A 255,489-nucleotide genomic window follows, 5' to 3' on the forward strand; every position below is an offset into this window, starting at 1 on the left:
CACGAAAGTACCTGCATCCGGAAAGGTCAAATGGCCTTGCTGATCTCGTGGATTATTTTTTTCTCTTGAGAAACATATCCATTCAGCAAAGCATAAATTAAGATCTATTGTTGCTAAGTCGGCTAGATTCGTGACCACGGGGAGCTATTAAATTCGTCTTTGTCTTTGATATCGAATTGGTATTTCTTATTGGTGTAACTAAACACAATATTGTTAAATAAGTAGTACATGTAGTTCGAGATAATGTTTTCAATACTTGTACATACACTATGTATGTTACGGCTGAAGCTATAGCCTACTGTAAGGAAAATGCTATAACACTGTGTTTTAATGTGCTTGGTAGCGTAGACCTTAGTTTCGTGCTGCGTAACCGGTGCTAATGTATGTTGGGCTGACCCCTCCTCTAGGTAGCTTCCATAATTATTTGAAGCTTTTATGACAGGACCGCATCTCAAGCGTCTGTTAGACTTTATGTAATTATGCATTTGTATATATATTTTATTCATAGCGCTTACTACAATGTAAACGGGGATAAGCAATGTGCTGTGTAAGATTAGACTTGTTTGACAGCCGGAGAAAAAAGGATTATTTGAAACTAAACAGGCAGAATACGAAATACCGCACACATAGCTACCTAGATATTCTTAGCAGCTTAATTATGGAGGTGTTAGGAATTGTCAGGGGGTAAACCCTACCCGCCAGGTGACGCGCCTACGATCGTAGTGTTGATCCGCGCAGTCCGGGGTTGAAGTCTAGTGTATGTATCGTCCTTGGTCAATTTATAGACTCGGACCGGTCACAAGGAGTCCAGGGTTGTTATCAACCACAGGGAGTACTTTATATACTTAGCTTTATCGAAGGAGATATCCTTTGCTAACACCTTTCCAAAATATCAAATTTTATTCCAACATAGCTCAAGAAGTATAAGTATATTAACTGCCTATTCGAATGGTTGATTCGGCGTGCAGGAATTCGGAGCGTCTGTACGCTAGCTGCTCCAGTTTAGATAGGTACATGTATGTACCTACGGATTATATAATATAAAAATACCTCCTAGGGGGGTGTGTTTATGGGTAATCTACCTAGGGACCTAGGTATGTACATAAGAGCTCCTCCTCCTTTTCATTGCGCGTACCCCCTCGTTGGACTAAACCTCTTGTAGGGTGTTACTCCAACAATATTATTATCTAATATCTAATTCCGACGAACGAATGATAAATAATCAGGTCGGCATTGCTATGTACACATATGTAGATGTTCTGTTTCTTCGTAGAGTTGTTGTTCGCGAATAACAAGTATGATATATGCCACGTTATACTGCCACTTGTTAATAAAGATGTGCACGACGGATTGTTGCTGTCGCCTTATGATAGGCAAATTCCGCATACGCAGTGTAGTACGCATCTGTGTATTGCTTGTAATCGCAAGATAACTTGTCTCTCTTGAAGACTCCGATGGGAGTTGGAAAGCCGCGTGTTATGTATTTGTCCGGCTCCGCTATCTTTTACCAGACATAGACACAGGAATAGGAATATGCAGGGCACCAGGGCACCAGGGCCAGGGAGCAACACCAGCTGCCATTCGAGCATTGGAAGATATCCACGTGCGAATAGGAATGTACAGAGTAGGCCGTTGAATTCCTGCTTGTGTCCTATTTCAGACATCTATGGCTACCTTTCGAAATCGGCCATTTCCATCTCTGAATAGGTAATAGGTATGTGAAATAGTCACTAATTCAAAAGGGGGCTTCCTCAATTGGACTACATAGTATGTTGAGCAGCATCTGCGTCCCCCATGTCCGTCCGCTTAGCTGGCAGATACAAACTTGATCGCAACGATTTGGTCGTTTCCCACCTGTCGTTACAGCTTAGATGCATTCAGATGGAATTGCTCATCTTCTCGTGTCCAATCCAATGGTCTCTACTATGCCGCCTTGACTAACAATTCGTCAAGCAGGTTTGTGATCTGTACCCTTTTTTATGCCGCTCCGACTTGTATCCAAGTTTGAAGTTGTGCCTGACAGAACCCTGACCTGGATTGAAGCTTGTCCAATTAGTACCTAGTACAGGGGGACGCGCTAACTGCATGTACGTACTTATATGTACCTAACTTATCGTGCAGCGCGTGCGTAATGTTGTATGGATACCTCATACATACTAGGCAAGTACTATGTAGGTACATAGTATCTTTCCAAACTTCCAATATGCTCTGGTGGATTCCACTTGGAAAGATAGGACGGGGAAAGAGATGGGGGGGGCCGAATAATGAATGGGGGAGGGGAATTGAACAGCTTGGAGCCCAGTTGAGCCCACCATAATCACTAGTGTAGGTACTGGAATACCTACCACACCATTCAACATACCACATGGCACACGCCCAACTTTTAATACATAATACACTTTCTCTAACCCACCTAGCATGATTAGTAGCTTTGGTCTACCTAGCGTGCCTACAATAATACTATAATAATAATATTACATATAATACTTCGAAGGAGCATAGTCTATTAGGCCAGAGAAGGTAATAAGCAGCTAAACGAAGACGCAGTTCTAAGCCCATTTCCTAATACGTACATGTATTATTTAACTCGGTTTGACCACCTGACGAACTACCCGATGTATCTTAGTATCCTGGTATCTCTGTAGGTATCTGTGTACTGTACTGTCTTGTCCGTACCTGCCTAAACGTTCCTACATTATTATCTATACTGGATATCCATAAAAATTTATTTTTTGTGCAATGGACTGATCTTTGTTCCTTCTTCAATTCCCAAGGGGTTAAAGAAAAAAAAAATATTATTACAGATCATCAGACGGCTTTTTCTTTTCCCAGTGTCCGCCCTCCACCCATCAGGTCCTAATCCAGCCAATACCTCTCCTAATCCACCCACCATTGCCGACGAACACCTCTTGCTTTGCTTTTTGCTCCCTCTTTCTTGTCCATCTTGTATCATTCTTTACCCGGTAAGACACGAGCTGTACCAAGGGGAAAAAAAAGATAAATAAATCCTCGAGACGATTATTTTGTTGTTCTACTCTCTACGTGGTCGGCAATGGCCTCTTCCAAGGTAACCAACAAGTTGCACTAACCTACCTCACCTTGCCTTTTTACCTACCTTGCCCGCTTAGCCCGTCCCCGACACTGGGATAGTCATGCTGATCACTTGTGTCTATCACTCTAGGAAATGCAAACACCAACGAGGCCATTGAACCAGCACCGTCAATCAATCTCTTCTACCTCGGCGTCTTCCTTAGGCCCTTCGAGACCATTGTCCCATTCACGCAACAACTCCCACACATACTCCGCTTTGTCCGGCGCCCTCAATGCCACCCACCGCGTAACACGTCGGAAGAGTATGACTGGCACCGCTGCCAACGTCGCGGCTGTCGCGGCCGCTCTCGAAGAAGCAGGGGATAAGGTTGGACCACTACCTATTGCTGTCAATTCCCGCCGCGGTACCATGTCCAAGCCTGCCACCGCCCGACCTACCATCGTGGGTAGCTTACCTTCTCCGCCTGCTAGCTTGCCAACCCATAGATTCTCGATGAATATGAAATCCGAGGGCCCAGAAAACGCTATCGACGACTCCTCGAACGACATGTCCGCCGATGAGGGAGAAGAGGGTCCCCAGAAAGCTCGCATGCGACGGGCGAGCGATGGTCAGCCGCTAACAAAGGAGGGTAGGAAGAGCAACCGAATTGAACTCCGCTGCGACAAGTGCGGGAAAGGATACAAGCATAGCAGCTGCTTGACTAAGCATTTGTTGGTGCCCTTTTTCTTGCCCACTGCCTCCCTTATGCATTCACTTGCCCAGGCCTGTGGATAGAGTATCTCCCTGCCCCCGGGGCAAGCATGGACTGGCCGAGACCCTTAAGCCCTGAGTAAATGAACATGGACTTTTGTTGACGAATTGCTTGCCAGGTGGGAACATACTCCCGAGTGGTCTCTCACGTCCAAGCTGCTTATATCCAAGCACCAACAAGTTCAACTGCTCGAGGCGGCCTCAGTTCTTGTCGCCATGAACACCGAGGCAACCACTCCTCCCGACTCTACCAAAGACTTTGCCAGCGACCCCGAATCCGCTTCTCCCACCGCCTCTGGGTACTCAGACCTCCACGATGGTCGTAGTTCAGCCGATACCACCCCACCTCCGCATTTGGACGCTTTTAGTGCCATGAATTCTTTTGCTTATCATACGGCTTCCGAGAGGGACAGCAATGGGAATGGCTTTGCGCGATCGTACCAGTCAGCCGTTTCGGGCTCGTTCTTCTCAGGTAGCGTACCAAACGGGAATGGATTCGGTCACGCTCGTCATGCTAGTTCGGACCGGCGCCCCCCTTCTTCAGGAATGAACAGCACTGGCCAAGATGATCGCGACCTTGCAACGGCCATTGAGTTGCTCAGCTGCAGCTTTGGTAGTAACGGAGGGGCCCGAGATTCTAGGCTCCCTGACGATGCTCCCCCCGTACCACCGCTACCTGCCCAGTATCTCGATCACGCGGCTTTTACCAGTACGAGTTTTATCAACAGCTTTCCATCAGGTCAGATGCCGGAAAGTTTTACTCGGGGTGAGCTTCGGCATACCGAGGACGTGAAGATGGAAGATAGTGAAAGTAGCATAATGGATGAAGACGAAGGTGAAGGACGGTTTAGGGCGCGCAGCAGCGAGGAAGACGATGATATGATGTTTGGCCGTATGGAGGATTAAACTTGAGATCGCTCGCCCGCTCGCTCATCAGAGACGGCACGAAACGATAAATGGCTCTAGTTGTTTCCTTTGTGTCACATATCAACTTCTGGAAACGAGGTGGTTCCGCTCCGCTACCGAAATCTCAGCACCGAAGAATGGGGGGCTCTAGGTACGAATACTCTAAGGCATGCTCCAAGAGGTTAAAGTGAGGATCGGAGAAAAGCGTCGAGCGAACACCCAACCTGTCGAAACTGTAGGGAAAGTGTGAATTTCATTAGGCAAAGCGTGTGATATCTATTAACAGGGCCGATGACACCCATCTATTTACCATGAATGAATACCAACTCAAACGCAACTTTTGACTTACTAGAATATACTTGACCAAAAATATAGTTGGAGGTTTTTAATTGATAAATAGGATCCCAAGATTTACTATTGCTGGACCTGGCTATCCTTCAGGTAGCGGGGCTGCGGAGTCATGATGCTGGTGATTTTGATCTATGTGTGAATGCAGGTTGGTATAGGAGGTTGTAAACAGAACCAGCCGGGCAACGGAAAACATCAGAAGTTTAGCGATGGTTGCCTGACGACTCTCACGGAATAAGTACAAAAAGAGGAGAGCCGGAGAATAAGAGAAGAAAATCTCAAAGATGGAAGATCGAGGACCTAGGTCCCTTTTGAGAAGCGAGGTTTGTTGTCGATCAGGCCGGTTGTGGGGTTATTAGTAGGTTAGGTACTTAACGTAGGCTGAGTACGAAGTAGTAGGAATAGGTATGGAATTTAGCAGGGAAACTTGATGAAGAGTAGGTCGTTCGGAGACGTCACCGGTGCTAGGTTAGGTACATACATGAAGTAGTTACCGCTTTCCCCAATGTTCGCGCATCGGGCCACCCCCCACCATTTATAGTACCTACCTAGGTAGCCATTATGGAGGTAGCCATTTCAGCCTACTACCTCAAATCAGGTACATAACCTACACTCATAAATAATCGCGACAATTTCTGGTCAGCTTCGATTGTTATACCTAGCACGTGAGCGCATCAAGCTTGGATCTCTGCAAGGCGCATACTTTTTTTTTTTTCTTTCCGGGGAATTTTCTTAATCTTTTTTTCCTTCTGATAGTAGATACATAGTTGCAAAATCTTTACGGTGCAAGCAGACGAACGAGGCAAAATGAGGACTAGGAAACAGACTCGTGAGGAAGAAAATGCGGCTGAGGCAAGGCCAACGGTAGTGTCTATCACCAAAATCGAGACTCCGACAATCTCGCCTTCGAAGCGCGAAATTACTCGTCCCAATAACACACCGTCCAAGCTGCCTAAGCTGATTCAGTTCCCGCTGGTCACTATTCTGAGCCTATCGCTCGCAGCGGTGGGCTACTCGTTAACGTGGCGATACACCAAGGGTCCGATAGCGCCGCACGCGAGGCTACTGACTACTTGGGATGATGTCGGAATTGTTACGGGATGGCGAGTGTGAGTAGCATTTTACCAGTATCCCAACATACGACGGCGCGTATTTGGCTTTAAATTGTGTTCATGACGTAATTCCAACAACACTTTACTCACCGTGTTTTCTCATAGGTTTGAACTCGCGCTGAGTTGGTTCGGTAACTACGACGGCTACGATATTACAGCGTTGAACCTCCTGTCCCACGGTCCTCTCGTAAGTAGATCGAATCACCAACACGACAAAACATATACATAAGCCTAACGGTGACAACAGCTCTACCTCCTAAATACCTTCTATGAGGTGCCTACCAGCGCCCTTCTCCTCACACTCGCCATCGAGACCCTCGCGACATACATCCCCTTCCGCCTTCTACGTCCGCTTTCCAGGGTCCACGCCGACCCTAGCCATGCGCCCAACGCAGACATCGTCACGGACCGGCCCATCGTGCTGCTCACCACACTCCTCGCAGGCGCTATATATAGCGTGACGCTGTTCTTCGCATACGCTATGTACCTACCATCATACCTAGTCGTGTACTTCACCAATCTGCCGTCCATCGCGCCCGCACACGAAACCACCTACGTCGGCCTGCTCCCCGTAACGCTCGTTCTGGGATTCGCAGCGCGCGCCTTCATATTCACGCCCGCCGAAGCGACGGCCTCAGCTAAGGACAAGCCGTTCGATCCAGTTAACGCGAGTCTTCGCGAGACGGTGTGGTGGAATTTCTGGGGCTGGAGCGCGCAGACCAAGGTCCTGATCCAGCGCACGGCGCTGCTGATGCTGATTACGGGTGCGGATACCTTCGTCCAGACGCGCTTCACGATTAAAGGCGTTGAGACGCCTGGTGCGGCGGCTTGGAGCAGCGTGTGGGTGGCTGCAGCAGCGATTACCGGGCTTGCGCTTGGTGCCGTTGCCGGTGTTTAGGTCCAGGTAGCTGGTTGAGGAGGAAAGGGAAAGCAGTGTAGGATAAAAACAGATAGTCACGGTAGTGGCAGTAACAAGTTAAATCATCTTGAGGTGTTGGACGGAAGGCGATAAGCACAATTGATTATAAAATGGACAAAGGAATGTAATAGGGCGTACCGTGTCGGCAGAATCAAATGTCATTAAGAGTTTCTGCTTTGTTAATGTTTATCTTATATTTTTCAAACGTACATACCTAAGCTACCTTTTACAACTAGGCTAACCTATATTATATGTATATCAGACTTTATGCTTGTCTAAGATTCCAAGTCCTACTCACAGGTCAGCCTGAAAACTTAGGTAAGCTTGAAGAGAACCCATCTCTTGTTGATACCTATATGTAGAATGTATTGCATTTGTTATCCAAGCCAGTATGGTATAGTTCAAAAAAAATCAGGCAACTTCCGGTTATATCCCTATTGGTTACGGGATAATATAACCAACTAGAAAAGTAGGTAATCTTCTCTTATAACATCTACTATTGCAATTGGTAATTTGTTTATATCATGATTGGCTCGTCTTTCTACGCTTGCTTTATAAAGGGATAGGCATTTAAGACAGGACCCACTAACAAGATGGTCTCCAAGCTTATACTCAAGCTTTAAGTTCTCTAGGTTACATAAAAGGTATTTTATCAAGTACAAACAGGCTGGTTAGTATTAATAGGAAGTTGCCTCTCGCGTGCATTATTATTGTCAGGTTACATCCATGTATTCAGAGGCTTCTACGTGTAAGTGCTACTACCGCGGTTTCCCTATTTAAAATAGTTTCCTAGACACCTAAGGCACCTTCCTAAGGTATGGCTATGTTTTGTGTAGATATCTAGGCGCCTGCCTATCTACCCTACGCACTTATCTTATTTTCAAAGTTAAAACCTGAGGTTAAGTTGGATTTGATTATTATGTTTTGTTATGCCGCTTAGGTAAAAAGGCAGCTACAAATATTTGGGCATTCTCAGTCAAATCTCAATTTTCTCATCCAACACAACTACACCCACACTACTACACCCACACGCCTCTTTCGGACTCAACAACGCCGAAATAGTCGGCAAGACAAATACCCCAACAGATTATTGGACGAACATACTGCTAGAACATAAACCCAGAACCCATTACGATCTGAAGAAGGTCATCCAGTACCTAACCGAGATCAAGCCGGACCAACAACCTTCTGAGACAAAGCTCTACTGCAGTGTCCGAAACGTTGTCCAAGCAATTAAAATATACTGGGAAGAAAACGACTATAGCTTCCTCTAAACCAACCCAGCAAATTTTTTAATTACTAAATTAACCAAACAAGGGCATGGTTGTCCAGTAGCCATGGCATTTACAGTTATCAGGTACGTCCTTGCTTTTTTCCCTTCTATTACACGAGTTCATTGTGGTGATAACGTCTAGTATCGGACCGTGTCTCTTAACCTCCCATGGACTTCGCTCACATTAGCCCAGAACAAAAATATCGCATAAACATCCCATTTCTAGTGGCGGCACAGATCACAATACAAACACCGTGCCCGGTTGAAAGCCAAACTATTGCCAGAGAGCGGAGCATAAGGGTAGAACATGGTGGTTTCTCTTTGCCTACGATCTTGAGGTGGAAGTAGGGGAGTGTTAATTTCCCTCAGCGTTATTGTTGAGTCACGAAGACATTGGAAGGACCTCTTTGTTCAGCAACACAGCAACTCAGACGCGTCTTCAACATCGTCAATGCCTAATTTCATAAGCTACAGTATGGTTGTTGGAACTGAGCAATACGAATAACCTGACTCCGCTTGAAACATCACCATACAAAAAATATCGGGTATGCAACATCCTACAAGCACAACAGAGACCGCAACTACGACATTGAAAGATTGATGGATCCATCACTGGTGACGGTACGCCCTTTAACAAAAAGCCATTACGTCTCCCGATGCCAGAACAAATACCCTGCAGTTGTTTAACGACGCATCGAGTGACTATTGGCGCGGGGGGACCAGCGGGTGGATAGTTCTTATGTCTCTCTAAACGCTAACTATTTAATCATCACGAACAAATACACATGTATTCTTAAAATAAATTCCTCTATCTTGTCGTAGTGTACCGGTGCTCTATTTCAGCAAGACAGGATCTCGTTACTGGATGGGTTAAAGCATCGGGTCATATACTCGCTGGCTCTTAATAGCTATGTCACGGAGCTAGCCTTATGTACTTAACTCACCGTATTACACAACCGGCTGGGCTACTATATAGAGAGATTTATTGATTTTACGTAGTAGAACTCGAGCCTGAAACTAGAATCAATACCGTTATATACTTAGATCTCTGGCACCTTATATGACTGATCGTACTTCTATGTGAGTAGTTGGATGAGAGATGTCTCCTACATGAAGCTTGTTCCTTTCTTTCACTAAGAATAAACAATAATAGTAAGATGATATTGCCGCTTTGACTTGCTAATAGCGCTAAGACTGCCTTTGATGAATAGTTCAATAGAATTTGCCATGCTTCTATACTTGAACTCATGCCAAACCAGAAAGATCTTAGGATTGATAGCACATCTATAGCAAAAACTTCACCGCGAAAGAGGGACATTTTCTATTTATTTGGCGAAATTTGCTTGTTAAGGAGAATTTGCTACTAGGACTATACGGCTCTGGCTAGCACTATCTGACTACCGTTACCCCTGATGTCTGTCGAGTTGCTTTTGGCGACCGTCACTTGAGCACGTAGACCAGTTGCTGAATTGGTAACGTACACGATGTTTTCGCTGACTTTGTCTGAGTTTGCAGCGATGGCGGCGGCTTGGGACTGTAGATGTATATTTGTGTTCGGATCGAACTCGAGGTAGCGAGAGCTTGATGCCACACCTCTTCGTCTTCAGCTGGAAACTAAATGCCCGGCCAAAAGTTAGGGTACGAGGGCGCGAAGTTTCAAGCTATGAAATTGCCTTTGTCTTGATCCAACGGCATATAGCGGTACGGTTCGCAAGCCCAGTTAGCCCGAGCAGGGTGAAAGCAACTGACGTTTTAGGAGGTTGCCCAATGCCTATAAACTATGGCACGTACGTGTATAAGCTGCGAATACGACATGTCGCTAGCCAGTATAAGACATTCTCAAGCCTTGTTATTTCAACATTTCGTAGGGCTCGTATTCACACCACCTTCAGAATTGCTAGCGCTTCAAAATACATTTTAGCTATTCCGAGGTAGTTTACATCTTTAATGGCTGATAGGGCGAGTCGTATAAGTGGTTTTAGGCGCATGCGAATCCATTCAGCCGCGATTTGCAATCCGGGTTTCTTAGGATTTTAGAATTCGGGGAATCAAACCCTTATACATATATATATTATGCGGGCATAAATTGATTCTTTCATATATTACGATATTTGAGGGTTTAAAAGATAGGTAATTTTTGATACCAGGAAAAGGGTGATATTCCAAGGGGTAAATGTTTATATGGCATATTTAATATAATGGTATTATGTTTTAACTCGGGTCGATACGTAAACGCATGACTACTTGACCCAACCTAGGTAGCCTTTATGGAAGCAGTATGCTTTAACACATGATGATATTTCGTGTATACGCAACCTGGGTTAGCTTTCACCTAATGTATGTGTGAGGATCTGTTGTGATATTTCAATGCCTTTTTGTTTGTAACTAATGTATAGATTATTTTTACATAAATTTATGAACATCTGGGGTATACACACATGCATTTAATGAGGTAGTTATCAAAATGCAAGAAGTACTAAAGCACCTATATTATCTACATATATGTATACTATGTAACTACCTAAGGTACCTAAGGTAGTTTGTCGCGCTTTCTACCGCAGTTTGATGCTCCCAGCGCTGTCCTTACCTCATGTAGGTAATCACTCAGTAGGTACATACATAGCGGAGACCCCTGCGGGGCAAGATAGGTACCTAAGTACTTTTTATACAAATAAGGAAAGTGTACAGTTTTTCACTATTATTAATACTGTGTAGCGGTAATGCCGCCAGGCAAGAACTTAACCTAGGAGCTCAGACCCAAACCTTGACGCGACAACCTCTCATCTCTTACAACTCTCTCACCTCAATCGCACCTAATTCTCTCTTGCGCCCTCTTTTAATTTTGTCGCACTAGGTTTGCCGACTACTTATTGTTTGCACCTCGTTATACTTCGCTAACTACTATACCCTGCATTCATCAAAATTCCGACCTTTGTCTATACCGTTCTCTGCGGTCTGCACCATAATCATGGCGACCGCAATAGAAGCAAACAACGATAGAGGTGTGGAGCTCGATGGCAATATTTCACTAGGCAACGAGGACTCCAGCTCTTTGATGCAGGTTATCCCACCGTTAGATACTTCAAATAATGGCCTCGAGTCGCTCAACATGCGCGCCGACCCAGATGCCCAAGCCACCGTAACCGATTTCCTCGATTTTACGGAATATCTGCCATCCGACATGATGCGATCTCTTACCCTGATTGGAAAGCTTGACCAAGCCTACATTGATGCATCAGCTACTGTGAACGACCTCACTACCGCATGGGCAAAACTACCGACACTCGCAGCCGACCAACGTCCTGCACCGGTTCAGCTGCGCAAAGATATATCCGAGAATCTGAACCGCGCTGTTAGCTCGCGCGTCTTCTCCCACGCCGAGGCCGTCCGTATTCACGAGAACGTGGTTAGACACTATAACCGAGCTAAGACTATACATGCAAAGTTGCTGGCAATGCGCGACAACTATCCTACTGCCGAGGAACAAAAGAGTCCCTCCCAGGTCAAGTCCCCACAAACAGTTCGCACCCCTAAGATCACACTTCGGCGTGACAGCAATGGGCAAAAGATCCAAAGGCCACCTCGAATTACTGTTCCAGGAGAGGTGCTTGCGCCTTACGAAATAGATTTCAATGCTTACAGCTCCTTGAGCGACGAGAGCTCTGAAGAAGAGGAGGAGGATATACCCATGTCACCTCCTAGGCGAATCGCAACTCCGTCGACACGTATCAAGGTGGTCAAGCTCCCAAAGTCTCCTAAGCCCCCCAAGCAGAAGCTTCCGAAGCCACCGCGACCACCTCGAACTCCGGCTAATCGGTCTGATAATGCGGTTCCCATGATGTCTACGAGCACTGCCTTAGCGCAACTTCAGCCGCCTCCTGAGAACGCTGTTCCCGGCAGCGCCGACGCCCCATGGCTCCAACTGACTCCTTATGAACTTGCTAAGTTACGTAAGAGGATGAAGAAAAATGCTGTATGGAATCCTAGCGATACCATGATAGCTCGAGAGCTCAAAAACTTGGGCCGTGGCGTCGAAGCATATAGGGCTGCCCAAAAACAAGCCGAGGAGGAGGGAAAGCCGTTCGAAGCTACCCTTCCTACTCCGGTGGTTGACGCCGAGTCCGGGGCAAAGCACCCCCCCGAAGGTGCTATTAGTGCCGAGGCTTTGACAGCAGACGAGGTACAGTTAAGCAACCGCGGTATGAAATTAAACGAGGCCAAGAAGCTGAAACGTGAATCGATGGCAAGGATCGCTGCCGAGGAAGCAGAAGAATCAGCTAGGAAAATGGTAGAAGCTGCTCGCATGTTCCTTAGCCACGAAGATTCCCCGCCTGTAAACGGAAGTGCGCAGGACAAAGTCCCTGAGACGAGTCAGAATCAAGGCAAGGCCAATAAGTCCAAGACCAGGAAGCGAAAGCGGAACTCGATGTCGGAAACTCCCGTTGCAGAGAAACCCGAGGGAGTTCAGAGCTTACCGGCGAATCAACCGCCCAGCCAGACGCCCAGCCAGCCCGAGAGACCCCCGCTAAAACGGACCAAAACTGAGACGCCTGTTCCGTTGCCCCAGTTAACTCCTCGGCCGCCATCTGTGCCACCTCCGCCGCCTGCGCCTACTGTATCTACCGCGCCAACAGAGACTCCGGTCCCGGTTCCTGTCCCGCAGCTCGGCAAGATCCCTCAGGTGGCTGCTACGTCAAAGACGCCGGTACCGGTACCCGTTCCAGTTTCTTCTGATACATCTATGATGACTACTCGGTCTGCGGCTTCCTCGGCGGCGACGAGTCCAGCTCCGCCATCTAATATTGCGGCGACGATGCCCGTTAAGCCATCGGCGGAGACTCCTATTCCGCCTCCTATTAAGACCTCGACCACGCCTATTCCCCCCCCGATTCGGGAAATGCCCAAACGAGAAACTAGACAGAGTATTCAACCAGCTCCGGCTCCGGTTTCAGCTAACCATAGGCAGTCGAGTTCTCAAAACAATACGCCTGCAACCACGCCTGCTCCCGAATCCCAGCCTATCCCCGTACGTCGGCCTACTTCACGCGGGAAAGCTGCGAGCCAAGAGCCCCCTCCAACCTTTGCAGCCGAACGGCCTCGTCGTGCGAGCACCGCTAGAAACACCCCTGCTCCAGAATTGCGTCAGCCTAGCAAACGTACTAAGCGACCTGCTCCAGGCGTCGTGACTACGAATTCGGGCGGCACTAGCGCTATAGGAAAGCGCAAGGCAGCACCACGGAAGAAGGCTCGCGGCAGCAACCCCAAGAAAGAGAGGGGTGCAAGCCAGCAGGCCGAGCAGGAAGTAGAGGTAGAGGTGGACGACGATGGCAATGTCATCGACCCCGACGAACCCAGATACTGCCTCTGCAACAGAGTCAGCTTCGGCACTATGATACAGTGCGATAACGTAGATGTGAGCGCAACAAAGACTACTGCAACCCCAGCACGTGGTGACGAGAAAGCACGCAAAAAGAAACTAACCAACCCCCACCTACAGAATTGCAAGCAAGAATGGTTCCACCTTGAGTGCGTGGGATTGTCTGAGATACCAGCACGCACGACGAAGTGGTACTGCCCTGAGTGTCGTAAACTGCTAAATATCGGAGGAAGGGGAGAAGTGACTTCGCGAGGCGTCAAGATGTAATGCTTGATCCTCACCGCTAATCTACTTCTAATAACTCGAGCATGGTTCATGCCCCCTACAATCCTTGCCATCTTTGTTTTCAGTCGGCATGCGTTCCTCTTTACTGATACCCGATGTCGTTTATCTGACTTTTAACTCAGTCCTTGACCCCTACTCGGCAGACTATCGAATGCCCAGCCTCGATTGGTCTTAGCATGTGCTAATCTAGCGACCCGCGGATCTGGGATAGCGTTCTAACATACCATTCAAGAGGGCTAGACTATTTTGTACGAATCGAAAGCTTCGAGGTTCTTACATACGTTATAGCATCACCTTCGTGGTTTACTCATACCGCCGCCAACATGGAATATCCAATTTCAATTTGTGTCTACTATTACCACATGTTTCTTCGGCCTATCCACCTAAGAGCATAATATTCTCGAGACTACCTGAACTTAGAAGTTCCAAAATACCCTAAGAAATGGCAATGCCTTGTGTTGTAAAGGCCGGGGGATGGTACCGGTCGAATTGTTCAGTTGTAGCCGGCTTGCAGATATCCAGGGCTATGATGTTGGCTTGTAACTCCACACGCTAGATATTTGCAGAAATTTCTGTTAGAGAACTGATTGCTTTAACCTTGCATGGCTATGCGGAGAAATATTTCTCGTTTACGATTATAAATAGATAGTCGTGTCGAGGCTAAGGTGGGTTGGTCGATGCTTCGAGGATAGTTCGAGGATAGTAATCGAAATCCATAATACTTGATTGACTGTTATACGTCGAGAATACGAGCCCCAACGATGAGGTGCTTAGTAAATACCAAATACCCCTCATTCAAGATAAAAGCTAGGTTTGAGTATCACTGGTAGCTGCCTACTTGGTCCTCACTGTCAAAACAAACGTCTTAAAATTATCTCCATCTATCATCCTAAACACTTACGCTCACCTCTCGAGGCCTATCTTCGTAATGGCGGCTTCTGATGACTATACGCCTTTATTCCCAATCGATCATCCGGTTGATGGAAAAGTCAAGAACTTCATATCGCAGTTCTACGCCATATCTGACGACAGGTCAAGGAATGAGGATTGGGTGAAGTCCTTCCTCCCCGATGCCACCATTATCATAGGGGATAAGATGGCGGTAGGAACTGAGAGTAGGCGAGATCTAGTGAAAACATGATAAACCGCATCTAGAAGCTAACACAGAGGCTGCTGGCATAGATATTCGTCATTTGCGCAAGGGAATGTGGGAAGGAGTGCAGGCGCGAAAGCATAGACCTTTGGCGGTGTATCCAGCCGTCTTCTATCCAGAGACGGCTTACGACGAAGGCGAAAAACCGGCCATTCAGTATATGATCGAAGGAACGTTGATTTCGACCGGGGAGAAGCTCGAGACCCGGGAGATAACGTGGGCGGCGCGCGCGATCCTAAAAGAGGAACAGGGAGAGCTGAAGTATAAGCTCTATCAAGTCTATCTGCATAAGAAACCCAGTACCCACGACGGATAGCTCGGTGATTTCTCTCGTTTGCGCACACTCGTTTGCAACTTGGCTTGGGCCATTTCTTCTGATTGCTGCTCTTAAGATCCTGTATTATAATAAATCATATTCATTGGCCTCTAGGTACGTGGGTACTTGGACGGTAGAATTGCGCGTGCAGGAAATCCCGCCCGACCCGTCTACCGTCTACCGCCAGGCGTCGGGGTCGGGATCGGGATGATGCAACGATATGAGTTTTGTCATGCTGGATGATGGACGCCTTGAGTTTGCTGAGATTGTAAAACTTGCAACCTGCTGCGCCCTGGGTACCTGACTTAAAGTCTTACTGTGTAATATGTATGTGTTATATATGTACTTGACCCAGGCGGATGTCCAGCACACCAGACTTGTTAACAAGAAACTAGTGTAGGTAGGTAGCTGTTCTAGAAATACATAGCAAAATAGTGTAATTTTGCTCTCGTGCCTAGCGCGCATATGGTTCTTCAGCTGGGCGTCAGCTGATCTTGTACATACATCCCACGGCGGGACGCCCTTGATCACGATGGCGGGTTGGGATGGGAGCGGTGGGAGAAGCTGTAGTGACCTAGTCTACCTCACTACATAGTATACATAATAGTATGTATGTAGATAGGTGGCTGGCAGGGGCGTGACTTGGCTTAGTATATTATTGATGATGGATGACGACGAAGTCCCGTGATGAAATCATTTGGAGCAAATAGTGTATCATCATTATTTAAATTGTTGGTCCGTGACCTTGAATGTGCCCCTTTTTACGAGTTGTCTTCTTTGATTCTTGAACCTAGGTAACCTAGTGATGTATAATACATGACTTGGGTAGGTATTTTCAGCGTCTCCCCCCCCCTTTTTTTTTTTATATCAAAGGAAGTCCTTTTTCGGAGTCCACGTTGTAAAGAGCCGATGACGTAGTATTGGAGCTGCTGATAAGGGAAATTCACATGAATGCATCGAGGCATCATTCATTGCTAAATATATTATTGTTCATATGTAAGACAAGGATAAGCTCTGTCAGTTGAAGGTTCCCAGCTGTATATTGTCTTACTCTGATCCATAGTGAGGGGCTCCCGCGGCTGGGTTGTGCTTGTGCATGTGCATCTTTTGGACAATGGGGAAATGGAAGAGCTGGATCTTCTTTATCTACCATGTACCTTGTAACTTGTTAACATCCTACCTAGGTAACCGGACTGGAATTATGCGCCGTATTGTGCTGCATTGTTAGCTTGTACAATAGACACCTAAGGTACAATGTAACATAAAGGGTACCTAACGCATACAGGGTACATACATATGTCTAACAATATACATAATGTACACATTCATCCTTGTTCCTTGCTTCCAACAACCCCAAACCCCCAGCATTAGTCCCCTCCACATGGTGCCTATCGCGCCTATTTACAGGCTAGAATCTGTTGGTTACATGTATTAGTATCACCTAATTCCCCTCTTCAGGCATCTTGATTGTACATGTCTAGGTACCTAGGTACCTATGTACTCAGATACCGTTTACATAATGCCCCTCCTTTCCGTTGCCGCTTGTGTTATCAGTCACATGCCTTGACTCACTTAATTATGAATACTATAGTACACTAATAATGCGTGAGAACGGATTACAAGAAAACGGTCTAGATCGGTAAGCTAACGGTTGGGAGATTGTTTGTCTGTTTGTTGAGTCAATATTAGTTAGCAGGCTAGCTACTATGAGAATGGCAACCCCACGATGATGCGAGGTAGCTTCGAATGAATATAGAACAACATTAGCCCTAGAAATATTCTATACATACCCAAGGCAAGATGTCCGAGCGGTCTATGGAGCTTCGCTCAAGTTTACCCAACTTAACCTTGTGAAAAGGGGATCGAAGTGTTGCAAAACGCGTGGGTTCGAATCCCACTCTTGTCATAACTCCTGATATCCTTAATTGGATATATCTTTTTGCTGCTTGGTAAGCTTCTACCTTTAAGATGGATTCCAACGCCAATGGTACATAGATAAAGACTATCGTCGATTTTTATGACTTGTAACGTAAAAAACATTATAGGTATTACCGGAACATGCAAATCTCTGTTTCCGAGCTGCAGTTTGCCGAAACGAGTTGCACGTTGGTCTTTCGGCAGACCTGAGTCACTTGCCGAGCTTGTAGAGCATCTCGTTAATTCTTCGAGCCCGTCGGAATGTCTGGCTCTGATGACATGGCTCTGGTGACGTCGATTGAGTATGCAGAGTATGCAGAGTATGCAACGCAAGATGAAGTAGCCTCATACCTAGGTACATAGCAACATCGGTAGGTGATTGATCAGCTATTTATGAAGGACCTAACCTAGGTTAATAAGATATGATAATTATACGAAAAACGGAGATAACATATTTCACGTCAGAGCCAAAACGGAAAGTGGCGGTACAATTTTATGCAAACCACTTATGCAATGTACTTTCTGTTAGGGTGGCACTGATTCGGTACTTACATAACGTATACACACGTATCAATTAATCAAGTGCTTTTATCATGTACATGCGTACACGTCTACATTCTCGTTCCTGAGGACGTACCTTATGTACATTGTATCTTACAAGGTTCCTGACCTCAATTCTACCCCCCTCCCCTCGGTTCTCCCTCTACTACATAGTATGTATACTTACATACCTTACCTACTTCGTACATACTCAGAAACTCAGCAACTCAGCAACTCAGCAACTAATGATACCCTTCCCTCTAACAACTACATAACATACTTGGACAAAAACTCTCATAGATTCGATACCCTTCTTTCTAAATACGTACATACTACTATTATACAGCAGTGCTGACAATAATCTCTTGATAACCTCGTCTATGAAAGATCTTACAAAATAGTAATAATTCCCTGCCGTTTTGTTCGGCTGCCTGCGTCTTCTTCTCCTTTGTGCTTCCCCTCCTAAACCTAGCCTCGGTGTCGATCGCGTACAACGCGCTTGTGTGTCTTTGTCCCTCCGACGAGTCGTCGAATCAACATTGAACTCTTCGACGTAATAACCTAAACCGACGCTCAACTTATTTGCGATACTGTCCTGACTCTTCTTTTCCCCCTTTTGACGTACTCCGTTCGCCATATTCGTTGCGACCCCTGCATTCCGAGTTGAGCTCCTTATCGAGCTCCTCCGCTGGCGAGCAGGAAACTGCCCCGGCCGTCCTGCTAGCACCGCCCTATGCCCGGTTCGTCTACCCGCGATACCTCTCCGACCTCGTCCTCCTCCGTGGGGAAAAAGAGTCGTAATAAACGAACCCAAAAACTTACCGCAAGTGATATCTCAGGTTCAAAGAAGAAGGACAATAATGTTAAAGAAAGCGGCGGGGTTGTCGCAGCGGTGACGAGACATGGGGCTAAGTTCTCGTACGTACCCCGTACCTCCTATCCAGTCGTTATCGAGCAAGTTGTCGATTCGCTGGTCGCTTGGGATTTAATCCGGCTGTAAATGGAACTTGGTGTGTTAACTGTAACTTAGTAGCAGCAATAATGCCAGCGATGCATCTCCGCCCTTTGACTCCCCTCTGGCGTCTCCGGAGCTGAAACCTACAGTTCCCGCATCCATACCCACGAACGGCAATGCAGCGTTCTCCCCGACGTTAGATGCGGCATCGACGACCTCTGTATCTGCTAGCACGGCCCCGAGTGCTAATGACTGGGCGCGAGCGATGGGGCCCTTGGCTGGCTCGCCGTCAAACTTGATAAGTATCATGGGCGACTCTCCACCAACTCAACCTTCTTCGTACGAGGATCAGCGGTCCTTACCATATGCTTGGAGTGCGCAGCAACAACGACAACACTTTGCAAACGGTCATGCTTATTCTGCTTCCCCCCCTACTGGTATTAGGCGACCTTTGAGCTTCCAGCTAGATGCACATTATCCCACGAATGACATCCGGTCTCAGGCGTCATCGCCCCCTGGAGTGCGAAGAAGTTCGATGCATTCGCCATATCTGCCGCCTCGAATTGGGTCTCATCCGCCGTTACCTCACCAGCCTCAGGCTCACTTCTACGGTGCTCCTGATATCGACTTCGATCTGAACGGCATAGCTGGCTTGAAACCGGGTGAGAGGGGCTTTTATTTCGGATTTGACACTCTTCCGAACCCAAGCGGGGCTCAGACGTCGGGCAGCGATAATGTTGTTCTCGCGGGCTACGAAGGTGGCATCGATATTTACAGTGCTACAAAGCATGCCGTAGAACCGCTTGCTAGTTTGAAAGGACTGCGGGGTGGTGTTTATAATGCAAAGATCTTACCCTGGAATGGAATGTCGGATCCGTACGGCATCTTTCCTTTAATTGCCCTTGTCATTCATGGACCGGTGGTACCACTGACGATCCCCGAGATAGCCGTTGACCACCACTCTGATGAGTCGTCCAGTCCTCGGCTGGACGGTATTCATACACCCCAGTCAGATAGCAACCAGCGACAAATCAGCATTGGAAAGACGATACCAATAATAGATGCCTATCAGACCACTGTCGAGGTATATTCTCTAACAACCAACAGGCTTGTTGATGTACTTCTGCAGGCACCGAAGACCCCTATCAAGACTTTAGTGACAAACCCAGTCTTTAGAAGTCCGCCACCAGCTGGTGCTTTTCAGCTTCGTGCCGATGCTGGGAGCGTTCTGATTTCTTCAGGGGTCACGGGTGAGTGCTGGATATACCGGCAGACGAAATGCGAGCAAGACCCTGGGTGTCAGTTTTGCTGTGTGGGTAAGGTATGGACTAGTTTGAGCGGAGGTTCAATCCCTGAGAAGGATGGTAGTCAAAGCCCGCTTCCTGTTGGAAAACGTCCGCAGATGCCTATCGTCGCAATCAACGGCAGGTGGCTGGCATATTGTCCACCAGCGCCTTCACCTCAGAAATCACTCAACCCGTACATTCCGGTACCGCTGGAAGGCAAAGCGCCTGGCTTAGCGACCCTTGCTCCTCCCATCTTGCCAAATGAGAGTTCGGATGTCGACCAGCCCGTTCCTGACGGCGTTATGAACCGTATAATGAGAGAAACTACACAGGATTTCATCCAAGGAGCTCGGTGGGTTACGAAGCAGTCGGCTCAGCTATGGAAAAACTACTGGTCTAAGCCTGGCCAGCAAGCACAATCTCGTCAGCCTCAAATGGGCTCACCGCCCTGGAATGGGGGGTACTCAGGGAGACCGGATGCATCACAATTTCCTCCGACTTACGGTATTCCTGGTCAGGCGGTATCTAAGGAACCGGGTCTAGTATCGATCTTAGACCTACAGGGCTTGTCAAATTCAGCAGCAGTTCACCACGTTACTACGTTCAAAGCACCACTTGGTTGTAGCTTTTTGTCGTTCTCTCCGACTGGTTTATCCATATTCACTGCGAGCAGCAAAGGAGATGTGCAGACAGTGTGGGATCTGATGCGTATTCAGTACACGAAATCCTCGGCCTTGCAAAATTCGCAATTAGCTAACGGCCACACGACACGAGTAAGGCAGGTCGCACAGTTTTCACGGATGACTGTCGCTCGTATCGTTGATGTAGCATGGGCGAGACCAAACGGAGAGCGAGCCGCGATGGTGACCGAGAGAGGCACAGTACACTTGCTCGATATGCCTCCGAGTGCGTTCACCTGGCCCCCTCCTCGTCGTCGGATTAGAGTTGAGGACGGATTGCCCGCGGGTCCTGAAAATGCACCCTCGGCGGTTTCGCTGGCATCGAATGCACTTAGTTCTGCTTATGGTGCCACTCGAACTCTTACTTCCCGCCATCGGCGTACGAGCTCAAACTCGCAAACGCCGCCTACCATCATGGACCGCGCTGGATATGGGGGCAAGGTACTTGCTGCAGGAATTAGTCATTCATTGGGAAACGCAGGCACCGCCATCAGCCAGCTACGCCACACAGGCGAAAACCGTGTCAGCCTACCACCCGGTAGCATGTTGCCTGGCCCGTTCTGCGCGACGTGGATTACTGGTAAGAAGTATCACAACCTGTTCGTATTAGGGGATGGTTTAGTTAGGACTTTTCCAGGAAAAAGCAGAAGGCCAATGATCGGAAAGGATAAATCTCGTTTCCAGCGCGGCAATCAGTACAGGGACTTCAAGTTGAACCATTTGCCCGATGATTTGATTGCGCCGTCTATCAAGCAGATTATCGACCCTATCGAGGATCTTGACCCCATTAACCAAGAACATGATGGTGGTAACACGTTGGTTTTCAACCCTCGACCACAACTTACCGATGCCGAATATAGTCCTGAGACTTTTATCCCACAAGCTGAGATAGAGTCTAGTGCACCCTATCAGCCGTTCCACACCGATAGGCGGGTGGGACTGTATTTATATGATGACGGGTCTGCAACTTCTGTATCTGAACTTCTCCAGGCTACGACCCTAGAGGATACGCCGAGGGGCGGCAAAACTCGACGGTCCTGGACGCCTCCGAAACAGCCATGGGCTTTCGGAGAAGTCTTAAACGTGGATAGGGTGAACGTGGGAATAGTACACTTCGTTGAAGAGGATATCAGTACCAGCGTCGATGACCATCGTGCCCTACCCGCCTCGGCCATGGAGCGGGTCCTGCAGGTTGGCGAGAACGATGAGCAAATCGTAGTCACAACCCGACGGCGTAGAGGCGGTAATAGATCTACGGACGCGGACGAGGATGGATTCTTTGAAGATGATTGCGAAGTACTTGATTTTGCGGACCAGAGAGTTTGAGGTAGATGCCGAATTTGGAGGAATTGACCTTGTTACTTGTATAGGCGTCTCGGTTCAACACGGGAGTTTGATTCTCAGACTGCCCAAGCATGTGCGAGAGGCAATAGACGAAGCTATCTCTGCGAACATATCCTGTTAGACCCTCGCTTATCTGGTTTGGATTCTGAAGTCACGGAACGGTGGGATTGGCGTCTATTGCATAAGTCATATTGCATTGCAGACACGAAATATATAGTCCTATCAATACGGGGTTGAGAACACAACTCAATTAGATACCGTCAAATCACCTCTGGTATTCATCTTCCAGGACGTGAACTGTATTGATTATTGTTCATTTTTTACCATTAGGGGTTTATTATTATGTAGATTTAGCAACATAGATCAGCCAGCTGGCTCAGGGGCAACGCTTGCAATGTCATAACTAGAGTCCAACTAAGTCCAACTAAGCCCAACTTTGCCTAATTTCTCCATGTATGTCGAGTACGTGTTTCCCAATTTTCGAAGCCAAATACCATCTACGCCTTCTTCTTAGATGCTGCGGCCTTGGCCTTAGCAGCCTTCTTCCTGTTGCTACGGATCATGACGACGCTCAGGAACGAGCCGACAACGGCGCATCCGAGTAGGATAAGGATAACAGGTAAACGAATAGCCCAGACCCGCGGCGGGAAGAAGTTGTGGAGAGGGTGGTCTGAATCGACGAAGGGCTATGCGTAGATATGTTAGACTGCGGTTTGAGATGGAAAAGGGGGGGGAATAATGTCGCCGTACCATAGCCAACGTCCAGATCGAATAGTAGAGAAAGACGACGGAGGCGGCCACCAGCATGGCTAAACCAACGAGAGTGCCGAGCTGCAAAGTGATTAAAGGTTAGTAAGGAGCTATACTACTATGGTATGATGCATACAGCGCACAGCGCACAGCGCAGGGCGCAAGAAGTCAAAGATGAAAGAGGGGATATCAGACGTACCATTGTCGATTATAAGATGGTAAACGAATAAATTTTAGGTTCAGGTAAGGAACGTGGTGAATTGGCAAGTAGATAGTTGGTATTGGCTTCGTCTAGATGATGACCTGGCTAGAAATCGAAATGTCCCATCGAACGAAACGAGACGCGACACGAATAGTGAATTGGAATAGTGGATCAATTAGGACTTTGGTCTAAGACTTGGGGCACTTGGGGCACTTGGGGGCTTGATTATGTGGCTTGTACAATACAATAATACCGCTAAGCTACCTACCTAATGCAGGTGTGTTACCAGTGGTCCCACTTTCCCGAGAGCTATCCAGCCTCATCCAAACTTTCGTCACGTTAACATTTGCCCTTGCCTGCTTCAACTTTTTCCATCGCCAACTTCATCTTTTTCAACGACAACTTTCCCGACGGCGGGGATAACTAACTAGTTGGTTGTAGCCTCGAACCTCGGGTCGTTAGTTCGCTACTCTAGCCTATATAATTTATTCTACTAGGGTAGTAAGAGACGATGGCCGAAGTCGAGACGCGCCACCTAGGCGAACGATCGCCGACCGAAGTTCCCGTTCCTCGCTCTCCCCGTCGCGATCCTGATCGTGGTCAACGTCGCGATGGCGGTGATACGTACAGACCTGCGCGCGACCGCGGCCGTCGCTCACCCCCCCGGCAACGTTCGCCACCTCGTCAGCGCACGCCGCCCAAAATGCCTACCGAGGAGGAGAAGCAGGCGGCAGCAAAGGCCGAATACCAGAAGCTTTTAAATATGCGATCGGGAGGAACGTATATCCCTCCTGCACGTCTGCGAGCGCTGCAGGCCCAGATCACGGACAAGACAAGCAAGGAATATCAGCGGATGGCTTGGGAGGCGTTAAAGAAGAGTATTAACGGCCTTATCAATAAGGTTAACGTCTCCAACATCAAACATATCGTCCCGGAATTGTTCCAGGAGAATTTGGTCAGGGGACGGGGACTCTTTTGCAGAAGCATCATGAAAGCGCAAGCGGCAAGTTTGCCATTTACCCCGGTTCTAGCAGCCATGGCGGCTATCGTCAACACGAAGTTACCGCAGGTTGGTGAGCTGCTTGTTAAGAGACTGGTCGTACAATTCAGGAAAGCGTTCAAGCGGAATGATAAGGCGGTGTGTTTATCATCGACTACGTTCATTGCGCATCTGGTCAACCAACAGGTAGTTCACGAGATGCTGGCTGCTCAGATGCTGATCTTGCTATTACAAAAACCGACGGATGACAGCGTAGAAATTGCGGTTGGTCTGACGAAGGAAGTGGGACAGCATTTGGAAGACATGAACCCGGCCATTGCAGGTATCGTCTTCGACCAATTCAGAAACATCCTTCACGAGGCGGATATCGACAAGCGGGTGCAATTTATGATTGAGGTTTTATTCCAAGTACGGAAGGATAAATTCAAGGATAACCCTGCGATCAAGGAGGAGCTAGATTTAATCGAGGAGGAAGACCAGATTACACATAAGATTGACCTAGGCGCGGACCTGGACGTCCAGGATGGCCTGAACATCTTCAAATTTGATCCGGAATGGGAGGAAAATGAAGCAGCTTATAAGAGGCTACGAGCTGAGATTCTTGGGGAGGGAAGTGACGATGAAGAAGATGAGGACGATGAGGACGAGAGCTCCGAGGAGGAAGACGAGGAGCAAAAAGCCATGGAGATCAAGGATCAGTCTAACACCGACCTTGTCAATCTCCGTAAAACCATCTACCTCACCATTATGAGCAGCATGGACCCCGAAGAATGTGTCCATAAGCTCATGAAGATCAACCTGCCAACTGGCCAGGAACCTGAGCTACCTTCTATGGTTGTAGAATGCTGTAGTCAGGAAAAAACGTATTCAAAGTTTTTCGGCTTGATTGGGGAGAGATTTGCTAAGATCAATCGTCTATGGTGCGACCTTTTTACTCAGAGCTTTGAAAAGTATTATGAAACGATTCACCGGTACGAGACAAATCGACTACGAAACATTGCGAGATTCTTTGGCCACATGTTTGGTTCGGACGCTATCGGATGGCATGCTATGTCTGTCATACATCTGAACGAAGAGGAGACGACCTCTGCTAGCAGAATTTTCATCAAGATCCTATTCCAAGAAATCTCAGAAGAGCTCGGTATGACAAAGTTACAGGCACGAATGCGGGAGGATATGCTACAAGAAAGCTTTACGGGTCTGTTCCCACGCAACAATCCTCGTAACGTACGATTCTCGATCAATTACTTTACCAGTATTGGAATGGGTGCCCTAACAGAGGAGATGAGAGAGTACCTGGCCAATATGCCGAAGCCAACTCTTCCCGCACCTCCTGCTGTCGACAATTCCGACTCGGATTCTGTGTCTAGCTATTCATCATATACTGGTTCTTCCTATTCGTCTAGGTCTAGATCTCGTACACCGCCACGGAGGGCTCTTGATAGAGGCCGATCAGTATCTCGAACACCGCCGAGACGAGCTAGATCGGCATCATATAGCAGGAGTAGAAGTCCATCCCGCTCCCGATCGTATTCGTACAGTTCGTCTCGGAGCCCGTCTCCGCGGCGGACTAACAAGAAATATTCTGGCTCCCCTAGTCCGCCTCGTGGTCGTCGCGACTCCAATTATTCGCGGTACAGATCGGTAACCCCAGTGCCGGCACGGGGAGCTGGTAGGCCTCGTTCGTATAGCCGTAACCGCGACTCCACACGATCTCGTTCATACACACCTTCACGGAGCCGCAGCCCGGCTCCTCGCAAAGCAGCAGCAAGACCGCCGTCATTGAGTCGGAGTCCGCCACCGCGTAGGGCACCAACGAGACGAGATTCATACTCGGCCAGTCCCCTTCCTCGTCGAGCACGCCGTAGCTCGAGCCACTCCCGATCTCGATCCCCTCCTCCGCAGCGGGGCCGTTCCTCTAGGTCACCATCATCACCCCCGAGGCGACGTAGAAATACTAGCTCTATCAGCAGCGCTCCCAAGAAGAGGCCGCGATACGATAGCCGGTCACCTACCTCAGTCGACAAAAAGAGAAGACGGTACAGTTACAGCCCTAGCAGATCTCGGACAGGTTCGCCGCCGCCGCCCCGCGCTAAGCAGGATGGTAGGGTTAGAGGATAGGTACTGCATATGTTGAAGCGGAGAGTATTTACCCCGCAAGGGAGCGTTTCTATCAAGATGGGGGTTGTAGTTTAGGGTGGGTGTAAAGTAATGAAGAAAGGATTACGGAATCCCTAGCTGTGTTTTGGCGTTGCCCTTTTTGAACTTGCTCTTGCACTTACGCCGGCTGAGTTCACCTCGATGTAAAATATATCACAGACTGGAGTTACTGCAGCAGTAGGTTAGATATCAAAGCATTGGCCGTAATTTTACAAGAATGTGTTACCAGTTAATGATAATTGCTCTTATAACAACTGACTGATGTCTTCGTGCTACATGTGAATGCCTAAGGTTTATCTTGGGATATTATGTTACATGTAAGTAAAGATTTCTTATTTACATAAGACATGCCTTGCTATTTTATGCGAATTTTTCCTGTCTTATAAGAAGCAGTAAAGATGAAAGAAATAAAAGACGACAGAACTAGAATCCTAGTAGGGTATAAATGACTTGGTAGTGGATTCAGGGGTAGGTCTATTAGGATTAGCCATATAAAAACGCACAACGCCCTCGTAAGGTAGAAGGAAAGCGTTAATAGTTCAATATAATTTTTCTAACATTTATTCTACATACATGTAGTTATAGCATTTGTTAAAGGCACAATACCTATTAAATATAATGCGGTATATACCTGCCTTAGGCTTTTGTGCTGTTAGCCGACAATGAGACCTCCAGCCTAATCAAAGTGCGTCAGTCTTGATACCTGACGTTGGTAGCCGTCTTGCCTACACTATTGGCCTCGTGGCGCCCTATGGCGTCCACGTTCGGACCCGAACGACCAAGAATTATCAATCCCCTTGCTTACCAGGACACCGATAATTATATTAACTGCTAAGAGGCTTGCTTATAAGTCGAATCCTTTCAACCCATCTCAATGGCATATATTAGCTACCCCCTCACCATACACCTGAAGAGTAGTGCGAAGTTCTATTGTAATATCTCTACAACCATATACAAGATCAATGGATTCTATGACACAAAATAATAAGCTGCCCGCTTCAACTAAGGATCCTGAACGTGTGGCCAAGCATCATCTTACTCATATGTCACCACCTACTGAAGAATCGAGTGGCGCCGACGTGCGCCCTCTAAGCTGGCTGTTTGGTCTTCACAAAGTCCCACAGCAGTCAGGCTCTTCCATATTCCAGGAGGCCGGTCCAGCATCTCAACCGTTGCCTCCTAGTAAAGATCCGTGGTACAAGGCACCGGCCGGGTTTGAAACCAAAGAGCCCGGTACTATTCTCAGGATACGTCCTGCACCAGGTATTCTTGCCTTCGTTGGTAACAGCTCGGCTTCGTATAATATACTCTACCGCACCACCGATTCACGCTATCGGCCTTCTTGGGCCGTTACCACGTTACTTATTCCTAAATCCTTCTATGTCTCCCCCTCGGGAAAGACGGCCATGCTGTCTTACCAATTCGCATACAACACGGTCAACCTTGACTCCAGCCCCTCGTACACCTTGAACCAGGAGCAATTGCAGTCCAATGTCGACCTCGGCATTCAGTCGAATACCTCGCTGCTTACCGAATTGCTTGGACAAGGCTGGATCATCAACACTCCCGATTTCGAAGGCCCTAGCGCGGCCTTCGGTGCCAGTGTGCTGGCTGGACACGCCACGCTTGACTCAATCCGTGCGGTTCTCAACTTGGCGCGCTTGACTGGCGATGCCAACATCACGACCGCCATGTGGGGCTACAGCGGCGGCAGTATCGCCACCGAGGCCGCCGCCGAACTGCAGGTTCAATACGCCCCCGAGCTCGACATCTCCGGGGTCGTGGTGGGAGGCCTAGCAGACCACGTCTCCGATAACATGGACATGCTCAACAAGAGCCCCATCGCCGTTTCCCTAGTAGCCGCCCTCCTGGGGACGACGTCGCAGTATCCCGAAGCCGCGGCGTACGTCCGCAGGCGGCTCCGGCCCGAGACGGCCGACCAGTTCCTGAGCGCGAGGGACATGGATTTCGGCGCCTCGCTGCGGGCCTTCGCGATGAAGGACATCTATGGGTATTTCGTAGGCGGGGCGGCGGATCTGAAAGAGCCGGTGCTGCGCAGGGTGTTCGACGTGGAGGGGAGGCGCGGGTTCCACGGCGTGCCTGCTATGCCCATGTTCATGTACAAGGCTATCGGGGACGAGTTCTGCCCGATAGATATGACGGACCGGCTGGTAGAGAGGTTCTGCGGTAGAGAGGTTCTGCGGTAGGGGGGCGGACGTCACGTATGAGAGGAACAGCGTGGGCGGACATGTGTCTGAGATTGCGAACGGGAAGGGCAGGGCGGTTAGGTGGCTTTGGAGTGTTTTTGACGAATCTTACGTCCCGGCTGCGGAGGGGGGTGCAATCCGAGATGTTGCAGTAAACATGTCTTCTTTAGATACGTAGGAATCTGTTTGCATTTGTTTTGTTAACGCTTGTTTCTTTTTTGTCTAGAGAGCCTGTCGTTGACAAGCAATGGGGGGTTAGCTTGGTAGCTAGAGTATCATATAGCTCAGTTTTTACCACTTGATATTGTTCGTTTTCGTATGGAGTGGTTTGTAATAATTACAGCACGGTCAGGCAGGCAGTTAAATATCTACCGCTATACTTTAAGGTATATGGCGATCACCGTAAGCATGCTATTGCACCGTTTAGGTACGGATAAAACCTCAAACTACCGTAGATACATGATATTATATGTTTACGTGGTTAACCTACCTACCTGAGGCATTCAGCCTGGCGCCCTAGAGAAATTTGCTACATAGAGAGCAATTGGTACTTGCTTCCATGTCAAGCTGGTCGATTATTTGCCATCCGTGGATATCATCATAGACACTTATAAACGCAAACGTAGTGCTTTGCCTTTTGAATGCACTATATATAGTCGTATAGAGCTGTACTTTCGGGAGAATACATTTTGGTTAACTATATTTCTATTCACAGTCTATTACCCTCGTCTCTCGGAAACTTACTACTTACTATAAGTAATACAACCATGCCCAAGATTGCCAAATACACCTATTATTGACACAACTTGAAAGAATATTATTACTGAACATGCTTGAATGTCCTAGCTGAAGCAATTTAGCGTAATATAGTCCAGATAATGACACGCCGTCGATATATTAGTTACTGTTATCGTTTAGTTAAGTCTCGAGGCCCAAGTACCTATCTAATAATATCCACTTCAACAGCTTTGAGGAGTTGGTATACGTTTAGAGAGATTATAACTTTTCATTACTATATTTAATTCCGGCAATTGTACGTATCGACGCTCTTGGGAGATAAGCAGAATTTGTTTACTTCATATACGATATAATATATTTCAATATGCCCTCAGGAGGACGTACCTTATGCTTATGTATCACATATAGACACCGAGCAGGTAAATCCAATACGTACGTACCTAGGTACGTACGTGATTTAATGAGGTACCAAGGTACGTCTCGTCTAGTTAAGAGGTACCTACCTATCTTGTTAAGCATGTTTACACCTAGGTAAGTATGTGGTAGGTGGGTATGTTAGCAGTTGCATGACTCACGATATTTCTTAGGAGAGCACGGATAATAGCAACACAGTATCTCGTACCTTGGGTACAATCCAAGTTGTTACTCGGTACATGTACCAACCTCGGTGGGCAAGTTGACATACACGTATGGAGTTTTCTCTTAGACATTGTCTGGTGTGAAGGTGCGTATGAAGGTACGTATCATGATACTAACCACCCTTCATAGTTCAAAGTATGCTTGCTACTGCCACTTACCTCGACAACGGGCCTAAACGTTAGTGATTGTTCCCCGGTTGCCAGTGTCAAAGTGGAGCGACTCGGCTCCGGATTGACTCAACACTCACTCCGTCCGGTTACGTTACGTGGTAGCTCTCGACACGGGTCTATTTTGTACCAAACTCCAGCTTAATTCGTTACAGTCACTGTTTTTACTAGTGACATATCTTCAGCTGTAAGGTGGTCTATGCCTCAGATCTGGAAAGTATATAAACATGGCCTCCATCCCACATTTCCAAGCTCCCTCTCTTTCCTTCTTCTCCTACTCATAGATGCTCAATTGTCAAAGTCTTTCCTATATCAGACAATAACCTAACATCTTCAAAACCATTCATTACAACCATCCATCATAAACATTATCAAACTATTCATCATCCAGCACTTGTCTCACGCTTTCCACCACCATGTTTGAACTCGTATTCTCCATGCTCAACATGGGGCTGGCACCAGCACCGGCACCGGCACCGGCTTCGGACAGGGTCTTCGCCGTGCCCGAACTCCTCGAAAACATCCTTTCGCGGGTCAACAAGACTGATCTTCTTGTTAACATGCAACGGGTATCGAAACACTGGAAAGCCGTCATCGAGGCATCGCCTGAATTCCAGAAGGCCTTGTTCTTTCGCGCAAGCTCTAGATCCATGGACCCATACAAGAGATACCTCAAGAATCTCAAGTTGGCGTCCGTCGCCAAACCGTTCTTCAGCGTGGCGCTTTGGCAACGTAACGAATCTGAGGACAAACCGTTCAGTCATGTCTGGATGAGGGACATCGTCTGGTGGTTCGACTCTGATATCCGACAAAAATGGCTGTTTGAAAACGCTTCTTGGCGTAGAATGTATGTGTCTCAGCCACCGATCAAGAGACTTCATTGGCAGATCGAAAGAGATGACCAGGAGAATCACGGACTCTCCTTGCCTGGAACCATAGCAGAGTTTGAATTCCCAGGAGGATTGCGGATGGGTGACTACTATGACCTCGTCCTTGGCACTAGAGGCACCCACGAAGTCGTATGGCCGGGCTCGTCTGGGCCGGCCCACCGCGATACCGAGTCGGATGCTGAGGTTCGGTGGATAGACCAAGAGCACCGGAGAGCGCGCGAGCAACATGCGATCATGGTCAAACAGCATATATCTCCAGACGAGGAACACCCGAAACCCAGCCGGGATGACTATTGGAATCCCAAAGACCTTCAGAGATACCAACAAAATGTTCGTCTGGTAAAGGGGCTGGATGTCAAGGTGACGGATGGGACTGTGGCTTGGAGCTATACATGGCTGGGAAACGACAGCGCCTCAGGTATGAGGATGTTCCTTCGTGCGGCGCAAGAATGGATCCCCGAAGCCGACGACTACTATTATTAGAGACGCTATACCGCCATACAGTATGTCTTAATCGCCTTAGTCTTCGTTGGAAAGTGCTAACTGATTAACAGCGTCAGGCGATTAGCTCCGGGAGACTTTACTATAATTCTCCTCGGTGAACCCAGCTTCCTCGGTCTACTAGGATAGGAAAGGGGTGATGGTTTTCGCACAGGCGTGGTTTGGTGTGGGCGAGTTCATTATGCAAAGAGTACTTCGTCTAGCTACTGCCTAGAGAAATAAGGATGGTTCTGGTTTGGTTTCGGGGGATAAGGTTCGTTTATTCTTGAGAGGATAACGGAATTTGGGAGGGACGGGAATTAGTTGTCAGATGGACAACGTACCAACTTACCTACCTAAAATATTGGTAGAGAATCAAGCCCTTTATTACTCACACGATGTCGTATCTTCAAAACTTCCGGTTACCTTGCGTAGCAACTCTCGACACAGACCTATTTAATACCAATCTTTAGCTCAAATCGTCACAGTTATTATTTGTACCGGCAATAGACCTTTAGCTCTGAGGTGGCTTATGCATCAGATTTGAAAAAAATATATAAACCTGGCCTCCCTCCCACTTTTTCGAACTTTCTTCTTCCCATTCCTCACAGCATGGATATACTTCCCAATGCGTAGCGAGTGTCCAAGCACTGGCGGGCGACTATCGTGGGATCTCCCAAGATGCAGACAACTCTATTCTTCCACAGCAGCCTTAAGCCATTAAACTAGGAAAGATATACCAAAAACTATTCACGGAGCTCGCTCTCAGCACAGCGTTTGACACCACGGGTGGTGTAACTCTACGAGGGGTGCATCGGAGTCCTCCTCCTCCTCCTGATGAGCCGACATGTCAGCTACTTGATTCACGGCATCGTCGGGAGCCACGAGGGGGCTCGGGGAAGAAGGTCCCGGTTCGGGGCGAAGAGCCGCAAGACGTACGCGACGAGCATTGGCAGCGTTGGATAGCCGATACTGTTGCGCCTTGCTTCGACGAGGCATTGTGAATAAGTCGTTAAAGTAATCGCGCATACTTTTGGCTAAAGCTTTTCAATGTAAAGCTTTTCCATTATAGATCATATCCCAGCCGCACCAAATACGGCTTCCTATCGCTGGAGGAGATCCACCAGTGTCTTGGTTACGATATCCGAGAAGCATGGCTGGCTGATAATGCTTCTTGGCGAAACATGCTTGTGTCACAGCCGCCGATTACAAAGATTCATTGGCAAGTGTGGAGAGAAGATGAAGATAGTGAGTTGCCCGGAACAATGGCTGAGTTCAGATTTCCGGATGGGCTACGCATGGGGGATTTGTACGACTTAATCCTCGGTACTAGATGCGACCACGAGATCACATGGCCGACCTTGGAGGTTGGATATGGACATGGTAGACGTGATCTTGGAGAATGGGAACAAGACCAGGCTTTGAAGGCCTATGGACAGCGCGCAATCCTGATCAAGCAAGTCGTCTACGAGGAACATTTGAAAGCCCTCTCCAAGCGAGAGTCGTACTGGCACCCAACATGTCTTCACAAGTACTATCGAAACACCACTGCACTCAAGACACGAGAGATAGTGAACGGAAGTGTGACTTCGGGCTATAAGACGCGCGGGACCGATCAATCCTCTGCCATGGAGATATTCCTCCACTACGCCCGAGACCCTATTCCTCCCATGGCCTACTAGTTCTGACAAGATGGGACTGACGCTCCAGTATATGGTATTTCTAATTGCTCTGGTCTCTACTGAAAGTTGCTAACACAATAACAGGTTGAGCAATCACTCTTAAGGACTTTGGTAGCTTCTTCATGAATGCTATTCAATCAGTCTGATTCAGGTTGTCTCCATAAGATGTGTGCGGGGGGATAGGGGGATGGTTTACGGTTTCGTGGAGGGATAGTCTGGCGGATAGTCTGGTATGGGGGAAGGATGATGGGAAGTGGGATATGGCTGCTACTAGGAGGAGGATTCTCACTTGGCTTCAGACAGATTGTACCCCGATTGTTCCAATAACTGAAGCCTTATCATACAACTAATACGTATTATTTAAGCTTGAATATAAGTGTCACAAAATTGATACGTGTTATTTAAGCATTGATATAAGGCAATATTAATGAAATTCTTAATAATTTAATTAGTTGTTACAAGATTGTAAAAACGCGTGTTTTACCGTTATTTATATGAACTTAAAGATTTTAAATCACTTAACAAGGCTGACTAATCTAATAAGCCTTATGATACTGTGCTGACTTAAAGCCGAAAATCAACCTCTTCATTCACACAATAGGTGCTTATGGTATTTCTTAAACTGAAATGACGCTATATGGACTTTATTAGGTTACTAATTAATATTTCTTACGCACAACCTGTTTCTAGCCACTGTATATTATGCCTAACTTACATAAGCTTCTATCAAGCATATAGTTGCAGTCGTAGGCTAGTTACCACCTCTAAAACAAGTGAACTTCTACATCAAGATGTAGTAAAAACAAATGTGTATCAAAATTCCAAAACCTGCCTCCCCTTTATAAACATGTATGATGCCTAAGTGATAAAACATGTATTTACACATATGAGAACCAGGAGTCAAAGCAAAATTAATATATCATAATTGGTGTGCAATATTCCTACCGCTGCTACATTGAGGCGGCAGGATCGAACAGCGGGAAGTTGGGCTCGCACACGGTTCTAGGAGCAGGTAGTTTACCCTCAAGGAAGTAGTTCTGAATGATGGAATTCGTGCAGTTTGATGGCTGCGTGAGAGACAAGTGCTGCATGAAATGGTTAGCTCCTAGCCTGTAGGGTATTATACGATAGGGGCTGGGGAGAAAGAAAAGAAAAGATTACTCACGCCATGGCCGTTATGCGTAAGAAGAACGCTTCCCTCGAAGCCAAAGCTCATGTTCTTAGCCGAGACCAGAGGAGTGACGGGGTCGAAGCTGTTGCCGACGAACAACACGGGGTTCTTAGTCTTGACTTGGAAGTCACCCTCGTACCGCTCCTTGGCCTCAAACCCCCATTGCGCACAGGGCGTTACGTAGTATCCCCAGGCCCAATCCCAGAACCACTTGCTGGTCTTGTGATACTGCTCAAAGACCGGTTCGAGATCGGACAACTTATTCGTCCGTAGTTTCTTATCGCCGCAGCGGATTCCTAGGATTGCCTGGTCTTGAGACGGGATCGATAATGCCAAGACCCGGTTCACAAACGTCTCCAGGTTACCCTCTAGCACGTCCTCGAGCGCCTGGGCTAGGCTGGGCCAGTTCGCTGGTGAATATAGAGTGTTGAAGATGTGAGCCTTGAATATGTCGTAAGCGAACACAATTGTACCGTTGAATACGGGCGGGTTGTTCCGGACGGTGTCGAAGAGCTCGGCCATGGCTGCTTCTAACTCATCGTAGGTCCTGTTTTTTGCTAGGGAGCAGTTGTCGGGCATTGCGATACACCCGCGCATGAATTCCTCCCAAGTGGCGTCTGTTGATGCGACCATCTCAGGTTCGCCGCTAGGTTTCCACCCGTTAGCTGGATTTTCTTTTTCTTATGAGAGGTTATACTGAGAAAAGGGGGCACATACAAAGAGTTATAGTATTCATGCGCATTCATCACACCATCGAGAACGACCCTCTCTACCCTGTCGGGGAACATCGCGACAACGGTAGCTCCCAGCGTAGTACCGCCCGAAATTCCTAAGAAGGATCAGTTAGCTTATTAGTGCGTTAACCTTTAGTTTACGACCGAGATCACACTCACCCCAGTATCGAAGCATGCCACCTTCGTTCAGAGCGTCGACGATTGACATCATATCTCTTGCGACGAATGCCATGCCGACATATTGACCGGTCTCTTTCTGCTGGTTGTGGCACTGGGTCGCAATGATGTTACCTTCGGCCCAGAGTTTACCCACTGTCGAGTCTGCACCACCAGCCAGGCTATTTCCCATAGCGGCGTAATAACCCGTGGTATCGTCGGGCCAGCATGAGAACCGGAGAGTTTTACCCGTTCCTCTATACAGTATTGTTAGTCTATACGATGATATGGGGGTTATAGTGAGGGGAAGGACTTACCTTGGGTCCCAACTTATGAGATCGTGGTAACCTCCAGTAGTCCTATTGCGATATGTGTGTTAGTCAATCCTTCTTTAGGTTAAACCGAACTGAGGAGCTCGACGATATTAAACTAGTATGACACATACGGGCCCATCAACTCTGCATAAGCAAGCATGCTTTCTAGACCGTCTTGGCCCGGACCGCCGAAGTTGAGGAGAATGCTACCGCGCTTCGGCTGCTTCTGGGCCGGGTACTTGATTAGATCGAGATTGAGAGTGTCGGTACAATTCTTGTTGGTATAGTCGAGCGGGACGGGCAGTTGGGCGCACTGCACCGGGAGTGTGGTGTTTAGTTTGCATGGTCCCCATTTGATCTCCGTATTATTACTGCGGCGGACGGTTGCCGCTTTGCTGGCATGGGACGCGAGCGAAATGAGTAGCGGAAGGAGAGTCTTCGAAGACACCATCTTGAATTTAATTACTTACGAAGCTGAGATGTCGTGTAAAATTCGATTGCCCTAGTCGAGGCATTTCGAATCATCTTATATATTTACCAAAGTACCTAGCTTCGTGACAAGTTGCAAATTAACATTGCCATCCTCCTATGTCACGATTCGGTATCACAGCCCCCGTTTACAGCCGCAAGTGCCATCGACGTAAATCTGGAGAAGCTGATTCCCATACGGCGAATTAATAATTCAATCCTCCCTTTGATTCTGAATACGCTGGCCAATCAGAGTCTCCGTTCTGTAAGATTCATACGGCTCTTGGCAGATCGAGAATACGCCGTATCTGTACCCGGGACCTATGCGTTGCAAATCTTTCCTATTGCGGCTTCTCTCAGCCCTATGCCTTAGTCCGCTGGATCTTGGCGTCAGAGCTGAGCGTTGCTCACGATTCCGTTTTTTATACAGCCAAGACTTGGCAAAGGGATGGTTTTTAGATTCCATGTACCTAGAGAACCTATGGTCATTGGGCCCTATACGTCATCTATTAGGTGTGTATACGGCGTAAAACTCTCTAGGTTAAAATATTACGTAAAAAAAGAGACTCAAGAATTCTAGCTTAGCTTAGTTTGTTTCTCTATCATCTTAATTCTCTATTTTATCTTTTCGAGTTTTAACTTAACTAGTTAAACTAAATGCTTTGGATTGATTAAATTTTGCTCAAGATGTGAACCCTCCTGAGGATAGAATGCATCTCGCTCTTCATCTGATATTCTCCTGTCTCGATCTTCATAGGAAATCCTAGTCTATAGATGCTGATAACTCATAGCTTCGGTTTTCATTAGTAAAACGGGCGCATTTATGCTAAGCCGGATACGGTTTTACTTACGATGAGTACTTGGTCCAAGTCATATCTGCCGCCGCAGCTGAGTTGCGGGACCTGAGAGTAGTTCCTCGCCAGTTCCTCTCTGGTATTCTGGAGGACCTAAAGAATCTTATTGTTAACAATTGATCAACTACCCTGAATTTACTACCAAGACGCACGTTTATGTATGACTGCTCGGGGGTTTCTCTTAGAGTCCTAAGAAGTGCCCAAGACATAGCGCCAGTAGGTGCTCCGGCAATGGATGTATCCGCAGAGGTCTGATCGTCGGCGCATCCAGAGAACATCCAGACATCTTTGCCCTCTGTCTCCCAATGTTCCTCGAAACTCTCAACGGCGAGTCCATCCTCGTCGACATCCTCATTCCGACGATGATGCAGTCCATTGAAGAAGTCAGTCGCACCGCCGAGTAGCATCTTAGCGTCCTCTACTTTAGACATGGAAAAGCCGCTTTCGAAAAGCCCCTCGGCTGCGCGAATCAACCCGATTCCTTTCTTGATCGTGTCAACCATATTGACATTGCCATCTTCGTCGGGTCGATAGACGTAAGGCAATTCGCAGGCTGAGCCGGAATGACAGCAATCAAAGAGTATGGTAAGACGGCATTCGGGGTTCATCGGAGAGACGATCGATCGATGCAACTAGGCAAGGCATTGTATTAGTGTTGAGGTTCGGAAATGTGATGTTAAAGGTGCCGAAGCCTTCTAAGAACTCACTATTTCGCTTGAAATCTGCCCGTTTTCTGCAAAGTCGACAGGACATATTGTATCATCGAAGCTAGTTCATATCAGGGGTTAAAATTCCTAGACCGTTTACTTACCCTCACAAACTTACCCTGAAGGTCGATCCCTAGCATGGCTTCTAACTTGGGCTATACGTAGGTAAGTACATATTAGCCCTCGCTACACATATATACTTGTGATCAAATAGCTAACCTCCATGGCCAGAGTAGCTCAGCCAGAGTATATCACCAGGCCGATTTTTGGTAACCAGCCAATTAATTGCTGCCAGAATGTTGGCGCCTGTTGGAAAAAAAGGAGTACCATCATTTTCAGGGATATCCGACAACATGACCATGTCGTGAGTGCTGGGCGAGAAACCTCTCTCCTCTACCAGGAAGTTCCTGATGTTTTCCGCGTCATTAATGCAGCCATTTAATTCATGCTCAGATCCAAAGTAGTTGATGCCAATAAGAAGAGCTTTCTTGCGGGCCATGATGCAACTTAATTAAGTAGGTACCTAAGGTAAAATCGGTGAAATATGGAGGTTAAGAATGCGCATTTAAAAAGACGACTATGCATCTAATCTAAACATGCCGTATTTCCGAGCTCGATATCAGTGAAACGGCGGCCTCAATGATTTACCATGTTAGGTACCTTATAAGGTAACACTACTTTGTGCATATAGGTACATACCCGTACAGACGTGAGCGTTGGTGGGGGCATGGATATGGGCATGATACGTGGATGCTTCACGCTTGATTATTTTAGGGGACTTTGTTGGAATTTGTTACACGTGGTGTCCTAAGTTGTCGGGGAGGGGAAAGCTATACCCGCATGTCGCCGAGATAGGAACTGTGTAAGGATAAGTCGCGTCCTTCTAAGCTTGTTCGTCGTAGGGCTGAATCCATAAACTGTTAAGGGGTTATTTATAAACTTACCTATGTACATATTGTACATGGGAGGTACCTTACTTAGGTACCTTAGTAAGCATAGACCTAAACGGGCAGTACCAAAAATTGGGGTTGTACTGTTATGTACATCTCCCACCATATAGATTTACTAGTATACACTTGTACCTTTATGGGATTCTTCTACCATCTAATATGTGTATTGAGTAAGTGGCTACATAGCCAACTAATCTAGGTAGCCGTGTTGTACGAGGCTATTATATGTATTTGAAAAGATTGGGAAGGGTTTAGCAAACTTGGCGTACTTATGTAATACTAAAAGCGCCTGAATAGCAAATAGCAACAACGAGTTTAAAAATACCCTCACTTACTAAAATATACATAAGCATCTAAAGGAGGTAGTTACCTAAACATGAAACCATAACCTAACTATCTAACTAGTTACCTTAGGTACATATGTATAATTAAATAACTTATCAACTTGAAGTTAGTCTTGATTGGTTTAAAATATAGTGGAGATTTCTTTCACAAGCGAATTTATATTTCTGTCACGGGCTGTATAAGCAAAGCATACCTAGCTCAAGTTTATAAATACAAGTTTACAAATACAAATAACCCCTAAGATTAAAGATTACGGATTCGTACCGGGAATAAATAATACAAGGATCGTCCCCTTAACCGAATGCGAACTCAACATTCCCAATCCACGAATTACACTCCTGCATTGTAAATCCTCCTAGCTCGTTCCTCTAGGTTAAGCCTTCAGCTGAATGTCTTTGTTTCTACGGATGCGAATCCGATTGCATAGCCATGCGGCACAGCGGAAGAGAACTATCCATCATCGCTATATCTACTAAATATAAAGTGCTAAGATTTCCGACTCCTGTGGAAGGCTACACTTTCAATGCGCTCAACCAAGATAAATCTATTTAATCTCATAATGTACTTTAGAGGCAATCCTTTAGGCAGCCTGACCTTTTTTGCCTTGTCTGGGTTTAAGAGTGTGAAGACAAGCAGCGGGATAGTCCATGGCGGTCAGTGCAGCACAACCGACGTAAACTACTTCTACTCGATTCCGTACGCGAAACCGCCTCTAGGCGAACTACGCTTTGCACCTCCAGAGCCCTACAATAATTCTCGCGGCGTGATCAACGCCACGATACCGGCACCAGCTTGCATTCAGTTCTCGGGATTATTCGATGAGAAGACTGCAACGAGCGAAGACTGGTGGGTAGCTCTGCGCGGTTGTCTAACTTGAGTGGCTCCTCACTAACTCGCGTAAAATATACGTAGTCTTTTCCTGGATGTTTGGGCCCCGGTCTCTGCTACTCCTGAGTCAAAACTTCCCGTGAAGGTATGGCTATACGGAGGAAGCAATGAAGGCGGTGGGATTTCAAATCCGACATATAATGGCTGTTTCTCTGCTGCAGACTCCATTGTCGTCTCTATCAACTACCGCCTCGGTCCTTTGGGATTCTTGGCCCTGTCGGATCTTGGCCTCACCGGAAACTATGGCATCATGGATCAACTTCTTGGCCTACGCTGGGTGCAGGAGAACATCGTAGGGTTCGGCGGTGATCCGGTAGGTCTATACCCTCATCACGTTGAAGAATAGGTACCTAGGTACCTATACATCACAGAGTAATCAAGGTTAATAACGATTCTGCTTTAGAATAAAGTACTACTCTTTGGACAATCCGCCGGCGCTATTGACTCTTTCGTTCTTGCTACGTTACCGGAAGCACCAGGATTAATGCGAGCTGCTGCTTTAGAATCTGGAGCTGGGAGAGATATAGCGACAGTGGCCGACGCGGGAATATGGTATTCAGAGTTCCTTTACGCGATGAACTGCACAAATCATGACGTATGTGTCAGGCTCCAACCTCTATTAATTTATCCAGAATACTTACCAGTACTTAGTTGTCATGTCTTCGAAGCGCCCATGTCGATAGACTCCAAGCCGCAGTGGCTGCGATGCCAAGCACTAGCATAATGACCGTTAATACGGCCCTCGTCAATAATGGCACAAGGTCATCTTGGACCCCCGTGATCGATGGAAAGGTAATCAAAGAGCAACCATCAACTATCGGAGTTAGGGTCCCTTCAATAGTAGGAGCCACTACTAGGGAGGGCTCTATATTCGTCTTAGCTTCCTACGTCACAACCTGGAAGGGAAAAGCTCCTAGTCTATCAGACTATGATGATTTCCTAACCCTAAACTTTGGACCACTAGCGACACGAGTAAATGAGACGTTTCCATTAGCCTCTACCTTTAACGGTTCAACACTTACCGCTATGGAGGCTATTCTCACCCAGGTATCATACCAGTGTCCATCATACCGGGCTCTACAACTGGCAGAGAAGAAAGGGATTCCTGTATGGAGCTACCGATTCGCTCACGAGCCTAGTTGCGCCTGGTTTGCCACGATAGAGGCGGATTGGATACCTCGCCTAGGGGCAACGCACACGAGCGAGGTCCCATTCGTGTTTAACTTTACCAGTGCGATGCCACCCCCTAGCGGGAATTGCACCTTCTCCAAAGCAGAGCAAGCAATGGCCCATGAGATGAGTCGCGCGTGGACAAACATGGCACAGATGGGGATGCCGGGTGACAAGAGTATTTGGCCTGCCTGGACTTCGCACGAAAGCAAAGGCGTAGTACTCGATGATGCAATGGATGTTGGTGTGGTTGATTATGCTACTTGTGATTTCTGGGGGGAAATTAATGAGGATCTTAATAAGTACTGGAGGTCGCAATCAAGTCATGCATGATGCTATCTCTATAAAATATGGTTAGGCTAATTTTCGGTTCTTACCCCTCGACATCATTGAGGATTAGGGGCTCAGCAGCGTCGAACACTTGTCTAAGATAATGTATTTTGTCCATAGAATCAACCGCCGTGCCTTAATTTATTCCGCCACCTAGCTTAATATAATAATCTGGTATCAGTATAAAATACTATTCATTGCGGATAGAATAGTGACGGCGATGAACAAAACAATCAACATAGCCCGGTATTCGCTTTTCGAGGGTCTATGTCATCGGCACGCTGTGCATGTCGTTAGCTGCAGAATATGAATGAATATCACCTGTCAACACAAGGAACGACGATCCCACCCATGCCTGCGCTACTTTCCTGGATTCCCTAAGAGTTAACGTTAAGGGTTTACAGAGAAAGATGAATTGTTCCTGCAGATGAGTTTCAACGTACCAGCGCAGTGGTACCGACTGCAGGCAAACCCTTAGGATGGTTAGAAAAGTGCGGATAAGAGTATAAGTAACTCTGAAAGACACCGTATGATAAACCGACCGTATATGGGGATCTTACGCGCTGTCGTTAGAACTAACTTAGGCCGTGATCGGAAAAGCTTTCTCAGAGAGGACGTAAAGAGGTGGGATATCGCATGTGTATTCTGTAATAAGCTGTCTTTGTTATATTCAATATTATCATTCTCGTTCCAGTTTGAGATAAAAGATTTCGGTGAGTTTCTTTAGTAAAATGTCAAATATTTTCGAAGTTTAGAAGTAAATGATAAGTGCAAGGCGCTAGGTAATGAGAGTTCAATTTTCCAATTATATTATTCAAATGCGAGAAGTCTGGTTCCGAGGTCTCATGCTGTTCTAAGGGACTCTTTTAGAATGCCACGTTCTCTGTGTTATCGTGGTTTACCAAGCTTTTCGCTTTCCCTCATAAGTCCACAACTTACCACCTGATTCTCTTGTAGCCTCACTAATCACCTCGAAGGTACCGTCACAGGAGTCCTTTACGGTGACAAGAGCTTCGTCCAGATCAACTGATCTCGCTGCTGTGTTTCCCATATCGGTTTGGGTCCATCTATAAGGAGAAATCAGCAAAGTTTATCCCAGAGAGAATAGTACTTTATTTCTCACCCTGGGTCTATCACAAATGCGATGATGTGGTCCTCTTCCTCGTTAATGCTCTTTGTGATTCAATGAACAGCGGCCTTTGAAGGGCCGTAAACAGCGTTGGGATATGAATACATCTCCTGAATAATAGGTACATTAGCATATCTAGCCGTGGTCGGAGTATGTGAATCTTCCTACCTCTATAGACCCAGCACTGGATCCAATAGTCACAAATTTCGGAGTAGCAGCCGCGCGAAGTAGCGGTAGGGTAGCCTGAAATAGTCGTAGCACGTCAAAGACATTGACATCCATAGTCCGATACATGTACTCAACCTTTGCATCGACAACTTTGGTAAAACCGAGCGATATAGCGGCGTTAGCAATTACTATATCTAAATGATCGATTCCCTGTTTCTGGAGTTCCTTTACAGCATCCACGGCGCCTGTGTTGCTCGTAGCCCCGACCTTCACGATAATGAGGCTGCTTCCGGGGGCTTTAGGCACCTAGGTTGGCAAGCTCCTTAGACGTGGGATGTTCCGGGTTGCGGTTAGCAGCAATGACTTTATGATTAGGTAGGGCGAGGTAGCGCTCAGCAAGGCCCTTACCAATACCTCGATTGGCACCGGTGATTAGAACAATAGTAAAAAGCCATGGATCCTGCGGTGAGGTATGAAGTATTTAATAAAAGTGTGCCCAAGAATTCATTCTAAGCATACCTCTACTAGATTATTCCTGTCATATATGGAAAGACTACCTTAGGTACTCCAATATCGAGGAAATCTTAGGTTACACTCGTGCAAAAGTGAGATTTGGCGGTATACGCGTTAATTGTCATCACGGAAAGTCAGCAAGCCAAAATTAGGATGCAACATAGTAACATTATAAATTAACGGATGAAATAAGTAGGTAAGATGGGGTAATATCACCAAAATAAAGCCAGTATAAAAGTGCTCGTTTAAATATTGGGCCGAGATCACGTAGGTGCCGGAAGAGCTTCCACGGAAAGCCACCCTTATGTAATAAGTAATACATCCACTTGGTTAAAAGTTAAAAAGCAGGTAAACTACGTTGTAAGATTAAATCTGCAAAGAGATTTATAATTTATCCTCGGAAGAATTAATATTTCTTAAAGATCGAGATAGAAAAGACTTACTTTTTAATGTTTTAAACGGTGGTTTTTACTTGTTTCTTACTTTGTAATATTAAAATACTCGAACATTATTAATAAAAACTTTAATTATAAGTATTATTCTTAAATAATCATTAAGTACTACCCGGGACTTATATAATCATTTCGGATGTAAACTAAAAGGCAATTAATAAGAATAAATCAATAGTTAATTGAAATTCGGAGTTCAATGTCTATTTTAACATCCACATCGCATAACCATGGGGATTTGCCAAACAGCCCGGATCTCCATTGACACAAATGGCAGCCTCATTTATTACCGAATAATGGTCATTTGAGAAGAATCGGCAATGAAATTCTCTACACCTAAATTAATTAGCGCATTGCCCGTGGCGCAGTCTATCATCTCGAGATGACGCCCAATAATTTCATAGCATACCACTAGAGGCGTCAAAATAACCGTCGCACCGACAATTATGATGATAAGATGCGCCCCCTTTTTTGACGTCCTTGTACCCCCTTCAGGTCGAGCTACGCTTACCGCGAACAGCCTAGTCATCATGAATCATAATGAATCAGTCTGACGCGATTCCACGTGATGATACAGACTCGAAAGTTGCTATAGTCATATAAGCTGGCAAAATAACGTCAAAAAAGGGGTAAATTCGTCAGTATAGTTGTTAAGAGAGTGCACCAAGTATTTTGAGGTTATCCTGATTATTATTCTGATTGGCTACGAGCTACGGAGCTTGTTCCCCCTTTATCCTCATCCGCCATGACTACATCTCTCAAGCCCTCCAAAACCATGGACTTCTACGACATTGCTATGAGCCCACCAGCGTCAGTGAACCCCTGGAAGGCTCGATTAGCGCTGAACTTCAAAAACATTGCGCACAAGACTATATGGGTTCCCCTTCCCGATATTGGGAAAGTTCGTCAGGGTCTTGGCGTGCCAGCTTGTCGCAAACTTGCCGATGGCAATGACTTCTTTACACTTCCTATCTTGGTTGATCCTAATACCAACTCGAAAATTGGCGACTCGTTCGATATTGCCGTCTATCTGCAAAAGACTTACCCGGACTCAGGTGCCGGTGATCTGTTCCCCCCTCAGGAGATCGACTATACCTTCGATCAAGACCTTCCCCCTTGGGCGCCACCACTATCTGCACGGAAAGAGGGTGAGCATGACGAGTACTCCAAGTTTAATATGCATATCGACAGAGCATTCAGTGCCTATGTTGGCCTCATGGGGTTCTTCCTCCCCTTCGACTCACAAGCGAGCAAGGATGAACTCGTTCGTCGCGCTGGTGTAAAATCTTGGGACGATTTCGAGATAAAAGGCGAAGCGCGGGAGAAAATGAAAGAGTATTTCCGCGTTATGCTTGGGGACCTTGCGGAGCTATTTTCAAGGAACGCCACGGGGCCTTTCATTCTAGGTAAACAGGCCAACTATGCCGACCTAATCATCGGCGGATGGTTATACATGATGCATGGCACTCTCCCAGACAATGAATGGCAGGAGGTCAGGAGTTGTCACGGAGGGACCTTCGGACATTTGTATGATGAGTTACAAAGGTATGCAGAAGTGAAGTAGATTTTACTATCATGCGACAGAACCCAACACTGCTACGTATTACTAGTAGGATATGCCATACTCTGCAGGAGATACCAACTCCTTTTCAGTACCGGACACGCTTTGAAATATTACAAATCTACCTGAATTGCCTTTATAAAGTATATAGTGAAGTAGAAGTACGATCAGTCATATGAGATACCAGAGATCTAAGTATATACACAGTGAGCTAAGTTGTCTGGTGTAGCAAGGGCTAGATGGGCTTGGAATATAATTCAAATATACTAATAAACTTCAAAGGTCTCAAGACCTATTTGTAGACAGTCTTGGATACGTATCTTGTAGAATGATCCTGATACTATGATACATGTTGGTTGTCTTGCATTCTACCTACATATCCTCGTGATGCTTCTCTCTCATCCAATGATTCAAGTAATAGTTATCCTAACCGCCTGGTTGGCGCTTGGCCATATGTATTGCGATCAACACCCTCTTGGCGGTGTTGTCCGTGTGACATCTGGGCTAGTTTCCGTGCCATATATTCTATAGTGAACTTATGGCGGCGCGGGAACATGAAACCTTCCTTGCAATCCCAAAGCAGTCCTGGGAAGACCTCAAAGACCTCCCTGTCGTCCATCGTGCCGTCAGCATTAAAATACAGCGTAGGCGGATTATACCTTCGCTGTGGCCCATAAGGATATGCGTACGCCGGGATCATACCCTTCTGGTCCCCATGATCAAAATTCCAATCATTTACCATGTCCTCGAACTTCCTATAATCATATACGGCAAGAGCGAATGCAAAGCGCTCCATATCGGATATCATATCAGGGGTGAGGTGCGGGTTCAGCTCCGGATTTGTTAGAAAATGAGGCGTAGTAATTGCAATACTAAAGTCGCACAAATTTCCATCGATAATCTAGGCTACATGAACGTCGACGGCAAAGATACCAAGCGTTTGTAGCTTAATAACGTCTTGAAATATTTTCTGTACCAGATCCACGCTCAAGTCTTCCTCGTCTGGCCGACCGAAACGTTTGACGATTCCCCGGAGAGGCGGGGCCCTACCATCCTTTCCTAGAAAGCGCGTGCGCAACTCTGTCTCTTCGCCGTAATCCAAGTCCCCGGTAAAGAAAACATCAGGGTTGCCGAATTTAGTCACCATGGCGTGCTCGTTTGCCTCACTTAATAGAATATAGCCGAAACACTCGATGGCTAGTTCCTCATTGCCAGTTTCTTGGAGTCTACCATAGGCACGACACTCACAACTGAACGGCTCTGAATAGTTGTAAAAGGCGTTCAATGACTCATGATTGGGTTCGGGACCATCGCACAAATGACCCGGACCCATCCAATGAGCGTCATAGGTGAACGTAAATTATAGACACTCAAGTCAATTCGAAGCTCTCTCCTCAAAGATGTTCATATATAGGGAACCTCCACCTACCAGTTTTAGTGCGTAAATCTGCCCCAGGATTTTGACCTTGAAGACGTGTGAATATAGACCTGATCCGAGGTGTTCGAGGAATTCGATTTCTTGAGGACCCTGGAAGTTTGAACGGTTTCAGCTTAGGACCATCGCATTGTGGTAGTGGCACTAGATCGGCATCAGATTCGGGCCAGTCGGGATACATGGCCATGCGGCTGGGTTTTGGGCTACAAGCCATATCAGGGTTAGACATGGTTCACAATTGCTCTGGGGATAGAGATGAAGAAGAAATGAAATAAAATAAAATAAAAAATGGATGAGAGGGGAAGAATACAGCGAGGTAGAAGCGCCGACGAGATTGAGGATTTAATATAGATCGTAAAAGGTATAAAGGTGCTCTTTGTACGGAGGTATGCCATTTCTTTTGTACGGGTGAGAGCAGAAGTCTAGACTTGAAAAAGGATGCCACTTAATAACTTTTGTAAGAATAAAAATAATAGAATTTAGGATTGGAAATGGGTAAGTTAGTGAACATATAGATTGGAATATAGATTGGCATGTAAATTGGCATGTAGAATTACATGTAGAATTACATGTAAACGCCGTTCAGCCTCTCACCCTTGACAAAATTCAACTAACTAGATCATCATACCATCCACTACGTTAAACCAACCTTGATTTGACCTTTTTGTTCGTAACAGCTACTTATTTGGTTTCATACTAGATATGTTCTGCGCGCTTCACCTATTCTTACCCATGCTAGTGATGAGTTAGCTTCTCGGACAATGCCTCTTGTTACAATCATAATCGGATGAAAGGTCGGTAGAAATGGGGAAGAAAGAAATAGATGCGTATAAAGAGAAGGATACTAGGCCATGATATGAATTCTTATTGTCCTTGTTCGCAAATAATAGCTACTTACCTGTTATATAGAACCGCAAACATAGAAAGGCTTTCCCTCTCGGATCATGTGGTCATATCACCAGACCAAGGCGCTTTGGACTCGTTAGTGAAGCTATCCACACGCTTCAAACGGTAAAATCTAGAAGGGGGTAACTATTTAAAAGAGCTTGATGAGTTTAATCTGGTGATATTTACCTCAAAGAGATGAGATTATACCTCTGGGTAGTGCGGTTTATTAGGATTACCAGAACTGATAGCCACGCCATGATGTGTTGGCATTAACAGCTATACGATCTACGAAGCTGCAGTGATGACTCGATATAATTGACTGCCTGGGTAAGGCTAAATAAGCCAATTGTGGCATGCTTCCAAAAGGTGAGGCAGTGTAGAGATCTTAAAGTAGGCTTGTAGAAATTATGAATCCATTGAAGGGGATAATAGAGCTGCAATAAGGTTAATAGCTTGCCCTCAAAGAAAAATAAAGTAATAGTGAATTAATGAGTAAAATCAAATCAATTCGTACGGCCTGGAGCACTTCCAGCCTAATGCAAACGTGTCCCTGCCGATTAACCGACCGTGATGCCAAATTATGATACAAGGTGAGGTTCGTGAGTTCTTCACGAACCGTATCGTTAGAGCCAAGTTTTCTTCCCTTCATAAAAACCCTGTGCGCACACGCGAACAATATACGATATGAAAGCTAGTAGCTAAACCTGCATCACCTAACTCCTAAATAGAGCAAGAATAAAGACGGATTTTTCAACAAGTATGCCTAGGGTGGACGTTGGACAAGGCCGAGTCTTGGATATAGACAGCAATGGACCACTGGCGCAGTGCATACTGAATATAGCATGCTGCACATGAGTAACTGCGACGTTGGTATGCTTTACAGGGAGGGCTTTGTCTCTCGGTCGATCGCAGCGCCAACTTGCTGGGCTGTCGAAGAGCTGGGGCCATTGGCGCCACCGGCAGTTAGAATCTATTGCATCTGTTAGATATCATGTATTCAACAAGTCAAGGAGGTAATATTAGCATAAGAACCTTACCTCTCCACCCATTTCGCGCATCTTCATTTCTTTTTCCATTTCCATTACTTGTTGCTCTTCAGCCCACGCGAGAGCCCACGGGACGCCTAGAATCAGCGCAGAGGTGCTTATCACCCAGAGAGTTTTGCCGCCGAAGGAGAAGAAGCTTGAGACTGCGCTAGTCGTTGCGTTGACCTTGTTGGCTATCGAGGTTCGGGTCTGAGGTGGAATGATGTCGCGAAGCGCATACAGGCGCTCGGTAAGAGTTTCGCTAGAAGGGTCATAATCCGACTCGGTTGAGATTTCAGACTCTATATAAATTCACGGTTAGGTAGCTGTAAATGTAGGATACACTACGAAGGCGCGTAGCGACTATATATTCAATATAAAATCTAGATCACTACAAGCTAGTGACGTACCGGTATCAGTGAAATCATCATCCTCGGGACCAACCTGGTCCTCTTGGAAGTGCTCGTCGACAACCTCTGTAAGCTGGACCATTGCGACTCTGGGTTGGTTTCCGTTGGGGGTAAATAAGAATCGAAGGTCGAGTTGTGGAATCGGGGTTTGAGCTGGAATAATGGGAGAATTGGGGGGAGCAAGAGGAAAATCTTCAGAATCTGATAAAGAATCCATCGCTATCGGCTAGCAGGGGTGTCTTTAAAGCTTTGATTTTATTGGAGCATTGTGACTCAGGTTGGCGTTATTTCGACAGTCACCAGGACAAGTTTTTTTACCGTGTAGTGGGAAATGCAATAAAGCAAAGGGAAAGTTTGTGTTTCAGGCATCAGAAGCCTGGTTTAATATGCGTTATATAGATATAAATGCATATATCCGACTCACTACCATAGAGCCCCTCTGAGCCCTTGTGAATGACTGTCTTAATACGCTAACTACCTGCAACCCCTCAGCTACATCTCTTCACTTAGACACTTTCCAGTGACGTCATTGGCTAAGAAACCGACTTGGCTTCTGTACATAAGCCTGCCTTGTACAACTCAGTTACCTGATACGATTCAGTGGGTTTATGTAAATTTCTAGAAAAACCTCTGTAGCTGTTAACACCTACTATCCTACAGTACGTTAAAATCACATAAGTAAATAAAAATATGTCGGCTTGCCTAGGTACTAAATAATTAACTTGAACCGTGCAAGACGTTCATTAGAAGCTTGTCAATAAATACTAATATCATTATAACTGCCCTATGTACCTCATTATATATAGTACATGGCAAATAAAGATTGTTACTTTGATCTCAATATAGAATGCACAGGGTTAGGTTACTTAGTAACTTATAGCTAGCCAATTCCTAGAAAACAATTCCTAGAAAACATTGGTTATCGAACGCCAAAATACCATGAATATATCGACACTAATGTATTAAGACGTCCTACTTTAGATAGAAAAATATTTACTCTTATCTCATAAAAGCTATAGTGCTTACTTTTCGCTATACCAATTCAGCATACCGTCATGACCTAAAACAAAACCAAATAATATCTCATGAAGCGTGTGCCTCAACCCTTGTTAGGCGGGGAGTCTGCGAATCTTATCCCTCGTCTCGTGGGGGGTACTCTAGGGGTATCATCGTCTTCACTGTCGCTGTCTTCAGCCCCACCGCTGTCTACACCTAATGCAGCCTCCCTTCTCCTCTTCTCTGCAGGAGTCTCCCCCAGATCATTATCTTCGCGGACGCTAGCAAAGGCTGCCAATCGTCGCCTTCTCTCAACGGCTGTTTCCGGTGTGTTTGATGTTGGAGGCTGCTCCGAGTCTGTCGTTGGGCTACGTCCACGAGGAGGCTCTGAGCGAGAAGGAGACTTGCTCGCATCCCGAGTGCTATCACTTGCTTGAGTCACACTGATCTGAGGGTGGACTAGGGCCTGAGCTTGGGGTTGAACTGTGCTTGCTCCCGGTGCTTCCCTTGCCATCGATTTCACTGCTGGATCTGCATTCGATTGGTCTACCACCTCGCGGCGGGTTTTAGCATCCAACTTTCGTACTTCTCTAAGGAAATCATCCTTAGTCATGCGTTGTCCAACGCCGCCGATCGTGAATCGGATACCTCGATCATCTTCTACGCTCCTTTCAGCAGGGGCAGTAGCATCCTTCCTCCTCTGTTCAGCAGCACCTCCACGACTAAAGCCTGGCCACCCTCCGGTTTTCGTCTTGGCCCCGGGTTTGGTACTGCTAGTCTGGGTAGGCTCTTGTTCGGACGACGCTTCAACCTTGGGTGCTGTTTTATCAGTTGGCTTAACGAGACCACCCATTCCCATATATTTCAAACTTGTAGCTACATAGTCTCTGCTGTCGTTTCGCTCGGTAGGCAGATCATATTTCCTCACGACTTCTCCGTCCTCGTCTTCCACAATAATCTGCAAAAGGATTAGCTGAATTCCCCACTACGAATGAGGGATTGCACTTACTGTGTTACCAAACTGGTATGCTCTGGCCGGCTCATGCTTTCGTTCAATCTTTGCCTTGTCGTTACGTTTCTGGGACTCCTCATCACGCCATTTCCCAATGCTTTTCTTGAGTGACTCGTAAGTCCATCCTGGCTTTTGAGTCTCAGCTTTGGCTTTCTCCTTAACTTCATGCAGATCTTGAACTGGTTGATACCCTGTTTCTTCAACCGCAAGAACTTGGCCATCATGGTCTTCAATTATAATATGGTCGCCCTCATCAAACACTTCTAGTTCGCCGTGTTGTTCGCCTCTAGATAGTTGCTCACGCCCCCTCTCACGTTCCGATCCGCGTTCCTTCGTCACATGCACTGTTTTCTCGACATCCTTTTCATTATCTTTCTCGAGTAGATCCTCCGATGGCGAGCTGGGGCTTTCTTGCCTTGGTGAGACAGGCTGTACAGAATCAGATGGTGACATAGGCTCTGCTATTTCACTTGCACTCCTTTTCTGGGGGAAGATAGCCGACTGGCTTACGGGCCCACCAGGCCCAATACCATCATCCCACCTTTTCCTACTGCGGCGCCGAGAAGAAGCGCGGCTTCCAGCTCTACTAGGGTTCTCCTCCTCGCGCTGTCGGCGTAAGAACTGTCCAGGCATTCCAGTTGGTGGCAACGTACCAGGTGGAAATTCAGGTAGTTTTATCTCCTCATAGTCGGTATCTGACATCGTCCGAGCTTGTGATCGCGACTGAGATGTGATCCGTGGCAAGCGGCTCATCCAAGCAGGACCTTCTTCTGTAGCAGTGGTAAATGACATGGTGAGTGATAAAGTATTGATATGCTTTCCTAAGGTGAACACGGCCACTGAAGAGCCATGGACGATAATCGAGGAAATAACCATGAATGTAACAATAGGCCACACGAGGAGAATGACATTGTAGAACTCGGTACCCTTCTCCGGCAGTTCTGGTTCGGGAATTGTATGCTCACTCTCCAGCTCAGCACGAGCAAGCAGCGCAACAAAAATAGCACCTACTCCAATTGGACCAAAATGCCCGGCAAACAGAGCTTCTCGCCACGTTTTAACATCGGGAATGAGCGGTTTGAGAAGCATCATAACCGGAATCCGGCGAAAAAGGATCACAAAGATGGCCATGACTACTAGTCTCCAGGCGGAAAGGCCAATATCCACGTTGTTGTACTGCTCCCAGGGAATAATGGTACCGAGATAGACAAAGTAAGCCAGATTGATTAGTAAATCGATAACGTTTGACACATGCGATTCTTCTGTTTTCTCGCTGAACCAACCATCGTTTGAGAAGCCAACGCCAGCAGCGAACCCGACAAGTAAGTCGTCTGTGCCTAGAATACTGCCCGACCCAGCGCAGAATAGAGCCAGGGTAAAGTAGAAGACAAGAAAGCTTTCACGATCGATCAAGTCGTGCCTTTCAGCGTATTTGATGCCATGTCGTGCAATATACCCGACCAGAAACCCGTACACAGCGCCGAAAATACACTCGTAAAGGACGGTATATACAAGCCAATGATACGTCGTCTGTTTGGCGTCCAAGTGCTCCTGCAGCAGGTACAGGGAAAGGTAGATGAAAGGGAAGGCCATGCCATCGTTGCAGCCGGACTCGGCAGAGAGTAGATCTCTCAAGTGTTTCGGCACTCGTTTCGCAAACTTGCCCTTACCAACAACTGACGAAGCAAGAACAGGATCCGTAGCGGTGACGCAAGCTGCAACAACTAAGCTCTCGAGCCAAGATAGTATCGGGAACATCCACCAGATGATCAAACTTGTAATCAACCATCCAAAGGTCATGACGGGAAGGAGCAAGAATACCACGGATTTCCAATGCCTCTCCATGTAGTATTTGGGCAATTCTACTCCGACGGCAAAACATTGAACGACCAAGACAATTCGGGAAAATTCAAGAGTAATCTCGTCGACATTTCCCCACGATACGGGGTCAATCAGATTCGCGGCGTGAGGACCGAAGATAACACCGCAGAGAGTAGCGACAGTTGCTTCGCCGATATACATACGCTCCTTAATAACGGAAGAACAGAGCATAAAAAGCGAAGTAAACCCTCCTAAGATGATATACACCAAATGGGGTTTGGTAATCGAGAGGTGATCCCACGCCATTGTTTATAGCAGCGTCGCCTGGACGACTCGTACGGGGCGGGGCGTCCGCAAGGCAAGAAAGGAGTAGAGAAGACTGCAGCTTACGGATCGAGGTTCAGGGAGGACGTTGGTCGGACGAGGGCGCGTATGTTGGTTTCTTTGCGGATAGCGAAAAGACTCCAGGAGGCGAGGCAGGACTTGCGACTCCCCAACTTATGAATACGGTTCTGGGGAATTTCCGATCTAGATGCATTCAGGACGATGGTTTGCATGCCAAGTAACTGGCAGACTAGCTATACGATGGACCAAGACGTGATTGTAAGTAAAATCAAACCCGAGATAGCCGCTAACAGCGATATTCTGAAGATCGCTAGTTCATTTGATATTTTTTTTGTTTACGCGTAGGGTATCCGCTCATGAGAGGGGGGGATGCGCCGCGGCAGGACGAGCATTAAGCAAATAGAAGATGCAGGGGCAAGATCAGGTTATTGTCTCTTGATGCCCAGCTAAGGAAATGAGACAATAAAATGAAAAATAAAAATAATAAAAAGACCCGGTGAAGGGGGTTGTTGTAGTACAAGAAGCAACGACACGAAGTGACAGAAAGGACTGGCAACTTCGAAGTTTTTGTACTTTCTGAAAAATAAAAAATAAAAATATACAATCCTGAGCAGTACATAGCTCCTGTCGGCCTTTCGTAATGATGAATTTGGGGGTTTAATGGACCCGACTCAATGATCCTAGCCATTTACTAGTTACTACCCTAGTAAGTTTAGTGGGGGCATTGGGCAAAACGTGCATGGGTCTCATGCGTGCCGGCTGGGTACTTACGGGATTCTGATAGGTCTTATGGCGGTGAGTACCTGTCATGTCTTTTACAAGTATCTAAATCCTTGCTGCTTTTACGTACTTCAATATTCTTAGTATACACAAGCCCTCGACACGGATGACCCGAGTATGGTCCGGCTTACCACTAAAGTAGCTCTGCAGAAGAGTAACTAACCAATAACTTGATACAATTGAGGCTCAACTATATGAAGGGGGAAAAAAAAGTGATCGTGAGCGGGGGATTGGAATTCTAGATAGAAAATGCGGAGTGCCGAAGATTGCGGGGGTACACTAAACTAAGACATCGGCGAAGCTCGCCTTTGTTTGCATGCGTATAAAATCTATAATCCATAATTCATAATCCATATATATCCAAGCCGACGCCCGACACGCAACCTCGAAATGAACCGGCGGAATGTTGTCGACGGCTGATGTCTCCGATGCCGTGGAACTCATCCTGTCATTCCACACAGCCCATGCCGTCGAACTTCCACCTGCTTGATAGGTTAGGTAGCTATTTCAGGCAGTTCAAGAATGCCTTTGGAGATGCCTCGTTTGTGCCGAGATGCCGTGTACTCCCGGATGATATTTTCAAGAATCAAGGCTCTGTAGGGGATGATGCCATTACAGATCGACGTGCATTTTATATAGGTAGGCATGTGATTGTTAAGCCAGAGATAAGTAAAAGATAGACAAAAGATAACTAAACGAATTGCAATAGATGACCCTCGTAGATCCTACCTGCTATTATTAATTTGCTGCATTCTAACATACGATGATTAGATCTTCTGAGTGACGACTTGGTCAAGATAAGTAAAAGATAGGCTGTGCTAAAGCTACTAGAGTCGCTAAAGTTGTAAAAAGTTGTTGAAAAGATAAAGCAGCATGGCGCTAAGCTCAAGCCGGAAAACCGACTTCCCACAAGTGTACAAGACCAGTACTTGGATGTTTCAACTTCCACGAGGAATATCACGGTCTAAGACTTTTTGTCTCCAATTCAATTGTTTCTTCAATATGTATTCGACGTTTTCATCACCTTATTCCGAAACTTTCTCTCGATTGATATTAAAGTGATTGGTCACATTTACAGGAACAAGCTTCATTCGCCTATCATTGCATTGTATTACTTAGATCTTACTTCGAGACCAATCTTTTAATCTATGCCCTCCTGCTTCTAACTTACTCAAGGTATTACTTCGCAACAGTGGCGCAACTAAAGTGTGCAGACGGGCAGATAAGAAAAAAAGAAGAAGGTCGTGGCGTACCATGCCCATGTCCAACGTGACATTAAACCCTCTTGGCGGCTCTTAGGAGACTCCAATCGTCCCCATCACATGACGTCGTTTTACTCGCTTACATGCCTCCGCCGCTCCGTATCAGCCAACCTGAGCACCGGCTTAGCAGTGCCCAAGGCCTGCTTGCGGACTCGGCGTTCTGGGCATCCGAGACCCAAGACATTGGCAAACAAAATCTGTTCTTCGTAATCAGTTTGCCTGTTTTTTGAGAGGGCGAAAGACGTCGTAGCAAGCTTTTCTCAGAATATGCCGAGGTTTTTACCCTTATGACAAGCGATGAGATCCAGATGCCAATACGTAAGAGAAAATGTAACACTGCCGAGCTCGTCCCAGTCCACCATTTCCCCCGACGTGCTCTCCCGGCCATGCCGGTATCCGGATGTCTCACCGGCCGCACGTGGGGGTGCTGTCGAGGTTATGTTTCACCACACAGGCTGATGCTTTTGGGCTGCGCAAGCACAGCAGGAGATCGGGTCACGAGACTATTTGAACGTCCGTCTGCGGCGCGAAAGATCCAGACGCAACCCATACCCATATGTATGTGGTTATTATCACCACACGGCTTGCTGCAGCTTTAGGCTCGCATGCGGTTCCCAAGTTCCGGGATTACGGTCCCCCTAATTCAACGACTCAACATTAAATGTTAATTCGTTGAGAATCTCGACGACGGTGAGCCTCACTCAACCTTTCGGCTTCATGGCAACCATTTCTATGAATTGTGATCCACATAGTTTCAATCCTACAATTAATATGCCCAAATATTATTTCGAGGAAATTTTCCACTTTAAATTTGCGTTCGCGAGAAACGTACGTGTCTCCTTTGTGTCCTATCTCACCGTTACGCGCAGGGTCCACTGATGACGCGATACAGTATTTTCACCTATCTTTTCCGAAGCCTTTCGGCCTTAGTTTCGTATCTTTCTTGACCAAGATTCAGCTTCTTAGCAGCTGGTCCGGTAGTCCCGCTACTGTTACTAAATCTGTAGTTCAATGGATCTTTGTATGACAATACGAAAACATACGAACTATGTATGTATGGCTCATAATCTTTGGTAAGAGTTCATCTAGAACCTTCCGTAATCATTGCCAATACCTGCAAGTAACCAACCCCCGAGTAAGCCAAGAAATTGGAACGTAGACATCGTTAAAGCCCATCTTAGCATCTTGAAATAGGAATACGGAATAGATAACTAACGTAACAAAGCTACTTTTACGTGCAGATATATACACTTGAAAATGTAGCATTTTATAGGCACATTAGTATCGCGAACGCATCAATTGCGCCGGGTCACATGAAATGCTGATAGGTATGCAGGTTGACCGTACTGAGTTCAGCCTTGATGTAGATGAGATCTAGAAGTCTAAATTTTCCCCAGTTTCTCACTCGGTTGAATTAGAATTGAGCGAAGTTTAAGAATTGCGATTAGTTTCGATCACCTCTATCTTCCCATACCTTGTTTTTCTTATAAAAGTGAAATCTCGAGGGAAAAAGAAACCTTCCTAGCTGTTAAAACAGGATAAACCCTTGGATATGGTACTCATCTTCCTTCATATAGATTGAGTTACATTAAGAGGTCGTTGCAGTATGTACTAAATAGATCATTGGGTGGTTAGACAATAGACTCGAATAACTCATGAATACCAGTGCTACTGAATCCGTCTTGTTCCAATTATCTGCCATGCATATGCCAACCATCCAGCACACGCCCAACATTCGTATAATAGGAGAGAAACATTCTCAAACACCATCCGGGCCAGTAGTAACCGAGAACATCCCGCTTAAGTACCTCCAAATAACCCTTATACACTAGCCGCAAGGCCCTCCAACTTAGCCGGGATACCCTCTACCTTCGCAGCAATCTCATCTCCAAACTCCTCACGGCCATCAGCAAACACCTTCTCAAAGTCGTACTCACTCCAGCGGATGTCGGGATTGAGACCAGCAAACTTCCAGACACCGTCAACCTTGCGGTACCAATGAACGTTGGTAGAATGAGCATGACCCTTGACAGCGACCTGGCTGCGCGTCGGGTCCGTGTACCGCTGGTGCGGCACGCGCAGCTGATGTGTGCCTATAACCTCTGTGTCCGATACCTTCTCCCACTTGGAGCCACCAATGAAGTGTTGTGTTTTGAGCAGCGGGTCCCCTAGTACCGCCGGGGACGAAATCATAGCCACGAATTCCTCGGCCGGCATCGCCTCCCAGAGCTTGTCTAGGAACGAGCGGTAGTCGATCTATCAAAGGTTAGAACACAACGGAAACCCCTCATTTGAAGATGGGTATAGTTAACGCACGCGCAGAGTAGGCGCTATACATTCTCGTAGTCTATTCCAGTCCTTGGTGTCGTAGCTGTCCGCCCACTCAACCAAACAGGCCTGTAGACCGAGGTAGTCTAGTCATCATCAGCATGCACAATCCAGTGTTTGATGGGACCTATGCTGAGCTCCAGCAAGGATGTATTTGCCATACCCTCGAAACTAATATTTCCGGTGGTCATCTTGTGGATCCTTTGAGAGCCGCGATTGTAGATTGTGGGGTATTTAGCTTGAATTGTATGCAGCGAGAGTGCTCCCATACATCTATTTCGGCTTTAAAGATAATTCGCATATGGCCTCTCCTTAACTTATATTTGTAAACGGATCCCCCACACGTCCGATGTATGGTTAGGGATGTCCGCCCCAGCTGCCTGGAATTTTGCGTAACCCAGCTGTGTGGTAAAGCTTGGGAATGCAGTCCGCGCCGGAGTTCCCCACCTACTAGTTATTATATTCTAAATCAGGGGTTCGGGATTCAGCTGTAACAGCTCAGACGACATTATAAAATGTTCTTTTCCCGTGCGCCGTGGCTAATATTCGCTGTGAGACTTAATAGGATGTGTTTGCGACAGCTGAGTCGTTGGAATGTTGTGGTGTAGTGCTGGTTCATATGTAGGGCGATCGGTATCGAGATCGGAGTCTACATTTAGGTACCTTATGTACTTAGATACTTACCTAGGTACTTACATGTATGTAGGTAGGTAGATACCCGCCGGAGCCGGCAGTTACCATCATTTGCATTAGTCCCCGCACGGCTCGCAGCATTAGGGTGATACAGCAGAACAAGTTGCCCGAATTGAAGCTATCATATCATCATGTGTACATGTAGCTAATCGCGTAGCTGGTATAATTCAAGGGTTACTAAATTCAAGGGTTACTAATGCGACATAACTCAAAAGCGGTGAACATAACAAATAACAGCCATTGTGTTAGATCGTTCCATAGCAGACGAGATTATCATGGAAAAGCTATCAAATTAAGTACCTTAGGTAGGTAAGGACCCAATATCCTAGGTATCATAAACATTATATATTCATTAATCTCACTAAATAATGGATAATGCAGTAAAAATACAAGCAAGTTAGCCTAAAGAATACCTAAACGATCAATGTCTACATATCTTTACTTTGCTGCATATTCTTTTATAGGGATACCAATAATCCGTATGGATGGTAAAATTCGAGGCATTTGTAGCATTCCATATCTGCATACACTCGTTTAAATGCAACATCTTGATGTTTGGATAGGTATTTAATGAAAGAACTCCACATTATCAGATTGGGGATATAGGTGTTTTCGAACGTACCTAATTTTGTACACCTAACCACCTTCAGACTCAAACTATGCAAATGATAACTTTCAACTTTGGATATACGCTGACATATAAGCTACGCATACTGCATACTGCAAGAGCAATTCATGTGTTTAAATTACCTGTTATTTTTAAGAAACTAATGTGACAAAAAATCTCGACTGCCTCGTATCATTGAAGTATCTCTCAGAATCTATCTCATAGAATTGTCAAACTGTCATATATCTAGCATCGAGCCTGACTACACTGAGAAAGACATCCAGGACTTGTCTGGTAAGGTATGTATAGTCACTGGCGCGAATACTGGACTCGACAAAGAGATTATTTGGATCCTCTTTTATAAGAACGCGATTGTCTAGATAGCGGTGCACAACAAACAGGAAGGCCGTCGTGCGATCAGGTCTGTCCGCGAAGCATTTCCTTCTACGAGGGAACTGGAGCTTCTACACCTGGACCTTAGTGATTTGATCACCATCAAGAAGTCGGCTAAGACATCCCTTTCTAAGAAACGGCGCTTGGACGTCTTGTTTAACAATACTGGTGCCATGATGCCTCCTCGCGGGAGTAAGTCGGCGCAAAGGGTACGAGCTACAGACGGACCAACAACCTAAAGCCGTTTCTTTTGACACAGTTTCTCACAGCGAAATTACCCGGAGAGCAGCGTCCGCGTCATCCGAGTATCTCCCCCATCAGCCGAGCGCATGATCTCCGTAAGGGCGGCGCCGACATGGATAACCTAGATTACAAGAAGGACATTTTCTGTGTTTATAAGCACGGCGTTAGCAAGACAGGTAATTGCTATCATGCAACTGAGTACCTAACGCGCGATGGCATTCTTAGTGCCGTATGTTTTCCCCAGATATTAGACCCTATCGTGCATCGGCCAATTTGTGGCCTTAGTGGTCTTGGGGCTAGAACGCTCTGACATAATTGCAGGAATTAGATCCAGGTGCTCTTAAAACACACCTCGATTGACCGTTCAACGCGTTCGAGATGCTCTACAGGACGACTATCGTAAAAACTGTGGTTCTTGGAGCGTATACGGAATTGTTCGCTGGCCTCTCAGATAAAGCAATACTCGGACGGTTGGGCGATTGTCATAGGTTTCTTTTCCTCTACTTCTCCTATTTTCGTTGATTGTTCCCCCCTTTTCCCCCGTGGGTATATACGGAATACAAGGTGCTAACATGATCTATCTTCAGTCGTTCTATAGGGTCGGGTTGACGAGATTTAAAAGGACATGATATTTTCCATAGCTCAGGGCCCTAGTCGGATCGGGACGGGACGGAGCAGTAGGTAAAATCCTACGTGTGATTTCGATCTGAATATCCTTCGATTATTTGACGAGAGCGATGGACCAGAGATATTACATGCATTTATATGCCTGGAAAAAAAATCTGGTTAAACGCGAATCCTACCGAAGGATTTCGACGGTAGGCTAGCCAATTCACCTCAGGGGTCCAAAATCTTTTTGATGTATTACTAGAGACAGTTATCATGTCATACTCCGGATGATCAACCCCTGCTTTCCCGCCTTTGTTCTCACAAATCATAACAGGGCCCTATCAATTCCAACAGGAAGGATCTTTCAAATTTCTTAATTACCCCAAGTCTTGCAGCTAGCCAAGTTAGGCTAAGTATCACACAGGGACACATAGGGAGAGTGTTACTAGCCTAGACCCGGGACACTTGCATAGGCACCTACCTCTCCTTTCTATTATAGTAACACAAGCCTTGCTTATAAGTGGTAGGTAAGCCATGAAACATTTCACTCCCTAACCTAGATACCTATGTTATTGATGTCATTGCAAGTGCCGTGAGCCAGTATCTCCAAGTTCAGGTCTCTAGCGCCTGCTTTTAGAGGACCACGCCGATGGAGGTTATGCAGAGATCATTTCTATAAGAGTTTAGCCGGTGCTAGATGTTACATACCTACCCGACTACCTCTTTTGACATCTCGAAAGGGCGCATTGCGCTTACCCTGCACTTTTGGTATCCAATTAGTAAGATCTATAGAAACGAGCACCTTCCGTTTGTCGGCAAACCCCTATCTAAATAAACTCAGATAAATCTAGACAAAAGGAACTTGGATAAATCGACTATACCTTACATACAATTAAGGTACCGGCGCAACCGGTGCATCTTAACTAGAACCACGCACTCCTTCAAGTTTTCTTCGACCGTTAAATTGCCTTTCTCGCAATCCCAACATATAAATTAGTCAATACGTTGAGCGAGGCAATGAATTCGGATAAGGAGTGCTCCGTAGCTATTACAGCCTCACCACCGAGTGAGAATGAGACGACTCCGGTCGTAGGTCCCATCGCTGTCGCACCGCCACCCGATGGTGGTGCGGGATGGATTCAAGTCTTTGTTGGACAGTAAGAATTTATTTTGCCTTTTCCGTTATTATGGCGATAATGTTTCTAACGAATTTGCTTAAGTCTTGCCCTATTCAACACATTTGGGTGGTTCAATAGCTATGGCATCTTTCAGGACTACTACACGGAAGAGTTAAACCTGCCGCTATCAGCTGTTTCTTGGACGGGCAGCGTGCAGGTCTTCCTGTTAGCTTGCATAGGCATGTTCTCAGGTCGACTCTTTGACGCAGGTTACTTCCGCTCGTTGATCATGATCGGTTCTATTCTACAGATTCTCGCTGTATTCATGGCATCTATTGCTACCGAGTATTGGCAACTCTTCTTAGCTCAAGGCGTCTGTGGTGGGCTCGGTGCCGGCATCCTGTACTGCCCTATCATCGCATGCGTGTCTACTTATTTTGCTCGAAAGCGCGCACTTGCGATTGCCCTCGTCACAAGTGGTGGCGCTACAGGCGGACTGGTATTTCCTATCATTGCGCAGCAACTTCCAGGAGAGATAGGTTTTCCTTGGACTATGCGGATCATGGGATTTGTAGTCATGTTCAACGCATCTGTAATGTTAGCCTTTGCCCGCACGCGACTGCCACCGCGACCAAGGGGGCCAGTTGTCGAATGGGCTGCATTCAAGGAGTTGCCCTATTCACTCTATACAGCCGGCGCTTTCTGTGTCTTGTGGAGCGTGTATCTAATATATAATTACGTAAGTATCATTCTAATTTTCACATTTTTGTAGCGCTCTCAGTTATTTTTATCATAAACACAAGCTGACAAATTTGCTAGATAAATCACTACGGAAGGACAATCTTACATATGAAGTCTACAACTTCGCTTAATACGCTCTTCATCGCCAACGCAGTTGGTGTGCCAGGGCGAATAATACCAGCGCTCATCTCTGATGCGTACCTTGGCCCGTTTCGGACACTGGTGCCTCTTGCTATCAGTGCGAGCGTGCTCTATTTCGGCTGGATTGGCGTGCGGGATCCGAGCGCTCTCTATGTCTTCGCCGTTCTATCTGGTATTATTAACGGCGGTGTCCAGACTATCGCCATGGCCGGCCTACCGTCGCTCACAAAAGATCTAAGTAAAGTAGGTACCCGGTCGGGCATGATCATGACCGTTGGTTCCTTCGCTTGCCTAACAGGACCACCAATTGCCGGTGCGCTGATTGACGTTGCAGATGGGCGATACTTGTATATGCTGATATGGGCTGGTTGTATTATGCTGCTAAGTGCTTTCTTTGTTGCGGCCTCGTGGTATGCACGTTCAAAGCAGGGTTCATAGCAGCCTGTTAGGGAACACCAGCTGCATAGTTAGGACTTTTACCTTGTAGAATGTAATAAATATATCTATGCAAGTTTGCTGGCTTTGCAGGCACTCTTTAGTCTCTTATAGACCATATGTGTGCGTGCGTTACTGTTTTATAAGATAATGTATTTATCTACAAGGTTCTAGAAGTAATCAAGTATGAAGGTTAGGCACTCAAATAATGAGGAAAAGAAAAGTGCACAATATTCTCCTTAAGATATAAATATACTGCAGTTTTCCCTCCTAAGGGTAGCCTTTTAATTACCTTAGGTACTTAAGGTAGACTATAACTCTGTATTTAGTGCCAATTAAGTCAGATGGTATCCAAATAAAAGCCAGCATCGAGGTTCCCATAGGCGGTGTTTGAAGAAGATAGGAATTAGAAGGTTAAGTAGCTGGAAAAGCCCCACAAGGAAGGCCAACACCTGTCCGACATCGAATATATCATCTACACCACTGAGATTATTCGCTCTGATTACGTACTCAGTCGAGATGATAGATAATACGACCATGGCCAACGAGAGAAGCATGAGTGTAATCTCGGTTTGAGGTCGACGGGAACGATATCGTGACTTTTCCCCACCTCCTTTTTTAATGTAAGTAGTGGCAGCCCACGCAAGCAATCCGATTATAATAACAAGGCTAATGATCGAGGTTACTTTTCCGAACGTTTTAAACCAGCCATCTAGTGTGGATTTGCCGAAGAATACGATCTGCATACATGGAGTCCCTTGCATGGTGTCCTGGCCGACGAAGAAGAACCAGCAGCCGTACGTCGACAGCGCGGCGTAAAATAGGAGCCGGCAAGTTCCTGAGAAGGAGTTGATATCGGTTATGCCGCTTCCAGTCAAGCTAGATAGTGCACCTGCAAGTATCCAGAAGACGATAATGACTTCGAAGGCGTGAATAGTACCTGCGTGTGTAGAGAGAAGCGTGCCGGCGAATATGGCTAGTTGCAGGAGCAAATTGATGGTTCTGTTCACAGCTTCTTCTTCCTGTGCAAATAGTGTCACAAGTAGCGTCGTTAACGATTGGGCATAGAGACCGAGTCTGATTCCAATCCCATAGAAGTCAGTATCACCATCCATTTCGCAATTTCCGGAAGGTTCCATCATTAGGGGTAGCTTAGTGCTCTCAGATAATCTTTACTCGACTATTACCTGAATTGAAATTTTGATTTAATTTTAATGATAACCTAAGGTGTTGCAGTTTACTGCTTTTAGAGAGATGGTGTATTCTCGTAACGTAGGGAAGCAACATCACGAGGTGTGTTAGCGAACCATATCGCCTGGCAACGGGGAGAAAGGGGGGGTAAGGGGGGGTAAGAAACTCTATCAACAACCAAATATAGTTACAGCCTTAGAACTTTTAGAACGTTGCTATAAAATCACTGAGGAAGTTCTAGACTATTCTGTCTAACACCGTAACCGTTGCCTTAGCTGCACGCGAGAACATTATAATGTGGTTGGGAACCCCAAGTGATAGGTGCACAACTTAAAAAGGGGGTTGTGAAAGGCCAATTATTTGCTCCCCGAAAACAATCACCGGCATAGCTTTTGTTATATGCTATAATCATGGCGGATAATAATACAGGTTGTCCAATCCAAGGTAAACCAGACCTGTATGGGTTAGTTCAGTGCCTGTTTCTACATTATTCTTGACATATACTGAACCTATTACTTAGGCTAGGTGTACGCCTTGGTCTTTACTTACAATTCATCGCTATCGTGCTCGCGAGACCGTCAGTAAAACCGGCTTTCAAAGCTATCACTAGCTCAACTATCGCTTTCGTCCTTGCTAATTTAATCGTCCTTGCCAAGGAGAGTGCGTCGAGGACTCTATTTGCTCCGGAGGCATACCTCCTTTTCTTCCTTCTTGTTCCGCAACTCACGGTGAACATTATAAACATCGACACATCGAAGAACCACATAAGCCCCCGTGGTACCATCGCCCTCCTCTTATGGGGATCATTTTGCTTCTATTTCAGTTGGTTTTGGTGGGTGGGACTGGACGTCTTACCGATGTCCGGCTGTGAAGATGAATTTGGGTTCTTCTTCGCCAAGGTCAGCCTCCGGGGTTGGTTCAGAACCTTTAACAAGGTCCTTTGGACAATATCAGATATTGCGTTTGTCATAATCATTTCATCAACTGCAGTTCAGTTCCTGATAGCATATTTGTGTAAGTTGCACATAAGCTAGTTACAATTAAAGATATACTTCAAGATATCAATCCAGTATCCTAATGCTTTCGCGAAATAGCCCGAGAAGAAGGAGATGGTAAATGATAAACCCCCTCCTTTGATTTCCGTCACTGATAACCTTTCAGTAGACCTAAAACTCGCAAGGGCTACTAGCGAAAAGATCACCGCTCACAACATACTTCAACATATTTTCCTGCAGGGATGGAGCTTTTTCCCGTTTGCTATCTTCGTCTCTGGTGCCGAAATAACACTTCGGTACAATGATATCCGGGGTGTTAACACCGTAAACTCGGCCAGTCAGCTCGTACCCCTAGTCCTTGCTCTTGGCTTGTTGGTGCACGTCATTGGAAATACGTTAATGAGACTAGCCCATGGGTTCCAACATGCTTTCGACGAGGATGTAGCAGGTTCGTGAACCGTCGAACCCCGCTGCTACTTTGTATATAGCTCTAACATTTAAAACTAGACGGACTGGATAATGACAACCATGATAATCATAGTTCAACACGAAGCGACCTCAGACGCGAGCTGCGGGAAGAGCGGGGGTGGCTGGGCGTTACTGGTCGCTTTCTTTTCCGACTCTATTGTGCATTTGTTGCAGGATACAATCAGGAAGAAGTGAAGCCGAGGCATCCAAGTAAGCTAAATTCCCATTCAAGTACAATCCAGCGACTTACCTATGCTCAGATTCCGCTACGAGTTGCCCAAAGAGAAGTCATGGTGCAGAAGTAGACATCGAGTTAGAAGGTGGTCCGCGACCTTAAATCGGACCGCGATTATTGGCCCCCCAATATCTGAGATGAATACGATCGAGTGGAGCGAAGGAGTAGGTATGTATTATGAACACTAACTACATCGGATCAGACGCAAGGGTATGATAGATCACCTTAACAAAACAAGATATAGATACGGACGCCAGAGCATTGTTATCCACTGTGTAATTTAAAATAATGCCGTCAAGTGGAAGATAAATACGACTGTATCACACAAGTAGGCCCAGCTGCTGTCAACCTGCTACGTAGCATACCTATAGACGGTTCATTTCAAGCTACACATATTAATACACCATATAGAAACGCCATTAATAATAAAAGCCTGCTTCAAAAGAGTCTGCTGATCAAGTTGCCTATGAATTTGTAGGATTGTCGTTGCAGTGAGGCGACTGCTATTGCATGAGCATAGGGCCAATAAGCATAGCCCATGTGGTCGCGCTACATGATTACACGCATCAGGCGAAATGCGGATTTCTTGATTACGGGACGGTAGCCTATCGAGCCTGAGGCTCTTGTGTCTGAAGGTTACACCACCTACAACCCTATAGTAGATACGAATGGCACAAAACTAAGCTCTGATGGCGAGGGCTTTGCTCCGCGAATTCTTCTCTTTTTAGTATTCCAAGGTTTATATACAAGTAGGGGACTAAACTCAATGGCTGAATATGACATAGAAAGCGGTGTTGAGGATGTAAGCTCTATGTTTGGGATTTCGTTAAATCGTAAGCTAATTCATTCCTAGTCTCCGGGACAGCAGCTTCACAACATGTTGGAAACAAGTATCGCGGACTGGTCGGAGCTTGGCTCAGACACCTCTGCCACTGAAGACGATATGATAAGTAGTGACGGTCCTGGGCAGCTCTGTAATATCAAAACGCTATACGAGGGCGAATCCAAATGTGCTTGTTGTATGAATTGGGTAGAGGAGCTGCCAAAAGACATAGGTCCGTCGGCAGAAGAAGAGAATGAAAGTAGGCGCCACGCACTTCTAATCCGCATGCAAAGGAACCATAGCGATGGAAAACCAATGGTTCTCCATTCTATCGTTATCCAGAGTTCTTACCTGAAGTCGATGCTGGGTGAATTATTCGAGGAATACTCGGGAATAACTACGACACTCAAGAAGTTGGTGTTTAGAGCACCGTTTCACTGCTTCTTTTACGAATGGAACCGTCTGGAGAAGATCGTCCGTGAGATAGAAGACCCCGTCAGAAAGAGCCATGCGCGCCTGCTGCGGAAGGTTCTTAGGTCGGAATTACGAGAGACTATTTCGCAAAGTAACGATTTGAATCAGAACGGAGTCATCACTTTCGACTATCTGTGGACGATTTTCAAACCGGGTATCGATGTTTACGCCTTTGAAGATGGACATGATCGCATTTACAAGCTTCAGCGAGCTCAATACATCACAGGTTCCGGTGGCCAATTCTTCCAGGTGATAGTCAATGAGATTGATTATGACGGAGATACTTCTGGCTATCTGTCGAAGGTCCTCCCCATTTTCAACTTTCCAGGCACGATGAAAGTCAGCGATCTTGATGTTTTCCCTGCTTCTTACCATCCGAGATTGAGTGAGGTCAAGGAAGCTCTAAGAAAGCGAGGGGAGAAGTTTAGGGATATCCACCTGAAGCCGTATTACTACGGCGCCTACAAAGGTATAGTTGTAGACGGAAAACAAAAGCGCAACGTAAGTGTTTATAAAAGGGTGTCCTAAAAGAGGAAGTTTAATAAATATATACAGGTTGACGGAAGAATTGTGGTCGATCCCTCCTCGTATGCAACTTTTACCGACGGCTGTATCGATTTGATACCGTTGGACTCGAGTCTCTTGAAACCAGGAATGATGGTATCCGACCAAGCACACAAGCCTGCCCCTCCTTATCCCGGCCCTCCCGGGAGGCCAAATGTAAGTGCCATAGTGGAATCTATATTATGCAATAACTAAGGGAGGTTTGAAGCTGATCATAAATACCCAGGGACCAACAATTCCTCCTCCACAACCTCCACCGCCTCCTCCTATAATTCATAGGGCTGGACCGAGACGGGTCATTAAGCATTGTAAGCGACAGTGTAAGTAAGCCCAGACTGGGAGGGTGACTAAACTAGAATATCGCAGCACGAACGCAAGAACTAACCGACGACCTGCTTCATTTATGCACCGGTTATGTACGAGGATACTGCTTTAAGATCAAGAAGTGGGGTGAGTATTTCCAACGAAAGACTTGATCATGGCGGCCTCCGTTACTTACTGCATCTTATAGTCATATTCCATATCGACAATATTCAAGATATCCAATGGCGCGATGACGCGTTTGATAGTCTCGTGCTGGCTGGTGGGTACAAGAGCCTGATCATGACATTTGTTGAGAGTCATGTCGAGAATAAGGATAGATTCGATGATGTGATCGAAGGGAAAGGTATTGCAGCCCTCAATATTAACTCATTCATGGAACTGAAGCTGATATATAAACGACGTGTAGGGCAGGGCATCAGTATGCTTCTTGAAGGACCTCCGGGTGTTGGCAAAACTCTTACGGCAGAAGCTGGTAAGTACCTACCTTGAAGAGTTACCCCGAGTTTATAGTTTTTAACATGCTATCTTAACAACTATGTAGTATCGGAAAAGCTAAGACGTCCCCTCTACCAAATGGGCGCTGGGGAGCTCGGAGCCGAACCTGATACGGTAGAGGAAAACCTCAAGATGATTCTTGAAACAGCTGCCAAGTGGGATGCGGTTCTACTCCTCGACGAGTGCGACGTTATCCTTGCCGAGCGCAGTAACGATAGTCTTGGTCGAAATAGCATTGTTGCTATATTCTTGCGTTTGCTTGAGTATTATCGTGGCATGCTATTCATGACTACCAACAGAGTCGAAGCCATGGACCCGGCATTCCAGAGCAGAATCCATCTGACTATCCACTACCCCGTTCTGGATGTACCGGCGCGCCGACAGATTTGGGAACGGTTTATCCAGAATTCTCATCAGAAGTCGACGTTACTTCCACATAACTTCCTCGAGTTGCAGTCTATCCCCATCAACGGGCGTGAGATTAAGAATGTTATCAAGACTGCCCAACTACTAGCAAGCCATGAAAGGGGTCCTTTAACTATCGAGCACATTCGTATAGCGTTGGGTGTGTCGCGGGTTGGCTACAAGCCTAGAGCCGAGACAATTCATTGCGTATGAATGAATCTGTTCTATTATGCGATGGTAGTTGAAGGTAGGGTGTTGGTCTATGTGCTTATCGGTCGTTTTATAAGGACTTGGAACACTGGGGCAGATGTCATTTATCCTGATTCTGAATGTTACAGCCTCATACGAGGGCCCGAGGCGGGGTTTTCTCTTTATCTTAGTTATTAGGCGGCTACATCGTATAAGACTGAGCTATCTTTCTATGATCTGATTCTGCGTCCGAAATTGTAGATGAGATGATCTCGGTGACCGTAGGTCTTATGCTGCTGCTATTCAGCTACGTAAAGATTATTTAGTGATTGTATTTCTTCGCTAGTAGGCGTCCCGGGGCGTGCATGTTCGTTCTCATTACCCCTGTCAAATCGATCTCAAACGTTGCTGTAGCTAGCCTTGTGGATAACTGCGGGGAAGATGGTCCAGGATGAAGGATACCCATCACTAATTCAATGTATCATGTAGTCTTAGAAGCGATCGTGTGGGATAACTTCAATGTTCATTACCTCCACCTTCGAATTACCCATCCGAGGAAGCTGACGCCTGTGATCCAATGGCCCATGGCCTTAAATTTCAGCTTCTCACCCCCATTTAGCCAGACGACCAACCCATCCCCAAATCTGACCAGAGATAGAACGGCTGCGAACGTAGTGACGGCGGCTGCATTTCCCTGCCACTCCAAAGCTACCAAGGTCAGGCCATAGCTGATCTCACGAATACCCTTAAAATACATGAGCGGCGACGTGAAGCTAATACCAGAAACATCGTACTGGTCCGTCGGGGAAGGACCCTCATCCTGAATGTCAAATGGCAGGCCGATGTTATTGTACTCCTTCTCTGGCGAGAATATAGTCATAAGACCACGGGCGAAGCAGGCCGTGCCAAGGATGTACGAAGAGAAGGGCGAAAACGCAGCCATTTCGAGGGAGACTTCAACGCCGGTGAATTCGTTGTGTTGGGTGTGAGTACCTCCTAATGTCACTATTATAAGTATAGACTAGAGTAAGGAGTAATGCGGGACTGGATTCATAATGTAAATATTAAAAATAGGTAGTTTATTTTTATTTTTTACATTCAGACATTGATGCAGCTCTCGTATGTATAGGGCTAGCTGGATCTATGTTAGATCGGAGCGAGACAAGCGAGAGCGGGTCAACTTTTCTATTCCCCGTCTCTTACATCCTGCTTACATAAACTGTAACACGTGCTTTCAGTCCACTGGACCCATAATAAAGTTAGCAAGGAATATCCTGGCCTAGTGTATGTATGGTCGAGCATAAAACCTTTTATTTGTGCACCTTATCCTAATTCTATTAGCCGCTGTATCCACTTTCTCAGTACCATTTCAGCCTCCCTTACTTCCTACTCCATACCTTATACTTATCTGTACATTTCTCTTAACACCTCCTTTATCCATCTTCCCCCATTAGCAACATTCTAGAAAAGAAGTAGGCCAGCAAGTGGCTTCTCTGTTTAAGGTGCCCACGCACTTTAAACGAAGAAGGGAGTTGAACCCAGACGCACCTGCTATATTTTTAGCAGATCACCAGTCGCAGCAGTCTAAAAGGGTCTTGCTATCCGAGCATCCATAGGATCGAATCAAACGTAACAAACTATAGTTAACTTAGGTAATGAATAATCCTGGCCTATGGTCTATTTGATTTTCTTTCAAATGCAAACTTTGGGTGTTTAATATCACAATAAAGCGCTTGGTTTCAATACAGCTTCCTTTTCGGCAGCTTATGTGCAATGGCAACATTATTGATGATTACACGCCCGATGCGAGTAAACCCGTCCCGGAGAGTCTATCTGCTAATTTAATACACACTAATGCCACTCATGACCGGTTTTTTCTAAGTGTTGGTCGCTGGATGAAAATAGTAAATGTGATGGATGGGTTGCAGAGATAACGTCTATGAACATCAATCTCAATATTCTTGGCCGCATGAGTTCTCACAATTCCATGACCAACACAATATGTCGGCAACTGTCATCAACCAACAATTAATATAGCTTGAGCTTTGACGTGGCTATTGATACAATAACATTCCGTCCCTTTTCTACATTTCACCTTGCCGATTACTTGCAGTATTATTTCCAGTTCATCTTCCTCACGGGAAGATTAAGTCTCTTTTACTCCGGCTTCTATTAACCAGCGGTTGATCGTCTGAGATGGGAGTCGCATCAGAGTGATGTAAGGAATGCCATCGGGTACATGATCCTTCTTATACATGCATATATATATACTCTTTGGGGGTTTCATCCCAGCTGTGATGCAGTCTGGACAGTTATGTTGCCAACAGCCAAGCGATTCAACTCCTTCGGTGCGCCAACTAGATACTAATAAAATAACATGCTCAATACGGGAACTAACTGCCTAAGCATCTTACTACTTTGTAGCTAGGTAGCCCCTGGGTCAGAACGACAGTAGTTAACCTCACTCTTGATATACATTGTACACCAATGGGAGTCAACAAAGTCCGAAAAGGTGGCAGAGAAATAGATGAAACTTATTTATATCAACGTGGAATTCACACTCTACATTTTTAGGTACCCATGAGGCTCTCTATTGTATTAAATAAGATGACGACCCGATAAACTTGTAGGCTAATTTCAGAGCGCTTAATACATGCATATCGATCCACCTTCAAGATGAATCTCTACTGCCTCCTTCAGTCATCGTCCTCTTCATCGGTCGTCTCCTCTTCTTCATCGTCATCATCATCGTCGTCGTCGTCGTGCCGTGCCTCGATATCATATTCTCTCTTCGCTTCGTTTAGTGTACAGTTCACAAATAACACCCCCGCAAGCAACAGATACGCATCTTCAAATCTGAAGAAAAACTTATCCAACTTTCCCCCCTTTCCTTTTTTGCCATCCATCACGTAGACCCATAGTAATCCGCCGTCTTTCTTCCAGTCTTTCTTTGTCACTACAACAAAGGCCGTAGGATAGACAGATATATTTCCCATTGACTCGCGATGTCTCCTTTTTGAACCGCGACTTTTCACTTTATCGAGTTTGATTCCCTTATCCGCGGCGACATGAGCAGCGACCACATCGCTGAGCGTCTTACCCGCGAAATCAGCCTCGGGTCGTGCGATTTTGATTATGGGTGTTACGTTCTCTTCCTTGTACCACACTTCTTGCAGGCCGGCGGCGACCTCAGCTAAGTTGACACCGGGAACGAGGTTATAAAGGTAGAAAAAAGCGTCGCCCCAGCTGTATTTTCCGTATGTAGTGAGTCCGGGTGCGGCTTCTGGAAGAGTCAAGTCTAGGGATGTGGACGCCATGTTAAGATGGTGAGTGTAATTGGTTTTGTAATGGAGAATTGAATGTCTTGATTTTAGGTGGTTTGCATTGGGACCCCGCGTAGGAATTGCGATTTATGAAGAGAAGAAGGGAAGCTTTTATGGCTGGTTTACTTTAGGTTAGGTACCTAGGTACCTACCTACCTACATGTAGGTAAGCATGGGAACGAGTTAGGAGGTACCTAAAATTTGTTACTTATAGGGGGGTTACATCGACCACTTCATGTGCTACCAACAGCTTTTATTTACGGTGTAAGACGAAGGATTGTCATCGCCTTGATTTCACCTGCAAGACATAGCAGGAGCGGGATTCATTTAGTTTATGTAATCACAGCCTCATTAATTAATGAAACTCTGCCCAATCGCGTTATATGAAAAGTGACGTGAACCAGTTGTCATTTTATTTTTTCCCCTTATATGCCAGCTGAGGAGTTGACTAGCCGACTACCCGTAAGGCTTGTAGGGCTAACTAACCTTCTAGTTTAAGTTATGATATAGCTATATATAGCAGCCGTTAGTTAGTTAGTTGGTTGGTCGGTTGGCTGGTTAATATATTTAATGCCGGGGCAAAGGGGAAAGACCAGCCCTCGAAGACAACAACAAACCACGATAGCCTCATTTCAGTATTCAGTGTTTCCTTTTTTATTTCCTATCTTATTCCTTATTGATGTACACCATAATAATACCGATACCTGGTCCCCCGACACCTAGAGATATATAGCGTACAAAGCTATTTAAAACCTAATATACAAAACATCTATTTATACCTATATATAATATTAATTCTTAGTATCCTGCAAATCCAACCTTAAGAAGTACACATAATAATGTTCCAGCCGCCCCCGTTAGCTCTTCCGGGTAAGCTTGTGTTCGGTGTAATATTGGTGTTCAGAGGTTGTCTAATAGGGCGCTGTTGGTTTGTTTTCAAGCTATTTTATCTTACGCCTTCTCGGGTATAAGGCCTATTCTAGCTGCAAACACTGTTCCATTGCAGTTCGGCTGTTGGGCATGGTCCCCAAGGCACTTTTCCGCGCAGTACGTATATATAGCAATGCGTAGCCCTGTAAACTGCATTCCCCTAAACGTGTTGGCGATGGATGCTACCCTCCATTGTAGAATACGCGCACCAAGCGATACTAATCGAAAAGGGGCCAAAAGGGGCCAAAAGGTACCTAATTTCGTCTTAGTGAAAGAGCCTTGGGCTAATACGAATTACTCCGAGCCAATCTGGCTTTAAAATATGTTGAATCTTAAAGCACCTTGGCAGGATCCATGCCATCTAAGATCCAAGCCTCTGTCGACAACTAAAGTACCAATCTTTAATCATCGGTTGGTAAGATCAATGAAACGGCCAAGTTGCTAGACGTCAGACAGCTCTGTGAACTACCAGACATGGTAAAGCCTTCCCTATGCTGATGTATCTGTAACGTTTATTTAAAAAGTCTTGCCGCTTAATGGGGTGTTTTGTGTCACGCAAGTAGGCCAATCCACCAACATAAGATACAATATAAAATAGCCTGATGGATGTTCTTACTACCGAGAGCTAAATACATTAGAAAAGCACACGATGGACTTAGCTACGCCTTCCTTTCTGAAACGAATTATCCTAATGGATGTCAGCCCTACGCCGCCATCCAAAGAGATTGGAAGGTATACTGGTATCTTATTATGAGTCCAACACTGAAAGGGTCGAGGTCTTGAGCATATAAAGCGTCGTGTATTCCCAATGCAGTCGTGAAGTATAGCTAGATAGAATCAAACAAATTCGATTCATCCATTTAGTCAATATTTCTATTCTGTTTCATTTCCTTCTTCTCACTTGTTCTATCTTGTAAATATACCATTATGAAGGCATCTTGGATCCTCGCACTGGTTGCGGCAAGTCCCATGGTTCTCGCCCTAGGCCAAGAGCCTTCTACTGGCACAAAGCTGGTTGACCGGGCAGTTAAGAAGGTTTTAACATTCGACTGTGACAAGATGCCGGAGGTCTGTCACAACATGTGCTATGGTATGACTCAACTATACGACATCTATCTCTTACTCTTCCACCCTGGGCGTACAAATCCTAATTGTTTTATGTAAATAGCCACAAATTGCAAGCACAAGCCTAAGCAACTCACCTGGGACGACCCTATATCAAGTATCGAACGTAAACGCAGGCAAACAGCAGGTTGCGGTGGCATTAACCGCTGCAGTCAAAAGAAACTTAAGAAGTCAGGGTTCAACTGCGACGAATACCCCTTCGCCTCAACCAGAAATGCAGATAGGGGTGGTCAGATCAACCGCTGCGTTCCAAGCACAGAAAATCACCGTAAGATGAACTTTAGATACCTAGCCACTTAACAAATTCAACAGACTGATTAATTCTTATTTTCTTCAGGCCAAGGCTCAGCTCTTGGGCAGTTCTACCACTCCAAAGGCAAATTCAGGTCCACTGGATGCAAAGGCAAGACGAACTGCAGTTTCACTGTTGCCTTCAGGGGCGCCAAGGCCAAGACCATTGGTCCCTGCAAGAAGAAGCCCGACTGCAAGAACGACGGTAACCAGTGGACCAAGACTGGTCCTATCAAGCGCGAGGAGCCCCGGGAGCCCGAAAGTGTAGCAGAGTACAAGCTCCGCCGCAGCGGTGACACTGTTTTGTCGTCTGAAAACCTGCAGCCTGGTGATCTCGTATACCACATCGTGGAGCGTAATGTTACGCTAGCCGAGGAGCACCACATGGGCCACGTTTTCAACGAGTTCGCCGGGGTTGAGCAGTATGACTACATGTCGGACAACATGGACATGGAAGAGGATGAGATTCTTGCCAGAATCTAATGCGAGAAGATTTCATATATAGGGGTTAGGCCCACATAAAGTCTGGATTTGGAAAAGGTTTGGACATTTCTTGTATATCTTGCATTTACTTACTCACTGGATCGGGGGCGTATATCTTGCATATTTTCTGTATATAAATTAGATGATGTATATTATTATATTGGGACAATTTTGAAAACTTTTAGACTACCTAGACATTCTGCTAAACATTCTGGTTGGCCGGGCTCCTGGGGGCAATGAGATCCATATTTAAGACAATTATTGAGTTTGGAACTTCTGATTCACTCTATCAGTTATATGTTTAAACTAGGTACCTAATAGTTCCCCCTATTTAGTGTAATAGCGATTCTTAATATACTAGTTTGCAATGCTTGATAGGAAGGAGCACCTGCAGGACCATAGCGACCTAGGATAGGAGAAAACAACTACCTAGAGCCAAGCAGTCAAAGAACATTTCTGTCTGCAGTATTTCCAACACGTCTTGGTATTCGCCATCTTGCTTAACCCAAGCAATCCGCGAGAAGGTTGATGTTAACTGATATTTCGAGTTTGCGGTAGTCTGAATGGTGGTTGATATCGTGTAAGGAAATGCTTGTTCTTAGGTGGCAGGAGACGTGGTAAATTGACAGATTGCACGGGCAGAAATACGAAGCTTTCAACGATGAGGTATATGAGCCGTAATTGTACGTATATTAACTTGTTGCACCATATCTAGGAGTGAAGGTGAGGTCTTGCTTATATATTATGACAAGGATGTTGTGGATTATACCTCTAAAGATTCCGTAACTATACATTTTAACCGAGTCAAAAACTTAAGTATATTTAAAGTCAAGCGGGCTATGTGCGAGGAAATAATGCCATACAATGTGAGCTAGGGTTGTTTTCTCGCGAGCGGATATATTAAAAACATGCTAGTTGCGACGCTTTATTATTACCATATTGGCAGATGCCTTTAAGTCGGAATTCCTCCGTATAGAATGTCTTTACAACAATTTAATCTGCGTGATTAAAACCCAATTACTTGAATTGTCCAGTGTGCCGAATTGTGTTCTTTAGGGTCTAAAATAAGTGGTTTTATTTGGTTTCAAGCGGGCACATGAATACAGGTATATAACGTCCTAGCATCAAGTGAAGAAAAAAACCTTCTCAGCTGCCAGACTTTAGATATACTTCTAAAATAGCCCTAAACCCCAGAAAAGGAGTGTTCTTTGAGAACCTCGTTCCACAATCTTGCAATGGTTAGCTATTGAATCTAAACGACGGATAGAAAGATCGCGATAAGTTTATATGGCGCCAATTTGTTAATTACCTAAGTAGGTAGGTATATTATAATCATACTTAATTTAGGGTTTAAACGTTAGTAAATATTGATATAGGTGTACCCAGATTGTTAGCTCCGAAGTAAAAGAGGCCATAGATTAACGATGTTATTGAGATATGGTGTGACAACTAGATTAGGTACCTTACCGGAGGACTGGTGTAAGTTATTCCGCGTGCCTAACATGGTAACTAATGTAAAATATATTTATTCTACTCTGGTCCGATTATATTTATATAGTCTTCATTCGTCTGCTTAGAGAGTTCATAAGTTGAAGGAAAAAGCAGGCCATGATGAACGCTGAGGGATTGTGGGGCACAGCCACAACCACGATGCGCGAGGATTCAGGAGTAAATAAGTGCGCTATTCTGTGATGTGATAACGACGGCTGAGCATAAACGAGAAATGCAAAGCAATCTATTAGATTTTGGGAAGGCATTTTCTGATAGGTAGTAATGGACATGGATGAAAGACGGAGAGAATAAAAATTTTGAGAGTGAATGCAATGAATTTGAGTAAATGCAGTTTGACTAGAAGTTTATTGCGAATTGGTTACACCATATTATCCCTTACCTTATCAACCGACACGATTAATTATTATATCCTTTTATTAATAATAATTAATAGTTGAATCAGAAATTTAATACCGAGTTTTTATTATATTTTCTTATCACATTTTATTGTAATTAATATTTATTTATAATGGCATAGTTAATATTCCCGTTTATTATATTCATTAAAAGGTAAAACCAACTCACCTAAGATCAAGCAAGTTACTCAGAAGGTAAACTAGGTCAGCACTGATCTGTTATACGAAAACTATTATCAACTTATTTGATATTAGCTATCCGGTGGGTGACGTAACATGTTAACTTTAATTCAACGTCTTTACTTCATTTTCAACGCGCTTTGTTTCTTCACGATATCAAGAAGTCATACCCTGAGAATCTAAGGTAAATAGTATATGTGAATTGCTTAAAATTGCTAAATCATTCATATATCCGTTTAAATTAGTTGAGTAAAAATAAAGTAAAGGTTAGCATTAAAATATTACTATTAAGTCCTTGCATTCGATTTTGACCAACATCTTTGCGATCGAATACGTACCAAATTATGAAAACTTATTGGTACCTAGCGATTTTTATCCAGCTTATTAGGAAATAACACCGATCTCATGAGTATTTGACGAATTCAACTATTGCACAGCTTATAATATGCCAAGGTGCCATAAATTATCACAGCATTACCAAAGTAGCATCACTTTATAACCAAGAAAAGAAATATATCAAAATAAGGTCCAAGTAGTGGTTTTTAATAATATATATCTTGAATTATTTCTCCAGAGTTCAGTTTTCCGACCCGCGTGGATATCTTATCATGTTTTGAAACTATTGCAACACCAATTCTAAACCGAAAAAGCCTTATACATAAACGTCAAACAACCGTAATTAGTCGAGATGTCCTAAAATTCATGATACAGTCTTGGGAGTGATATGCCGTCCACGTGTTAAGAAAAGCGAACAAATTGTGTAAAGAGCGCCAGCCGCGATAATCATTGCCCATACATCACCGATGACGGACACAATGACATCGATACATTGAGCCCGGATTTCAGGAGGAGCATTTGCCAAAATTTCGCTCTTGGCTCCAGCAATAGCAGCTTGGATCTCGCTCTTCGTGTAGCCCGGTCCCAGCACCTGTTGGATCCCATCAAATGCTTTAGTCTGGAATATCGCACTGGCTATCGCTAATCCAATAAGACCACTGGCGCCTTGGGAAATATTGAGGAACTGAATGACGTCAGATGCCCTGCTTGGTTCCACTAGAACATTGCCTACGGCATAGACAGCTTGACTTGTCGTCATACCCAAGCCGACTAGAACCGTATAACCGGCGATGTTCGCGTTTGATGTGTCGACTGTTACTGTAAACATTGTTGCTCCGCCAGCAGTCATAAGGAGACCGCTGACAGTAAACCAGACCATATGATAGCCAACCTTCCTCATGGCTGCACCGCAGAGGAGGATTGAAAACACATAGCAGCAAACGTACGGGAGCAGTCTCACAGCAGCCCCAGTACCGGTAAGCCCATAGACAAACAAGTAGTACAGCGGAATGTAGTAAACGGCAACAAATACGGCAGCTCCACCACAAGCCATGATGATGAAGAGAAGTACCAGCTGAGGATTTCGTAAGAAATCACAGGGGAATAGTCGGTCAACCTTGTTCGTGAAGATGGCACGGGCTTGAGATACGCCGAAAGCAATACCGCAGACACCAAAAACAACGAACAGGGCGATAATCCGACCATCACTCCACTCCCATATAGCACCACCGAAGGTAAAGGCAACAGTGAAGCAGCAATACATGCCAGCATTGAGGATGATTCCCAACCAATCCAAAGTCTTCAATTTGTCCGACAGAGCCGTCTCTGGCTTGCGTGGGATGGATGGCAGCAGGAAGAGGTAGATGGGAGCCATGACGGCGAAGATGCATAGATTAAGATAGAATGCCTGGAGATTCATTAGCAACATAGAAATAATCAATACTTATCATGGGAACTATGCTTCTTACCCATCGCCAAGTGGCAGGGCTATCAGCTAGAAGACCGCCAACAATAGGCCCAAGGATACACCCAACACCGTAGACGAAGCCAATGAGCCCTACATAGAAACCATGTTCCTTTGGTGAGCTCAAGGCGGTACAGATATTCAATGTTCTATACCATCATTAGTAAATTAACTTGTTTCAACTTGATGGGTATATCCCTACCCGAGATACATGCCGGCTCCGCCAGCGCCAGCCCAAACACGGCCCACGATCATGGCATTCATGTTCGGCGCACCTCCGCAGAGGGCACTAGCCGCAGCAAAGTTGGTTAGGCAGCCGATGAAAATCCACTTGTTGTCGAAAAGGCCGTAGGCCTTTCCGAGCGGCAAGATCATAACGGCTGATCCCAGCGTAAACCCGACACCGAGCCATCCCAGCTGTGCAACATTGCTGTAGGTTTCCGAGACCGCACCCTGAATATCGGCGACAATGGTGGAGTCAAGACCGTAGAGGATGTTTGCCGAGAAGATGGCGATGCAAATGAGAAGCCATCGGATACCTCGAATAGTACGTTCCTGTACCTCCCCACTGCCCTCGCCGTCACTCGAGTTGGACGATAGCTGTTCCTTAGTGCGGATCTCGGCACTGCTGCGCTTCTCGATGTCTTGGCTGTAGTCTGCCATTGGTGCAATAGTATGGCACCGAAGGTGGCTGAGTATAAGGCTTGCCGGATGGAACTAGTGTTGGACACGGTGATGGAACGAGAGGAAATACAATTGAGGGCCCGGTGCTAAAAGGTCTTTTATTCTCAACACAGAATATTTTTGATATCATGATTGCCACCCTGAACTTGATCCGTCTATTTCGGGCTTAAGGAGTTAATTCAAAGTCCTTCTATTATTGTGCTGCAATTCAGATTTCGTGATGTATAACCGTCAGTTATTGCATTGGCGCGTCGTTGAACCGTTCGTATTGCGCCTCTGAATGGACTGTGCCTAAGGCTGTCATGCCTGCTTATGCCATAGATCCCTTACCAAAAGGAGACAGAGAAGGATTTTGATTGGTTCGATAAAAGAGGAGCGGCCGGAGTCCTCCTCTCGGATGCTGACTCAAGTAACTTGAAGCGGCAAATATACCATATCTCCTTTTGGAAAGGCATCACATCTATGCCCAAATTTTCTCTGCTCTGACTCCTTGAATAAAAATGACAGATATTTTCGAGAAGCTCCAGATCCTTCCTATGATATCACAAACAACCCCATAGGTATTTCGGCGTTAAGCCTATAGCCTTGCATCAATAACGTACTGATTATACCCTTGACGTTACTTTGACCTCACTTGTCAGCTCGCATAGCTGCAGATCGCTCGCTTCTATGAGATATTCTCCTGCTGCTCGTGCATATGTTCGGAGTATTTCAGCTCCGCCAACTCATTTCGTTTGTTTTTTTCAAAATATCACCTGCTTATTTTCTCTTTGTAGACATAGATAAAAACATCCGCCAACCTCCTCGACTCTTTAAATTTAAACTACACATACACATGCTATCTCGCGACATGTACCTAGTGTATATGTCCCAGGTCCTAGAATCCTAAATTAGGGATCCGGAGTGACTCCACTAAGCCAAGCCCGGCTACCCGCTGCTATGTACTAGGTCTTTAGATCTGATTCTGTAAGTAGCTTATCTTCCACGGCTGATCCTAAATTGATAGAATTTTAATGGAGAAGCGCCTAAACGTTTTCTTCTGATATGCTAGCTATCCGTATGGGGCCGCGTAAGCGCTAAAACGCGATCCTAGTTTAAATCTTTCGAGATAACTATGGCTATATCTCTCCCGGAATCCTTCAACTACATAGGCGGTCCTAAAGGCGCAGGGAAGCCCCTCCCCCCCTGACCATCGAGCAGGCCTATGCGACAGGGGAAACCGTTCCTGGATCAGCTTATATGGCTAAGGGTCGAGCGTAGGCGTTAAACTAAGTCACGCGATAAAAATGGTGGAAAATCGTCATCGTGGCTACCATGTCTATCGGGACTAACATAGTCGCCGATTTTTTCACGGAGAATAACTCTCTCGCTGACGGCGACGACGAAGATGAGGGGTGATCCCCCGCCCATAACATTGTATGTGCGCTTTATTACGCAAATCCAGCTCCTGCCATAGCGTCCCCTCACCTCCAGAAGCCAAGTACGAAATACATCATCACATCATCCTACGAGACATCCGGCGCTGCGGGACGAAGCGGCGGCCCGCGTACCCGTGAGCGTGGACGTGGCTCAGTACGCTCCCGATCACGTATACGCGCATGAGAATGTCGATATTCAACTTGATGCGAAATGCGGAGGGGAGACGATGGCGGTGTATGGCCTTGGCAGCATTGATCGTCTGGGACTCCATCCGGATGCCGGACGAAAAGTCGTTTCAACTCAATGCCGATGGAGACAGAACTTCGGTATCCACAAGAATAAAGAATACCGACTTGACAGCTTGGCTAAGGCTACCGACACATGCGAGCTGCGGCAGAATATGGGGGCCGCTAAACTAGCTGCGGCTACGGGCGGTCTAAGACAAGGATCCCCCGGACAGTTCCTCTTGCGGCGCATAATTATGTACGTTAACACTGTAATTGCGGTTTTCTTCGGATTCTGTTTCATTGTCACCAGATATCGCTAATAGAGGATCTCTTCTAACCTAGGTTAGCACGTTGAATAAGTTTTCAATCATGAAGAAATACCTGAACTTCTAATGGTGCGAAATTAATCATTGAGATTGGCGCTTTTATTGCCCAGTCTCGAAATATATCAAACGAGAGCTTTGTCGAGCACTCATTTAATTGCGCGTATCTATCGTAACCGCAAATCTAGGTACCGATGAAAATGTGATGCGAGAAGATAGAAAAACCAAGTTGACCCGAAAATGTTCCAAAGGGCGAGTATTTCGTGAGTTTTGTGTTTCTCATGACATGTATAATTTATTATTATGAACTTATATACTCCAAGCATGATTCTCATATTCTAATGCGTAGGTAGGCACACACGTATATCAAAATGAAATACCGAGTCCAAAAAACATCTGTATATGACATTCTCTTCATCTCCCTTGAAGGGCTCAACCGGCCCCGAAATTGTAACCCCACTCATCCGGCACATTGCCCATGGCAGACCAGAACATCTCCAAGCCGATGGAGGAATCCACGGAGAATGCCGTGTCCATTGCCATTACATTCTGCATCTCCACGTGGTCTTCGTTTGTATGCATCATGGGACCGCTACCCTCTATGAGCCCTGCTCCCATCATGTGGTCTGGTACCTGCATCTGGCCGTCAGCCGTCCTGGAGGCGAGGAAATCAGCCTTCGTTGTGAGATCCCGCATCACAGCCGCTGCACTGTTAGCAGCCGCAAAACTGCGCCCGAATATTTCAAATACAGCCACGGCACGCTCCACAGCCTGGCGCACAGTACCTGCGATGTTAGAATTTGGATGCGCGAGGAGGTATCCAGCCATCGTGACGGCGGCGTTCCATTGCCATTGGAAAGCTTCGAGCCAGCCACACAGGATATCAGTCTCGGACAGTATCTGGTGCATGATATGCGTTATTGCCATACCGTGGTTGACGGCCGAGTTAGCATGTGATTGGGTTACCGGTGTTGGGGGCGGTGGTGAAGAGCATGTAGTTAGTGACGTGGACGGGAATACTATGAAGGGCCGATAGAGGTTCATAGACAGGTGATGATATAACAACTCCAGAAGTAGGCGCTGTCGCTGTAACCAGAGAGGAGCGAACCGTTCAACAATTAAAGGGGAATGATCTGTCGACAAGGAAACGCCAGCCCCGACACGTTTCGTCTTAAGCGCATCGGGAACAGCAACGGCCCAGGTATCCAAGGTTTTCATTATTGTAGCGAGATAATCGGCATATCGTTCCAGAGCTTCGAGGTCATCATAGATGATAGTACCTTTCTCACCAGTATAGATATCCGAATACTTATCGTACAGTGCTGTATGGACCGCGCGTGCGGCCAGGATCAACTTCGTGTTGTATAGGTTGTAACTGAGCCACGTGACGTTCTCTCCAAGCGGTGCAAAGTCGGATCCCGCTAGCATTGCAACATTGTGATCATCGCTAGGCAGGCTGCACAGGGTCGTAGATAGACTTAGCGAGAAAGGGCGGCCTAGTTTCATGCCAGTCTTACTCTCAGCCATGTAAAGCGACCAATAGAGACGCTTGCGCATTTCTCGTTCAGCAAGTGGCAGGGTCTCAGGCGGCTCAAAATGCAGTCCAAGCATCTGCGCAGTACGAACAGCGAGAGCAAGGGTACTGTGCGCCATGTTCTGAAACGAGGCACAGCATAGATAAACGACAGAGAGGAGCTGACATTGTAATGTGCTTATCGTCGGACTTTCCAACTCGCTAGTCAAAAGGCTCTGACATCTCCGATAATACCAACGTCCGGCGATGGTCGGGTCATCAGCGTCCACGTCAGATGAGACCTTTGTACCGCGTGGTATCCCCGCCACTACGAAGTTATATGGTAAGCAGCTATTGCTATATCTAGTACATATGGGTAACAGGATGATGGGCTAGGCGATAAGATTCTTGGGTAGGATTCATATCTACGCGCAATACGACAAGGGGGTGTGATTAAGGACTGATGAAAACCACTTACTACCATATTGCATACACAATGCGATGACAATATCCACTAGGGCTGAAGGTTTCCGGGGTTTACCGGGGGTCACCCATAATGACTTGTAGTGTTTTTTGAAATCGAGCTCGTTGAGGACGAGCAGGGAGCTGTGAAAAGATTGCCAAAATAGGTCCAGAAAATACTCCTCTTGGGTTGGCGTAAGAAATTCGCCAGAAGATGTTCCCTTGTTAGGCTCCTGAGATGACAGCTCATGGTCGTCGGATGGATTGCTACAATTAGGAGTCGGAAATGATTTGGCGACCGAATTGAGTTGGATCTGTTCGTCCAGATGTAGCTGCTGAAATACCGCTGTAAGGTAGCTGTTCATGCGGCTAATAAAGTAGAAGAGCGACGACGGCCCGTACCACGTTTTCTGACGCGAGTGGGCTGTGCTAGTCTCGATGCCATCCCAAGACTTCTTCGTGCTTGTGGATTCCCACATATAGTTAAGATCCACAGGCGACGATGCTTTTGCTGAGGATGAGCGACTAGCATTATTGGCGGAATTATTTTCCTCCTTGAGCTGTTCTTCTAACTCGGTGACTTGTTGCTTCAGTCGGTCAATCTCACTATCAAATCTCAGAATGTAAGCACTCTTGAGCTTCACATAAGTGGCACAGCCAGGCAGACTTACCGGTAAGCATGTGCTAAGGTGCGGGCCTCGTTTGAGGCTTTGTTGCTACATTGCCATCCTCTGCTTCGGCAATTCTTGCATGGGAGGTTGTTGTCGCACTTGACTCGGTGTACTCGACACCTGTTCGATGTCCATTAGGAGATGTTGAACTTGGATAAGGTAGATACCTTAGGTATTTAGGTATATTGGTGATATAGATGCGGCTTCAGTGAAACACGGGAAAATAAAATTAAATAAATATAAAAGGATTAGGTACTTACCAGTCGCAAGCCCGAGCAACTTGTAGCCGCTTTGGCCTGGGTGGAGCACGAACCGAGGTTTCGGCCGGTTCGGACGAGGGTGACACTAAGGTTCCTCCCGTATGTCCACTCTTGTTACTCCCAGTTAGTGACTGAGGCGTTCCCACGAATGTGGTAAACATTAAGCGTTGACTCTCTGTTGTTGGTTTTTTGAGATCCTATGTTAACAATCCAATCGGGGGTTTTTTTTTTACCCTGGATCAACTCAGGTACCAGTATTCAATCAGCTGACGGAGATTTCCGGTATAGGCTACACTTTGATTAAAGGCACTATGTAAAGAATTGTAGAGGGAATCAACTGCTATGGGAAAATAGACAAGTGGGGACTCCAAATTGGACTCCGAAGGTTCAAAGTGAGGTTTGGTGGAAGAACATGTCATGTACCCAAATGAGGAGCGACTCACGGTATTTGCAAAAACTGTGAACCGGACCCTGTGACGACCAGTTACCACGGTATTCGGTTTACTAAGTTAGTATATGTAAGATAAAAGAAATCCTTTCCGTGCTTATTCATGCAGGTAGGAGGCGTTTAAAAAATAGAAAAGAGGAAACTAATACCGCCTCGTTATTGTTAAGTTTCGGTTTAAGTAACTAATAGTTATTATCAAGTTTATTTTTTTAACTACCTCTTTTAATTGCAATAACTAACATAAAATCTAGCCTAAGACTTAAAGAAATAATTCTTACAATCATTTAGTTAACGACTAAAAGATTTAAGTGAGCCACATTGTCAATTAAATATATATAAAAGTAGCTACCTAACCTAGGTATTTATAAAGATACAGTATAAGATATAATATCATGCATAAAACCTCATCGTCAGCTCCTCACTGCAGATATGCCTTACCGGTAGGTAAGACCCAGGCTGTTGGTTACACGGCATTTTCAGCTTGCTTATAATTCTTTATCACTTTTATCGCATACCACACCCACACACACACACACATACCCCACGCACGTAAGATCCTGTGCAGGGCCTCTGCAGGGCCTGACGTCGTTCCTAGATAGCTCGGAGATATAAGCTGTACCTCTATCGATCATCTATAATTACCCACGGAACGGATCTGCCATAATCCTTGAATAACACAGTAAGTATTAGAGCCAACTAGCTGACATCAGTTACGATGGTAAGCGAGATAACTTTCCAAGAAGACGCCGCTTCGGAACCTCCTTTTGGACCTTATTCGACATCAACGCTTGAAATCAAACGAATATAGCCATGATCGTGTTGACTAGAGCTCACCAAAGTTGAATCCTTCCGAGTGAAGGATCTAGGAGAAGTTATGACTTCTAGGTAATCTCGATTACGGTTGCGCGAGCGAGTACGTGCGCCTGTCCATAGCCTACCATATGGAGTATCGAGAATGGCTATGAAATTATTAGCTCTAGCCTGGGCACCTAAGGCTGTCAAAACATATAAAACAAGTCGATGATGTCGATCTCATCGCAAGAATTTTAGAAACCAGTCTCGCCAGCAAGCTCTTCGCCGATCCTCGATTCCCCCAGCTTCGACTGCTTGTCTTGTCTACTTAGTCATCTGTTAATCTTATATACCAACCCGCGATGGCTTGGGCGGCGAAGACGGCATATGCCGTCGTGGCTTTGGCTGCTATTGCGCAGACCACACCTCTAGATAATCACATCCAAGCTCGCCGTCTACTAGGCTCTTCTTTCGGCATGCCAGGTGACGATGCCACCTATGACTATGTTGTTGTTGGAGGTGGAAACGCAGGTTTAGCCCTTGCCACGCGCCTGGTCGAACAGAAGGCCGGTACGGTTGCAGTTATCGAAGCTGGGTCATTTTTTGAGATCGATAACAGCAATCTCAGTCAAATACCAGCTCAAGCTGGTGCTTTTGCTGGGAAGGGTGATTATGACTGGCAGCCTTTGATCGACTGGGGCTATATGACAGCTCCTCAAGCCGTAAGTTCCGGCGCTGCCTCTTCGATATTTCCTCAAGCTAACGAGTTATAGGGTGCAAATAATGCTTCGATTCATTATGCTCGTGGTAAAGGACTTGGTGGTTGCTCATCTAGGAACTATAGTACGCACTCCAATAAATGTCCAATGGATAGTCACTAACTAAGTCTTAAACAGTGGTGTACCAGAGAGGAACCAAGTCATCCTATAGCATGTGGGCCGATAAAGTGGGAGATGATAGTTATCAGTGGGACAATTTCTTGCCGTACTTCCAGAAGAGCGTTAACTTCACTGCCCCGAACATGGAACTAAGGTCTTCCAACTCAACACCCGAGTATGATATAAATGCATTTAGCATTAGTGACGGACCGCTTTCTGTGACCTTCGCCAACTATGCGCAAGCCTTTGGAACGTGGGCGCAGAAGGGTCTCGAACAGATTGGTATCTCTGTGATCCCCGGTTTCCAAAGCGGTTCTCTTCTCGGCCAATCATACAGCATGTTTACTATCAACCCACAAACAGGAGTGAGAGACTCGTCCGAGACATCTTTCCTTCGGAAGGCACTTGATTACCCCGAATACATAGTATATCAGTCAGCTATGGCGAAGAAGATTGTTTTCGACGGTACTAAGGCGACAGGTGTACTCGTCGACACACAAGGCTTCGAATATACCATATCCGCCAGGAAAGAAGTCATCCTTTCGGCCGGTGTATTCGGTTCGCCCCAACTACTACAAGCTTCTGGAGTTGGTCCCGAAGACCTCCTTAAAGAGCTCGGCATTCCGGTTGTAGCTAACCGACCAGGTGTTGGCGAGAACATGCAGGACCACCTCTACTTTGGTCTTACTCACGCAGTTAATGCTCCCACGATTTCCAGTCTCTCCAACCCGGCTTTCGCTGCTGCCGCCGCCGCCGAGTTCAACGAGCGCGGAGGCGGTATGTACTCCAACCCCACAACCGACACTTTCGGATGGGAAAAGGTCCCTGAGCCTCTCCGCTCCGAAATTTCCAACGGCACCCTAGGCATCTTGAATAGCTACCCTGAAGACTGGCCTGAACTCGAATATGTTTCCCTCGGTGCCTATATCGGTGACCAAGAAGACTCGCGGCACGGTTCTCCTAACGATGGCCGCAACTATGGTTCAATGGTCGTCGTACTCATCACACCGCAGTCTCGAGGTACCGTTAAGATCACTTCGCCCGATACCAGCATTCAGCCGGAAATCAACCCGAACTTCCTTGTTAACCGCGCAGATCAGGAGGTGGTAATCGCAGGATTTAAGCGCGCCCGCGAATTCTGGAACACAGACGCCATGTCCAACTTTTCTATCGCGGATGAGACATACCCCGGTCTCGACGTTAAGACGGACAGCCAGATCCTAGAAGCTATTAAGAAGAGTTATAATACCATCTATCACGGCTCATGTACTTGCGCCATGGGTCCCAAGGACAACGAGATGTCGGTAGTAGATAATACGGCAAAGGTTATTGGTGTTCAAAACTTGCGAGTTGTTGATGCATCAGCTTTCCCTCTTCTGCCTCCCGGTCACCCTATGGCAACAGTCTGTAAGTTGCAACCATTTTCAAGCAACGTTGTGAAATTGAATTAGTGCTAACAGTTCACCAGATGCCCTCGCTGAAAAGATCGCTTGTGACATATCAGGCAACTGCTGATAGCAACAACATTACAACCTAATACTTAGGACAACTGTATTACAACGTCATTTTTACTCAAACTTACTTCGCTGTATATTTAGATAGATACTTGTTAGATATTTAGATTTGAAATGTTCACACGCTGAAAAAAAGAAATCCCAGGAAAGCTATAAGAATAGGAAATCTTTTCACCGTAATGCGCCCGTAACCGTTATTAATTTATGTATATAGTAATTAAATTTCTAGTACTAGAGTGTTCTTGAGCAATTCAAAGATACCCAGATCGCGTTGTGTTATTATAGTTGCTTCCTTAAGGGGATACATGTATGTACCTAGGTATTGATCTGATATTTGGCACTAGTAGTATCTACTACCGTTGATCGTATTTCAAACAACTATTAAAGTAACCTTAGACTTATAGCCACCAGAGTTTTATTAATTGCCCATCATTTTTGGATTTGAATGTTTTTTAATGGCTTCTACCTAGTCATAATCATTACGATATTAACTCTAATCGTGGCTCACGTGTAATTCCTGCAAGGGACATGCCGTATGACTGCATTTACTTACCACGTGCTATTTAAGTATCGGTAGCAGTCATACTTCTTACATGGTACATGAGCATATGCAGTCAGACCACGATACTATTTTGATGTGGGATGAGATAAGATCCTGCTTAACCACCGTATATCTACCTATCTTACCAAACACGGCCATGAAAAGCAGTTGTCGCGCCTTTCGGGCGCTACGCTTCAATTAACGAATCGGCTAATAATCAAGGATTGATCTGAAATACTTCTGAAATGTTATATCTCTCACTTATTTCCGAGTATTTTCAAACACCGCTAAATCATCGCCTTTTCTAGTAATATTTAAGCCTCGTAACGTCTTTTCATTGGCTCGGACCAATCCTTAGCGCCCGGAAAGCGCGACAACTCGATAAACAACGCCAAAATATTCAGGTCTTACTAACCCCTTAAAAGAAAAGTTTATTAATATGCAATAAGTGTAATCGGTAGGGGGGTAAGTTAAATACAAAGTAGTATTATTTACAAAAAATCGTCACGCCCTTTCCTTCGGCCATTTTGGGTAATCCGTGAGTGGGTTTAGTGGGTTTAGTGGGGGTTAGTGCCTCTTATTAGCCATATATATGAATTTTCTAGGATTCCGTCTGTGACTACATTCAAGTTAAGACATGATTACTCAAAATACAAGTGTGGCCAAAGGTCGCCAAGGTGACTTTAGATTTCTACTCTACATCGTTTTCTGCCTACCCTGACAAAGACTAACTGCCTAGAGGAGAAAATCAACATCATGTGTGGGGAGCCGACTGATAAGGCCGAGAGCGGCGAGGAGAGCCGTTGCGACTCTCGCTGTTTCCCTCTAAAAAATGAACCCCAGATCTAGAATGGCGTCAGACTCATCACACCGCCTATGCTGTTCGGGTCGATACTCACATCTACAAGCTGTCACGAGGATTGGCACACAGCACTATGTACGGATCTCTTACGGACTGCCAAGAGCGCATCGACTTTCTCAAACGACATGGCATTGTTCAGCGCCGCTGAGATGCTTGGGAGATAATTCGAATATCATAACTCCTGTAATTTCGTGTATGTATCTGTAATAGGACGGCTATACGAAGCAAACATGTTTAGTAACTCCCGAGGTGCGAACTGGCTACGGAGGAACCCCCGCTCATTCGGAAGCCGGTCAAGGATCCGGAGATACTCTTCAAGGAAGGCTGGTCGTGTCAGCCAATTAGGTTTTATATATACTCGAGGGGTTTACTCTGTAGTTAGTTCAATTCGGCGGAGTTAACCGGCTTTACCAGTATCGCGACCTATAGGTCTATATATCGGGGACACGGGTAAGTAACGTGAGCAGAAAGAAAGGCAGCGGTGTTATAAAATTCTCATTAAATATATATATCAACTCAGGTGTAACTATTTCAAGGATATAATATTCCTTGTGGCTATGAGGGTATATGGGATAATAGTCTTGATTCGATAACCTAAAGGTTTATACATAATAGTCCGTTCTAGCCGAATAGACGTTAAATATTCACTATAAGAGAGTATTGTGCGACTTTAAACAGCAGGGGGCTTATAAATATCCACAGTAACATCACGAATCTCGACTCCTTGGTTTGTACTGTTATGCGAGCCGCTGAACGCACCATTCAACCACTCCAATGCTCTGTCTTGACCATTTACGATCTCAGAAATATGACCACCGGCCGTGTTGCGCTCATATAGAATAGAGACGTTATACCGCTTGTAGTGGGCGATGTGATCGTCCGTGTCAGAAATAGGTGTAAACTCATCGTCGATTGCCTTATAAACGAAGAGCGGGATCTCCGGGGCACCGTGGAAACCAAGGGTCCACTCAACCTTTTTGATCCTGCGCAAGGCTTCTGATTCCTCAAAGTCGGCTTGACCACCAATAAAAAAGCCCCAGATATCCTGGCCGGCATATGCTTGGAAAGCCTGCATTGAATCCATCTCGCGGCCCTTAAGAAAGGCAGCGGCATTTTGCGGACCATCAGTCTTAAGGCGGCTACGGAGATATGTATCAACTTCGGGATATTCGTTCATAATACCCAGTAAAATCAAGACCAGATTTCCCATGAAGGGCATTTTGTTAGTGAAGCTGAACTCAGATCCTACATCGCTCACTAAACCACCCAACGCGGCACCGACGAAGCCGATTGATAGCTCAGGGGCATATTGGACTTGTAGCTCAGCGGCCTTCTCGGAAGCGAGCGAGCCGCCACTGTATCCCCACATCGCATACTTGAACCTGTCTGCGCTAGTAGGTAAGAGCAAAAATTCGGAATTACCACACAGAGAAAGCACAGCACGAATTCCATCGAGCGTAGCATGGCCTGCTTGAACTGTCGCGCCGAAGGCAGCACGGGGTCCTTCGAAGTCGGGAATGGTAACAAACCAACCACGGCCTAGCATTGTATCAACATTTTCGTGATTGGTGGGGATGCCGAACGCATTTGCAGGCGGCGGCTGGAAGATACGGTATGACGGCCCGAAATCGATACTCGGCGAGTTATACGCAAGCTGATGAGAAAGCAGGGCATTGAACCCGGATGGCGAGACAAAGGGCTTCTTGGGGATAATCAGAGATCTAGTCAATGATTAGGTGGTTAGATACTTACCTAAGGTACTATACTGAACAAGAGACTTGGGTTACTTACGTCACTGCCCAGGTTGGCTGGTATCGCGAGCCAGTAGTACGGTATAGAATATAAAAGGCTGCAGAGGCATTGCTGAAGACAGTCGGCCCACCCGGGACAGCTCGAACCCGGAGCACAGTTCCAGGGGTAGAGGCTTCAAAGTCGGGCGGGGCCGTATACCACGGATCCTGACTCGGAAGAAGCAACCCGTCCGGGCCGCCGCCAGGGATGGCTGTTGATAATACCATACTGTAATCGTGCTGCAATAAACAAACCAGCCGTGCTAATCTGAGTTACCTAACAATATTTAGAAAGAACGTTACGTTTATAAATGATTGAGAATATCTTGTTGGTGGGGTACATATATGTAGGGGGTCCGGAGTTTATGGGATTCTCCGGACTTAACAGTATCTAAAAAGGAGTCCGGTGCGCCATCACGATGAGGCACAGTCATGGCGGTTTTCTGTTACTACCCACTTTCTACCTACGTATGTGATAAGGTTCCCTTGCACTTAAGGTATCTAACCCTACAGTATGCCATAGCTTCATAAGCCAAGCCATGCTCTTACATATAATTACTAAGTCTCCTTCACTAACAATGATCGTTACAATGGCGCTGGCGGGGCCTTCCTCCCTCCTATTATCGCTTCTACCCCGTAAGCCAATTCGAGCAGGGTTTGCTCCTGATATTCCAAACCAATTAACTCCATACCAACCGGAAGTCCCTCTTCTGTAAACCCAGCTGGCACTGAGATGGCCGGATGGCGTGTTACGCTGGCGAGATATGTATTGGTTGGGAAGTCTTCCTCTCCATTCTTCATAAATCTGCCGTTTACAGCATCTTCAAATCGCGGAGGGGGAACTCGAACATCCGGCAAAGTAAGCGCATCAAGACCTAGTGATGCAATGAGGCAGTCCACTTTGCGCTTGAATTCATCCCGTATCAGAATTCGATCAAGGTAAGTCGGATCACTCTTGGGGTCCTCTGGGCCATGCGCTACGGCGCATAGCGTACTCATATAGGGGGTATCCGATTTTTCTGGAATAATATCCGCAATGTCTTGTGGAAGATGTGGCTTCGTTGCCAAGAAGCTATTGATATCGCTACGTGACCTTTGGAGATATGTCAGCGGGTAAATCATGTAATGGTCCAGGTTCTCGATATATACGTCGACAAAGGTTGTGCCGCTGCTCCGAAGTTTATCAATTGCTGCCAGGACCACTCTGTTCACTGCTTTGCAATATGGATCAGAATCTGGGCCAAACTTTTGTCTGACAACCCCTATCTTCGCCTTCTTAATTTTCCCTACTCCGTCTCCAAGGAAAGCTGCGTAGCTACCGCCCTTTGGTAGGCCTAGGGCGGCCGCAGTAGCTGCAAACCCCGTGAAATCATCTCTGGGGTCAAATCCCACCATGCAGTCTAACATAAGCGCACAATCGGCAACTGTTCGTGCCATCGGCCCTGGTGTATCTTGCACTTTTATCAGGGGACAGAAGCCTGTTCGCGAGATAAGGCCAGGGGTTGGACGAAGACCAACGATATTGCAGAAGGACGACGGGACCCTAATAGAGCCACCTGTGTCTTCTCCCACAGCTAAAACAGTGAAGTTTGCAGCCACAGCGGCACCAGAGCCTCCGGATGATGCTCCAACATCGTAGCCAAGGTTATAAGGGTTCTTAGTGAACTCGTAATCTGTCGCGCCGTTCGCACTAAACCAAACTGTAGCCCATTCTGCGAGTGTAGTCTTGCCCAGAATCACTGCGCCAGCTTCCTTTAACTTAGTGACCACAAACGCGTCCTCGTCGGGGACATTATGTTTCGCAACAGCTGAACCATATGTGGTGACCATTCCTTTCGTGTCCGCCTAGAGGAAACATTCTAATTAGCTCAATATCTCTTAGCCTCTCAAGGATATCCGTACTTGGTCTTTCACCAATATAGGAATTCCGTGAAGTCTTCCCATTAGCTTTCCATGTTCCTTGAAATAATGATCGAGAGCTTTCGCCTCTTCCAGTGCCGTAGCAGACATAGCCATCGTCGAATTAATCCGAGGACCGGCCTTATCCCACTTTGCGATACGTTCAAGAAATGCGCTGGTGAGCTCCTTGGCGGTAAACTTACCACTCTTAAACCCATCATGTGCTATTTGTATTGTGATCTCGCGAACCTCGAGCATATCCACAGTTTTGGTATGAATTTTGAGTGACAATAAATTCTCTTGTTCTAGTTGTAATATTGTATATGTTGAGACGTCTTATGAGCAAGTCTTCGCGTCGCTTTTGGGGATATATCCGCCGTTCAAATATAGATAAGCAGCACTACATACAGGTACGAACAAGGTAAGCTTGGAAAAGAATCACTTGGTCAAAATCAAAGGTATATTCAAGCAAAGCTACCTAGGTAGTATTTGGGCGTCCATCAGCAAGGTAGTAATCAAGGCTTTCAACATGATTATTCTAGATTTCAGAAACGATTATTAGACTATAACTTTGTGGTTATTACATATCTTTCTATTTCGCCCAGTACAGGTGAGTCGTTGATAAGAGTAGGATTAATAAAGGTGGGAAGGGGGTGGGAAGGGGGTAGTAAAAAGTATTCCACGGACACATTGTAATTGTATATACGTGGATATTGTACTTCTCCAGACATCTTCTCCGCTTCCGATTGCTACCTACCTACATAGCATACCTCTTATTAAACCAGTAAGCACAGAATGCTTACAGTGAGATGTTGAGTATTATCGTAACTCTTGCAAAGCGCTAGATGCGGATTCAGGGGCTAGATGGATCGTCGATCCTCAACTTTGAACAGTCCACTAGGTTACGTATGTCTATTCGATGCCATGTGAAGACTAATCTATAGGCCGGTTTATCTCCAGGGAAATTAATTTAACGCTTGCAAATTGGAACACCTAGAACACTTAGTGGCAAGATATGCAGTAGAAGTCTGCAGCGTCCAGGCTAATGGTGTTACCTTCGGAGTAACCCACAATATGCCATGCAGCCTTTGCCGCGGCCATCCGACGTGATAGAATGCATACGATCCATTGATTCCGTCCAAAGTTACATTGCATTCGTTCATTAGTATTCCAATCACATGTGGAGCACCAGCAAACATTCGGAAATGCAATATTTCCAACCACCTGATGTATGATCTGGCACAGCAGGCCATATTCACACTCGATATTAAAGAACCGACACATCGTGTAACACAGCATACATACAAGTTCTGAAGTGTGGGTTTGCTAAGAATATTATGGACTTGTCGTTTTTTGTCCATATGAGCTCAATGGGTTTTCTGTGGGATGCCAAGAGGCGGATATGATGGATTGTTTACATAGGTACCTACCTAAGGTATTTCATTAAAAGTGATAACGAGTTCTCGATGTCATAATTAAGACAGCGTATTCAATGCCATTGAGTAGTTAAGCACCTAGGTATATATGACGATGATATATATTACTTATAGCAACACATATTTAGATGAACATGTATCGTCATTATTAGGTGAGAATTCAATTACATAGAATTAGATAGGGAGGTTATAGGTCCTACTACGTAAATCTTTTAACAACTATGTGATAAGACAGAGATGCCAAGCTCTTATTCATCAATCTGGTTGGTCACCATTTAGGGGATCACTGGAAATCGCCTCCCGCTAGACGAGTCCAGACAATTGCCTCAGAGAATCCAGGATTCCCCAGATGATTAGTGGCCCGGTTAAATTATGTAATTGACGTTGCGCGGCTTGTTTGCGAATTCGTCGTCCTTCCACAGGCGACCGGGTTGTCCCGATCGTACGATCGTCAACTCATTGGCTCAAAAAACACACCATTCGCACCCACTTTCAATTATTATGCACTTCGGAGAGCATTCGAATGCATCACAAAATGACTTTGAAACCCTCTGTAGTTTTCTTATGAGACGAGAATGGCTCGGTGTCTATAGTTTTATCGATAAACTCTCTCAGACCACCTGTCGGTATGAACTGGGGATCTTGATCACTCGATCTAGATAGATCAGGTATATAATCAGATCAATCTAATCATGGATAGACCTTTCTTCTTCTATCCAGCACATCTACCAACAAGCCAATACCTTCAATATATACCTTCAATAGTTATACATATCAACAACAAGCACTACTATATACACAAAGCCAATCCCTAGAGATGGAGCAAAAGACCAACTACACCACACAGACCAAGCCCATCACCATTCCAGCGCCAAGCAAAAAGAACACGGCATCACAAGACATTCAAACATTCTCATTTGAGGTCGGAAGCCCAGCCCTCAGCGATTGCGAATCAGCCCTAGACGAAGATGAGGACGCCTACGACATGTACCACATTCCCTCTCACCACCGGAGGAATGCGCTGAGCTTCGAAGACGGCTTCGAGTTTCCCGTATTTCTCCACAGACGGATGTCGGCATAACTCTGGAGTGATAGAACTCGGCGTTCCAGTTGTATCCGGAACGCAGCAGAAAAGAACGTATACACGCTCCTCGGCACTTATGCCGCCACAAGTGTTGTCAAACAGACATTCGTGAAAACATCGCGCCCGAATGGGCCCAACAGGTTGAAGCAGGAGGGTATCAACACGATGCCGTCGCAACACTGCGTCTCGGTCGTTGATAAGTAGGTCCCGGCTTCGGGGATATAAAGAAACTACGGACGGGGCGAGGTATATCGCCGATTGAGACAGGAAAATGGGTTGCTTAGATTTCGGCGTTTTGAAAGGGGGAAATTCGGGAAGCCTATCTGATTTGGGTACCTAGGAATGCGTGGATACCCTTGGCGTTATCCTTGGACAATAGCTTCACTTTTGCTTTGAGGATGTATCTATTTAGTTTTGCTTGCCCATCTGGGGCAGCTTGTGTATGAGTATGTGGATATGTAGGTACCTACCTATATACTACCTCCGAGCGCAATAGCGAATGGAAAAATCATCGATCTAGACAATGACTTCATATATACCTTATATTTACGGGCCGTGATAGTTCACAACAGACTTCAAAGATCATTCCATTATAAAAGACGACAAATATTGGAATATTATCTCCTAAGGTCTCCGATTCTTATCTCCATTTTACGCAGCAAGAGTAATATGCAACTATTTCGGGGTTATCTAATAGTATGCCCACTAATTCCGAATCCACCATCGAATACATATAAGCCAAGACTAAGTTACAAGACTCTCGGAGATATGAATCGTTAGTAGAATACAAGCCCAAGATTTCTTCTTTCGCAAGACATGTCTATTTTAACAGCCTATATCCCTGGTTATTATTGCTTAGGCGTTAGCTATAAACTCCGTTAAGACCATTGCGAATGGGGGCCGTGGGCAAGCATACTGGATTTTCTCAACTTCTCCAGGGATGCGCGTATTAGGCAAAGAAAACATAAAGTCGAGAATATAAATAAGAAGCAAATTCGAGACAAGAGGCTACTAGTAGCAATTCTAAATACCCACCGCGAATTGAGATCATATCAACTTTTAAAGACTGACTTACTTAAATCAACGTGATAGACAAATCCAACGCCAAGATGACTGCTACAACCCATCCTGAGTTCAATGATCATACAGAGGCATTGGATGTTGCCAAGGCCTTTGCTGGGGAGATTCATGGTAAAACGGTACTTGTGACGGGTGTGAATGTTGCCGGTATTGGATTTACAACTGTACAAGCTTTTGTAGGTATCCTTCTCGCTTGTCCCTCAATACTCTAACGCATTGCATAGGCCTCTCAATATCCAGCTCACATAATCCTCGCCAGCCGTACTCCATCCAAGATTCAAGAGTGCATCGACAAGCTCAAGGCTGAATTTCCCAATGTAGACTACCGCTCTCTTATTCTCGATCTTTCCACACAGAGAACTGTTAGGGCCGCTGCTGGCGAACTTCTATCATGGTCCGATATACCTACTATCGATATCATCGTCAATAGTGCCGCCATCGGTAATACCCCCGAACGCACGATCAACGAAGATGGAATTGAGATACAGTTTGCCACTAATCACGTCGGACACTTTCTGTTCACTTGCTTGATCATGCCGAAACTTCTCAAGGCGGCAGAGCGCAACCCGAAAGGGGCAACCCGGATCATCAACGTTTCTTCGCTTTCTCCAGTATCTGCTCGTATGCGATGGAGTGATCTCAACTTCGAAAAGAAGAGCAAAGAACTCCCTGAAGACGAACAGCCCCCTTACGAGATGCATAGACGGTGGGGAGGGGTGGATATTGAAGAAAAAGCGTACCTGCCGCTTGAAGGTTACAATCAGGGCAAGGTTGCGAATGTATTGTTTAGTATAGCATTAAACAAGAGGCTGTATGAGAAGTACGGAATCTTGAGTATATCCCTGCACCCCGGGGTAATAAGTACAGAACTGGCCAGAGAAGTTACACAAAGCACGAGAGATCTAATCGACAGTTGGAAGAAAGAGGGACATCTTTACTTTAAAACACTAGGAGCAGGATCAGCAACAAGCCTTGTTGCTGCATTGGATCCGAAACTGAGCCTTCCTGAGACCAAGGGCGATAAAGAAAACCACGGGGTTTACCTTATAGACTGCCAGATTTCTGATCGGGCGAATTCCTATTCAACCTCAAGCGAGGGGGCTGAGAGGCTATGGAATCTATCCGAAGATTTGGTCAAAGAAAAGTTCACTTGGTGAGGCAGTAAAAAGGGGTTCGTGATGTTGGATCTGCTGGTGAAGGTATTGGCACCTCCTTCTGTTGGAATTGGGGATGCTAGGCGTAAAATACACTCTCTTTAATGAATGACACGGTGATTACTCTCATTTCCTAGAGAATACACACCCTTCAAGACATAAACATGGTTATAAATTGTGAATGAGTTTGTGTGAACGAGCCTGATCGATACAGCACCCGAATCGAAAAAAGTCAGTAGTTGCAAAGCTGAAAGTACCCAAACCATCGTGAATGTAATATCGTAGCGGCTAGACCTATTTTTAACGCTGAATGAGTTGTCATTTTCTAGGTAGTGTATATAGGAGCTTCATATATAAATCTTATATGTCAAAATGCATATAATATACTAATACCACCACTAAGACGGGGTCGTCTCGTAGCTTCACTCAGCTCCAACCTTCTGTACTTGACCAGAACTATCATATTATAGTTCTATTAATTATTCAATTGTAACCATAATGGTAAGGCGCCAGATTCCGGTTCCATCAATGGTCTCCCACTCCTTGGAGATTGCAAGCTCGATTCCTGCTGAGCTCGTTACCAATCTTTTTTTTAATTCTTTTTGCGACCGTTTACCTAGTCCAACTCGGGGGGTTTACTCCAGAATTATCAGACGCTAATGATCATCCGCACAGCGCGATACTCTGGTGGATTTTCTGACAAAATTTACCAACCAGCTAGCGCCAACTCGTTGATGTAATGAATCTTAGGGCCAGACACGATGGGTTTCCTCTGTCAAGAACTATTTCTAGTTTGACTGTCAACTTAACATATAACGAACGATGTTTTAAGAGGCCAGGACAACGCGGTATCTTCCCATAACGCAGTAGTTAAGCGGCAGTAGTACAGCTAGCTTGGCCATAGCTAAGTCAGAAACCACCGGGTATACTACTTCGGAGAGGCTTTTAATCAGGTGCTTATGTGAATCAGTATTATGTACCTGCCTACCTAGGTAAGTAGGGTAAGGTCTTCAATACTAAAATTATAGAACTAAGAAGATATTAGAGATAAGATGTAGTTTTATAGGGGTATATACGTTTCTCAATAGTAGATGATTTCATGTCGTGATTGTTTAGGGTGTATCATGAGCTATGATGAAATACGTTTAGTTAGGAGATGCCTAAACTATGTACGTCCGTATACATAGCTCTCTGGTATAGAGTAGACGTTCAATGAAGAATAAAAAGTAACAAATTGACAGCCCGGGCCTCAACTTTCTGCCTGAGACAGTCCCAATTCTTTTAAGCCAATGCGACTTCACGAACTCCAGAAACGTCGTAAAAGTTACACGGACCTATGTGTAGCACATTATGTTCGGGCACTTCTCCATTTACAAATGCACTGGCATCTTTATCATCGGGGAGCGTGATGTATGCCAATCCAGTAGCGAAATAAACCCACCTAGCCAAGCAACTTGCATTAGTACCAGATACCTAAACTGCCTATGTAACGCAGCTTTTAGAGCAGGAAATGCTTTACTGTACATATGGCGCATTGTGTAAGCCGCAATAGTACTGGAGTGGGAGGATATAGTAGGACACATTTGAGACATTGCCTAGAGTTGTCATAAGGCCCCCAACTGTTCCGGGTTTAGAGGATATTTTGAACGATACGTTCATTTGCCAACATTCAGGTGTCGAGGAGCTGTTCCTTGCTCAGATTGCTGTTACATTAAAGTACAAAGATACGGAATCTCGCAACAATACCGCAACCACTAAAAGAGAAATCAGATATCTCATTTCAGGCACAGTACTCTTAGAGTCGGTGTTGAAGAGTTGGTGTTAACGGTTATGTCTATTTCTAAAGAGTGTCAGAGATACCCCTGATGGATGTCACACGTAAAGTGAATTTGAGAAGCAGCAGCGAAGGTGCTGTATGTAGTAGCCGTGTTGTAGTATGAATATATCAACGCTTGACCTTCTATACTCTTACGAGGCCCCTTATATATCTATCCTACATATATTTATACCTAACTCATACTAGCTTCACTTGTCCCCTGAGACAGATACCCTCATCCTTTTGTAGAAAGAGTCGAACACGAAAAGGTATCCAAGATGCATTTTTTAGAGATGAGCAAGATTGATACCGTGATAGGTAGAATTGGGGGGAGGGTGAAGGGCTATTTCTTCCTGCTATACCAATTCGATGATTCGGTAGAGGGACGACCTAAGTGTCTCAGCCAAAGCCGAAGCCCCTATCAAGTTTGTTAGGATAATAGGCGCTATAGCTCTCATATTAGTATTCTGTACAACCTTCACTTTGGCGAGAATGCGCATTAGGTCAGGTTCGTACTTCATAAACTAACATCCGGAATAGAGTCTGATTAACGTAAAAGGGGCAATATTTCCTGGTTGGTTGGGCACCATTTGATTTTTCGTATTATGGTTTTTGATAGCAGAACATGGAGGTGGCGTTAGTATATAGGATGTCCGAGTAATTACATTAAGTTGCCGTCTTCTCTGCCCGATTATCTATCACTTTGCTCTTATATCCGAACATCTTTCCTAATAGGAGTTCCGAGACCGACGTTCCGGTAGACCGTACAGGCCACCATTTCCACATGGGAAGACGGGTGCCGAGGTTTTATATGCCGAACCTACAACGAGATATAGTGATGGGGAATAACAGCGTACCCTAGGAGATGATGCCCAGAACAACTTTTAACGTCAAAGGAGTGACATCCTAAGGAAGTTCAGCGCTAGCTGGGGTTTAGAGTATTGGAATAGGAAGCCACTCGAAATCTATAAATTCCAAGATACAACATTATATTACATCTCTTCCGTGCACTCAAGACCCATACCTAGGTATAGAGAAAGATATATGCTGTTATCATAAAGGGTATCTGCTAACTTGGAATAATAGTGGAGGAATCTATAAAACTGATCGAGTGTATAAAGGTCACATAGCCACACCATACCTCCCTAGGTATTGAGCTTCAAGAGCATCGGGTTGCTCTGCACGCTGGCCATGTGTCCCAGATGAATCGGATCGATTTACTCTTGACGATGGCGGCCCACCAGCTGACACAACCACCGACACGCCCGAGTTGTTATATGCGCCAGTACTGTTCCCTTTCGGTATATCTAGAGGTCCAGCATGGAATTGTGAGAAATCATTGGATCCTCTTCCAAAGGACCCATTAGCACCTGTGATCCCGCCGTTGGCGAGATGCTTGAATTCGTTTAAAACGACAAATTCTATCTGTAGTTTAAAAGCGTAGATAAACGAGTGTATGACGGCCTTAAGCGTGAAGTAGTTACAGTAGTCGAGCACGATGACGGGTATGTCGGCCAGAACCACAGCTACCTGGACGATAATAAGAAATGCTAATGTGTTCTTAGCCTTAGCGTTGAGTGACAACTTGAACATCTGCACCGTTCCCCAGATATAGATGGAGGAGATGATAGTCTCCTGCACCGAGAATGCCAAGACCTGGACACGCTCCATCACATTCATGTAGGGAAGATATTTCGCATGCGTCGCTGCGTTGGATATAAAGTACTGAAATATAACGGTTGGCACGTGAAATAAGAACCCATCGACTATGATCATGGCGAGCACGATACGCAGGATCGGCGTGCCTGGCGAAATCACGAGGTGTAGCCGGGACCACAGGACGATGCTAAAACCAGTCACCATCATGACCCAACCAACCTCGGATAGCACATATGTCAATATCCAGTTCGCCTGCGGCACGCAGAACTTGAGGAGGAAACCGATGGCGCGGATCGTCAAGCCCCACGTCGTAGCGAGAACGGACCAGAAATAAATCCCGCTCCATCGCTCGAAAGCATAGAGGACCCAGGCGGTCAGCTCGACGGTCATCCAGATTGGGAGGGACGTGAAGACGGCGAGAAGACACCTATCGTATGATCCGTTAGCCCCTATCAAACAGCCATGCGGGGACATATCGTGGGTTTTGGGTCTGACATATTACATACCAGACCGTCAGGTTCCAGGGCAGCGGGCCGGTGCGCGCGAACGACCAATCGAACTCGTCTAACGGTACCCATGGAACCGTAATATTGCGAACGCCAGACATGGCTATGATCCGAGGATGTGGATGGGAGGAAACTCTCGAGATTTGCTGGCACTACTTGCACATATATATGTTGATGCCAGAATAATTATTGTCACATTTCTTGTCTCGACTCGGCTCTGATATAATATGACAGCAACTCTACGACTAGGATCTGCTTGTTATATAAGTTGAGCCACGGCGCAGAATTCTTATGGATTCTCCTTACGGTCTAGCTTGCACACCCAGTATTCGGTCAGACTACCTATACCTGTAGATTACACGTGTACGTGATGAGGGTTCTGTCTCGCCTGTCAGTTTTCATATTCTCCTATCATCCTAGCGGCTTTTTCTTCGGCATTTATAGTTATATTTAGATACCAAGGTATGTCAAAGTTCGGGGCAACCGACTAGGCACTGTATTGGTGTACATAGGGGGGGTATATGTATGCATTATTACCGACCCATCGGTTGTAGATGAGGGATAGGGGATAACAACCTGGTTAAGCCTCAAGGTGACATGCGCGGAAAAGCGGACATACATAGAGTTGAGATACGAATACCTACTGATAGAATACTTGGTAAGACTTCATCCTAGCAGTCCAATATTTCCATCTATTCTCAGATGATGCCTTTTTTAGTTACCCTGTTACCGAATCCAGCCGAAGCTCGCGTGTTTAAGACGCATTTAAAGCTGTAGTCGTATCACGTAAGAACTTTGCGCGAATGAGACAAACAGAAACTCGACTCCACGTAATCTGAGGCGCTGTGAAAAGCACGCTTCATGGGTCGTACGCTTACGTAGTGCCACAATCGTGTCTCTCTCGCTTTATACCTTGGGTACCATATCCGTTAGACTGATATTCCAAGATGCGCCCAATCTTCCCCGTTTAGACATAGACATTTTCATTCCTCACAACATCGCACAGCATATAAACCACTTTCACGAAGTGATAATCAAGAATCTTTCAGATCTCTTATGAACGGAAGCTAGAAATTAATACTATACAATAATTTTTATCCATGGTACCTGCCACCTAGGCTAATACCATGAAATATATACTGACTACCAGGTACCTAGGTATACAATGCAATGTAAGTCCCTACTTCATCCGTCTAATCTAGCACCTCATTGGTGTCCATGTCCGCCACCATTTCCATGACCTCGCCTAAACCATCTTCGTATCGCAGCCGGCGTGCTCATCGGGTAAGCGTTCATGGTCGTTCCACCTGTGCCGAGAGGAGCAGTACTCATAGGATAAGTGCTGGCGATAAACGGTTCGGCTGTGCTCGTTACAGTGACTCGTGCAACTGTTTGGGTAACAGTCACAGTCGAGGGTTCACACGCGCACGTGCCCGACTGCTCGGGATATCGTGTCTCGAACACGGTACGAGTATCCGTGGTGGGGGAGGTTACCGTTGTTAGATCATTACCGATATACGAGGACTCGCCAGGTGCATTCTCAGGGACGGTCTGCGACGATGCTACGGGGTAGCTAATAGGAACTACCATCAGTTTACAAGCCCTCTGAAGGTTTGAATGAAAATTGCGCAGACAACCAAGAAAAAGCAAGACAGAGAAACTGACCTTGAGGCCGAGCTAACAGCAACCGGGACCGAGGTGGCGGCTGTTCCCACAGTGCTGGAGGCTTCACTGATCTGATAGCTCGAAACGCCGGCAGATGCTTGGGATGCTGTGTAGTAGCTAGTAGGAGTAGCCCCAGACAATACAGAGGCAGGGGCCTCAGGAGTGATCGTGTCATACTCGATTACAGTGGTGAAGTAGTTACCGAGAGTCACAGTTGTGCCTGGTTTGGTTATATTTGGATACGCGCCAGGCGAACTCGACGCGATAGCATCGGTCCCTGCAGTGTTGGACGTGCCAATCGCTTGAGTTGGGTAATACGAAGTTGGTGCAGGTGTGTCGATAAAGCTGATAGTCGTTGTTACTACAATAACCGAACCGCTCACGGTATCACTGAACGTGATAGCAGTGGTTGTATATTGGGATTCCACGGCAGAGACGGTAGTTCCCGGGGTATCTTCTGAACTATCCGCCACGGGGCAAACCGTAGTAGATACAGCAACAACTTCTGTTGTCACTGCGCCCTTGGTGGGACAGTTAGTCACGCCCGGAGCGCAAGACGTGACAGTGTAAATATTCGTCGAGTATATGGTCGACGTTGTGTATGATGTAGGTTCTGTCTCAGATTGCGCAGATGTTGCATAGGATGACGCAGCTTGACTGATACTGGACTCAACTGGAAGCCCAGACTCAGTAGACATCGAATAAGACGGTACTTCTTGAGTAACACTTGACTGGACTGGGGCAGACACACTTGGGCTAGGAATAGCCCCAGCTAACGTGGAGTTTCTCATTGTAGCGTACGAGGAAATTGTCTGACCCGGCGTAGAAGTCTGTGTAGCAACCGGGAGTGCCGAAGAACTTCCGTCGATCGTGGTTTGCGACTCGGTAACAGGACATACAGTCGTATACAGCGAGATAAGATCTGTCGTGACCTGCCCTAGCTTAGCAGGACAGTCCGCAACGCCAGGCGCACAGGAAGTTATAGTATAGATATTAGTTGAATAAACTGTCGAGGTAGTCATACTAGTTTCAGTGCTCAAAACCGGAATGGGCGAAGCTGGATAGGTTTGAGATGGTGCTTCAGAGATACTCTCAGGGGTCGATATCGTGGAGTTTTGGAAGATAATACTCGAACTAATTATCGAAGAACTAAATCCGACAGAGATTCCCGAACTAGCTGTAGGATAAATATTACTAGAGCCGAGCACTGGAGAACTTATTGTTGCTGAACTTATCACGCTGATTGTGGGATAGAGGCTACTAGAGCCGGATAACGATACCGATTCAACTGGCTTTGAGCTTGAGGAACTCATTGGATAAGCGGGTGATGATGGCGGCGGCAAAGCGGTGGCCTCTGTCCCTTCTGCTACGCCATAAGTTATGCCATCAAGGATAGTTTGCGTGACTGGACAAATGGTAGTATACGCGGAGATCGTCTCGGTGGTGACTTGGCCTACCGGACAGTTCATTACTGAGGCAGCACATGAGGTGATAGTAACAACATTCGTTGAGTAGACCGTTGATAATATCGACGTAGTAATTTCACTGCTAACGCTGTATGTGCTTGGTAATGTCTGCGAAAATAACGGGCCTCCAGAAGTTGGATAAGTAAAGTATGAAATGCCTGATTCAGTCGTAGGTAATACTGCCGACCCGCTTGAGATCGTTGCATATGAGCTGGCTACGGAGGAGACAGCTGCGGATGAAATGGTCGCTGATGATACAGTCGCAGATGAGCTGGGCTGCGTCTCAACACTAGTATTGCTAAGAGTGCTAGACGTAATTAGTTGAGACCCTTCTGACTGGCTGACAGGGTATATCGCTGTCGATACCGAGATCGACTCTGTAGTAACCTTACCTACAGGGCAATTAGTTACTGTCGGTGCGCAGGACGTGACAGTGTAAACGGTCGACGAATATATTGTAGAAATTGTGTTGCTACTTCCGCCTATTTCGCTCGAGGAGCTACTTCCAACCGATTCAGAATAAGAGACAATGGAGCCGCTAGCTACGCTCGAAGTGCCAGGTTGTGTTACTGAAGAGAATGAAACCGAAGCGGACGAGGCTGAAGGGGATGAAGCTAGGTAGCTAGAGCCAGGTGCCTGCGAGCTTAAAGAAGCACTAGAGCTAGCTGCGTCAACACTTGAGCTAACAACCAGAGCAGAACTCGATTCAGTCAATTCAGTAGTAGGACTAGACTCTGTAACTACACTGGAGTCGGCCTGAGTCGACGCGCTGCTACTAGTAGTAGTTCCCAAGAATAGTGAGCTTAGACTACTTAGAATTCCACTATTAGTAGTCGGTGAGCTCACTGGATACCCTCCGGGGGCCGTTGTAGCCGATGTCTGTGCCGACACAGTCCCAGATTCAGTTAGCGGTTGAGTAGGATATACATCAGCCGTCGATGAGGACGGTACCCCAACAGATGAAAGACTCAAGCTGCTAGCCGATGATACGCTTGCGGACGGTGGGCTTATGGCGGGATACGTCTCGAAAGTCTCGGCGAGTGAGGAAGCAGACGACGAGACTGCAATAGACGACGACCCAACCAAGGACGTAGGGTAGTCAGATTCAACAGAAGTCAATGATTGGAAGCTAGAGGTCCCTATCTCACTTGTAGGATATCCTGCCGATGAGGAAATTGATTGATCACTAGTTGAAGGTAAGCCAGCCGAGTACGTGGGATATTCGACAGTAGAAGAGATAGGCAAGTCATCACTACTAGACAACAAACTAGTCGGATACGTATCGAGGGATTGGGAAGAAGAAGTAGGTAACTGGCTAATAGAAGGCGAGCTGGCATCATACGTAGGGTAATTAGCAGGAGTAGATGACTCTACTTCGCTAACCACCAACTCTGGCGAACTGACAGGATAGTCATTCGCAGCAGGGTCCTTCTTGACCATTCTCACAAGTTCAGGGTTACAGCCGTTTTCTATCTTCTCGATGGAAGCTTGCTTCCCACTCTGTAAGTTGTTAGTAAGACTGCCGTAACCTATGAGTGATTAACATACCTTATCCTTATATCTGTACTGGCAAGCAGGGTATTTGTTTGTAATATTTACACTCTTCACATACATAGTATAAGGAGCGCGTTTCATGTCGACCTCACCCCCGGCCCATTGAATAGTCCAGTGATTGTTGCTAGGGTCTCCGCCTCCCCATACACCAAGTTGGAGCTTCATCGGAGACTGGGGAAAGGCGAAGCCCTTAGGAGTATCCTTGGCTAGAACACTCCGGACGACCTTATCATCCACATACCAGTTCATGTGGTCCTCATCCCACTCCACCGAATACTTATGGAACTGCTCTGCTGGCTTATATGAATCTTTCTGGTAAGTAGCTGCGCCGTCCCACATCTTTCCTTGCGTGAAAACGTTGGTTTCAAAAGCCCACATCCCATCCCGAGGCGGGAAAGGCGTCTGACCAAATTGATTACCCGAAAATTCAAAATCGATTTCATCCTGGGTGTCTGACCATAAAGATGCACTACTAATCACTCCCTGACCCGGAGCAATCTTCATCTCGACATCATATCGGCCGCCAAGCATGTAGAAATCGGTCCACATATTCGGTGCATCCCCCTTTTTTGCATATGACAACTCAGCTCCGTTGGAAGTGAAGTCGACGACCTCGGAGTTCGCAACGGTCCAGTCCGGAGGAGGACCCTTTTGTTTGGTGAAATCAATATAGTAATTCTCCTGCGGCCAAGCCTTCTTTGATGGGCAATCCGCGTGGAGCGGATTGCAGTCGGGCTGGAGCTGGCCATTGGTAAATTGAGCTGTGAAGCCCAATGCTGTAAGGAAGCCAATAATTCCTCGCTTTGACATTATGATGACCTTAAAAATGGTCTATAGTAGATAAATAGTTAGTAGGGAAAAAATATATCTCCACAAGCGTTAACCACGGGGATTCCGCGCTGTCCATATTAGTACTCGGAGAATAAAGCATCATTGTTGTTTACTCATTGCTATCCGAGCAACAATGCCAAAGCAGTGGTTAAAAGCGACCTGGACCGGCTTCCTATTCCGGGAGACAATCCCCCTTATTCCGTGGTTAACGGATAATCCGCTCGTTATCAACTCGGAACGCTCCCTTTCGCCATACCTTGAAGGAAGTTCAGTCGTGGCTACAACCGCAGCAACAATGAAACTTAATCTTGTAAGCCGTATGAATATACCAGCCCTTTGAAGGCTACGGAGCCTTTCATACGCAACAAAAAGTTGAAACTACCTAACAACCTCGCTCCGTTAAAGTCATTGTTTGATGGTTATTGATAGCGACAAGAGCTCGTTGCCCTTGCTTCATAATATTCTCGAATATCCCCGCGGGCTAGATTCATACTAATACTGATACTGTCACGAATCAGAGTATTCTGCTCTGTCGTTTGTAAGATGTATAAGGGGCATTAAAAGCAAGGATGACATATAGACTTAAAGGTCTTGATATGTATTTTCCTACCCCGAAATGCAGAAAAGATAGCGTCCAATCCATTTTCGCGGTATAGGTAGGTACCTTATAATTAGCCAAAGGGAGAGAAGCTATTTACCTGAATAAGAGATATACCTAACCTAAGCCGAACGATAAATAGGTATGTATTTAATAGGTTTCTTCAAGTGAGGCACGTGCCTAGTAGTGATTGGTAACTGTTAAAGCACAGTAACAGGCAGGTACCTACGTAATGAGGTTAGGTAGGCGGGGACAATGTCTTACCAATACCGTATGTAAATTGTCCGATGCAAGGCAACCAGGTCGCCAAGCTTTTGGGTGGACCACCCTGAACATAGGCCGTCATAGGTAGTTCCCGCTCAGCCCGCTTCAGCACAGAACCTTCTTAATTCTTACGTCAAAAGTTGAGGTTATCGATAAAAGTGGGCCCAGGACCTAAACAGTTGGAACCCCCGATTCCGCCTCATACCTAATTTGTACTTGCACCTGCAACCTGCAACCTGCACCTGCACCTGCACCTGTCATTCTAGGACTTTGGGGGGCTCACCTACCTCATGAATAATCAATCAATCAGACCATCTTTTTTCTTCTGCTTGTCCTCGTTGCCTAGGTATCTGTTACACCCTCTTTTCCGCCTTCTTTGGACTTGATTGCGTATGCCCACATTCATTTGTGCATTGCGTTTAGTTCTCATGGCCTAGTCACTCACTCGCATTCGCATTTTATAAGGTACATACATATATGTGAAGACGCCTAGATTCAGTATCCTCAGTATCCTCAGATCATTATTCTTCGACTAGTATTCCTTTGTATTATCCCCGCTCATAGCAACGCCCTCGCCTGCGCCACCGTTTAGAAGCTATGGGCATCTTCAATCAGAAATCCCGGTTGAAGGCCGCACCTCAGGAAATCCGCGTAGAAAAAGTCGTCGTTCCCACCAAGCCGCGGCCCAGCTTAACCGTGAATCCTCCCCGCGTGTCTTCAAGCCATTACTCCGCGTCTCCCCGCCTCTCGCCAAATCCGCGCCTCTCACGACCTAAAAGCGCGTCGCCATATCCTTCCTCTTCTGACGAGAAGCGCGCTATTGTAAGAAAGCGCAAAGCTATAGCCAGTACCCCACGAGACTCCCCCGCCTTCGGGAACGATTCGGAATCGGAGGATGACGATAGCGATCCTTTCCGAAAGCGACTGCGACGTAGCGAATCAAGGTCAGTGGATCTAAATCGCAAGCTGCGCCATAAGAAGGCATTTGGCGATGAGATCAGAGACCCACGCATCATCCACGCGGCGGATATCGCCTCGGTCGCCACAAAGTGTCCGCCAATTCAAGGCGCGAAACCGGAAGAAGTTGCGATAGAGCTGCAATATCCGTCTCGGTGTAAGCGTGAGAGGTAAGGGTATCAAACTCCAAAGGCATCACAGGACGCACTAACATAAGACAAGATACGAGCTAGTATGGCAGAAAGATAAGATCGACGCTGTTAAAGACATTCTTTTAGTCGTGGAGCACGTGGCCGAGACATATCTCACCGATGACGAAGCGAAACCTTTCATCGACCACAACGCAAGCTTCAGAAGACAGATGGAACGCGCAATAAGCGAGAAATATAGAGATGTGCCGGTATTCAGGGCAGCACTTAAAAACTACAATGACAAACTATTAGAATTGGTGGAGAATGGTACGATAGCGAAGAACCTAGAGCAACAGCACCATCTTCCGCCCAGTCTGGTGTCGTTCATCCTCACACAAGTATACGATCGCACGGTTGCGCCGAAGGTAGAGATGCTCACGAAATACGAGATGGGAAGCGACAACGTCTACGGAGAGCTGCTGCACCCTTTCATCACGAAGCTGCTCGTCGAGCAGACGAAAATGACTTCCGACCAGGTTTTCATAGACCTTGGTTCTGGGGTAGGTAACGTCGTACTTCAAGCGGCCCTTGAGATCGGCTGTCGGAGTTACGGTTGCGAGATGATGGAGAATGCCTGCAATCTCGCCGAAGCTCAGGAGAAGGAATTCAGATCCAGATGTCACCTTTGGGGCGTCGCGCATGGGCGGGTTCATCTTGAGAGGGGCGACTTTCGCACCAACGCCAAGATCTTGGAGAAGTTGAAGGAGGCGGACGTAATACTCGTCAATAACAAAGCCTTCACTTCCACTCTTAACGATGCCCTTATTAACATGTTTTTGGATTTGAAAAGGGGCTGCAAGATCATATCGCTAAAGTCCTTCGTCCACGAAAATAAAACCGCTATTAACGATGTCGCAAACAGTATCCTTGACGTCCAGCATTACCGCTACCACGAGAACTGGGTCAGTTGGGCCGCTGCGGAAGGCGACTACTATATCTCCATCAGGAAATAATAACGCCGACCAGTCTATAGGGGGAGAGAAGTCAGCAATGTTTCCATGTATAGAATTCAGAGGACGGGTAGGTGAGAGCGCGCGTTAGGATACCACATTCGCATAGATAAGCATGATTCGAAGGATACCAAGGGATGCGATCAAATGGTAAGGACTTACAATACCGGTATTAGGTTATATAAATAGAACACATCAATACAATAAAGCTCAACGGTATCCGTGAGCAGTATGCTAGTTTTTCACCTCACCTCCGATTCTTACTGCTTGGCGATTCGTTTTCCAGGTTCATAGCGTCTGCCTCGTGCTTCATCCGATCCATCCACCTCTTAATTAGATCCTTATTGTCGGCTGCGATCTTGGCTGCTTTCTGTTCGGTGACGTCAAGTTGTATGTTTAAAGTCAGGTTCTCATCCTGAATATCCTGTCGCTACGCATTAGTCCCAACCCAATATACCCACATGCCCCCCATATATTATCTTTTATCCATACCTTAAGCATCTTGTTCTTGCCGGCTAGCTCTTCATTGCGGTCCTTAAGTTTCGCCGTGAGCGCGTTACGCTCGGCGGTCAGATCGTTAATACGCTTAGTATCGACTTTCGCCTTGGACCGCAGCTTCTGGAGTTCGTCTTCGGCGGCCTTTAGTCTGCCCTGCAGCTGGCCCTTGGACCGGAGCGCTTCTGCTAGGTCTAACCGAAGTTGGGCGACGCTCTGATCCGCACCACTATCCGTCGCACCAGTTGTCGCAACGCCTTTTCCCGACGAGGTCTCCGGCGATGTTAGGGGGTTCGTCGAGGTTTGCCAGACTACCTTCTCGGCCTCGAGGGCGGCTATACGATCGGCGAGTTGGGAGCCTAGAAATGAGATTTATTAGGAATAGTCGGCAGGTAAGCGGAACACAAGAGTGTGGAACAAAAGCTACTTACAAGCCTCGACGAGGTCCTTGTTCACGGGATTGTTCCGCTCTGCTTCTTGCAGGGAAGTAAGATATTCAGATCGCCAGTCAGTCATGGTGGTCGAGTTCTACATAATAGTATCATCTGAGATATTGAAAAATGGGTCTAGGTAGTTATAGAAGCCAGTTCTATTTTATTTCTAGGTATGTACAAGGTGAAGTTGCTCAGGTTAGGTATTCTGCTCAGTGCTCAATGATAGGCTTTAAAGCAATTAAGGGCAGGAGGGGTACCTCTACATAAGCTTCGTAGGGTCCATAAATACCCGCCAACTAGTGCCAATAAATTCATGCCGATTACATACCGGGCTATTATTCATATTCACTCCATTGGTTCAACTATTTTCATACTTGCGTACGGGAGAACTCAAATAGGTTATATACATATTCAGGATTATGAGTATTAAAGAATTGATATATATCCAATTTTTATTAGAGTATCACTAACACTCACTCTCCCGTTTCTCCTCATAGCTATTAATAATTATAATGACTTCAAAGATGAAACCCCCTATACTTCTCGAGAATCTAACCTATAAGTACCTAACCTAGGTAGATAACTCAGTCACTCATCCCATATAACATGCGATATGCCCTGGCCGTCAGGCAACGTATCATCCGTAGTCCAAGTCACCAGCGGCCACTGATCATCTATAACACCCGTCTCGGGATCCCTCGCAAACACAACTAGCCGCCCCGGAACGCTATGTTGATTCGCAGCCGCAAACAGCGTCCCGTCCTTGCTGATAGCAAATGACCGCGGCCACAGACCTCCCGACGCCGTAAGCCCCACGAGCGCAAGATCGCCCGTGTCAAAATCAACGCTATACGATGCGATCGTATCACTACGCTCGCCGCGGTACATGCTCCGGCCTTCATCGCGCGTAGAAAGCACGATATGTCTACCGTCTTCCGCCGCCGCGATCTCCGCCGGTATCGCGACCGCGGCGACATCGCCAAACCCAGTCTGGTATGCGCTGTCCTTGTAGAACTGCTCGAACCCCAGGGTCCCGTCTTTTCCGTACACCGCCTCGAACCCGTGCAGCGAATTGGTCAGCTCGCCGAGCACGTAGAAGAACGTCTTGCTGCTACCTTTAACAAAGACGCCGTGGCGCGGTCCGTTCCCGCGCTCGATGTAGTGCGCGCCTAGTTCAACTAGCCGAGCATCCCATCCCACCGCGTATGTCCGCAGGGCATCTGCGCCGCGGTCGAGCACCACTAGGAATCTCCCGGTAGGGTCGACGACGATGCCGTGGGGATACGGCTTATCTTGCAGTGTCGAGTTGGGGCCAGGTTTATCCATGAAGTAGTGGAAGCTCTGAATCTCGGCCAAGTTACTCGGATCCGAGGTATCAACCTAACGTATGAGAACATTTCATGTCAGCTTTGCAATACTACAATTCCATAATCTGTACCTTTTTTTTTCGATTAGATCAAAATGTCAGAGTCATCACACTTACTACTAAGTGTTAGCCACTGTATACTTTACAAAGGCGGTTTCGGGACTATTCTAGAAAGGCGGCTTCAAAAAGGTAACAACGTGGGATGTTTTGATACATACCGACGGATACCGCACCTCCTGAGTAATGAGCCAACCCTAAGCGATTAGGAGCATAAAATGTCGATTGTGCCGGACCATAATCGGTAGTGATATTGCCCAGTATTGAAAAAGACTCTTTAGAGAATGACGCCACCGAGCCAGCGTTGGTGATCGTATAAGCTTCATTTGCACAGAATAGCGTGCCTGTTACTGGATCAAGTTCCAACCATCCCGGATTGCGACCACATTCCAACGTCGAGCCGACCTCCCGTAACGAATGGCTCCCGTCGACGTTGCTGGTGAAGGCTAGACGGTATACGAGCCCGGCGTAGCTAGCTACATATATATCCCTCGCAGTGGCGATGCTGACACCAGCGGATACCGCTGCGGGGAGAAGATTGTACTTCATGGTCGTTTTGTAATACTCGAGGCGAGGTAAGTAAATAATAGATATTAATAGATATAATAATACGAGTAAGTCGCTTGTCTTTGTAAATAACAATAACCCTCATATATCAATACTAAGTTAGGTTAGGTTTTGAAAGTGCCCGAGACCATAAGAACATGATTTTCCGTGATGATTATCACACCGCTTTTCACTTGGCATCTTACGTAGATATTGTAGCGGGAATGTAGAAGGCAACTATAACTGTTCAAGTTCCATAGGGATAATCATGTTAACGCACAGCCATTTATTAGTACCTGAGCGTTATCCAGCCTATTCCTATAGGAAAGAGATATCTAACCCAGAGAGGAATATACCACAACGATCCTCTAATATATCATCCTTCCACACAAAGACATAGCATTGTATTTTCTGACTTCGTTGACCTCTGCTTGCTAGTCACCCTCAACGTATTACTCCACATGTAATTTGTCTTAACGGGTTCTCTTGGGCATATTCTTTCTTCCTGACTTAGGTGACCGGTATAATCGTTTCCTCCCACAGGTCATACATATACCAAGCCCTTGACAAAGGAGATCCTCCATTGGTACAAGATTGCCAATTTGAAATTGAAACGCGCTCTTAGCGCAACCTTCGATTTTTCTCATCCATTTCTTTGGATAGTTCCTGATTATAGCCCGTCATTTCTAGGCATATAAAAGCTCCAATCCCTCCTATTTCCTCTTCGACGTACTTTCCTCGGCCGTGACAGAGTGCAACATGAGCTTCGTCTCGATCTCCTGGCTATTCGCGGCACACCCCTTACTCCAATCATACCCGAGCGCGTACGAGAAGAAGCTGCCGTTGTAATTGAACGCTGTCGTTGTAATGGGACTGCCGGCTGATGGGTAATTCTGTAGCTGAGAGTGCGCGATGCGGTTCCAGAAGCTAAACACGCCATCGGAGCCAGCCGTGACGAGGACCGTGTGCCGGACTGGATGGAATCGCACGTCATTGACGGACCATACCTTGATAATTTTCGTCTTGGGGTCACAAGGCCCGCGGTGGCAGCGAAACGTATAGTCCTTATCACTGTATTGATTCAACGTTAGCAAATGTTCATTTGCGATAATTTCGGTGCTCGATGGTCAGATAAGAAAAGGGTGGTAATACCTATCTTCTTCCACAAAGTTTAAACTACATTCTCCCCCAATGCTTGCTGTAGCCCAGCCCTTGCCATCTGGGAACACGTCGACGACCTTGGTCTGATGCTCGAGCGGCGATTCCAGAGTTCGAGAAATGACAGTCGGGTTTCGGAGGTCGATGAGATGGATATGGCGTTCTGCGGTAGCGACCACAAAAAGAAGAGACTTAGAATCCATCGAGTAGACACGGTCCTCGCACATGATGGTAGCTACCGGGCTCTGTTGACGAAGATCCCATAATTTGACTGTCTTGTCCCAGGACCCGGACGCCACAATGTGAGCATTCGATTCCGGGATTTCGACGAAACGCACGCTGCGAATGGGATTGTCGTGCGAGCTGAGAGTAGCCTGCTGGCCTGTCGGTAGATGTAGAATATGAAGCGACTTATCAGCTCCTCCAGCAGCGATTATCGTCCCGTCCTGGTTTCCCATATTAATACCCACCCCCATCCACTCCGGCCTATATCGCATCATTCTCACTTACCTATTTGGATTCCCATATTGGTTTTACTTTTCTTTTTTTTCATGCTGTATGGTTAGGAAGAAATTCAAAAACTCACCTTGGCCCAGTCGCAGCCGAGGACAGGGCCGACCGCGTTGAACACAGCTGTTCCTTTTGCGGTTCTGTTGTTGGCGTTGACGTCGTAGACACGTATTTTACCATCCCATGATGCTGCTGCCAAGTAGTTGGCAACCGGCGACCATGAGACAGACGAGATGGTGTCTTGGGCATCATCTGGTAGTCTGGCATCGTTGGATAGAGAACCCAAAATAGAAGTAGAAAGAGTGGTATGAGTTTTCTTAGCGAAAGACATCTCGAAGAATAATGTTGACGACACGACAAATTTAAATTATATAGGTACCTAGGTATGTATGAAAGAACCTACCTAAGGTATAGATAAAATAGAAAGGGCAGGGTGAAGTGCTTATGACTGGTATTTATAAGCATGAGCCTTGTTTACAAGTACATGCCTACCTAATGTAAGTCATATATCATATAACTACCTACCTACCTACATGTATGCAGAAATCCTTGTCACTTTTAGCCAGGTACTTGTGCTGTCTACGCAAACTCGACTAGGGTGCGTCCAGCTTGCGTAGGCAGCACAAGTATTCGGTATACCGTGCTCAATGGAAGGAACGAGGCAGCTAGGTACACCTTAGAAATAAAATTAAGCTCTCAAGTAATTGCATGCAGGTGTGACTCACGCATGTGGATATGAATACATATGTACATACCTAAAGTAATAAACTTGAAGACTACAACTTGAAGACTACAACTTGACACTCTTGACCAAGCCCGGCTTGATACCGGTAAGCTCGCCTCCGTATCCACCACGGCCTTCGCCGCCCCCGTATACCGGTTTCATGCTCTTCAACTTCTTTTGTTTCTCTGCATATGCCTTTCGCTTCTTTACTCTCGGGTTCCTCACGTCCTTCTTACGTCTCGGCGCAAGTCCCTTGTTCTTTTGTATCTGATAAGTAATCTTACGCTTTCCATCTTCGCCGATCTCCTCCGTTTCCACGACGCGATCATTCTTGCTGGCCGCTGCAAGAGCTGCTGTTCGGGCCGCTTTATCGCCTTTCTTCTTGCTTGTTGCTGCAGCAATCATATCGTAGTATTCGTCCTCGTCGTCTCTAACTGCAGTAGCAACTCGCTCATCCTCTTCATCGCTAGCATCTCCAAGATCAGCACCCATCTTTGAGCTCTTCTGGCCGCGTTTCTCTGCTTCCGCGTTGAGGCGTGCCTGTCTATCCTTCAGGCGTTCTCTGTAAGGAATATCCATATCGCCACCTGCGTCCCTGCCTCCGGCTGCTCGGCGGTTGGCTTTCTGTACGATCTGAGAGGTATAGAACCTAAGACTCTTCTTCCGAGCTGCCTTTTCAGCAGCCGATTTGGCATCAAGAGCCTCCTCTTCACCGAAATCCGAGTCATTGTCTCTTGTCGCAACATCAACGGTTGACTTCTTCGGTTTCTTCTTAATATCAACGAGCGCGTTGAGATCAGCAAGTGACTCTTCAATGGCCTTCGCTTTCTTCTTCTCCGCCTTAGCCTTGACCTTGGCGTCTTTGCTTAATTTCTTCGAGGATTTCGTTTCCACTTGTATTTTCTCCTCAGTGACTAATAGCTCCTCTTCCGGTGGTGATGGTATGCTGTCAGTTACGTGTGTATGATCCGATATCTTCAAGTGTTCTACTTGCTTCCATGCATCTCGGCACTCTAGCAGAGTTCCCATCACTTCGTGATCACGTAGTTCTGCGGGATCCAGCGCTTTTGCAGCTCCGTTGGCGGCATCTCTAGCCGGCGATGCTAAGGTAGCGAAGTACATAGCAAGCGTGGCAACGTAGCAGCCTAGGATTCGGTATTTGACTACCGGCAATGACTTGGGCAGCTGCCCTTCTGCCTGTTTTTGTATAGTCACAAGTAAAGGTTGAAGTTGCTGGAGCTCATCTGCTAAGTAATCGAACTCGGGGTATCTTGTCCGTAGAATTCGGTATCTTTCATCGCTGCTCATATCAGAGGGAATCTCGACATCCTTCAAGACTTCAGTAACAACGTCATTTTGATCCGCGTCCTCGCCCTCGGGAGCGAGCCACTCGGTTTCGTCGAAAATGAAATCGCTCTCGGACATCTTTGCTAGTTTTTTCTTCTGTAGTCGCCGGGCCTCCTGCTCCTCTTCCAAAGCGTCGGCCTCCGTCTCGGGATTGTCGGCGTTGTAATATTCTTTCCTCGACGAACCCCACCAGCCGGAGTCGCCTTCCTCTTGTCCAGATTCAGATCCATTGTCAGCCTTTCCCTTGGCGGATTTCGTACGTTTACGAGCGTATCCGTCTTGGTCGTCGCCGTCCTCCTCCTCCTCCTCCTCCTCATCATCATCATCGGAATCCTCGTCATCGTAAGCAAGAGCCTCTTCGTCGGAATTCTCCAAAAATTCTTCTTCCTCTTCCTGTCGCTTTTGCTTCTTGGACTTTCGGTCGTCCTCAAAAAGAATTTGGTCCTTGTTTATGAAGTGTTCCTCTTCTGAGTCGGCTATATCTTCAAATGTATTGATAGGACCCAATCTCGCATCAGCAGGGTCATATTCGCGAGGACCCTTTGGTTCCGAAGGGCCACCAGATGCCTTTCTCTTCTTTCCCATTTTGGTAATGTTTTTTATAATGCGAAAAATATTTAAGTACAAGCTGGCGTGAGTGGTCGCAAGCTTGGCTATGAACTTTTTGGTGTTGTCCGTTAGAACTTTTTTTTTCTTTTCCCCACGCAAAATACTAAGCTCGATCTCTTATCGTTATCAATGGCTGCTCCACAAGGAAGCACCGCAAGTGGGGCATCAAAGTTAATAAATTCCACTTATTATGCACAATAGCGGAGTGCATAACCAGTCCCCTGGTTCTCTCTTGAAGTTATCCTCAAAAACGAAAAAAGGGCCGTGATAGCTTCAGCTAATCCTACGCTACTCTTCCCCATTTCACACTTCACATGTTAGGTACACAATGCTGTAATTACAGCGCACAAACCCTTTAATTATATGTACACTTCCAAGGTCCCAATTGTCGCATAGAATTTACTATCTCTTCAATAGACTTGATCTTCGGTTGTTTATAAATTCCCAGTACAATACAATCGTCCTTCTATAATCGTAAGACTCTTTACTTCCGCAATGGGGATCTCTTGGAGTAACCAAATGCCCGTGGAGGGCAAGGTATGTCAAGCCAACAGAATCACACGAATTGCCTCTTTTTGGGCATATCTAACAAGTGTTTTCGCCCTGTTTATAGACCGTCTTAATCACGGGGGCCTCAGAAGGGATGGGCAAGAGTGCAGCTCGACAATTGGCTGAGAAGGGCGCAAACGTCATCCTCGTCTCACGGAGCGCCAGCAAGCTCGAGGCTGCCATGGCCGAGGTTAAGGCCGCCGCCCGCGACCCCGAAACTCAAAGGTTCCACTTCATCTCAGCCGACGTTGCGAAACCCGACTACGCCCCTCCCTTGCTCGCCGAAGCCATAGCCTGGAACAACAATCAACCCATTGATATCGTGTGGTGTATAGCAGGCATGTCTGCCCCGGATTTCTGGCTCGAGGTGCCCCTATCTCAGACGCGAAGCCAGATGGATATTAACTTCTGGGGAGCGGCCGAGATGGCCCACGCTATACTGAGGCTATGGTGTGCGCCCGACGGCCCGGTCGTGCCGGAACCGAAGCACTTAATATTCACGTCTTCTGTGCTAGCCTTTTTCCCGGTAGTTGGGTACGGGCCGTACACACCTGCGAAGAGCGCGCTACGTGGATTGGCCGACACCCTAGTACAGGAGGTAGAGGCGTATCCGCAGAACGTGAAAATCCACGTCGTGTACCCGGCCTCGATTGGTAGCCCCGGATACGAGCGCGAGAACAAGACGAAACCGGGCATCACAAAGATGCTCGAGGAGGGAGACCCGGTACAAAGTCCTGATGCTGTAGCTTCAGGCGCGATCCGAGGGCTCGAAAAGGGACAGTACTTCATAGCAACGGCCTTGTACGGATATATTTTCAAATGGAGTACATTAGGAGGCTCCCCGAGGAATAATTGGTTTATAGATACAATCATGTGCTGTCTCATGCCATTGGTATGGATATTTGTGCTGCCGGATATATTTTCTAAGATCAGGAAGTACCGTAAGACGCATGGCCACCCTGCAACTCATCGAGCCAAAGCCATAGAAGACCACCAGAGCTCTTAGTTTACCTAGTAAATAATTATGCCCGTGTCCTAGACACAAAAGAATATACACTAATTGTTTCTATCCTGCCAGTCCTTAGGTGATTGCAAGATTGTTTAATCCTAACATTAAGACGATGTAAATCACGATTTCTAGATCCAAGAGTTTTCAAGAGTTTTTTTCTTCCTCCTTTGTTTTTCTCAAAACAAACCAAACCAGAACAGAATAGAAAGGAAAGGAAAGGAAAAGACAGCAGCCTAAAATGTAATTCATCAAGTTTGCCTGTCTAACAAAGCGACAACAGAGGCTAGATATAAATGCTTTGAAGTACCTCTTGAAAAGCCAAAACTAAAGGTAGAATAAGTCTAATTAATTGTCATATCATTACTATACATACTTCAACGCGCCGTTTACATTCTATTCTAGTGTTCTTACGGGTCCCGGGATATACCGGAAAGTAAATGAAGATAAAAATACGGATTAGTTGAGACTATTATTTCTTCAACCAATATAATATACCACCCGGTGAGTTAGGTACCTATTTATAAGTGACGCATATCATCACTATAATCACTATCACTAATGTCACAGTCAAATGGAGCAGATGTTAAGACAATTCAGTCATCGTAAGTGAGTTTATTGATCATGAGAACTTCATAGACCCTCCGCGATCATGCTAGACTACGGCGAGATAGAGACAACCTCCTTTTCCGGATATTTACGCAAACAAGAAAAAACACCCTCAACCTAAACTCCGTGCGTTTCCATATAGCACGCATCGACTCATTTATAACTAGAACCAACCGGCATGGCAAAAAGAGAATGTTCCAAATTCCCCTTATAAACATCTTAGAGTTTGACCAAGAAATTTTGACTTAGGAGGCCACTCCTCCACTTAGAGATTGCCTTGGATATTTTCCTCAATGATGTGAGGATCCAATGACACCGAATCCTGCCAGCAGGTCAAATTGAGGAGCACCATCCCCTCGATGCCGATCCGGCTGCTAACCGCTTTGCTGGGCTTGTCTCGCGTCGTTGATGGGGTGGCCATTCTAAGGTGCATCTTGCTCATTCACGACGGATTGGGGGGCTCCGTGAGGGCCGGTTTGAGGACCAGATTGACCAGCCTGGCCAGCTTGGTTTTGCTGCTCACGAACAGCCTCCTCGTACAAGCAAATCTGGTAAGCCAGCTGCTTAGTAGTCGCATCGATCATGATCATAAGCCTGTTTGCACGATCTGCCCCGCGGACCTGAGCTAATGCTTGCTCTATCGTATAGCGCACAACAGGATCGGTAGAAGCGGGAATCGAAGCAAAGTTGAACGGAGTCATGTTTGCGGGTGGCGGTGGAGCGGCTATGGGATAGGCGAAGTTATCGCCACCAATCTGACTTCCGTGGGCCTGGGGGTTGCGAGTCTCTATGTATATGATCAGCCTATCAATCCTTGTTTATACGTGTATTTTGAAAGGATTAAGGTGAATGGCATACCGTGAAAGGAGCATCGAGCACCGGAAGCGTTGAACCAGCAATTGGCACAACTGCCACACATCTGACCGTCGATAACAACACAGCTAGTCCAGGGGCCATGGCCTTTGTGGCAGTTCTTGCATGGCTGGGGTGCTTCCTCACCAGCGATATGTGCGAAGAGAGCCTCGACGTTGCTACGTCGGACTAAGTTCAGTTTCTGACCGGTACGTCGCTGCTGGGCAAGACGCATGCCAGGATCGCGGGCCAGCCTCTTAGCCAAAGCGCTTTCAATGTTGATGTTGAGATATCCAGACTGGTGAGCAAGCTCTTCCGTAGTATGAACTCCAGCATCGTCACCTCCCATAAGATGACCGCTAAGGTCGGGATGCTGATCATTGGGATTCTGAACGCTGTTGGCTAGGATGCTAGCTGCGGTGAGTTCTACCTGCTGGTGATGGTGATGTTGCTGAGCAGCGGCGGCGGCAGCGGCAGCAGCCGCCTCAGGATCGAAAGTGGTATTGTGATCATTGTCGAAATCGTCATCAGTAGTGACATCCTGTTGTTCAAGGTCGGGGTCCTGATTTGGAAGTCCGTCAGCCGCGCCGATTCGACGGTTGACTCTTGCGCGCGGAGCACCGACCGGCTTGGTGACCTTGCTTGGTCGGCCACCTCGGGATGAATGCATAACGCCTTTCATGGTGGGCCAGGTGATCAAGAAAATGCCGCCTGCTGGCTGACAGTTGGTAATCAGATTGATGATGTCTTATGGAAGAATGATCATTTTTCAGCTGTCGGCAGCTGTGTGAAATGATGTAGGATGAAATAATCTTTCGGAAAAGGCCGTAACTAAGAAGCTTAGCTCGAACCGTAATTTCGCCGGGCGGTGTGCAAGGTCTGCACCTACCTAGATTCTATTGAAGGTACGTATTATGCAGGTACGTATCTAAGTACATGTGTGTCAGGAGATCCCCCGCGTACCTATACATGTAGGTATCCACGTAGGTACCCGATGGTAATAGGTACTACATGTAGGTAATACCAGTACAATACCACGATTTAGATAGACAACCTATTCCATTGCAACTGCTCAAGTATTCATGTAACTAGGTGATTCGCAAACATATTAGAAATCATACTAGAAATACATACCCAAGTACGTGACTAAGTACGTGCCCTAAAATACATACCTAAAAGTCGGGTATAGAAGTGGGCAAATTCACCAAGTGCAACACCCGGGATTTTCAAACTTATATCAAAGGACATCACTTTTAACATCATCTCAAAGTCTTATACTGTACAATTAAATGCCACCTAGTTAACGCGACACGGTCTATGGCCACTCAAATCATCGAACGCCAACTGCAAAATAACAGCTCTCAGAGGGTATACAGATTAGAATAATGGGACGGGCTTTTATTGATCTTTTTACAGATCCAACCAATTGTTCAGGATCTGCCTTTCCACGCTTTCCCCCCCTTATTGGTATAGCTTCATCAGTCATCCTCTCCCTACTGTGGAAAGAGGCAACTGCCTACGATCCACCTCCCGGCCGGATTTCAGCCATCCACTAAGGCAATCATTATGCCTTAGATTAAAAAAATATGAAAAGCAAAGAAAATGGAAAGGAACCGGCGTAACCGCGAATTCGTTATTAAACAAGGTATGTAATCCGCCGTGACTTTAGATGCAAACGTCCTCCTTCCTGTCACTACTTCCGGATCGTGCGATCAACGGTGTCCTGAATCTTCGCGCAAGGCCGGTAGGGGCCGTACCAAAGAGTATAAAAGGAGTATGTGAGACGAAAACGGGCGCAAAACAAACACACGGAAGGAGATCGTTGGCCAGTTCATGTTGAGGGCGCAGGTCAAGTCGTTAGCCAGATTTATAACATTACTGGCAGCCGTCGAGTATGCGGTACCGAGGGGGTATTGGGTGAGCTGGTGCTCTATAATAGGATTTTGTGCTTGTGACACTCTTATTCTCAATCAGATAAGGCCGCATAGACGCAGGTTCTCTTGGATGATTATGTCTTAAAATGGGGTTAGCTCGAACATAGACAATTAGCAGGGCAGATTATATTACATACCATTAACTGCAGCCATAACGAAGCGAATTTGTGTCGTATCTGTTGCACATGTAAAATGCGTGTAGATCTGCTTTGTTTCGTGCTGGTTCAAACTGACGAATCGGTTAAGGATGTAATCACAAGCGGCCGCGTAGTCATCGCCACCTTCGTAGTCGGGGAAGTAGTTCTTCATTGGGCTGACGGGAAGCTTCTCCTTGAATCGATCAATCTTGTTCAGGAAGAGGATAATAGAGGTCTTAATAAACCATCGGGAGTTGCAGATCGAGTCGAATAGGGTTAAAGCTTCCTGCATACGGTTTACCGTCTCGTCTTCGAAGAGCAACTGATCGTACTCAGAGATAGCGACTAAGAACAGAATGGTGGTGACGTTCTCGAAGCAGTGAATCCACTTCTTACGTTCTGATCGCTGGCCACCAACGTCGAACATTCGGTAAGTTAGATCACCAATGATGAAGGTTGTCTCAGTGATACCGGTTGTCTTGACACGAGATCGAAGGACATCCTGATCATTAGGCATGTAGTCAGGGGCAGCAATTCGGGCAATGTTGTCGAAGTAACTGCGATGGTTAGATGGGCCAGGTTCAGGAGATTAAACAGTGATGCACGTACTATCTTGCAGAATCGTTCAATTGATACTCACGCGACCGCTTGAAACAGTCTTGGACACCACGGTCTTTCCACAGAGTCTCGATTGCGTTACCAACCTCAGGAGGTAACACGTCACCTTCGATCTGAGCAGGTTGCATGAAGATCGTCTGAACGTGATACTCCATTCGCTGATCTTCTAATGGAAGTTCTAAGGATTCCATAGCTTCGAGAATGACGCGCATGGACTGAACAGTGTTGCTGAAGATAATTTCCTTGAATGACTCTCGCTCGTCGCGCGAGTAACCGCCCTCGTTGATGATCTTCATCTGCTTCAAGATGGTCGACTTTCCAGATTCACCAGCACCTTCGGCTATTAGATCGATTGCCGTGGTTAGGGGGAAAGGTCCTTAGTACTCACCCAGAAGAAGCATCTTGATTTCGTTGCGCTGCATCATCTTATCACGCTTAAGCTGGTTCTCAATCTCCTCGTTGCGAGCCTTGCCCTCCTTCTCCTCCGTACTCATTCCGCAACCCATCTTGGCTAATTAAAGGAGTCTGGGACTAAATGTTATAACGAATGTAAACTCGGCGTCTGTCGCGAAAATAATCTACGTCGAGCGATGACTATTAAAATAATGGTGTCAGTAGGCAATAGTACGAGAAATAATAGACGATAAAAGCCCAAGTGATGGGATGCTCTCTTCATCTACGGGCGCAGATAACAAGACCAGCCAGCCGCTTGCGCCAGCTTAGACGCAGTTGTAGACCGTCGCTCCGCGTAGATGCTTTCGATAGACACCACTAAATAGACAAGACGACAACATACCGGGAAATGTCAATTGAACTGATGAAGAGACACACGATAGATAAGAAATGGGGATAAATTCGCCGAAGGAAAGAAACGGCGAATGTGATGAGAAAAGCTGACAGTGGAAAGGAAGAGTGTAAAAAAAAGGGTGGTCGCGAGAGATTGTGACGGGGCGAGATGGATGACCAAGTGGAGCACCTTTGCCTTTGAAAGTGCAGCTTTGGTTTGTTGCCGGACGCCCCCCTGTCCTAAGGAATTTGTTTGAGAAGGGGAAAAAAACGAAAGGGTGAGAGAATCAATTCGGAAATGGGGTGGTAAAAGTCGTGCCGGGGCTGGCAGTAACTGAGGGGACTATGACCGAATATAGTTAGGTCAATCACAGATTATGCGAGGAACAAAGCCAACGCTAAGCCTAATAGTCTCTAGTTAATGGAAAGCCTGTGGGTACCTCCTATTGCCCAGCATCGTAGATGGATTAGGTACATCGATGCTCAGCATTTAATATTGAAAATTTTAACTGTACAAAGAACTTTGGAAATATTGTCTTATTTATATCTAGCCGCTTACTTTTCCGCATATTAAGCACTTTCCCGACTGAAAAGAATAATATCCTTTTTTAGCAATGATTTAAAGTTATAAACCAAAATCCGTAACCAGTAAATTTAAGCCTTGGGTAAAGTTAATACCGCATGAAATATCGATTCTCGAATATATTTCATAGTTACGTACTTTTGAAACGTTTGCTTACCTAAGGTAAGGTTCTGATGCAATTTGTCCACGCCGCCGTAATACATTATGTAGGTATGTACCTGGTAGTGGATCTAGAATATATTATGTACATGTACGTACATATGCATACATCATCTACAAGGCCGTCAGTGCTATGTATGAGTGAAAAGAAGCACCAAGTACAACAAGTATCGAAGTCACGTCAGCATCAAGTACCTAACACTACTAAGGTTGCATACATTGATACCTACCTACCTACATACATGATAATGGTGATGATGTATTGATAATTCTAAATGCAGCAACAAAATTACCACAAAAAAAATACTAGCTGGTCAGATTAGAAAAGTCTTACCCATGGGAGCGGATGCATTTTTATCGGCGCTGGAGATGACCGAAGAATTAGCGACCATACAAACCATAAAAAAACACGGGGGAGGGCCACTACTTCGCATACAGTAGCTGATTTACTGTATGGATGTATGGATGTATGGGAATATCGCAGATCGGGGAAAAGTAGTATCGAGCCTTGCCAGATGCCCGGACTTACCGCAGAACATATTTGAACATTACACCCAATCATATAATTTCATCGAGTATGACCAGAAACATAGTTTCTTCTTCCGTACGTGTTGTTTTCCTGTCTAGCGACAAACGAACAGACCAGAGCGGCATATATACTATCAACTAGCAACTATTACTGAATTACTGAATGGACAGATTGATTACAATGGCACACCAGGATGCTCTGGATGCTCCGGACCCCTGTTCAAACCTGACTGCAGGTCCATCCACCGCCACCCATTATCTGCAGGTCTGCCTAGGTCTGCCAGGCTTCGGAGCGAATAGATTGCCTCCATCTCGAATTACACATGCATCGACACATCCGTAGGACAATGTATTGTATGCAGCAACAATTCGCCTTACGTGAGCACTGGAACAAATGCATAACTGAGACAAGTTTTCGGCCTTTCTAATCGGCCTTGATATAAACTGACAAACTGCTAGGAGCTGCATTAGGTAGGTGTAGGCAATGCTTCTAGAAGTATACGAGATAGACGTCGAGCCGCTTCCCCAGGATCCTCATAAGCAAGCGGGTTGACTCCACCAGATCGTCGGTTTCGCGCAAAGAAAAAGATGTAAATAGCAACGTGCATATATGATCTGACATGTTATGTAGGACAAGCCCTGTCATCTTGACGGGTGATTCACCGGCTGAAACGTGATCAAGTATACGTAAGAGCTAACTAACTCGGAATAAATAGTTGCGTCTTTAGCATCTTTTACATGCAGTCAGTACTGTTTTATATTACCTAGGTATATTTCTTGATTTAAGTAACTTAACCTAGTAACTTGCCCTTTAAAGATCAGCTATGCAATGTACCTAATGTATGGAACCAACATGTTTAATCTGAACTAATCGAATCCAATGCTTGACCATCGCTTTATGTAATATTAATATTTTAAAAGACCCGCCTTAAACCATGCACAGAAGTGGCTACCTTAAGTACCTAATTAATAATTGACGAAAAACAATAACATTTAACATCAACTTTAACAACATCAATATTAATAGCTTTAAAACTAGAACAAGAATAAAATAACGCTTGAATAGACAGTCTCAGTAAGTAGGTATAGGTAAACATAGGTAGATAATAAGTAATATGAGCGTTATAATCTTATTAAAAACAACTTAAGATCACCTCCTCCACGATACTACATATAAAAGGGGCATTATTACGCTTAGGCCCCCTCTGAACAGTAGGGTCATTTTAAGTTTCAAAACGCATCACATCTTCTATTCAACCCTCTGAAACTTCTCAAACAACAATGATATATATTCAGTACTAATATATCTCGACCTGGTGATATGAACCATGCCGACCACGCGAGAAGTCGATCCATCTGATCAGATAGATAGGTAATAAGCCCCCTGACACCAGTCCACCTTCGTCCATGGTCCGTCCATGTTAGAAACTTTCCCAAGTTCGCATCAATGAGCTGAGTTATCACTTCTGTGCTAAGATGTACATGGATGATGTATCGGAATAATAGACAGTAACATTCGCACCATGGGAAGATTCACCCATCCACAACATATTTCCCCCCAAAAGAGGCTCGGTGTACCATGTAAGATGGTAGGCTAACAAGGTGTAATACCTACCTCTGATTTGTACATATATTGCACGAATGTCGTCCCAGCTTGTTCGGAACAATTTCCCCTATTCTTAAATAATCTTGGGTGAAGCCCGGACCAGCCATACCAACCCAGACCTACTCCATTGCCACGAGGTCGCCAGGTTACAATTTGCGCCATTAGGGCTAGATGACGCTATTCCGGCTCAGCGATTTTCTTCCTATTCAATTGGAATCTAGGCCAAGACGGAGATTTTGGCTTCATTTTCTTGTACAAGTTTATCCTTGCCAGAGAAGCACACAGCTTTGTTCTAGGTCAAGTTCAGCTCAGCTACTTAATATAAACAAAAACTCGCTCTGGTCCCAGGTGACTAGGTTAACGATATGAGACTTGAGCGAAATTCTACTATACGGATGGACATGAGCCATCTACATAGATCCACTCGGTATATTACCAGAATTTGCCTCAGCTGAACTTTACCTATGCGCAGCGCATGTGGAAGCATACTCCCGGTTTCAATACATCGTACAAGGCTGTTCTAATCCCCGAGGTTTGAGGAGGATCATGCCTGAATGCATGAACAAAGAAGCCTTCTGGAAGCCAACAGCATCGAAGCATCCGTCCTGCTTTAACCTTAAGGTTGTATTTCCCTATAAGCTGAGCCACCCCATACTGTCAGGGGCATGCAATCTGTGCCGGATTGATACATTACTATGTAGATACTTAACCTAGTACCGAAGCCTACAATCCTACAGCCATCCTGCAGGATGTTTAAACAGTATATTAAAGAAACGCCTCGTTGATTCAGCGACTTAACTCGGTGATAGCCCGTCTTATGCATGTAGTCCCCCCGAGTAAAGGAAGACTATAGGCCAACTCTCAAATACCAAGAGTTACCAAGCCATATACCTATTACATATGTAGTTTTATATAGGAGAGGCATGTACCTATGTAATTAGAAGCTGTTTCTTCTATGGCATCCATTTTTCCGAGATGCGCGAATCAGGTTTTAGGTAAATTTTTAGATGCGCGGCCACGTAAAACAAAAAGAAGTCAGCCTTTTCCCAGCCACCAACGGTAACGTAGCCGGCTTGGGAGCGGATGAGCTGCAGATCGCGTACGCCCTACTTTGCATTGCTAGCTCAATCAAGTTTTTGTTCGCAAAAAGTAAAATTACCTAGGTATTAATTATTATCCCTTTTTTCGACTTGAGGCTCAAGCGTTCGCTGTCGCCGATACGTGCAAGTGCCCAAGCTTAGACCGCCTATACACACTGAGCTTCTAATTGCACCCGTTCTCCCTCCCTCACCGCGATATACAATTAGCATAATGGCCATTCCCCTAACGCGATTAGGAGGCGGAGGTATGTATACATACATTGCATAGCTACTACCTAGTTACCTGAATATGTATACCACCATACTAGCAATTATATCCCCTCCCCTGTCTACCGTCCCAAGTGACGCAACACCCACGCCAGGTTTCTGTTTATCAATTCATAAGCTTACATACCATTGGCATTGCCGCTGCAGCCTTCAACCACAGTCCGAGCAATGATGCCGAAGCCGAATATGACCGGCTCCGAGACTTGGCGCGGGCGGAAGCCGCGAAACGGAACAGCTGTTTCGACCGGGTATGTACCTACATACGTTTTATATACATTCCTATATACATCCCTATATACATCCCTATATACAATCTTCATTCCTTACTTCTATACAATGTTCTTTCTTACCCACCCACACGCACGTCCACCCCCTCCTCCCTACCGTAGGTAGATATACATATAAGCATCCTACCTTCACCGAGATGACACCGAAGGATCCTACGTGCACCACGCTAACCGCCTACCACCCCAAATGCACAGGCGCACCAGGCATACGAGCGCGGCGACGGCGCCGAGGCCAAGGAGTTGAGTAACGAGGGCAAGCGGCACGCCGCCAAGATGGACGAGTATAACCGCCAGGCCAGCGAGTACATCTTCCGGGAGAACAACGCGACGGGCCGCGTCACCGACGACACCATCGACCTGCACGGCCAGTTCGTCGAGGAGGCCGAGGATATCCTCGAGCGCCGCATCCGCCATGCTCAGCAGCAGGGGCAGACGCATCTCCACGTGTACGTGTCGCCTTGTCTTTCCGCAAGCCCCCACTACCCCCTCTCCCTTCTCTCTTGGGGGAGAAAGGGGGAAAGGAGGCAGTACAAATATGTAGATGCCCCCTAGAACCCCAAGCTAAGAACCAGCACAGCATCGTGGGCAAGGGGAACCACAGCACCGACCACGTGCAGAAGCTCAAGCCCCGCGTGGAGCAGGTGTGCCGCGAGCTAGGGCTGCAGTACGCGACGGAGGACAACGCGGGCCGCATCTACGGTACGTAGCGCCCCGGTCTCCAATCCACGGTGCCGATATATGTACCTAGGGAGGTATGTAGGTACCTACTGACACCAAAACAGTCAACCTTCAAGGCGGCGAGGCCGTAATCCCACCGCTCCCCCAACAGCCGCCGGCCCAGCACGGCGAGCACGGCGGACGGCCGCAGCATCACCCCCAGCAGCAGGAGCAGGAGCAGGAGCAGCCCGACGCGCTAGAGCAGCTGCTGTCGAAGTTTGTGCGCAAGCTGGGCGACTGTTGTGTTGTCATGTGATGGGGCTTAGCAAGGCAAGCCAAGTTTTGCCTTGCGTTAAGAGCCCAGGATCAGGAATGAATGGCGCTGCGGGTGTTATGTCCCAGGCAGGTGATTCAGACACGGCTTGCCTTGACGTGAGAAGAGGGAGGAGGAGGATGCGGGTTTTGTGGATGGGTGGTGTTTTAAGGGTATCGATGCGCTTTATGAGGGTTCTTGAGGGCTGGTTTATGATTCTATGGAATACTCAAGTTGCTACCTGGTTATATTAACTAATAGATTCTTGAGATATTATGGATAAGATTCGGATGATGATTTTATTCGGCATTTCTCGAGTGCTCGTCGTATATATGGACATGAGATGCTGTTTATTAATCAATTTATGACAAGATCCTCCTTGTTTAATCAAAATAATCAAACCTGAGTACTATTAAGGTATCGTCTTTTTCTCCTTGAAAAGCCTTGTGGACGTTGTTAAAAGGGTTGGCTACCTATTCTTATGTTCTCCCATTAACTATACGTTTTGTATCGGATATTTTTGACAATTCTATGTCTTAGTACACCCCGAAAATATATTCTCACTTAATTTTAGCCTCACATTAATGATTCACATATTTAACACGTTTATTTAAGTTGTCGTTTATCAATTTTGATTTCCTACCTGGTCTTAAGTTCAAAGAGGCTGTAACGATGATTCAATATAAGAAAAGCGAGCTCTATGTTGTAGGTATCATCTCCCCATAGTCACTACTTCATACTAGCTAATCCTTGAAAATAAAAGATATCCAGTAGTAAGTGTTATTGAAAGCATATCACCAGAGACATCTCAACTATACAAGAGCACTCATACAAGATTTGTTATTATTACACTAGGCAACCTAACTTTTATCGTTCGTCTCCCAATTCGCTATATTCTCCCTGTACTCTGTCATCTCTCTCCACTTTCGCGCGAAATCCCGCATGCCGCCCTCTCCGGCCAAGCTCGCGTCTACGACATCCTTCGGCAGTTTGTGTGCCGAGTACTGCGGCGAGCTGAAATTGAATGCGGCGGGGTCCTCCTTCTCGATAAGTCGTAGCTCTGGTACGAAGTCGTCTTCGTTGTCATCCTCTGACGTCTCGTCCGTATCTTCCGCCTCTACCTCTTCTTCGGCCCCCCCGACTACTCCAAGCATTGGGCTAGGCACCTCCATATCTAATAACTCCTTCCAATCGAAGAGTAGGCTGTCTGTGTGTGGAGCCCAGGCGTTAATATCGATTAGTCGCGCCCTACTTAGTGGCTCATCCTCGCCTTCTGGGATGTACACATCAAACGTGAAGTTGCCGTCCGGAAACGTGTACCGTAGTTTGTGGTTGAACAACTGGCTGATCCGCCCAACGATGTCGGGTCGTAGCGACTTCAGGAACTCATAGAAGTGTAAGTCGCGCTGTGAGATGGCTATCAGGTTCCTATGCTTCACAAAACAGCGGAATTCCATGGCTGTGTGAGGATTGAAGTATGAACGTAGCACGAGCACTGGCTTGAAAGTTGGTGCATTGCCTGTAGAAGTATTGCCTGTGGATGTGCAGTCGTCAAAAGCGTGCTCCAAGTCGTAAGTGATAAAATTCGAACTCTTCAACAGTAAATATATGTCGTTAGGACTTGTACACTTGATAGTATTCTGGTGGGGTGATATCCAAGCCGCATCTTTGGGTGCGGTCCAGTTCAATTTCGGTGCTACCGCGCCGCCCAGTTCTGCGATCTTGTCTTTGATCACTTGATGCAACTCAGGAAACCTCTGATTCGGCGGCAATCTGGGTTCCTCGTCTTCATCCTCATCGCTGTCAGAGTCGGAGTCAACCTCCTCGACGGGTGGCCGGAAGCTCGAGGGTGCCGATTCCCATTCGTCGTCCTCTGGCTCAGCCCCATCATCGTCGGCGAGGATAATACCGTCCTCGCGGATATACTCTATAAATTCGGATGAGAGGGGTATGATACGCGATTTGATGCATGACATGCGATATCTACTGATTTGTAAGTTATGTATTCATCAACTAAGCTATAATTCAGTAATACCGTCTACTCACTTGGGAAACCAAGAATCATATGAACAGTTGATTATATGATCTCTTGTAATGGGTGGGAACTGCAACGTCGAGCCTGTAGTCCCCGAGGAAGAGTGTGCGGTAGTAGGTGCAGGCATAGTTTATGTTTTTGAAATAAAGTCCTTGATGGACAGAATTTTAGCAGGACAGTGATGTCAATTATAAATGAATAATTACCGACCTACCTAATGTACCTGAGTATTTATACCATGGATATCTTTAAGCTCATGGTTGGTTGGCAGTTGCTTTGCGACGACTCATAGAGGTACCTACATGTAGGTACTATGCATGTTAGACTCATACTTATGGCGGGGCACTCTATTGATGATTGTATACAGCGGGGCAAAATTGCGACCCTCAGGGTACATACATGTACATATTAGCTCTTACCTACCTACCTACCTACCTAACTTAGATCATAAATGAACCCCACCATTCTGTTTTCGCCACTCTTTACCGCCTTCCTTGCTTTAGTTCATTAAGCTACTTACGTAGGTACCTATGTACTCACCTTCAATTAACTACATCATCTCCATTTGTATCCATACTACGTTTTAACACGCCAGCGCAATCATGTCTGACAATGTTGGACTCTCGACGCCCCGAGGAAGCGGGACATCTGGATATGTCCAACGCAACCTAGCACACCTCAGGCCGCGCGATCGAGCAGCCCCGTACAACGCCAAAGACCTCGATAGCTTCAAGCATCGGCAACGTCAACCGGACAAGGAGATCCTAGAGCACGATCGTAAGCGCGAAGTCGAAGTGAAGGTCTTCGAATTGCGCGACCAGCTAGAAGACGAAGGGTATGTTTGATCAATTTCGCGTCCGGCTTGCCTTTAAGCTGTTTCCCGACTAATGCGGTATACGCAGAGTTGACGAGGATGAGATTGATAAACGCTGCGACGCCTTACGAAAAGAACTACAAGCAAAGATGAGCAAGGGTGATAGGGGCGCCGCGCCGAGGAAACCACTCAAGGCGCATCAAGTTCACGAACTGGCCGACGCGAAGATCAAGGAGAGCGAGCGGCTACGAAATGCGTTGAAGATAAGCAAGGACTACGAAGAGGGGAGCCACTGGAGGCGGCAAGAGGAAAGGCTAAGGAAAGCCGCGGAAAGGGACTCCTCTACCCAGAACAACAGAGATTAGAATATTTGGGCCTGGACAATTAGTGTTGCTCTACACTCCATTGGATTATGCAAAGGCGTTTGGGGCGGCCGAGCTTTATTAATAGGCCATTAATAGGCCTCGGGAGTTTATGATTTACAACCCTATGATTTCACGCTGGTTAAGGAATCGCTGTGCATATAATTCGTGAAAACAGGTCGAGAGAAGGTCATGTTTATTTTGTCATCGCTGTCTATTCTATTCCCACGGGTATCAAGGTTTAATTTGCCGCCAGAATTTCCGCCGCGTCGAAAGGAGGGGCGTGATCTTCCCTGCCTAGACTATTCCTTTGCCTTTCAGTACGCCGAGCCTTCTCCTCTGCTTCCATCCGCCTCTCATACTTGACGTATGTTGCGTATCGCAGGGTCCCTAGAGTTAACACCGCCATGAAAATTATACCCAAGACGGATCGACGAATCAGCACCCAGCGTAGCCCCTCAATGTCCGATCTGGAGTCGCTGTTGAGAGTCACGCTAATTTTCAGGTTGAGCTGCTGGATCTTTAGAAGGCGATGATTAGCAGGTGTACCAGTGAGTTCTAGATAGCGGAAGACATACCACGCTCTCCATCGTCCTCTGCTCTTCTCTCACATTCATCCGGCGGTCGTTGAACATGCCCTTAACATCATCCTTTAGTGTCATGAGATCCTGAGTCATCCGCTGGCTCAGGATATCAACTTCGTGTTGTAACTGGGTTCGCTGCTGACGTGTTGTTTCGTCGGCAGCCCTCTTGTTGTTATTTACCTCAGCACTGAGTTCCGAACATGCAGCGCGAAACAAATACGTCTCCTATACACATCTATTAGCAGCCAATGCGAGATCGAGTTAGAAACTTGCCCGTACATTGTCCACGTCGCTTTTGCTCACTAATCCAGCCTGAGCGACGTCTAGATTCTGAGCTAGTAGTCCTCTGATAGCCTTCATGACTGTAGTAGCTTGCGCCGTGCTATACCCACCTCCCTCCAACTGCTTCACAAGGGTGTAGGTGTCAAAATGGTGAACATAAGGAGAGGCTGATAGGTGGGGATGTTGATATGCTTCGGGCGGTGGCATATGTAATACTGCTTCCATCGGACCGCTTTCTTGCATCTTAGCCTCTGTTGCAGCTTGCTGAGGACTCGAAGACGAGGAGGCGGGGGCTGCAGACGCCTTTGGTGGAGGAGCCTCGGCATTGTCGGATTCTTTTGCTACTTTCTCCTCTGAAGTTTGAGGTTCTTGCGCTGCTTCCTTCCCCTTATTTGCATCATCTTTGCCAGACGGCTCCGCATTCGGGAAGCTCGATAGTTTTGCGGGATCTGCACCTGGCACCGGGAGGTTTACAACGTCGGGCGTAATAGGCAACGGCTCGATGGCTTTACCATGCCTCTCGAAGATAGCCTGTCTTGACGGAGTGGAAGATGAGAATGCTACCATGCGCGGGTTATTATTCGAAGACTTGCGACATCGGATCTTCGTTCCGTGAGCTGAAGACTCGCCGAAGCGGGCTGCCCGAAATAAATGCGGGTATAGGAACGGTAACCGAACGGTCGACATGGTTCCAGGCTATGGGTATATAGTTGAGAGGTAATTGTGCAAAAGAAACATATTGTCGGCGGGCTAAAGGAGGTTGAGGAGAACAACTGCAAGTGTCACAAATTAAGCTTGAATAAGAAAGGTCGGTTCCACGTGGAACCCGTTAAGCTGGTGATCTGGATTGGATCTCTTCGGGTACCTGATAATTCTCTAGTTGGGCCGAGCTGTGCGGGCAGGCGAGCTGGTATAGTGGGTCTACATAGGTAGGTAGGTACGGAATATATAACTGTGAAACGGTAAATTTCGAGCCCGTTGTTCCGTAGTGTACCTATGACGGCTAGTTGATCTATACGGGTAACCTACATGTATACAAAGTACACATGTGGTACCTACATACATGTAACTTGGTTACATGCCGTTACCAGATTCAATGACAGAGTGGAGACGAAGTTGGGATTGGGAAGGCAAGGAAGACAGGGGTTTCGCTCGTCACCCCGCAACCCGACGGTGAAAACAACGCAGGGCCAGCTGAAGGCCGGGAGCTTTCCCCAATTCCCTGCCAGCAAATAATTTACATAATTTACATAGTTATCTGCAGTGCCATGTCACTAAAGCCATCCAACCTCTCAAGATGTCTCTCGTGATTAGATAGTTTCCCTTCACAGAGAGCAACTTTTTTCCATTCTTTTTAAACCCAAATTTTCTTTTTGACTTGAAGTGCTTTTTCGGCCTGCGAGACAACGTATGAGAAGGATAAGACTAATTTAAGCTATTCATATACCGCTATAACTCACCGCTTTATACCCAAGTTCGAACATATCTGTCCCGACATTCTGGGTAGCTTTAACCATACATTCCGAAGTCGTTAAGAACTTGGCATTCCGCATTCCGCATTCCGCATTCCTACCGATTTTCCCTCGTGGTGTCTCTAGGTTCATTAACCGAACTGCTCGTCGACGAGCATTTCCGCGGCCATGGCGTCGGCCGATGCGCTATCGGCGCCCGGGTCGGCGACCTATGCGTCGGACACGATGGTGGTAGGAGATGGGACTTGGGACTTCACTAAGAATACCTTTCTGCTGCCGAACCTGGCCGGGCTAAACTTCGAAACTATGCGATTCAATGGTAAGCCGATACTCCTCACTATCGTAATATCTATCAAAATCTGAACTTCTACCAGGCATGGGCAATCGCTTTGCAACAGTAGAGCAATACCATCAATTGGTAACAGGCCACGGTATCCTCGCCGTTATAACGTTCCTCTTCGTCGTACCGGCTGCGGTTATGTACGCGCGATTTAGGCCATATGGCTCTCTCATTCGGCTACACGCATATTTAAATATTCTTGCTGTCGGTCTCAGTACGGTCGTATTCGTGCTCGGGTGGTTTGCCGTGGGCCCAAGTCGAAGCTTAACGAACCCCCATCATGGAATTGGACTTGCCATATATGTCATGATTCTAGTTCAAATCATCGGGGGCCGCATAGTGAAGAATATTCGAAGAAAGTCGTTTAGACTCATGCTTCATCGCTGGCTAGGTCGAGCGATTGCAATTTTGGGAATCGTTCAAGTTCCCCTTGGACTTACGCTTTATGGGTCTCCCTTGTTTACCTTCGTTTTATATGCCGTGTGGATGGCATTCCTGTTCTTGACATACTTCATCCTTAGTTGGCGGCACGAAAGCAACCGCGATCGGGATGACCTAATGATTCACGGTGGGCGTTCTGAAGGTGGGTTTACGGAATCGGAACGCAAGTCTGGACGAGGAGTGGGATTGTTGGGTCCACTAGCAGCAGGAGCTGGCCTTTGGGCACTTTTGCGAGGGAGAAAGAATCGCGAAATAGATGAAGAACGAAGTACCAGCATATCGCAGCCACGAAGTCGCCAACCTGAGGTGATCCCATCTCAGAGAGGCTCTGCGAGCTACTTCGAGGATGAAAAGGTATCTAATAGGTCCGATCGCCGTGAAGGAGGTATATCGAATTGGTTGATTGGCTTAGCTGGGCTTCTTGGGGCCGGCGCGCTAGTTAAAGGTTCCCGAGACAAAAGAGAAAAGCGAAGATACGGCGACGAAGAATACTCCGCGGTCGCGACCGACACGCCCAGTCGATTTAGCCGTCCAAGCCGGGTCCGGAAGAGTGCTACTGACGGGTATACCGAGAGTGAATTTAGCGAGGATCGGACAGAGCTTCACGTCCGCCCAAGACCGCACACGCCACTACTCCCGGGCCCTGGCCATCCTGCTGCTACTACGGTTCTAAGTGGTGGTACCGAGCCTATGACACCACGCGCATCCCATCCTCGACCACCGATTACAGAGAGCAGTTACATTTCAGACTATTCGTCATACGTTAGTCCGTCAAGGCGAGCTATCGATGACGAGGAGAGTAAAGCAGGGAAAGGCATTCTTGCTGCCATCGGATTAGGTTGGTTGGCCAAGAAGATGAGAGGAGATGGTCAAACGGATGAGGAACGACGCAAAATGGAGGACGAGAGACGGGACGGGCATCGCGGGTCAAAATACACAGGCGATGGATACAGTACGCCAACAAAATCAACACGACGCCGGGTACCACCTACAGCTCCAACCGCCACAACCTTGACATACGATACAGAATCGTCAATGCTTGAAGATCGTCCTCCGGGAACGAGTGTTAGCGGTCCACCAATGCCACCCTTCGGTGCGCGAGGTGGTCCACCTCCAGTACCAGTACCAGTGCCAATGCCAATGCCAATGCCAGTTTCTGTTCCCGGCTCCCATTCGAATTCACACTCGCACTCGCACTCGCACTCACATTCACACTCCCGGTCAAGATCGAGATCTAAGAGTGTTATTACCGATCCGATTTCGATGCCGTCAATGCCACCAGACCCTCACGGAGTTCTTCACCCTCTACATCCAGGATCAGGCACTGATTCCTACTCATCTGCCGGAAATGGGACACATATACGAGATGAATCCCGTCGTCGTAGAGACGCCGAAGAAGCTGCTATGGCGGCTGCTGCTAGCGCTGCGGGTCTCGCCGCAGAGGAAGAAGATCGTCATCGAAGGGATCGTAGCCAAGTTTCCAGTCAACCAGTTAGCGTGAAGGTGAAATATCACGATGATAGGGATAGGAACATCACATTACGACGCATTACACAAGAAGAAGCGGCGGCGCAAAACCGACGCAGCCATAGGGGCAGATCAGATTCCATTAGTACTTTCTCAGAGAGCGAAGCACCTCCCAGCCGTCAACGATACCGACGCGATTCTAGCTCGCACAGGACTGCAGAAGAAGTTGCAGCGGAGGGATTGGTTTCCGAATCAATGTCGCCACCAACGCCTGTTTTTGCTGGAGGAAGACGAGCAGGAAAAGATTCAGCCTATTACTCTGGCCAGCCAGGTCCTTCTGGTGGACCGCCCCCAACTGCACCGACCGTTTCCAGTTTAGAGACTCCGGCGGCAAGTCGTGCGACATGGAGTGCGATAACCCCTTCTCCAGCAGGCCCATCAGGCTCAATAGCTCCATCAGCTGCCGATCGAAGGCGAAGAAGACGCCAAGAGCGAAGAGACCAAAGACCTACGGATACTGTCGAATTTGACTAGCATCCTGACGATTCTTTATTATCTCTTACACTCATTGTTCGGAGTTTCGGCGTCTACTTTGATGATTCAACTGGTCCATGAAGATGCATGTATTTCAAGGGGCAGAATATAATGGCAGGTTTCTGCCCTCGAAAGATAATGACGTTTAGAGAGAATTAGGGCTCATGATAGTGTGGGTAATGTTTTGCATGATATCCCACGATATCCGATCCATTGTTTTCATTTTATATGTTAGTGTACTGTACTGTAGTGGATGAACCTTACAGAATGGCAATATGGATGACCCCGAATAGAATGAAATGGACTTTTATCATTTGTAATTTTTTAACGTGCAAATTTGGGATTAAATTTAGAGGTAAAGGTTGACGATGCTGCTGCTGTGAGCAATTCATAAGAATCCAAATGTAAAACGTACCTAGGTACCTAACTAACCTAGTCCGATACACGATACACGTGCGGTCGCGACGTATCGATAAGCTACCGCAACCCAAAATCGCGGTTCACAGATGGAATAGCGCGTATCTAATCAGTACTATCAAACTAATCATCATCATATTTAATTATTTTCATGTGATCCAATCCCCATCCTCTATACCTTATTAGGTACATAAGGACTAAGTCCTATACCATTGCACGCCAACGTATCATTCTATAGGGCAACTAGTAGACAAATTGTCTTTCCAACTCTGACTGAGCTACAACCACCGTAATGGCAACAGTAGCAAGCGGACAAGAAACTGCAGCAGCTGCAGCAGCTGCAGCTTCTTCTCAGCAAGCGCCGGCATCCCCCCCGCTACCGGCGAGACACACGGCGCTGACACCGGGGCCGCGGGCGTCGCGGTTCCAACAGGTGCTGGACTCCAGCTTGTCGCACACGCTGTCCAAGATCAGCTGGGACAACTTTGCAGCCTGCTACCCGACCATCGCCGCGCAGGCGCCCGCCGTGCTGCGCGCCGTCCAGAAGCAGATGGTGGATCGCCTGGGTGCGCTGTGTAAGGTGAGTTCGCAGCGACTTGTTTGCCAACGCCGTAGCATTAGGGAGGGGGGAGGGGGGAGGGGGGAGGGGGGAGGGGTTGTATATTTATTGATTTATTTATTTATTTTAAATGCTGACCCCATCTGCGAACAGAAAGAATTCGATTCTGTGCTGCAGGCCCGCAACGTGGTGGCCAAGCTTAACGAGCTCGAGAGCCTGGTCAGCGAGGCCGAGCGCAGGAGGGATGACGCCGGCGTGGTTGGGTCGGAGGTGCCTGTTCCGTAAGTGGATATTCTACCCTTTTTTTTTTCCTTTGTTGCGTATATAAGTCGTAATTACATGTTGTTCTTTCACGTACGACCATAGGATCTGGAAAACTCGGGATCCCGTCCGCTCTCCCATCGATAAACCGGATACCGCCAGATTAGTAGTTGGGTCGGTGACGACCAGCGAATCCCTGGTGTTGTACGTTTTTTCTTTTTTGAACTTTTCCTTTTCGAACTTTTCCTTTTCGTCTTTCCACCAATTGTTATTATTCTTATTTTACTCTTTTATTCTTATTTTTATTACTTCTAATTGGTAAAGTATTAGCTAACTCGTAAAGACCGCATATGCTACCTCCGGACCAGATTCTGGCAGCACATCTAGCGCCGCATCTGGCGCAGCAACAATCGCAACTTAACGCAAAATTACAAACAGTACAAGCGCATAACGCAAAACTGTTCAGCGATATCCAAAAGCAGCGCGCCGAGATGCAGTCTCTCATAGCGCTCTTACAGAAGGTCTTCGAGGACATCGACGGTGCTAACAGCCAGATGGATGATGTTGTGGATGACCTTGCTAAGGAGACGAGGACGGTGGAAGCCGAGATGGCCGAGCCTTGAAAAGCGTTATTGTTCACCCGTAAATATTTTATTAATACTAGTTCGAGTCTACGAGATGCATAGGTATGGTGTTCAGGCGTATGAGGCAACTGGTTTATGCCAGGTCGAATTAACTACAATCTTGGGTCATTATACATAACCGCTATGCTTTATGTACGTACACAAGATATCATTTTGCAATCAGTAGCTATAAATTTAGCACATTTCTCATATTTACGGACTATTTAGTGGACCTGATATTACGATCTTGTTTTTCTTCATTGCATTTCTATCTTCCAATATGACGAAATGGATGCGGTTAGACGCGTATACGCGCTCGAGGGACAAAGCAGGGCAACTGACGGCGGGAAAAGAGAGTGGGCATGGGTGTCGAAGCTACACGTATCTATCTAGCTGATCTAGATCTTACAATCCAACAGCCTCCTTCGAGATTATCCGCCTATCACGGCTCAGGAGGCTACCCGTTGGTTTGGCCATCGTGGAACAGCGTTTCAAATTGAACAGATCTATACGAATATTGAGATCACATAGCTCTTTATTGACAGCTATTTATCTTCTCAAAACTATAATAACGTAACTTGTCTTAGCAGAAACTTCTTAGCTTATAGATACATATTTGGCACCGACATACACCGACATATAACAGGTATGAAGGCCGCAAGATCAAGACCGCCATTGACACCAGTCGTCCAGTCATAGCATTACACTAGGTAGTACACAATATTTTCAAGAAGAAAAAAGGTCTTTTCACTTTACCCCTATTGTACAACTGCACAAATATGGCCCCTTGAATTTCCCAATATCACCCATTCACTCCTCCCATGCAGATGAATGCCAACTTTTCCAGCCTTCCATCAATGTACAAACCCCCTCTCCAAGCAGAAGAGGGGAGAAATAGCTAAAAGGGATGATGGTGCAATGATATATGCGTGCTCAAATTAAAACCAACTCGAATACGCCTCCGAGAGACGCCCGTGTAGGCTCGAGTCCAAGTCATAACCCACCCCACCTCTAAACTCCAAAATCCTGCGTCTAACGCTTTTCCAAGGCATGGCAGCGGCAACATCCGGTTCCTTAGGAGTTCCGAGTCCCCATACACACCTTGCCTACTTAAAGTTCGTAAGACCTCGCACCGTAATACTAGGACGCTCATGCATTCGTAGCTTGAGAGGCACCTCGGCCTCTAGGCGCACCGCCGCCACCTCTACCACGGCCCTGTCCTCCAAAGTTACCTCGTCCACCCTGACTGCTAGACCGCCCTTCGAATCCTCCGCGTCCTCCCGGGCGATTCTGTAAATTTCCCCGCCCCGAATTGTAGTTGCTGCCACCATAAGCGCTTGCTTTGGGGCGGCGGGGCTCCACAACGATGCTCTCTCCATCAATCACATGAGGGTTCGCAGCTACAGCAGCTTGGTACCCTGCGTGTGTGGCGAATTCGACAAAGGCACAGTTCTGCAAGATGTTAGACTATATACCACAGTTTAACATGCTATGGTGGCTTACCTTCTGGCGATTGATGTCAAAGTAGACCAATTCGCCATGCTGTGCTAACGATGCCCTTAATTCGTCCTTGTTTACCTTCTCCGTGACATACTTGACATATCCCATGGTGCCATCCTTGTCGGTCTGGGGTCCGGAAACCGACTGGGGTCTGTTCTGTCGCTTTGAGTCGCCGCCAGCCGTCTGCCACTCTGTAGACGTCTCTTTGGCAGGCGTAGCGGGGGTTGCGGTCTCGGAGCTTTGGGACGGAGCGGGTGCTTGGGCTGTTGCTGACTGGGTGGGTGCGGCCGGGCGCGATTGCGGCGCTGCTGCAGGGGCTGTAGGGGCTGCAGGGGCTGCAGGAGTTGCCGGCTTCGTCGGAAGAGGCACTACAGGTCGGGGACCCGCACCGGCAGCTACCCGGCTGGCCCAAGTCATGGGCTTGGGTGGTTGAGCCGGAACAGGAGCTGCAGGCACTGCTGTAGTGTTTGCGGGGGGTTGGCGTGCTTGAGTAGGGGTCGGGCTTGGGTCGGCTGGCTTTTCTGGCTCCTTAATGTCTTCTTCCACGATCTCTTGGGTCGTCTCTTCGGGATCAGGTGCAACCTTAGCTTCCGGCTCCTTGGCGGGTTCTGGGGCCGCTGGCGGTTCACTGGCGGCCGTCTCGGCTGCTACGTCACCATTGGTCGGAGTGCTGTCTTCGGGAGTCGCGCTCACATCCTCTAATTTCTTGTCGACAACGCCCGCATCGAATGACGCAGGCTCCTCGGTAGGGGCTGCGGGCTGTGCTTCTGGCTCCTCCTTGGTTGCCGGGGCAGCCTGGGTCTCAGGTTCTACTTGCTCCTCCTGAGTGGTTTCAGCCGGCTCCTCGTCACCTTCCTCGTTTATGTATCGAAGAATATCGTTCAGAACAAAATACCCTGACGGCTGCTGGGCAAGGACGAAAGTCTGAACGAACTTCTTGGGGTCGCCGGCTTTGTTGGAAGTCTCACCAATTACCTGAATGACGATATTGTCGTACGAGGTCTGGGAGTCGACGTTGGAGACACGGACCTTGCAGTCTTGGAAGTCTAGCTGCTTGATGCGCTCCTGGATGTTCTATGAAAGTGCGTTAGTACAGAATAAAATTAGCAGGCATGGCGTAGCTATTGGGGAAACATACCGGTCTACCGACAGACACGTTGGCAATCTCAGCCTCTAGACCGTAGACGAACTGAGAGCGCTTTGAATAGAATAGCTAGGTAGATAATTAGCAAACCTCGTTCTATTAAATGTAGCATGCGTTAAGAACTTACGTGAAGCTTCTCCGGATTTTTGCTGAGGGTGGTGTAGTACTGCTCGACGAAAAACCAGGCGACTTCGTCCTTTCCAAGATTATTGTTGGAGCTGGTGGTACTTGTTTGGTCGGCAGAAGGAACAACGCCTCCGGAAGCTGTGGCAGTAGGACCTCCCGAGAATTGGTCGGTATGGGTGACGTTGCCGTTTGTCGCCATGGTTGCGCTAGGTTGTGAAGAAATTTGCGCGCCTGGTTGGGTAAAGCGATCTTATCGACAAGGTCAAGAAGAGGGGTGCTCAATAATGAAAGAGCTGCCTCCTATTAGAGATGCTGCTAATTCTACGAGCGACTTATACGGTTAAGCGGAACCTGAAGACTTTGTACCTGCTTCGGTGGCGCGATAGAAAATCTCGGGACGAAACGTTGTGTCTCGCAAGGGGCAAAGCAGGAAACAGTCCGGATTAAGTGGGAGGAGGAATCGAACTAAATCGATAGTGTCAGGCGAAGGTAGAGGGGAGATGTAGTTTTTTTAGTTTTGGTTTTTTTGGGGTTTGAATGTGAATGGCGGGGAAGGAAAGGTGTTCGTCAGTCCCTAGGGAGAGATTTGTAAAAGTGTATGTAGAAGTGGGTGATGGATAAAATGTAAAACGGAGGAAGGTTTATTAGAGTTGTGGTGGAGAAATGTTTGTTGGATGCGATTGTGATTTGGAGATTTGTTTAGACGGGTTCGGAGAAGGTAGGTACGAAGTGGGTAGGTAGACAGTGGGCAGGCAGCACCTGCAATGCTGCAATAATAATTATTATTACTGTTATTGCCTTCTATACCTCTGTAGGACACAGCGGCGCGCTAACGTAATCGGGTATCGAGACGGACTAAGACGGGCGGGGAGAAAAATCTAGGTCCGCACGGGAAAGGGCGAGGGATGATGACGAATATGACGAGATATGAACAGTGTTGAGAAGTTTTGTAAAGTGGAAGAAAGCTTGGGTGGCGACGGAATAATTTCTGTTAGGTACCTAGACTTTAGAAATAGTAAGGTATAGAGTCTAGGAGTTTAGGTCGAACTGTTGCCCGGGCTAGACTAGACCGGACGGACTGGCAAACTGGTGAGATTGGGGACGACGGACTGGAATGCCAAAATTTCTTTTTTATTTTTTCTTTTTTTGCCGTGTGCTCCATCTAATTGGAAAATTGCCAAACAATTGGAGGCTGCAACACCGTGTCGGATATTTATCGGTCTTTCCTTTTTTTCCTTCTTTTTCCCCTCCCTTAAGAGGTACCTAGGTAGTACATATCCCCATTAGGTTAGATTCCGAACTTAAACCCCACAGGGCTCCAAGTTTTCCATCTGAGATCCAAGCTTAGGCCATATAAAAGTCTATGCATACTGGGTAGGTACCTACGTACTATAAACCTTTTCTTCAACGAAGGTAGTTAGTCATCATTACACTACACATCTTTCAACTCCAAACTTCTTCTATCGATAAAGAAATATGTAGGTATGAAATACTTCATTGGATAACATCCAAGGTTGCTTTACCATTTCTAAGGTATGGTTATATAACTACGTGTATCGGTAGCAGTTGCTTTAAATCTACTTCCTATATTATTCGTTGCCCTAATATTTTATTACTGATAAAATGGCAGGCATAAGAAGGCGCCTAACATAGGTAAGAACCCAAGTACCTAGATAGGTCAAGGAATTAACCAAACAACACAGTTCAAGCATGCAAAGTACTACCGAGAACCCTGTTGGCCAAAGTAATGTGACTCGTGCAAAACTGGGCAATTATGGTCCATGCTTTGCAAGTTTGCTAGCTTCAGGGGCTGTTGCTGAAGGTAGTATCTGGTAGTCCATCATCAATTTTGCTGTCTGTAATCAGAGGTACTCTGAAAACAAACTTGCGCACCGACAAAGACTTAATTAAGCCAGCACTGCCATCTCATGTATTACACCCCCAATACGTAGCCCTTCGCCTGGTTGGCAGCCTGTCTAATTTACAGGCTTCCTAAATTTTCCCTTTCCTCAAACATCACATTCTTTACGCCATTTTCTGCTTTCCATGCTTAAAAACATCCCAGATAGAAGAAACATACAAGACACCATGGACAACGAGAAGACCTATTACAGTCCCTGCGACCCGCCTGCTCCGCCAGACTTCTACTGTACTATAGATACTAGTTGTATCGTCCTTGCGGCCAATACGACAGTTCTATGCTGCCCAAAGGAAGGCGGTGGGGATTGTCAAGAAATCAATGTCATCGCTTGCAACTTGGATCAACAGGGCGCCTTTTCGAGTGTCCAGACCACAGTCAAAGAGGGAAAGCTACCGACGTGTGGCATAGGCTGCTGTCCTTGGGGTTATCACTGCGGACCCGATGACCTTTGTTACATGGACGATGATCAGAGCAAGCCACCACCAATATTGCAAAGCACGACCAACTTGATAATCGATCATCCATCTACTGGCACTTCATCCTCATTGCAGTCCATTCCGACGACTTTCGACACGTCAGTCATTTCACAGAACCCTTCGTCACCTTCATCGTATGCCCCTCTAGTGACATTCGCGTCTTCTTCCGGAGACCCAAGTATCACCGTGAATGCCGATTCAGCTGGTTCATCAGGCTCAACTCTGGGCACAGGCGAGATAGTAGGGATAAGCCTGGGGGGTTTCTTCAGTATCGCACTGGTAGCTCTAGTCGTATGCTTCATGCGTCGTGCGCGAAAATCTAAGGAGCATTCAGGTGAAGATGAGCAAAGCCAAGATACAGTGACGCTAGATAGCAAGGATGTGGCAAAGTTACATGATCCCTACCGAGAGCTTCACGGTACTCCAGTCTTCGAGCTATCTAGTTAGGTAAGGCACGGGCGATGATAATGCTGATGATACAACCAAATGAATTTCCTACCTGGATAACATAGACCTCTGATATTCAAGTAAGTGCTTAATATTCTACTGTGATTTCTTTTATTATCAAAGCGTAACTGCAGGTCCTAATAGAATATAGGCACACAACCTAGGTACTTTTTCATATGCTAGGCGAAACTGGTTGGCACTTATGATCGGCTTGATATTCACACCAGCCCTTGAAATATTCGCAGTGCAGGTCTCGTGAGAAAGGAGCTCTGATGCCGTCTGCTAATATACCAACCAGGACATACGGCAAGGGCAAATAGAATAAACCCCTGAAGCACTATCAATTAAATACCTATGGTAACCAGCATAGCAACCACGTTGATTCTAAAGCTGTAGGATATCTAATTTCGAACCCCAAAATACCTACTCAAGCTGTAGCATTATAGAACGTTTATATGATATCTACATAATGTAGAAAACAGTTCGCGACAATTGTCTGATATTCTATTGTATTGGGCTAATAGCTTAGATACTCAATCAAATCCGATGAAGTGGCTGACAACCTCCACTCTAGTGTTCCATTATCCGTCCGGTCTCTCAGTAAACTTAGTCCAATCGTATACTTTGGCTATTTACCTCCGCTACGACTCGAATAACTCATACATTACGTAAACCGACTCTAATGGGAGCCCTTGATTGACCCCTATTGTGAAGTCCATGGTAACCCTTCTACAGAGATGCTTATATTAGAAACCTATAGCACAGATTCATGAATAAAATGATGTATCTGAGTGTACGGCGGGATGTTCGTGTGGGCGTAGTGACATTAATACAGCAAGATATAGTAATTATAGCCTAGTAATAAGCGAATGTTAGTCTTGAGTAGATATTTATATAACTAGGATGTGAAGAGGTATTGAGCAATAAACGGGACTGGAGGTCCCAAGCATGTGACGATAATGCAAGTGCAACTAGCAATAATAGATCGTAGTTTTAGAGATAGACTGTGAAGAAAAGTATGAGAAACGAGTTTCTACCTCCTAGGGCCTTTTTATAATCTCACATTAAGAGCCAGCATTGCCTAACCTAATTTCCTAAGAATGCAAGGTTAGCTTGGCTTAATGTTTAGTACCATTTCTCTAGAAAGTCGATAAACCCCTGAGTTCCTCAGATACCGAGGCTCTGAACCAATCAGAGTTCTTTCTCGGGTTCCTCGTGGCATCATGCGAGGTACCCGAGAATCCTTGCAGCTGTACAGCCTCAGAAACCCACAATGCCGGCCCTATCGAAGTTAAGTATGGTTCTCAAATCGGTACTCAATATGTGCGATATACCATGCTGGAAGCTCTGAAAAGACCTCGGATGGTACTTTGCAAGGGCCCTTACTTATGCCTTGAACCCGAGAACTCATCAGGTTTCGTCATATTAAAGCGAGACCGAGTGGGTATGCCGTTAGATTATGTATACCAGATCTTTCTAGATCCTACGATCTATAAAACCTACGAGCCTCCTGCGAAATATTTGCTTTTAACCTATCTCTTCTCGGTGTACGGAAATCATGGCTTCCTACGTCTTGTTGTTGTTGTTGTTGTCACTTCTTCACGTCGCTACCGCTTTCGACAAGGCTTACCGCCTATATGCGCAGCAGTGGAATGGAAGCGTATCTTCAGAACTACGATCGGTTCAAGGCGGACTGGGAGCGTTCGACCATCAAAAGATTCTACCTTATCCGAATAGTAAAAGTTTTGACTGGTAAGGATACTAAACGACAAAGCCTGCTGCAACATGTTACTTATTCAATTTAGGTGGTACTTTGATGCGGTATCGACTTCCTCGGACAACGAGTCTGTTGTTATTAATTTCCTGGAGGCTGGGGACTATGCCGTGACACCGCAAATAAGTGGTAGTCTGATCATCTCGATCGTAGGAACATTCAAGAATGGGACAAGCTACTCGTCTGGTGGACTCGCATCATATGGGGCGAACATCACTACGAATGATAAGAGTATTGCAAGCCAATGGAAGGGACCCGGCATGAATATGGCTTTTGAGGGCTATCTAGACCCAAAGGATAATAAAGTGTCTTATAACGTGACGCTCGATTACTCTGCTGCAGGAATTTCCGGTTCGTTGCTGTTACGTGCCGTAAGCTCACTCCTCATCATTGCTGACCCCTGAATATCTCTCTGACCATATATCTTCTCAACAGAGAGCGCCCCCGCGATATCCTTGCGATCCTAACGTCCTCGGTGTGACGGAAGAAGTTTCCCCTGGCTTGGGCTGGGCCAATGCGATTCCTGATGCCGATGCCACACTAGACCTGACTATAGGGGGAGAGCACGTGAAGTTTACTGGAAATGGATACCATGACAAGAACTGGGCTGATCGCCCGTTTACGGAACTACTGGACTTCTGGTACTGGGGACGCGCTCGCGTTGGTCCGTATTCTCTAGTTTGGTTTGATCTGAAAGTACCAGATGGGGGACATCACCGGTCGGGATATATCTCGAAGGACGGTGAAGATATTTCTATCAGCTGCACAGATACTTCAGCAACAGTCATACCGTGGGGCACTAACAGCGAATACACCCCGAAGCCAACTACCGGTCCGCCAGAAGGTATCACCGTCTCATTCGATATCGGCGAGAAGGGTACTTTCGTTGCCAACATCACCACTCAGCTACTATTGGCAGACTTCCACAGCTACCAAAGATATATAGGTCCGGCAACTGGTGGCTTTGAGAACGGAGAGATCTTTACCGGAAAAGCTCTATATGAAGTAATGCATCTGGCCTCATCAGACGTTGGGTTGAGTTCGAACTATTCGTATTAGTCTGGTACCGCCCCAAGTTTGGTATGACTGTATACAGCCTCAAAGCCATTCCAGGGCTGCGCTTCTTAAGATTCTTAGAAACAATTATTAATTGATGGTGTTATCTTAATTTTCAAAACTAATTGGGAATTAATGAGTTATATCAAATGAGTTTACCCGTTATTTATCATCTGTATCTAAACTTCTGCGTCTTTGCTTCACTCCGGCAAATTCCTCAGCTAAAAGTTTTATTCCATCTTCTTTTGGTTCCTGTCCCCGAAGAAGAACACCAATCTCGCTAGGGTGGTACCAATTCATCCAGAGCATTGCTGTTAGAATCAAAACGGCATCGAAGACATATAAATATACCTCTATAATACGGTTAACGGGTTATTTTTATTAAAAGATTGCGATGAACGTCTCATACCAGATGACTGGAAGAATAATCATATAACGTCCCCGCCGACGAAAATCTTGGTAAGCCACCGGCGTCGAATGGGGATATATGGCTCTCTATCTGTCAACTCGACGATACGGCAAGAATCATATAGATCGATGCAGCCATGAGTGTCGGTGCAATAAGGACGAGGCAGCTTTGTATGATATAAGGACCGAGACTCCAGCATCCGGGATCCTGCTGGCCGCTTATTGCTAACTATATAGAATATACACATTTGCAAGAGTTTGTTTATATATTCCTTTCGTTGCACTATTCATATTGTTTTCGTATCATCTCGGAAGTCTTTCGTAGAAGCATCGGTTAACTCAGCTCATTTAGAAGTGAAGATTGTACAGGCTTCAAGTTTTTAAAGAACAAATTTAGTTAGATATCTGTCTACTTATTATACTAGACTTCTAGACATATCTGTTTTAGATCTTAAATATACACTTGCGAATCAGTTAAAGAGATTAGGAGTCAGATCCGAATAGGGGATCTGCCTAGTTGCAAGATAAAGTGGGACACAACTCGGACTCCTCGTATGCTATAAATATCTTATCCAATAAGAAGTGTTTTTCCAAGTCGCATTCGGCATAATTCGTATAATTCGTATATTGATTAAAACGTACGACGAGTTACATTTTCTTACCATCTATTTTTCATTATCCTCGCTCGCGTACCTGCACTAATCATCGTACTCGGTATCCTAATATGGCTACAAGACGAAGCCATCCGAAGTCTCGGAACGGTTGTATCATCTGTAAACAGAGGAAAATCAAGGTACATCCATCCATTGACTTATACCTAGCCACTTACACATAGTCCCCGCTCATATTAATATTCTACCCAGTGCGACGAGTCGCGTCCAACCTGTGCTAACTGTCTACGATACGGCGCCAGCTGCAGCTTTACGCCTCCCAAAGCTGTTCCTCTTCCTGTGCTAGCTCCTGCTCGCCTGCCCATTGGAGCCCTATCCTCATCCTCTCAATCACCAGATGATACAAACTCTCTGGGCACGGACTTGCAAACAACTTTTACTAATCTTGGCATCTTAGCCAACCCCAGCTCCACAATATCATCAACCCCGTCGGGACTCGACGAATGTCGAGAATTTGAACTATTGCACCACTATTGTACCTTTACAGCCGATTCATTATCTCAACGTCTAGATAGACGTCACATCTGGAGAGTCGTCCTGCCACAAGTTGGTTACCACCATGACTTTGTTAGACATGGCGTCCTCGCCCTCTCAGCCATACATAAAGCGTATTTGAACCCGAGCCAACGGCAGGTCTATTTAGTTCTTGCAGCCCATTATCAATCCCAAGGCTTAAGTGGATTCAGAGCCATATTGCCCCGCATTACATACAACAATTGGAGAGCTATATTCTGCTTTGCTACTATCGTGATAGTTTATGTTTACTCATTACCATTAAGGGCAGATGATCTGAGGCTTGAGAAGCCTGTCCATAACTTATTGGAGCTGTTTACGGTTGTTCGGGGTCTGCGCGTTACTCTCGAACCGTTCACTCATCTGATAGCAAAAACTGAATTTGCACCCGTAGTTCATGGCATATGGATTCCTGAAGCAGAAGAAAAAAGGTATCTACATATTCGTTTCTCGGACATTACAACATTAGTTAATCTTGCAATAGCGTCCCCTCTCTTGAGCATACCTTGCTTCCTCCAGATACGTTTCCTGTCCTATCTTCTCTGCGATCACTGCTTCAGGGAGAATTGCCTCTATCTAAAACACAACACTATGACCGTGCTGTCGATGGGCTGGAAACATGTACTAAACTCGTGGCATATGCTGGCTCATATATCGAGCCTGGCATGGTAATATGGTGGTCATGCATACTCGACGAAACAATTATCAAAGACGTGGAATCATCTGACCCGCACGCTTTAGTCCTCTTAGCACATTTCCTGGTGTTGATGAACGTCACAGAGCGGGTTAATTGGTCCGTGAAAGGATGGGCGAAACCGGTACTTGAAGATATTGAAAGATGTTTACATGACCGGCCCGGATTTATAGCTCATCTTCACTGGCCAAAGGCTCATATAAATGTATAGCCCTTTGGAAGAGAGACTCGACAATATCTTTAGGTTGTATGGGCTAGGCAGAAATCTATTTGCTTAGTCGCACACGTCCAAACCGAGGATTGCAATCAATACGTAAAGGTTTATTCTACAAGCCTCCATTGACGTTTCTAGGCTCATGACTCGGATGCCTCGAGCTTACTTTCTAGAGCGTCTTGTTCGGCTTTAAACTTTCGCTCGATCTTGCGAAGTATTTTAGCAGGGTTCCCGGCCACGCAGTGATATGCGGGAACGTCCTATATGCAGATAATTATTCACGATTAGACCAGCTATAAGCTATTGGTAGTGGCAAGCTTAGGCTTTGCTTACCTTGGTCACAACACTCCCCGCACCAACTGTACACCCATCGCCAACCGTCACGCCGGGCAGTATTATCACATTTCCGGCTATCCAGCAATCGTTACCGATAGTAATCGGCTTGCCGAGTTCTGGCCCATTGGTGCCGTTGCGTAGGTCCGGATCCAGGGGGTGCGTCCCGCTAAAAAAGGATACATTCGGACCAACGAGAGTTCGTGACCCAATCGACACCATGCAGGTATCAATTATAGTACAGCTGAAATTTATGAATACATTGCTTCCGACTTTAACGTTGGTCCCATAATCCATTCTGATCGGTCGTTCGATCCAGGGATATTCGTGAAGGATCGTATCCTCTTCTTCATCTGTTGCTGCGGGAGGAGGAAGAGGGCGGTCATCCCCAGTTATTCTGCCCGAAAGGTCAGCGTGTTACTCTAGCAGTCTAACTATATTAAAATGAAAACTTCGAAACCCGCTCACTCTTTCCAGTATTCGGCGATCTCGCGGCGGCTTAACTCTCCAGCGCTGTTGAGTCGGCCAAGGATACGTGCGCATCGTTGTCGCCCGGCTATCAGTTGCGGAGTGAAGGCAAAGTAAAGCTCCCCGCGTTCCATGCGAGCGAGGTTCTCGCCTTCGTCGACCTTTGGCACCATGGTAGAGAAAATCTAGAAGTTTCTGGGCGAAAGAATAGGAGGAAGTAGAAAATGAAGGATGATGTCAAGTTGAAAATGTCTACGTGTATAAAAACAGGTTGTGAAATGTAACAAACCTCTCTTGTGTATTGGTTTTGGGTTTGAATCCGGGCCGCTATATGAGTGGTTACATTCTCTATGTGGTATATATGGATAAATACCTACTTAACTTACCTAAGGCACCTAATGAATATTTACATAATGTACTAGGTTAGGACTATTGGTAATACGGCTAGTCCGAGACTATTTAATAGTAAGAATTCGAATTATCATTTTGATCTAGTTATTGTTTGGATTTGAACGTTGCGAAATTCACTTATTTTAAGTTTAGCCTGATAAGCTTTTTTTATGTTCAGGCGTAGGAATATAGTAACTGCTAAGAGCTTAGTGAAAGAATAACAAAAGCAATATTGGTGTTGCTGGTGATTATATACTATCTAGGTGTAAAATATTTTATCAACTCATTGACTTGAAGTTGGGATTAGTATAACTTAGAATAGAAGGTAAATGGAGTAGGACTTTATCAACGCATGTACACGATGCCCGTAGTTCAAATACATTGAATATATTTGTGTAACATAATTGTATTCATATTCCTGGGTCTCCCACCTCCAAGAGGCAGACGTTAAGAAACTCAAAGCATCAGCTCAGAGTATAGCACCAAAGTTCTGTCAAAGGTGGATAGTTGACGTTCTCAAGGACCTTGAAAGAAAGCCTCTTGTGTTGAGTGGCACGAGTGAATGGTAATCGTACATAGAAGTTGACCCCCGTTCATATGATGGTGCTTCTTGAGTTACCTCTGGAATCCCATCCCAAATAAATTCCTAATACTCTGGCCATCCCATATGAGAATTTCGTAGACTTGGTCTAGCCTGCCACCATGTATGCATTCTATTACGATTCGGGCGCGGTCTAATTATTCATCTTGATAGTTAGGTATACATTATATATTCCAGGAACGGGGATGTCAGTATGTACCGTTGCTTAACACCATCAGGCTTAATGGCGGCTGAGACTAGCTATTATTACCTAAGAGGTACTTGAAGTAGCCAATTTAAGTACGTCATATAATACTATTCTAAGTACGATCAGTCAATTGCAGGTGCCAAAGATCTAAGTATATTGATCAAGGTGGTAAATTTGCGTATATACTGGAGATTACCATATGTACTGAATCTATGACAAGGTGATTATTACTAATAGATGATGAAATCAGAGTTTGGCTGTTAAAAAAAGGAAAATTAACAAAACTAAGACAAAAGTAGCAACACACCCTGCCATCTCTCAGCTACCTCATTACAACTCTATTACGAACAAACTAACTTAGGTAGCCTACTTTGTGATAATCAAATGAGGTAGATTCAATATATTGGAAACACAAACACTTCTTTTCACACGTGGAAACTCTTTGTAGCCGTGTCTCACAATCAGTCGATCTTTAGAAATCCCAACGTAAAACGATATATCAAGATTCAGCTTTACTATCAGTTTATTATAAATACAAAGGCTAAAACCACAAGGCCCACGCTTCGGCATACACCAATTGCCATACACTACCCTAACATTTATAAGGAAATAAACACATGCCGACCCGAGAGTCGAGAGACCATGAGTTCAGAAATCACACCTGGCACTGACCGTTCAGCAATTTTTATTGTAGAGCCGACGTCAAATCATACCCATAGCTTCATCCTTCTCCATGGACTTGGTTCAAATGGACGTAAATTTGGGGAAGAACTTCTTGAGACTGGCGCCACCCCTGGTGGCAAAAAGCTGACAGAAGTATTCCCTGGTGCACGGTTTATATTTCCTACAGCTAGGCGCCGTAGATCGAGCATGATAAGGCATGCAAAGTTGACGCAATGGTTCGACATCGCCTCTCTAGATGACCTCTTCTTCAGGCCGAATACCCAAACCAAGGGGCTTGTGGAGTCCCATGGTGAAATATCCCATCTGGTCAAAGACGAATGCCAAAAGGTTCCCCACCAAAACGTCATCTTGGGTGGTCTTAGTCATGGCTGTGCAATGGCACTATTCTGCCTTTTTACATCTTGGTTTCCTCTCGGGGGGTTCGTGGGGATGAGCGGATGGTTGCCATTTCAGCCCGATATTGATGGCCTCATAGGAAGCGAAGCCGGCACATCTGTGTTTGACAACGACGCTGAACCTATCGACGAAGATCCATTTTCCTCGGCTGAGGTGGATACCCAAGCAGAAGAGAATCCAATTCTCCCAGTGATCGAGTTTTACGATGATTTACTGGATTCCAATGGCATTCCTGATATTAACAGCAGAGGGACGTCGCTTTCTACGCCGGTATTTCTCGGGCATGGTGCGGAAGATGAAAAGATCAAGTTGTCTAATGGGGAGGCGGCCCAAAGAATCCTCAAATCGGTAGGCTTTGACGTTTCATGGAAAGTCTATCAGGGGCAAGGGCATTGGTATAAGATTCCAGATGAGATAGATGACATAGTCAATTTTCTCCAAGAAAAGTGCAGTATGTAACTCCGCTCTATTCGATGCAAAATTACACAGGCAATCAGGTAATTCTATCTAACACAATCATAAGACCCTGCGTTTGCTGACATACAACCCATTACGGGACTCTGTGTCTGACGGGAGACCTGAAGTGAGTGTTAAAAGCCGAGCCAGAATGATAATATTATAAGATAGCGAATATACAACTATGGAAGGGTCGCTATCCATGCCAAAGTAAAGAGAATCGTGGCAAAGATCTAGAATTAAAAGCAGAAAAGTGTGCCATTGGCGTAGAAGGTAATAGGTCAGGAGTACGAGGAAATCAGGATTAAAAAGGCAAAATGTCTTAAATTAAGAATATAATAACTAACTCTTATGTAACAAGGATAAGATCATTTCCTAATATTTATCTGAGTGACATATTCGTTTTTTAGGCTAGGATAAAGTACTCTTTGTAGGACATAAGACAAATAACAAGTAACTAAGGGATACGTATATCCCACAAACGCTTGCTCTCTACCCGCCCCTGATTTGTTAATGTGTCTTTCAGACCAACTTAGCTGTTTAAAAGGACTCTACTTGCTTGTTGTAAGACACGCCTAGATTTTGCTTTATTACCATACTGTGGAAAACTTGATGGCTATATCCTCAGATTCAGAGCCCGTATATAGGCGAAGGCTAATGCGGATACAAATTTCGGTTCTCCCTAAAGACTGAGCGTACCTACGCTAATATATTTCACATATTCTACTTCTCTCATCTCGTAAACCCGGTCGGTAGAATGGCTACGACTACCGCGGCACCTGAAACTCCTATTTCAGATCCCTTGGCTTCCTTGGACATAGGCTGTAGACAACCCAAACATGCAGCTGGGTGCATACTTACTACTGCAAATGAGGTATCCAGCATTCCGGTATCCATTATACGGGTCTGCCAACTTGGTGGACCTTCTCCTGGGAAGCCTGGTAAGTGGGCTAACCAGGGTTGGCTCTCTGCTCTGATACGCACGGCGAGGACTATTAAATGCATTCCCAAACATGTCACAGCAGTCAACTGGGTTCCTGTCGATATCGCTGCTGATATGATACGAGACCTCATGACCCACACAGTTCAACAGGAGGCGCAGTTTTACCATATGTCATCCTAGACCATAACGGCTGAAAGCTACTTGTCGACATCCTGCGTAAGCTTCTCGGTGTCGCGGATACAGTGCCCCTAAATAAACGGACTAAGAAGCTTGGGGACATTGGGGACCCAAGCGCTGAAGATATTGTTGAAATGCCTGCGCTGACTTTCTCAAGGAACTGGGTGATGGGACGGAATCTGCAACATATGCAACAGACTGGGCTATAAGGCATTCGCAAACCAGCATACCCACCCTGGACAGAGAAATGCTACGAAACTGGGTCAGTAGTTGGAACCTATGAGACGTTTCCGTTGCGTAGCTAGGCGCAATAGCTGAAAGGTCTTTAAGGGGAAGTTATAATTAACTATTAATATCGAAAAAATCCAAGAGTTGAATGAGCAGCTCAACGCGTCTTCTTTTTAACTGGATATTTAATAATATTGTTAAGAAGGGATAGCTTAATGAGCAACTACTCGCTACTTGCATCCTACAAAGCTGCATTAACAATCACCCCTTTGGCGAATCTCTTCCATCATATCTATTTCAAGCATAGGAATAAGACCGGCAAAAAAGTACTAGTAATAAACATTCTTCTACGAGAAGCTCGGCGGGCATCAAAGTCTTATAAATCTTAAACATTTTAGTTTTTAATTACTAAGAGGCCCGTAAGGTCCTTAAGAATAAGTAGGTATTCCTATTGCTTTCGTCCAACAACAAGAGTGGCGGTGCAAAAGGGAATTATAACCGTCTTGGGAAGGTTATCAGCGTGAGTGAATCCGTAGAGCATCAGCTCGCAGCCCAGCCCCAATGAGCCAAAATGCCCAACGTCACTGCACGTAAGCAAGAAACTAGTAAAATCAAAGCCAGGACGGGGTAAATTTGCTGACGGCATATAGTACTATGGGATCTGCAACCGGGCCTCTTCCGAAAGCGAGCCGGTGGGTGATCTCAAGTCGTTATGTTGAAGCCTGGTAGGATTCGTGATCTTCCGCATCTTGTGGCGTCACACATCGTATCCAATGACTTCGATATAGCAGTGGCACATGGCGGTGGCAGAGCCCTTCCTAATGGTATCAGTCCTACTGAGTATTATAAAGAAAAGGGGGCATCTTCCCAAAATTTGATTATGCTGGAAATTGAATGTTCGTTTTTTTTTCTGCCTCTGTACATGCCTGAAAGTTATTAAACCCCGATTACTTTAATTATATATCTCTTATTTAAATCCAAATTGTCCTGGGTTGAGGGCGCTAATATGTCATCCGGTGTATCATTAGATGACATTTCCTTTTATCCCTATGACCCATCGGAGGCCGTAGCTGGAGTATGACTCGCCTTATTCGGGATAGCTCTTGTTTGGTCTTCTGTTTTGACTATTCGAAAAAGAGCTTGGGTGTGGACAGTACAGCTTCTAGCGATACTCAGTAAGCTCCTTGGTGGAATTTAATATAATAGCGTCGTAAACATCCTAATGCGTCAACAATAGTGGAAGTAGTTGGATATGCGGTTCGAATTGCATCTGCTGGCAATCCTACTGACCTGAACTTATACGCGATACAATTTTGCGTAATAATTCTCGCCCCTGTTCTCATGGCTGGTGTCATATATGTTGTCTTTGGTCGTATCGTTTTTCATGTTGTCCCCACCCAAGAAAGGACGACGAGACTCCTCTGGATTCCGAGTATGTACTTATTTAAACTCTCCTGTAACCTTCCCTACTAAATGTTGTAGCTCGGTGGATCACGCCTATTTTCGTCACCTTCGACGTGATCTCTCTCCTTGTTCAGCTTGTTGGCGCCGTTTCCGTCTCGAGTACTGAGCTAACAGACGAGGACGCCGAGGACAAAATAAATACAGGAAAGAATATCGCACTCGTGGGCCTCGCCATCCAAATCGCAGCGTTTGGACTTTTCACGGTAATTGCTGCTCGCTTTCATTTTACTTCGCAACGATTCGAGGCGAATCTTTTGTCGAGGCTTGAGGCAACTGACGGGGGAAAGTCGGTCTTGATCAAAGGGTTGTCACGAAAGATAAACCGAAACTGGAGATACCTCCTATATGCAGTCAACGTATCTTGCATTTTGATTCTAGTAAGAACCTAAGAAATACTTGTTAACGTAAGCCTTCTGACATTGCTTCCCAGATCCGGTCTTTATTCCGCGTAGTCGAATTTGCCGAAGGCTCAAACAGCTCCATATCCCAGCATGAATATTTGTGAGTGACCGAAGCCTACCTAGGGACATATAGTATCTCACTGTAGGCTAACACCGTGCAGCATGTACATCTTGGACACATTGCCCGTGTTCTTAGTCGTATGTAGCTTCTGCTTCATCTTCCCTGGATCGTATCTTCCGTTCATGGGATTTAGAATCCCTAAACCACCAGTCGACATTGGGGAAGCGTCGAGCTATGAGGGCTCGGCTATCGAGTTACGAGGAATATAGACATAACAGACGGGTCACAGTGGCCTGTTTTTTCAATTAACTGCTCTTTTCTTCTGTTTTTTTTTCTATATCCAACCCTGCTAGGGCTAAGCCATGCAATATTGCCAAGGCATATGATTGCAATTCAATACAAAACCTAGTAGTTGATTAAATAAAAGGGTTACTGTTCAGGCGTTCATCATGGAAAGGAGGCGAACAAATTCACCAAACTAGCTGAATATGTGGATATTTCTGATACGGGTTTGATGACAGCCAGCCATCAAACTGTCGTCATCAACACGAACACTTGGAATACAAGAAACAAGAAACAAGGGCAGTCTCATGCCTGTCATATTTGCCGAACCAACACATACTTGTAGTCTGAGGCGAAGTCAGCCAATGATCAATTGAAGGTTTAGGTGGGCATATTGTTCGTTACGTGTGTGACGAAGATACAATGTGCCTTTGTTTGAAACTAGACGAGACGCTGTCACCCACGTTTATTTTCCGAGGCACGACATGTACGACATAGACGAGCAAGGAGAAATTGCCATCATAGACTACTCCATCTCTCGAAACTAACTTGTTCGCCTTGTCTTGACACCGGACGATTGGATGATATTCATCAAACTGGGCCTAATGGTAATGTGATTGATTAGTGAATGGCTTGTCGACAATCACGATCGTTGCCTACTGGCTGTGAGAATTTAACAGGTACATAGAAAAGTTGTTACCTGCATTGTAACGGAAAAGCGATACATGCATGTATATAAGTCAGGCAGCTATTACTATAGTAAGAAATGTGATAGCAATACCATCTCTTGTCAGGGGTGAGCTGTCAATAGGAAGATCCCGGGTTCGGAGCTTTTGGTTTGAAAAAATCCCCTTCCTACCCTGGGCTGGACCTAGGGTGTCACAAATTCGAGTCTTCGAGACCCCTCTCGGCGCCGTGCTAACATCCTAGACGATACGGGGGCCAATTAAAAGGTCGGATACCTTTGCCCTTCGCACTTAAGGATTGAACTTAAGGATTAGACTTAAGGATAAGTAAGTATTTATTTTTCTTTGCCGATCTAGAAGCGGTGAATTCTAGAGCTTTGGGAGGAAGCTTTATGAGAAAGCTAACCTACCAGCCTACCTAAGCATTTGGGTGTTTCTGTGGGACGATGAATTGGCAGCAATGCGAGAAAAGCCCGAAGAGACCCAACAACCTAGCTAACCTAGGTGTTTGTTTGACTCGCTCAACTTCGTTTAAATACCTTACCTTACAATGAAGCCCCTCGACCCCTCGACCCCTCGGGGTTACGTCACGTCGGGAAATAGCACCCGGATTCTCACAACGTAGTACCCGGTTACAAGCCCTGGATGATGCCTTCAGCCCTGGGCGAAAGTGCGCTGCGCTCTGAGTAACAGTATTACAGTGTTGATATGTAAGAGAAAGGACGTTGAGAGAATAGCCTTAATGAAAGTCCAGTTAGGGTAATTTATATAACGAGGGGAAAAAAAAGGGTTTAATACTCGAAGCTGCACAAGTGACTTAGTTATATGACTTAATTAGGTAATCAAAAGTACCTAATGCACGTAGCATGTACCCAAGTACCTAGATGCTGCTATCTAATACATACCTAGGTAGGTACCTAGGTACCTATGTAATATTTCCTATATCAATAAGGTTTAAGGTTTATGAATTAGTTCGGGTAAACATTTGATACATCTCCATGTATTCCATGTATGGATGTACCTACCTGTTTAAGCTGATTGTCCGTTGCAACTTCGACCGCGGATCCCGCCTGCCAAATGTATGCATAGTGTGAAATATAGAACGCAAGAAGCTTTAACCCTGGCCAAAGCCTACCAAGCTGCTAGGTTAGGTACCTAGGTAGTCTTTAGTCTTGTTTGTTCTTGCCTGGTAATTCCGTTCAGGGCTGTCTGACTTGCTAGGATGTTTAACCTCTGATCCACAGCCGATCCAAAACAGTATCGCTAAACTACATGCATGTTAACCCATGTTAAACCCCATGTCAATCTACGTACCTTTCATACCCTTCACCCCCACACCAAACTGGAGATTGGGTCTAAAGGAAAGCGGGGAAGTTCCTATTCGGTAGCATCATTATCTTTTTCACGTCTCTTTCGACATTGGACGAGTTTCAAACAACCCCCAAGTCTCCGTAGGTGAAATACCTACGTACCCGTACCTAACATACCTACCTACCTACATAGGTCTAGGTATGTATTCTATTAATAAGAAAGCAGAAGCGTGAAGAGGGAAGGGAGAAATAAAAAAAGGGAAAGCCCACCCATGCAGACATATATTACTAATAGATACATGGCATCTTCGGTATTAGACGTGCTGGCAGACTGGTCACTTACTGGTCACTTTGAAGGATTGTGATTGACCAACACTTCTCACATCTCAGCTTCTCTCGAATAAGACAAGGTCGGATATACCATATAACTATTGCCGAATACCGTGAGCCCCCATCACGGCCACCCAGCTTTTGGTTCCCCCTTCTAAGCTTCTGAGCTTCTGAGCTTCGGCGCTCTCAACTTCTTATTGAGTATTATTCTCTTTGCATGGTGCCGAGTAACTTAACTTATATAAAATAAAATCGCGACTCAGCTGGACTATATTATCCATATCTTATTGGTGGTTGGTTTCCAAGTTATATTAAACGTTGTTGCAAAAACGCCGTGCGCTCGCCGCCGATTTTCGATTTTCGATTTTCGATTTCGAAGGCACGTGAAGCATCTCCGTCCGGACTCGGTAAAAATCCGCCTCGGAGACTTTGAGAACAAAATCAACAAGATCCGGAGTGGCATCGAGCGATCCTTTTATACAAGTGGCAGACGGGATAGAAGGAAGAAGAAAAAAGGAAAAACTAATGCCACTAGTCCTCGAATAATCATGATCCTTCTTGTTCCCCACGACTTTGACGAACTGCTTTCCCTTTTCGATACCTGCCAGCCGCAATATTGACCAACGGCGGCTGCCAACTTACAGAGGCAAACGACTTGACACGCGCAACTAAGACAATACACCACTCTGATTTGCTCGTTCAGCTTGCCTATCCTGGAGTTTTCGCACAATGGTTTATTGTGGAAAGGCTTCTCAGGGGTGCCAAAACTGTCGAACCCGACGTATAAAGGTGCGTATGGGCTCACAACCTCACCAAATACATTAAACACATGCATCCACCTTCCCTGTCCTGTCATTCCTTGCCCTGCAGCTGAGGCAAGATGTACTAGGAGGCATCGTATGCGAGATGCCGCAAGGTTCACCTGTGTCGTCTGGACGCTGCATCCACCTCAATCGATCCAATCAGTCAATCAGTCAGGACCGTAATAGACGAACTGGCCCATAATTAACCAAGAGATTATAGTGCGATAAGAAACGGCCAGAATGCACACAATGCATTCGCGTGGGCAAGAAATGCCCAGGTTATCGAGACCAGTTATCTCTTATGTTCCGAGACGAGAGTAGCAAGGTTATACAAAAAGCACATGCACAATGGGGCTCTTCGGGGTCTCCTGCTGAGCAAAGCGGAAGTTTCGTTTCGACTTCGGCCTCGGCCTCGGCATGGACGGACGAGTCGTCGAGCAGTGCTTCAGATAGTCCGCCGGAAAGTGGTTCATTACCGCCACCCAAGCTTGTTCCCGCAAAGATACCTAAGAAGGTAGATTTAAACATGGAGCAGCAGGGCCTGCAGTTTTACATCAATCGCTATCTTATGCACCATCCCGACTCCCCAAGAACAAGCGAGCAGGTAGCGGCGTATTTTTCGAAGGCAGATGCCGCCCAGAACGTCATGATAGCCGTAGGTCTCGCAGGACTGTCTAACTTGCTAGGGAATAAGAACATGAACCTAATTGCGCGTTCTAAATACGTCTCATCTCTGAAGCAAACCGGACAGCTAATTGCTAGTAATGATCCCGCAGGCCTTGTAGCTCGCCTTCGAAGCGTGGTGACGCTCGCTTTATTTGAGGTAAATTGATACCTAGAAGTAATTCTATTCAAGTACGCAACACTTACTATATATAGGTCGTCCAAGGTAAAGGATCTAGAGTGGCAGTGGGTTTAGCTAGCACACACGTTAATGGGGCAATGGCTGTATTGCGATCTGTACTGCCTCTTCCGCAAGCCCCTAGTGGAGGTGTACATGGTATACTGCAATTATTATTTTCAATGGTATTGTATTCACCACATATTATTTGATCTAACTACTGACCGTCCTAGTTCATTCCATACCAAGCGACAGACACGCCTCTTCCACCTGGTTTCTTCGAGACGCTAAAATTCTGTAAGCAGTTGATGCAAGGAGTTCCGGAAAGTTGTTCAGTCGATTTGGCTCTTGCTATGGTTCGACTTCTCCAACTGTCGGCGACGTTCGAGCACACGGTATACGCCGACGGGCGTTCGGCCGTGGATGATATCATACAACAATTTATTCAATTGGATAATACGTTTGATGGCTTAGAGAGGCGGCTACTAGAAGTTTTTCCCTTTACCGAAAATAGGGGAGAGTATCCGCCAGAAGCGGTCTTTCGCGGAAAGTGGCACAAGTATAATGTGATATGGGCTGCCAGGCTATGGAATCATTACCGTTGGGCTCATATTCTCACTAACCAAAGGCTGGTCAAGTTTATAAGCACCTATCCTATTTCGAGCAGTCGAACCCTACCGGTTCCTCGAAGAATAAAATCTTACGCCACTATCGAACGACTGGCCGAGGATATCCTTATAAGTGTACCTTCACATTGGCACCATCCAACGCTTGATCCCGAAGTGACTCGAGTGTTTGAGGCGGATGGATATGGCAATTCCGGAGCGGTAGGAGTACCCAGCCTTCTCTGGCATTTAAAAGTCGCTGGTTGCGCTCCGAACGTGCCGCCGGAGTTTTGGGACTGGGCTCATAACGTGTTGCAAGTGGTTTGGAGGCAGATGGGAATGCTGCACGCAAAGGCCCTGTCAGAAATCATGGAACAGCATCGGTCTAAATTAGATAGAGAGGCGGTCGGGTATAAAGTAAAGCTCGAAGAGGAGGACGGCCAAAAGCGGATATATTGAATGACTTAGATGCTGATTGTAAGCGGTATAAGCGGTATATCTGGAAAGGCGAGGCGTTCATGGGCGTGGCTAAGCTATGGGAAGTATTTTGAGTTGATGATCTACTGGGCATATTTAGGAAGAGCATATAGGCGAATGGCATTATACAGGTCGGTAAGACTGGGTTTTCAAAAATACCCCCAAAGCTACCTATGTATATTCGTCTGCGAATAATGGTCCACTTGAATTATTTTCAGCCTTTTGATGTCTAAAACTTACCTAAGCAGCGAAGATTGTACCTAGGTACCTATGTATTAATGTCTGAACTTGGGTACTTGGTAGGGTAGGTAAGTAGGTAGGTTAGGTACTTGGTAAGGTACAAGTCAGCAAGTCTAAGTTATGTAACTTATGGGTCCGTGCACAAGAGACAACTCTGCGGTAATTCTACGGGTAAGCTAACGAAGCGATAAGATCTTATCGGAGCGTCTTCAAGTGGTCCGCGAGCCTTAGCTTAAACGCCTCTTCAATCATACAACAACTGCTACCTATCTTCAACCTATCCATAAGTCGCTGCCTACGACGTTTCCATCACCTCTTATTTAATGCGTGCTAATAGCACCATCATATAACACATAAACAAATAAATGTAACGGACAAAATTTCAAATACCTATCAAAATGGTGAGCGGCGGAGAGGGGCGCAAAGGTATGTAGTAATTCGCAGACTTGACTGCGCAGCGCGCCGTGTTGACACGAATGCTCGCCCCACGTTCTAGGTCCCGATGACGAAGGTACAATTAACGTCGCCTCGAAGAAAGTCATACGAGATAGGCCAAACGGTATAATCAAACTAAAGAAGCCTGTACCGAAGCAAGTAAAACCCGGTAATTGGAGAGATGGTAGCGTTGCCGATGGTACGTTGCGCCGGAACCCTATACTCTCTTTGTAGCACCAACAGCTTCTAAGTATTCTTCTATTATGTAGATGATAAGAAATCTAAATCCTCCGAGAACCCTTCCGTCATCGTTGGCGTCCCGTCTCCCGGACCCGTGGTCAACCAGTTAGACGAAAACTCGCGCGAGACCTTTGCGACCGGACGGCCTCTCGAAGATAGTCTTAATCTCCAACAATGTAAACACTGCAAAAAGGGCATTATCAAAACCGCAGCGAAGGAACATATTGCGCAATGCCTGCGAATCAAAAAAGAGAAAGCCCAGCGCAAAAAAGAGGCTAGGGAAGCGAGGGAACGAGCAAAGGAACAAGCGCGGGAAGAGGAAGCTCGCAAAGCCGACGAGGATGGAGATGCTAAGATGAATGATGACAGCGATGATGACGACGACGGTTCGCCCGAGAAAAAAGGGACTAGTGGGAAAGCAACTAAGAAGGTAGGTGGTAAGAAGCCGGACGGTGAGCCGAAGGGCAAGAAACGAAAGGCCGACGGTGATGCCGACAAGGGACCAAAGAATAAGAAAAAGAAAGAGGAGCCGAAGCCAAAAGTTCCCAAGCCTAAAGGTATCTAGCCACTACGCATCCTTACCGTTGAACCGTATTGGTCGTGTCTAACTGATCTAGGCCCCGTTGATGTTGAGAAGCAATGTGGTGTTATATTGCCCAACGGGCAACCATGTGCGCGGTCTTTAACATGCAAAAGCCATAGCATGGGAGCCAAACGTGCCGTCGCCGGTCGATCACTTCCTTACGATATGCTGCTTGCTGCGTATCAAAAGAAGAACCAGGCGAAACAACAAAGTAAGACACAGAACACTGGTTAGGCATTTGACCATAACGACTAATAGGGCAACAGAGGCCGCATTGGATGCAAACGCTCCGCTAGAGGACGACGATGACGCTAATGCCGGACCAGTCGACTCTGATGAGGAGACTGCTGCTGTCATGAGCGCACTAGCACGATGGAATCCACAGCCCGTCTTGCCGCCGCCCGTCTTTGAGCCTATCAGGAGGACTTACCAACTAGCGCGTCTCCGCGAACAGCTCCACACGGCGACCAATGGCGGGCGTACCAACATTTTTAAGGTGGTTGGATTTGGTGCTCAGAAGCTCCCCGAAAACCATATTGATACGAATATGGACCTAGACGACGCGCCAGGGGAGCCAGACCTAGGAATGATGGGCGCGGTGGGCGTTCGACGGTCCTCGAGTTTTGGCATGCAAGCCAATTCACGACGACCGTCCGTAGCAAGCCGAGCTTAGGACGGGCTGCTCTCATGCGGCATATCGTATGAGGAGGATATCAAACAAGGATATCAAGCGAGCGTCTAAACAAGGGTTCAGCTAAGTCGTTTGAGCTTGCATTCCCTTTTTCTGGAAATAATATCTTGGTTGGAATCAGCCGGCATCATCCCCATTACAACTGCATGTACCTCCTATAGGCTTGTGCCTCCCAATAACGGCATGTAAACGAGGTTGGGTAAGTACCTACCTAGGCAGTTAGGTAAATGCATTTGGGTAGGCCGGTCATTATCATCATGGTCATCATTACGATTAGGCGTTTATCGGGGGATACCAGAGCAAAGCAGGTGGCTTTAGGGCTTGAGTTCGTTCAGCAGGAAATCGACTCGGGGGCGTTAGGTAAAGGTGGCAAGGTCAGCAGGTATACCATGATTTGCCGCCTCCTTGGTCCGGCGTTGAATTGTTTTTGGTGCCATAGGCCGTATTTAGAATTCATATGATACCACTCAGCAAATTCCAATAAAGAGCATAACTGGGAATAGAAGCTGTTTAGGTTGAGAGTTGTGACGGCACACGTGTCGGTGCCCGAAGTGGCGATAGGCCTAACCTTAAGGGCTGCACAGCGGGATGGAGCATGAGGACCCCGTACACGTGTAAGCTCGCCAATCTCTCGGGTGCCTTTTCCTGGCATCCTATAGGACATTGTGGACTCAGGGAAGCCCCTCGTGCAAAATGCGTACGGTAAACATCCACAAGCGAAAGGATTGGAGACAGGTCGTCTATGGATAGCTAGGTAGCCTCGAAATTTGGATATACAATTGGGAAGAAATGGTAAGGATGGTAAGGATGCAGGGCAGGGAATGTCCATGTATGTAAGCATAAAGGGGGTTGGAGTTGGAGAACTATACCATTCACTTGTTATCTTTTACGTACTATGCGGAACACACCATATATTAAATGTCTTACATAAGGTATAACTAGTATAGATATAAACGATATAAACTGGCTATGAACAGGCCATGACGTTGTCGTTCAGGTTGCCCCCTCATCGCTCGAGCCAGCCCGCGGCTCGGTCACATCGTGAAGTTCTCCTCACTCATACGCATCCCATACCCACGTCTAACACATACCGACATATACTAACACACAAACAATATGCCGTCGGCCTTGTGCGACATCGTCGATCCAATGGCGAATAAACAGATAATTGCACGGTAGACAACATGGTAGGCAACACGGTAGACTACATAGTCTGTATCCAACCTAGTGGGTTTTTGTCTCCTCCTAGACAAGACACGATCAGCTATCGACCAAACTTCTTAGCGCCATAGACATCGTAGGGCTACAAGGCAAGCGTACATACACGACCACAAGGTCCCGTCCGAGATTCGGTTGGTGTGGAAGCTGCTGACGATATTCTTTTGCGTCCCGTTCGTCCTCGTACTGTATTCTAGATCTTCCCGGAACCCAGATCGGAACGCTCGTTCTTCGATATAAACCATACGGGCTCCTTTTTACCTGTCCCCCTCTGCCACTTACAGCGCTGGGAAGGAAACTAGCCAACCATGCCATCGTCAGGCTTCGCCAATTACACAGACACGCCAGCAGCAGTAACAGCAGCAGACAAGTTCCTCCCGGCCCTACACCACGCCGTCTCGGGCTCCGCCGGCACGCTCATCTCGACATGCACTCTCTACCCTCTCTCTCTAGTGATTTCCCGCCTCCAAGCTCAACGACAATTTCGTCGGGAGGAGAGATTCAACAGCAGCAGCAGCGCCGGCGACACCACTCCCACAGGTCCGACCGGTCCCGGGGTAGCAGCTCCGGGTCCGGCACGGGAGTCCACGTACGCCGGAGTCACCGAAGCCTTTTCGCGGATCTGGAGGTCCGGTGGCGGGCCGAGAGCGCCCTATACTGGCCTAGCTCAAGACGTAGCCAAATCTGTCTTGGACTCTTTCCTCTTCTTTCTCTTCTATGAGTGGTTCCGGAGCGTCGGGCTCGCGGCCGGCGGCCGTGGGCGGAGGAGGAGAGGGGATAGGTCGGCGTCGCGGCTGGGCGTCCTTGAGGAATTGGCTATTGGCGTGGCGGCTAGTGCCTGCTCGAGACTCTTCACGACTCCGATCGCCAACGTGGTCACCCGCAAGCAGACGGCCTCGCTTGTCGACGGCGAGGGGAGGGATCTTAGCGTCCGCGAAATCATCAAAGCTATCCGGAAGGAGCAGGGTCTCGCGGGGTTCTGGTCCGGATACTCGGCGAGCCTTGTGCTTACTCTGAACCCGAGTATCACCTTCTTCCTCCAGGAGTTCCTCAAGAAAAAGACCGTCTCAGCCGATAGATGGGATAACCCCGGCGCACGCATGACGTTCCTCCTCGCGGCTATCAGCAAGACCATCGCCAGCACCATCACATACCCGTTCCAAACCGCCAATACCCGACTACAAACCGGCATTCCAGCCGCGCCCAAGAACCCGAACGGGGATGCAGCACAAGCCCCTGAAAGAGCAGTCGAGCCCCCCACGCAGGAGACGCAGACACACCATGTCACCTTCGACGAGGCAATATCCCCCAAGACAGAAGTCCCTCGCAAGGTCTCCTTCAAAGAGAACGTCGCGCCGCCGGAGCGGCTCCCCGGAGGAGGCGGAGGCGCCTACCAATCGGACGCGCTGCGGGCGGCCAAGGACTTTGGCAAGAGCAGCGTGTTCGGCGCCGCCGTGCAGATCGCGCGCGCCGAGGGCGTCGGGGCCCTGTACGATGGCGTCTTCGGCGAGCTGGTGAGGGGCTTCCTGGGCCACGGCACTGCGATGCTGGCTAAGGACGTCGTGCACAAGCTGCTCTTCAAGCTGTACTTGGTCGTCGCGGGCGTCTTGGCCGAGATCCGGGCGCGCAGGGCTAGGGCTGGAGTTGGGGGTAGAGCTGTTGTTAGGCCTGTAACTAGGACTGAAACTGCCGTTGAGACTTCGGTTAGGGGCCTACGAGAAGCTAGGATCGAAGCTGGGTTGGAACCTGAGGCTATAGTTGAGGCCCGGCCTAGCACTCCACTGCCTCCGGTACGAATGTCCTCGCCCCCGTCATCGCCGCCGCCCTCATTACTAGAATCACCACCATCACCACCATCATCATCATCATCATCATCATCATCATCACCACCGTCCCTACCCGAAGCACCAACAGCACCCCCCCTCGAATTCAACCCCGAATCTGAATCTCTCCCTCCTCCTCCTCCTCCACCACCACAGCGCTCCTCCCCCTCCCCCCTCCGTCTAGCATCTCTCCCGCCGCCCCGCCCCCCAACACCTCCACCCTCGCCCTCCCCTCCGCAGCACCAGCAGCTGCACTCCCTCCGCGACCGACACGATAACAACTACGACCGGTACCGCTACGAGCGCCTCCCATCGCCCCCGCCGACGCCGTACCCCACCGCGGGATACGGATACCGCTGGAGCAGCCCGCGGAACCGCAGCGGGGGCCGCAGGTCGTTCCTGGCCGAGGACGGGGACGGCGGGGCGAGCGTCGTGGTGGCGAATATGATTGATAGGACGCATAGGGGGGTTAAGTATTATTGATGAGATGGGATGATGATGATGATGATGAGGGTTGGTATTGGGATGGGTTGGGTGTTGGAGAGGAAAAAAAAAAAAGGGGGGGGGGGGGGGGGGGTTACTTGACAGGTCTGTCCACCGCGCGTACATCGATCCAGCTTTCTCTTTCCGTTCCCTTTCTTTTCCTTTGTCTAAGGGGGGGAAAGTCTACTCTACTACTTCACGGATGGGTTGAGACTGATATTCACCCCTTTCCTTTCCTTTCCTGTTCAATCTCCTTGCTGTACTCGGACACGGGGGGAGAGGGGGGGGGATCCAAAAGACGGGTTTGTTTATTTTGGGCATTCGGGGCCCTGGAGTTGGGGGATTGTAAATCTGGGTACATGTTTGCGAAAGGTCGGGGGGCGGTGCCGGTCGAAAAGAGTGTATGACAGGCTGCATCATGTACGAGGTTTGCGACGATTCAACTTTGGGCTGGGCTTGGGTTTGGGAATGGGTTGCTGGAATACAGGATATGGTATCAGGCATAGCGTACCTAACGGCAGGATGGGTCGGATATACATAATGTGTTTTCCAGTGTTGGTAGCGGGCGTTAGCTCGTTGCTATACTCGAATTAATTCTAATATTATAGTCATAATCGAGTCCCGTGTTCTTTCTATGATATCGCAGTCAAGTCTAACATTGAAATGCCACACCGGACTTCTGCACCTGGTTTACGCCCCCGGCCGAAAAGCCTGTGCCCTCGCTCCTCAGCTCGACTAACCCCGGTCGTATCCTCTCCTTATCCTTCTTCTTGCTCTTTTCACCACCCCCATCATTACTGCCCTTCTGATCTGTAAGGTCAGCCTCGCAGACGTAGCACCGTAAGCTCGCAGCGTCGCCTGCTGATGCGTGTGGATCGTGGTGGTGCCGCGAGGGTCGCATAAATTTATCAACGCAGTTACGGCACATGACGTGACCGCAGGGCTTCGCGAGAAGTGCTTTCGAAGCATTGCTTAGCCCCTTCTTGCACGATGGACATATGCGTATGCGCTTCTTCCTGTCACTTGGACCGCCACCGCTCCCACCGCCTCCCTCTTCCTCTTCGGTGAAGTTCACTATCACAAGTGTGTGTAGTGAGTACGTATGTGGACTATCGTCTTTTGACGCCGGGCATATGGGTGTGCTCTTCGTCTTCTTGGCTACCTCGTGAAGCGCATCTTTCGTGTTGGAAGATGGTGTTATCGAAGGGGTCCAAAACGACGGCAACACAGGTTTCGTTGCCTTCTCTTCGTCGATTGCTTTCCGTGCCTTTGCCCTGTCTTCTTGCGCTATCCGCACTAATTCCTCCGCGTCTATTTCAAACTTGCGCTTCTTCCCACTGCCATTAGGTAACTCTACTGCTGCTGGTGTGCTGTTCTGATCGCGAGTATCGATTGATCCTTTCCGAGCAGCATTATCGTTTTTATTATTGCTATTACTCCTCGCTTTTGCATCCAGACCAATCTGTGTCATCTCAAATTCGCGAACAGCGCGCTCGCGAGCTTCTTCCTCCTGGCGCGCCTTTTCTTCCAAGGCTTCACGCTCCCCCTGCTCGCGAACTTTCTCGAGGCGCTTTATCTCCTTCTTCTGGGCTAGGATGTTGCTCAGGGCGCACTCGCGGCAGAAGATGTCGCCGTGCACACATGACACAGGGTCTTGGGCTATCTCGAGGCATAGACCGCAGGATGAGAAGGGGAGGAAGCTTTCGCGTGAAAGTCGCGCCGTTGTCGAGCTCCATGCTCGTTTGGCGAGGTCCCGCTCGTGGGAGGTGAAGACGGCGCGCGACGTGTTTCGCTTACCTAGGGCGAAATATGTTAGTGATACCGTCTATCTCCTTAAGATCCGTCAATGCGACTGTTAGGGAGGTCTTACTGTGGGACATCTTGAAGATGGTACTTGAAATAAGTATAAAGGATATGTACTTTATTAAATATCGGGTAGAGTTCATGTTCGACGTCGCGAACATTAAATAAAGTGGATATACTTCAATGTATCTACAGGGATCACATGTACTTGTACAGGTATTGATGTACCGTAACTACAGGGATCTATACCTATACATACATTAGTACCTAATGTATCAACGTACCTATCGTTATCTTCCTAGGTAATGGGATCGTCCCGTCCTTGCAGATGTAGCGAGAAGCCGTTATCAAATTCGGCGTTAGTTACGGGGCGGTACCTTCTCAAGTACCTAACCTAGGTAGGTACCTACATGTAAGCACCTGCTAAAAATTCTACATAGTAATACATACATCTTCGTACATGTAGGTAGTATTTCTTTTTGCGCTCGCGCTGTTACCCAAGTTTTCTTTTGGTGTCCTTTTTCTTTTGGTGTCCTCATCATACGAACCCGCCTACGGAAACTTCGAAGCATCATGTAGTCTCTCCTTAAGTAAAAATCATTATTTGCTATGCCGTCGAGTTCCAATTACAAGAGTCAATGGCATCTCACCAAATCGACATGTCCAACTCCAACTCCAATAAGCTGCCTCTTCAGCAGCCAAGTCTGCCCTGGCGCATGACTTCTTCTGTTATAATGGGCTTAACTGCCGCCCTCTCTAGGAGTTTCTTGTATGGTTTAAATTCAGTCGAGGTAACCGGTTTGGAACGATTCTTGGATGTCTTGGACAAGAGGAAAGATGTCGAAAAGAGGCAGAGAGGTCTCATTACTGGTGGGTGATGGCGGGCCTCGTGATAGTATGAGAAACTAATTTTACATCAGTTTCAAATCATGTCAGTGTGTAAGTAGCATATACCTCAATGTTCATAATTCTATCCTATAAACTATAAATTAATACATCGTCTAGACTTGATGATCCTCTCGTATGGGGGGTTTTACCATTTAGTTATGCCTTCAATCCGTCTAATCATAGATGGGGCATGGGGGCCCATGATATATGCTATAAGAATAAGTGAGCGCGCATTTCTTCGCTCGTATATATCCTCTCCTCTCGCTAACATATATAGCTAGGCTGCTTGGATCTTTTTTCTATGCTGGTCAAGTATTACCGACTCATAGGTCAAGACACTCGCCTCATGGGGGACTCTTTCAGCCTACAGTTCCCCAGGCGATTCGACTTCTGTCTTCGTCACCATTTACTACTTCGGCACCAGCCCCCTTAGAAGAGTCTCATGACATATTAGACCCGTTTACTTCGGGGGGTACGACATTCACTACTACCGGCACAGACCAATACGTCACGCCGTCTATATATTCTCAAAACCGGCATAGTTGGGTCCATATCTTCCCCGAGGCATGCGTACATCAGCACCCCAAGATGTTCATGCGTTATTTCAAATGGGGCATTTCGCGCATGATCCTCGAGAGCGAGCCCATGCCCGACGTGCTGCCCATGTTCATCGACGGCCCCCAGCGCATCATGCCCGAAGACAGGGAATGGCCGCGATTCCTCCCCCGCTTCCCCATCAAGTTCCGGGTAGCCTTCGGCGAACTCCTAGACACCGAGAAGAAATTCGGGGACCTTCGCGCGCAGTGGCAGGAGCTCGTCCGCAAGGAGAAAAAGAGGTTAGCAATGGGCGAACTAACTGACGAGCTTAAATACGGCAAGGAGGCCGTGAATCTAAGAATCGAGGTCGCGAGGAGGGTTCGCGAAGAAGTGGCAAAGGTTCGCAGGAGCATGGGGTATCTGGAAGAAGAGCCAGGTTTCGAGTTAGCAGAGACGTGGGCTCAGGAGCCGACTGAAGACCGCTTCAAGAGTAATGTTGATGACAGTTTAATCAACAAGAGGAAGTAAACCATCTAGAATTAGCTACTAGAATCAGTTATTGTTATAGGTTTCGAAGCTGAGCGTATCGTAGAGCAGTGGGTTTTGGATTAAATTTAATGACGGAATATAGGGGCACATAACGAACATTTGCTACGGTTACTAGTAAATCTTGAGAAGGGATTCATGGGATAGGTACCAGTGTTACAGTAACTTATAACAAGTTCTTGGCCAAGAGAACCAACCAATTACCATTATAAAGATTACTTAACCTCTGTTCATATCTATCAATCATATTCTCTTAAGAATAAGTAGGCCAGAAGTACGTTAAGTAATTTCTGTTATTACCTCCAAACCCCCTATTGTCGCACAATACAGTCAGCACCACCTTCTCTCTAGAATCTGATTAGATTTCTTATAGATGTGACTCGTAAGTCCCGTGTCCGTGATTCACATACATAGGTACAGTATTAGTTTTAAGTGTACAACAGTAGATGGAAGGCTTGAATCATTGGGTATATCCTTTTCAGTGCTTATTAATAGTAATGGATCTTTCTCCCAATCCCTACAAATGCAGTCGTTACCTATGAGCGTTATGACCTTCAGTGCCCAAACGCCTGCCTACCCGTAACCCTTCCGTGCTGCATCAGGACACTAAGTTCGCTACCTGCTAATTCGGCTACTAACCGCTCCTCACCTTCGTCGTGGCTATTCTATAACCGCAAGACGATGAAGCATAAACCCAACTCGCTCTTTGATAAACCATATCCGTGCTAAGTGTATCTAAGACTTTGAGACACAAATCGCTAGCCCAAGCTGTAGCCTAGTGTCAACCATAATACTAATATCCCTGATCATAAACGCCTTGCGAGGGCACGGCTGGAGCCGCAAAGCCTCGGGCTTGGGCTTGGGCCTGGGCTTGGGCTTGCATTGCCTGCTGTTGCTGCATTTGGTGTTGCATGGCCAAGTCGGAAAACCAAGGGTGCTGTAATGCGTCGTGTGCGCTAATGCGGTGCTCCGGGCGCAGAACTAACATCCGTTGCAAGAGATCGATTCCGAGCTGGTCAATCTGAGGCAATATAGCTCTAAGATCCTGCGTGGCATACATTTGGATGTTCGGCTTGTACTCGGGGAACTGTGTAATGCCAGGCCAAGTCCTTTCCGTAGGCGTGCCCATTATGCGGAAGATACGTATGATTTGGTCCTCATTTGTCGTACCGGGGAATAGCGGCCGACCGGTGTACATTTCGGCCATAATACAACCTGCCGACCATATATCGATACTGGTGTTGTAGGTTCGACTACCTAGCAAGACGTCCGGAGCCCGGTACCATAGTGTGACAACTTCGTTTGAGAAGGTATTGACAGGAATACCAAATGCTCGCGCTAATCCAAAATCCCCAAGCTTGAGCTGGCCCTTCTTGTTGATAAGCAAGTTTTGCGGCTTCAGATCTCGGTGGAGAACTCTGTTCTTGTGGCAAAAGTCAATGCCCTTCAGTAACTGAAACATGAAGGATTTAATAGTCATAGGCTTCAAGGCGCCCCTATCGCCGTGCGAATCCATGTACTTCTTAAGATCTCCGTCCAGATATTCAAATACAAGCATAAGCTTATTCTCGGTATGAATTACATCGTAGAGCGCTACAATATTCTCATGTTTCAATTCTTTCATGAGCGAAATCTCTCGGATCGCAGTTGACGGAGTGCCTTCTTCAGAGTCAAGGTGGATCTCCTTGAGGGCGACAAGTTCGCCTGTCTGGCGGTTTCGTCCCTTGAAGACCTATTACGCTCATGTAAGTTAGCAAAGGATATCTTGTCACGACTTCGAATGCATAGGAAAACATACCGTAGCATAGGTACCCTCTCCTAGCTTCTCAAGCTGCTGGAAGGAGCTCGGATGCCTCTTTGCGTCCATCTTGGTATGAGTCGGACGAGATAGAGAGGTATAACTAGGGTCAAACAATATACCCCCAGCAGTACAAGTCTCGCTTAAAAGGTCCAAAGTCGTTGGTTGTTTGCGAGGGTTGTCTGTGGGGGGAGTGGCGTTGGAAGTCGTGGTGAAGGTAGGGGAAAGGAGAGTTAAATAGCCTTGTCGTAATACAAGGCGCGGGTTCTGGGCTTCGATGACGAGAGACGAAGAGGCGCCCGAGAAATTTTATTAAGCGACAGTAAATGTAATCTTGGCAAGACTTTATGGTGAATACGGCTGAACTAGGGCGCTTAATCTTCAGTAAATCATCCGTTACGTATCCCTCAGGATTTAAAGGGTGGATTAAAATGGTAGGTCGGCAGGTCGGTAAGGTCGGTAAGGTCGTTAAGGCAGGTCAGGTATTCTCGGATTTCCGTTTAGCGATTGAAGTTGAGGGGCAAATAGACGAGAATGGACGACATGAGCAGGGGGGAGATGGGGGAAGATGGGTTATGGCGTACATAAAATTGAAAGTACGTACTTTATGTAGTTATGTACATATGTAAGTAATGCAGCATACGAATACATACATTGATGTACGTAGGTAGGTAACCTAGGTACCTACCTAAACTACCAACTAACTAACCTAACAAACCTAAACCTTATGAACGTATCTCTTACACAAGCCACTGACCATCCATGCACACCACACTATCCAATGTCGAGTTTCACAGACGCCCAAGTGATCGCACCATCCGCACTCAACAAGCCAGAAGTGGAGGTGTACAAATAGGTACGTCATTCCCACTTTGGTGAGTATAGTAGAAACTAAGTTATACTCTGTATTGGCTTGTACTTGTATTGTACCTGCACTATTTCTCCAAGCTGGCTCAAGCAACCTCCTGAGCTTATCTGATGCGGGGTGCCCTTTATTCAACCATTTATGGAGCGGCTCCAACCTCCATACAGCCAAAAGGAGAACCTTAGACCCCGACTTAAGATCAATACATATACATACATACCGACTCATGTCATCATCCACCACCGCCTGTGATTCCCCTTAACAATCCATATTGAGCCTTCTCCAACCTCTTTGACCGATACATACCAGGTATTTATATATATAATACCTTTGTAGTCACCTAAACTGCGAGCGCGTTCCTATATTCCTATATTCTATCTAGATGTAAACCTCAATCATGCGACCCTCTCCCGGCGACCACGCTTGGCATGGGCGTCAGCGTCCGGCCGACCATCATCCAGCTCCCCTTATGGCTTCTAGTTGTAGTAGCCAGATGTCTTTCTTCCTTGCCGACGAGTCGACCATTGATTCTTACCTCGAGCAGACTAACCCGCACAGTCGTTTTCTGGACGCGCGGAAGGCTGCTACCTCTACAAGTGTGCCACCCCCCCGGGGTAATGATAAGGACAGCGAACCTTCAAGGCAAGCTACGATGCAACGGGAAAGAGATTATATACCAGCATACTCCCAATCATCCAGGGCTTCTGTCTTCACACATAGTCCAGCGTCGATGAGGTCCCAGAACTATTCATCACCTTCGCGGCCGATAACACCCATCATGCTAGGTACATCCTGCACGGGTTCCGTAATCAGCACCCCGTCCTCCAGGAGAAATTCATTTGCTGGGTCGCTCTCAGACCACGGAGTTAGTTCCGACGAGGATTTTTCCGATCAAAGGCCTTCGAACACATTAGATAGCGGAAGTGCTCCTCAACTAGTAATGCCTAGCATCAAGATGCCAAGTCGGCGTCCGTTCACCGAAACAGGCAAGAATCTAGGGCGGTTAAAGGTGTTGTTTGCCGGTGACTCTGGTATTGTTCCTGACAAGACCGTCCCTTAGCTCTAGCTAATGGACTCCGCCTTAGGTATCGGCAAGACCTCCATGGTCAAAGCAATCGTTCAAACCTGCGAGCATATCGTCCATGTTGATCCTATTCCATCTCAAGCCGAGTCGAACACCCACAAAAAGCAGGTCAGCCTACCTAGAAATGCATCAAACTCGACATCTAGCATATCGGAGATATATGCCAGCACCAAACCTTATCCAGAATGGTGGTCGATGTTGGATGAGCCTCATCTCTCTCAAAGGCGTAAAAGTCTAGGCGATAGCGTTCTAGAGCGCAATGTGTGTTTTGTAGATACACCTGGATATCGGAGTAGCTCATCCGTAGGTTGCGCTAATTATGTTAACTATTTGGAATACTAACACCATCTAGGCTATGGAGACTATCATGTCTTCCGTTGAATATATCGAATCTCACTTAGACAAGATATCGTCGGATTCTCTAAGCGATTCGGACATGTTAAGCATGTTAGGAGGTAACGGAGGTTTCCAAGTTGACGTGGTCTTCTATTTTATTTCACAGAGTAAGCAAACGTCCAATCCGAGGAGATGCCAGGACTGACCAACCTTGAAGGACTGAGACCTACTGATATAGAATATATCCGCCGACTAACACCACTGACAAACGTTATTCCCCTTCTAGCCCAGGCCGACTCATTGTCTCCAGAACAGCTTGCTATATGTAAAGAGCAATTTATCGGCCAGCTTCAAGAGACGGGCCTTCAAACATTTAGCTTTGCATTAACAACTAATGATGGATCTGCAACGGCGGTACCCAGTATTCCTTATGCTGTATCTAGTGCGACAGGCTCGGACGACGATATAATGGATGCGAGCCTTCTCATGAGCGCCGACTATGTTCAACCTCTGATGACGTCGGAACTAAAATATCTTGTAGAGAACGTTTTTAGTCCAAGCGGAATATCCTGGCTGCGGCATGCTGCAGCAAAGAAGTATCTGGGATGGAGAAACACCACACCGTCGCGCCCTCATCATTTATACAAGCCGTTGAGTCTCCCTGGTCCAACGTCATTTTCTCTTCCAAGCCGACCGTCAGAAAATCCGATTAGTCCACGTTCCTCCCTAGCACTCGCCCGTCTTAATGGCCGGCAACTGGCCCAACTGGCCCATAACCCACCCCAAATGCATGTGGCGGATTGGGCAGCCGATCTTCAGCGTAGTCTGGCCAGTGAGCGAGCCCAGTATGAATCACTTGCTCGAGGAGAACGTGCTATTTGGCTTACAGAGAGATTAAACGAATGTGTGCAAGATGGCACACTTGTAGCCCTGAATAGGCCCCAAGGTACAGGCTCAGTAGGGGTAAGAAGACCATCCAAACGTGGGCCTTCGACAAAGACGGTACCGCACCAAGATCCACTAGGACTGCTTCAAGCGGCAGCAGACTTGAGAGCGAAAGGATGGGTTGCTTTAGAGGTTATAGGTAGCCTTGGTGTCATTGGAGGATTAGCATTTTGGATCTCAAGGCAGCATTGGCACATGGATCCCCTCGAACTCGCTCTTGCGGATGAGTGGGTAAGGCGTTGGGGCATGGACATTTAATATACCAGTATTTGTACAATTTGTACAATTTGTACAAGATGGTTTGGGATGATGGCCACTCTACTCACAACATAGCATCGGCCTTACCAAATAAACCCAGCTTTAATTTGAGTAGAGGGTTTCAGATTGAATTTTGAGCTTTTGCATAGATTGGATGATTGGATGATTGTGTAGAACCAGGGATAATGCCTATACCCAAGATGATAGAAATAATATAGCTCTTTGTTTTTGAAAAGATCTTTTTGGGGGGGAGTATGTCTTCTATTATTATACTTTGATAAGAATAAAAGCCATTTTATTTAGTGTGCTAAATGCTAAATTTGACTTGATACCTAGGTATATTACCTACCTAACCGTAGGTACCTTTAGGTACATACTAAGGTTCCGATTCTTTGATAAGCGCGCGGTATGTATCGATAAATGATAAACAGTCGCAGATCAGTTCCCGAGGAAAGTACTACCTAGGTACCTACGTACGTGTAAAGGTAAGGTTAGGTTAGGTAGGTAGGTTTTGTATTTTCTTTGTCTCCATTTCCTTGCCATCATTCATTCCAACAAACATCAATTCTTTTTACGCGTATCCCATAAAACTTAGTACCTTTTTCTTTACTTACATTTATTCGCGCGAGTCACCGAAGCCCAAGTCGTCTTGCGGCATTTGCCTAGGTTTATAACGAATACTCCGAATTCATCGACGATACCCCAAAGGCAATGTGATTGTTTCTCGAAGCGACTTTCGATGCTGTTTGTCACAGACGAGACCAAGTCAGATCCTTTCAACTTCCTGCCCTCGCGCAGCATTATTCTACCTTCTTTTAATTATTTAATTTATTCTAGATCCAGATAATTTCCTTTCCTGGCATTTTCTTAAGCATCATCCTTCCATATCTTCCCAACAAGACACAATGGCGAATTCTGAACAGACCTGGGGCATCACCCCTCCGATTTCAGTTGCCCTTCCTACTCCGACCGAGACACAGTCTACACATCTTCTCTTAGAAGAATTGCGGCGACAAAATACGTTTGAATCCGCAGCCGAAACCAAGAAGAGGTAGGTTGGGTAGTTGGCTGGTAGTGAAACTTGTCAATCAATCGCAACTAACAAATCCATTCTACCAGAGAGAAGATCCTTATCGACCTTCAACGTATCGCCGACGAGTTTGTGAGACGAGTAGCAAAGGAGAAGGAACCACAGAATGAAGTTCTCATCCGCGATGCTCGCGGCGAGGTCTTCACATACGGAAGTTTCTGTCTAGGCGTCTACGGTCCCGGCTCTGATATTGATACCCTCGTCACTGCTCCCCGATACGTCACCCGTGATGATTATTTTAAACACTTCCCTTCTTTACTACAAGAGATGGCCCCCGAGGGTGCAGTGACAGATCTTACTGCTGTAGAAGATGCATTTGTACCTATCATCAAGTTCGAATATTGGGGAATCAGTATTGATCTGATCTTCTCAAGAATAGCCACGTTGAAGCAGTTCCCACCACATGGCCAACTCAATCTGAATAACAATGAATACCTACGTGGCTTAGATGATCGTGAGCTCCGCTCCCTCAACGGAACCAGAGTCACGAGAGAAATTTTGAACCTAGTCCCGGAGCAGAGCACCTTTCGCCTTGCCCTTCGAGCCATCAAGTTATGGGCAACACGTCGCGCCATCTACGCCAACATTATCGGGTTTCCCGGTGGAGTAGTGTGGGCTATGATGGTGGCACGGGTTTGCCAACTCTATCCGAAGGCAGCGAGTGCTACTATTGTTTCGAAATTCTTTCAAATCATGAAAGTCTGGCAGTGGCCTATACCTGTGCAGCTGAAGCACATGGATGAGGGGCCGCTCAATGTCCGTGTCTGGAATCCCAAGGTCGGTATTCATTCACATGAGCAAATTAGAAGTTTCACTTGGTTAACGAGCCGCAGATATACAAAAGCGACAGCTATCACCTAATGCCCGTAATCACTCCTGCTTATCCTCAGATGTGTGCAACCTTCAACATCACACATTCTACCATGGCCATCATACAGCGCGAGCTGGAACGGGGCGCTGATCTCACTGATAGGATAAGAGCTGGAAAGCTCGCGTGGAAGGATCTCTTTGTAAAGCACACGTTCTTCACTGCGGACCACAAGTATTACTTGGCCGTCATTGCGACTAGTACTACCAAGGAGGCGCACAATATATGGTCTGGGTTCGTGGAGTCCAAAGTCCGTGTTTTAGTGGGGGATCTGGAACGACATGCTTCGGTTGCGATTGCGCGCCCATTCAATAAAGGATATGAAAGGGTGCACAAGGTCAAGAACGACCAGGAAACTGAAGAGGTTCGAAATGGAAACCTGACTTACCTTGTCCAAGATGACGATAGTGAAGATGACACCAAGGTGAAGAACGAGAATGGCGTTAAAGTCAAGACTGAGGACAAGACAGAACAGAATCCCGCGATCAAAGTTGAGAATGGCGAATCGATGAGCTTGGATATCAAGTCCGACTCTGAGGACCAGAAAATTGATATGGAGAGCATACCCAATGCAGCCCCCCACGAAACGAAGATATACACCACGACGCACTACGTAGGCCTCGAGCTTGCTGAAGGTGAGTGCCCCTCTACTTCATCCTGTTTTTGTGTACATATTATATGTGGCTTTTCGAGCCAGCGAACGCTCCGCTGTGATTCCTAACCTAAGCTTGATGACATGTTAGGCGCAAAATCATTGGATCTTTCTTTCCAAGTCAACACATTTAAGGATCTGTGCAGTCAATGGGAGAAGTACGAGCCGAGCTTGAACTACCTCAGTATCCAACACGTGAAGAAGTGAGTGCACTACTAAACCGGTATATTGCAATTATTGACCTAAAATTTCCAGTACAAATCTTCCCGACGACGTTTTCGAGCCCGGAGAAGTCAAACCAGCGCGTCCCCGCCCTGTTAGAAAGATAGTTGCAAACGGCGATGCCGGAGTCGGCCAAAAGAAGCGCAACGCCTCGTCCGAAGTATGTAGAGATACATGGTAGATGGCCAATATCGTGACCACCGCCAGGATATCCAGGGAGGTCCTTGTAGCCTTATGGAGCTGACTAACACGCAATTTAGGGGAACCCGCCACCCGCGAAACGACCACAGCCTGCCTTGCAGACACCTACCGCTGCTGTGGGCTGAGTATTAGCCAATTCTCCGACAACACCGGACTATACCTTGACCATGCTCATTCCGAATCTCCTAAGGTGCCGACTGATCTGCTGCAGTTGTCACTAACTTGTGTTTGATACTAACATAATAGTGCCCGAAGACGGCCACTTTGCAACATTGTGTGAGTGCGGTTGCCACAATACGAATATCGGCCTCCTTTCCATAGACGAACCAGCCAAACAGTAACAGGGGCCACAGAATACTAATGCCCGCGGAAGACAAATCAGTAGCCGCGACCTTGCTTCGCGAGGAGTGCTACAACGCTCATTTTCTTTATTTTCTTTCTACGACGAGTGTGCAAACTATACGAACCCTAGTGGTTGGAGAAAACGACGAGGAAGCTCTCTAGGCTTGATGTGAGGGGGAAATAATAATACGGCTCGTCCCGTTTTCACCATGATATCCCCTGTTTAATTACGTCCCTTGGCTTTATCTAGGAAGAGAGAAAGCTGAATTCGCATAACACTGATCTGACATAGGGCATCGAGTCGGAAGGAGATAAGACTTTGGCCTACAGTGTATTTAGAGGCGTTCGCAGATAAATAAAACTTGGTTATGAGGCACAAGTGCCTCGAAGCAATCATATTAACCACTCAATTATCTCATCGTACTACTATAACTACGCGACAACCAAATTTAGGCTGTATGACTTGACTACACATCGTTAACAATCAAGGTATATAAGAGCCGGGCGACTACGTGCCTATTATTATCTTACTATAAAATAGTGAGAAGATGTAATTCAGTACATAAGTTATAAGGAGTAAAGAGAACATTAATACCTTGATAATAATTATCTTACCTACCTATTTAAAAGCCATGCTAAGTATACTATTTCAACAAGTCAGGGATTGTGAACAAGAAGCATAATAGAAGTTTATCATTCTACTATACAGCAAGAATCCAAGTCTTGAAATATAAAGACTATACCACTCCCTCCATTTGTTTCGGGCAATAGATAATAGGTGTTTAAGTTGGCAACTTAACTGTACTAACAAGTACCTATACATAACTAATATGGTACATATCCTATAGTGACTACATGTACATACATAGGTTTGGTAGTCTACAACCACACAAAGCCAGATCATTAGGAAAGATAAACTGTGGCAAAATTCTCTTCATTGGATAGCCAAGCTTGAGCTATAGACCAGGCCATGCCAATACGCATCCACCCGTCCTAACCTACGTATCTCCTACAGCACCTATGTACAGGGCATGCCGACCGTCCCCCATCTCCCCTGGTGTCGTGGTAGTAGTACCAGTTGACTTCTCACGTTGAAAACTCCCTCTCTCCCCTCCCTAGGTATGGATAGGCGAACACCTATCGTTGAAAAATAATTTCCATTCCGAAAACACCTTGACTCGCCCGTAACGCCGTGCCGGCCATTAATGATGAATTTTTTTTCTACTCGTTGCCGCCCTCTAGAAAACATGATACGTCGAAGTTAAACGCCGTCTTCAATCGTAACTCTTTGCTTACTTGTTCGCGTGTCTATGTACTGGGAATCAATTAATGATTGCGTGAAAAAAGGCAATTTTGATATGGTTCAATAGTCCAATTTTGGAAGACATTGGTATTAACCCCGGCTCTTCCTTTGGCCCTTGCGGCCCTTCGTCTTTGGCTGCGGGGGAGGCTCGCTGTGGAGGTGCCCAAACTCCTCAATGGCAACATTGTTGGTCCAGTTGAGGCAGCGGAATTGCGTAGGTTCGGGACTAGCCTGAGTCTTTCGGGTTGTCATCCGTTTAGACTCCTCCTTCTTCCCATTCTCTTTTACCGTCTCCTTGGTCTCCTTGGTCTCCTCTTCGTCTTCTTGGCAGAGATACTGGGCTCGGCTCTTCATATGTGTTACAATCTTCTCCTTGTAGGCCAAGATCTCCTTTCGCAATTTGGACTCGTTGAAACCTCGAGGGTCAAGCCAGTTCAGAAGTGAGTCAACCTCGCTCGGTTCTGAGTAATAGCCCCATTGGTAAGCGTTGAAGACGCTGGTACGACCTTCTTCCATCTTTTTCCTCTGTGGAACCGTCATCTTAAATTTCGCCTTGTACTCTTCCTGGTGCTCTGGGAGCATATCGATATATCCTTCTCGTTCCATCTGATCAGGGCCCTGGACCCATATACAACCATTTGCATAGCCTGCATGGGCCGTTGAGCTGGTAGGTAATCCAGCATATGGCATCCCATTACGCTCAAACCAGTAATACCGATTCCAGAATCGATCCTTACCAAGAGGCCGGGTTCGGAAACAATCTGCCTCTCGAAGGTCATTGTCCAAGATGCTAATTTCGTTCTCGCACTTCTTAACCGTGGTTTCCCTTTTCTGGATATCCTTCTGCAGCTTCAGGAATTGCTTAGATTGCTTCGGCACCTTAGCAGCTAGCTCGGCTTCCTTCTTCCGTTCTTCTTCTTCTCGTTTACGCTGACGTTCTGCTGCACGATTGCCACCTCGTCGAGTATTATGGCGAGTATTCGCGTCTATATCACTATCTTCAGCCTCGCTCTGCTCTTCAGGCGAATCGTCAGCATCGGTCATCTTCACATCGCCATTAGTCTTTATGTCGGCTTCCTCTGCTGGCGGTGACGGAGGCATATTCTCCGGGAGGAGAATTTTGTGTTGATCGTAAAAGCCTTTCAGTTCCTCGTTGCTGCAAAAACGGTCAGTATATCAAATCCCAGGATAAACCGAATTCCAACTTACGCTGCTTTTTTCTGCTTCTGCCATTCGATCTTTTCCTTCCTGTAGCCCGTCTGAGTCTCAGAACACTCATCAATATATGCACGGACAGCCTTGGTGCTGACAGTTAGCAGACAGACAATCTCAAGAGCCGAAACGCGGAGATTAAAATCAAGTTTGCTGTATTGTTGACGGACTGTCTCCTGGCTCGGCTCGATATCGGGAGGTACGAGGCTGGCTAACACCTCTTCACAAGCCTCAGTCTGCCACGGCCTTTTAGACAGCCGGTGTAGAATTCCAACCATAATCAACTCCCAACCACCATCTTGAAATTCACGTTTCTTGAGCTGCTCGACCCAGTCAAAGTTTGCTAAAGCCTCGGGGGCACGGTGTTTAATCTCGGGCTCCGGGGTCTTCTCAGCAGCAGCAGCCTCAGCCTTGATCCTCTCTGCTTCTAACTTGGCTAAACTACTTCTAGTAGCACGTCCTGTCGGCTTTGGTTCGGGCTCGGGTTCGGGACTGGCGGGTTCACTGTCCTCCTCTTCGTCCTCCTCATCGTCATCAAGCTCCGGAAGATCGACCAGTAGCTGACCACCGTCGGCTTCAGAGCTCACTACCTGCTTTAGGACTGCGCAGTGGATCTCAGTAAATAGCTGACAAGGAGTATCTTCCTTAGTGATCTCTACCGCCTCGACAAAATCGTCAAAAGTAAACGAGTCTAATTTGAAGACCTCGCAGTAAACGTTCAGTGTTACCCACGTTTCCAGTAGCGAGCCGATAGATTTCATCAGAATCTTGTCATTTCGTGCAACACTATCAACAACACCCTCAGGAGGATCGCTGCACATGAACTTCAGTGCCGGTCGAACGTAATCGTCACGGGGCTCCAGCTGCAGATCCTCAATGGGATACTTCGGAGGCGGCGGAGGAGGCGGTGGTAGTTCTGGTTGAGGTTGGGCGGGTGGCGGAGCCATGCTGTTTCTGAATGCCACGGGAAAATGATAAGACACATCTCCGGGTACCTGAGGATGCGATCCCTGATTTTGTGGGAGATACATATTGACGTCATTGTGGACATCCATGTCCTGGTGATGTGGTGACTGGCTGTGGTGAGTCTTGATAGCCTTATGGCTCTTAGGCGCAGGCTTAAGCTCAGGTAATCGAGCCGGGCCGAAGCTCTGAAAAGCACCGCCCATACCATTCATATCCTGCACTCCATTGTTTGGCTGCGATGCCTTCTTCTGGGCTTGGTGCTGCTTTCGCTCTAGCAGTTTGTTGTCGTACCGCAGGTGAGGTGGTACTCGGGTATCGATATGGTACTGCGCCGCGACATCGTGCTTAACCAACCAAGGTGCGCCTGTCCATGCTTCTCGAGTCACCGTCTTCTTGATAAAAGATCGCAATACTGACTTAGTGAAAATCTTTCTATCGCGGTAGACATGATCACCATCCATAACAGCTTCCTCACCCGGCCTACCATCAATACTAATCATGTAGCGTGAAAAGGGTTGTGTGAGTGTTCCGTCTGGTAGTACTTTGCTTCCTAGACGAGCTTTGTCTCTGACAGTTCCTGCTACGCGCTCCCCATTCATTAGCTGTACCATGACTGACTCTCCAGGATAATAATCAGCCTTGAACTCGTCGTAGATCATATCTACCAACGTGTCAATGCGTGAAATTGTCTGAAACTGAACACGGCGCAAAACAGGGGCCTTGAGAGCTTCAGGGAATGCCTGGTCAACTTCTTGTGCGCCAGCAAGCTATACTACTAATTAGAGGAATGCAACACACATGCGACAAAATCTTCAGTGAACCTACCTCGCTCTTAAGAGCCTCAAAGAAAGATAGACCAGAGTGGCCTGTGATTTGACAAATAAAACGAGGCTAAATACATATGTATATGTTAGCCAACTACTAAGGGGGCAAGCAAAGTCCATTCGGGATACCAACCTGATTATAAAAGTCCATACTAGTTAAGAATAAGTTAGCATGGTAAATGTCAGATTAGTTTAAGTTTAGAGAACTTACCGATTTAAGTAGTCTTCGTAGGTGATAAATATCTCCCCTGTTTGGGGGATATGCCAGACCTGAACGGTGTTAGTTGGGGGGCGTGCAAATGTGTGAAACCTGAAGATGTATGCTACCTCTATGGACTCATCTTCAACCGGTGGGGTTTGCAGAAACTGCACCGGCTTGCGCTTGAATAGGACCTATAAAAGTTTAGCTGTTATGTCTCCTAGTGTGTGATTGTGTAGTCACAACTTACCATTGTGCCTATCGGCTCTTAAAAAAGCCAAAGGTTGTTAACTACCTAGCCGCACAATGAATCCTGCAAGGCTGAAAGTCAGCCTTCTGTCCGGGGTGGCGCATACAAGTTGGTTCTCTAGCGATAGTGCAAATGTAATCATATAATGTGGAACAGTGGAAGCTGTTTTTCTAATGTGTTGTTGTGAAATTGGGGTGAATGCAAAGTGTGATCACGGTGCGGGAAAGTGCAAGGTTGAGATCGAGGGTAGGGTTGATAAAGCGGGCGTGGGCATGAGCGGACTTACATGTGAACTTATCAAATATAGTAGGAACGCGGTTGAAATTGTATGAGACGCGTCAAGATAGTCTTGGACAGCCCGGTGCGTTGAACCAAATGGTGGTTGCAGGCGACGAAAAAAGACTGGATTGCGGACGCGACGGGATTAGTTGTTGTTTTGTAAAAGATTTGTAGAAGGGGAGGAGAGGAGAGGACTAAAAATAATAAGGCGAAGGGCAAGGAGGAAGAAGGGAAACGCTACCTCAGGTACCTTATGTACGGCAGGCGGGAAGCAAGAGCCAGACCCCGGGAGACGGGGGTTAAGCCACTCAACGTTGTTTTCTTATTGGCTTAACCTAGCTCCGCAAGTGGGTCTCTTTCGCTTATTTGGGATGGGCCTCAAGTCGTGTCCACCTTGAATAACCACTCCTACCTACCCCATCGTCACTCTTTGCTCCCTACGGTCCCAGAATGCAAACATTCAACAACATTCTTATACTCGTTCAAATCGCCTATTCTAGACAATTCGAACGAGTACGGAATCTGTTGCTTTCAACCATGTATTTGTAAAATACCTACGATATAAAAACAGCCTAGAGTCCTGGGTCTAATATAGGGCCAGATTATGTCAAATTCCCTCGATCTCGATAACCATCCTCCAATGCACTTTTCAAGCCAACCACATGTCGGAACAGGGTTATGAATAACTCAAATTAAAGCCCATTCTCTATTCTACCTGATTGATGAATTGTGTATTTTTATAGCCAATATTGCTCCGAGTGCGGCTATATATCAACATTAGGCCTTCCTAACAACATATTCATCTAATCCATGTATAGATCCTTATGGGACTAAAGTAGCAATTCCCTAAGCAGTCTCTAGCATTTTCCGCGCATTGTTTTCCGCTCTTAATAAACCGGATATCATGTGTCAATTAATATGTCCTTGTTTGGATAACCGGGTGGTTCCTTGAGACCGGTAGGCCGTCGGTGAGACTGGGCCTTAACAAGCCTGTCAGGGAATTTTAGTCACCACACCTATGTACATACACGTATGGTTGGCACCAAGCAGCCCACAACCCCCCCCCTGGGTACCTACGTAGGGAGAGCTAGTCACCTGTCCTGCTTAAAACCCAGCCGAGATTCCCGACCAATGCCTATTATTCAAAACACATTTCATTTTCAGAACGTCCAAACCATGTCATAGGAGAACAATTGTTAAACTTTATATTTACTACAGTTGAACCTAAAATTAAAGACATGAAACTCCGAAATATCATTGACTATATGTAGTCTACGAGGCGAAATATACCACCATAAACCCTATCCAACTACCAACAACCCCTATTGCTGAATATGAACTCATGAACATCAAAGGCAGAAATTCGTAGCTCTTGCCAAGTATGATTTGGTGTAACAATGAGCAGTATACGATCAGTGGTATGCTGACCGTGATATAGAGAATAGTAAACCGGTCAAAGAGGAAGAACCTCGGCCGACTTGAGGCTGGAGCAGTGCGATCAAACACCATGAGAAATAGAACCAACCAGAATATGGTGTAAACTGTCTTGATCGGAAACTCGGCTGGAGTAAATAGCAGCGGGAATAGCGAGACATGGCCGGATACTGCCAAGGGACGGAACGCACTAAGATACCGCCGGTCCTTGAGAGCGATCAAGCTGAAAGGAATAATGACGAGGAGAATGGCTTTTTCATGAACATGCCATCCAAAGAGGAACGACGAGTAACCGCAGAGAGTGACTGCTCCAATGAAAGCATCCCAATTAGGACGGGAAAACAGCTTCACGAGGGGTATAGTTTGAAATAGGAGAGTGAGCGCAAAGCATATCCTGGGTGTAATCTCGGGAAGCACTGCAAAAGCTGTATCCCCAACTAAACCTCTCGTAACGCTGTTAATAGCCTCCGACTTAACCGGCAATCCCAGCCGTGGCGCAACTAGGTTTGTCAGTTATTAAACCTTATATACCTATGGAGAGGGTGCTACTTACCAAATATCAATACTCTATCCACAAAGGAATACATAGCCCATACATTTGGGGCCCAGTACGCATGGCAGAGCCCACGGGAGAATGGGAATAGCCTGCTTAGGATCTGGGGAATCTGGTTCTTGAGCGCAAATGGCCCGAACGCCAGTCCAAATACGGCGATGATGCCGGATCCTAACTTTAAGCAGTTAAGGAATTGGATACGAAAAATGGACTTGGGTGAGAGGCAGTAGGTTCTAAGAAGGTAAACGAAGTAAGCTGGCGCAAGATAAAGATATATATGCTTCATGCATAACAATGCTGCGAACACGATGCCACTAGCTAGGAGACCTGTCTTTTGACGGGCTAAGACCAAGGATAAGATCAGGACGCCGTACATAGCCCCGTTATACTGAAAATGAATATGGTCTATGATGAGAAGGCCAGGAGAGAGGAGAACTGAGATTGCAGCAGCTTGAGCTGCACGCTTGGTTACCCCATGTGAAGAGTCGACAAATCTACGACGTTATGTAAGTACAGCAAGCCGAGCAGTGGTATAGTTAACATACGATTGCAGGGCGTATATCAGAATCAACTCTGTGGCGATGACTGTAGATCTCTGGAAGTAAACAGTTTTCCAACTATCATAGCCTAGATTGTAAACCCGAAGCATGGCCGGGTCAGCCAGGTTTGCTACCCGAGACATAATCCATTCGAAGTAGGCGAAAAACGGAGGATAGTCCAAGGTCCATTCAGAAGTCTTTTCGTAATACCATTCCCATATTGGTAGACTATTCGTGATAGCTAACCAGTTCCTATGCACTTCAAAATCGGTAGATTTGCTTCGAGTAGTTTAGCTGTTAGGTTCTCTATGGAGTGAAAATGTGGGAGTTGGTACAACAACAACCACAACCACAACAAGCACTTACTAGGCCGGGAATAGGAGGATCTTGAATGCTGTTGCAACTATTGCGCATTGCGCAAGAGTAGGATATGTCTCAGTCATTTGGGGTTGGATTCATGACATTCGATACTTTTCAAATTCTAGGGCTTGGCGTTGTCTGGTAACCTTTCACGATGCAAAAGAGAGGAGATGGCGTTGTAGCGCTGGGGCTTAGTTGAAGAATTGAAGTCAATTGAGGCTAGGATGACAAGCTCCACAGGATCGGTACGTATATTTACCGACGTGCGACATCCCTCGAAAATCCAACTAAAGTCGAAAAGGCAGGGGTCCGTGCGTCCCTTTTTAGTTGATCTGCCATTCCAAGCCTTCCACGCATTCCTTCCTGCCACACCCACATACCCTTTCCAGCTGCCGCCTCGCCTGTCCTTGTCGGCTACGTAAAGCATGAAACAGGGATCAAGTACCGAGTACACACCTGCTACGACGTTAGGACGTTAGCGCGAAAGAGGTACTCAGGTACTAATTGTTTCAAGCCTCCAAATTCAATTAGCCTAGACTAAAAGGAATACGGGAAACAGTTACACTTGCTCCTTGCTGGCCTTTCTGGCCTTTCTGGGGGGAAGGCTATGAAGGTTTGAGCTATCCACACTTCCAGTATACAATCTGTCTTTAATTTTTTTTAGACTTTTTTCTTTTTCCCCCTTTGAATCAATTAACTATATGGATTGACTTTAACTTACCTAAGAGCGATATTCATCAGTGCTTCTGCTTGGTCCAACAGGCAATCTTTCTTTTCAATTCGGTTTTTCCCCTTCCTATTCCTAGGCAGTTAAGCTCCCCGCCTCTCTTGAGCTCAGGCTCAGATTAGGACAGCTTTGGTGCAAAGTGTCCTTACGAAGGTCACAAATTAATTTTGTTCACTTTGTGTATTTTCCCACCACTACCAAACCGAATAATTCCTCAATAATCTCTTTAATATACCTATTGCATTTGCCGGGAAAAGCTTCTGTCTTATTAATTCTATCTCAAATTTCAAATTTCAAATTTCAAATCGAAGCATGCGTTTGTTACGATCGTCAACCTTTGCCTTTGGGCTTGCTACGACTGCAAAATTCGCTGATGCACAGGCGCAATTCCTTGTCAATGAGCTAAGCTTCGGTTACACTGGCAGGTGAGTTCTCGGGGACAAGATCAAAGAACATCTTCTAGCGGATGAAAAGGCTGACAGAAGCCCGCCAGAATAAACGACCGAGGACAAGCAACTGTGCCAGGCTTCTCCATACAGGGCACACCAGACGTACCTGAAGTCCTTTCCAACAAGTTGATCCTTACGCCACCAGCACCCGGTAATACTCGAGGCGCGATATGGGCAGACCAACCGAACAGGTATTCGACGTGGGTGGCCGATGTCGATTTCAGAGTGAATGGGCAAGAGAGGGGTAGTGGAAATCTCAACATCTGGCTTGCAAGACGAGGTAACCAAGAAATTGGCTCGTCTAGTGTCTACACGGTCAACAGGTTTGACGGCTTGGCCCTTGTGATTGACCAGCACAGCGGATCGGGTGGCATGATCAGGGGGTTCTTGAACGACGGCACCGTCGATTTCAAGTCGCATCAGAGCGTCGACAGCTTAGCCTTTGGACATTGCAACTACCCCTACCGTAACTTGGGTCGGCCTTCTCAGATCAAGCTAAGGCAAACGCACCAGGTATTCAAGGTTGAGGTTGATGGTAGGCTATGTTTCGAAAGCGACAAGATCAGCATCCCACCAGGATACTACTTCGGTATCACAGCCGCGGCGGGAGACAACCCTGATTCATTCGAGATCTTCAAGATGGTAACCATGACGGAGAATCTTGACGCTAAACACGACACACCTCCACAACAACAGCAGCAGCAACAGCAACAGCAATCAAACCAGAACCGGGCACAAGCACAAATGAGTTATGGTCGCAACCCCAATACCCGGAATAGCCCCAATGAAGCAGATGCTTTTGGTGATTCCATTCCCGATACTGCTGCCAACACTTACACAAGCTCCGAGGCTCAGTTCGCAGACCTTCACAACCGTATACAGAGCTCCAACCAGCACCTATCAACTATCTTCCGTCAGGTCGCAAGTCTGGGAAGCATCGGCGAAAAACGACACGAAGAAGTCTCCAAGGCTGTCTACGAAGTGAAGCAGATCCTGTCGAAGCTAGATAGACTCGACTCGCTTCAGAATGAAATCACCAAGCTACAGCGGGAACTTAAAGACATGCGAAGCGACATCAATTTGAAGGTGAAGGACTCGGAACATGCGGTGAAGAGTTTCATAGGCACAAATCACGGTACCATGTTAGAACACGTCGCGGTGCAGGCTGCCCCGAAGCACGGGAAGCTCATCTTCGTCATCATCGGAAGCCAGATCCTGATAGTGGCTGCTTACATCTACTACGAGCGGAAGAAGATCATGCCCAAGAAATACTTATGATAGATCTAAATAGTTATTTGAGGAGGGGCCGGCGAGGCGAGGCGAGGCAAGGCGCTGGGTAGAACTTTGTATAAAATATCTGGACGTGGGATAGGGGTTTGCATGACTGTATTTTTGTCTAGCGCATGAATGAGAATTTCAACGAGGCGGCGTTACCCTGAACTAAACATTTGAAGTGTGACGACGATAACTCGATATTACCCCCTATATGTCTGTCTTGTACTATATACCGAAAAGAAAAAGACTTCATCATTGCGCGAGATATCACTTTTTTTCCCCGTCGATTGCATTTTATAAAATAGATATGAGGTGTTCGCGAAATCTAATCTTCTCATAAAAGTCGAATCGAACCCCAACCGAAGCCTGAAAGAGAACGCCGCAAAGACAACGACTACATACATGTGGGTAAGATACATCATATACATCAAGCTGGTTTCCCAAACGCCTATTCCCATCCATCCCTTGTATGAGCTATGTATGTATAAGTACCTAGGTAGGTACCTAAGATAGGTAGGTTAAGTACCTTAGGTACCTATGTAAGAGGTAGATAGGTATGCGAGTAACGACTGACGAAGTAAAACAAAAGAAACCCAAAAAGTACATATATACCTACCTATATATCCTCGCTTGCTTGCCTGTTTATTCATGTAGGTATTTTATCCCAATCATTTTCCTATTCGTTTTTATTTTTATTTTTTTTCACCCCCCCCCCCTCCCTTTATCTCCCTCCACCTCATCTCCCCCCCTAAGCGCGTCTTTCTCACGCATACCCCATCATGCGCAACAGCTCGGGGCCCTTGGGCGCAGTGGTCAGGTCCTCGTGGCCGTCGGGCGTAACGAGCACGCAGTCCTCGACGCGCGCGCCGCCGACGGCCCAGTAGCGCTCGAGGGCCGCGGCGTCGATGTAGCGCGCGTGCTCGGGGCGGCGCAGGAAGTACGCCTCGATGTACGGGCGGCAGAAGTAGATGCCCGGCTCGACCGTGACGACCATGTTGGGCTGCAGCGAGCTGCGGGCCGCACGCTTGGATTTCTTGTTCTTGGGTTGCGTCTGGGGCTGGGAGATGGATTGTTGGCGTTGTTGGGGCGGAGACGGCAGACGGCGGGGCTGCGGCTGCGGTGGGAGGGGAGGATTAACGTCGCCGTTGATGGTGGCGTTGCTGTCGCTGTTGCTGCTGTTCTTTCTGCTTGGGGGCGGCGACGAGGGTGAAGTTGGTTCGGCTGCTGTTGTTACTGCGACCGGAGGTGGAGAGGGCGATGATCGTGGTGGGAGAGGTGGGTTTATAGATTGCGTTGGCGAGGACTCTGTGAGTGTGGATGGCGATTGCGGATCCTGCGACGTGCTGGCGGTGGTGGTGCTGGTTGGCGACGAAGGCGTAGGAGGGGCGTTGCTTGCGGCTTGCTTGATCATGGCGCGTACGGACTGAGGACCGATGGGTCGGCGCTTTCCCCACATACCTTCACCGGCGGGACGCAGGAGATCTCTGCTAAGAACGCTAGAGGAGACAATATTGTTATTACGACTGACATACGAAGTGATGGGAATAAGGGGTGGTTGTTGCTGTTGTTGTTGTTGTTGCTGTTGTTGTTGTTGCTGTTGTTGTTGTTGCTGTTGTTGTTGTTGTTGTTGTTGTTGTTGTTGTTGTTGTGGATATAATAAGGCAAGGGGTTTAAAGGGGATTGGAGGGCAAGTAAACAGGGAGGAGGAAACCAACTCGTGAACGTCAAGCCCGACGTGGTGGCCGAGGCCGTGCGGGAAGAAAGCAGCACCGGTGCCATTCTTGAAGATCTCTTCAGCAGTCCCGTTGTGCAAGATTCCAAGCTCTAGCAGGCCTTGGACGGCAATAAACGTCGCGTGCAATTGCAAGTCGCGGAAGACAACGCCCGGCTTGATACGCCGTATACACTCTTCCTGCATCCGATGAACCAGCTCGTAGATAGCCCGAGCCTCCAAGTTGAATCGGTAACGTGGGCCTAAGGGAAGAGTACGTGTTATATCGCTAGCATAGCAAGACCACTCGGTACCGGCATCAAGCACCACAAGCTGTCGTCCCGCGAGCGGTTCGCTGTTAGCCTCGTAGTGCAGAGTTGAAGCGTTGGGGCCGGACCCAGCAATTATAGGGTAAGCCTGCGTTTTCGCGTTAGCTGCTCTACACGCCGCGGCGAAGGCGGCTTCGACTTCACATTCGTTCTTCATGCCGCCTAGCTGTAGAGCGACCCTTTTGTGTGCCGCCGACGAGATTTGGTTGGCCTTACGAATCATAGCTATTTCATACTCGGATTTGATAACCCGCGCTTCATCCATCGCGGGCTGAAGCGACGTGACGTCGATCTTGAGCGAGGGCCGCAGCTGTTCGAAGCCGTCAAATTTAGGCAGCTGAGCCGAGCGAAGGGCGTAAAGAGACTTGATCGTAGCCAACCGTGCGCTCAGATAGGCCGGAAGCTCGCCGATGTACTTGACGTCGTGAACGTCCGACTTCGTGATACATTCTTCGAGCGTAGGCGTCTTGCCGAACCAGAGTATCGTTGCTGGAGGTGTAAACGGGATCCATAAAGTGAGCTTGTCCGCGGCGATATCGTACGTCACGCTACAGCCCGGAAAGTCGGCACCGGTCAGATAGTAGAAACTGGGTGCTCCAGTCAGCGCCAGGGATATTTAGAGGGAGATCGGTACCATTTAAAGAGTACCTAGATAGGTAGGTAGGTAGACATACTATCGGCGTTGCCGGAAAGGTGGTCCTTGATCTGAATCTTCCCACGTTGATTCCAGCTGGCCCGGTAAATAGATAATTCCATTATCAGCTCCAAGCTCCTTAGCAACCTTTCTCGCATGTTGTTTGGCTAAGCGTTGTTAGAATCTATTCCTGAAAGGCTCGTATAGAGGGGAAAGAAGAGAAGAGAAGAGAAGAGAAGAGAAAAATTGAGGATTATGAGATGTAGATTTGATATTGGTATTGGTATTAGTAGATCGTGTAATATGTTTAGAAAGATGATGTGGTGCAACCGTATATGTTGTATCATGCAGTCTACAAGGAGGCTGGGTAGCATGTAATGTATCCTTCAGGGGCTAGCATCACCCTTGTATTGTCCAAAAGATGCATGCAAGCTGAACCGCGTTCAAACCGTATAGTTTATATGTTTTATATGTAAACATAAACACATACTGATACAATATAGTTGATGCAATATACTAAGCTACCAACACTGCATCGTCGGTGTGTAGCTCCAAGGGATATGACTTAGTTAGGCTCGAAACTTACCAGGGTATCTTCCAAGGCCTTCGCCGGCTTTGGCTTCTAATTCCGCAACGTTAACTTCGATAGATCTGTTCCCAATAACCTCTGTCAGCGGTATTCTAGACAGAAGCGGAATGCTGAGCATGACTGCGACGGCTGCAGAGACGGCGCTGTGCACCAGGCCCTTCGTTCTGCAGCGGAACTGGTGAAGGTCCATTGTGGTAGACATTGTAACTGTCGGTGAAGCTAAGGTTAACGGGGGCTTCGGGATAGCAGTAGCACGTACAAAGCATCAAATTCCTCAACGACAACCAGGTCGTGCTCGATATCTATAGCCTCCATCTTTAAAAAAAAAACTTTCCGTAAACTTAGTTGTTGTCTGACGAGTAGAGCAACGACAGCATCGTCAGTGGGGTGTTGTCATTGTTGTACTAATTCTAACATCTTACCCCCTGGGCGTAGTCGTATTATACGTCTGAAGCGGCTGATCTTATTCGACAAAATAAGCTTATGCAACAGCCAGAACAGCTTAGCTGGTCCAACCTGGTTCAACCTGGTTGGAAGCTTGGGCTGATCTCACGTGGCGAAGCTCGGTTCGCATCGCAGCACCATGCCTATAACTAATTTACACGTACCAAACAATCATAGCCAAGACCACCTCCACAAGCCAGAAGCCAGAAGCCAAGTGATCTGTCTAAGGCCGTCGTGCAGCCCCTCAGGAAGCCCGAAGATCCTGAAGATGCGCCCTATGTCCGCCCCCAGACTTACATTTTCTCTTTTCTCTTACTTGTTCTCTTATTCTCTTGGCCACTAACTGGACCAACAGGAGGTATACCGACGTAACCCCTTGCTTTTCTCTCGAACTCATTCGTCTCGGATTTTAGCTCCGAGGGTTGGGCATGTTGGGAGCTAATTTCGATCCGACCCCGATCAACGTCGCAGATGGACAGGATCGCTGTAACGGTTTGCCAATAGAGGCCACTTAAGATGGCTTTATTACAAGGTGGCCCGTAGATAGCACAAATGCCAAGTTATGTGCCTGATTTGCACATTTTATATACATCATTGAGCATAATCCACAACGAGGTGTTCTCCCGCCGTGTCTCTAAAAGATCCTGCTCATCGCCTTTGTTGAGAGAATAAGACTCACTTTGGATCTTAGATATCTTAGATGACGTCCATAGAACGAAAATTCATCAGCTGCAATATGTGACTGTCCATATTCGGCGTCAATCATCAATATTTTGATTTACCTATGCCAAACTCCAATCCCTTCCATCATCTAAGAAAACATCCGTGGATGTCGCAATTATGCAGAGGGGTATCCTTTTTCTACTCACAAACCTAGTCCATTCCATGCTAAGGAAATGGCTGCCACGACGTATTAGCTAGTAACTCTTCCATCTCCCCCGGTTGTTGACCCCGTCGCCGCACCAAGTGCAATTGGTCTGATTCAAGTTGCGAGTGAGGTGAATGCCGGTGTTCTAAAGTGTTCATCTGTAACAGCATTGGCTCCGAATACATCTGCGCTGGGAAGTTGAAGCCTGGTTGAGCTTGCGACTGCATTAAGCATGGCGGCAGCGGTCCCATAAGTTGTCCTTCGATGCTATCGTAGAAATTAGGTATATAATACGGAGCAGGGCCGTGGTGTGACAGGCCTCCTGGACTACCGTCCGAAACGCCTGACTGATGAGCGCCGAAATCAAGTTGGGGTTGGTTGGGATATTCTAAGGGGTCGTCCGAGGGAAACATTACCGCATCTAATTGGTGGACCGAATTGCCCGCACTGAATGCTGGATGTTGCAAATCTAGAGGGCTAGGCTCATGTAGGGCCGCGGCCGTTGCGGAATCCGGGGACGGTATCGGTAAATCTAACGGCGAGAATTGAAAACTGGAGGCAAATGAGCCGCCAAATTCTGGCTGTGGTAGAGAAGAATTGTCAACAGGGATGACTTGCGGGACGAGCCCAACCGGAGTCTTTCCAGCCTTTTTCGACGATTTCCCCCGAGGCTGATTGGGTCTCTCGGGGAGACGCTGTATTGAATCGTTTGAGTGTGCTGGAAACGGCATCGCCATATCATCATGTTCTCCTGATGCGGGACGTTTCAGGGATGTCGTAGTGCTTGCCTGCTTAAGGCTCTCTGGTAATTGGTCGAAGAGTATCTTGCTAGGATTAGCTACATCTTGCATCTCGCTAGGTTTGTCGTAGAGTCACAACTTACAGCTAGGGATTGGGATATACGGTCCGCAACTAAGCTCTTTCTTGAAAGCTCTTCAATAATCTCTTTCCCGGCTATAGCATCTGCAAAAATCTCCATAGACCCTGGTTTGTCTTGATTCTCTAGCACGAAGAAGACTAGCGTTATGATAGCGAAAAATTCGGTGAAAAGAGTGAACCAATATGGTCCCACGAGAGAAACCTGTTTTCGCATCTCTAACCCGATATGTACGATGTTTCGCGCGACACTAACACCAGCAGCTCCGCAAGCATAGGCACGCTCATTTACATCCTTACCCGCCGTGATGCGTGGAGAAACGTAATGTAGAAATGGCCTATATAGTACCATCTGGATATGAGCGTAAGTAAACCTCAGTAAGTTGCGCACCCTAGAAGACCACTTAGTAAGCGCTCGAGTCCAGCATCTACTCCAGGAAAAACTTACCGAACGACTTCAACAGCACCAATAGAGTTCGGTCGCCAAGCACCCGGCAAGTCCTCATTCCATTGTTGAAGCTCTTTTTCAATTTCTTTTATTTTTCCGTAGCTGATCATATAAGACGCGTAAGGCTCTCCAACACCTTCAGCCTCGCTCTGCTCCATACCTTTCAACGGGTAAACGTTTTTAACAACCTTACCCAAAATATCCATCAGTCGTACGTGAGCATTAAAGGCCTCGAGGAAAGACGGAGTCCCTGGAGGCGGGATGAGTATCTTGTCTTTCGTGATGTACTCGTCGTCCACAGGGGTTGGTAAAGGTTGGTCAATGTCCTCGTCATTTAGAAGCAGCGGGAACCCTAGTAATGCAGACACATACGTATCCATCTGCCTACATATATAGAAAACTCTTCGTCTCGTTTCAGCCTCTATCGGATTTAGTGTAATGTGAGGTAGGTGTCGATGCAAACCCATTCTCAACGCAGATCGTAAGGCAATCCCCACAAACCCATAACAGGTACTTAAATTCGATATCGACTGGATGAACAGTATCATAAATAGTAGAGCTTGAAGCGAGGGGAGGTCTCGACACTCCGTTATATCTTGCAAAATAGCTCTTGCACTACTATAATATTTGATCCTAAAAATGCGTAAGTTAGTCGAGGTGAGAAAAGCCAAAAAAGGGGGGGCATAATATTACGCTTCGTCCATCGCGACTTTGTATGGTGGCGTCTCCGAATTCTCATTTTCGGGTATATTATACATGCAGCCAAGGGCCATGACAGAGTATGCTAGCGCTAGACTCCTTTTGTTCTCTGACCCAGCTGCGCCTATTGGTTTTTCGTATAGGTCATCCAACATCTTGTAAAAAGAAGGGACATGAACGATACGCAGAAGACATGTCGCATTATTAAGCGACTCAGAACATAGCGCAAGGGCCCTCTCCTTTGGGGGTAAATCGTAAGGAGGTGTAATACGATTTGGTGGCGATCGTGAACTTGATAGGGGTCTTGGGGGGTCTAGAGTGAGGACGCCAACAGGTCGAGGCGGGCGAGGAAGAAACGGCACCTGATAATCTCTGCCTAGAAGACCACGAAAATGCTCCTTCATCCTCTTGAAGAAAACCGAGCCAGACGAGGTTCCGTGGAAATCATAGTTGCCCCTATCGTCGAGGTCGAGTTGGCCAGCGGTTTCGATCATAGAATGTAACTGGGCGTCTACAGAAGACGAAGAGCCTGGCTGCTTTCCCTTGGTTGTCAAGGACCGTGTTCTGGCTTGCTCCCGGATGCGAAACTCCTGCTGGACTGAAGGATCCAGACTTGGATCGTTGAGATCAACATCTGGCATGAATCTGCGTAGCAAGTTCTCTGCCCTCGATAGCTTATTTTCTAGAGCCTCTATATACTGCGGAGCCGGATTCCTGCGCCTGTTGGAAGGCTTATCGTATGTACAGTCTAACAATAAAACATCAGCCGGCAAGGAATAGCTAAGGAATGCGGGTAAAGGTTACCATAGCTATACACCTGACAATGGGTGCATGGCTGCTTGCCATCGCACTTTATCTTTTTCCTACGACATTCACTGGAAGAAAACCAAGTTAGTATTGTGATCTTCAGATGTTACTTAAGCGTCGAGGTGAAGATATCTAACTGGGAAGCTCCGGGTGACACTAGACACGCTCACAAAAGAGACGTGTTTTAGAAGGCAACCAAGGAGGGATTGGAGCTGAAAAATGGAGTTTAGAACTGCATACTCGCATGCGCGCGTCACCCTCCGGCGCTTCTGAAGAGGAGCAGACGGAGTTTCGCTAGAACTTTCGGCATGGCTACCTGGAGGAGCAGAGGCTGGAGTCTCCCCTGCCGGAGAGCCCGTTTCCAAGGCATGCAAAGAAGATTCCTCTTCGTCAGACACCTGGCCGTCTACGGTTTCGGGCTTAACAGATCCCATGCGATCAGCAGGGGTGCGTGAAGAGCGAGAAAGAGGTGTCATGTCCGGTTGATTGTGGGTGCCGGGAATGGCACCCTCCTAGAATACGTGAAGAATAGCCCGGTGCCGTCTTCTTTCGCTTTAATTCATATGCTTATGAGATAGGAAATGTGTTCCAGCGCATTTTCGAAGCTGAATGCTTGCTCTTGGGCAAACTAATTATATCGAACAGGTGCCACAATACAGGGTGGAAGTTGCTTTACCTAGGTATATGAAAAGAAGTCAGTAATGCAGGAGGGGGTTGGCCCGATTGAAGCTTCGTGAATAGGCGGAAGGATTAGATAAATAGCCTCGGCGTTGACAAAAACAAAAAACGTGAAGGATAAATTAATAAGGTAGAAGAAGAATAAGTAAAGACATGTTTTTATCTGAGTACGAACATCTAGGGCAGATAGTTGAACGATGAACGTTGAACGAAGTAAGTGAGTAAGAGAAAAAGTAGAGTAAGTAGGGTGAGATGGGACCGGAGGCGCTGATGCAGTAGCGTAGGTCATAAAATCCATAGCATCCATAGCATCCATAACATAGGGCGTCTAAGATTAGAGGCAGGTAGGACAAAACCTCTACCTAACTTCCTCCTACACATTAAAGATGCAGTAGGCTACCCTAGTTTTGCTATTACGTACATACTTTAGGTAGTGTAGGAATTGCATGTAAACGTTGTCTTTTTTTTCTCTTCTCCCCTTGGCAGTTTGAGAAATACATATACATACCTAGGTAGGTATTGTAGGGCTACGGGTAAAAAGAGGGTGTACCAAGAAGATCAGGTACCTACCGGGAGAAGGTAATGGAGTTAGGTATGCGCTTGTTGTCTGACGTCCTGTAGTGACCTGTAGCGACCTGTAGCGAGTATGGACGTATGGACGTATGGACGACGAACAAACACAATGAATGATCAAACCGGGATTGAAATGAAAAGAAAAAGCGGTCGGTCGGAATAACCCGATTCAAGGATAGAATTGATTGATAGGGCCGATACTGTTTGGGGCTAGTAACTTTTAAAAATTAAAGAGATAGGTATCGGATGGACAACTAGGATATACCTTCCCCTATGGCACTTTGCGAAGAGTAAATAATAATACGATGAACGAGAATCCAAAGCCAATTCGTCTCGTCTCTTAGAGGCATTTCAAAGGGGGGACGATGGAACGCTTAAGGAAAAAAAGACATGGTGGCTCGAGTGGGGAGACTATGCAAATAGAAAGGCGCTTAGTTAGATAGATAAACCGGGATCATATAGTTGGGTAAGTACTGCCTTTTCCAAGGCGGGGCGAAGCTGCTTTAAAAGCTGGGCGATCCCTGTATTGTACATCTAGCTGATAAATGAGCCGGATGGTACTTCCTTACGAGTCATGACGAAGTAATAGGCTGGTGTCACACAGATTTGAACAGACTACTCCGATTTACACTAGTGACTTATGCATACCCAGATGCATATGTATAAGCAGTATATGTACATAGAGATATAGATATGTATATGTATCAAGCCCTGAGCAGAGACATCTTCATGAAAAATGTATTAAGATAAGTTACTCAAATAGATTTCTTCCTTAATTGTTTACTTAATCTAGTAACCCGAGTATCTCCGTACAAAAGAATTCTCAGACATCTAATCTATAATCCAGTTACTTTCTGTAGTATAGAAAAGCTTATATTAATTACATGACTGTATTAACGTGTAACACTTAGCATTATCAACACCATAAGCAATCACGGATAGGACTAAATATTGCATACGTGATCGAACGTACGAGTTACGAAAATGGCCTATTTCTAAAATAAGGGACGCACGCAAGGAAGCTTTGTACCGAGGATAGTAACTTTCTAGTTAGGGAGCACCAACGTACATGTCGTGGAGCTGACAGGAGGCCTCTAGGTTTAATGGCATACGCAAAATTCAAATGGGTAACACCAACATATCTTAATTCAATGTCAACAGGTAGTGAGGCCTCCTAGATACAGTAGGTCCGTTTAAACGAAGCTAATAAAGTCGAGCTTTGCACATGAGATCGGGTTATTTGGTTCATCAACAACTAGATCTCTCCAAACCGAGTTTTCTCAAATTACGTATGTTTATCTTGGCTTCGAGTCTAGAACCTGTAAGTAGTTTTATGGCTGACTTCTACCAAGCTTTGATCGCCAAGTATGTACATACCTTAGGTACTTTTACTTCCAAGGCTAGATTGCCAGACCATGACTTCAAGTTCTATATGCCAATGCCAGTTCCGTTCCTTTTCTTCGAAGTGAGCTGTTCTCTTCACTCATTATGCTTTGATAAACACGATGACCCTAGAATTGCTTGTCATGACGGCGCTTAGCTCGAGTATTCGGAGGGGTTTTAGCGTATTGCTAATACGAATACACAAACGGCGGCTATTGATCCTCATAATGGCAGCTTCTCTCACGTCCACTACATCATAGTCAAGTTTACCGGTCAGGAACACAAGGTATCACATCATTGCAGGCTATTGCAGGTCTGATCACCATGTATAGAATATACATATTATACGTATATACGCGGAGAGCCCGTAGCAATGGTCTTGGCACGCCTCTAACCTCCAAAGCCATGTTCCTGCATGCATATTCGCGGAGCGGTGTTGGTGTAGTAGAGATAAGCCAGCATGCAACCGTAACTGACAAGATCTATCGTTGATATTATGTAAATGAGGCCAGGCTAAAACTCGGAGAAGATCTCTATTAGTGCAGAGATAGATTGCTCTGTTCTCCAGCCAAGAATGCTCTGGTTTGACATCCTTTTTTTGCGTTTCATATTATTGACAAGGACAGATCAATACCTACCTTCGTTCCAATTGTGATTAGGCGCTGGTATGGATTAGAGATAGATACCTCTTAGATCTCGGAAAACCGGCACACCGTCGTCTTGGCCCTCTCCACCGAAAAAGCTCTTTGGACCGGAATACGCCATGATTGGAGCTGGCGTCTCTGTGCAAAAGTGGACTTCAATCTTGGCAATATTCGCGATATGATTCTCATTTAGACCACGGGAGAGAATAGATACGAGCACCAAAACCGGCGTATACCCATTCTTCCATGTATTTAAAATGATAGACCTAGATACAATAGCCAGTATTAGTATAATACATAACTAGTACAATTATATTTGGATCAACTCATATCATTCAATTGGCCCAAAATACCTTTTCCCACATAGAATTTCGCCCACCTAAGTATAGTTATATCGGCCAAGTTTCAGAGTATAATAGGTTCCAGAGACGCGTTCTTACAACTCATTAAAAGGAGGTATATAGGTATGTTCGACGTGTTTACGGGGTATGTAGTACTGTTTGAGTTGACCAATAAGTTTGCTAGGTAGGTAAGACATGTTGAAATCGCCGTTGAAATAATAGGTCTCAGATAATTGAACGTTTGTTATTTTCGTCTCGTGGTCTGTATCCACCTTAGCCTCGTTGCTTAGCCTGTGTGGATCCAAGGTACGGGCGGGCTGGCGGGAGATGGAAATATCTACTTGCCGGGAAGCCGTCCTATGTCCGAGGCAGTATTATTGATATAAGCAAATCTAATTATTTCTTTTTCTTTAAGCATCAAATTAGGATACTAATTTCAATTGTAAGAAACTTCTCATAGTTAGAGAAAAGTGTATAATTTATAAAGTACCTATGTAATTTACATTAACGGCTCGGCAGCTTTATTGTGTGATTGTTGTGTGATTGTTGTGTGATTGTTGTGTGAATGTGGATGCATGAGGCTTTGGCAAGCTGAAGGCTGCCCGCTGCGTAGCTGCTTACCAAAATCAACAGCACGCGCTCTTAGTGTTGCGAAACTCCACTTAAGCCTTACGTCCCCAAGCTAACTGGGTACGTACTTGTGTACCTGAATAGGTAATGGTCCAATGGATTTAGGTGCACCACATGCATAGAGCGATAAGGTATTGTACCTAAGTGCCTTGTCAGAACAAATAACATACCTACCCTTTTTCAATTTGACTTTATTGACGAGAACAACAAAAAAGAAAATAATGAAAAAAAACCATGTTAAAAGAATTATATTAAATTTTAATTTAAAAAAAACATTCGGGAAACTTGTTTAAAGAAATGGTAAAGTTATTGAGGTTATAATATAACTAAGGTACTCCTGTTACATGATTAGAATGGGGCTTCTTTTTTGAGGCGATTCTGCTTGTCAGGTCCAACGTACCTAGGTGTAGCTACCCCGCCAAAACAACGTACATAGAGGCAGCTTCGATGTTCACAGCCTTGCTACCTATTTTTTTCTAATACACATTTCACACACACAGTGGACCAGAATATCCCAAAACAAAGCATTCAACATTCTCAGTCTATAATAATTCTACTCCTCAGGCGCCCAACCATATTCCATATTTTTCACAACATAGCCAACGGATTAAGGTACAACTACTTGACCATAGGCCCCAATTTCTTGAGCGCCGGCATGATGGCAGCCGATCAGCACATCCTTACCTTCTTTACCGCCATGGACAACCAGGGTAGTATTATTGTCAGAGGTACGAAGCCACTTGCAAACGAACAGATTCTTCTACAAGTTGTTGGGAAACTAACGTATTCTAGATGCTCCGAAGCTGGACCTTGATCTATACATTTCTAATTACAAAGGTTAGTTTTCGCAAGCTCTTATGGTAATAGCTACCTACTTACCTACTCTACTAGGCCGTACCCGTTTCGACCGATTATTGTTAATTGGCCAATGCTCCGTACCTCTATGCGTCGATGCCCTCAAAGCTGCCATAGCCGAAGCCAAGCGTGGAAAAGATGTCCAACGATACCGCGATGCCTATGAATACATTCGTGTTGCTGCACCCGACGAACCTGAGGCTAAATGGGACGATGCCTGGGTCACGGCAACAGGGAAAGCCAATAAGGCAGAAACTCACCGACTTGAAACCGAGCTTAAGGGCTATAAAAATAATTTGGTGAAAGAGAGCATTAGGGTATAAATTCGCTTCCAACCTAAGAGAGGAATCATTAAGAATAACACTGACATACTTAGATTGGTCACCGCGATCTTGGCGAACACCTCGAGTCTATTGGAGATCTTAACGGGGCCTCGGATACCTATATCAAGATGCGACCCGATGCCAGTACACAATCTCATATCCAAGACGTAGGCAAGCATATCATTAGTATTATGCTGCAGAAGCGAGACTGGGCCGCAGTTCTAGCAAATGCGAATAAGGTCCTGGCTATGAGCCCAGGAAGCAACGAGCAGAATACCGAGCAACCTTATCAGAAGATGATTTATGGTCTCGCCCAACTCGGGGAAGGTCGATATTACGATGCTGCTAAGAGCTTCCTCGAAGTTGGTGATCCGATCAGCTGTCAGGCACATAACGACGTCGCTAGCCTAAATGACGTCGCCACATATGGCGGGCTTCTTGCACTCGCTTCGATGGACCGATTAGAGCTACAGACTCGAGTTCTGGATAGCTCTAGCTTTAGAAATTACCTAGAGCTAGAGCCACATATCCGCAAAGCTGTCAGTTTGTTCGTCAACGGACGATACTCGGCTTGCTTGGGAATACTCGAGTTATACCGAAATGATTACCTTCTCGACATCTATCTCCAAGCACACGTTCCTGCGATTTTCTCGCAGATTCGCAGCAAGTGCATTGTTCAGTACTTCGTGCCATTCTCATGTGTCACCTTGGAAAGTCTAAATGCAGCCTTTGCCAAACCCGGAGAGTCTATTGAACGAGAGCTCAAGAATATGATCAGAACAGGTGCTCTAAATGCTCGCATTAACACCATTGACAAGGTAAGTTGAAATGTATCTATTAGAGCTAACTAGCGCGTTACTAAGATCTTCGTTTAGCTTCTTGTTGCCGTCTCCACCAACTCTAGAGCAGTTATGCAGAAGAAGGCTCTGGATTCCGCCAATAACTATGAAAAGGAAGTCCTAGAGAGAATTCGTCGGATGAACATCGTAGCGGCTGACCTAGAGGTCAAAGGCACTAGAAAGGCTGCTGGCGCAGGAGGCGGTAATATCCCCGGCGTAGGCGACATCTGGACTGACGAAGCTAGGAGACAGCCGGCTTCCAACGACGCAATGTCTTAGGTGGTATCGTTTTGAGGATAAGACGGCAATGCTTCTAACGCACAGGGATGAATCATGTCTATTATAGGCAGTGATTTCCAGCATTATGACGGGAAGTAGTCGGGGTTTAGAGAGAAATATGTATGGAGATGAACCGAGTTGTCCATAGGAACACCCGTCATCACCACTGCGAGGCAGCCAAGCATATAGGCACACAACGCATAATAAGGAGTTGCTAGGATACAGGCGCCACGGATGTTGCATTGCAGTTTCTTTTTTTTCTTTTGCAGGGAGGTTCTAGGGTTATGTCTGCATGGCATATTACGTCGTTCAAGAGCATGAGATTCGCGAATACCCTATGACGAGGTAGTCCAGATATGAATTAATTAATTGAGTGCTGTTACCATATCATCCCATCAGCTGCCTGATATCTTCCGGGGGCCAGCGTACTTGCGCAAACGTTAGACATCGTTTGATGCTCTGTAAATATTTCCTAGTCACCTCGTCACTCATGATATGTCCCCGCTCACCATCATGTAATTTCTCCCGCGCGCTTCGCTCGTGGATACCCACCATGGTAACACCGATAGGCCACGCCGCCTTACCGATACTCAGGCGCAGATACCCGTCGTTAGCGTCTACGTAGCGGCGCTCCTGGGCGGCCTGGACGATTTCCACGACAGGCTTTAGGATGTCGTCCTCTAGCTCGCCCTTCTCGAACTTGCGGAATAGCGGTACCATGTTGTCGCGGCTCGATACCATGGCGTTGATAGCCGCTTTCCCGGCGAACGTATCGCGGTTCTCTTCCCGCGCAAGCGCCACCTCCCACTCCCGTAGCACCATCGTGAAGTAGGACGCTAGCTGTCGGAAGAGATACTGCCGTCCTGCCTTGTCCTGTGGTATCGAACTGTCTACCTTCATGTCCTTCTCCTCCAGCAGCTGCAGCGTTGTGGGTATGGGCCCGGCCGTCACGACGGTCGTGAGTCTTCGGTACCGCCTCAGTTTCGCGCGATGCGTCTCCCCGAAGAGCGTGGCGGGCTGGCCCAGTTCGCGCAGCTTCGAGACGAGGGCCTCCTCCGGGATGTCCTCGTCGCCCTCGGCGCCTGTGCTGCCTTCGCGGCTGCTCCTGCCGCCGTCTTCTTTGGAGAGTTCGGGGAGCCCGAGGCGTTTCCGTCGGCGGCGCTCTTCTTCGGCTGCTTGCTCTTCTCGCCGGCGCCGCGTCTCTTCTTCCAGCTTCCGGCGCTTGTCCTCGCGGGCCTTGGCCTCCTCGGCTGCTTCCTCTTCGCGCTTGCGTTTCTCGGCGGCTTTTGCCTGGCGCTTTTCCTCGAGGGCTTTTTGTTCTGCCCGGTACGCGGCTTCGCGTTGGGCTTCGACTTCGGAGCGGCGTATGTACTTCTTGTTGTTGGAGGAGGACGAGTCGCTGGTAGATGCAGGCGTTGTTGCTGTTCCCGTCGCCTTGGCGAGCTCTTTGGACATAAGCGATGCGAAATCCATATTGGCAGGTGGTCGCTCTGGCAAGATTTGCGAGCCCACCGGGTGGCTGGTAGAAGATGACTGCTTCAACGGTGAGTGGAGGTCTCAGCTACGTGGTCCCAAGGAAAGCCGTGCGGATGTAATGCGTATGTTGGGAGGATGGAGATGGCAGGCCGGCGTATGGGGACGAAGGTCGCAGGGTTGAATTGTTGTTTAAAGTGTCCAATAGGAGTCAACCCACTAAGGAGGTCAGCGAGTTTTTAGTGGGAAGATACCGATCATACCGACTTATCAGGTACCTAAGGTAACCTAGCAGCAGACCACCTGCACGCTACGCTACTTACATGTACATACCTACCTATATATTGAAGCTACGGTCTACCCAAGTTACATCATAAAGAGCCGCTAAACTGCCCGGGGTAGGTGGGGCTTCTAAAGTTTAGGAGGTGGGTGGTATTTAACATTTCTAGCATCTCCCACCATCATATTAGCACATATTAACCCCCGAGTCCCTGGATAGCTGGAGTCTTATCAGCGAAGCTTTCGAGCTCCCGCGTTTGCTTGCTTGCTTCAAAAAAAAATCGAAGCATATCATTCGTAGCCTCGTCGCTCCCCAAGTTTTAAATTTTCCGAGCTTCCATTCATAACATTCCTAACGTAACCATCCGTGCTGACCTATTTCTCCCGACTTTCATCTACTACTCCGCTCCCAGGAAGCGTATATAAATCAACTTTAGTAGTCGCAACAACATGATTTGAGTCTGAACAGAGTGTTCCTGAGAAGGTGCCACTTGGGGAAGTGATACCTCAATATGGATCGTCACGCAACACCGCCGTTTATGCTACGGCTCTTCTATCGAACTGGCGCATTTCACAGGTAAGTAGACCATCATGGGGTTCCCTGCGACGCTCCAACAATAAGGGGGGACCACCCGAGTGCTTATACACATCTCAGACCCGATGAGTTCAATACGTCGCAGCTCCCACCGCATATGTCAATATATACCTGGCCCGACTGCACTTTAACAGAGCTTACTTATATCATCGCTGCCTTGAAGCCATCTCTCCTCCCTAACCCGGCAATCGGTACTCGTTTCGCATTCCGCCTCATCTTTCCAGACACGCGAAGCACCTCAGGCCCGACGTCGTCCAAGTACACTGTTAAAGACTTAGGCAGCGTGATAGTTGGTAACGGGGGACGAGGATTGGATCCTGACGACCCCGAGGCTGAGAAGACGCTCGACTCTGAAGGCGAGAGGACTCTAAAGGAGGCCAGGTTTGTCGTTGGTGATTTTATATCGTGCGCCATCCTTCCTCCCCTACCAGACGGTTCCGTTGCCCCTGTTTCTAGCGCAAGGGTCGGACGCAGTGCCGGTGCTAGCGAGCCCAGGGCTGCTCTAGGTCGTACCCCTAGCGGTTCCTTCGGCGGAAGAGAACGGGAGAACGGGAATGACCGCTCTGGTAGACTAAGGAATAGCGGGAGGGGGTACGACGGGTTTGGGAGTCGTGGTAGCATACCGATGGGCGAATGGAGGAGAGGAGAACGATTACCTGAGTCGCCCCCTGCAGGACGTGGTAGAGGGATAAGACGGACATAGGACATGGGCCTGGGAGAAACAACAATATCTTTTGGAAAGCGGTCAAGATAAGATCAATAACATATTTGGCGGTAACAAACAAAATATGGTACGGATATGTACTGTCCCATGCGGACTTATGACAAAGTGAGTTGTTCCGACTCCGGAACGTCTCACTCCCGGTTGTTGTCTTCCAGCTCCGCGTATTTACTGATTTCAATGCAAGCAGGTTGTCCTGTCTTGGCTCTCGTGGCGGACGCAAATTGATACCCGAATGCTGCTGAGTGTTCAGCAAGCAAGTGATTATGTAGATACCCATCAAAATTGTCTCACAACTTGTTTCCGCTTTCCGGGTTTTATGGTATGCATTTTCTGGGCTATAGATGGGGGCGAACGGGCAATCAAGGGAGCATATTTGAAAAGTTTGGTTTGCGTTTGTTGTTTTATCTAACTAATAGTATATGTTAGTATCAATTTGACTAGTTTTGATTTTGAAGATATTTCATATCTACGTGATATTTGCTATTGAGAAACTAAACGTTAATGATCTAACTATGCTAGCCGAAGGGATCGATTACCTTATATTAGGTATGGAAACTATTATTTTTCAATATCATGATACATCCAACAGAAGAGAAGGGACGCTCTTATTGATGATTATAATATATTTTGGAGAGACATCTGAATGAAATATGCAGAAGAGGACGAGTAGCGGGCATTAAGAGTTGTCGTTCGCATATCATATCTATTATCATATCTATTACAACCCAGAGCTTCACTTGAAGACTATGCCATAACGTTAGGCGCTGGAGCCCTCTTGATATTCACTTTCAAGATAAACTTCAACATGATACTCTTGAAAAGTAGAAGCATTGAGAAGTGATCATTGGTCAAAGTCCTCGTTCAATTGCGGTAGCTTCGCTTAGCCTCATATACAGTTGTCCAAGCTTCTCCCACGCCGGTTCTTTTCTTAAAACTCTCTGACCAAGTCTCCCTTCCTCTTTGCTCGAAAATCGTACTTTCCCTACACGTCGGAGCCTTGTCAGCAATCCCCGCGTCTACATATATTTCCGTAGCAATTCTAGCTAGGCAGATGGAGTAGAGTACTCACGTCGGTGGCGTATGCGACAACGCCGAAGATGGCCGGCACGACGACGGCGTACATAAAAGTGATGCGGGCGGTTCGCGGAGTCCATCGGAAGAACGTGTGGCGGTTCGTGGTCATGCCTGCGGATCATATCAGCCATGGCTTGCCTTAGGAGGAGGGACGGGTAGACGTACTCCCCAGCTTCTGGATAGCCGGGTCCATCGACATGCCTGACATGAATGTTAGCTTCCTTGCTTATTGCCGCGGACGGAAAGCCAGTTGAGCTCTCGAAGTTGTATGTACGTACGGTAGTGCTCTACGCCAGCCATCTTGACAGAGGTAGGCGGTTGCCGTGCACTAGATAGATGGGTGTTTAGGTGGTTGTTTTCAACAGATCTGCATGTATCTCGAGATTGATTGTAGCTTCAATTCGCTCTGGACGTCTCGGATGGTTTGAGGCTTGTAAGTAACGTGGGGGCCTTTGATCTTCAGCCTTATTGTGGCGTAACAAAGCTTAAGCTACCTTAGGTAAGGTTCCAATTAAGTAATCCAGAAAGCTACGGTACCAAGACCCGCCCCATACAACTGACGTAGCTGTGTTACGAACCCGCAGCCATGAAGAAATAAGCTTACACAATATATTCATTATATGTTATGTCTAATATTTAATTTAGTCTTGATAACGACGAAATACTGAGGATTAGGTCTTCCCATGATGGCCTCGTGTAACTATAATACTTATTAATTCCAATCGTAGTGTTACTTACACTGCTTACTTCAGGTTTACCTAAGAGGTAGTCTATGATGTAGCCTGCAACCTATGCTTTTAGTGCAAAATAATTATACCTCGGCACCTTTTGGCCGTGGTTCTACAAATCCTCTTTTGTCGTATGATGAGTAATGAAGCTAGGATTTTGCAGCTTTTAATTAAGACTAAATTATAGTCTTGTTTACTATTTGAATCCAGGCTCGACTTACATAGAACTTAACCTAGTCTAGGTATAAAATTCAACAAGACCCAGACAGCGCCCTCAAGGGACATTACCTTTCTTCTTTCAAGCATACAAAACAGTCTTAGAGCACCTTTTTCTATACCAGCTCAGGTATCACTACCTAAATCACTCTCATATTCTAACAACTCACAATCATCTACGTGCTGTCCACCATGGCCACCGAAGAGCAGCCCAAAATCAAGCTTTACTGGTAAGTCCCTCCATTAGTCTCATCGCATCGTGAGTTGTCCCTTACAATTAAATAGGCTAGAGCAGTCTCGCGCTCAAAACATCCTTTGGCTTCTTGAGGAGCTCAAGGTGCCTTATGAGCTTGAAACATTTCGTCGAGTAAACATGCTCGCCCCTCCGGAGTTGAAGAAAATTCATCCGTTGGGAAAGTCGCCCGTGATCTCTATCACACCTGCAGGCTCGGAAGAACCTATCGTTCTAGCCGAGAGCGGGTTCATCACTCAATACCTGAGCGAGCATTTCAGCCAAGGCACCACCATGATGCCTAAGCGCTGGAAGGACGGCCAGGACGGCAAGGTCGGCGGCGAGACCGAACAGTGGCTGCGGTGGCAGTATCTGCTCCATTACGTCGAGGGTTCTCTGATGCCGATGCTTATAATGGCGATGGTCCTGGGAGCGCTCAAGGGGTCCAATATCCCCTTCTTCATCCGCCCTATCACCTCCATGGTTGCCAACCAGATCTTCAGCCGCCTCGTGTTCCCGAACGCGAAGTCGCAGCTGGGATTCCTGGAACAGCAGCTAGCGACTTCGGGAGGCGACTACTTGTGCGGCCCGGAACTCACATCTGCGGACGTGCTTATCAGCTTCGCGTTAATCGCAGCTAAGGATAAGTTTGAGACTTTTGGAACGTGGGAAAGCGGCGGTCCTAAGGCGTTGTTTCCTAAGGTGTTCGCGTACATCGATAGGCTCGAGGCACATCCCGGATACGGGAAGTCGGTCCAGAAGGTTAAGGAGATTGATTCGAGCCTGGGCATCATGTTCACACCCAAGATGTGAAATTGAAAACTCCTGATTATGCGGTATCACTCATCTTCATGCGAGATCATCACGAATACCGAGTACATGCAACGCGAATTATGCCTACATAGGTACCAAATTGATGCGGGATGGGGACGACTGAAAAACTTGCTGCAGCCGTTACGCTGGTTTAAGCCTTGACCTACCCTAGGCCCGGCTTGATTAGTGTCTTAAACTGAACACGGCATGGAAACAAAAAGCTATGGATATGAGACGTACTATCGAGTAGGAGACTGTCTTAGATATGAGCATTATAGTTGGAGGAATTAGTGATTGTATATACCTAGGTATAAATATAATATATGAGTTATGATTTATCGAAGGCAAAGCTAGACGATCATATTCGACTTTATCAAATATACCTAAGGTAAATCTAGATGGCACGTCGCCTTCTAATACCCCTTATCAATTTCTTGGACTTATTACGTACCTAATTACCCTTATCAATTTCCAGATTGGACAACGCCCAACGGCAAGGCTTTCTCACATGTGAGTTTGGTATCGTTACATAGAGAGTAGCGATGGAAGTTCCAGCATCTCATATAAGTGCCCCACTGCATACGGCAATAAAGACCGCCTCGCTAAAAAATAATTGAGACCCTCTTAGGATGCGGTCTCGGTCCTGATGTGATGAGTAGGGCACCTGATTATACATAGTACCGATGTGTGTCGAGACCATCTCTTATTTAGGTACTCCAGAGGCGTGTAAGGTGGGTGAAAAGGGAAAATGTGGTTTAGATAGTAATTGATTGGAGCTATAAGTCTACACAAAAATAACTTGGGCGCCCCACGCCTATGTCAAACTGATAACTAACAATTAAGATGGATTTGATGGATTTGATTTCGTCAGCAGTGCACCGAGCAGCCAATAAACTGTTCAACCAAGGGTGCCGATCCGGTTCCCGGCGGCTGTGTCCGAGGCTCAACCGCCTGTCTCTCCATAATAATAATAATAAGATATGTGCATATCAAAATGTATAGTTGCATTGCATCCCTCTCAACAACATTGAGGCCAGCCTTCTCGTTCTCGTTAGCTAGCCAGCCTGTCATACTTGTTCATAAGCTTACTCACCGCCCCCAATCAGATAGCATCGTACCTTGATTATTTCTCCTGAATGGATGCCTATTGAAACCTCATGCCGAACCCGTCGATTCCTTTGATGGATTGCAGTGCAGCTACGCCCGGTTAGCTGGGGGGGGGAGGCGGGGGCTGAAATTAGAGGAGAGGGGCTAATTCGGGCGGAAACAATGTCTACGATGGGAAATTACGTGCAAACAGGTACGTGTCATGGAGGAGTTCATGCCTGTGGTACGTGGCTGCGTTGTGTTACCAGGCTACTGACTGCTAGAATATAATAGGTACATACCTAACTTAGGTAAATATGTAATATGATAACAGAAGGCAGGTAGGATGTATGTAGATGCTTTCCGCTAAGATCCATTGATGTTAGTGCAGAGTTAACATATATAGTGCAGATACTTAAGTATTAATATCCAAGTTCATTGGATCCGTCCTTTTCGATCCCCAGATTTTAAAATCATTTTTTAGTTCGCTACATATAAATGTACCGTGGAAGCCGCTCAATTCTAGGTTAGCCCATTGTTCTGTGCTGCCCGACCCTACCGACCCTACCTACCTACCTACCTTAATGTATTTTAAGATATTGCCCTATTCTAACAAAAGCTTACAAAGGTTTTTAAAGCCCGACGAACATTAGGTACATACTTCCGAGGTATGTATGTATATGTGAACCTTCCAATAGCGTGATTGCATCACATATGACAACCCGCTTTGCCCCCGTCTAGTGTGGATTGCTCTCCGTTGCTGGCTCCCGAGTCACAAGCTCGACTACTTAAAATAATTCATTTTCGTTTGCGAGTGTTAAGTAATTGCCTCTCCGGTACTTCCGGGAATGCGACATTACTTGTCCTGTGGATTATAGCTGCTTCTCAAATGCACCCTCGACAGGTTTCCATCATCAGCATCCAGGTGGATAATGATAATTGATAATTCAATTATACTTCTCATGAAGTCCAACCCATCAATGATACCTACCTAGGGAAAGGTACTTAATCAGCCAGTATGGCGAGCACACCTGAACCCCAATCTCGGGCCTCGCTCCTCCAGGATATACTGGAGCCGCCTAGCTTGATAGTCTCCGACGGAGAGGTATCGCCGTCGTCTGACGGTGTAGTAGATGAGGAGTCTCTGTATATCGATCAAGACGATGCTCAATCCATCATACAGCCAGCCTTAAGTCCTGCAGCCACAAGGCTCACCTTGCCGAAGACTCCTGCAGCAGAGAAGGTGGCAGCCTTGGAGAGGGTGCCAGGAAGAGGTCTGTTCAGTGTTATCGAGGGACCTATCACTTCGGAGCCGGATAGTCTGCATCCATTAGCAATGGGTTCGACTAGGACGGCTTACCAAACCGCCGGTACAAGGGCGCAAACGCGCCAAACTAGAGGTCTTTCCCTAGGTCAACTTCCTTCGAGTCATTCACCTACGTACAAATTTCCATCGCCATGGCAGTCGGGGCCAAAGCAGATGGTTGTGCAGAACGAGCCTGGTTCGAGACCAGCTCTATCTGCCGTATTTGGTCAGAATAATGGCCATCGCCGTTCTTTGTCCGGGGGAGCAGATGCGCTGAAGAGGATACGGGAGGCTTTGCCGTCTATGCCGTCTATGCCGTCTATGCCATCCATGTCTATGCCATCCATTTCCCTACCGTCATTCTTTTCGGGACCATCTTCAACGAAGAACGTAGGGCTAGATGCAAAAAAGACTATTGCTTCCAATGACAGTGCACCAAGGGCAGGACGGCTCATATTCGCGGAAACGCCTGTCCTAACCTCCAGGAACATAGCCCCGCCGGAAAATAACCAATCGCTTATAGCTCTACCCATCCGCAATGCTGAAGGCTCTACATCGTCTCGACCGCCAACCCGGCCACGGACAATGCGGCGGTCAACTTCTGATGAATCCATACTCTACCATTCACTATCTAGGATGTCGTCCTTCGGTGACGACGATAGATGGAATGATATTAGAGAACAGAAAAACAGCAGGCTCAAAGCTATTACGGATAGCTTGGATGTGCCTACATTCAAACTACCTCAGTTTCCAAGTATCATTCCAGCTCCGCTCAAGAGAAATTCAACACTGGGGTTCAACCAGTCGGACTCGTCTTTATCAGGTACCCCACGTACCTCTACATTCTTCGATAATGGCCCATCAAATAACAGCGATACAAATCTGTCGGATCTGGATCGTGCTTTAGAATTGTTAACCGGCGATATTGTCATCATGGGTGGATACCGTGGGTCTATCTTGAGGTCTACCAAAACTAACCGTCAGGTTTGGGTACCCGTAAAGGTTGGGCTGAACATTCGAAAAGTTAACTTGGAAGTTGGTCTGGATCCCGAGGATGAGGAAAGAATGGAAGAGACGATATACGCCTCTGGTATGCTTAAAAACATAGGACCGGTCGATATCTCGAAGCGCTTGTTCAAGAGATTGAGAGAATGCGAAAATACTAGGTCGGGAAAACTAAGGGTATGGGATTACGGCTGGGACTGGCGTTTAAGTCCTCATCTACTTTCGCGCAAATTGATCGCCTTTCTCGAACAGCTACCCTCAAATCAGGGCTCTGGCCTCCCCGAAGGCAAAGGGGCACTGGTCATTGCACACAGTCTTGGAGGACTTATTACTCGCCACGCCGTAAACCAACGGCCTGATTTATTCTCGGGGGTAATTTACGCAGGGACTCCGCAACGATGTATCAACATATTAGGACCGATCCGCAATGGTGATGCTGTGCTCTTTAACGAGAAGGTCTTGACGGCGCAAGTTAACTTTTCGTTAAGGACGAGTTTTGTTTTCCTACCGGAAGACGGCTTCTGCTTCATAAATAAGTATACTGGCGAACAGTATCCAGTCGATTTCTACGACCCGCAACAATGGATAAAATACAGCTTGAGTCCGTGTATAGAGCCGTCTTTGCCCTCCTATAAGTCTCGTTCCGGCGCACTCAGCTCCCTGAGAGAGCTCTCCGAGAGACTACCGACACCATTAAGGAGCCGGGGAAATAGTGCGGCTAGCGAATCCCGGTCGCCAACACGCAATCTAGTGGCCGAAGCGGTACGGAAAGTCGAGGTATCTAACGATAGGACTCTGGCACCGCAAATGGGAACGCTGCATGGAGATTCGAGCACGGCCTATCAACAACAGCAGAAAAGCATAGATAACGACGCCGGGACACGCAGCCGCAACCTCGCGTACCTAACCCGGACGCTTGCCGAGATCAAGCGATTCCGGGCTGAGACCCAGCACCGGCCGGAGCACACGCAAGCCAACGCGTACCCACCGTTGGCAGTTATCTACGGCAAGGATGTACCAACTGTGTGGGCGGCGAGCGTTACGTCACGCGAAGCAATTGCGTGCGCGGATGCGTACGACGACTTAGTTTTCCGCAGCGGCGACGGCGTCGTGCTTGCCCGCGAGGCCATGCTCCCTGATGGGTATGAGCTCGTACGTGACGGTCAAGTTAGTACTGACAGAGGGCATATTACCATGTTGGGTGATATGGATGCCGTCGGAAAGGCTTTACTAGCAGTGATAAGGGGTCGCCGGAAGGGCATCGGACTCGGGGGTCCTGAAATTTAACCTTTTTCGCAGCCGCGCGATCGGGGGGTTATGATAGAATAACAAAGTACAGCCCGGGTTTTATTAGAACGGTTTAGATTGCCGAGAAAGACAGACATACGGGCAACCGAATAAGAAAGGCATCATGGGCGCATTGGATATAGGTCCTCATCAGCGATAGGTCTTTTTTATTATTTATTTCTTCCCTGCTACGGGTTGGGGTTCTAGGGTATTGATATTGTCTTAACTATGGATGGGGCCTGTGGCATTTGCATAGCATTATACTGTAGCTTCGTCAGTAGCAACTCTATTTTGGTTTATCTTCTTCTACGGTATGGTGAGCTTCGACTTAGAGAGCTGGGCTGGGGTGGATTATGTGTAACTAAACTACCTTCTTTCCTACCTCTACCTACCTGTCTTGGTCATACAAGAGGAAATCTCGTACAGACATATTACTCCTGCTCGCGAACTCGCGTTTCCCACGATATGGGGGTGCCACGGTGCTACGTGATCTGGCATCGGGTGAGCACCGAGTTGTATTTATTTATTTATTCATCTCTAGTTATATAACTCATCATTTACTTTTCATATACTACCCGCGTTATATAGAGGTATATTTCGGCTGGCTGCTTCTCGAGCGACAAGGTATAACTCCGCAGGCGCTCGAAACCAGGCATCTATCTAAGCTGTCATGTATTTACCCGTCTAGCCCAGGTTCTCTACATTAGGTACCTAAGGTACATGGCATACTTACCGTCGGGTACTAGTCAGTTGGAACGGGAAGGGATCTCTGTTTTCTGCCCACGTCGCACGAGCTCGTATCCGTCGACGCTTCCCGGGTCCCTGGTGCCGAGCATGAACGAATTGGCTCGGCGGGCTACTGCGTCTGCATATCTGCAGTCGTTGAGGTACGAGGTACCACGTGGAGATATAGCTAAGACATATATTTGGCTATTGGGAGCCTTTATCAATAGCGTATTGCTGAAGACGAGGTGATACTCGGGGACGATGTTTGTGGAACGGCTGGTTGGTAGGAAAAGGGGCCGGGGGGTACTCCTATTCATTCGCGCTCGGGTTGGATCCGAGCCAGATGAATCCGAGTCTTGGATATAGAGCATAGTAGACGGACATATAGCACCAAGATGGCCTCTCTTTCGTCTGCTGGACTTAGTAAGCTTGAGTCAGAGGGAATCCGTGGTGGGCCTTCCCGACATCGAGACCATATATCCGCTGCGGCATAAATAAACATATTACACAGCAGCCTCGTGGCGCTGCCGTGGTTTCACATCGACCCTCCCTCCTACCTCTCCCGCCATGACATCAATTAGGATTTGCGTTCCGTTTCAGCCTTCGGCACTGGAGAACTGGGAGATGCGAGGAGAAAACATGTTTGGACTCCCGCCGCGGAGGACTAGGTATTGTGCATGGATTTGGGGACCGCTAAGGAGGAGGAGGAGGAGGAGGAGGAGGAGGATAAAAACGTCACACACTTCCATATATGTATCTACCCTACACCCCTCGGAGATTTCACGTATACCTAGTATGTACATGTAGGTATGTATATATGCACGGTGGATGACGGGTAGATATCCTCGCCTCGCCCACGGCTCCTTCAGCTGAGGAGGATCCGCTACTTTGGTCTTTCTAGAAGAGCAGCGCGGAAAGGAGCGCGAGTGGACCCGTCTGATATTTCTCAATACATACATACCGACCTACCTACCTATCCATTAATTTAATTTAACCGACGAGCATCATCCTGTGGTATGTGTCGTGGCTGTGTGGATGAGGGGGGAGGGGGGAAGGGCATGTAGCGCCTATTTGCGCCTCGAGACGCTGTTAGAGAACTCGTAGGCGCAGTGCTACTTGAGACGTGGATTTATCCTTCCTTCGTTGCTCATGACGACATCCTCGTGATGATGGCAGTGGTTATTTCTTGACATGTCAACACGAGCTCCGGGGCTGGTTTATATAAATGGAAGATAGATAGGTAGATGTTGGATATATGTAAGTTGGTTAGTATAGTATATATAAGGTACGTGATACTTGTTTTGAGGTCTCACATTGCCGCGCGGCAAATTGCATCGGACCTATACCCGATAGAGCAGACCACCGACAGCGCTATGGCTATGTTGCTTAAAATATAATCATAGTATAGTATGTATATAGTATGTACTGGCAAGTCCGGTATTGGCATTTCTATATATTTCGAAGAAATGCGGGATGCTTTACCGCCCCCACGAATATCTTTATACATACACGCGCGAAGCTCAGCAATGCCACAAACATTTTACCAACGCGTCTTGATGAGGAAAGGAATGCGTAGTGTATGATATAACGTATGAAGGGGGTGTAATGTACATCATACATGATATACATGATATACATGATATATATACTGCATTGCTACCTGGTGCCAATAGCATCTAAGTGATAAGATCTCACCTCTCAAATCGACAAGAATCTGAGACAACGACTTTCGTAATGTAGCTTCGACGGAACGAAGGAGGATGTATAATATGATGTTCATAAGCATTGTATTGGACACGAGCCAAGGGTTTGCGTTTCAACTTTTTAAGGCGCTTACACACCTGAAGTCATGTTGTGCGCAGCGCCCATCGCTCATCGCTCATCGCCCACCGGCAATTCATTCCTTTCATAAATTCCACACAGTTTATGTAAGAGTTTGCTTCTCATCATTTCATCACGTTGTCATCTACATAGTGCTATCTAAATCTACATACTATATAGATGACAGCTAGGTACCTATGTATGTATAATAGGCGCCTAAGCTCGGGTTGTGCTTACAATGACGATGATGTTGTTGATCGGATTGGCAAACTCGCGGACGGGGAACTGCTCGTATGTAGACAGGGGACTTTCCGCCTTATTGCATCGCACTGGATACCTAATAAATCACGATTCACAAACCGATCAGCAGGGGATTTCAGACAGACCCCTCCACCCCTCATACGTGTACGGGGATCTGCTATGTACATAGATTCCGTACGCTTGTCAATACGAGAGCTGTTCTGCATCGATATCCATGACGGCGATCTGCTATATTGGAAAGACTTATTACACGATTAGACAAAAAAAAGTTGACTACCTAGTCGATAATGGATGTTCACGGGCCACCGCCGTAGGGATCTAAGGTGCCGAGCACACGGCACCCTAGGCCGCAATCCCGCAGTCTGTTCCCTTAGCTGTCAGCTGCTCAACTGTTCCTCTGCGTCAGAGACTGGACTGAAACATACGGAAATTTTTACAGGCATGGTAGATCTGGATGTTATTACCGCTAAGGGCAACTTACTTGCATGCATTCTCGATACATACCTACCCAACCTAGGTATTGATGAGGGAGGTTACTCTTTCTGGAATTTGGACATTTAAGGGAAGCTGATGGGACGGACAATGTATTGTACATATTGTATTGTACATATTGTATTGTACTCTACTATACTGTAGTGTACTTTACCTATGCAGGTTGCAACGCTAAGGCAGGAGAAGAGTTTCCAACGGGACGGTGTCCTATTCGGGTCAAGTAAAAGTAGAGGCAATCTTCGTCCGATCTACCTACCAGGCGTGACTACTATGTACATACATACCATACCATACCTACATAGTAACTAACCTAGGCGTGAGCAAGAAAACCGAATAAGTTTGCGGCCGATGTAATCCTTGTCCGAGCCAAAAAGGTATAACGCCCCAACCAACACAAAGACCCATGTCTAGAGTAGCTTCACCTGAATTCACCTGAAAATCGACGTTGCGTTCGTGTGCGACGGAGTGGATCATGCGGCAACAAATCGTAATTGACACATGGTAAATGGATGGAAGGGGATTGATAGACACAGTCACATCCTGATCAACCAACCCTTTTCTACTTTTTTTTTTTTTTTTTTTTTTCTTTTCTTTCTTTTCACTTCGGCGACCTGTGCCACGCCATTGGACGAATGATAAAACCGAACCGTTCGAGCCGAAGGGCGATCTAGCATCTGACATTTCGATAGTCGATACCTACCTAGTTTATATGTAACTAGTCTTAGTTGTAGATCACCAACTTGTTCGTTCTCGTTTTTCTGACGGGGCTTAGGTAGATAGGTCGAGCGCTGGAATTCCAGTTCCCGAATTTGATCAATCTCGCGGGATCCAATCATAATGGAGACTGGATTAGGCGGGTTGCTAAGCATCAATGTAAAACAGTCTACGGAGGCAGAGCGACGGGGGCTCCATTCCTTGGCTCAACCCACACGCCACCAAACCTGCCTGACAAGAAGACAAGTCCGTCCAGAACGGAAACAAGTCCCACAGAGCTGCTGCTTTCTTCACCGTTTACGAGGTATGTGTACCCACAAGCCGTCTGAATCGAGCTCTTCCGACAGTCTGGCAAATATTGATTGACTGACGTGTGGCGAGTTCGTGTGGGTTAGGGAAAGAAAATTGAATAGTCCCAACTTTGGTTATGTTTCACCATATGCGTCGTATTAGCCATAGTTATCTGTATATGTATTTGTGTGCACTGTTTCTAGCCTTAGCTTGTACTTGTATGTAAGTACATAGACAAGCATGAAGTATTCGTGACGGTAACTACCATATACATTAGGTAGTTAGGTAGGAAATAAAAGGAAATAACTAAAAAAATAATAAATGAAAAATAAAAAATAAAAAATAGAGTGAAAAAGGGAAAAGGGAAAAGATGACATACGTAGAAATACTTGTAAACCCCAAGTGAAGGGCCATCGGCCGTGCTTCAACGATCAAATCGGGAACCAATTGAACTTCTTCGCTTCTCTAAATTTTTCTTCACGACAGGGATTCAAAGTCCCACGTTTGCCAGGCTTGCCAGGCTTGCTAGGCTTGTCAGGCAAACCCAGGCTCCCCCAGGTCCATCTTCGTTCGAACCCACACTTCTCTCACACATAACTGTGTCATTCCTAACATATTCCGCCTCCCCTTTCATAAGTCGCCATTCCCGGGGGCTTTTTGAATCTCTAGTGCCTTACCTGGCACACTAGCGTCAAGGCCGCGTCTGGGCCTGTGCTGTACCTGTAGCGCAGCTAAAGCACGCTAGCGACTCAGCGTACCTAATAGAGCAAGTACATTTGTTTTGTACATGTTTTGTACAGTACGGCAGGAAGCAGTCTTCGTCCCTAAAGGAAACCGCTAATAACATGGGAGGTCGGCCCATCAGCCTGCCCCTCTTTCCGCCTCGAGAACCTTTCTTACCTTTTCCTCCCTTCGACTCCATTTACCTATCCTAACCTTATACTTTATACCTTATACCTTAATCCCATACCTTCCGCACTCGTCTTTCGTCGAGTCTCTTTCGCTGCATCTTTCCTCGTTGTAGTACCTTTTCTCTCTCTCTCTCTCTCTCTCTCTCTCTTTCTTCTTTATTTTCTCTTGGGGGAAGAAAAGTTCGCTGCAACCGTATATACATCAATCCCTATCTAATCGAGTTTCGTACTGTTTCGTTCGAATTTCCGATTCTCCAATTCCAGCCACATTTTGGTATCTGTCTCTACCACTACCATAGTAATACGCCGATTCATCGACCGGCAGACATCCCTCCACGAGCGACTCGTCCACTTGTGTGACGAGCCCAACGCAAAGCGCAACATAATTTAAGCGTCGCCTACATCTCTCATCCGGTGTGGTAGTATCGAGAAGGTGGATAGGCGAGTTAGCATTCATTTAAACTTATACCGACCTTGAAAAGAAAAGGGCGTATCCAGTCGAGAGACAATTCGTAGAGCAGCAAGTCCGAAGAGAGACAAAGGAGGGGAGGCCGCATATCGGATCCGATCCTCAGGGGCATCCCTCGAACCGATAATCGAACTTCGATCACATCCGAACACCTAGCTCCACCGGATCTTATCCCGTCCCGCGGACTTTACTCCAGCCGGTTGCATTCTCGAGCTTCGACATCAAACTAGAGTTGATCCGTCCGGCTCAAGGCCCGAAATATTACAGTGCGATACAGTACTGGTTGCTTACTCGGAGCTGACGTGCTGCCTACTCGCCCTCCGTATCATTCGTGATTGGCAAGCTAAGGCAGTTCATCAGAGGAACTAATAGGTTAAATCGATCGAGCGACCCGATCATTGGCGCGTTTGGACACGTACCAATACGGAGTCGGGCAGATTGAGTAGAAGGACCTGATAATCATTGGCTGCAACCATTCGCACAATAATCGGGGCCCAACATCCATATTCCTGCAACTTAAGCCTGCAAAGTTAAGCGCAGGCGTGAAGGGGGGCTCAAAGTGCGCCTCATCCTTTCATCAATCAATTTCGCTGACATCTGGAGCGTCTTGTCTGTACCATCGTTGCAACGCTTTCAAGACTTTCCGCCCATTTCACTTCCCTGCTGCTAACTCCCGCGTGGCGCATCAGCCATTTCAGCCGGGAATAAAAATAGGAGAGGATCAGCAGCAGCATCCAAAGCAAGAAAAAACTCAATTTCGAGCTAACATCACCGTACCTGGAATTACCATATCAAGAAAAAAGCTTAAAGCCATTTGTACACCATGAGCGCAGCGATTGCTATGGCCCCTTCCCCGGCTCCCCACGATAGACCGGCTTATGCTGAGTTGGCGCCTGCCACCAGCGCTGCAGGTACTTCCTCGACTCTGACAGGAATTGCTGCAGCGCCGGCTTCACCTTCCGTCCCACGTACTTCGGCTGTAGTTTCGGGCATTCCGAACACGAATGCTCTTGCTTCTGCAACGCAACGTCCTACCAGCCGAAGTCCCCCTAGAGCCGCTGCCCAGACCGCGGTAAAGTCTTCTCCCCCGAGCGCGTAAGTAACTCAATTTTTTTTTCACCTTCTTTTTTCGCCCTTCTCCCTTTTTGGCCTGGACAGATCCTTCAATCCGTCACAAAAATACCTAGCCCCTAGAAAAAGAGAACCACTCCTCCGTTATCGTATGCTTGGAATAATCCTGTCGCTAACCCTCGCCTTCGCTGTAGTACACGAAATGTGTCGAGCGCTGCTGGACCTAAAATCTTTGTAAAGAAAGAGCCAGGGTCTCCCGATATACCGGCCGGTCGTCATCGCCCAAGAAGGCTGGATCTCTCCAAGAGTCTCACCGGGTCGGGCGCCGCCACGGCACGTCCGGCGCTAGGGAGGGAAGGACTCGGTATCCAGGAAGTGGGTATTGCATGCCTATCACCCGGCTTCGTCACTCAAGATCCTGTAATGAAGGAACACCTACAACAGAGCATGAATGTTAGAGAACAACAACGCCGTATTATCGAAGCTAGACTACAACAGCAATCGGCAAAGGGTGATGGTCCCGATAATGGCAAGGAGAAGGATCCTGTTAGCCAATTCGCCGCAAAAACCCCAGGGATGTCTCGACGAAATAAAGCCCCTCCGGGGTTAAGTATTGTAGCACCATCACATGAGCAGTTCGCCCACGAGCGAATGATCCAATCTGCGCCATTGGGTCAAACTTTTACCGGGCGCCATAACCCGCAGCCTTTAACGAGACATCTCGCTAATCAGCCCTCGAATTTGTCCAGTACGTCTCACATTCATCACGTACCTGCGAACCAAACAACGAATCGGTTGCCTCCAATCTCCGATGTATTCGGTGGCCAAGGGCTTCCTTCACACGCAGAGTCAAGTTCGCGAGCTTTCTACCCTGGTTCGAGCCACGGACCATTAGCATCACCTGGCCACCCACCGCCAGGTCCTTCGCAGCCTCCCATGTCAGGCCGGGGTCGAGAATACAAGTCGGCCGAGGAAGTACAACATGAACTAGCCGGCGGCCGACCAGAGCTGCTACCCAAGCTTGTCCACTATACCGGACATCAACCCCCGACACCCCCATCACCCAGAAATGGACTTAACCCCTTAGATACGGGTCGAAGTACGAGCAGGCGAAGAACCCGCGCCGAATACGAGGAAGGCAGCAGCCCCCCGCTCGGCCACGGGCCTGCACCTACTCGGAGAGGCCCCTTTGGAGCCGGCCGGGACAGCCCCGAGACGCAGCGACAGAAGCGTGAGGAGTTTTTGAAGCTGTGCGAGAGGGCCTGGGATTTGTTTCACTCGTGAATCTCCCGCGACGGTCTTACCGGGGCGGATCGAATGGACATTTGCAACTTCATGACTTAATGCCACGGTACGAAGTACATACGGCCCTGTTTCCGTGTATACATGCTCCAATATGGATTTTTGGTAAGGGCAATGTGCATTTGTTGACGGGCTATGTCGGATTTGGACGGACTATACCCGTTACTATGTTACGCATATGTTCCTATATTCCTATCGTCGGTCCATCATCTAAGGGATACGGGGTATGGGTTGGGGGATATAATGTCTTAGTACTAAGTACGTCGTTCTGAGACGGCGTCAGCAGATATGGAAGCCGCGGGTGATCATACTTGGGCTGCCAGATGCTAGAATCTGGAGCACGACTGTACTGGGGTCCCTTGTCTGGAGATCTTGATGCCTAGCACTGATGGTAGTTCGGAGGGAAAAGATGCTTCAGAGTGGTTTTCTTTTGTTGCTTTCTGGGAGTTGCCATCTTTCATCTCAAACATTTTTCTTGATATGGCGGGGGAAATGAGGGTATGATTCGTGGGACATCTGCTAAGGGTGGAATATAGCAGGGACTACGGGATAAGAGGCAGGCCGAGGGAAAGAGGAAGGACGTGTATTTATTCAACCTGTGGAGGCTACGGTCAAGGGAACTGGTACACTGGTGATACGTCTAGAAGCTAGACGTATATAAGGAGGGAGCTCAGAACTAATAGGTTCTGGTAAAAATACCTACATAATATGGCTCTTTCCAACAGTTGGGGTGAAAATAGATTTTTGAATCTATGTACGTCTTATGAGTTTCTTATGAGTTCTTCCACGTAGTCGATATAACCGTGCGTTGCGATACCGTAGGTTCTACCGCTGTATAACGGTTGCATCCCAGCAAATCATATCAATCTCTTTCCCAGTAACAAGAGCTAACCGAGGCAGATTTGCAATAACGTTCGTCCGTCTGGTTTGGTCTAAACGAAGTGTTTCTCACCAGCTTACTTGAAACTCGGTCTATGCGCACGTGGGAGATGGCGAGTATATTTAAGATTTCTAGCAGTCGAACGGGGTTATGAGATCTTACAGAATACAACATCCTTTTGCATGACTCAGGTACCTACCTAGGTTAGGTATCTATCTACCTATCCCCAACGTCATCCTGCCCCCCCCCTTTTTTTGTTAGTATGTTTTGGCTAACAGTAGACCTAGATATATATAGGTATCTCTCTCATTTTCAGGCTGACTTGGAATTCTCGAGCGATTCCGTTCTGAAATTGGCTAGAGCTCGAGGCTGCCGATGGAGCCTGGCGGCTTTGTTATCACGATGCTGTTGAAGTCGACTTCGAGGTCGTTTCGTGGCCTCCCAGGCCCCTGGTGTCCGCCTTGAGAGCCTCGCGAAGCAACGTTCGTTCGGTATCTTGTCTTCAAGTCATTCCCGGTGTATATTTCACCACGATGATATTGATACGTACCTAGGTAATATATAGTAAACAGGTTTATTGGAAGCACCCCTATGGTGTGCTTACTTGTTGTACTGGCCCCCGGCGCTTCGAAGATACACGTTTAAGCTACCATTGGTACGTTTCTCGGGCACCATCTTGTCATGGGTCATCTGCTATTGTCTACTCCTATCACCAACTAATAACCTTGTTAGCGCGAGAGGGCCTATTCTTCAAGATACTAGAATTTTTCGCAGACACAGACGTGTTTAGTCATTCGGCTTCCCCTAGCATACTTATCGTCTATGCGCATGAAAACCCCAAGCTGGGCACGAGGGCCAATGCCAAAAGCGTCAAGAGACTTATTGAGTACTTCACAAAAATTCGAGCTCGGATTATTTCAGACAAGTCTTTGCTACCCCCATATGATGATCGTGAGGGTAATTCTGCCGCCATCCGAAACATTCTAGACAACCAATTTTGTCTGATCCCAGCGCCGAATGACTCTAGCGGTACCGTCAACAGCGTCAAGAGGGTGGTAGTGTGTGACTCGGGTCTGCTTAAACAATACTATGAAGATCCTTTCACCTCGTCTTATATAGGTGCCATTGAAGCATCGTATACCAAGGGACAGACCGCATCCTCCGTACAACAACGCAAAGAAGGCATTAGGGAGGTGGTAGAAGATAGTTGCTCTCATGATGCTTTTCATCATGTGCTTACTGAACTTACCTTTCTTAAAATAAGAAGGTCCCGAAGTCGTGATGACCACGGTATTATTCCAGTTGCGCTAGGCCAAGATCCTTTGGACTACCTATCGTTCATTGACAAGTGCGACTTATACATTAAGCTGAAGTCGTCTAGGGAGACCGACTTACACCAGTCATTCTACTCGATGCTTACCTCAATTCAACTACAGTCTTATCTCGCATAAATGAGATACCTCAAACAGATAAAATAGACAAATGTGACCGCTTCCTTCACGAGCTCACCAGCGTACCGTACCAGGATCGTAAGGACAGAAACCGTGAACGAATAGAAGGGACCTACGAATGGTTCGCAAATCATGAGACATTTCGAAAATGGCGATGCGGCCAAACCTTGAGCTTACTCTGGGTATCCGCAGATCCAGGATGCGGGAAATCAGTTTTGGCAAGGCATTTGGTGGATAATGTCCTTCCAACTACCGATACGAGATCCACATGTTACTTCTTCTTCAAAGACGATTTTGAGGACCAGAGGGGTTTAGAAGGCGCAATGCGCTGTCTATTGCATCAACTCTTCCTCCAGAAGCCTGCTCTTCTTACCGATGAAATTGCCGACAAATTCACCCGTGACAACCAACTTTTCTCTTCCTTCTCTAATCTTTGGGATATTCTTACGGATATTTCATGCCGTGATGGTGCTGGAGAGATCATTTGCATTCTCGATGCCCTAGATGAATGCGAAGATACTGACCGCCTAACGAAGGCCTTGGAGAAGCTTTACAAGGATAGACCAGACAATGCCTCCCTCAAATTTCTCTTAACCAGTCGACCATACAGTCATATTCGACGCGGATTCCAACTCCTTGAGAACCAGTACCCCAAAATCCACTTAGATGGAGCGAATGAAGTTAAGGTAGATAAGATCTCAAGGGAAATTGATATTGTCATCAAAACCAATGCGAAGGAAACCGGCGAACGTCTTAACCTCGAAGCTGGAGAAATGCAATTTCTTGAAAACGTACTTACCAGTATCCCACACCGAACTTATTTATGGGTTCACCTTGTTTTTGACGTTATAAACAACAGCGAGGGAATTACAAAAGGACACTTGAAAGCAATTGTTCACCAACTTCCAGAGACAGTTGAGGCAGCATACGAGAAAATTTCATAGAAGCGCCGATGTTACGAAAGCTAGAAGACTTCTTCATGATGTCGTTGCAGCAGAGAGACCACTGTCGTTGCAGGAAATAGCAATAGCGCTGGCTATCAGAGAAGAACACGAATCCAACAGCGAACTCGAGTTCGAGCCATAACATCGCTTCCGCAATACGATCAGAGGGCCTTGCGGGCTCTTCGTTGCCATCGTACATTCTAAAATTTATTTGTTACATCAAACAGCGAGAGAATTTTGGGGTTACAACTCGCCAAAGTTCATTCTCGCCAACCTCAAATGGCAAAACTCATCCCATCCCCCAGAATCACATTGTACACTTACAGAGATATGTATCACTTACCTTTGCTTTCCAAAACTCAAGGATCCAGGCGAAGATAGCCTCCGGGTCTTTGTGGATTGTGCCGCAAAGAACTGGCCCGCTCACTTCCGTAGGGCCTCTAATCAGAATACGGAAAAGATAGTACGTTGTGCAAAATCGCTTTGCAATAGAAGCGAGCAAAGCTATAAAGAGTGGTTCAAAATTTACTGGAACGCGTATCAACGAGGCGAGGTCCCGAATAGATTTTCTTCGTTAATGATGGCATCATTTTTGGGACTAGAGGATGTTGTTTGTATGCTATCAGAAGAGAGGGGTCCGGACTTCGACACACAATGCGACACACGTGTCCAATCTGCGTTATGTTGGGCTTGTTTAGAGAATCACGAGGAAGTTATGAGGATTCTCTTAAGCTTCGACACTGGGAAACGGCGCAGGATTTTTGGAAATCAATATCCCAGTCTTAATCTAGAAGATCGATATGGCAAACTCCATTATATGTAGCAGCACGTAGAGGTCGTGAAGGAATAGTAAAATTATTACTTCAAAAGGAGGCCGACGTTAATTCGAAACCTAGGCGGCACGAGTGGCTGGTAACGGCGGTGGCGAAGAGACTCTATATGTCACTACTCGGAAAAGGAGCTAAACAATATTTCTCTGGCTTAGAAAACGAGATGCTTTTGCTGGCGGCGGTAGCTCATGGCAACGAAGAATCTGTACGACTATTGATTGAAAAGGGAGCTAAGATCGAAGTCACCCACCCAGTAGAGTCAGTGGGGTGGATGGGTTCGGTATCCAAAATCCACTATACATCAGTGTTGTCAGTAGCAATAAGATACGGCCGCAAGACTATAATACGGCTTCTACTCGAAAAGGGGGCCAAGATTAGACCCGAGGATGAATTAGCAGCAAAACAAGGTGGGCACGAAAATATATTGCAGTTACTCGAGGAGGCTAAGACTATGTAATTTGACAGCATATAACCTAAGGCCGCGTATAGAAAATTCAATATTGAGCAACTTTTTCACGGCTGCTTGATCTCCGACTGGTTTGGTATGATATACTCTCTGCCAGAATCTTTGATGTTTCTTATCTCGTACGGCCGCATCATTATACTAGAGGCCTGCTGGGAAGAATATCTAAATCATCACAAGCCCAGCTGTCGACATATATTTCTCAAGCTCGATCAAGGCACCGTGAACCCCGATAGCATGTACAACTTCATCCTGCTTACCATTGTTGGTAACGGGCCGTTGCCATATTCTCGATATCAAACGGCACGGGGGTGGAATATGATTGGCCAAAGAGACTGACTCCAGGGGTTCCAACCAACTTGGAGCGCCATCGGAACCTGGTGTTCTTTGAGTCCCGATATGCTAATAAGCAGACATGTCGTCAATGTCTGTTGTATATTAGAAGAGGTGTCTGCTTCGAGAGAAGAGCTTGAATAACATTTTCTATGACTAAACGAGTGCGTGTGTCGATATTTATTAACTCGACAGAAGCTACTCCCACGTATAAGTGCTGAAGCCAAGCCACACACCTCCTGAGCTTGGAGACAAAATGCATGAAGGGCTGAGATATTTGGCTGACTATTCCATGCGTAAATATATACTATAGGCAGGATAGAGTCAGCCTCGACTGCCCGTGATGCCGCTTATCATATTGCGCCCCGTGGATGCATTATGTATGTAGAGCTGCAATATGGGAGAGGGTGAACTTTAGGTTAGCAAAAGCAGTTAAATGACCACGACGAAGATATTATTCTTAAGTGTCTTAATAGATCAACGACTACTAAGTCATAAATAGTATTATCAAAGTTATAATCACTTGGGGAAAGACAAGACTATACTATATACCACCAATTAGGTATATTACTCCCTCCGCTACAAAACATCTATTAGTCCAACCAATTAAAGGCTAAAAGCACGCATTAGAGACTTGCTTAATTAGACATTGCCATCCTTTCATACATGACAAATAAAACAGCTTACTAGTGCTGGCTTTCGCCTTCTCGCACCCAGGAGTGACTAAGGATAGCCTCTAAGATTATAAGAAGGTTATTCGAGGCTTGAAAATCACTATAAAAATATATATTGTAACGATGTTTAAAAATACTTCGCAATAGGTAGAGAGCCTACCTGTTCGGGAGTACTTCGGATCAAATCTTTGGTCTTGCCTGTTTCTTTAGTTACCTCCTATGTGCAACCCCTTTTGGGTGCGAGCAGGCGAAAGCCAGCATTAGTGCAACACCAAAGACTCTTAAGTTAGTTATAATAATCCAATATGCCCCCACCGTGGGCTTTAGTATGAAGAACTAGGTATACTCACTATAGATAAATTCTGTCAAAATTCCCTATTAGTTTATTTCGATCAACCCGAGGCCACAATATCTCACAGACTACTAAAGACTTTGATAGGTATAAAAGACTATATTTATCATGAGTATAGTCTTGTTAGTGCCGTTACTTCATTTGGATATTTCCACCTTTTCTTTAAATATATGATACTCCATGTTATATTCCACATAACTGTATCTGTTGGCAGAATGTCATAGTTATATTTATATACCAGACTGGACAGAATTACATGATATTTCTTTTTCTCACTTTTGCGCCAGTTGGGAAACGAGCTTATGAAAAGAGTATGTTAGCAAGACTTAACCTAAACCTTGTACTTCAGTATCAACGCTTTTTGGTTTGTTTACATACGAAAAACGTCTTTCTGCTTTACGTTTTTCGGTATTCTGTCTTGTGTCTTTCTATTTGATAGATGTATTAATATACCTGCGAAAAAAAGTAAAGCAGAAGACGTTTTTTGGTAGTTATTCTGTTTGGCGTCTTTTTATTTGCTAGAAATATATTAATGTACCTACAAAAAAGCGTCTTTCTGTTTTCTGCTTTCTGCTTTCTGCTTTCTGCTTTCTGCTTTACGTTTTTTGGTATTCTGTCTCCTGTCTTTCTATTTGACAGAAATACATTAATGTACCTACAAAAAACGTCTTTCGGTTTTACGTTTTTTGGTATTCTGTTTCGTGCCCTTTTATTCGATAAGAAATATATTAATGTACTTACGAAAAAAGGTGCAAGAGCGTGGCGTGGCGTTGCGTGGTTGGGCGTGAGGTCATCTCAGCGTTGATTCGACAGCAAAAGGGCCAATCTTGTCAAAGAATATGCACGAAGAGAGCCTCATTGTCAATTGTCATTTCTGGAATTCGGAATTTCGAATTCTGAATTCTCGATTCATTGTATACCTATATACTATTACCATTTACGGTTTTTGGTAATTGGTGCTCTACGGAAAATCGTAGTTGTCAGTTGTTAACATCGCCCCTATATAGTTAATCCTAATAAAACTTCGGCTTCATGTCTTCTTGTCATAAACGATTAATTGGATTATCATGGAATATGTGTTCCAAATATCTTCGGTATATCACAATCTTGACGTTTACTTCTAAACTCATATTATAGGCTTGTTGTGTTTACTAGGTACTGACTTATATAAAGTCGCTGACAGGTCAACAATGCCTAGCAACTCAAATGTACCACCTCAACGACGCCTTCGCTTGCTTGCCCTTGGTGAGTTCCTATGTTTAGTTACCTATCCAACCGCAAGCTAGACAGCCAAACAGAGCTAACAATAATCGTCGTAGATGGAGGTGGAGTCAGAGGCCTCGTTAGCTTGCTCATATTGAAGAGATTGATGCACCTTATTAACCCCAAAGAACCGCCAAAACCCTGTGATGTTTTTGATATGATCGTTGGGACAAGTACTGGCGGTCTCATCGCAATAATGTTGGGAAGGCTTGTGTGTACACCCCTTTTCCGCTTTCAAGTGTAGTGCTTACTGATGTTTTTTAGAGGATGGACGTGTCATCATGCATCGAGGCATACACTGACATGTCTAAGGATGTCTTCAAGATCTCATTATGGACGAAGATCCTAGGCCGTACCTTCTTCAATATAATTGGAAGGGCAACGTTTGATTACAAAGTACTTGAAGACAAGATCCGTGGCTTGGTACAAGACCGTCTTAGGGATACAGACGCAGCCCTGCTCGAGGAGGACCCTGAGTGCAAGATGTAAGCTATGAGTACTCGGGCCGTCCGTTCATATCTGGAAGAATGCTTAAATCTAGGTGCTAGGTTTGTCTGTGCCAGCATGTCGAACGCAGACACGCGACGACTAAGGAACTATCATTCTAGTATCGAGGAGGCCTCGAACTGCCGCATCTGGGAAGCAGCACGGGCAACATCAGCAGCGCCTACTTTCTTTGACCCTATCACCTTCAGCAGCGGTTGCACATTTCGTGACGGCGCGCTTAGGAGTAACAATCCGATATTCGAGCTTGTCGATGAAGTCCAGACCGCATTTCCGGATCTAGAGGTATCCTGTATAGTCAGCATAGGGACGGGAATACCGGGCCCTATAACCTTAAGAAATAGCCTTATGTCGGTAGCTAAGGCCTACGCGAAGATCATGACAGATGCAGAACATGTGGCTGAACAATTCAAGAAGATATATTGCTCGCCTGATGCTGGATTTAAGGGCAAGTACTTCCGTTGTAGCCCTACAGGTATAGGGGACGTGAGGCTCGATGAGTGGGAGAAGGTGGATGTCATGATAAGTAGTACCGAATCTTATCTACAAAAAATGGCCGAAGACCTCAAGGATTGTGCGACGCACCTCAGATGAGAACAGATCGAATGTACCAATGTATGAAGTGGCAGTGGTGGGAATATGATAGGTAGGTATGGATCTAACTCGGCGGGGTGGATCATGTGATATAGCCCAGCTATTAATTGCTTATTCAGCATATGTATGGGATTCAATCCGCTCTCTTCTAAATAAAGCGGGTACCGGTAAATCGTCTGCGGTGGTGGGGCAGAGAGCGGCAAGCGGTTACATTCGACAATTACTAAAGTATACCTAGGTATGGAAGGAACTAGGTAAAAATATACGTATTAAGTTGTTAAATTATTTAACGTGACGATAAGGAAATCCCAAGTTCCAGTCTCTAGATCCTATGGTGGTACATGAAAGAGTTAAGACACTTAGTGTAGTTAGTATAGTTAGGTAATTATTCATACATTACTATAAATTAAGACTCTATAATCTTCTAATTCGATATAATCATCATACATAGTAATACAAGATTTCAATGCCCTTTAACCTGACCTTTTAAAGCTTACCCCCAGCCGGCATTGCCGTACGGTCTATCAAACATATGCGCCATGCTTCTTTAACCAGACCTACTCAGCGTACACCAACTGCTCCAAGTCAACATATATTCATGTCATCACGCAAGGGGAAAGACCACGACAAATGAGTACGCTAATGAGAATCTTCACTCTTGGCTTGGATAGAAAATGAAACAATTGCCATGCGTGCAATGTGCTGTATTGTGGAGACATCACCGCTCCGTCGCGGATCATACGGATCGAACGGCTCTTTCGTCGCTGGTAAATGCCAACCTCCAACCCCCATGACACGAGACGCCAAGGCAAGCCTCAGAATTTGGACTGAATCGCCTATCTAAAATGCTCTGAATCCGAGTCCTCTAATGAACAAACCGGATCATAGCTATTACATTCGCCCTTAAAGACGTGCTAACCGAACGAGCGAACGTAGAGGGGAAAAAAAACACAGCTCAGCCGCCCAGTTCCTTTTCCCTTCTTTGCCGCTGACCAGGAAAAATGCGAGTATGCTTCTATCCTTTTACATGGATGATAAGAGCCGCTTCTGTTAGCGCTCACTCGCAGTGCGCATGGCGCATGGCGCATCTATTACCTATCCTGTTTTGATGCCTGCGCGGTGGAATCCTGGTGCCGTGGTCCGAAGTATCGAGACTAAAATGTATACTGAAAAATACGAACTCGAGAATAAAAGCGAAATGCACGAAATCATAATTTTACCGGAACACCATGCAAGATGAAATGAAACCTGGGTCATGAAGAGCCTGACTGGTGCTTTGAATATGGCTGGTAGCGAAGCAGTCTTCTCGAAAAGGTGGCGAAGAACATCAGGGTCGTCATCTTCTGTAAAGTTGAGGACACCAAAGGGACGAAACAGCCCATAGCGATCGGTTATCGGCCTAACAATAGAAATTTCATCCCTTAGTCAAGAGACGGCGCTCGTGAAGAGCAGCATCACTTAGAGACCTTCTTCGCCAGCTTTGCAGAGCTTAATTTCGCGGCCCCATTCCGACTTGAGAACTTGCGATGCTGTGATACGTCGCGCAGGATTGGGATCTAGGATAGAGTAGATGACATTGCGACAACGAGCCTTCATGTTATTTGTTAGGATTATAGTAACCATAAGCTACTAGAAAATTGAAGGAGACTTACGCGGTGTAATGACTCGATTGGGCCATAGCCTTCTTCATCGCGGCGTCCTTCGAGGTACCGCTCGTAGAACTCATCCTCATCCTTCTTGGCAACGCGCCACAAGTGTCGTCCGGTTCGCATCGCCATATATATAACACCACAAGCCCAGACATCAACGGCACGAGCATCGAATTCTCTGTCGATGTATTCCTCCGGAGCGATATAAGGTGCAGAGCCGCATAAACCCGATACCATGTGAGCATCGTTTTCCCACGCCATTCTGAAGCATTCACCGTTGCCGAAATCCGTGATTTTTAAGGCACCATGGCTCGTTAGAAGTAGGTTCTCAGGCTTTAAATCGCGGTGTGCGACTCCCATCTCGTGTAGGTATTCAACGCCGCGCATCATTTGCTTGAAGTAACAATCGGCTTCTATCACCTCCAGCTTCCCAGCGGCGAGGACGAGCGTGTAGAGATCACCACCGGAGCAATACTCCATGACCTCGCAGTAGTCACCTTTTTGGTCCTTAAGTAGATCTAGTGTATGTATGACATTAGGGTGACGTAAAGAGGAAGATATGCAGAACTCTGCCGTCAGGCGTTTGCTATACTTTTTCTCCGTTTCCTCTGGCCGGCGGCGAAATTCCTTAACTGCAAAGAGCTTCTCTCCGTTCTCCATCTTCTTATGCGATATTCTTACGATGCCGAAAGCACCACGACCCACCACCTCTTGGCATTTGCCATACTTCTCGACTAGAGTAATGCTGTGGTTTGGACCTCCTCTCTTGTCGCTGGCCAGTGACTCTTTCTCCTGCTTAAGGGTGTCAACCCAACTGGAGACCAATGACAAATCAGCTTCAGCTGGCTGGTCTTGCTTTCTCCCAAGTAGAGACTTCCACATATCAGAGAGCTTCTCTTGTCGCTTGCTACCCTTGAGATGATGTTCATGGCCGCCGGGAACTTCTAGATTTACAACGAATCGCTGGTAGGGTATTGGTTTAGATGCGATAGGCGGATCAGCAGAGGATGGCTTACGAGCCGGTCCGCCCGGCTTTGCGGGCGTGCTAACACCAGTCTGACTGGGAGAAGGGCTCGGAACGATGCGCTTAGATGGTTGCGTCGTATCGACAAGGACGGATCTAGGCATCTCTTCCTTATTGGAAAACATTCGGGTTAACCTGTCCTTGATGGAAGCCTTCTCGGGTTGCTTCGGCTGAGCCTCGGCATGGGAGGCATCGCCAACGGGTTGGCCATTTTGTGGTCGTAATTTCGGAGATCGCGTGGAAAGTTCGACGGATTTTATGGAAGATTGCTTGGAGGCGCTGGGAGAGACCGTCTTTTCCGAAGCGCTCGACATCTCTGAAATCGGCATTGCGAGTTCGTTAACTAGGGCGGGACGTTGTAGTTATGGATCAAGTCTCGAATAGGAAAAAAGTGACTTGGCGACGGAGAAACGGCGTGGAGAGAGAGAAGGGTCAGTTCGGCGAATCGAGAAGGTTAGTTGGCGGCTCGAGGTCGCCTTGGTGGGCTGCGCCCAAGTGTTGGCGACACTAAAGACGGATTGCAAAACAGCTTTGATCGCGTTTGGGGGATTTTCGCAATAGGGAAGCGAGAATGAAAGAGAAATTAATTAGAAGCGGGCGGATGGCAATTTGTAGTTTCCAGTGACAGGAAAGTTAATAATCAAAGTAGGGCAAGAGTGTGGGGAGGCGAACTGGGCTACTGGAATACTGGAATACTAGTAGTGTGATACTAGTAGTTTAGCAGTTTAGCTCTAGGCGCTGCAGAGTTTAGGTCGTCCAAACTATTAAAAGTGGTTATGGTGCGGGTTTGCTGTTGCTGTTGGAGAGAGCTGCTGGAATCTGGAGACAGGCCCGGATATTCGTGTGGGTGGTGGATGGCGGATGGCGGATGGCGGATGGTGAATGGCAACGTGGGAGACAAGAAAAATAAATAAATAAGTAACTAATAAACAAGTCTCGAAATGTAGAATTAAAAAGAGGCTTTAAACGTAAGGTATTGTTTGTGTCTCCCTGATGAATAGCGAATAGCGTAGAATTGAATATTAGATAAAGTTTAAGCCTTGTCTTTTAGCGCCAATATCGAGTTCCAGTTGAGCAGGATGGTGTCTAGGTGATGTCGGTACAGCTGGCAGCTGGCTAAGCTACATCCATGTAGGTATCTTCTTTCGGTAACAGTAAGGGGGATCTAACGATGTAGCCGGTAGCAGGTAGCGGGTAGTGTGGGTAAGTCACACAGTAAGAAGGGAGAGATTTAAAGAAGAAGAAGAAGATGATGATGATAGTGATGACGATGATGGTTTGGTTTCAGTTTCAGTTCTAGTTCAAGGTAGGAGGAGCACGTCGCCAACGAGCCGATTTTGGACAGCAACGTTATGATGATTTTCTTATAGGCGAATCGATAGGAACCTTGGAAGGGTTCCAGCTAATGTTAGAGGAGGCGCGAGCGATGGCTAACTAAACTACGTTTTGACGAAGTGAAGACTGTCATTGTCAGAAGCCAGGACCAAAGGGAGTGTGCGCGGAGGACGGAAGCAGCTAGAATTAAGATTCGTGGGAAGCCAGGTTGAATCGATACAAGTGGAGAGAGGCCTCAAATAAACCAGACGGATTTTTTAATTTTTAATTCTAGGAACGAACCGATTGATTGTTGCTCGCGAGAAAGGAGGGCCAGAAAAAAGGGTATTGGACGCTCTGGGGTGTAGGTGATGTCAGGGTTTTGTATTCGTATCTGTCCGTATCTTCCATGTATGTATATACAATTGATACGCTTGCGTTATGCAGGGAAAATCAGCGAGGTAACTTTCCTACTATTAACTACCCAGGTATATGTTTATGTATGTGTGTATGTAAGTAGGTAAGTAAGGAAAGGTGAAGGTGATCATGTCTCTATGTAGTGTAGGTATGTAGGTATGACCAATACAGCGCGGGATGCATGCTAATGAGTGGGATGGTTTCTACCTTTCTGGCTGTCTTGCTGGCTGTACGGCTGTATGGCTACCTACATGTAGGTAGGTATGTACACAGTACTTTCCCGTTGCTGTTATACGTTGTATTTAACAGCTCACCTAAATTTTACTTTACGAAAGGCTTGTAGGCTATACATCGAGGTAGTCAGCTTTGACATTTCCTTACATGGATGTAACTTGCATTGCCTATTTGGGTACTGTACGTACATATGTACCGAAGACCAGTGAAAAACCCTGGGCTCAGCTGCGGGACGAGTGACGCACCTCAGATGCACAATACATGTATTGTCTAGCCCGTAAGTGAATATCATTTGGTAATTAAATATTAAATATTAATTGTAATACAAAACGCGACATTATATTGCTAACATAAAAGTTATATATCTGTACAAGCAACTGTAAGATGGTATCTCAAAATGAAAACTTGAAGATGTTGTTCCTTTCTATTTGGTTAACTAAGCTCTTAAAATCAAAGTTTTACCTGTTTGGCAATATACTCATGTTGTTGTGTCCGCGAGAGGGAACCCGAGGGACCCGTATCTTAGGTAGTACGTACCTAGGTATCTACCCCAGTATAAAGTGGTTACGCAAGAGGTCGCAACTACGATAGAAGCATCTGCACGTAACAGGAACTGCAGAAGCTACAATTGGTGGGCTTTCTAGGTAGTTCCCCAGTAGGCAATCTCGAATCTGCATGCGCAAGCTACATACCTTAAGGTAGGTACCTATGTACCTAGGTATAAATGGCTAGCCTTATTCGCATCTAAAATGAAAAGAGCATCGTGACACGATCCATCCCTTCCGAACCGTCCATCTAAGTCAATCTAATCATTTACTACCCATTTACTACCCTTCGACCTCTCATCACCCCCCCTAACCCCCCATCCTAAATAAGACGAAAGAGAAATAATATTCCCACACTCGCTTAATTAACTAAGGCATATGTTGCGTTGTATCGAGAATGCCACGAGGTCATCCAACCCGCCTAGTTGACAAAGAGCCTCATGCCAGATTAACAACGATTATTCCCGACTGACACTCTTGCTCCGATCTATCTCGTGAGCCCTGCTGCCTCCGCCCAGACCAGATAAATCTAAATATTATCATCGGTTTTATCGTTTCGTTTCGTTTCACCAAATAAAGACACTTTAGCTTTTCCCACTCATTAAGATATGTACCCTCTTTTCTTATGACGGAACCCATATGTCACGCATTTCTACCTTTTTTCTTTTATCCTGGTACTACTCTATATCTCATCCTCTAATTTTCTGTCTGACTACCGACTGTACATCAAAGGAACCTTATTCAAAATGGCACCATACCCACCTCGGAAGGACGACATCCTATCTAACTGATTGCAGTAGCTTACGGGAGCATCACAAACTGTTATCTGAGCGTTGCATGGTGATTTTTCTTCTTCTGCCGCTGACTACGTGTACTGGATGAGGCATTTCTCGCCCTCGACTAAGACTAAAAACCTAACAAGGAGATATTGGAACGACTAGATCTGGACCGCCTTCGTGCTGCAATCTAGCTCGGCTACGCCGCACTAAGACCACATATTACGAGTATCAATCGCCTTGAACTCGGCGCCATTCTAAACGCACAAAATAATCAATCCGGATACGCTCACCGCTACAAGATTGTCCCCTATACTACTACATAGCCTGCCGCTTCTCCGCTAGGCATTGCTTTGGTAGGTACAGACAGGGGAGCCCCAATACATATGCATCGATGATTTAGTAAAAAATGTCATAATTATTCCCTCTTTCCGTATTGTTACTGCACTGCTGCTTACAGAGCCTTGACTGCTGTTTGGTGGATCACTGTACATATTGCTATCCTTGCTGCTGTAGGCTAGTTATGAATTGTCGAAGGCTTTTTTTCTTCTTCATACTTACATACCTACCTAGGCAGCTTACAGCTATAGCTAACAGCTACAGTACATGCATAACCGAGTCGAGCACGAAAGCTTTCTCTTTTATGCGGGCCGGAGCTGTTCCACCCATATGCCAAGCTTTCCTCCCTTTCGCTCCCTTTCGCGCTCTTAGTTTTCTCTTTGGCCTATTATCACCCAGGAGGCCTCCAAACCGCCTCCACAGCAGCTGCATATCCGCTTATACGATTACATAAAATGGAGTGGATTAGGTAGATTTCCGCTCCGAATCGGTTCTGACATCCGGAAGTTTCCCTACATATGTGTACTACAGGTATATCGTAGGGCTACGGAGACTTGGCTCTCGACTAGATGAGATCTCAATTGGACCCAGGAGTTTGGGAGGGGTTGGCGAGTTATGACAGAAACTTATTCCGATCTACTCGGGAAATGAGATCTCGTGTGCGGCCTTTGATTACTGGAATGAGTGGCTCTTGGCCCCAATATGCAGCTATCGATGTCAACCACGATATTCCACTTCTACATACAGGAAAACATCGGGGCAATTCACATGGAACAGATTCCTAGCGGTTATCCCTCCGTTCGAATTGTCTTCCGGATTCATTACTGCTTTGGTAGCTGACGTCATGAATCTGGTTTTCACAATTTCACAACTTCACAACTTCACAATTTTACAATTTTACAATTTTACAATTTTACAATTTCACAAGCTTCTGTTTAAGCTTGTCCACATCTAACAAATTAGGATATCAATCCGACCAACGTACATATTTCAACCATCCTTGCGAATTAGTGCATATGGACACAAAACGATATCGGGAACACGCATTATCTGATCATCCCATCAGCAGCAACTGGACGTCTAATACGTCCCTGTCAAATGGCCGTTCCTTCATCTGCAACCATCCTGCGCGTCCCGCATCCGCGACGGCGCATTCGCAGGGAAAAGAAAAGGAAGAATAAGAAAAGGTAAAGGTAACATAACAATGAAATTCTTACATGTCCATCGACAAAGCCGAAGCGGACGGATTGTCAATGCCAAGGCTTTTGGCCACCATGCAATGAAGATCAGATGCCTAGATACCTAGAATCCCGATAACCACATGTCGCACAATGCGTTTTGTGCCGATCATTATGGCCATATTCGATGCTACTAACCTAATCTACGCCGCAAAGCAATACGGCTCCCCGTTCCCGACCTGAGCATCATACCAATTTTATACCGGTTCACTTTCTATTCACCATGCATCTCAGGTAATGATATTCAGGACTGCATATAATACATACCTACCGACTCCTGCGGTCGAGCTGGAAGCCTCCGAATTCGCATCTTGTGCCACACCGCTCGTACCGGGTAAGCAATGCTTTGAACTTGATGTTCTCCCACTCTTCTGCGGAGTGCTTAAAGAAAAAAGAATATTCATCGTCGACCGGTTAGATACGGGGTATCGAGAATAATGACGGGTACCGTGAAGGCGTACATAGTAAGAGGGCGCGTCTATCCGGTCTCCTTATCAATCAAGGCTCCTCGATATGTCGGATAGGGTTTCCATCTTGAGCCTGTTTAGGTAGTCATTATAACATCAGATGGTAACGTGAAAAGCAACCGGCCTTTGTTGTGCACCCACACGGCGCAATTAATTCAGACGAGATTACCGGGGAAATTATCGACTGGTTCTAGATGTTGGGGGTGCTATCCAGTCGCTTCGATCGTCACACGTATAGTATAGTGGCATCCCATGCCATCCCATGCCATTCACATACATGGAGAGACGGGAAAACCTGGGGATATACAACCATAGAACACCTCTTTGAGATGTCAAGGACCAGGGGACCAGAGGGGGCATTTCAGTCCCCTGCTAAGTCGTACGGTCGCTTAGTGGTGTCATATGCGGGATAGCTTTATATTGTACTTGCTATTTGGGGACAACGCCCAATCATCGGCGTAGCCATCCATGCGGGTTGCGGCTATCGCCTCAATAAATCCCTCGCCCCCATATCTATGCTAAAATATGTGCGGAACGCCGGTGTATCCTTACATACCTAGGTAGGTTTAAAAACGTGGGATATCGATGTTTCAGGCTGGTAAGGTAATCCCCGAAAGGTAAAGAAGTCTACGAAGGAGGTCAGGGATATAGAAAAGGGGGGTTTGCCGAGTCTTGTACGGTGGGAATATATCGTTAGCTGATTGACACAGCAGCAGCCTCCTAGATACATACGTTCAAATGTTGGCGTTTTCTTGCGACGGGCCGTTCCCACCCCGGTTATCAATTGCCGAAGCCAAGCAAGACAAGAATCAAGATTTCGAGTAAACGGGTCTGCAATCAGCGAGACAAAAAATAAAAATAAAAAGGGGCGCGGCGCCAAGGTCTGCACTTGGTTCGTTGGAATCACCGGCCGAAAGTGCCAGAAGAAGGCCAGGCTTGACGGGTGATCTAGAGTTGTCTCGCTTAACGGGACCGGCTTCTTTTATTATTATTTTCCCTTTAGGTGTGTGGTGCGGTAGTAAAGAAATCTGGGGTTAGGTTACCTCGAGAGGGTAGAGTAGGGCTTTGGAGTTGGTTACTTTCGAACTAACTAATTACCTAACCTACCTACCTACCTATACATATACAAACATGCATAGGCGGCACAGGACAAAAGAGGAGGAGTAGAAGCAGATGGAGGGAAACAGAGAGATGAAAAGGATTGCAATAGGAGGGACGGAGGGGATGTCTCCAGTCCCCAGTCCCCAGTCTCCAGTCTCCAGTCTCCAGTCTCCAGTCTCCAAAGCGCGAGGTGGACGATATCCCTAGGACTTACATGGTTGTAAGTCTTTTTCTAACAGACAAGCAAGCACACAAAAACAAACAACTAGACAGGTTTGACATATTTGCTTATCCCCCCCCCAGAATATCTACTAATGAAAAGCTAGATCGATCTTCATATCCCTCATCTCTATAAACAGCCTTGCCCCCTGTCAGTTACTATTATGAAACATCGGCGATGATAGCCAAACGGATGATTAGCGGTGTATGACCGCTTCAAAGACGTCCGTCAGCCTCGCCAACGTAGCCTACATTGTGTCTTCCTATTTTCTCAGCCTACTATATTCGTCAACTCATACACGTGCTCGAGATGTCGCGTTTTCTTTGGCCTGCCTACGTGCATTCCCTGCTGGTCGGCTGGCTAGTTGTCTTCCCTCCTCTTCCCTCCTCTTCCTTCCCTGTTGCCCTTCTCTTAAGTCAATACTATGTATACTGCGTATGCCATGTACAAGCACTGAGGTGTGGTGAGCTGAGCTGGCTTATTCCCGCGGTGAGGAATGCTGTCTAGGGAGACATCTGCATTCGGTACCAATATATCCATCAATATACCTTACCTATATACCAGCCTATACAGAGCATATATACACACATACCTACGCAGGAGCTCAACTGCTACATATGCAAGTAGGTTGAGCAAGTATTTCCCAAACCGGCAACGAGGGAACTCTCTGCAAGTAACGCGATGGTGTGCATGCCGTGCATATGCTACGCAGCACGTACGTATCATCACTCTGCCTGTCCAGGGGCTAGACACGCACACATACATACATACATACGGAGGAGAAGGGTAGGCGGGTGAGCAGGTGCGGCAGACAAATAGAATAAATGTGATTCACATAGTTATGCCCCAAATAAGTCAACAGCTCTCAAACCCCCTTCGGTAGCTGTATCCGAGTTTTAGGAGGGAGAAGCGAAGATCAGTTTGTGTAGGTAGGTAGGTGTTATATCTTACGAGTAGGGGAATTTTAACGGGTGCGTGGATGGGCAATGGAAGCTACTCTAACCTATCTCCTATATTCTCCTATATTCTCCTATATTCTCCTATCACATGTAATCCCGCGAACCAGCGCAATAAGGGAATTGTTATATTTGATAGTGTGGTGAGAACCGACAATCGTATCCGCCCGTCCCAAATCCACTTTTTCCTGCCTTTCCATCCTGGCCCGAAACGCCCGCTCTGCTTGATTACATATACGCAACGGCGCTTCTATCGCCCTTTGCTTTTGCTATTACCTGGACGGATAGCTTTAACAACCTAGAGGGGAACTACTCGCGAGCGAGCGAGTGACGCGTCATATCGTGACGGCTTGAATACGAAACATCAAACCCCCTTTTTGCCTCCTCTTTACGCTGCCCGCCCCGCCCAGAGACTTCAAAATGCTCACGAAGCGTTACTTCTAGTTCGTATTTCTTTCCTTTAGGTCCTTGGTCGCGGCCATGACTAGGTTCGCGAACCTATGTCCTGTCTCTTTGGCGGCATCGAATGCCTTCCTGGCACCATCCTGAACTTCATGCCCCTCCCGGTCCACGCGCTCCATCGTTCTGTCTATAAAATTTAACCCCCCTCCTGAAGCTGGCGAACTGGAGGTTGGTGACTTCGCAGCCTCCAATACCATATAATCGTCGCCGGTATACTTGCCCCTCTCTTGAGGCCCTACAAATTTCGTGAAATAGGTCCTAGCCCGGCCTTTCTTCTTATCGGAACGGATACGTTTGATTTCCGTCTCGAAAGCACGGTCATAGATATCAAAATCGATACCGGTAGGCGAGTCAGACACGATGTCAGCCTCAGTCTCAGAGGCAGTGAATCCGTCGTGTCCTCCCATGCCGATACCTAAGAAAAGCGGTGCCCTATCCGTTATGTCGTGAGCATGGCCCTTCTCTTCTGCCCCGGGCGATGCCAGTGGGTGAGTCAATGCGTGCTTTTGAGCTTCAAGGAAATCTCTGCGCTGCTTGATAAGCTCCGCAGCCTCTTCCGCGATCGATCTTTGATGTGTCGATTGCGCGATGGCCGAGACTTCTGCAATCGACGATGTGGTTGTTTCTGTATCTTCCGGAATAGCCTCTCGTACGATTTCCGGCGCGTGAGATATTTGAGCTACTTTAATATCGGGCGTCGCAACTCGACTTTTAGAAACGAGACCCTTAAACCGGTGAATTGCTTTCAACTAAGGTCGAACTCAGGTAAGTCTTTGGAAATGGCTTTTATAGGGACAGGTAGCTCTTACCACACACATCAGGTGGTCCATCTTTCGCGTGAATGCGTGGTTAACTTCCAGGGCATTCGGCGGCCCTACCATATCTGAACAGTTTTCTTCTTCGGAGAGCAAAGGATCAGAGCCTTCTTTTGTAACCCAAGGATGATTCTGCTCGATTTAGTATTCATTGTTTTAAGACTAGGTATTGGTAGACTTACTCTTATTTCTCGTAAAGTCAGTCTTGTCTCGTTGTTCTTATCTAGAATCCTGGTGATGAGGTCTACGAAGTTTGGATCTTCGTTATCGGAGGGTATTCGAATTTCCTCGGTACGGATCGCATCATACATGTCCAGCACATTGTCCCGCTTAAAAGGTAGTCCACCATATTTGAGACAGTACAAAGTAACCCCCATGGACCATATGTCAGCTGGTTTGCCCGGTACATCACCATGCCTGGCCTGGCAAAGTTCGGGTGGTAAGAAAGCAGGAGAGCCTGCAGATTTGCTGGTCATCATGTGATCTGGTTTCTCGAACATCTCGGACACTCCAAAGTCGACAATCTTGAGTATATCGTCTTCTGTTAGTAGGAGGTTGTCGGGCTTGATATCACGATGTATAATACCTTGAGCGTGTACTAAGACAATATAGAGTCAATGGACGTGCGACAGGACCCGTGCCTCGATATGAACTTACGGTATTCTATGCCCAAGATGAGATCGCGAAACCATAAACGACATTGTTCGTCGTCGTAGGGAGTTGCTTGCTCGTCTAACCCGACTTTCATAACAACGCCCTTCTTACACATTTCCAGGACCATGTATAAGGAGTCGTTTTCAGGGTCATCTAATACTTCGAATAACTGTACCAAGTTAGGGTGATTGAGCTTTTTCATGATGGCAACCTCCTCTCGTATTAGAAAGAGGGCATCTTTTGCTTCGGCAATTTCATGATGGCTGAGTTGTTTTCTGTGGGCGCTGTGAAGACCCTGTCCCGGACCAAGTGATCGCGGCCTCCCACCTTCGGGTCTTCTCAAGATATTCGACTGGGCTCGTTTTCGGAGGCGCAATTTTGAGAATTCCTTAAGAGCCTAGTTATACGAAGAGTGGTTAGATGGCTTCATGAACCCGAAACCGGCGGCGTGCGCTTACATATTCGGTTCCGAATTGGTCGGTAGCAAGATGTACGGCGCCGTAGGAACCTCTTCCAATCTCCTCTCGAATGGTGTATTGGTTGATGGTCTGTTGCGACCTGCCATCTGTCTCATCGTTCGTATACTCGGTCTTGGCGTTGAGGGTTTCCTGCGACGGGATCTCAGTTCACGACGACGTAGTAAGTTTCATTCCTTTCTCTACGGACCTTCACTTCGCGATGCTGAGACGGCGTCCTTTTGTGATGCCTCATGGGGCTTTTGAAATGAGATACGTCGGGCGGTGCAGACCTAGGCGAAGCGTTCGATGTCTTAGCCACACATCCATCCATATACATACAATCCGCTAGACGGCCAAGACAAATCGCGGGGCAAAACCGACGAAGTCTCGACTTATATAATATGCTTCGAAGACTCACAAGTGAGGGGCAAAGGACGGTCGACTGAACCCATCCGCATCTTGCTGAATCATAATATGCGGAGACAGGGGTAAGCTATGCGTTCTGTCGAATAGTCGTTCTTCGGATCCTCCTGATTCGATAAGTTCCTTGAGCGATGGCGTAGTGGCAGCCGAGGTTGTGTTGGATGAGGATTGCATCGTGGCGGTTTCGTTTATCTGTTCGAGGGAATGGCGAACATCAGATATTGAAGAGTCGATTCTGTTCTTGGCGCATGACTTTCCAGTTTGTTAATATAAATAAAAGATGAGGAACTTGAGGAACTTGAGGAATATGAGAAATATGAACGGCAAAAGACCAAAGATTAGATAAAATAGTAGAAATGATGGCCTTTTACATATGTATGTAAGTAACGGTTAGGTATCTTTCTGCACCATTCCTTCTTCTCACTCCCCCGGACCCCGGCACAATGGATTTTAAAAGAGGTTCAGCCCAAAGGCAGTTAATTCGGCGATTGGGCAAATCATGGCCCCCAACTGCACTCCCATGATCCCTGTTGCTGCTGCTGCTGCTGCATCACATCCCCGCTGGGACTCGAGGTGTTTCCAGGGCTAACAACTGGAAGATAAGAGCTTTGGTAAGTACGTTTTGACACACGACAGCATACTTGACCCTTGAACAGCTGAATACCTACATATATGCCTACATGTAAATGTGTAATGCCGGTAATTGAACGAAATAGGGTCCCCTTTTAATTGATATGGATACGTGGTTGATGATGTGTAGGTAGTTTCAATGTTTTAGTTAACTATTAAAAATAAAGTATAGGTACATACTTCTAAATGTCTTACATGTACATCAGTTGATAGCGACGCTACTGTAAGTGCTACCTACTGTAAGTTTTAGTCTTGCTTGAAGATTCAAGGTAAGAAGGCTGGAAGGCTGGACCCCTCCCTGCCTTCCCCCCTGGACCGGCCCGCAAATATTGGTTCAAGTAGGTACATAGGTACCTAACGTAGCATATGCCGACTTGCCGGCCGCTGTCTCAATTCCCAGTTCCTAGTTCCCAGTTCCCATTATTTTTAGCACCTGCATCGCCAAACCGCAACAGCGACAATCCAGTCCCTATCCCACTCTCGTCCCTCCGCCACGGGCATGTGATTTCCCCAGCTTGCGACCCGCGCTGGAGTTAGCTACTACATAGCCGCCATGCCTATACAGGTCTATTCGTTTTACATCTTCGACCGCCATAGTAAGACTACCTCGACCCTACCCTGCCGTGCCTACACAGATCCTAGATCGGATGCTACACGCAGCTCTCTGCTATGTAAACAACTAACCCCTAACACCGCGCAGCCGAGTGCGTATACTCGAAGCTCTGGGTCCCCCGGCCCTCATCCAGCATCGCCGGCCCGCCCCCGTCATCGCGGCCCCAATCGCAACAGCCCGCGTCCCTCGCCGCCTCCGCCGCCGCAACAATAACCACAGCAGCGCCGTCCTCCGCACCCCCCTCGACAACCACCTCTCCCGCAAACGCCGCCGCCGCCGCCGCCGCCGCTGCTGCTATCACCCGGCGGAAGAACGAGAATGACGCGAAGCTGATCTTCGGCACCGTGTTTAGCTTGCGGAACATGGTGCGCAAGCTCGGCGGCGACGACGACGCCTTCATCGCCTTTCGCACCGCCCACTACAAGCTGCACTACTACGAGACCCCCACCAACCTGCGCTTCGCCATGCTTACCGAGCCCGGCGCCCTCAGCATGCGCAACGTCCTGCACCAGATTTATATCAACCTCTGGGTCGAGTACGGTGAGTCTAGTCCGGATCTTCTTTTCGTGGTGTTTTATGCTACACAAGGATGCGGCGGGGGGAGATGCTGGAAGAGGGATGGTGGTGAGGCAAGGGAGGGGACTTGTCCTAGTCTTGGCTTGGCTTGGATCAAGAGACAACTTGAAGATATCTAGCTACGATATCATCCGAGTCATGAGATTATAGCAAATGGCTGGACGGGGGAACGCCGTGTCCCTAAAACCTGAATAATGCTAACATCACTACGTCCTAGTCGTCAAGAACCCCCTCTCCCCAGTCGAGCACAAAGGCGGCGACGGCGTGAAGAACGAGATGTTCGAGATGGGGCTGGATAAGTTTATCAGAGGCCTGATGTGACGGCTTGCCACGATAGAGAATAGACAGCGTGGTATAATACCGGCCTTGGGTAACCGAGGGAGTGAACTTAGCCCTTAGGTAGTTTATTCCTGGTTAGCCTGGAGGCTGACGAATTAATCAATGCTGCGGATAAGTGTCCCAGAAGAGAGGATATATATGGGTGGGTAGAGGGACAGCATAGAGATGCATCACTTTCCCGGCACCGCGTACACATGGCTGAAATATTTGGAGTTAGCATGAACTGCAAAACAAGGCATTGGAGCTAAGAGCTGGAGATGGTATCATTAAACCCCTTCCGGAACCGAGAGGCTTACTTGAAGCTTCGATATCCGCAGTACTGGCACATGTATATACATGTATGTAGCCCTCTATGTAAAGCTGCTTGAAAAGCTGGCAGTTGTAATGCACGCGCTATGATGTATCCTCGTCAAGAAAAGAAAAATCCAACCCCATTATGTCCCTCCTTGCATGATCCAATGATGTGCATTTCATTTCGTTATAACTAGTTACGTCAGTATCCAGAGTTCACATAGTAATCATGTTCTATCATGCCATATCGTTCATCTTCTAACTTTTACCGATCCGTCGCTCGCTCCCATGCCGTGTCGAACGAGGACTGCGTCTGCGAGATTTGCGACTGCGACGGGTCGACTATGACCATGCTCTCCTCGCCCAGAGTAGAGACCTGCGAGAACCGACCCACGTTGCTGCCTTCTGGTACATGCAGATTGCTATTGCTCGCCGTCTCGTCAGCGGCCCGTGCCGCAGCTAGGTTCTCCGAGTCCTGGATTTCGTTCTCCCAGTTGCTCGAATAGACAACAGCTGCGAAGGCTTCTAGGTCGCGTACCTGCTCCATCTCCTGTAGGTACTCGTTGGGCATACCATTGCCGATGGCGTGGGCCTGTCGCGTGAGCACCGATAGGATCTTAGGCAATAGAACAACCTTGGAGCCGGCAGCCTTCACGGCTGCCTGCTGACCGACTAGCGCTCCCAAGTCTGACGAGGGAGGGGCGGTAAAGGGTGTTCCTGGTGTTTGGAAGGCGCCTGGCAGTACTTTCTTATATAGGAGAGTAGAGAACCCAGCGTCGAGGAGGAGCGTCAGAACGCGCGTGAAGGGAGGAGACTCAATGAGGTCCGAAGTCTCGTCTAGGAGACGACGGAGTGGCGTCTCCGAAGATGCCGATGCCGATGAACTATCCGGTTGAGTAGACGCTGCCGTGTTGTCACCCAAGACGCCCGACTCCCGGAGAACAAAGTCTTCCATCTTAGTAGGGGGTAGTAGGAATGGTAGCCACTTGGAGCCTGGCCTCGACTCGCTGGTCTCTTCTGCCCTGCTCTCCATCTTCTTACGAACCTCGAGCGTAAGCTGTGAGAAGGTGTCGAAGCTCAGCAGGTCACGGGGACTGAGGTGTCCGAAGACGTCGCGAACGGCACCCTCGACGTTCTCCATGATCTCAACCCAGCCACGGTGCAGCAGCCACCAGCTGAAGGTTAGGTATTTCCGGTTCGTCTCAAAGTCGCTGCCGTATGAGTGCTCCGTGTTGTCATCATCGTTATTTTCTAAGCTGATTGTAGACTGCGCTGTCCCTGTAGCTAGAGACACTACACTCGATAAATAGCTACGTCGGCCCAAGAGATTGAGTTGGACCCGCGTGAGCATAGTAAGAAGGGCCAAAGTGTATACGAGAGTAAAAGCACGCGTTATTGCTAGAGAAACAGTAATTAGCCTAAAAATAGAGAGCATAGCTCGAACTGGCTTCAAAAGGGGAACTCACAGCTTATTGTTAAATCATCCCATAATTGTCTCTTCGTTTTTCTCAATCTCTGCATGGACTGCTGACCGCCATCTTGGGAGCCATCTCCTGCATTAGACACAGACGATATCGTCATCTGGCTGGTAAATACGCCACTCTCGCTCGGTAAACTCGCGATACTTTTTCCCTCTTCCTCGGTTAAAGTAGTATCAGCAATGCTAGGAGGTGCAGCTGACGATTCGCCGTTATTGCGCAGAGCCTTGCTGCCCTTCATCTGCTGAATCTCGAGCGTGATCCTTTCGGTGTTCATGGTCTCGAGTATATTCGTAGTCGCGGTCGGCAGCAATGCTAAGACTGTAAATGTGCAGTCTTCCTGGTTCTGCTCGAACCGACGTCGAAGGCTAAGGAATTGTTAGAAGGTTTATTGGTGGTTTCCCGAAGGAGGCTGTGAAAACGCGATCTTACTTCTCCTTCGCGATGCGATCGCTGCTCATGCGCTCACGCGCGTCATTGATCTTGTTTAAGACATATTGAGTAGCCAAGTAGCCAGCGCCAACGACGCCGGCACCAATGGCTATTGGGGTTCTATTACGGCGGAGCCATCGCCGTGTAGCTGATATCATGCTGGGCCCCTGAAGAAGGTTCGGGGGGGGTGGAAGACCTCAGAAATAGAATCAATGATTTAGTGCTTAAGGCTTAGGCTTTGGTGTTTTGAGATAGTTGTATTGCGTTGTAACTTTTTAGGTCAGAGGTACCTTAGCATTGACTGTAGCATTGGAAGGCTTGTATTGGAAGGCTCTAGGGGGAGCTTTTGAGTTGAGGTATGCAACCAACCTGCAGCCAGTCTTTCACCTGGAAATCACATTCAATAAGGTTCGGTTCTGACGTGTGCCTCGGTCCAAGCGCGCGAATCGTCCAGCACGGTAAAAGGTACCTAACCTAACCTATAGAACCTGCTAGTTAACCTAACCTTAGGTACCTAGCCTTACCTTAGCAATTAGCAATTGATAAGATAAGCACCTGATCGTATGCAACCCCCTGCAGCTAACCTAGTGTGTGATTTTAGGTATGTTGCACCATGCTAAGCTTAGGTACATAGGTAGATACCTAAATAGTGTACATACACTACATGTAGTTAGGTAGAAGCCACAGAATTAAATGTGGCTAATATGACGCATTGGTACATGTCCACTATGTATTGTTGTACATACTAGTATGTACTTCGTACTGGTCCATTTTCACCCCACGTTCCAAGTCTTTCCCCCTCCGGCTCAGCCCCTTTGTCGGGACCCCTCCATCAGACGCATCAGACTGATGATCATCTATCCATCGTGCCGGCGTCTGCTGATAGACGGTCTCGGGAAGGTCAACAGTCCCTAAAACTTCCTCCTAACAACCCAGAACCATCCCCGACTTGGCAAACTATACTATGGAACAACAAACACCTCAAGAGTTCATCCTCGAGGCTTTTGCCGACCCGGCTTCCGTTCGCGATGTGGTGAGAGGTATTAAAATCCATCTATCCATCTATCCAATCATATGCCCCCGCGACCGTCATCGTTGTTGTCCTTCTACCTATCATCATCACTCGCTCGTCCATCCATCCATCCATCCATCCGCCGTCGTCCACGAAGCTAGATCCCCATATCCCGCATCCACCTCTGCGTCTCCCCACAGATCTGCCTACCTATAAATATATCTCTATATACCCAAGCAAAGGCTAACTCGTAGAGCTCCCAACACAGGAATTTTACACACCATCTTCTTCCATCGCTTCTTCCCGTCGCTGTTGCCGCGTTCGCGCGAGGTCCTCGATATTACGCTGCCGTACGTCGAAGATGCCGAGCTGGATACTATGATCGAGAAGCGTGCCGCTGAGCTCGCGCGCGAACTCGATGCCGAACGAACACATTCGCACACGCATTCTCACCGCAGCGCTGGCGGCCGCGGTAACATCTCGGTCCAGTTCTTCGAGAAGAAGCGCCGCAAGACCTGGTATCTTCCCTACGGCGGCGGCGACGAGGAAGTTTGTTGGGAATCCTGGACGGTGAAAGTCACCGTAGCGGAACCGCGTACAGAGAGCGGTTTGTCTCCCTCCCCCCCTATCTATATATATATATCCCTTACCGCCCTTCTCCTTCTATCTACCTAGCTATCCACGCCAGGCATACAATCCCATGTGAATCCCATATGAAATACTACAGTAAAATAAAACGTAGATTATATCCGCTAACAAGCAACCCACACAGAACGCGCCAAAGTCCGCAAAGCCATGGAGCAAACCCTCCTAACAAGCGTTATGAAGATCGTAACCAGCGTCAACACCCACAAAGACCACATCCCACCCATAACCACCAGCGAGGCCAACCCCTTCCCCTACCAAATCAACGTGAACCAAAAAGACGCAGGCTGGGCCACCCGAATTGGCATATACTAGGTATTAAAGCCAATACTACTTATTTAGGGCCCTCTGTCGGATAACTTCAACATCAACAATAAACACGCCGTAGCTGGGCAAAGGGACATATATGGCTGCGTAGGCGGATACGGGATATGCACATACATACTTATATAGGCAGGCGCAGGAACAGGACACGCATAGAATCCGGGCATAGGCTGGTCGAAGTGGGAATAAATATCTAACCATCCAACCAACCAACTAACAACTAAGGAGGGAGCGGAGGTTATAATGGCAACGTAACGGAACGCTTCGTGAACCAACGAGCGGGGGAAGCGAAGGAAAGGGGGGCAGCGAGCACCCAAAAAAGTATTCGGAGCAAGGGGAAAGGGAAAGGCGTTCATGTTAACTACCTGTAACTTCTGGACTGGGAAACGGCGCTCAGGGAAATCTGATCCCCCTACGATAGACTTGGGCTTCTTCGCGGATTTCGTCATGGTAGGCCGGTGTAATTATAACTACAACTACAACTACATCACCGATTGATACCCCCATCGTAAGTAAATACATTGTATGCACCACGAGCCAGCTACACAAAGTCCTTCAGAGCATCGTGATGATAGTATCATATTGATCTAGACATGCGGGCATGTTCATGTTCTTACGGCACAAGTCACAATAGAAATAGGACCCATCATACAGATCCAAGATTGTTCAGATGAAAAAAGGGAGGTCGAAGTTGCGGTATAAGACCGGACTGAGTACTACGTAGATAAGTAGGTACTGATAGAAAAGCATCGCAAGATGAACCCTAACTCCAGTAATTGTCCGCCGTACATGGGCTATCCTAGCTGTCCATCCGTCCTCGCAGGCAAAAAGTAGAAAAATTATCACTAGAGCAACATATCCCATCTCAACCGAGTATGGGTCTCTCCAACTCGCAAAACTCCTCCGGAGGCACTATGCCTCAACACAATTCCTTGATTTCCCCGCCTTCCTTTCTTTGCAAGGACATTCCATCCAACCAACGCCTTATCGCATGCTCCCGCGTATCCACTAAAGGTCATAGGCTAAAGGGCGCGTGTATAGGGGAGACTATGAAGATAGTCCACCCTGAATCTGCGCCAGACAAAACCCAAGCAAAAAGCAAATGAGAAAATCCAGATCTCATTATGTAGGCGTTGTGATGAAATATGTACTTGACACGTGTCGTCATTATGATATCAAACAATAGGCAAGAACGCCGGCCGCGGGGCGAGAAGGTAGGCGAAAAGGTCTATATTCGTCGAAGGTAGGTAGCGTATTCAACGCAATCGAATCGAAGATATCCGGGATGCAATGAGGTTCATTATTCGTAATCATCATCAATGTGATATTGCCACCCCTAGGGGTGCAGCGCAGGCGCGTTAAAATTTGGTCGTAAAACTACGACCTAAAGCCGGCTTCGAGGATTTGGAGGAAGCAGGTAGGCCGCGAGTGGGTTGGCTACCACTGATTCTCTCAAAGCCCTGAAGGATATCTATACCAGTACCCTCGTCCGCGTCGTCCTCGAAGAATTGGGAGGTGCAAAAGTCTTCCAGGCCCATCCAATTGTTCTTCGTAGAAGAAGCATTCTTTGTAGGAGACTGCATGAATATTTTACTGGGGGAGGATATGTCTTCGAACACCTTACTTGGGGTCTCATACGACAGAGGAGTTGTTGAAGCCGATGCCTTCAGCAAGGGAGCCGACGTAATCGATCGTTTGGATGCAGAGTTTGTTAGGTCACCAAGGACACTTGTAGATACAGATCGGTCAAGGCGACCCCTCCTAGCCGAGCGCTTCAGGGGAGAGCCATTATCCGCAGCCCCAAAGAATTGATCTAAGGACTGATCTTGGTATATATCAAACTCTGCAGGGTCCGTGATGAAATCGTTAAAGTTAAACAGCGAATCGTCTATTTGGAATGCTGGACTCCACGGCATTGTATCCTCAGTTATGTTGCTAACACGACGAAGAGGCGAGTTAAGCATGGACCTAACATTGTCCCTGTGTATGCGTAGGTTCGTGTTAGGCGAAACGGAAGCAGGAGGCTTCGGAGGCGGCTTTATTTTAACAGCGGGTGTCAGAGGAGGTAGCATCTGACCAGCGCCGTTTGTCCGTCTTAGTGGTGATGAAGAGGGAGGGGCAAACTCAAAAGGACGTCCCTTAGTAGGACTATCATAGGATGAGGCACGAAGCCGCGCAATCTCTTCTTCGGCACGTCCTCGCTTGATTCGGGGACGATCAGTTCCCGAACTAAGGATTCGATTACCTCTAGGGCGCATAGCCGATGACTCCAAAGACGAGATATATCCACTGTCATCCATACAGGCGTCCATCGAAGCGTACTTGCGCCCATGGCCACGCTTGTGAGGGCCAGATGAAGGAAGCTCTCTCCTAGTTGGAGGCGGAGTATTGCTCCGAGCTTCCATTCGACGAGGAATCGGGGGCGATGAATGTATAGCAGGAGGGAGAGGAGAATATGCACCACTCTCCGGAGGTTGCCCTTGTTCCTGGCTCTTGTCCGGTTGCTCTTCTGGTCCGACATTGTCGGATAGCGGAATAGTAGCATCAGACGAGACTTCAGGTCCAGCTTGGCCTAAGTCTTGTGATAGCATCGAATCATGGATATATGGGTTCGGTTGTGCTGGGAGCACTGGAGGTAGAGAAGGTAGACCATCATGGAAACTAGTAGGCTCAATGCGCGGAGGCTCGACCCGACTAGACATAAAAGGGGTGTTTCCCATGTTTGCTGTAGATTTCTTACTCTGCTTCTCTCTCATAAACTGATGCTCCATTCCAGGCTCTATGGCCCAGTAGTTACCCTTGCCCGGGTCGTCCTTTGGTCGCTCCTGTTTGATAAAGGCCTTGTTGAGGGAGAGATTGTGTCTAATGCTATTTTGCCACCCCGCATCTTGAGCGCTATAGAAGGAGAAGTTATCCGAAATCCACTTGTAGATCTGTGAGAGAGTGAGTCGCCTTTGAGGGGCACGTAAAATTGCCATTCCGATCAGTTGAGCATAGCTATATGATGGTTTCGCGCCAGTGTCCTCAATCGCGGGGAAGGAATCGGGTGGCGGTAAGGGAGATTCTTCCAGTTTGGCCTTCTTCGCGGGTCTCGAGTCCTGAATTGGGGCGGCTTCAAGTAATGCTCGCTTCCTGGGGGGTGCACTCTGATAGTAGTTCTCCAGGCTTAGATTGAAGGTAGACGGCGCGGGATATAGCGTAGGATGAACATTCTCTTTTCCGTAACTTGCATTTGCTTCCACGGGCGGCTTTTGAACAACCGTCTTGAATCTCGACATTAACGGCTGTTTCTTCTGCATCGAATCTGTTGTCTGTCCATGAGACGCCGGCGGTAGTATCGATACGGCATTGAGCTTGCTGCCATGCGATCTGAGCGGTGTCATCGGGGAGGAGGCGGTGCGTCCGGTTGGCTTGAACGGTGAATGCTGCTTCGCGTGCGCATTGGGCGGATTAAATATTACGTTTCCATTTGAGCTTTGTAGAGCCCGGCGAGGAGAGTGCTGTTTGTTAACCGAGGGCATCGGTGCCCGGCTGATAGATGGGGCGGGCTGGTCCAAGTAGTCATCTTGAAATATGTGAAGCGGCTCAGAGTTGGCCGACAAAAGCGATGGTTTGACCATATTGGCCAATGTTTATACGTTGTTCGTCGCTCGGCAATACTATTATATTTGCTATTGACGTCGGTTAGGATGTAGATACGATTGATGTGTGACTTAAAGTGTAGTTTCGTTTGTGAGTTCAGGTTCTTGTTCTTGTTCCCGCTTCTTAGACTGCGTAACGATTGAGAGATTGGTGAAAATGGAACGATCTAGTACTTAGTGAGAACTCACGGTGGGTGACTTTAATTAGCTGTGGAGCCACGAAGCAAGGGTTGCCTGTGGCGCGCCAGATATCAGGCACTTTGACGTGCCTACAG

The 255,489-nt window shown here is 46.8% G+C and overlaps 85 protein-coding genes and 1 non-coding gene across 86 annotated transcripts; 47 read left to right on the top strand and 39 right to left on the bottom strand.

Moving 5' to 3' along the window:
• The first annotated feature begins 2,452 nt into the window (after nucleotides 1–2,452).
• F4813DRAFT_336805 (uncharacterized protein) lies at nucleotides 2,453–5,089 on the top strand. The gene is made up of 3 exons (XM_049241206.1): nucleotides 2,453–3,067; nucleotides 3,182–3,762; nucleotides 3,922–5,089. Exons 1-3 carry the CDS (start codon nucleotides 3,053–3,055, stop codon nucleotides 4,706–4,708), a joined length of 1,383 nt encoding a protein of 460 aa, XP_049101522.1. The 5' UTR covers nucleotides 2,453–3,052; the 3' UTR covers nucleotides 4,709–5,089.
• A 514-nt stretch (nucleotides 5,090–5,603) lies between these two features.
• Nucleotides 5,604–7,356, top strand: F4813DRAFT_353337 (uncharacterized protein). Its single transcript, XM_049242629.1, has 3 exons — nucleotides 5,604–6,165; nucleotides 6,274–6,355; nucleotides 6,416–7,356. Exons 1-3 carry the CDS (start codon nucleotides 5,864–5,866, stop codon nucleotides 7,064–7,066), a joined length of 1,035 nt encoding a protein of 344 aa, XP_049101523.1. The 5' UTR covers nucleotides 5,604–5,863; the 3' UTR covers nucleotides 7,067–7,356.
• Nucleotides 7,357–9,877: 2,521 nt separating this feature from the next.
• F4813DRAFT_379803 (uncharacterized protein) lies at nucleotides 9,878–14,004 on the top strand (the record flags this gene model as incomplete). The annotated part of the gene is made up of 2 exons (XM_049245500.1): nucleotides 9,878–9,896; nucleotides 11,348–14,004. The coding sequence occupies 2 exons, from the start codon at nucleotides 9,878–9,880 to the stop codon at nucleotides 14,002–14,004; spliced, it is 2,676 nt and encodes an 891-aa protein (XP_049101524.1).
• A 509-nt stretch (nucleotides 14,005–14,513) lies between these two features.
• F4813DRAFT_336873 (uncharacterized protein) lies at nucleotides 14,514–15,580 on the top strand. Its single transcript, XM_049241207.1, has 2 exons — nucleotides 14,514–15,137; nucleotides 15,205–15,580. Exons 1-2 carry the CDS (start codon nucleotides 14,951–14,953, stop codon nucleotides 15,489–15,491), a joined length of 474 nt encoding a protein of 157 aa, XP_049101525.1. The 5' UTR covers nucleotides 14,514–14,950; the 3' UTR covers nucleotides 15,492–15,580.
• A 1,705-nt stretch (nucleotides 15,581–17,285) lies between these two features.
• Nucleotides 17,286–17,397, top strand: F4813DRAFT_t52. The gene has a single exon. It is a non-coding gene; the product is annotated as a tRNA-Leu (tRNA).
• A 761-nt stretch (nucleotides 17,398–18,158) lies between these two features.
• F4813DRAFT_353348 (uncharacterized protein) lies at nucleotides 18,159–22,509 on the top strand. The gene is made up of 3 exons (XM_049242630.1): nucleotides 18,159–18,688; nucleotides 18,788–18,866; nucleotides 18,979–22,509. The coding sequence occupies exons 1-3, from the start codon at nucleotides 18,682–18,684 to the stop codon at nucleotides 22,193–22,195; spliced, it is 3,303 nt and encodes a 1,100-aa protein (XP_049101526.1). The 5' UTR covers nucleotides 18,159–18,681; the 3' UTR covers nucleotides 22,196–22,509.
• F4813DRAFT_353349 (dolichol phosphate-mannose biosynthesis regulatory protein) lies at nucleotides 22,510–23,397 on the bottom strand. The gene is made up of 3 exons (XM_049242631.1): nucleotides 23,163–23,397; nucleotides 22,964–23,044; nucleotides 22,510–22,899 (listed from the first exon to the last, which is right to left on the bottom strand). Exons 1-3 carry the CDS (start codon nucleotides 23,163–23,165, stop codon nucleotides 22,711–22,713), a joined length of 273 nt encoding a protein of 90 aa, XP_049101527.1. The 5' UTR covers nucleotides 23,166–23,397; the 3' UTR covers nucleotides 22,510–22,710.
• Nucleotides 23,398–23,509: 112 nt separating this feature from the next.
• F4813DRAFT_353351 (MIF4G-domain-containing protein) lies at nucleotides 23,510–26,579 on the top strand. Its single transcript, XM_049242632.1, has one exon. It carries the CDS (start codon nucleotides 23,677–23,679, stop codon nucleotides 26,284–26,286), a length of 2,610 nt encoding a protein of 869 aa, XP_049101528.1. The 5' UTR covers nucleotides 23,510–23,676; the 3' UTR covers nucleotides 26,287–26,579.
• Nucleotides 26,580–27,162: 583 nt separating this feature from the next.
• Nucleotides 27,163–28,779, top strand: F4813DRAFT_353352 (LIP-domain-containing protein). The gene has a single exon (XM_049242633.1). The coding sequence runs from the start codon at nucleotides 27,288–27,290 to the stop codon at nucleotides 28,530–28,532; it is 1,245 nt and encodes a 414-aa protein (XP_049101529.1). The 5' UTR covers nucleotides 27,163–27,287; the 3' UTR covers nucleotides 28,533–28,779.
• Nucleotides 28,780–30,492: 1,713 nt separating this feature from the next.
• Nucleotides 30,493–31,449, top strand: F4813DRAFT_401558 (uncharacterized protein; the record flags this gene model as incomplete). Its single annotated transcript, XM_049248424.1, has 1 exon — nucleotides 30,493–31,449. One exon carries the CDS (start codon nucleotides 30,493–30,495, stop codon nucleotides 31,447–31,449), a length of 957 nt encoding a protein of 318 aa, XP_049101530.1.
• A 1,262-nt stretch (nucleotides 31,450–32,711) lies between these two features.
• Nucleotides 32,712–33,128, top strand: F4813DRAFT_387673 (uncharacterized protein; the record flags this gene model as incomplete). The annotated part of the gene is made up of 1 exon (XM_049246583.1): nucleotides 32,712–33,128. The coding sequence occupies one exon, from the start codon at nucleotides 32,712–32,714 to the stop codon at nucleotides 33,126–33,128; it is 417 nt and encodes a 138-aa protein (XP_049101531.1).
• A 629-nt stretch (nucleotides 33,129–33,757) lies between these two features.
• Nucleotides 33,758–36,160, bottom strand: F4813DRAFT_353355 (TAP-like protein-domain-containing protein). Its single transcript, XM_049242634.1, has 6 exons — nucleotides 35,635–36,160; nucleotides 35,507–35,548; nucleotides 35,193–35,446; nucleotides 35,017–35,128; nucleotides 34,294–34,945; nucleotides 33,758–34,213 (listed from the first exon to the last, which is right to left on the bottom strand). The coding sequence occupies exons 1-6, from the start codon at nucleotides 35,952–35,954 to the stop codon at nucleotides 34,079–34,081; spliced, it is 1,515 nt and encodes a 504-aa protein (XP_049101532.1). The 5' UTR covers nucleotides 35,955–36,160; the 3' UTR covers nucleotides 33,758–34,078.
• A 343-nt stretch (nucleotides 36,161–36,503) lies between these two features.
• Nucleotides 36,504–38,456, bottom strand: F4813DRAFT_353363 (peptidase C14). Its single transcript, XM_049242635.1, has 6 exons — nucleotides 37,752–38,456; nucleotides 37,651–37,687; nucleotides 37,533–37,593; nucleotides 36,978–37,457; nucleotides 36,823–36,918; nucleotides 36,504–36,762 (listed from the first exon to the last, which is right to left on the bottom strand). The coding sequence occupies exons 1-6, from the start codon at nucleotides 38,029–38,031 to the stop codon at nucleotides 36,757–36,759; spliced, it is 960 nt and encodes a 319-aa protein (XP_049101533.1). The 5' UTR covers nucleotides 38,032–38,456; the 3' UTR covers nucleotides 36,504–36,756.
• Nucleotides 38,457–39,029: 573 nt separating this feature from the next.
• F4813DRAFT_353365 (alpha/beta-hydrolase) lies at nucleotides 39,030–41,462 on the top strand. The gene is made up of 4 exons (XM_049242636.1): nucleotides 39,030–39,673; nucleotides 39,740–40,028; nucleotides 40,119–40,310; nucleotides 40,367–41,462. Exons 1-4 carry the CDS (start codon nucleotides 39,351–39,353, stop codon nucleotides 41,216–41,218), a joined length of 1,656 nt encoding a protein of 551 aa, XP_049101534.1. The 5' UTR covers nucleotides 39,030–39,350; the 3' UTR covers nucleotides 41,219–41,462.
• Nucleotides 41,463–42,036: 574 nt separating this feature from the next.
• On the bottom strand, nucleotides 42,037–42,626 carry F4813DRAFT_401559 (uncharacterized protein; the record flags this gene model as incomplete). Its single annotated transcript, XM_049248425.1, has 3 exons — nucleotides 42,037–42,282; nucleotides 42,339–42,388; nucleotides 42,513–42,626. The coding sequence occupies 3 exons, from the start codon at nucleotides 42,624–42,626 to the stop codon at nucleotides 42,114–42,116; spliced, it is 333 nt and encodes a 110-aa protein (XP_049101535.1). The 3' UTR covers nucleotides 42,037–42,113.
• A 1,117-nt stretch (nucleotides 42,627–43,743) lies between these two features.
• On the top strand, nucleotides 43,744–45,135 carry F4813DRAFT_353368 (uncharacterized protein). Its single transcript, XM_049242637.1, has one exon. It carries the CDS (start codon nucleotides 44,220–44,222, stop codon nucleotides 45,036–45,038), a length of 819 nt encoding a protein of 272 aa, XP_049101536.1. The 5' UTR covers nucleotides 43,744–44,219; the 3' UTR covers nucleotides 45,039–45,135.
• A 321-nt stretch (nucleotides 45,136–45,456) lies between these two features.
• F4813DRAFT_401561 (uncharacterized protein) lies at nucleotides 45,457–47,057 on the bottom strand (the record flags this gene model as incomplete). The annotated part of the gene is made up of 3 exons (XM_049248426.1): nucleotides 46,465–47,057; nucleotides 45,946–46,295; nucleotides 45,457–45,867 (listed from the first exon to the last, which is right to left on the bottom strand). Exons 1-3 carry the CDS (start codon nucleotides 46,697–46,699, stop codon nucleotides 45,457–45,459), a joined length of 996 nt encoding a protein of 331 aa, XP_049101537.1. The 5' UTR covers nucleotides 46,700–47,057.
• Nucleotides 47,058–48,121: 1,064 nt separating this feature from the next.
• On the bottom strand, nucleotides 48,122–49,010 carry F4813DRAFT_401565 (Tom22-domain-containing protein; the record flags this gene model as incomplete). Its single annotated transcript, XM_049248427.1, has 3 exons — nucleotides 48,122–48,328; nucleotides 48,396–48,685; nucleotides 48,794–49,010. The coding sequence occupies 3 exons, from the start codon at nucleotides 49,008–49,010 to the stop codon at nucleotides 48,236–48,238; spliced, it is 600 nt and encodes a 199-aa protein (XP_049101538.1). The 3' UTR covers nucleotides 48,122–48,235.
• Nucleotides 49,011–49,406: 396 nt separating this feature from the next.
• On the bottom strand, nucleotides 49,407–52,928 carry F4813DRAFT_401567 (alkali metal cation/H+ antiporter Nha1 C terminus-domain-containing protein; the record flags this gene model as incomplete). The annotated part of the gene is made up of 2 exons (XM_049248428.1): nucleotides 49,407–50,747; nucleotides 50,799–52,928. 2 exons carry the CDS (start codon nucleotides 52,926–52,928, stop codon nucleotides 49,893–49,895), a joined length of 2,985 nt encoding a protein of 994 aa, XP_049101539.1. The 3' UTR covers nucleotides 49,407–49,892.
• Nucleotides 52,929–56,830: 3,902 nt separating this feature from the next.
• F4813DRAFT_387682 (scytalone dehydratase) lies at nucleotides 56,831–57,528 on the bottom strand (the record flags this gene model as incomplete). The annotated part of the gene is made up of 3 exons (XM_049246584.1): nucleotides 56,831–57,265; nucleotides 57,326–57,423; nucleotides 57,501–57,528. The coding sequence occupies 3 exons, from the start codon at nucleotides 57,526–57,528 to the stop codon at nucleotides 56,831–56,833; spliced, it is 561 nt and encodes a 186-aa protein (XP_049101540.1).
• A 2,983-nt stretch (nucleotides 57,529–60,511) lies between these two features.
• On the top strand, nucleotides 60,512–62,455 carry F4813DRAFT_337247 (MFS general substrate transporter). Its single transcript, XM_049241209.1, has 3 exons — nucleotides 60,512–61,039; nucleotides 61,103–61,739; nucleotides 61,820–62,455. The coding sequence occupies exons 1-3, from the start codon at nucleotides 60,900–60,902 to the stop codon at nucleotides 62,318–62,320; spliced, it is 1,278 nt and encodes a 425-aa protein (XP_049101541.1). The 5' UTR covers nucleotides 60,512–60,899; the 3' UTR covers nucleotides 62,321–62,455.
• A 197-nt stretch (nucleotides 62,456–62,652) lies between these two features.
• F4813DRAFT_387684 (uncharacterized protein) lies at nucleotides 62,653–63,432 on the bottom strand (the record flags this gene model as incomplete). Its single annotated transcript, XM_049246585.1, has 1 exon — nucleotides 62,653–63,432. The coding sequence occupies one exon, from the start codon at nucleotides 63,430–63,432 to the stop codon at nucleotides 62,653–62,655; it is 780 nt and encodes a 259-aa protein (XP_049101542.1).
• A 486-nt stretch (nucleotides 63,433–63,918) lies between these two features.
• Nucleotides 63,919–65,308, top strand: F4813DRAFT_387685 (uncharacterized protein; the record flags this gene model as incomplete). Its single annotated transcript, XM_049246586.1, has 6 exons — nucleotides 63,919–63,971; nucleotides 64,029–64,522; nucleotides 64,603–64,620; nucleotides 64,670–64,951; nucleotides 65,011–65,181; nucleotides 65,232–65,308. 6 exons carry the CDS (start codon nucleotides 63,919–63,921, stop codon nucleotides 65,306–65,308), a joined length of 1,095 nt encoding a protein of 364 aa, XP_049101543.1.
• A 521-nt stretch (nucleotides 65,309–65,829) lies between these two features.
• Nucleotides 65,830–68,755, top strand: F4813DRAFT_337264 (putative AAA family ATPase). The gene is made up of 8 exons (XM_049241210.1): nucleotides 65,830–66,008; nucleotides 66,060–67,004; nucleotides 67,059–67,223; nucleotides 67,294–67,375; nucleotides 67,434–67,517; nucleotides 67,579–67,734; nucleotides 67,798–67,863; nucleotides 67,933–68,755. Exons 1-8 carry the CDS (start codon nucleotides 65,973–65,975, stop codon nucleotides 68,502–68,504), a joined length of 2,106 nt encoding a protein of 701 aa, XP_049101544.1. The 5' UTR covers nucleotides 65,830–65,972; the 3' UTR covers nucleotides 68,505–68,755.
• A 251-nt stretch (nucleotides 68,756–69,006) lies between these two features.
• F4813DRAFT_387687 (uncharacterized protein) lies at nucleotides 69,007–69,586 on the bottom strand (the record flags this gene model as incomplete). The annotated part of the gene is made up of 2 exons (XM_049246587.1): nucleotides 69,007–69,485; nucleotides 69,577–69,586. The coding sequence occupies 2 exons, from the start codon at nucleotides 69,584–69,586 to the stop codon at nucleotides 69,007–69,009; spliced, it is 489 nt and encodes a 162-aa protein (XP_049101545.1).
• Nucleotides 69,587–71,176: 1,590 nt separating this feature from the next.
• On the bottom strand, nucleotides 71,177–71,797 carry F4813DRAFT_387688 (uncharacterized protein; the record flags this gene model as incomplete). The annotated part of the gene is made up of 1 exon (XM_049246588.1): nucleotides 71,177–71,797. The coding sequence occupies one exon, from the start codon at nucleotides 71,795–71,797 to the stop codon at nucleotides 71,177–71,179; it is 621 nt and encodes a 206-aa protein (XP_049101546.1).
• Nucleotides 71,798–73,568: 1,771 nt separating this feature from the next.
• On the top strand, nucleotides 73,569–74,856 carry F4813DRAFT_353393 (deoxyribonuclease NucA/NucB-domain-containing protein). Its single transcript, XM_049242638.1, has 3 exons — nucleotides 73,569–73,823; nucleotides 73,902–74,126; nucleotides 74,196–74,856. The coding sequence occupies exons 1-3, from the start codon at nucleotides 73,661–73,663 to the stop codon at nucleotides 74,630–74,632; spliced, it is 825 nt and encodes a 274-aa protein (XP_049101547.1). The 5' UTR covers nucleotides 73,569–73,660; the 3' UTR covers nucleotides 74,633–74,856.
• A 2,355-nt stretch (nucleotides 74,857–77,211) lies between these two features.
• Nucleotides 77,212–79,573, bottom strand: F4813DRAFT_353394 (MFS general substrate transporter). Its single transcript, XM_049242639.1, has 3 exons — nucleotides 78,723–79,573; nucleotides 78,525–78,669; nucleotides 77,212–78,463 (listed from the first exon to the last, which is right to left on the bottom strand). Exons 1-3 carry the CDS (start codon nucleotides 79,181–79,183, stop codon nucleotides 77,420–77,422), a joined length of 1,650 nt encoding a protein of 549 aa, XP_049101548.1. The 5' UTR covers nucleotides 79,184–79,573; the 3' UTR covers nucleotides 77,212–77,419.
• A 945-nt stretch (nucleotides 79,574–80,518) lies between these two features.
• On the top strand, nucleotides 80,519–81,170 carry F4813DRAFT_387691 (uncharacterized protein; the record flags this gene model as incomplete). Its single annotated transcript, XM_049246589.1, has 2 exons — nucleotides 80,519–80,598; nucleotides 80,678–81,170. 2 exons carry the CDS (start codon nucleotides 80,519–80,521, stop codon nucleotides 81,168–81,170), a joined length of 573 nt encoding a protein of 190 aa, XP_049101549.1.
• Nucleotides 81,171–81,605: 435 nt separating this feature from the next.
• On the bottom strand, nucleotides 81,606–84,240 carry F4813DRAFT_387692 (fungal-specific transcription factor domain-containing protein; the record flags this gene model as incomplete). Its single annotated transcript, XM_049246590.1, has 4 exons — nucleotides 81,606–83,014; nucleotides 83,165–83,754; nucleotides 83,820–83,939; nucleotides 84,080–84,240. 4 exons carry the CDS (start codon nucleotides 84,238–84,240, stop codon nucleotides 81,606–81,608), a joined length of 2,280 nt encoding a protein of 759 aa, XP_049101550.1.
• A 729-nt stretch (nucleotides 84,241–84,969) lies between these two features.
• On the top strand, nucleotides 84,970–87,885 carry F4813DRAFT_353409 (putative GMC oxidoreductase). The gene is made up of 4 exons (XM_049242640.1): nucleotides 84,970–86,041; nucleotides 86,093–86,162; nucleotides 86,216–87,604; nucleotides 87,666–87,885. The coding sequence occupies exons 1-4, from the start codon at nucleotides 85,682–85,684 to the stop codon at nucleotides 87,710–87,712; spliced, it is 1,866 nt and encodes a 621-aa protein (XP_049101551.1). The 5' UTR covers nucleotides 84,970–85,681; the 3' UTR covers nucleotides 87,713–87,885.
• Nucleotides 87,886–89,663: 1,778 nt separating this feature from the next.
• On the bottom strand, nucleotides 89,664–91,198 carry F4813DRAFT_353413 (LIP-domain-containing protein). The gene is made up of 2 exons (XM_049242641.1): nucleotides 90,906–91,198; nucleotides 89,664–90,835 (listed from the first exon to the last, which is right to left on the bottom strand). Exons 1-2 carry the CDS (start codon nucleotides 91,130–91,132, stop codon nucleotides 89,785–89,787), a joined length of 1,278 nt encoding a protein of 425 aa, XP_049101552.1. The 5' UTR covers nucleotides 91,133–91,198; the 3' UTR covers nucleotides 89,664–89,784.
• A 9-nt stretch (nucleotides 91,199–91,207) lies between these two features.
• On the bottom strand, nucleotides 91,208–93,174 carry F4813DRAFT_337413 (amidase signature enzyme). The gene is made up of 2 exons (XM_049241211.1): nucleotides 92,807–93,174; nucleotides 91,208–92,749 (listed from the first exon to the last, which is right to left on the bottom strand). The coding sequence occupies exons 1-2, from the start codon at nucleotides 93,059–93,061 to the stop codon at nucleotides 91,490–91,492; spliced, it is 1,515 nt and encodes a 504-aa protein (XP_049101553.1). The 5' UTR covers nucleotides 93,062–93,174; the 3' UTR covers nucleotides 91,208–91,489.
• Nucleotides 93,175–94,584: 1,410 nt separating this feature from the next.
• Nucleotides 94,585–95,872, top strand: F4813DRAFT_353416 (uncharacterized protein). The gene has a single exon (XM_049242642.1). It carries the CDS (start codon nucleotides 95,057–95,059, stop codon nucleotides 95,318–95,320), a length of 264 nt encoding a protein of 87 aa, XP_049101554.1. The 5' UTR covers nucleotides 94,585–95,056; the 3' UTR covers nucleotides 95,321–95,872.
• Nucleotides 95,873–96,266: 394 nt separating this feature from the next.
• F4813DRAFT_337425 (putative short-chain dehydrogenase) lies at nucleotides 96,267–97,671 on the top strand. The gene is made up of 2 exons (XM_049241212.1): nucleotides 96,267–96,579; nucleotides 96,628–97,671. The coding sequence occupies exons 1-2, from the start codon at nucleotides 96,433–96,435 to the stop codon at nucleotides 97,558–97,560; spliced, it is 1,080 nt and encodes a 359-aa protein (XP_049101555.1). The 5' UTR covers nucleotides 96,267–96,432; the 3' UTR covers nucleotides 97,561–97,671.
• A 2,523-nt stretch (nucleotides 97,672–100,194) lies between these two features.
• On the bottom strand, nucleotides 100,195–101,840 carry F4813DRAFT_337427 (uncharacterized protein). Its single transcript, XM_049241213.1, has 2 exons — nucleotides 101,539–101,840; nucleotides 100,195–101,459 (listed from the first exon to the last, which is right to left on the bottom strand). The coding sequence occupies exons 1-2, from the start codon at nucleotides 101,637–101,639 to the stop codon at nucleotides 100,496–100,498; spliced, it is 1,065 nt and encodes a 354-aa protein (XP_049101556.1). The 5' UTR covers nucleotides 101,640–101,840; the 3' UTR covers nucleotides 100,195–100,495.
• A 2,992-nt stretch (nucleotides 101,841–104,832) lies between these two features.
• Nucleotides 104,833–107,033, bottom strand: F4813DRAFT_379820 (glycoside hydrolase family 16 protein; the record flags this gene model as incomplete). The annotated part of the gene is made up of 3 exons (XM_049245501.1): nucleotides 104,833–104,940; nucleotides 105,015–105,305; nucleotides 106,218–107,033. 3 exons carry the CDS (start codon nucleotides 107,031–107,033, stop codon nucleotides 104,833–104,835), a joined length of 1,215 nt encoding a protein of 404 aa, XP_049101557.1.
• Nucleotides 107,034–108,161: 1,128 nt separating this feature from the next.
• On the top strand, nucleotides 108,162–110,173 carry F4813DRAFT_353429 (histone H3-K79 methyltransferase). The gene is made up of 2 exons (XM_049242643.1): nucleotides 108,162–109,043; nucleotides 109,096–110,173. The coding sequence occupies exons 1-2, from the start codon at nucleotides 108,514–108,516 to the stop codon at nucleotides 110,015–110,017; spliced, it is 1,452 nt and encodes a 483-aa protein (XP_049101558.1). The 5' UTR covers nucleotides 108,162–108,513; the 3' UTR covers nucleotides 110,018–110,173.
• Nucleotides 110,174–110,211: 38 nt separating this feature from the next.
• On the bottom strand, nucleotides 110,212–111,278 carry F4813DRAFT_337557 (autophagy protein 16). The gene is made up of 3 exons (XM_049241214.1): nucleotides 110,941–111,278; nucleotides 110,507–110,868; nucleotides 110,212–110,438 (listed from the first exon to the last, which is right to left on the bottom strand). The coding sequence occupies exons 1-3, from the start codon at nucleotides 111,023–111,025 to the stop codon at nucleotides 110,262–110,264; spliced, it is 624 nt and encodes a 207-aa protein (XP_049101559.1). The 5' UTR covers nucleotides 111,026–111,278; the 3' UTR covers nucleotides 110,212–110,261.
• A 253-nt stretch (nucleotides 111,279–111,531) lies between these two features.
• F4813DRAFT_387702 (putative isomerase YbhE) lies at nucleotides 111,532–112,915 on the bottom strand (the record flags this gene model as incomplete). Its single annotated transcript, XM_049246591.1, has 2 exons — nucleotides 111,532–112,323; nucleotides 112,532–112,915. The coding sequence occupies 2 exons, from the start codon at nucleotides 112,913–112,915 to the stop codon at nucleotides 111,532–111,534; spliced, it is 1,176 nt and encodes a 391-aa protein (XP_049101560.1).
• A 229-nt stretch (nucleotides 112,916–113,144) lies between these two features.
• On the bottom strand, nucleotides 113,145–114,979 carry F4813DRAFT_353436 (WD40-repeat-containing domain protein). Its single transcript, XM_049242644.1, has 2 exons — nucleotides 114,065–114,979; nucleotides 113,145–113,983 (listed from the first exon to the last, which is right to left on the bottom strand). The coding sequence occupies exons 1-2, from the start codon at nucleotides 114,568–114,570 to the stop codon at nucleotides 113,626–113,628; spliced, it is 864 nt and encodes a 287-aa protein (XP_049101561.1). The 5' UTR covers nucleotides 114,571–114,979; the 3' UTR covers nucleotides 113,145–113,625.
• A 33-nt stretch (nucleotides 114,980–115,012) lies between these two features.
• F4813DRAFT_353441 (Sas10 C-terminal domain-containing protein) lies at nucleotides 115,013–117,326 on the bottom strand. Its single transcript, XM_049242645.1, has one exon. The coding sequence runs from the start codon at nucleotides 117,234–117,236 to the stop codon at nucleotides 115,371–115,373; it is 1,866 nt and encodes a 621-aa protein (XP_049101562.1). The 5' UTR covers nucleotides 117,237–117,326; the 3' UTR covers nucleotides 115,013–115,370.
• A 136-nt stretch (nucleotides 117,327–117,462) lies between these two features.
• On the top strand, nucleotides 117,463–118,895 carry F4813DRAFT_353442 (3-ketodihydrosphingosine reductase tsc-10). Its single transcript, XM_049242646.1, has 2 exons — nucleotides 117,463–117,797; nucleotides 117,874–118,895. The coding sequence occupies exons 1-2, from the start codon at nucleotides 117,756–117,758 to the stop codon at nucleotides 118,813–118,815; spliced, it is 984 nt and encodes a 327-aa protein (XP_049101563.1). The 5' UTR covers nucleotides 117,463–117,755; the 3' UTR covers nucleotides 118,816–118,895.
• An 849-nt stretch (nucleotides 118,896–119,744) lies between these two features.
• Nucleotides 119,745–121,078, bottom strand: F4813DRAFT_337639 (uncharacterized protein). Its single transcript, XM_049241215.1, has 2 exons — nucleotides 120,283–121,078; nucleotides 119,745–120,211 (listed from the first exon to the last, which is right to left on the bottom strand). The coding sequence occupies exons 1-2, from the start codon at nucleotides 120,956–120,958 to the stop codon at nucleotides 119,847–119,849; spliced, it is 1,041 nt and encodes a 346-aa protein (XP_049101564.1). The 5' UTR covers nucleotides 120,959–121,078; the 3' UTR covers nucleotides 119,745–119,846.
• A 1,168-nt stretch (nucleotides 121,079–122,246) lies between these two features.
• Nucleotides 122,247–123,471, bottom strand: F4813DRAFT_387707 (guanine nucleotide-binding protein subunit alpha; the record flags this gene model as incomplete). Its single annotated transcript, XM_049246592.1, has 4 exons — nucleotides 122,247–122,290; nucleotides 122,348–122,904; nucleotides 122,957–123,299; nucleotides 123,354–123,471. 4 exons carry the CDS (start codon nucleotides 123,469–123,471, stop codon nucleotides 122,247–122,249), a joined length of 1,062 nt encoding a protein of 353 aa, XP_049101565.1.
• Nucleotides 123,472–127,675: 4,204 nt separating this feature from the next.
• On the top strand, nucleotides 127,676–129,667 carry F4813DRAFT_353456 (Smr domain protein). The gene is made up of 5 exons (XM_049242647.1): nucleotides 127,676–127,972; nucleotides 128,142–128,242; nucleotides 128,477–128,727; nucleotides 128,859–128,980; nucleotides 129,064–129,667. The coding sequence occupies exons 1-5, from the start codon at nucleotides 127,939–127,941 to the stop codon at nucleotides 129,252–129,254; spliced, it is 699 nt and encodes a 232-aa protein (XP_049101566.1). The 5' UTR covers nucleotides 127,676–127,938; the 3' UTR covers nucleotides 129,255–129,667.
• A 301-nt stretch (nucleotides 129,668–129,968) lies between these two features.
• F4813DRAFT_353459 (D123-domain-containing protein) lies at nucleotides 129,969–131,569 on the bottom strand. Its single transcript, XM_049242648.1, has 2 exons — nucleotides 131,298–131,569; nucleotides 129,969–131,234 (listed from the first exon to the last, which is right to left on the bottom strand). Exons 1-2 carry the CDS (start codon nucleotides 131,411–131,413, stop codon nucleotides 130,112–130,114), a joined length of 1,239 nt encoding a protein of 412 aa, XP_049101567.1. The 5' UTR covers nucleotides 131,414–131,569; the 3' UTR covers nucleotides 129,969–130,111.
• Nucleotides 131,570–131,751: 182 nt separating this feature from the next.
• On the top strand, nucleotides 131,752–132,560 carry F4813DRAFT_337751 (cwf21-domain-containing protein). Its single transcript, XM_049241217.1, has 2 exons — nucleotides 131,752–132,121; nucleotides 132,189–132,560. The coding sequence occupies exons 1-2, from the start codon at nucleotides 131,889–131,891 to the stop codon at nucleotides 132,463–132,465; spliced, it is 510 nt and encodes a 169-aa protein (XP_049101568.1). The 5' UTR covers nucleotides 131,752–131,888; the 3' UTR covers nucleotides 132,466–132,560.
• On the bottom strand, nucleotides 132,418–134,233 carry F4813DRAFT_337755 (uncharacterized protein). Its single transcript, XM_049241218.1, has 3 exons — nucleotides 133,326–134,233; nucleotides 133,041–133,271; nucleotides 132,418–132,982 (listed from the first exon to the last, which is right to left on the bottom strand). Exons 1-3 carry the CDS (start codon nucleotides 134,013–134,015, stop codon nucleotides 132,704–132,706), a joined length of 1,200 nt encoding a protein of 399 aa, XP_049101569.1. The 5' UTR covers nucleotides 134,016–134,233; the 3' UTR covers nucleotides 132,418–132,703.
• A 97-nt stretch (nucleotides 134,234–134,330) lies between these two features.
• Nucleotides 134,331–137,954, top strand: F4813DRAFT_353465 (uncharacterized protein). Its single transcript, XM_049242649.1, has 2 exons — nucleotides 134,331–135,119; nucleotides 135,175–137,954. The coding sequence occupies exons 1-2, from the start codon at nucleotides 134,969–134,971 to the stop codon at nucleotides 137,580–137,582; spliced, it is 2,559 nt and encodes an 852-aa protein (XP_049101570.1). The 5' UTR covers nucleotides 134,331–134,968; the 3' UTR covers nucleotides 137,583–137,954.
• Nucleotides 137,955–138,111: 157 nt separating this feature from the next.
• On the top strand, nucleotides 138,112–139,969 carry F4813DRAFT_337806 (Nnf1-domain-containing protein). Its single transcript, XM_049241219.1, has 4 exons — nucleotides 138,112–138,579; nucleotides 138,712–138,839; nucleotides 139,163–139,595; nucleotides 139,671–139,969. The coding sequence occupies exons 1-3, from the start codon at nucleotides 138,292–138,294 to the stop codon at nucleotides 139,440–139,442; spliced, it is 696 nt and encodes a 231-aa protein (XP_049101571.1). The 5' UTR covers nucleotides 138,112–138,291; the 3' UTR covers nucleotides 139,443–139,595; nucleotides 139,671–139,969.
• Nucleotides 139,970–140,591: 622 nt separating this feature from the next.
• Nucleotides 140,592–142,411, bottom strand: F4813DRAFT_387714 (uncharacterized protein; the record flags this gene model as incomplete). Its single annotated transcript, XM_049246593.1, has 4 exons — nucleotides 140,592–140,894; nucleotides 140,946–142,016; nucleotides 142,081–142,155; nucleotides 142,214–142,411. 4 exons carry the CDS (start codon nucleotides 142,409–142,411, stop codon nucleotides 140,592–140,594), a joined length of 1,647 nt encoding a protein of 548 aa, XP_049101572.1.
• A 1,217-nt stretch (nucleotides 142,412–143,628) lies between these two features.
• On the top strand, nucleotides 143,629–145,469 carry F4813DRAFT_353470 (uncharacterized protein). Its single transcript, XM_049242650.1, has 5 exons — nucleotides 143,629–143,694; nucleotides 143,843–143,865; nucleotides 143,916–144,142; nucleotides 144,278–145,136; nucleotides 145,208–145,469. The coding sequence occupies exon 4, from the start codon at nucleotides 144,301–144,303 to the stop codon at nucleotides 145,054–145,056; it is 756 nt and encodes a 251-aa protein (XP_049101573.1). The 5' UTR covers nucleotides 143,629–143,694; nucleotides 143,843–143,865; nucleotides 143,916–144,142; nucleotides 144,278–144,300; the 3' UTR covers nucleotides 145,057–145,136; nucleotides 145,208–145,469.
• Nucleotides 145,470–146,614: 1,145 nt separating this feature from the next.
• F4813DRAFT_401573 (uncharacterized protein) lies at nucleotides 146,615–147,889 on the top strand (the record flags this gene model as incomplete). Its single annotated transcript, XM_049248429.1, has 3 exons — nucleotides 146,615–146,808; nucleotides 146,862–147,201; nucleotides 147,266–147,889. 3 exons carry the CDS (start codon nucleotides 146,615–146,617, stop codon nucleotides 147,887–147,889), a joined length of 1,158 nt encoding a protein of 385 aa, XP_049101574.1.
• Nucleotides 147,890–148,973: 1,084 nt separating this feature from the next.
• Nucleotides 148,974–150,544, top strand: F4813DRAFT_337858 (uncharacterized protein). The gene is made up of 3 exons (XM_049241220.1): nucleotides 148,974–149,087; nucleotides 149,158–149,909; nucleotides 149,963–150,544. Exons 1-3 carry the CDS (start codon nucleotides 149,019–149,021, stop codon nucleotides 150,381–150,383), a joined length of 1,242 nt encoding a protein of 413 aa, XP_049101575.1. The 5' UTR covers nucleotides 148,974–149,018; the 3' UTR covers nucleotides 150,384–150,544.
• Nucleotides 150,545–153,007: 2,463 nt separating this feature from the next.
• F4813DRAFT_387719 (acyl-protein thioesterase) lies at nucleotides 153,008–154,015 on the top strand (the record flags this gene model as incomplete). The annotated part of the gene is made up of 2 exons (XM_049246594.1): nucleotides 153,008–153,896; nucleotides 153,969–154,015. 2 exons carry the CDS (start codon nucleotides 153,008–153,010, stop codon nucleotides 154,013–154,015), a joined length of 936 nt encoding a protein of 311 aa, XP_049101576.1.
• A 487-nt stretch (nucleotides 154,016–154,502) lies between these two features.
• On the top strand, nucleotides 154,503–155,581 carry F4813DRAFT_353480 (uncharacterized protein). Its single transcript, XM_049242651.1, has one exon. The coding sequence runs from the start codon at nucleotides 154,659–154,661 to the stop codon at nucleotides 155,022–155,024; it is 366 nt and encodes a 121-aa protein (XP_049101577.1). The 5' UTR covers nucleotides 154,503–154,658; the 3' UTR covers nucleotides 155,025–155,581.
• A 239-nt stretch (nucleotides 155,582–155,820) lies between these two features.
• F4813DRAFT_387720 (RTA1 like protein) lies at nucleotides 155,821–157,444 on the top strand (the record flags this gene model as incomplete). The annotated part of the gene is made up of 6 exons (XM_049246595.1): nucleotides 155,821–155,839; nucleotides 155,900–155,941; nucleotides 156,487–156,681; nucleotides 156,732–157,090; nucleotides 157,144–157,214; nucleotides 157,276–157,444. 6 exons carry the CDS (start codon nucleotides 155,821–155,823, stop codon nucleotides 157,442–157,444), a joined length of 855 nt encoding a protein of 284 aa, XP_049101578.1.
• Nucleotides 157,445–160,549: 3,105 nt separating this feature from the next.
• F4813DRAFT_353498 (uncharacterized protein) lies at nucleotides 160,550–162,758 on the top strand. The gene is made up of 3 exons (XM_049242652.1): nucleotides 160,550–161,409; nucleotides 161,466–161,612; nucleotides 161,661–162,758. The coding sequence occupies exons 1-3, from the start codon at nucleotides 160,888–160,890 to the stop codon at nucleotides 162,489–162,491; spliced, it is 1,500 nt and encodes a 499-aa protein (XP_049101579.1). The 5' UTR covers nucleotides 160,550–160,887; the 3' UTR covers nucleotides 162,492–162,758.
• A 240-nt stretch (nucleotides 162,759–162,998) lies between these two features.
• On the top strand, nucleotides 162,999–164,855 carry F4813DRAFT_337888 (SCA7, zinc-binding domain-containing protein). Its single transcript, XM_049241221.1, has 5 exons — nucleotides 162,999–163,175; nucleotides 163,246–163,383; nucleotides 163,454–163,981; nucleotides 164,042–164,218; nucleotides 164,274–164,855. Exons 1-5 carry the CDS (start codon nucleotides 163,148–163,150, stop codon nucleotides 164,678–164,680), a joined length of 1,278 nt encoding a protein of 425 aa, XP_049101580.1. The 5' UTR covers nucleotides 162,999–163,147; the 3' UTR covers nucleotides 164,681–164,855.
• A 729-nt stretch (nucleotides 164,856–165,584) lies between these two features.
• F4813DRAFT_401586 (mitochondrial carrier) lies at nucleotides 165,585–168,751 on the top strand. The gene has a single exon (XM_049248430.1). It carries the CDS (start codon nucleotides 166,225–166,227, stop codon nucleotides 168,220–168,222), a length of 1,998 nt encoding a protein of 665 aa, XP_049101581.1. The 5' UTR covers nucleotides 165,585–166,224; the 3' UTR covers nucleotides 168,223–168,751.
• On the bottom strand, nucleotides 168,752–170,163 carry F4813DRAFT_338135 (ENOS interacting protein). The gene is made up of 2 exons (XM_049241222.1): nucleotides 170,093–170,163; nucleotides 168,752–170,019 (listed from the first exon to the last, which is right to left on the bottom strand). Exons 1-2 carry the CDS (start codon nucleotides 170,100–170,102, stop codon nucleotides 168,875–168,877), a joined length of 1,155 nt encoding a protein of 384 aa, XP_049101582.1. The 5' UTR covers nucleotides 170,103–170,163; the 3' UTR covers nucleotides 168,752–168,874.
• Nucleotides 170,164–170,480: 317 nt separating this feature from the next.
• On the top strand, nucleotides 170,481–172,266 carry F4813DRAFT_353507 (uncharacterized protein). The gene is made up of 4 exons (XM_049242653.1): nucleotides 170,481–170,895; nucleotides 170,946–170,964; nucleotides 171,031–171,135; nucleotides 171,195–172,266. The coding sequence occupies exons 1-4, from the start codon at nucleotides 170,664–170,666 to the stop codon at nucleotides 171,976–171,978; spliced, it is 1,140 nt and encodes a 379-aa protein (XP_049101583.1). The 5' UTR covers nucleotides 170,481–170,663; the 3' UTR covers nucleotides 171,979–172,266.
• Nucleotides 172,267–172,296: 30 nt separating this feature from the next.
• On the bottom strand, nucleotides 172,297–174,312 carry F4813DRAFT_353509 (protein tyrosine kinase). The gene is made up of 2 exons (XM_049242654.1): nucleotides 173,795–174,312; nucleotides 172,297–173,728 (listed from the first exon to the last, which is right to left on the bottom strand). Exons 1-2 carry the CDS (start codon nucleotides 173,861–173,863, stop codon nucleotides 172,790–172,792), a joined length of 1,008 nt encoding a protein of 335 aa, XP_049101584.1. The 5' UTR covers nucleotides 173,864–174,312; the 3' UTR covers nucleotides 172,297–172,789.
• Nucleotides 174,313–174,598: 286 nt separating this feature from the next.
• On the top strand, nucleotides 174,599–177,585 carry F4813DRAFT_353511 (Septin-domain-containing protein). The gene is made up of 5 exons (XM_049242655.1): nucleotides 174,599–174,650; nucleotides 174,704–175,690; nucleotides 175,745–176,046; nucleotides 176,096–176,246; nucleotides 176,297–177,585. The coding sequence occupies exons 2-5, from the start codon at nucleotides 175,057–175,059 to the stop codon at nucleotides 177,280–177,282; spliced, it is 2,073 nt and encodes a 690-aa protein (XP_049101585.1). The 5' UTR covers nucleotides 174,599–174,650; nucleotides 174,704–175,056; the 3' UTR covers nucleotides 177,283–177,585.
• A 176-nt stretch (nucleotides 177,586–177,761) lies between these two features.
• Nucleotides 177,762–181,067, top strand: F4813DRAFT_353515 (Poly(A) polymerase). The gene is made up of 6 exons (XM_049242656.1): nucleotides 177,762–178,333; nucleotides 178,402–179,149; nucleotides 179,206–179,875; nucleotides 179,984–180,095; nucleotides 180,148–180,274; nucleotides 180,375–181,067. The coding sequence occupies exons 1-6, from the start codon at nucleotides 178,188–178,190 to the stop codon at nucleotides 180,438–180,440; spliced, it is 1,869 nt and encodes a 622-aa protein (XP_049101586.1). The 5' UTR covers nucleotides 177,762–178,187; the 3' UTR covers nucleotides 180,441–181,067.
• Nucleotides 181,068–181,410: 343 nt separating this feature from the next.
• F4813DRAFT_353516 (ATP-utilizing chromatin assembly and remodelling N-terminal-domain-containing protein) lies at nucleotides 181,411–185,899 on the bottom strand. The gene is made up of 8 exons (XM_049242657.1): nucleotides 185,698–185,899; nucleotides 185,412–185,474; nucleotides 185,290–185,355; nucleotides 185,174–185,232; nucleotides 185,096–185,114; nucleotides 184,964–185,029; nucleotides 183,170–184,905; nucleotides 181,411–183,116 (listed from the first exon to the last, which is right to left on the bottom strand). The coding sequence occupies exons 2-8, from the start codon at nucleotides 185,412–185,414 to the stop codon at nucleotides 182,051–182,053; spliced, it is 3,015 nt and encodes a 1,004-aa protein (XP_049101587.1). The 5' UTR covers nucleotides 185,415–185,474; nucleotides 185,698–185,899; the 3' UTR covers nucleotides 181,411–182,050.
• A 954-nt stretch (nucleotides 185,900–186,853) lies between these two features.
• On the bottom strand, nucleotides 186,854–188,782 carry F4813DRAFT_353518 (glycosyltransferase family 57 protein). The gene is made up of 4 exons (XM_049242658.1): nucleotides 188,583–188,782; nucleotides 188,223–188,495; nucleotides 187,678–188,171; nucleotides 186,854–187,624 (listed from the first exon to the last, which is right to left on the bottom strand). Exons 1-4 carry the CDS (start codon nucleotides 188,657–188,659, stop codon nucleotides 186,963–186,965), a joined length of 1,506 nt encoding a protein of 501 aa, XP_049101588.1. The 5' UTR covers nucleotides 188,660–188,782; the 3' UTR covers nucleotides 186,854–186,962.
• A 172-nt stretch (nucleotides 188,783–188,954) lies between these two features.
• F4813DRAFT_353520 (concanavalin A-like lectin/glucanase) lies at nucleotides 188,955–191,740 on the top strand. Its single transcript, XM_049242660.1, has 2 exons — nucleotides 188,955–189,728; nucleotides 189,797–191,740. The coding sequence occupies exons 1-2, from the start codon at nucleotides 189,616–189,618 to the stop codon at nucleotides 191,028–191,030; spliced, it is 1,347 nt and encodes a 448-aa protein (XP_049101589.1). The 5' UTR covers nucleotides 188,955–189,615; the 3' UTR covers nucleotides 191,031–191,740.
• Nucleotides 191,741–191,745: 5 nt separating this feature from the next.
• Nucleotides 191,746–194,704, bottom strand: F4813DRAFT_353524 (metallopeptidase family M24-domain-containing protein). Its single transcript, XM_049242661.1, has 4 exons — nucleotides 194,288–194,704; nucleotides 193,742–193,868; nucleotides 192,743–193,654; nucleotides 191,746–192,523 (listed from the first exon to the last, which is right to left on the bottom strand). Exons 1-4 carry the CDS (start codon nucleotides 194,490–194,492, stop codon nucleotides 191,791–191,793), a joined length of 1,977 nt encoding a protein of 658 aa, XP_049101590.1. The 5' UTR covers nucleotides 194,493–194,704; the 3' UTR covers nucleotides 191,746–191,790.
• Nucleotides 194,705–195,349: 645 nt separating this feature from the next.
• Nucleotides 195,350–199,008, bottom strand: F4813DRAFT_338294 (fungal-specific transcription factor domain-containing protein). The gene is made up of 6 exons (XM_049241223.1): nucleotides 198,673–199,008; nucleotides 198,430–198,500; nucleotides 197,620–198,373; nucleotides 196,927–197,559; nucleotides 196,486–196,870; nucleotides 195,350–196,426 (listed from the first exon to the last, which is right to left on the bottom strand). Exons 1-6 carry the CDS (start codon nucleotides 198,906–198,908, stop codon nucleotides 195,623–195,625), a joined length of 2,883 nt encoding a protein of 960 aa, XP_049101591.1. The 5' UTR covers nucleotides 198,909–199,008; the 3' UTR covers nucleotides 195,350–195,622.
• Nucleotides 199,009–203,086: 4,078 nt separating this feature from the next.
• F4813DRAFT_353539 (26S proteasome subunit RPN7-domain-containing protein) lies at nucleotides 203,087–205,368 on the top strand. Its single transcript, XM_049242662.1, has 5 exons — nucleotides 203,087–203,409; nucleotides 203,474–203,518; nucleotides 203,573–203,853; nucleotides 203,913–204,677; nucleotides 204,735–205,368. Exons 1-5 carry the CDS (start codon nucleotides 203,337–203,339, stop codon nucleotides 204,975–204,977), a joined length of 1,407 nt encoding a protein of 468 aa, XP_049101592.1. The 5' UTR covers nucleotides 203,087–203,336; the 3' UTR covers nucleotides 204,978–205,368.
• F4813DRAFT_338701 (uncharacterized protein) lies at nucleotides 205,171–206,879 on the bottom strand. The gene has a single exon (XM_049241224.1). It carries the CDS (start codon nucleotides 206,448–206,450, stop codon nucleotides 205,365–205,367), a length of 1,086 nt encoding a protein of 361 aa, XP_049101593.1. The 5' UTR covers nucleotides 206,451–206,879; the 3' UTR covers nucleotides 205,171–205,364.
• Nucleotides 206,880–206,912: 33 nt separating this feature from the next.
• Nucleotides 206,913–208,502, top strand: F4813DRAFT_353543 (Sin3 associated polypeptide p18-domain-containing protein). Its single transcript, XM_049242663.1, has 2 exons — nucleotides 206,913–207,306; nucleotides 207,385–208,502. Exons 1-2 carry the CDS (start codon nucleotides 207,242–207,244, stop codon nucleotides 208,025–208,027), a joined length of 708 nt encoding a protein of 235 aa, XP_049101594.1. The 5' UTR covers nucleotides 206,913–207,241; the 3' UTR covers nucleotides 208,028–208,502.
• Nucleotides 208,503–208,656: 154 nt separating this feature from the next.
• F4813DRAFT_353545 (NADH:ubiquinone oxidoreductase 6.6kD subunit) lies at nucleotides 208,657–209,732 on the bottom strand. Its single transcript, XM_049242664.1, has 4 exons — nucleotides 209,401–209,732; nucleotides 209,288–209,323; nucleotides 209,118–209,233; nucleotides 208,657–209,030 (listed from the first exon to the last, which is right to left on the bottom strand). The coding sequence occupies exons 1-4, from the start codon at nucleotides 209,420–209,422 to the stop codon at nucleotides 208,977–208,979; spliced, it is 228 nt and encodes a 75-aa protein (XP_049101595.1). The 5' UTR covers nucleotides 209,423–209,732; the 3' UTR covers nucleotides 208,657–208,976.
• A 55-nt stretch (nucleotides 209,733–209,787) lies between these two features.
• F4813DRAFT_338737 (putative glutathione S-transferase) lies at nucleotides 209,788–211,425 on the top strand. Its single transcript, XM_049241225.1, has 2 exons — nucleotides 209,788–210,296; nucleotides 210,352–211,425. The coding sequence occupies exons 1-2, from the start codon at nucleotides 210,259–210,261 to the stop codon at nucleotides 211,109–211,111; spliced, it is 798 nt and encodes a 265-aa protein (XP_049101596.1). The 5' UTR covers nucleotides 209,788–210,258; the 3' UTR covers nucleotides 211,112–211,425.
• Nucleotides 211,426–212,479: 1,054 nt separating this feature from the next.
• Nucleotides 212,480–215,909, top strand: F4813DRAFT_338774 (uncharacterized protein). Its single transcript, XM_049241226.1, has 3 exons — nucleotides 212,480–212,545; nucleotides 212,609–212,723; nucleotides 212,826–215,909. The coding sequence occupies exon 3, from the start codon at nucleotides 213,216–213,218 to the stop codon at nucleotides 215,793–215,795; it is 2,580 nt and encodes an 859-aa protein (XP_049101597.1). The 5' UTR covers nucleotides 212,480–212,545; nucleotides 212,609–212,723; nucleotides 212,826–213,215; the 3' UTR covers nucleotides 215,796–215,909.
• Nucleotides 215,910–222,321: 6,412 nt separating this feature from the next.
• On the top strand, nucleotides 222,322–223,835 carry F4813DRAFT_379840 (uncharacterized protein; the record flags this gene model as incomplete). The annotated part of the gene is made up of 2 exons (XM_049245502.1): nucleotides 222,322–222,575; nucleotides 222,746–223,835. The coding sequence occupies 2 exons, from the start codon at nucleotides 222,322–222,324 to the stop codon at nucleotides 223,833–223,835; spliced, it is 1,344 nt and encodes a 447-aa protein (XP_049101598.1).
• Nucleotides 223,836–230,970: 7,135 nt separating this feature from the next.
• F4813DRAFT_387740 (FabD/lysophospholipase-like protein) lies at nucleotides 230,971–232,141 on the top strand (the record flags this gene model as incomplete). Its single annotated transcript, XM_049246596.1, has 4 exons — nucleotides 230,971–231,025; nucleotides 231,100–231,254; nucleotides 231,308–231,528; nucleotides 231,592–232,141. 4 exons carry the CDS (start codon nucleotides 230,971–230,973, stop codon nucleotides 232,139–232,141), a joined length of 981 nt encoding a protein of 326 aa, XP_049101599.1.
• Nucleotides 232,142–233,599: 1,458 nt separating this feature from the next.
• On the bottom strand, nucleotides 233,600–235,128 carry F4813DRAFT_379841 (serine/threonine-protein kinase hal4; the record flags this gene model as incomplete). The annotated part of the gene is made up of 2 exons (XM_049245503.1): nucleotides 233,600–233,731; nucleotides 233,794–235,128. The coding sequence occupies 2 exons, from the start codon at nucleotides 235,126–235,128 to the stop codon at nucleotides 233,600–233,602; spliced, it is 1,467 nt and encodes a 488-aa protein (XP_049101600.1).
• A 7,222-nt stretch (nucleotides 235,129–242,350) lies between these two features.
• F4813DRAFT_401626 (Pkinase-domain-containing protein) lies at nucleotides 242,351–245,560 on the bottom strand. The gene is made up of 7 exons (XM_049248431.1): nucleotides 245,229–245,560; nucleotides 245,019–245,100; nucleotides 244,811–244,960; nucleotides 244,356–244,749; nucleotides 243,881–244,296; nucleotides 243,693–243,830; nucleotides 242,351–243,632 (listed from the first exon to the last, which is right to left on the bottom strand). The coding sequence occupies exons 1-7, from the start codon at nucleotides 245,405–245,407 to the stop codon at nucleotides 242,862–242,864; spliced, it is 2,130 nt and encodes a 709-aa protein (XP_049101601.1). The 5' UTR covers nucleotides 245,408–245,560; the 3' UTR covers nucleotides 242,351–242,861.
• A 755-nt stretch (nucleotides 245,561–246,315) lies between these two features.
• F4813DRAFT_339168 (snare-like protein) lies at nucleotides 246,316–247,660 on the top strand. Its single transcript, XM_049241227.1, has 3 exons — nucleotides 246,316–246,459; nucleotides 246,564–247,016; nucleotides 247,270–247,660. The coding sequence occupies exons 1-3, from the start codon at nucleotides 246,417–246,419 to the stop codon at nucleotides 247,371–247,373; spliced, it is 600 nt and encodes a 199-aa protein (XP_049101602.1). The 5' UTR covers nucleotides 246,316–246,416; the 3' UTR covers nucleotides 247,374–247,660.
• Nucleotides 247,661–247,779: 119 nt separating this feature from the next.
• F4813DRAFT_339184 (Peroxin-3) lies at nucleotides 247,780–249,837 on the bottom strand. The gene is made up of 3 exons (XM_049241228.1): nucleotides 249,593–249,837; nucleotides 249,149–249,528; nucleotides 247,780–249,080 (listed from the first exon to the last, which is right to left on the bottom strand). Exons 1-3 carry the CDS (start codon nucleotides 249,748–249,750, stop codon nucleotides 247,948–247,950), a joined length of 1,671 nt encoding a protein of 556 aa, XP_049101603.1. The 5' UTR covers nucleotides 249,751–249,837; the 3' UTR covers nucleotides 247,780–247,947.
• Nucleotides 249,838–250,381: 544 nt separating this feature from the next.
• Nucleotides 250,382–251,576, top strand: F4813DRAFT_339200 (DUF1649-domain-containing protein). Its single transcript, XM_049241229.1, has 3 exons — nucleotides 250,382–250,632; nucleotides 250,873–251,211; nucleotides 251,377–251,576. The coding sequence occupies exons 1-3, from the start codon at nucleotides 250,557–250,559 to the stop codon at nucleotides 251,562–251,564; spliced, it is 603 nt and encodes a 200-aa protein (XP_049101604.1). The 5' UTR covers nucleotides 250,382–250,556; the 3' UTR covers nucleotides 251,565–251,576.
• On the bottom strand, nucleotides 251,434–252,235 carry F4813DRAFT_339216 (uncharacterized protein). The gene has a single exon (XM_049241230.1). The coding sequence runs from the start codon at nucleotides 252,020–252,022 to the stop codon at nucleotides 251,588–251,590; it is 435 nt and encodes a 144-aa protein (XP_049101605.1). The 5' UTR covers nucleotides 252,023–252,235; the 3' UTR covers nucleotides 251,434–251,587.
• Nucleotides 252,236–252,805: 570 nt separating this feature from the next.
• Nucleotides 252,806–255,423, bottom strand: F4813DRAFT_339291 (fork head domain-containing protein). The gene is made up of 2 exons (XM_049241231.1): nucleotides 255,404–255,423; nucleotides 252,806–255,337 (listed from the first exon to the last, which is right to left on the bottom strand). The coding sequence occupies exon 2, from the start codon at nucleotides 255,191–255,193 to the stop codon at nucleotides 252,932–252,934; it is 2,262 nt and encodes a 753-aa protein (XP_049101606.1). The 5' UTR covers nucleotides 255,194–255,337; nucleotides 255,404–255,423; the 3' UTR covers nucleotides 252,806–252,931.
• Between the last annotated feature and the right edge of the window lie 66 nt (nucleotides 255,424–255,489).

The sequence above is a fragment of the Daldinia decipiens genome (genome assembly GCF_022478715.1).
Source record: "Daldinia decipiens strain CBS 113046 unplaced genomic scaffold F4813scaffold_9, whole genome shotgun sequence".
NCBI classification, from domain to species: Eukaryota; Fungi; Ascomycota; class Sordariomycetes; order Xylariales; family Hypoxylaceae; genus Daldinia; species Daldinia decipiens.

What these genes read in the sequence shown, in the direction of transcription:
- F4813DRAFT_336873 (XM_049241207.1), top strand. Translation starts at nt 14,951, where the DNA reads ATGGCGGCTTCTGATGACTATACGCCTTTATTCCCAATCGATCATCCG. An exon ending in GATGGCGGTAGGAACTGAGA is followed by an intron (nt 15,138 to 15,204) that starts GTAGGCGAGATC and finishes CTGCTGGCATAG; the next exon opens with ATATTCGTCATTTGCGCAAG.
- F4813DRAFT_339168 (XM_049241227.1), top strand. Translation starts at nt 246,417, where the DNA reads ATGCCTATACAGGTCTATTCGTTTTACATCTTCGACCGCCATA. An exon ending in TTACATCTTCGACCGCCATA is followed by an intron (nt 246,460 to 246,563) that starts GTAAGACTACCT and finishes AACACCGCGCAG; the next exon opens with CCGAGTGCGTATACTCGAAG. An exon ending in CAACCTCTGGGTCGAGTACG is followed by an intron (nt 247,017 to 247,269) that starts GTGAGTCTAGTC and finishes ACTACGTCCTAG; the next exon opens with TCGTCAAGAACCCCCTCTCC.
- F4813DRAFT_337247 (XM_049241209.1), top strand. Translation starts at nt 60,900, where the DNA reads ATGAATTCGGATAAGGAGTGCTCCGTAGCTATTACAGCCTCACCACCG. An exon ending in ATTCAAGTCTTTGTTGGACA is followed by an intron (nt 61,040 to 61,102) that starts GTAAGAATTTAT and finishes AATTTGCTTAAG; the next exon opens with TCTTGCCCTATTCAACACAT. An exon ending in TGTATCTAATATATAATTAC is followed by an intron (nt 61,740 to 61,819) that starts GTAAGTATCATT and finishes CAAATTTGCTAG; the next exon opens with ATAAATCACTACGGAAGGAC.
- F4813DRAFT_353498 (XM_049242652.1), top strand. Translation starts at nt 160,888, where the DNA reads ATGTTCCGAGACGAGAGTAGCAAGGTTATACAAAAAGCACATGCACAA. An exon ending in TGACGCTCGCTTTATTTGAG is followed by an intron (nt 161,410 to 161,465) that starts GTAAATTGATAC and finishes TACTATATATAG; the next exon opens with GTCGTCCAAGGTAAAGGATC. An exon ending in TGCAATTATTATTTTCAATG is followed by an intron (nt 161,613 to 161,660) that starts GTATTGTATTCA and finishes TGACCGTCCTAG; the next exon opens with TTCATTCCATACCAAGCGAC.
- F4813DRAFT_337751 (XM_049241217.1), top strand. Translation starts at nt 131,889, where the DNA reads ATGTCTGACAATGTTGGACTCTCGACGCCCCGAGGAAGCGGGACATCT. An exon ending in GACCAGCTAGAAGACGAAGG is followed by an intron (nt 132,122 to 132,188) that starts GTATGTTTGATC and finishes CGGTATACGCAG; the next exon opens with AGTTGACGAGGATGAGATTG.
- F4813DRAFT_353511 (XM_049242655.1), top strand. Translation starts at nt 175,057, where the DNA reads ATGCGACCCTCTCCCGGCGACCACGCTTGGCATGGGCGTCAGCGTCCG. An exon ending in GTTGTTTGCCGGTGACTCTG is followed by an intron (nt 175,691 to 175,744) that starts GTATTGTTCCTG and finishes ACTCCGCCTTAG; the next exon opens with GTATCGGCAAGACCTCCATG. An exon ending in GATATCGGAGTAGCTCATCC is followed by an intron (nt 176,047 to 176,095) that starts GTAGGTTGCGCT and finishes AACACCATCTAG; the next exon opens with GCTATGGAGACTATCATGTC.
- F4813DRAFT_353363 (XM_049242635.1), bottom strand. Translation starts at nt 38,031, where the DNA reads ATGGCCCGCAAGAAAGCTCTTCTTATTGGCATCAACTACTTTGGATCT. An exon ending in GAGCTACTCTGGCCATGGAG is followed by an intron (nt 37,688 to 37,751) that starts GTTAGCTATTTG and finishes ACCTACGTATAG; the next exon opens with CCCAAGTTAGAAGCCATGCT. An exon ending in GCTAGGGATCGACCTTCAGG is followed by an intron (nt 37,594 to 37,650) that starts GTAAGTTTGTGA and finishes GATATGAACTAG; the next exon opens with CTTCGATGATACAATATGTC.
- F4813DRAFT_353520 (XM_049242660.1), top strand. Translation starts at nt 189,616, where the DNA reads ATGCGTTTGTTACGATCGTCAACCTTTGCCTTTGGGCTTGCTACGACT. An exon ending in AGCTTCGGTTACACTGGCAG is followed by an intron (nt 189,729 to 189,796) that starts GTGAGTTCTCGG and finishes GAAGCCCGCCAG; the next exon opens with AATAAACGACCGAGGACAAG.
- F4813DRAFT_353416 (XM_049242642.1), top strand. Translation starts at nt 95,057, where the DNA reads ATGGAGCAAAAGACCAACTACACCACACAGACCAAGCCCATCACCATT.
- F4813DRAFT_401626 (XM_049248431.1), bottom strand. Translation starts at nt 245,407, where the DNA reads ATGCAATCCTCATCCAACACAACCTCGGCTGCCACTACGCCATCGCTC. An exon ending in CCGTCCTTTGCCCCTCACTT is followed by an intron (nt 245,101 to 245,228) that starts GTGAGTCTTCGA and finishes CGCTTCGCCTAG; the next exon opens with GTCTGCACCGCCCGACGTAT. An exon ending in CTCAGCATCGCGAAGTGAAG is followed by an intron (nt 244,961 to 245,018) that starts GTCCGTAGAGAA and finishes ATCCCGTCGCAG; the next exon opens with GAAACCCTCAACGCCAAGAC.
- F4813DRAFT_353355 (XM_049242634.1), bottom strand. Translation starts at nt 35,954, where the DNA reads ATGGTGTCTTCGAAGACTCTCCTTCCGCTACTCATTTCGCTCGCGTCC. An exon ending in TATGCAGAGTTGATGGGCCC is followed by an intron (nt 35,549 to 35,634) that starts GTATGTGTCATA and finishes ATATCGCAATAG; the next exon opens with GACTACTGGAGGTTACCACG. An exon ending in TGGCATGCTTCGATACTGGG is followed by an intron (nt 35,129 to 35,192) that starts GTGAGTGTGATC and finishes GATCCTTCTTAG; the next exon opens with GAATTTCGGGCGGTACTACG.
- F4813DRAFT_353509 (XM_049242654.1), bottom strand. Translation starts at nt 173,863, where the DNA reads ATGGACGCAAAGAGGCATCCGAGCTCCTTCCAGCAGCTTGAGAAGCTA. An exon ending in GAGAGGGTACCTATGCTACG is followed by an intron (nt 173,729 to 173,794) that starts GTATGTTTTCCT and finishes TGAGCGTAATAG; the next exon opens with GTCTTCAAGGGACGAAACCG.
- F4813DRAFT_353442 (XM_049242646.1), top strand. Translation starts at nt 117,756, where the DNA reads ATGGGGATCTCTTGGAGTAACCAAATGCCCGTGGAGGGCAAG. An exon ending in AAATGCCCGTGGAGGGCAAG is followed by an intron (nt 117,798 to 117,873) that starts GTATGTCAAGCC and finishes CCCTGTTTATAG; the next exon opens with ACCGTCTTAATCACGGGGGC.
- F4813DRAFT_353394 (XM_049242639.1), bottom strand. Translation starts at nt 79,183, where the DNA reads ATGGCAGACTACAGCCAAGACATCGAGAAGCGCAGCAGTGCCGAGATC. An exon ending in GGAGCCGGCATGTATCTCGG is followed by an intron (nt 78,670 to 78,722) that starts GTAGGGATATAC and finishes ATGATGGTATAG; the next exon opens with AACATTGAATATCTGTACCG. An exon ending in GCCCTGCCACTTGGCGATGG is followed by an intron (nt 78,464 to 78,524) that starts GTAAGAAGCATA and finishes ATGAATCTCCAG; the next exon opens with GCATTCTATCTTAATCTATG.
- F4813DRAFT_339200 (XM_049241229.1), top strand. Translation starts at nt 250,557, where the DNA reads ATGGAACAACAAACACCTCAAGAGTTCATCCTCGAGGCTTTTGCCGAC. An exon ending in CGTTCGCGATGTGGTGAGAG is followed by an intron (nt 250,633 to 250,872) that starts GTATTAAAATCC and finishes CTCCCAACACAG; the next exon opens with GAATTTTACACACCATCTTC. An exon ending in GGAACCGCGTACAGAGAGCG is followed by an intron (nt 251,212 to 251,376) that starts GTTTGTCTCCCT and finishes CAACCCACACAG; the next exon opens with AACGCGCCAAAGTCCGCAAA.
- F4813DRAFT_353352 (XM_049242633.1), top strand. Translation starts at nt 27,288, where the DNA reads ATGGATTCTATGACACAAAATAATAAGCTGCCCGCTTCAACTAAGGAT.
- F4813DRAFT_338701 (XM_049241224.1), bottom strand. Translation starts at nt 206,450, where the DNA reads ATGGATTTCGCATCGCTTATGTCCAAAGAGCTCGCCAAGGCGACGGGA.
- F4813DRAFT_353516 (XM_049242657.1), bottom strand. An exon ending in TTGAGGCTCTTAAGAGCGAG is followed by an intron (nt 184,906 to 184,963) that starts GTAGGTTCACTG and finishes TTAGTAGTATAG; the next exon opens with CTTGCTGGCGCACAAGAAGT. An exon ending in CAGAAGCAGAAAAAAGCAGC is followed by an intron (nt 183,117 to 183,169) that starts GTAAGTTGGAAT and finishes CCGTTTTTGCAG; the next exon opens with CAACGAGGAACTGAAAGGCT.
- F4813DRAFT_353409 (XM_049242640.1), top strand. Translation starts at nt 85,682, where the DNA reads ATGGCTTGGGCGGCGAAGACGGCATATGCCGTCGTGGCTTTGGCTGCT. An exon ending in TTGCTCATCTAGGAACTATA is followed by an intron (nt 86,163 to 86,215) that starts GTACGCACTCCA and finishes AGTCTTAAACAG; the next exon opens with TGGTGTACCAGAGAGGAACC. An exon ending in TCACCCTATGGCAACAGTCT is followed by an intron (nt 87,605 to 87,665) that starts GTAAGTTGCAAC and finishes ACAGTTCACCAG; the next exon opens with ATGCCCTCGCTGAAAAGATC.
- F4813DRAFT_337639 (XM_049241215.1), bottom strand. Translation starts at nt 120,958, where the DNA reads ATGAAAGGCGTTATGCATTCATCCCGAGGTGGCCGACCAAGCAAGGTC. An exon ending in TGCTCGATGCTCCTTTCACG is followed by an intron (nt 120,212 to 120,282) that starts GTATGCCATTCA and finishes TCATATACATAG; the next exon opens with AGACTCGCAACCCCCAGGCC.
- F4813DRAFT_353515 (XM_049242656.1), top strand. Translation starts at nt 178,188, where the DNA reads ATGGCGAATTCTGAACAGACCTGGGGCATCACCCCTCCGATTTCAGTT. An exon ending in GCAGCCGAAACCAAGAAGAG is followed by an intron (nt 178,334 to 178,401) that starts GTAGGTTGGGTA and finishes CCATTCTACCAG; the next exon opens with AGAGAAGATCCTTATCGACC. An exon ending in AGGCCTCGAGCTTGCTGAAG is followed by an intron (nt 179,876 to 179,983) that starts GTGAGTGCCCCT and finishes ATGACATGTTAG; the next exon opens with GCGCAAAATCATTGGATCTT.
- F4813DRAFT_337858 (XM_049241220.1), top strand. Translation starts at nt 149,019, where the DNA reads ATGGCTACAAGACGAAGCCATCCGAAGTCTCGGAACGGTTGTATCATC. An exon ending in GTAAACAGAGGAAAATCAAG is followed by an intron (nt 149,088 to 149,157) that starts GTACATCCATCC and finishes TATTCTACCCAG; the next exon opens with TGCGACGAGTCGCGTCCAAC. An exon ending in CCTGAAGCAGAAGAAAAAAG is followed by an intron (nt 149,910 to 149,962) that starts GTATCTACATAT and finishes ATCTTGCAATAG; the next exon opens with CGTCCCCTCTCTTGAGCATA.
- F4813DRAFT_338737 (XM_049241225.1), top strand. Translation starts at nt 210,259, where the DNA reads ATGGCCACCGAAGAGCAGCCCAAAATCAAGCTTTACTG. An exon ending in CCCAAAATCAAGCTTTACTG is followed by an intron (nt 210,297 to 210,351) that starts GTAAGTCCCTCC and finishes ACAATTAAATAG; the next exon opens with GCTAGAGCAGTCTCGCGCTC.
- F4813DRAFT_337755 (XM_049241218.1), bottom strand. Translation starts at nt 134,015, where the DNA reads ATGTCGACCGTTCGGTTACCGTTCCTATACCCGCATTTATTTCGGGCA. An exon ending in GCAAAAGCGACGTGGACAAT is followed by an intron (nt 133,272 to 133,325) that starts GTACGGGCAAGT and finishes AGATGTGTATAG; the next exon opens with GAGACGTATTTGTTTCGCGC. An exon ending in AGAGGACGATGGAGAGCGTG is followed by an intron (nt 132,983 to 133,040) that starts GTATGTCTTCCG and finishes CGCCTTCTAAAG; the next exon opens with ATCCAGCAGCTCAACCTGAA.
- F4813DRAFT_353459 (XM_049242648.1), bottom strand. Translation starts at nt 131,413, where the DNA reads ATGCCTGCACCTACTACCGCACACTCTTCCTCGGGGACTACAGGCTCG. An exon ending in TATGATTCTTGGTTTCCCAA is followed by an intron (nt 131,235 to 131,297) that starts GTGAGTAGACGG and finishes ACAAATCAGTAG; the next exon opens with ATATCGCATGTCATGCATCA.
- F4813DRAFT_353351 (XM_049242632.1), top strand. Translation starts at nt 23,677, where the DNA reads ATGGCCGAAGTCGAGACGCGCCACCTAGGCGAACGATCGCCGACCGAA.
- F4813DRAFT_337425 (XM_049241212.1), top strand. Translation starts at nt 96,433, where the DNA reads ATGACTGCTACAACCCATCCTGAGTTCAATGATCATACAGAGGCATTG. An exon ending in TTACAACTGTACAAGCTTTT is followed by an intron (nt 96,580 to 96,627) that starts GTAGGTATCCTT and finishes CGCATTGCATAG; the next exon opens with GCCTCTCAATATCCAGCTCA.
- F4813DRAFT_353524 (XM_049242661.1), bottom strand. Translation starts at nt 194,492, where the DNA reads ATGTCTACCACAATGGACCTTCACCAGTTCCGCTGCAGAACGAAGGGC. An exon ending in CCTTTCCGGCAACGCCGATA is followed by an intron (nt 193,655 to 193,741) that starts GTATGTCTACCT and finishes TGGAGCACCCAG; the next exon opens with TTTCTACTATCTGACCGGTG. An exon ending in GTCGGGCTTGACGTTCACGA is followed by an intron (nt 192,524 to 192,742) that starts GTTGGTTTCCTC and finishes TGTCTCCTCTAG; the next exon opens with CGTTCTTAGCAGAGATCTCC.
- F4813DRAFT_353465 (XM_049242649.1), top strand. Translation starts at nt 134,969, where the DNA reads ATGGCGTCGGCCGATGCGCTATCGGCGCCCGGGTCGGCGACCTATGCG. An exon ending in CGAAACTATGCGATTCAATG is followed by an intron (nt 135,120 to 135,174) that starts GTAAGCCGATAC and finishes AACTTCTACCAG; the next exon opens with GCATGGGCAATCGCTTTGCA.
- F4813DRAFT_338294 (XM_049241223.1), bottom strand. Translation starts at nt 198,908, where the DNA reads ATGACACCTCTTTCTCGCTCTTCACGCACCCCTGCTGATCGCATGGGA. An exon ending in AAAGTCGCGATGGACGAAGC is followed by an intron (nt 197,560 to 197,619) that starts GTAATATTATGC and finishes ACGCATTTTTAG; the next exon opens with GATCAAATATTATAGTAGTG. An exon ending in GGTGCTGTTGAAGTCGTTCG is followed by an intron (nt 196,871 to 196,926) that starts GTAAGTTTTTCC and finishes GTGGTCTTCTAG; the next exon opens with GGTGCGCAACTTACTGAGGT.
- F4813DRAFT_353480 (XM_049242651.1), top strand. Translation starts at nt 154,659, where the DNA reads ATGGCTACGACTACCGCGGCACCTGAAACTCCTATTTCAGATCCCTTG.
- F4813DRAFT_353518 (XM_049242658.1), bottom strand. Translation starts at nt 188,659, where the DNA reads ATGACTGAGACATATCCTACTCTTGCGCAATGCGCAATAGTTGCAACA. An exon ending in ATCCTCCTATTCCCGGCCTA is followed by an intron (nt 188,496 to 188,582) that starts GTAAGTGCTTGT and finishes AACTACTCGAAG; the next exon opens with CAAATCTACCGATTTTGAAG. An exon ending in GGATAGAGTATTGATATTTG is followed by an intron (nt 187,625 to 187,677) that starts GTAAGTAGCACC and finishes TGACAAACCTAG; the next exon opens with TTGCGCCACGGCTGGGATTG.
- F4813DRAFT_353436 (XM_049242644.1), bottom strand. Translation starts at nt 114,570, where the DNA reads ATGATGCGATATAGGCCGGAGTGGATGGGGGTGGGTATTAATATGGGA. An exon ending in AACTTTGTGGAAGAAGATAG is followed by an intron (nt 113,984 to 114,064) that starts GTATTACCACCC and finishes GAATCAATACAG; the next exon opens with TGATAAGGACTATACGTTTC.
- F4813DRAFT_337557 (XM_049241214.1), bottom strand. Translation starts at nt 111,025, where the DNA reads ATGACTGACTGGCGATCTGAATATCTTACTTCCCTGCAAGAAGCAGAG. An exon ending in CAAGGACCTCGTCGAGGCTT is followed by an intron (nt 110,869 to 110,940) that starts GTAAGTAGCTTT and finishes TCTCATTTCTAG; the next exon opens with GCTCCCAACTCGCCGATCGT. An exon ending in GCAAGAACAAGATGCTTAAG is followed by an intron (nt 110,439 to 110,506) that starts GTATGGATAAAA and finishes GCGTAGCGACAG; the next exon opens with GATATTCAGGATGAGAACCT.
- F4813DRAFT_338774 (XM_049241226.1), top strand. Translation starts at nt 213,216, where the DNA reads ATGGCGAGCACACCTGAACCCCAATCTCGGGCCTCGCTCCTCCAGGAT.
- F4813DRAFT_339216 (XM_049241230.1), bottom strand. Translation starts at nt 252,022, where the DNA reads ATGACGAAATCCGCGAAGAAGCCCAAGTCTATCGTAGGGGGATCAGAT.
- F4813DRAFT_337806 (XM_049241219.1), top strand. Translation starts at nt 138,292, where the DNA reads ATGGCAACAGTAGCAAGCGGACAAGAAACTGCAGCAGCTGCAGCAGCT. An exon ending in GCCTGGGTGCGCTGTGTAAG is followed by an intron (nt 138,580 to 138,711) that starts GTGAGTTCGCAG and finishes ATCTGCGAACAG; the next exon opens with AAAGAATTCGATTCTGTGCT. An exon ending in GGGTCGGAGGTGCCTGTTCC is followed by an intron (nt 138,840 to 139,162) that starts GTAAGTGGATAT and finishes TAACTCGTAAAG; the next exon opens with ACCGCATATGCTACCTCCGG.
- F4813DRAFT_353337 (XM_049242629.1), top strand. Translation starts at nt 5,864, where the DNA reads ATGAGGACTAGGAAACAGACTCGTGAGGAAGAAAATGCGGCTGAGGCA. An exon ending in ATTGTTACGGGATGGCGAGT is followed by an intron (nt 6,166 to 6,273) that starts GTGAGTAGCATT and finishes GTTTTCTCATAG; the next exon opens with GTTTGAACTCGCGCTGAGTT. An exon ending in TCCTGTCCCACGGTCCTCTC is followed by an intron (nt 6,356 to 6,415) that starts GTAAGTAGATCG and finishes CGGTGACAACAG; the next exon opens with CTCTACCTCCTAAATACCTT.
- F4813DRAFT_337413 (XM_049241211.1), bottom strand. Translation starts at nt 93,061, where the DNA reads ATGCTCGAGGTTCGCGAGATCACAATACAAATAGCACATGATGGGTTT. An exon ending in CTATATTGGTGAAAGACCAA is followed by an intron (nt 92,750 to 92,806) that starts GTACGGATATCC and finishes TGTTTCCTCTAG; the next exon opens with GCGGACACGAAAGGAATGGT.
- F4813DRAFT_353429 (XM_049242643.1), top strand. Translation starts at nt 108,514, where the DNA reads ATGGGCATCTTCAATCAGAAATCCCGGTTGAAGGCCGCACCTCAGGAA. An exon ending in TCTCGGTGTAAGCGTGAGAG is followed by an intron (nt 109,044 to 109,095) that starts GTAAGGGTATCA and finishes ACATAAGACAAG; the next exon opens with ATACGAGCTAGTATGGCAGA.
- F4813DRAFT_353543 (XM_049242663.1), top strand. Translation starts at nt 207,242, where the DNA reads ATGGATCGTCACGCAACACCGCCGTTTATGCTACGGCTCTTCTATCGA. An exon ending in CGAACTGGCGCATTTCACAG is followed by an intron (nt 207,307 to 207,384) that starts GTAAGTAGACCA and finishes TACACATCTCAG; the next exon opens with ACCCGATGAGTTCAATACGT.
- F4813DRAFT_337427 (XM_049241213.1), bottom strand. Translation starts at nt 101,639, where the DNA reads ATGTCTGGCGTTCGCAATATTACGGTTCCATGGGTACCGTTAGACGAG. An exon ending in CCCTGGAACCTGACGGTCTG is followed by an intron (nt 101,460 to 101,538) that starts GTATGTAATATG and finishes ATCATACGATAG; the next exon opens with GTGTCTTCTCGCCGTCTTCA.
- F4813DRAFT_353348 (XM_049242630.1), top strand. An exon ending in AGACATGGGGCTAAGTTCTC is followed by an intron (nt 18,867 to 18,978) that starts GTACGTACCCCG and finishes ACTGTAACTTAG; the next exon opens with TAGCAGCAATAATGCCAGCG.
- F4813DRAFT_353539 (XM_049242662.1), top strand. Translation starts at nt 203,337, where the DNA reads ATGATGGCAGCCGATCAGCACATCCTTACCTTCTTTACCGCCATGGAC. An exon ending in GGGTAGTATTATTGTCAGAG is followed by an intron (nt 203,410 to 203,473) that starts GTACGAAGCCAC and finishes AACGTATTCTAG; the next exon opens with ATGCTCCGAAGCTGGACCTT. An exon ending in ATACATTTCTAATTACAAAG is followed by an intron (nt 203,519 to 203,572) that starts GTTAGTTTTCGC and finishes CTACTCTACTAG; the next exon opens with GCCGTACCCGTTTCGACCGA.
- F4813DRAFT_353393 (XM_049242638.1), top strand. Translation starts at nt 73,661, where the DNA reads ATGAAGGCATCTTGGATCCTCGCACTGGTTGCGGCAAGTCCCATGGTT. An exon ending in CTGTCACAACATGTGCTATG is followed by an intron (nt 73,824 to 73,901) that starts GTATGACTCAAC and finishes TTATGTAAATAG; the next exon opens with CCACAAATTGCAAGCACAAG. An exon ending in TCCAAGCACAGAAAATCACC is followed by an intron (nt 74,127 to 74,195) that starts GTAAGATGAACT and finishes TATTTTCTTCAG; the next exon opens with GCCAAGGCTCAGCTCTTGGG.
- F4813DRAFT_401586 (XM_049248430.1), top strand. Translation starts at nt 166,225, where the DNA reads ATGCCATCGTCAGGCTTCGCCAATTACACAGACACGCCAGCAGCAGTA.
- F4813DRAFT_353470 (XM_049242650.1), top strand. Translation starts at nt 144,301, where the DNA reads ATGGACAACGAGAAGACCTATTACAGTCCCTGCGACCCGCCTGCTCCG.
- F4813DRAFT_353507 (XM_049242653.1), top strand. Translation starts at nt 170,664, where the DNA reads ATGGCATCTCACCAAATCGACATGTCCAACTCCAACTCCAATAAGCTG. An exon ending in GATATATGCTATAAGAATAA is followed by an intron (nt 171,136 to 171,194) that starts GTGAGCGCGCAT and finishes ATATATAGCTAG; the next exon opens with GCTGCTTGGATCTTTTTTCT.
- F4813DRAFT_353545 (XM_049242664.1), bottom strand. Translation starts at nt 209,422, where the DNA reads ATGGCTGGCGTAGAGCACTACC. An exon ending in GGCTATCCAGAAGCTGGGGA is followed by an intron (nt 209,234 to 209,287) that starts GTACGTCTACCC and finishes TATGATCCGCAG; the next exon opens with GCATGACCACGAACCGCCAC. An exon ending in TTGTCGCATACGCCACCGAC is followed by an intron (nt 209,031 to 209,117) that starts GTGAGTACTCTA and finishes TCCGACGTGTAG; the next exon opens with GGAAAGTACGATTTTCGAGC.
- F4813DRAFT_337264 (XM_049241210.1), top strand. Translation starts at nt 65,973, where the DNA reads ATGGCTGAATATGACATAGAAAGCGGTGTTGAGGAT. An exon ending in TAGAAAGCGGTGTTGAGGAT is followed by an intron (nt 66,009 to 66,059) that starts GTAAGCTCTATG and finishes ATTCATTCCTAG; the next exon opens with TCTCCGGGACAGCAGCTTCA. An exon ending in GAGACGGGTCATTAAGCATT is followed by an intron (nt 67,376 to 67,433) that starts GTAAGCGACAGT and finishes AGAATATCGCAG; the next exon opens with CACGAACGCAAGAACTAACC.
- F4813DRAFT_339291 (XM_049241231.1), bottom strand. Translation starts at nt 255,193, where the DNA reads ATGGTCAAACCATCGCTTTTGTCGGCCAACTCTGAGCCGCTTCACATA.
- F4813DRAFT_353349 (XM_049242631.1), bottom strand. An exon ending in CGATCTGGACGTTGGCTATG is followed by an intron (nt 22,900 to 22,963) that starts GTACGGCGACAT and finishes ATCTACGCATAG; the next exon opens with CCCTTCGTCGATTCAGACCA.
- F4813DRAFT_353456 (XM_049242647.1), top strand. Translation starts at nt 127,939, where the DNA reads ATGGCCATTCCCCTAACGCGATTAGGAGGCGGAG. An exon ending in AACGCGATTAGGAGGCGGAG is followed by an intron (nt 127,973 to 128,141) that starts GTATGTATACAT and finishes TTGCCGCTGCAG; the next exon opens with CCTTCAACCACAGTCCGAGC. An exon ending in GGGCAGACGCATCTCCACGT is followed by an intron (nt 128,728 to 128,858) that starts GTACGTGTCGCC and finishes GAACCAGCACAG; the next exon opens with CATCGTGGGCAAGGGGAACC.
- F4813DRAFT_337888 (XM_049241221.1), top strand. Translation starts at nt 163,148, where the DNA reads ATGGTGAGCGGCGGAGAGGGGCGCAAAG. An exon ending in CGGCGGAGAGGGGCGCAAAG is followed by an intron (nt 163,176 to 163,245) that starts GTATGTAGTAAT and finishes CCCACGTTCTAG; the next exon opens with GTCCCGATGACGAAGGTACA. An exon ending in GAACCAGGCGAAACAACAAA is followed by an intron (nt 164,219 to 164,273) that starts GTAAGACACAGA and finishes ATAGGGCAACAG; the next exon opens with AGGCCGCATTGGATGCAAAC.
- F4813DRAFT_353365 (XM_049242636.1), top strand. Translation starts at nt 39,351, where the DNA reads ATGCGCTCAACCAAGATAAATCTATTTAATCTCATAATGTACTTTAGA. An exon ending in TAGGGTTCGGCGGTGATCCG is followed by an intron (nt 40,029 to 40,118) that starts GTAGGTCTATAC and finishes ATTCTGCTTTAG; the next exon opens with AATAAAGTACTACTCTTTGG. An exon ending in TGAACTGCACAAATCATGAC is followed by an intron (nt 40,311 to 40,366) that starts GTATGTGTCAGG and finishes ACCAGTACTTAG; the next exon opens with TTGTCATGTCTTCGAAGCGC.
- F4813DRAFT_353441 (XM_049242645.1), bottom strand. Translation starts at nt 117,236, where the DNA reads ATGGGAAAGAAGAGAAAGGCATCTGGTGGCCCTTCGGAACCAAAGGGT.
- F4813DRAFT_353413 (XM_049242641.1), bottom strand. Translation starts at nt 91,132, where the DNA reads ATGGTATTATCAACAGCCATCCCTGGCGGCGGCCCGGACGGGTTGCTT. An exon ending in CAGCCAACCTGGGCAGTGAC is followed by an intron (nt 90,836 to 90,905) that starts GTAAGTAACCCA and finishes ATCATTGACTAG; the next exon opens with ATCTCTGATTATCCCCAAGA.
- F4813DRAFT_339184 (XM_049241228.1), bottom strand. Translation starts at nt 249,750, where the DNA reads ATGATATCAGCTACACGGCGATGGCTCCGCCGTAATAGAACCCCAATA. An exon ending in GATCGCATCGCGAAGGAGAA is followed by an intron (nt 249,529 to 249,592) that starts GTAAGATCGCGT and finishes ACAATTCCTTAG; the next exon opens with CCTTCGACGTCGGTTCGAGC. An exon ending in GGATGATTTAACAATAAGCT is followed by an intron (nt 249,081 to 249,148) that starts GTGAGTTCCCCT and finishes CTGTTTCTCTAG; the next exon opens with CAATAACGCGTGCTTTTACT.
- F4813DRAFT_353368 (XM_049242637.1), top strand. Translation starts at nt 44,220, where the DNA reads ATGACTACATCTCTCAAGCCCTCCAAAACCATGGACTTCTACGACATT.
- F4813DRAFT_336805 (XM_049241206.1), top strand. An exon ending in AGCTGCTTGACTAAGCATTT is followed by an intron (nt 3,763 to 3,921) that starts GTTGGTGCCCTT and finishes ATTGCTTGCCAG; the next exon opens with GTGGGAACATACTCCCGAGT.